This window comes from Sciurus carolinensis, chromosome 16 (genome assembly GCF_902686445.1).
Source record: "Sciurus carolinensis chromosome 16, mSciCar1.2, whole genome shotgun sequence".
Lineage (NCBI taxonomy): Eukaryota > Metazoa > Chordata > Mammalia > Rodentia > Sciuridae > Sciurus > Sciurus carolinensis.
This window is the reverse complement of record NC_062228.1, coordinates 18,012,215-18,286,581: the sequence shown is the minus strand read 5'-3', so window position 1 is coordinate 18,286,581 and position 274,367 is coordinate 18,012,215. Positions and strand designations below refer to the sequence as shown.

At 46.6% G+C, this 274,367-nt stretch overlaps 19 protein-coding genes across 62 annotated transcripts in view; 12 read left to right on the top strand and 7 right to left on the bottom strand.

Moving 5' to 3' along the window:
- LOC124967590 (cocaine esterase-like) overlaps positions 1 to 27,794 on the top strand; it is a 30,265-nt gene extending 2,471 nt beyond the window's left edge. Inside the window, exons 2-13 of one of the 5 annotated variants that reach the window (XM_047530037.1) lie at positions 1 to 74; positions 3,027 to 3,231; positions 4,204 to 4,345; positions 5,048 to 5,181; positions 5,261 to 5,519; positions 5,946 to 6,044; positions 6,329 to 6,469; positions 6,580 to 6,660; positions 6,888 to 7,032; positions 7,414 to 7,551; positions 8,043 to 8,115; positions 8,544 to 10,490. The exon at positions 1 to 74 is cut by the window's left edge and continues 91 nt beyond it. In XM_047530037.1, the coding sequence (XP_047385993.1) occupies positions 3,230 to 3,231; positions 4,204 to 4,345; positions 5,048 to 5,181; positions 5,261 to 5,519; positions 5,946 to 6,044; positions 6,329 to 6,469; positions 6,580 to 6,660; positions 6,888 to 7,032; positions 7,414 to 7,551; positions 8,043 to 8,115; positions 8,544 to 8,730 (1,401 nt within the window). In that variant the 5' untranslated portion in view covers positions 1 to 74; positions 3,027 to 3,229 and the 3' untranslated portion in view covers positions 8,731 to 10,490. Of the gene's footprint in view, positions 75 to 627; positions 782 to 1,774; positions 2,412 to 3,026; positions 3,232 to 4,203; positions 4,346 to 5,047; positions 5,182 to 5,260; positions 5,520 to 5,945; positions 6,045 to 6,328; positions 6,470 to 6,579; positions 6,661 to 6,887; positions 7,033 to 7,413; positions 7,552 to 8,042; positions 8,116 to 8,543; positions 10,492 to 16,265; positions 16,392 to 19,679; positions 19,885 to 20,815; positions 20,958 to 21,569; positions 21,704 to 21,784; positions 22,044 to 22,433; positions 22,533 to 22,788; positions 22,930 to 23,024; positions 23,106 to 23,765; positions 23,911 to 24,315; positions 24,454 to 25,323; positions 25,397 to 25,851 lie in introns of those variants that run through there. The other 4 variants (XM_047530036.1, XM_047530035.1, XM_047530038.1 and 1 more) reach the window with 4 other exon arrangements.
- A 5,781-nt stretch (positions 27,795 to 33,575) lies between these two features.
- On the top strand, positions 33,576 to 46,297 carry Ces3 (carboxylesterase 3). Its single transcript, XM_047530030.1, has 13 exons — positions 33,576 to 33,713; positions 34,835 to 35,039; positions 35,146 to 35,284; positions 35,433 to 35,566; positions 36,043 to 36,196; positions 36,314 to 36,418; positions 37,779 to 37,874; positions 38,242 to 38,382; positions 43,345 to 43,425; positions 44,435 to 44,582; positions 45,234 to 45,383; positions 45,539 to 45,617; positions 45,735 to 46,297. The coding sequence occupies exons 1-13, from the start codon at positions 33,632 to 33,634 to the stop codon at positions 45,928 to 45,930; spliced, it is 1,710 nt and encodes a 569-aa protein (XP_047385986.1). The 5' UTR covers positions 33,576 to 33,631; the 3' UTR covers positions 45,931 to 46,297.
- Positions 46,298 to 53,846: 7,549 nt separating this feature from the next.
- On the top strand, positions 53,847 to 68,538 carry Ces4a (carboxylesterase 4A). 5 transcript variants are annotated; one of them, XM_047529312.1, is made up of 14 exons: positions 53,853 to 53,947; positions 57,477 to 57,678; positions 60,906 to 61,047; positions 61,127 to 61,260; positions 61,552 to 61,705; positions 63,281 to 63,385; positions 63,464 to 63,568; positions 63,666 to 63,704; positions 64,300 to 64,440; positions 64,910 to 64,990; positions 65,367 to 65,520; positions 66,193 to 66,324; positions 66,510 to 66,582; positions 67,735 to 68,538. In XM_047529312.1, the coding sequence occupies exons 1-14, from the start codon at positions 53,890 to 53,892 to the stop codon at positions 67,895 to 67,897; spliced, it is 1,683 nt and encodes a 560-aa protein (XP_047385268.1). In that variant the 5' UTR covers positions 53,853 to 53,889; the 3' UTR covers positions 67,898 to 68,538. The 5 variants fall into 5 exon arrangements, with proteins under 5 accessions (XP_047385273.1, XP_047385268.1, XP_047385270.1 ...); XM_047529317.1 differs by lacking the exon at positions 57,477 to 57,678 and having other exon boundaries at positions 53,847 to 53,947; XM_047529314.1 differs by lacking the exon at positions 63,281 to 63,385.
- Positions 68,539 to 83,201: 14,663 nt separating this feature from the next.
- Positions 83,202 to 133,550, top strand: Cbfb (core-binding factor subunit beta). The gene is given in 7 exon segments (XM_047528944.1): positions 83,202 to 83,543; positions 83,787 to 83,837; positions 83,839 to 83,874; positions 89,217 to 89,333; positions 112,972 to 113,088; positions 120,100 to 120,195; positions 131,320 to 133,550. Coding segments are annotated over 7 exon segments (564 nt in total). The 5' UTR covers positions 83,202 to 83,465; the 3' UTR covers positions 131,389 to 133,550.
- On the bottom strand, positions 111,423 to 112,482 carry LOC124967015 (lymphokine-activated killer T-cell-originated protein kinase-like). The gene is given in 2 exon segments (XM_047528943.1): positions 111,423 to 111,903; positions 111,906 to 112,482. Coding segments are annotated over 2 exon segments (957 nt in total). The 5' UTR covers positions 112,453 to 112,482; the 3' UTR covers positions 111,423 to 111,493.
- A 7,362-nt stretch (positions 133,551 to 140,912) lies between the features above and the next one.
- Positions 140,913 to 164,984, top strand: Phaf1 (phagosome assembly factor 1). 2 transcript variants are annotated; one of them, XM_047527356.1, is made up of 17 exons: positions 140,913 to 141,015; positions 141,131 to 141,251; positions 147,271 to 147,353; positions 150,028 to 150,111; positions 152,846 to 152,889; positions 153,986 to 154,065; positions 154,334 to 154,428; positions 154,925 to 155,022; positions 155,103 to 155,215; positions 158,594 to 158,727; positions 159,114 to 159,197; positions 160,612 to 160,694; positions 161,221 to 161,264; positions 161,794 to 161,837; positions 161,988 to 162,046; positions 162,644 to 162,716; positions 163,492 to 164,983. In XM_047527356.1, exons 2-17 carry the CDS (start codon positions 141,188 to 141,190, stop codon positions 163,576 to 163,578), a joined length of 1,269 nt encoding a protein of 422 aa, XP_047383312.1. In that variant the 5' UTR covers positions 140,913 to 141,015; positions 141,131 to 141,187; the 3' UTR covers positions 163,579 to 164,983. The 2 variants fall into 2 exon arrangements, with proteins under 2 accessions (XP_047383312.1, XP_047383313.1); XM_047527357.1 differs by lacking the exon at positions 161,221 to 161,264 and having other exon boundaries at positions 163,492 to 164,984.
- B3gnt9 (UDP-GlcNAc:betaGal beta-1,3-N-acetylglucosaminyltransferase 9) lies at positions 160,018 to 168,952 on the bottom strand. The gene is made up of 2 exons (XM_047527361.1): positions 167,446 to 168,952; positions 160,018 to 167,255 (listed from the first exon to the last, which is right to left on the bottom strand). Exon 2 carries the CDS (start codon positions 167,054 to 167,056, stop codon positions 165,848 to 165,850), a length of 1,209 nt encoding a protein of 402 aa, XP_047383317.1. The 5' UTR covers positions 167,057 to 167,255; positions 167,446 to 168,952; the 3' UTR covers positions 160,018 to 165,847.
- A 133-nt stretch (positions 168,953 to 169,085) lies between these two features.
- Positions 169,086 to 174,788, bottom strand: Tradd (TNFRSF1A associated via death domain). Of its 4 annotated transcripts, none has more exons than XM_047527362.1 (5): positions 174,706 to 174,788; positions 171,235 to 171,393; positions 170,105 to 170,382; positions 169,826 to 170,024; positions 169,086 to 169,679 (listed from the first exon to the last, which is right to left on the bottom strand). In XM_047527362.1, the coding sequence occupies exons 2-5, from the start codon at positions 171,383 to 171,385 to the stop codon at positions 169,369 to 169,371; spliced, it is 939 nt and encodes a 312-aa protein (XP_047383318.1). In that variant the 5' UTR covers positions 171,386 to 171,393; positions 174,706 to 174,788; the 3' UTR covers positions 169,086 to 169,368. The 4 variants fall into 4 exon arrangements, with proteins under 4 accessions (XP_047383318.1, XP_047383320.1, XP_047383321.1 ...); XM_047527364.1 differs by having other exon boundaries at positions 171,235 to 171,489; positions 174,706 to 174,771; XM_047527365.1 differs by lacking the exon at positions 174,706 to 174,788 and adding an exon at positions 174,286 to 174,683 and having other exon boundaries at positions 171,235 to 171,489.
- An 8-nt stretch (positions 174,789 to 174,796) lies between these two features.
- On the top strand, positions 174,797 to 178,614 carry Fbxl8 (F-box and leucine rich repeat protein 8). Of its 3 annotated transcripts, none has more exons than XM_047527360.1 (3): positions 174,797 to 174,926; positions 176,506 to 176,696; positions 177,307 to 178,614. In XM_047527360.1, the coding sequence occupies exons 2-3, from the start codon at positions 176,545 to 176,547 to the stop codon at positions 178,277 to 178,279; spliced, it is 1,125 nt and encodes a 374-aa protein (XP_047383316.1). In that variant the 5' UTR covers positions 174,797 to 174,926; positions 176,506 to 176,544; the 3' UTR covers positions 178,280 to 178,614. The 3 variants fall into 3 exon arrangements, with proteins under 3 accessions (XP_047383316.1, XP_047383315.1, XP_047383314.1); XM_047527359.1 differs by having other exon boundaries at positions 174,814 to 174,926; positions 176,475 to 176,696; XM_047527358.1 differs by lacking the exon at positions 174,797 to 174,926 and having other exon boundaries at positions 176,262 to 176,696.
- Positions 178,615 to 179,119: 505 nt separating this feature from the next.
- Hsf4 (heat shock transcription factor 4) lies at positions 179,120 to 183,871 on the top strand. 5 transcript variants are annotated; one of them, XM_047528946.1, is made up of 13 exons: positions 179,120 to 179,300; positions 179,888 to 179,996; positions 180,090 to 180,217; positions 180,304 to 180,428; positions 180,693 to 180,768; positions 180,934 to 180,998; positions 181,498 to 181,600; positions 181,832 to 181,956; positions 182,077 to 182,304; positions 182,789 to 182,894; positions 182,990 to 183,055; positions 183,209 to 183,278; positions 183,561 to 183,871. In XM_047528946.1, exons 1-13 carry the CDS (start codon positions 179,178 to 179,180, stop codon positions 183,710 to 183,712), a joined length of 1,476 nt encoding a protein of 491 aa, XP_047384902.1. In that variant the 5' UTR covers positions 179,120 to 179,177; the 3' UTR covers positions 183,713 to 183,871. The 5 variants fall into 5 exon arrangements, with proteins under 5 accessions (XP_047384902.1, XP_047384906.1, XP_047384903.1 ...); XM_047528950.1 differs by having other exon boundaries at positions 181,818 to 181,956; positions 182,181 to 182,304; XM_047528947.1 differs by having other exon boundaries at positions 183,163 to 183,278; positions 183,561 to 183,699.
- A 528-nt stretch (positions 183,872 to 184,399) lies between these two features.
- Nol3 (nucleolar protein 3) lies at positions 184,400 to 188,375 on the top strand. Of its 2 annotated transcripts, none has more exons than XM_047527860.1 (4): positions 184,400 to 184,603; positions 187,361 to 187,663; positions 187,812 to 188,141; positions 188,218 to 188,375. In XM_047527860.1, the coding sequence occupies exons 2-4, from the start codon at positions 187,369 to 187,371 to the stop codon at positions 188,223 to 188,225; spliced, it is 633 nt and encodes a 210-aa protein (XP_047383816.1). In that variant the 5' UTR covers positions 184,400 to 184,603; positions 187,361 to 187,368; the 3' UTR covers positions 188,226 to 188,375. The 2 variants fall into 2 exon arrangements, with proteins under 2 accessions (XP_047383816.1, XP_047383817.1); XM_047527861.1 differs by lacking the exon at positions 184,400 to 184,603 and adding an exon at positions 184,710 to 184,852.
- Positions 188,376 to 188,655: 280 nt separating this feature from the next.
- Matcap1 (microtubule associated tyrosine carboxypeptidase 1) lies at positions 188,656 to 196,731 on the bottom strand. Of its 5 annotated transcripts, none has more exons than XM_047527854.1 (7): positions 196,395 to 196,731; positions 192,955 to 193,580; positions 192,730 to 192,873; positions 192,328 to 192,460; positions 191,093 to 191,398; positions 190,911 to 191,008; positions 188,656 to 189,930 (listed from the first exon to the last, which is right to left on the bottom strand). In XM_047527854.1, exons 2-7 carry the CDS (start codon positions 193,522 to 193,524, stop codon positions 189,766 to 189,768), a joined length of 1,416 nt encoding a protein of 471 aa, XP_047383810.1. In that variant the 5' UTR covers positions 193,525 to 193,580; positions 196,395 to 196,731; the 3' UTR covers positions 188,656 to 189,765. The 5 variants fall into 5 exon arrangements, with proteins under 5 accessions (XP_047383810.1, XP_047383813.1, XP_047383809.1 ...); XM_047527857.1 differs by having other exon boundaries at positions 192,955 to 193,029; positions 196,395 to 196,406; XM_047527853.1 differs by lacking the exon at positions 196,395 to 196,731 and adding an exon at positions 195,898 to 196,352.
- A 78-nt stretch (positions 196,732 to 196,809) lies between these two features.
- Exoc3l1 (exocyst complex component 3 like 1) lies at positions 196,810 to 203,342 on the bottom strand. 7 transcript variants are annotated; one of them, XM_047527839.1, is made up of 14 exons: positions 202,239 to 203,342; positions 201,875 to 201,927; positions 201,508 to 201,683; positions 201,209 to 201,428; positions 199,964 to 200,576; positions 199,764 to 199,881; positions 199,503 to 199,628; positions 199,303 to 199,403; positions 198,999 to 199,079; positions 198,138 to 198,267; positions 197,894 to 198,016; positions 197,658 to 197,813; positions 197,441 to 197,565; positions 196,810 to 197,359 (listed from the first exon to the last, which is right to left on the bottom strand). In XM_047527839.1, the coding sequence occupies exons 2-14, from the start codon at positions 201,918 to 201,920 to the stop codon at positions 197,170 to 197,172; spliced, it is 2,205 nt and encodes a 734-aa protein (XP_047383795.1). In that variant the 5' UTR covers positions 201,921 to 201,927; positions 202,239 to 203,342; the 3' UTR covers positions 196,810 to 197,169. The 7 variants fall into 7 exon arrangements, with proteins under 7 accessions (XP_047383795.1, XP_047383797.1, XP_047383791.1 ...); XM_047527835.1 differs by having other exon boundaries at positions 196,811 to 197,359; positions 198,999 to 199,109; positions 202,239 to 203,341; XM_047527837.1 differs by having other exon boundaries at positions 196,811 to 197,359; positions 198,999 to 199,109; positions 201,508 to 201,668; positions 202,239 to 203,341.
- Positions 203,343 to 204,212: 870 nt separating this feature from the next.
- On the top strand, positions 204,213 to 210,738 carry E2f4 (E2F transcription factor 4). The gene is made up of 10 exons (XM_047527859.1): positions 204,213 to 204,414; positions 204,851 to 204,960; positions 205,090 to 205,251; positions 205,565 to 205,608; positions 206,309 to 206,370; positions 206,586 to 206,883; positions 207,340 to 207,540; positions 209,424 to 209,471; positions 209,686 to 209,730; positions 209,842 to 210,738. Exons 1-10 carry the CDS (start codon positions 204,280 to 204,282, stop codon positions 209,955 to 209,957), a joined length of 1,221 nt encoding a protein of 406 aa, XP_047383815.1. The 5' UTR covers positions 204,213 to 204,279; the 3' UTR covers positions 209,958 to 210,738.
- On the top strand, positions 209,697 to 215,445 carry Elmo3 (engulfment and cell motility 3). 6 transcript variants are annotated; one of them, XM_047527842.1, is made up of 21 exons: positions 209,697 to 209,730; positions 211,075 to 211,231; positions 211,379 to 211,419; positions 211,506 to 211,578; positions 211,770 to 211,820; positions 212,008 to 212,177; positions 212,266 to 212,365; positions 212,468 to 212,619; positions 212,703 to 212,781; positions 212,882 to 212,932; positions 213,012 to 213,134; positions 213,232 to 213,363; positions 213,465 to 213,566; positions 213,669 to 213,777; positions 213,886 to 214,022; positions 214,109 to 214,272; positions 214,366 to 214,478; positions 214,576 to 214,680; positions 214,772 to 214,854; positions 214,941 to 215,027; positions 215,113 to 215,441. In XM_047527842.1, exons 2-21 carry the CDS (start codon positions 211,154 to 211,156, stop codon positions 215,323 to 215,325), a joined length of 2,163 nt encoding a protein of 720 aa, XP_047383798.1. In that variant the 5' UTR covers positions 209,697 to 209,730; positions 211,075 to 211,153; the 3' UTR covers positions 215,326 to 215,441. The 6 variants fall into 6 exon arrangements, with proteins under 6 accessions (XP_047383798.1, XP_047383799.1, XP_047383800.1 ...); XM_047527845.1 differs by lacking the exons at positions 209,697 to 209,730; positions 211,075 to 211,231 and having other exon boundaries at positions 211,394 to 211,419; positions 211,770 to 211,900; positions 215,113 to 215,438; XM_047527843.1 differs by lacking the exons at positions 209,697 to 209,730; positions 213,465 to 213,566; positions 213,669 to 213,777 and having other exon boundaries at positions 210,931 to 211,231; positions 213,930 to 214,022; positions 215,113 to 215,445.
- A 2,144-nt stretch (positions 215,446 to 217,589) lies between these two features.
- LOC124966522 (F-box/LRR-repeat protein 2-like) lies at positions 217,590 to 232,843 on the bottom strand. 4 transcript variants are annotated; one of them, XM_047527850.1, is made up of 8 exons: positions 232,799 to 232,843; positions 229,732 to 229,833; positions 219,905 to 220,897; positions 218,982 to 219,197; positions 218,711 to 218,794; positions 218,287 to 218,504; positions 218,014 to 218,188; positions 217,590 to 217,908 (listed from the first exon to the last, which is right to left on the bottom strand). In XM_047527850.1, the coding sequence occupies exons 1-7, from the start codon at positions 232,820 to 232,822 to the stop codon at positions 218,020 to 218,022; spliced, it is 1,806 nt and encodes a 601-aa protein (XP_047383806.1). In that variant the 5' UTR covers positions 232,823 to 232,843; the 3' UTR covers positions 217,590 to 217,908; positions 218,014 to 218,019. The 4 variants fall into 4 exon arrangements, with proteins under 4 accessions (XP_047383806.1, XP_047383804.1, XP_047383805.1 ...); XM_047527848.1 differs by having other exon boundaries at positions 218,711 to 218,910; positions 219,008 to 219,197; XM_047527849.1 differs by having other exon boundaries at positions 218,711 to 218,910; positions 219,008 to 219,197; positions 232,649 to 232,835.
- Positions 232,844 to 232,898: 55 nt separating this feature from the next.
- Positions 232,899 to 235,111, top strand: Tmem208 (transmembrane protein 208). The gene is made up of 6 exons (XM_047527862.1): positions 232,899 to 233,044; positions 233,603 to 233,698; positions 234,216 to 234,275; positions 234,355 to 234,491; positions 234,652 to 234,736; positions 234,831 to 235,111. Exons 1-6 carry the CDS (start codon positions 233,039 to 233,041, stop codon positions 234,966 to 234,968), a joined length of 522 nt encoding a protein of 173 aa, XP_047383818.1. The 5' UTR covers positions 232,899 to 233,038; the 3' UTR covers positions 234,969 to 235,111.
- Positions 235,112 to 235,256: 145 nt separating this feature from the next.
- Fhod1 (formin homology 2 domain containing 1) lies at positions 235,257 to 250,841 on the bottom strand. 3 transcript variants are annotated; one of them, XM_047527825.1, is made up of 24 exons: positions 250,561 to 250,841; positions 242,958 to 243,064; positions 242,464 to 242,528; positions 242,090 to 242,157; positions 241,912 to 242,017; positions 241,735 to 241,829; positions 241,358 to 241,469; positions 241,170 to 241,264; positions 240,928 to 241,071; positions 240,671 to 240,828; positions 240,416 to 240,592; positions 240,272 to 240,295; positions 239,875 to 239,928; positions 238,975 to 239,090; positions 238,285 to 238,889; positions 237,853 to 238,008; positions 237,461 to 237,643; positions 237,254 to 237,373; positions 237,013 to 237,174; positions 236,426 to 236,616; positions 236,138 to 236,330; positions 235,897 to 236,059; positions 235,620 to 235,820; positions 235,257 to 235,546 (listed from the first exon to the last, which is right to left on the bottom strand). In XM_047527825.1, exons 1-24 carry the CDS (start codon positions 250,759 to 250,761, stop codon positions 235,464 to 235,466), a joined length of 3,579 nt encoding a protein of 1,192 aa, XP_047383781.1. In that variant the 5' UTR covers positions 250,762 to 250,841; the 3' UTR covers positions 235,257 to 235,463. The 3 variants fall into 3 exon arrangements, with proteins under 3 accessions (XP_047383781.1, XP_047383783.1, XP_047383782.1); XM_047527827.1 differs by lacking the exon at positions 250,561 to 250,841 and adding an exon at positions 250,219 to 250,479; XM_047527826.1 differs by lacking the exons at positions 239,875 to 239,928; positions 240,272 to 240,295.
- On the top strand, positions 250,088 to 273,460 carry Slc9a5 (solute carrier family 9 member A5). 5 transcript variants are annotated; one of them, XM_047527833.1, is made up of 17 exons: positions 252,442 to 252,499; positions 255,694 to 255,713; positions 255,865 to 255,996; positions 257,784 to 257,947; positions 258,140 to 258,218; positions 258,477 to 258,654; positions 259,173 to 259,393; positions 259,617 to 259,819; positions 260,043 to 260,132; positions 260,228 to 260,298; positions 261,015 to 261,144; positions 261,605 to 261,693; positions 261,855 to 261,981; positions 267,284 to 267,454; positions 267,951 to 268,020; positions 268,531 to 268,665; positions 272,034 to 273,460. In XM_047527833.1, the coding sequence occupies exons 3-17, from the start codon at positions 255,873 to 255,875 to the stop codon at positions 272,504 to 272,506; spliced, it is 2,325 nt and encodes a 774-aa protein (XP_047383789.1). In that variant the 5' UTR covers positions 252,442 to 252,499; positions 255,694 to 255,713; positions 255,865 to 255,872; the 3' UTR covers positions 272,507 to 273,460. The 5 variants fall into 5 exon arrangements, with proteins under 5 accessions (XP_047383788.1, XP_047383787.1, XP_047383786.1 ...); XM_047527832.1 differs by lacking the exon at positions 252,442 to 252,499 and adding an exon at positions 250,088 to 250,636 and having other exon boundaries at positions 255,694 to 255,996; XM_047527831.1 differs by having other exon boundaries at positions 251,361 to 252,499; positions 255,694 to 255,996; positions 267,954 to 268,020.
- Positions 273,461 to 274,367: the final 907 nt, after the last annotated feature.

Below are 274,367 nucleotides of genomic sequence, written 5' to 3'. Positions count from 1 at the left end.
CATCCACCCATGCAGAGCTCAGGATGTTTCAGAATCTCCTAGAGGCATCTAAGACCTGGGAGTTCCCTGGACCAGTAAGCATTCATTTCACATCTTTCTAGTGGATCAGTGACTGTGAAGTTGACCTTGGCTATGGGGAGATGGGATACCTAGAAGGGCCAGACTGAGGAGGGAGGGCCCTCAGAGGCTCTCAGAACATGGTCTGTAAGAGATCAGAGACTGTTGGAAGGGGACCCAGTCAGCCATGAAGGGCACAGTCACACCTTCCTGTCATGGTTCAAGCAGTTCCGTTCACTCCAGTGAGGTCATCTTTATTTCTCCATCTGTGGGGGTCTTCATTCTGCACCCCCTCTCTGCTCTTTCCTCTCCCAGCACCAGCATTCTCATGGGCCTGTGACTGCAGGGACAGTGAATTAGTGACTTCAGGTATGAGGAGAGGGTTCCTGGGTTCTCAGAGGGGTTGCAGAGGCTGTGCAGCACCTTGGGAGTTGCCAAAGGGGGCAAGCAGAGGGGCAGGGCCCTGCCCTCCACCCACTGGCTCCATGACCTCTGAGAGTTCAAAATGACTCTCCCACAGCACACACCTTGCAGGGTATCACCTATGTCCCCACCCTCGCCCTGCCAGGTTCAAATTCCACCTGGGCACAGGTCCTGCTCTGCAGTGTTCTGTGAAGCCTGGTGAATGCAGATACAGCCCTGGGAACTATGAGGTTTCACCGATTTGGTGTGCGGCTCACCATCGTGGCCTATGGGCTCCTGCTGCTCCTCTTCCAGGGCCAGGGTGAGAATCCCCTGGGGGAAGCAGAGACCAGGTTGGATCTGCTAAATTGTGCCGAGACAGAGCCTGAGACTGGGAGGGAAGGCACCAGGGAGCGGGCAGTTGGTGGAGAAGACAGATGAAGGGGATGAAGGGCAGGAAGTTGAGCTCCCCCAAAAGATCAGGGTGACTCTCCTGAAGCCAGAAAGGGTCAGACCTGCCTAAGGACACCCATCATGGAGGAGTGAGCTGAATGTGAGGGGATTCTGGGGAACACAGTATGGGCAAGTCAGAAGCCTCCTGGCAGAGAAATAGGGATAGGGGACCTTTCCCTTCTGTGTGGGACTGTGGCTGGTTGTAGCTACTACTCACCCTTGGGTAATAACAACAGCAATAAGAACACCTTGCTAATTACATTTACCTCTTAGTGTTTTGATCCCTTGGCCAGAGAAGTGCTGGCTTCTTCCCAAGTGTCCCCAGGCAAGGTTGCTGGCCCTGGGGGATACAGAAACCCCTGGCTCCACTTCTCAAAACTGATCTGAAAGACTGCTGGGCTCCCTTCACTCATGGATCTGAGCCAGAGCACAGTCATGGCTTGACTTCCAGGACAAAGGTGATGTGCTCTGTACCAGCTAGAAGTCTCTAGACCCTTATCAGAAGTCATTGCCAGGAGTCATGCTCAGGGTGTGTCTGCAGTCCTGGATCCCTCTCACCCCAAAGGCTCCTAGTGTGGGTGCTGGTCATGACCTCAGGACTTTTCCAATATAATCTGCCAAGAGGAATCCATGTTCACCTCACCCCCTTGGACCACCATGCCAGGTTTCCTCCCTTATTTGGAGTCTTAGAAACTTCTCAGCAGGGAGATGTTTCCAGCTTCACGGAAGGATTCTATTTTAAACAGTCTTTTTTCTTGTACTCACATTCAAAAAAATATGATGTATAGGAAGGTACAGAGTTGGGTCCCCACTGTCCTCTGTCCCACCCAGTCCTGGCTCCGCCACAGGACCCACCAAGGTCTTAAATAGGGTCCAGGGTCTTATATAGGGTCCTTCTCTCTCACCTAAATTATCACAAACACAACTTTCCTGGTGCTGGGCTTTTCCACATCCTGACGGGGGGACACTTCACACCACTGCATGGTAGAGATTGATGCGGGGCTTCCCCTCAGGGAAGAAGTCTCATCAATGTCACCAGTCTCTAAGCAGGAATACTTAACAGGTTTTGTCCTTTGCTGTAACAAGTATCAGGCATTAGTGGCCAGTGGCCACATGAATTACATGGACAGAGATCCCATCTGGCAAGGCATCAGTGTAGACAGCATGTTAGTAGAGATAGGAGCGTGCCTTTGAACTTAGTCCTGTGAGTGGCTGCTATCTTGGCCTCACCTGTACCAGGCAGCATCAAACATGCAGATCCTAGGGGATCTGATGGGACAGAGGAGAATGTTTTGGAGTTTTTAACTTTTTCTTATGGTAACCAGCTCAGAGCTGCTAAATTCTAGAGTCAGAAGGACTGGGAAGGGAAGGCCCCAGTGATGTGGAAACTGGTGGAGAGGACAACAAGAGCAGGAGACCATGGACCTGACTGGACAACTCCCTGTACCCTGAAGCACAGAGAGGATTGGGACTACCTGGTTGCTGCACAGCACTCAAGAGTGAGCTCATTCAGGGGTAGAGAGAAGAGTTAAACCCAAAGTGCTCATTATCAACCTTTAACAATTATCATGACTTGGACAAACTAAATATATCTAGCTTGACTTTCCATTGCTTCCTTGCCCTGATCCCCAACCCCAGGCAGGGCAAGATTTTTATGGTTTGGTCTCATAACTGTCCTCACAATGTCCATCACTCTTTACATGGATGATGCTTCTTCATGTCATTTTTGTCTCCTCAAGCATGAGTTCCTTGAGAATGGGAAACTTTAGTTTAATTCCCACAGTCCTCCGAGTGCCTGATATGATCTGGCACAGTTAATGCAAAGGAAACTCTTGCCCCATCAACCCAAAACACATTTTTTTGGAAGTTGCTAGGGCTGAAAGATGGTTGCAAGTCACAGGGAACTGCTGAGCCTAGAGGGATAGGCTGTGCCCATGTCCAGTGAAAGTAGTGGTGGAGATAGGGACAATGGATAGGCAAAAGTTTCTGAAGTGAATGTTTGCAGATCAGGGTCCTCCACAAGCCAGAGCTGAGGAGGACCAAACAGGCCTCAGCACTGTAGGCCAGCAGCTGACTGGGCAGAACCAACCTGAAGTGCATCTCTCTGTCCACAGGCCAGGACTCAGTCAGCCCCATCCGGACCATCCACACCGGGCAGGTGCGGGGCAGCCTCGTCCACGTGAAGGGCACTGATGTGGGAGTCCACACCTTCCTGGGAATTCCCTTTGCCAAGCCACCTCTAGGACCACTGCGCTTTGCCGCCCCTGAGCCCCCTGAACCTTGGAGTGGTGTGAGGGATGGGACCTCCCACCCAGCCATGTGAGCTCTGCTGGGGTCCGGGAAACCTCAGGGCCTGGGGTGGGAGTGGGTACTCTGAGCTCTGGGCCAGGCTTCTACTTTCATCCAAACTACACTCTGCAAGGGCTGGGGCTGTAGGTCAGCTGTAGTGTGTTTGCTTAGCACCCCTGATGTCCTGGGTTTGAGCCCCAGCCCCTAAATAAACAAATATATAAAAACATAGCCCTCAGCATTGGGACAATTCCTACATTTATTTTTCCAATGCAGGAGTAACTTTGCCAGGCCCCAGTCTCAGGGCTTAGAACCCAAAAGACATTAACTCCAGGTGCTGAAGAGCAGAGACACAGGTCCCTAGATTTGGGTTATACCAATTGTTCTCTACTATTAGGGGAGGCATGTCTGAGAGGGGGTCAGGTTGACTCTAAGAACCTGTAAAAGACCTGACTTCAGCAGTAGATACTGCAGATCCCTGAAGACGGCAACAGTGGTCACTACTTGGGGACCCCACCCTCCATAGCCACTGTGCCAACCCACAGGGCCAAGGAGCAGGTGCATGTGATTATAGCTGGAGACTCTGTGGGAGGAATAAGGTTTCCTAGGAGTCTTGACTTGGGCTGTGGGATTACCCTAACCTCCATCCATTCAGGCACCACCTATGTGGGGACACCTATGTTGTTCTAGGCCTGAATGGGGACAGGGAAAGTGATGAATGTCAACGCATGCAGCCAGTGTTTCCCAGACAGGCTCTTAGAGTCATGACTTCCCAGGCTCAGGAGGAGTGGGATGCAAGTGTTCAACAAACTTGAGGCCTCCCTGGAGGTGTGGGCTCCATCTCAGCTTCCCTAAGGCTTGTGACCTGAAACTCAGTGAGGAATGTCTTGAAAGAAGGATCATGTGAAGTAAGGCATCAGTTAAAGCAGGGATCAAATCAGGACCTGAAGTCTGAATTGACCATGCACATCCCCTGGAATAACTTAATTCCATTATCACTAGGTGCCTGCAAAATGCAGATATAATGAATACAGAGGCTCTGAACCTAGGGAGTATAAACTTGCCTCCTATCCCCATGTCAGAGGACTGCCTGTACCTCAACATCTACTCGCCTACCCATGCCCGTGAGGGCTCTAACCTGCCTGTGAGTGTTTATCCATGGTCAGTTGGAGGGTGGGAGGACATTTCTTTTGGAAGAAGGTTAGAAGGGGGTTTGGGACATGGTTCAGGAGTAGAGAGATAGCACAGTGCTGTGAGGCCCTGGGATTGACTGCAAGTACTACATAACAATAACAACACTGGAAGAAACAAGTTCAGCTGGGCACCACTGTGGTGTGAACTGTGGTGAAAAGCCTCTTATTATCAGGTCTACGAAGTCCTCTTATGCAGGTAGGTAGCTGACCTAGGCATGAAGTCAAAGGGCCCTGGATGCTCTCAGAGGTTAAAGGCTCTGACCCATTGATCAGCTTACCAGCTTATACCCAGGAGATCCATTCAGGTGCCCAAAAGCTGCAGTTTGAGGTCACTAAATTCCCTGACCATGGATTATCTTTTGGGTCAGTGATTAGATGACACTTTAATGTTCAAGTGGGATAATCAGGGAAGCCTCACTTTTCTTTCACTTCAGAGCAGTTCTGAGAGTAATTGGTCCTGGTTCAGATTCATGGGTACACCCCAAAATATGGGAGGCCTGATCTTCCAAATTGAACTTACGTCCCTCACCAGGACCCCAGGTCTTGAGGTTCTGTGTGGGTAGCTGCACAAGCCAAAGTGTAGCTGACTAGGAGTCAGCCAGGAGGGGTTTGGGTGGGGTGGGAACCACAGCATATATCTCTTGATTTCCCAGGTGATGGTATGGATCCATGGTGGTGCCTTGGTGGTGGGCATGGCTTCCTTGTATGATGGTTCTATTTTGGCGGCCATTGAAAATGTAGTAGTAGTCACTATCCAGTATCGTCTGGGTGTTCTGGGCTTCTTCAGGTAAGTCAGGCTGGGATGGTCCGTGGGAGCAGAGCAGACAGATGATAGTTCAGTGATCACTATCCCTGCCACTTTTCAGCACTGGAGACCAGCATGCCACTGGCAACTGGGGCTATCTGGACCAAGTGGCTGCCCTTCGCTGGGTCCAACAGAATATCGCCTACTTTGGAGGAAACCCTGATCGTGTCACCATTTTTGGCGAGTCTGCAGGTGGCACTAGTGTGTCCTCACATGTAGTGTCTCCAATGTCCCAAGGACTCTTCCATGGTGCCATCATGGAGAGTGGGGTGGCCCTGCTGCCTGACCTCATCACCAGTTCATCTAAAGTTGTCTCCTCAGTGAGTATTCTTAACTACCCAAGGCCAGATCTACTGCCTCACTCCTCAACTTCAGAGCCTCTGCTACTCTGTTCCACAGGAGCAAAGACTATGGAGGTATCTCCGGAACTGACCCCCTTCCCAGGGTTTCTGAGGAGTTTGAGGGTCAGAATCCACACAACTCTACTTCACAGTAGTTGAGTTTGCCTGTGGTCTGCAAAGCTGTACCCTGGGGGCCTCATTCTAGGCAAAACCGTCTAAGCAGGTGTGATGGCTCCTCGGGCTGACACCTGAGTTCAGGAAAGGTGGAACAATTTCATACCTGCAGCAATCCACACACGGTACTCTTTGAGAATTAGAGGTCACCTACACCCAGCTGGGACCTTAGGAAACACCCCCACTCCCTGCCTATAGGGAAGATCCAGCCCCTGCCTGGTCCCTTTACAGATGGTGGCCAACCTGTCTGCCTGTGGGCAGGTAGAGTCAGAGGCCCTGGTGAGCTGCCTGCGGGGCAAGAGCGAAGAGGAAATGCTGGCTATTACCAAGGTCAGGCTGAATGGACATTGGTGAGGAGACAGAGGGGTTATAGTATGAGGGAAATACAATCCTTTCCACTGTGGACAAGTTATCTCATTTCCAAGGCTTGGTATCCTCATATCCTCAAAACCCTGGATGGGAAATTGAGACAAAAACATGCTAAACCAGGTGTAGAATTTCTGAAGGTTGGTGTGAGCATCATGGGATGAGTTAGGATGGGTTGGAGGTAACTCAGGTGTCATTAGAAAAGAGACTATCCTTCCCTTGATCATGGATCTTCCATGCCCCCATAGGCCTTCAAGGTCATTCCTGGTATGGTGGATGGGGCCTTCCTACCCAGGCACCCCCAGGAACTTCTGGCCTCTGCTGATTTTCAACCTGTTCCGAGCATCATTGGTGTCAACAATGATGAGTATGGCTGGGTCATCCCCAAGGTAAGGTCCCTCTCCAAACTCCCAGAAATGTGTCCCGTGGGAGGAGCTCAAGGCTTCATAGCTCCTAGTCCATGCTGCCCTCAACTCTAGACTATCCCTTCACCACACAGCTCTTGGGCACCCCTGAAACCCAGAAAGAAATAGACAGAGAGACCATGCGAGCTGTTCTGCAGAGAATATCAGCACAGATGGTGAGACTCCTGGGGTCCTGCACCAAGCAAGTTTGCAACCCCAGACACTCTTCTTTTTCAGTGTTCCCCAGGAACAAAGATCATGGCATTTGTGGGTGGGTCACCACAAAGCTTGACAGCTTTGCCCTATTCCCTGACCCATCCCAGACCCCACCCACCACCCTCAAGCTGCTGCCTCCCTGCCCCAGAGATTGCTTAACATGACTCTCCCCTGATTCCCTGGATAGATGTTGCCTGCCGAATGTGGTGACCTGTTGATGGAGGAGTACATGGGAGACAACAAGGACCCCCACACCCTCCGACCCCAGTTCCAGGAGTTGATGGGGGACTTCATGTTTGTGATCCCTGCACTCCAAGTAGCACATTATCAGAGTGAGTTTATCCGTACCTGATTCCTGGCTTCTTAGGAGACAGCTCAGAGCTATGGGTCCCAGGTGAGGTCTGGTGTCAGGTCCTGATACGTGTCTTTATCCTGAACGTGGTCCCAGGCACCGAAAGGCCCTCATCTCAGTAAATCCTTATGGCTAGTGTAAGAGATAGACATCACACTCATTTTACAGAGGAGGGAACTAAGTTAGTGGCACTGAAGTACTGGCCCATGACCATACAGCCAGGAAGTTCAAGGTATGATTTATCTAAGAACCTTCTAACTGTTCCTGAGCCATTCTGGGCTTCCAAGCCACTGTTAAGATTCAAGCCAGCTTTGGACCTAGGAATCTTGTCATCAAGGTGATGCATCCTGTCCACCCCCAGGTTCCCATGCCCCTGTCTACTTCTATGAGTTCCAGCATCGGCCCAGCTTCTTCAAGGACATCAAGCCACCCCATGTGAAGGCTGACCATGGTGACGAGATCGTCTTTGTCTTTGGATCCTACTTTGGAAGCATCAGAAGTGAGTCCTCCTTGCTCCACAGGAGCATTCTATTCGGTACAGGAGTGGTGATTGCTCTCGTTGTACAATGAGAAACTGGCTTAGAGAGAAGATGGGATCCAGTGTCTATCATCTCACAACTCAACAGATCATACCAGGGGTAGATCTTTCCCACTCCAATTTTTTTCCCTTCCACCTGTTCCTACCCCAACCATGGTGTCTAGCATAGGAGAAGAAGGGGTTGGTTAAAGGCATAATCATTTCTTAAATGACTTCACAGTGTCCAAAAGAAGAAGGAAACTTCTGGGCCAAGGATGAGCCAAAGGTGGATTCAGTTAAAGACTGGGAGGAGTAAGCAAGCAGAGGGCCTGGCTCCAGGACTGTTGGGGGAGGGCAGGGACTCAGGTCTTGGGCACAGGGACAGGTTACAGTTGGGTGGTGAGTGTGGCAAGGAGTGGGCAGCTGGATGGGTTTCACCAGCACCTGGACCCTTGTCTTCCTCTTCCCCACAGTTGAGCTCACTGAGGAGGAGGAGCTGCTGAGCAGGAGGATGATGAAGTACTGGGCCAACTTTGCTCGAAATGGGTGAGGACACCTGCACCCCTCAGCCTCCCCAGGGGGCCTAGGCCTCCCCTGCTCCCTATGACTGAGGTGACCTCATTAGCACACATGTGTCCTTAATCACATCCGCTCTGAAAGGGAGTGCTCTGTGAGTGCTCATCACAGGTCTCGTCTCACAAGGCCAGGATATTCAGCCATAGTGCTGGGCTACCATGAAAGCCAGCCTCTGACAGGGAAGGGCACAACAGGCCAGGTTGTCCTGCCCTGTGGGAAACTAACCTAGTGAGAGGTCATTGCTTCCCTACATCAGGACACCACTCCCCATTCTCAATACCCTTGCCAGCCTGACAACCTGTCCTGTCCCAAATGGTGTGGGTAGGAAGGGTCAGGCCTGAGTTGTACAGAGCTCAGAGTGACCCTTGCCCCACCCTGCTGGGAGGGCATGTACACAGGAACCCTAATGGAGAGGACCTACCCCACTGGCCGCTGTTTGACCAGGATGAGCAGTACCTGCAACTGGACATCCAGCCTACTGTGGGCCGGGCTCTGAAGGCCCACAGGCTGCAGTTCTGGACCAAGACCCTTCCTCAGAAGATTCAGGAGCTAAAGGAGGCCAAGAACATGCACACAGAGCTGTAGCTCCCTGTGTCAGGGAAGGGAGGGCTGAGTTAAGTGCAGGTGGGGCCTGCCTGTGCTGCCCACACATGCCCACCCAGGAGCCAGGGTTGACCCCCTCTTTCATGTAGCCATTCATCCATCCATCCATTCAGCTATGGATTCTCTCTTATTAGACACACTCAGTAAATCCCAAGGAGGCTGTGGATGGGTAAGCCCAGTGGATGCCCACCTTCCTCCACACCCCACTGTGCCTGAGTCACTTTCTCCCGTCCTCCCCTCTCCTTCCCTGCAGCTCCTTCTTTCCTTCCTCCCAGTTCCCACACCCTGCCATGTTGAGAGAGATATTTTAGGAAGTGGTGCTGACCTAGGTTTCACAAACCCTTGCCCACCTCTCAGCAAATACCGTGTTCTCACATCTGAGGGAGACCAAGAGAAAACCTGTACATCAGAAGCCCCAGTGTCTTAGTCCATCAGGCTGCTGTAACAAAAATGCAATAATCTAGCCAGGCACAGTGGAGCATACCCATAATCCAAGCTACTCAGGAGGCTAAGGGAGTAGGATTACATATTCAGTCCAGACGGGCAACTTGGGGAGACCCCATCTCAACATAAAATAACAAGTTCTGGGAGAGTAGCTCAGTGGTAGAGTACTTGTCAAGCATGTACTAGGTCCTAGGTTCAATCACTGAACCACAACCAAAATATAAACAAATAAACACAATAAATTGGGTAGCTCATAAACAATGGAAATATATTGCTGTCTCTGTTGGAAGCTGACAAGTCCAGAATCAAGGTGTTGTAGATTCGTTGTCTAGGAAGGTCTCGCTTTGGTTTCTAGATGGCACTTTGTCACTGTATCCTCGCTTGGTAGAAGGGGCAAACAAGCTCTCTGGGGCCTATTTTATACAGTTACAAAACCCCCTCCCTTCCCAATATTTATCACTTTCAGATTGGATTTCTTTCTTTCTTTTTAAATCAAAATCCAATGAGTAGACTGATGTTATTAGTTATTGCAATTTGTGTGTGTGTGCGTGTGTGTCTGTGTGTGTGTGTGTGTGTGTGTGTGTGTGTGTGTGTGTGTGGCGTTGGGGATTGAACCCAGGCTTTGTGCATGCTAGGCAAGCACTCTACCAACTGAGCTATAACCCCAGCCCATGGAGACTACCTTTCAATTTATGAATTTGCAGGACACAAACTTTCAGGCCAAACACTTAAGAGTTCCCACATCTTAGCCACCTAGGCTACAAACAGAATCAAAGTTTCTGAGTTCCCTGAGTCCCTGAGCCCTCCTGGAGATTAAATGTTATCTCTCATTAACATTTAATTCTACCCACACACTATCTATTTCTGTCCCAAGGAGGTGACTGTCCCCATACTTGCAAGAAGCAGGATTGGGATTTTCTACTGGCTTCTGGAAGTTGGGCCAGCTGGCATGTCCAGGAGAGCCAGGTGGGGTCCTCTGGGTCCTGTCTCCTGACATTGGCTCTTGTTCTCTGGCTCTGCACGCTCTGAGTCCCACACTGACATGGTCATAACACACTTGGGAAGATGTTATCTGTGGGGTGTGTCCTGGAAGAGGCCCTGGGGCTCAGGAGGTCCAGACACATAGCAGAAGAGATTCTTGTCCCCTGGCTCCCTGAGGAGCCTCTCCATCCAGAATCTTTCAGAATCCCCCTGCAGCCTCCTGACCATCCCCCACTCACTATGGCATCCATGTGACTGACTTGCCCTCTCACCTCATTCTTGTCCCTAACCTTTCTGGCCCCTCCAATAAAAATCCTCTCATCTCCCAATGGCATTCTTCATAGAAATATAAAAAAGCAGTCATGAAATTCGTTTGGAAAAATAAGAGACCCAGAATAACCAAAGCAATCCTTAGCAAGAAGAGTGAAGCAGGAGGCATCACAATACCAGAACTTAAACTATAATACAGAGCAATAGTAACGAAATGGCATGGTATTGCCACCAAAATAGACATGTAGACCAATGGTATAAAATAGAAGACATGGAGACAAGCCCACATGTATATACACTTATCTCATACTAGACAAAGGTGCCAAAAATATACATTGAAGAAATGATAGCCTATTCAACAAATGGTGCTGGGAATACTGGAAATACATATATAACCAAATGAAATTAAACCTCTATCTCTCACCCTACACAAAAATCAACTCAAAGTAGATCAAAGACTTAGGCACTAAAACAGAGACCCTGAGCCTAAAAGAAGAAAAAGTAGACCTAAGTTTTCATCATGTGGGCTTAGGACCTGACTTCCTTAACAAGACTCCTAAGCACAAGAAGTAAAATTAAGCATCAATAAATGGGATGGATTCAAACTAAAAAGCTTCTTCTTAGCAAAGGAAACAATCAATAATTTGAAGAGAGAGACTACAGAATGGGAAAAAATCTTTACCACACGCACCTCAGATAGAATACTAATCTCCAAGACACATAAAGAACTCAAAAACCTAACACCAAAAAAACAAATGACCCAATCAATAAATGGGCTAAGGAACTGAAGAGACACTTCACAGAAAAAATGCAATCAATCAACAAATATGTGAAAAAATGTTCATCATCTCTTGCAATTAGAGAAATGCAAATCAAAACTGCTTTAAGATTTCATGTCACTCCAGTCAGAATGGCAGTCATCAAGAATACAAGCAATAATAATTGTTGGTGAGGATGAGGGGGAAAAAGTACACTCATACATTGTTGGTGGTACTACAGATTAGTGAAACCACTTTGGAAAGCAGTATGGAGATTCCTCAGGAAACTTGGAATGGAACCACCATTTGACCCAGCTATCCAACTCCTTGGTTTATACTCAAGCACTTAAAGTCAGCATACTACAGTGATGCAGCCACATCAATGTTTATAGCAGCTCAATTCACAATAGCAAAACTTTGGAACCAACCTAGATGCCCTTCAACAGATAAATGGATAAAGAAAATTTGGTATATATACACAATGGAATATTAGCCTTAAAGAAGAAATTATGATATTTGCAAGTAAATGAATGGAACTGGAGAATATCACCCTATGTGAAATAAGTCAATCCCAAGAAACTAAAGGCTAAATGTTTTCTCTAATAAGCAGATGCTGACCCATGGGGGCGGGGAGAATGAAGGAAATTTGGATTGTACAGAGGGGAGTGAAGGGACAGGTGGGTTGGGTGGGTGGGGAGGGGAAGAACGGTAGATTGTGAGACAGACATTAGCCTATAAACATGTATTAAAAGAATGTTAAAAAATTTATCACTGTCAAAAAAAGTTAATGAAAATAAATAATTAAAGTTTTAAAAAAGAGAGAAAAAAATTCTCACATCTTTTACCTCAGTAATCAAAGGTGCCAAGTTATGCTCAATATGCACCTTTGTTCCTCCAAAGGAACATGGAAAGGCTGTGTCCCTCACTCCATGGACCTTGAGACTTCCCCGATGCCCTACTTCTCCCCAACTTGCCTCCATGGGGGACCAGTTTTCCCAGCAGAGAAAGTCCCCTCTTCTTTCAGTGCATTTCAACCCAACCACAGAGCACCATGGCTTTCAGGGTGGAACACGAAGCTTGCCATGTTGCCCATCCTGGACACCAGGTGGCAGGCTAGGATCACAGTAAGCCTGGGCTGACTGGCTCTTTAGTCTCTTTTCAGTGCTTGGTGTGTGCGGACTGGTGCATACTACTTCCACTGCATCCTGAAAACATTTGTTGTGCTCCTGCTGTAAACATGTCCCTGTATGATTTTCAGTTCTGATCATGCACAGGTCCCTTCCCAAACTGGGTCCCCAGAGTAGTTTTCAAACTTTCAGTAGGTTCAGTAGTTTTTTGCACGAGCTTTCTTGTGGATAATTTCCATGAATTCAATTCACCCATTTTAGTTGCAAAGTTTGGTAAATTTGAGTAAATGTAGGAGACATGTAACCAGCACCACTTCAGGTTTGGAATGCTTCTTAAGTGCCAAAATGTTCCCTGTGCCCATTTATATTCCATCATCATTGTGACCTCAGCTCCCTGGCAACTGCCTGATTGCTTTCTGGTGCTGTAGATTGCCTTTCTAGAATATCCTAGCAAAGGATCATTTGTGACTGACTGTGTCATTTGTATAATGATTTTGAAATTCAAGTGACAGTTCTTTCCTTTTATTGGGGAGTGGCCTTACATGTACACATCTGCCACACTTTATCCATTTACCAGTTGATGCACATCCGAGAGACTTCCATTTGTCCTTCTCCTCTTCCTCCTTTTTTTCTTGTTAGAAAAAAAGTGCCCATGGGCACTCTAAAATTGAGCTACACCCCATTCCCTTTTTACTTTTTATTTTGAGTTGGATCTCACTAACTTGATCAGTCTGGCCTCCAACTTCCAATCTTCCTCCCTCAAACTCCTGAGTACCTGAGCTGCAAAGAGTGCACCACTACACCTGGCTTTGGCTATTTTTTTTAACCTTGATTTATATTTATGTGGTGCTGAGAATTAAACCCAGGGCCTCATGCATGCTAGGTGAGTACTCTACCACTGAGACACAAGCCCAGCCCCATGGTTTTGGCTACTTTAAATAAAACTTGTGTGGATATTTTCAGAAGTCACCTGTGGACACATGCTTTCACTTATTTTCAGTGAAGTCCTGAGAGTAGAATCATTTGGACCATAGAAGAGAGAGAGTGTGGAACTTGTGGAACTTTTTTTTTTTTTTTTTTTTTTGGTGCACTACTGAGGATTTCACCCAGGGGTGTTTCAACACTGACTATATTCACCATCCTTTTAGTGCTCATTTATTTTTTTATTTTGAGACAGGTTCTCCCTAAATTGCTGAGGGCCTTACTAAGTTTCTAAGACTGGCCTCAAACTTGCAATTCTCCTGTCTCTGCCTCCCATGTCACTGGGATTATAGGCATGCTCCACTGCTCCCAGCTCTATGTTGTACTTTTAAGGAAAATGCCTAACTATCTTTGAAAATAACTATATCATTTTTCATCCCATCAACCAATTATGCAGGTGACAAATTGCTGTGGTTTGTATGTGAAGTGTCCCCCAAAAACTCACATGTGAGATAATGCAGGAAGGTGCAGAGGGGAAATGATTGGCTTATAAATGTCTTAACCCAGTCAGTGAAATTACCCCTGATGGGATTAATTGAAGTGGAAGGGTGTGACTGGAGGAGGTGGGAATGGGGCGTGGCTTTGGGGTTATATGTTTTGCATCAGAAGAGTGGAGACTCCCTCTCTCTCCTTCCTCTTGATGTGAGCTGCTTCCCTTTGCCACACTCTTTCGCCATGATGTTCTGCCTACCTCGAGCCCCAAGGAATGGAGCCAACCTTCTATGGACTAAGACCTCTGAAACCATGAGCCCTCAAATAAATCTTCCTGCTCTTAATTGTACTGGTCAGATCATTTAGTTGCAGCAGCGAAATAACTGACTAAAACACAGATGTTCCATATTCCCACCAAAACCTACTTTTATGGGTCTTAAATAGGATTAGATTGAATGGGTGTATAATGGTGATTTGTCTTTGCAGGTATTTTCCTGGATTTTTGCCTTCTGCTTCCATCTTCCTCTCTGTGTCTATGTGTCTACGTGTCTATGTGTCTATTTCTCTCTCTCTCTCTCTCTCTCTCTCTCTCTCTCTCTCTTTCTCTCTCGGTCTCTCTCTCTCTAGATCATTATGCATAAGTAAGTTTTCCATGCCCATCCCACCCCACACATGCCAAAATGCTCTGAAGACTCTTCTGCATTCCACATTACTTCATTACTTTATTACTGTTACTTTGGGACATTCATCAAATGGTGGACAGCAATCTCAAGGTTAGGAAGGAGCACTGTGTTGTCCAGTTGACATAAAGGAGCTAATAACATGACTATGAAGTGGGAGAAGATGGGACTCTCTCAACCTCCATAGCCCCAGCTATGAATTGGGTCAGAGGAGTAAAGACAGACAGACCATATGCCTGGACGGGAGCTGGGACAGTGGCTTGGATCACAGTGCATTGAATGGAAAACTTTGAATCAACAACACACCTTGCTGTTTAGGTAGAAGTATGGAGAAGCCCTGGACTCAGCCAACTGGGAATATTATCACTCCTAGAAAGACACCAATAAAGGACACTTGCCACCCTGGGCTGTAAGAACCCAAGCCCATTGGGGGCTACAATGAAGAAGCTACATCCTGTTGTCAGTGGGCACTGAAGGCCATCTGAGGTGGAGCCCCACATTCTTTCCTCCAGGAAGTCAGGCAGAGCAGGTGTTCCCATGTCCTGCTGTATTTGCAATATCCTTGCAGGATTGGAGAAGTTTTGAAAACTCCTGGGTATGGGCCTGTCTCCCCAGCGGGACCATAGGTCCAAGAGATCCCTACAAGATCCTCAGTGCAGGAACCAGAAAGTTCTCCAAATGTTTCTCAAGTGCATAAATGACTACAAACTCAATCTCAGAGGGAGCTGTCCTCAGGGAAGCCACAGGTTAGGAGAAGAGCAAGTAGGTGGGGGTGGGTTCTTAAGAAGTGTCCTAGTCGAAGTCTCCACTGTGTTTCAATAGGACAGCAAGGACCGAAAAGGGACAGGTCTACACAGACCCTCAGACCAGGACTATAAGAACATTGAAGGGAACTCAGTACTCTCTGAACCCTGGGAGCAAGAAGGACTTTTCAGTAGCAAGGGCACAATCACACTTCCCAACTCCCTCAAGCAGTCCCGTTCAAGGTCTTCATTTCTCCACCTGTGGGAATCTTCATCCTGCACCCCGTCAGAGGAGCCCTTCTGGCTCCTCTGATTACACCTCTCTGCTCCCTCCTATCCACCCCAACACCCTCACGTGTCAGTGTTATGGTTTAGATAGGAGGAGTCCCCCAAAAGCTCATGTGTCAGACAATACAAGAAAGTTTAGAGGTGAAATGATTGGGTTCTGAGAGCCTTAACTGAATCATTGAATTAATCCCCTGATGGTAACTGTAGCCAGGTAGGGTGAAGCTGGAGAAGGTGAATCATTGGGGTGTGCCTTTGGGGTGTATATTTTGTCTGTGTTGAGGGAAACACTCTCTCTCTCTCTCTCTCTCTCTCTCTCTCTCTCTCTCTCTCTCTCTCTCTCTCTGTTTCCTGGTATGATTGGTATGATGTCTTGAGCTGCTCTCCTCCACTACACACTTCTGCGATGATGTTAATCTTCACCGAGCCCCAAGGAACGGAGCCAGCTTTCTGGCTCTGACATCTCTGAAACCATGAGCCCCCAAATACACTTTGCCTCTCTATGTTGTTCCTGTGCGGTCTTTTGGTCACAGTAGTGAAAAAACATTTTGACTAAAAGAGCAAGTGAATTAGTGACTCCAGGAGTGAGGAGTGGGTTCCTGGGACCTCAGAGCAGCTGCAAGTGACTGTGCAGCAACTTGGGAGCTGACAGAGGAGCTCAACCCAGCCTTGCCCACTGTGCACTGGCCCTGTGACCCCTGCAGGTTCAGAGTAGCTCTCCCACAGTGCCCACCTTGCAAGGCGCCACTCATTGCCCCGCCTCAACCCTGCAGGGTCCAAACTCCACCTGGGCCCAGGCCCTACTCTGCAGTGACCTCTGTAGCAGATCAATTGCAGCAGGGCAGAAACAGCCCTGGGAGCTGACCATGTGGCTGCACAGACCTCATGAGCGGCTGGGCATCACGGCCTGTGGGCTCCTGCTACTCCTCCTCCAAGGCCACGGTGAGGCTCCCATCATGATTTGGGGGGTCAGAATCTGGGATCCCATCAGCCATAGGGTGTGGAGCAGAGACTGAGGCTGCAGGAGGGAAGGGGCCAGGGAGCCGGGGGATGGGGGAAATAACAGAGGACAGTGGAGAAAATGAGACCACCCCGGGCTCCCCCAAAGGCCCCTGGTGGCCTCCCTGAAGGGCAGAGATGGTCAGACTACCAGAGAACACCAACACCAAGGAGAGGGCAGACCTTGAAGGGATTCTGAGGAACCCAGAAGAGCAAGGCCAACTTGGCTGTCTCTGGATGGGGAACTCAGGACCTCGAGTCTGTGCTGTGCTGGAGCTTGAGCTGCCAATGGGGAGAAGACCCAGCAACTTGATCATACCTAAGTGCTGCCATTGGCCCTAGGTCATGCCTTGACCAGAGGGGTGGCCCGGCCCTCTCAAAGGGGCTTCAGGCAAGGTTTTTTGTCTTCGGGGAAATACAGAAGGCCACAAGCACTGTACCCTAAAGGGGATCTGAGTTGTCACTGGGTTCCTCTCACCTTACTCGCCTGACCTGAAGCAAGAGCATGGGTTGACCATTAGGGCAAAGGTAATGGGGTTCTGAGCCTACAGGCAGCATCCAGGCCCTAATCAGAAGTTAGGCAAGGTTGGCAGGAGGCCTGGGCTGTCCTTGGACCTTGATCCTCTCACCTAAGGGTCGAGAGGCTACTGTGGCACCGACCTTATCTGGTGCTACGTTCCCCCAATCTGCCCTGAAGGAGTCCCCACTCCCCTCTCCCCATGGCACACCCCCAGAGTGTGTTCCTCTCTTCCCTGCTGTTGACCGGGCTCCTCTCAAAAGTCACTAGGATTTCCAGACAAGAAGAGCTGCCCAACCTCACCCATGGCTGCCATTTTAAATATTGTTTTGGCATTACCCATTCAGAAATAATCATTAACAACTCATAAGAGAGCATAGATTTGGGTTCCGCCGTCTTCTGCCCCACCCAGTTCTGGCTCCTTCACAGGAACCATCAAGGCCTCAGGGTCTTACACACAGTGCCCACGACTTTATGGTGTGTGTGTTTCTGTGTGTATCTGTCTGTCTCTGTGTGCGTGTATGATACGTACATTTTTTTTTTCCTCATGCTTGGTTTCTACCTAAATAATCACAAACTCACCCACTTTTTGGTACCATGCCTTCTCACTTCCGATCAAAGGAGTCACCTCACAGTCTTATATGATACATCTTCCTCTACCTTTTAGTGGAAAAGGATAATATACCGTTGATCTAACAAGTCTCTAATCAGGGACATTTTTGCAGACTTTGTCCATTGTTGTCACAACACAAATCTAAGCCATCTGTGATTGCTGTCTGCAGTATATTCCAGGAAGAGAGATTTTGCCCAGCAAGGAATTATGTGTAGGTAGCGTGTTCCCGGGAAGAGGAGCAACTGCCCTACTCCCTCATTTTATCATACTAGATTGAACCTAGGGTTGCTTGACCACGGAGCCACCTCCCCAGCCCTTTTTATTGTATGTTGAGACAGGATCTCCCTAAGGTGCTTAGGGTCTTGTGAATTTGCTGAGGCTGGTTTCAAACTTGGAATCCTCCTGCCTCAGCCTCCTGAGCCACTGGGATTACAGACATGCGCCACCACACCTGTCACAAAGAGCGTGCCTTTTGACTTGGAGCACGGCTTAGTTCAATTTTGGGTGCTAAAACAATACAACTGACCTGACCCTGTATGATGCATAAAAGAAAAAGATTTATTTAACTCACAGTAATAAAGTCTGAAAATGTCTGATCAGGTGCCCTTCTCTGCTTGGCCTTCCAGCTATGTCACAACATGGCAATGGCATGACACAGAAGGACCTGGTGGGAGAGAGATCACATGGTGAGAGAGGAAGCAGTAGACAGGGAAGAGGCACACATGCTCTTTTATAAAAACTCACACTCACCTCAAAGGAATTAATCCACCCTGTGAGATCTAATTCACTCTGAAAGACTAGCATTAATCCCTTCACAGGGCAGTCCTAAGCCAACCATTAAACTCTCCTTCTGACAGCTACCACATCCTTGGGGACCAGTCACTCACAAAATAAACCCTTGGCTGGTAAACCATATCCAAACCAGAGCGTGCTACCCCTGCCACACAAGGTTCACATCTTTCTTTCAAATACAAAATGCATTCATTTCATGCCTCCAGTCCTAAAAGACTTGAATCATTTCAGCAGGACTCAAAAGTCCAAAGGCCCAAGTCCCATCTGAAACAAATTACTTCCAACAAGTTCCATGGTTTCAATACACAATGTAGAAAAGGCACAGGGCAAATAGCTGCCAGCACACAGAGCACTGGAGAACAAAACACATCCAACACATCATAGAAAGTCATTGGTAGATTGCCCTCTCTGGTGCCAAGCCTAGCCTCAACCACAGCATTGACACATATTGAAGCATTAGGATCCACTCTGGGTAGGACAACTCCCTGTGCCATGAGACACAGGTAGGACTGGGATGTGACTGACCAAAAGCTGCATGGCGCAGAGGGATGAGCCTTATCTGAGTCAGAAAGGAAAGGTAACCAATGTGCCTGCCCATCAGGCACTTTCAACAAGGATCAGGACCGGCACCGCCTAGACTATGTGAAATGCACCCTGACGTTTGCACCATCATTTGGAAGAAACCCCAGTCATCACATCAGGACTAAATGTTTCATCAGTTCCTATGAAAAAAAGGAAGATTGACATAGGTACTGATATGGTATTGAACATAGGAAGATAGATAAAGGCAGTTCCACACACTGTAAGTTTTCACAATAATTAAATATCTACTCAGTGTTCTAATTTATTACATGATGAGACTAATACAGGGTCTCTTCTGAAAATCAAGTTTCAAATAAGGTTCATAATTTGCAAATAGGTAGATTTTGACACCAACTATGAAAAATAATTACTGCACCATGCATTCCTCCCACTTGATGACACATTTCAGGGGTTTTGTGCTTATACCTCAATGTAAACACAATGTAAGTCCACCTCTTTCCCCTCAATGTAAACCTAACCCCACCTTACACACCCCGCAGTCTGCTCTCTGTGTCTGTGGATAAACTAATTCTGGCTGTGTCATCAGAATAGAATCAGGAGGCAGTGGTGGAGGGTCACAGTGGGACAGGCAAAAGTTTCTGAAGTGAATGTTTGCAGATCAGGGTCCTCCACAAGCCAGAGCTGAGGAGGACCAACCAGGCCTCAGTACTGTAGGCCAGCAGCTGACTGGGCAGAATCAAACTGAAGTGCATCTCTCTGCCCACAGGCCAGGACTCAGTCAGCCCCATCCGGACCACCCACACCGGGCAGGTGCGGGGCAGCCTCGTCCACGTGAAGGGCACCAATGTGGGAGTCCACACCTTCCTGGGAATTCCCTTTGCCAAGCCACCTCTAGGACCACTGCGCTTTGCCACCCCTGAGCCCCCCGAACCTTGGAGTGGTGTGAGAGATGGGACCTCCCACCCAGCCATGTAAGCTCTGCTGGGGTTTGGGAAACCTCAGGACCTGGGGTGGGCATGGGTACTCTGAGCTCTGGCCAGGCTGTGGTGGTTCCATCATCTGAACTGCCCAGGCACTTTTCCCTCTGCATTGAGAAGATTCTCACATGCATTTTTCCAAAGAGCATGCTGAGGCTCAGAGAGTGGAAGTTGCTAACTGGCCCAGGCTCCCATCTCAGGCCTTGGCACCCAGAGGGAATTAGTTGCAGAGGTTACATTTGTCCCAGCTCCTGTTATGCCAAATGTTCTCTGCAACCAGGGGACAAGTGTCAGGGAGAGGTTCAGATTGGCTCTAAGAACCTATCGAACACCCTGACTCCATCAGTACATACTGTAGATCCCTGAGGAGGGAAGCAGTGGTGGCTCCTTGGGGACCCCACCTTCTACAGTCACTGTGCCAACTCCCAGGGCCAGGACCAGGTGCCAGTGACCAAGGAACATGTGCATGTGATTACAGCCAGAGCCTCTGTGGGAGGGATGTGCTTCCCTGAGAGTCTGGACTTGGGCTGGGGGTTATCCCACTATGTTCTATGGGAAACTCACCTCTACCATTAATGCACAGCACCACACCTGTGGGGACACCTATTACAGGGATAGTGGTAAATGTCAACACATGCAGCCAGTGTTTCCCAGACAGACCCCAAGAGTCCTGACTTCACAGGCTCAGGAGGAGTGGGATGCAAGTGCTCAACAACCTTAAAGCCTCCCAGGTGGTCTGGATTGCATCCCAACTTCCCCCAAGCCTGTGCTTGGAATGTGGCGAGAAGTTAGAGAGGAAAAAAGTGTGAGCAGGGCACCAGGCGGAACTGGGACCCAGAGGGATCTTGGAGGAAATCTGAAACCAAGTCTGCTTTTGACCATTGCTCAGACACTTGGTTGATTATCTACCATGGTTGATCACCAGGTGTCTGCAGGATACCAAAGCAATGAATACACAGTCTCTGAAGCTGCTGAATCTGACCCTACCTTCCATCCCCATGTCGGAGGATTGCCTGTTCCTCAGCATCTACACACCTGCCCATGCCCATGAGGGCTCTAACCTGCCTGTGAGTGTCAGGCTGTCACTGCCTGGGAGTGGGAGTACATTTGTTCTGTAAGTTTAGAGAGAACAAGATCTGCTTGGGACCACCACAGTATGGACAATGGTGAGAAGCCTCTTACTATCAGGTCCAAGAAGGCCCCTTATGCCAGTGGGCAAGCTGGTGCTGAAAGGGTCCTGGCTATGCCAGAGGCCAGAGACTGTGACCATGGGATGCACACTGGACTCATTCAACTAAGTTGTTCCCAGGGGACCCACTTTGGTATGCAAGGACTACACTAAGTCACAAAAACTGATAGTGGTAGATTGTCTTTGAGCTCTTCTGAAGAACAAATTTGATTAATGTTACTTGGAAATTCCAAGGAAACACCCCTTTTATTTGTACTTTGCAAAAGATTCAAGAAGTAATAGATCCAGGCTTTGATACATAGGGTGGACCTCAAAGTATGGGAGACCAGGATTAATGACTGAATTTGGGTCACTCAGCCATGACCCAGGTCTGCTGGATTTTTATCTGTGTGGGTAGCTGCACAAGCCAAAGCTCTGTTTAGTCTTTAGGGAAGCCCAGGAGAGGTTTGGGCTGGGTGGGAGCCATGTGGTATGCCTCTTGATTTCCCAGGTTATGGTATGGATCCATGGTGGTGCACTAGTTATAGGCATGGCATCCATGTATGATGGTTCCAGTCTGGCAGCCTTTGAGGATGTGGTGGTGGTCACGATCCAGTATCGTGTGGGTGTTCTGGGTTTCTTCAGGTAAGTCTGGGACTGGAATGGTCAACAGGGGCTGAACAGAAGGAGAACTGTCCAGTGATCACTGTGCTTGCTATTTCTCAGCACTGGAGACCAGCATGCCACTGGCAACTGGGGCTACCTGGACCAAGTGGCTGCCCTTCGCTGGGTCCAGCAGAATATCGCCCACTTTGGAGGCAACCCTGATCGTGTCACCATTTTTGGCGAGTCTGCTGGTGGCACTAGTGTGTCCTCACTTGTGGTGTCTCCAGTGTCCCGAGGACTCTTCCATGGTGCCATCATGGAGAGCGGGGTGGCCCTGCTTCCCAGCCTCATTACCAGCTCATCTGAGGTGGTTTCCACAGTGAGTGCCCTCAACCACCAAACCCAGAAGACTCTCACTTTCAGAGCCTCTGCTACACTTTCTGTTCACTGAGGACAACAGTTGAGAACCCTTGGCAACTGCCATGGGATTGCTGAGGGGTTCAAGGGTCAGAATCCAAACACCTCTACCTCACAGGGTTGAGTTTGTTCTATGCTCTGCAAAGCTGCACCCTGAACCGTGTAAGCAGGTCTGATGGCTCCTATGACTGACAGCTGAGCTTCAGGGAAGGTGGAACAATTTCACACCTGCAGCAATCCACACATAGTAACTTTTGAATATTGCTGGTGCCTGCCCTTGGCTGGGACCTTGGGAAACACCCCCACTCACCACCTGGAGGGATGATCCAGACCCTGCCTGGTCCCTTTGCAGATGGTGGCCAACCTGTCTGCCTGTAGGCAGGTCAAGTCAGAGGCTCTGGTGAGCTGCCTGCGGGGCAAGAGTGAAGAGGAAATGCTGGCTATTACCAAGGTCAGGCTGAATGGTCGTGGGTGTTGACAAAGGATGTGGGGCAGAATGACTTGGGTGCCCTTCCAACTCCCTGGAGCAGTTACTTCACCTTCATCCCCAGGTATCCTGGAAAGGAGTCCTGGATATAGTAAGCCAGGAGTAGGATTTCCTAGGGCAGTTATTAGTATCCTGGACAGACAGGAGTGAAAGGCACTGAGAAAACATCAAAAATTGTCTAGGACCTGACTCTGCTTTGTGACTTTGAATGCTTCCTCAGGCCTTCAAGACCATTGCTGGTGTGGTAGATGGGGTCTTCCTGCCCAGGCACCCCCAGGAACTTCTGACTTCTGCTGATTTTCAACCTGTCCCCAGCATCATTGGTGTAAACAATGATGAGTATGGCTGGGTCATTCCCTCGGTGAGACATAGCTCCAAGTCCCAAGTATCTGGAGAGCACATCCTAAAGTCCCTGGCCTATTTGAACCATAACACACACTCTCCCCTACCCCGCAGAGCATGGGCACGGTTGACATCCAGAAGGAAATAGACAGAAAGACTGTGCAGGGTGTTCTGCAGAGAACAGCAGCACAGATGGTGAGTCTCTTGGGATCCCGCCAAAAAGGCAGAGGTACTGAGCAAGGTGAAGGTGCCTATAATCCCAGTGACTCAGGAGACTGAAACAGGAGGACCTCAAGTTCAATGCCAGCCTTGAGCAACTTAGTGAGACCCTATGTCAAAAAAAAAAAAAATTAAAAGGAGGGCTAGGTGCCAGGGACACACCTTAATCCCAGTAGCTTGGGAGGTTGGTGCAGGAGGATTCAACAACAGACTCAGCAACTTAAGGCACTAAGCAACTCAGTGAGACCTGTCTCTAAGTGAAATCCAATAAAGGGTTGGAGATGTGTCTCGGTGGTAAGGGATTACATTCCCGGTACCAAAAAATAAATAAATGAATGAATGAATGAATGAATAAATAAATAAATAAATGGACTGGCCTTATAGTTCAGTGTAAAGTATTCAATCCTTAGTACAATAAAAAAATAAAATGATAGGATACCCTTGGATATCCTTCCCATAGAGCAACTCCCAGCAACAAAGGTTGAACTCTGTGCATTTGTGGGTGGGATCACCCCACAGCTTGACAGCTCTGCCCTATGCCCTGACCCATCCCAGATCCCTCTCTCCACCCTCAAGCTACTACATCCCTTGCCTAGCACCTGCCTGACAGGACTCTCCCTGATCCCCCTGGGATAGATGTTGCCTGCTGAATTTGGTGACCTGTTGATGGAGGAGTACATGGGGGACAATGAGGACCCCAATACTCTTCAAGGCCAGTTCCAGGAAATGATGGGGGACTTCATGTTTGTGATCCCTGCACTCCAAGTAGCACATTTTCAGCGTGAGTATACCTGTACCTGACTACTGATAGCCTAGGGGACAGCTCAGAGCTCTGGGTCCCAGGAGGATTGTGATGCCCAGGTCCTGAACTATGTCTTTATCAGGCCCCTGGTGCCAGTACTAAGCGCCCTCATCTCAGTAAGACCTCAGGAAGACTGTAAGTGACAGACAACTCCCCTCTTTTATAGTTGAGGAAACTGACTTAGTGACCGGCTCAAAACCACACAGCTAGAAAGTTCAAGGCCATGATCAATTTAAGGGCCTTCCCATGGCCTCAATTCCACCCTGGGGCTGTCCAATCCACTGTCCAGCCGTGGACCTATGTATTTTGTCACCAACGGTGACTCAGAAGAGAACTCCAGTGAAGGGGTCACCCCGTCACTGCCTGATCACCCCCATTCCCCAGGTTCCCATGCCCCTGTCTACTTCTACGAGTTCCAGCATCGGCCCAACTACTTTAAGGACATAAAGCCACCCCACGTGAAGGCTGACCATGGTGACGAGATTCTCTTTCTCTTCAGATCCTTTTTCTGGGGCAACCAAGGTGAGTCTTTGTTCTCCAAGAACTGTGTCCCAGTGGCGTCCACACAAGAACACTGAGTCTCAGAGAGAGGGTATGATCAGGTGTTCACCATCTCACAGTTGAAAGGTGTCCCTGGATTAGAATCTGAGCCCTTCCCACTCCAGTCTGTGCTCCCTCAAGCTGCCCACCCCAACCATGGTGTCCAGAGTGTGTGCAGAGGAAGGTATTTAAATGCCATTTTTGTTTCTTAGATGACTTCAGAGGTTGAGAAGAAAAAGGGGCCTTCTGGTTTGGGATGTCCCAGGGTCAAATCAGCAAGGAGCTGGAATGAGTAAGGGCAAGTTGGACAAGGGGAGGGGCTGTGCCCCAGGGCTACTGGGATAGGGCAGGTGTATTATTCAGCTTTCTTTGACAAAATAACTGAGATATTCTACTTCAAGGAGGAAAGTTTTATTCTGGCTCAAAATTTCAACAGTTTCAATTCATGGTCACTTGATTCCATTGGTTCTGAGTCTGTGGTGACACAGGACATCATGGCAGGGAGTTAGTAGTGGAGCAGAGCTGCTCACATCATGGCAGTCAGGAGGAGAGAGAATGAAATAGACACAGGGACCAGGGACAAAATATACCTTTAAAGGCATGCCCCCAGTGACCCACCTCTTCAACTAGGTCCCATCCACAGTGTTGACACCAGCTCCCAACAGTGCAACCTGCTGGGGGCCAAGCCTTCAACACATGAGCCAAGAGGGACACTTCAGATCCAAACTCTAACAGAAAGGACCCAGTCCTCAGATCCATTCAGACTACTGCTGGGGTGGTGAGTGTGGCAAGGAGTGGACAGCTGGATGGGCTTCACCAGCACCTGGACCCTTGTCTTCCTCCTCCCCACAGTTGAGCTCACTGAGGAGGAGGAGCTGCTGAGCAGGAGGATGATGAAGTACTGGGCCAACTTTGCTCGAAATGGGTGAGGACACCTGCACCCCTCAGCCTCCCCAGGGGGCCTAGGCCTCCCCTGCTCCCTATGTCTGAGGTGACCTCATTAGCACACGTGTGTCCTTAATCACATCCTAGCCCTCTCTCCAACCTGAAGACCTGCTCTGAAAGAGGGTGCTCTGTGGGTGCTCGTCACTGGTCTCTTCTCACAATGGCCAGGATGTTCAGCCATAGTGCTGGGCTACCATGAGAGCCAGCCTCTAACAGGGAAGGGCACAACAGGCCAGATTGTCCTGCCCTGTGGGAAACTAACCTAGTGAGAGGTCATTGCTTCCCTACATCAGGACACCACTCTCCATTCTCAATACCCTTGCCAGCCTGGCAACCTGTCCTGTCCCAAATGGTGTGGGTAGGAAGGGTCAGGCCTGAGTTGTACAGAGCTCAGAGTGACCCTTGCCCCACCCTGCTGGGAGGGCATGTACACAGGAACCCTAATGGAGAGGACCTACCCCACTGGCCGCTGTTTGACCAGGATGAACAGTACCTGCAACTGGACATCCAGCCTACTGTGGGCCGGGCTCTGAAGGCCCACAGGCTGCAGTTCTGGACCAAGACCCTTCCTCAGAAGATCCAGGAGCTAAAGGAGGCCAAGGACATGCACACAGAGCTGTAGCTCCCTGTGTCAGGGAGGGAGGGCTGGGTTAAGTGCATGTGGGGTCTGCCTGTGCTGCCCACACATGCCCACCCAGCAGCCAGGGTTGACCCCCTCATTCACATAGTCATTCATCCACTCTTCATTCATCCATTCAGCCAACACTGATGAAGAACTCATCTCATGACGATCATTGCCCAGCTGCCATGGGTTCTTCTTGTTAGATACAGTCAGCAAATCCCCCAGGAAGCTGTGGATGGGTAAACCCAGTGGATGCCCACTTCCTCCGTACTCCACTGAACTTCACCTCCTTCCCTGCACCCTCTGTCTCCTCTCCTCCCAGTTTCCAGTCTCCCACTTTGAGAGAGATATTTTAGGAAGCAGTGCTGACCTAAGTTTCACAAACCCTTGCCAACCTCTCAGCAAGTACCCCATGTTCTCATATCTGAGGGAGACCAAGAGAAACCTGTACATCAGAAGCCCCAGTGTCTTAGTCCATCAGGCTGCTGTAAAACAAAAAAAGTATAATCTAGCCAGGCACAGTGGCACATACCCATAATCCCAGCTACTTGGGAGGCTGAGGGAGAAGAATTCACATATGCAAGTCCAGACTGGGCAACTTGGGGAGACCCCAGCTCAAAATAAAATAAAAAGGGTCTCGGATGTAGCTCAGTGGTAGAGTGTTTGCCTATCATGTGGAAGGCCCTGGGTGTAATCATTGTACCACCATCAAAATATAAACAAATGAACACAATAAACTGGGTAGCTCATAAACAGTGGAAATTTCCTGCTCTTTGTGTTAGAAACTGACAAATTCATAATCAAGTTGTCAGTAGATTTGTTGTCTGGGGAGGTCTTGCTTTGATTTCTAGATGGTATCTTCTCACTGTATCCTTGCTTGGCAGAAGGAGTGAACAAGCTCTCTTGTCCTCTTTTATACGGTTACTAAACTGGCTCCCCTCCCAGTGATTTATCACATTCCGTCTGGCTCTCTTTTTTCTTTTTAAATCAAGGCCAATGGGTAGTCTGATTTTATTATTTATGGCAATTTGTGTGTGTGTGTGTGTGTGTGTGTGTGTGTGTGTGTGTGTGTGGTGCTGGGCACTGAATCCAGGGCTTTGTGCATGCTAGGCAAGCACTCTACCAACTGAGCTATAACCCCAGCCCATGGAGACTACCTTTCAATGTATGAATTTGCAGGACACAAACTTTCAGGCCAAACACTTAGAGTTCCCACATCTTAGCCACCTAAGCTACAAACAGAACCATATCCCTGAGCCCTCCTGGAGATTAATGTTATTTCTCATTAACATTTAATTCTACCCACACACCATCTATTTCTGTTCCAAGGAGGTGACTGACCCCAGACTTGCAAGAAGCAAGTATGGGATTTTCTACTGGCTTCTGGAAGTTGGGCCAGCTGGCATGTCCAGTAGAGCCAGGTGGGGTCCTCTGGGTCCTGTCTCCTGACATTGGCTCTTGTTCTTTGGATCTGCACGCTCTGAACCCCACATTGACATGGTCATAGCACACTTGGGAAGATGTTATCTGTGGGGTGTGTCCTGGAAGAGGCCCTCCAAGGGGCTCAGGAGTTCCAGACACAGTGGAAAAGATTCCCCTGGCTGCCTGAGGAGCCTCTCCATCCAGAATCTTTCAGAACCCCCTGCAATCTCCTGACCATCCACAACCTACCATGGCATCCACGTGACCGACTTGCCCTCTCACCTCATTCTTGTCCCTAACTTTTCTGGTCCTTCCAATAAAAATCTTCTCATCTTTTATCTCAGCAATCAAAGGTGCCAAATTAAGCTCAATATGCACCTTTGTTTCTCTGAAGCATTTTCTGTCATGGAAAGGCTGTGTCCCTTACTCCATGGACCCTGAGACTCCCCCTATGCCCTACCTCTCCCCAACTTGCCTCCATGGGGGACCAGTTTTCCCAGCAGAGAAAATCCCCTCTGTCATCCAGCATGTTTCAGCCCAACCACAGGGCACCATGGCTTTCAGGGTGGAAGATGAAGCTTGCCATGTTGCCTATCGTGGACACCAGGTGGCAGGCTAGGATCACAGTAAGCCTGGGCTGACTGGCTCTTTAGTCTCTTTTCAGTGCTTGGTGTGTGTGGACTGGTGCATACTACTTCCACTGCGTTCTGAAAACTTTTGTTGTGCTCCTGATGTAAACATGTCCCTGTATGGTTTACAGTTCTGAGCATGCACAGGTCGCTTCCCAAACTGGGTCCTCAGAGTAGTTTTCAGCTTACAGTAGGTTCGGTAATTCTTTGTAAGAGCTTTCTTGTGGATAATCTCCATGAATTCAATTCACCCATTTTAGCTGCAAAGTTTGGTAAATTTGAGCAAAGGTAGGAGACGTGTAACCAGCACCACTTCAGGTTTGGAATGCTTCTTAAGCTCCAAAACGTTCCCAAGTGCCCATTTATATTCCATCATCATCGTGACCTCAGCTCCCTGGCAACTGCCTGATTGCTTTCTGGTGCTGTAGATTGCCTTTCTAGAATATTCTAGCAAAGGAGTCATTTGTGACTGACTGTGTCACTTGCGTAATGATTTTCAGATTCAAGTGACAGTTCTTTCCTTTTATTGGAGAGTGGCCTTGCATGTACACATCTGCCACACTTTATCCATTTACCAGTTGATGTACATCCGAGTGACTTCCGTTTGGGGGCTATATTTAATAGAGTTGATCTCGACATTCTTAGACATGACTATCTGTGTATACATGCTTTCATTTCTTTTGGATAAAGACCTTAGAGTGCAAGGTGAAGTGGCACAGGCCTGTAATCCTAGCCACTCAGGAGTCTGCAGCAAGAGGATGGCAAGTTTGAGGCCTTAGTGAGACCTTGTCTCAAAATAAAAAATAAAAAGGTCTGGGGATGTAACTCAGAGGTATAGCATCTGTGGGTTTACCCCCAGTACTACAAACAAATTTTTTTAAAGACCTGAGAGGTAATTGCTGAGTTATATGACAAATATGTGTTTGACTTTTAAGAAAATGTCAAAATGTCTTCCAAAATAACTGTTATCATTTTGCCTCCCAACCAGCCATATATGAGGGTGCCAGTTGCTTCATATCCTCACCACCAGTTTCTTTATGAGTTTTAAATTTTGATTATATTGAATGGGTGTGTAGCGGTATCCCATTTCCCTAGACTTTTGTTTTGTTTTTTGTTTGTTGTTTGGTTTGGTTTGGTACTAGGGATTGAACCCAGGGGCACTTAACCATTGAACGACATTCCTAGTCCTTTTTATTTTTTATTTTGAGACAGGGCCTTGCTAAGTTGCTGAGGCTGGCTGTGAACGTGCTATTTTCCTGCCCCAGCCTCCTGAGCCACTGGGATTACAGGCGTGCACCACCATGCCTGGTTTCCCTAGACTTTGAGACTCCATCTCCATCTTCTTCTCTGCACTCTTTTTTCTCTCTCTCTCTCTCTCTCTCTCTCTCTCTCTATGCATACTATACATGTGTACACACAAAAGTGCACACACACACATACACACACACACTTATACAGATATACTCCTGAGACACTTCTTCATTGTGCATCATCAATGCCAGGACCTCTGTAAGATGGTGTCATAAGTGGCAGATTACAAGACGACCTTCACCCCAGCAGTGATGGACCGCAGACTCCAGTAGAAGCACTATGTTGTCCGGTTGAAATAAAGGAGTTTGTAACACAACTCAACTGGGAGGAGCCCCACAGTCCAGCTATGAATTAGACCAGGAGAATAAAGGCAGCATCTGCCCAGGCAGGGACTGGTCATGGCTTGAACCAGAGGGCTTTGGAAGGGCAACTGAATCCACAGCAGCCTTGCTGATTGGGTTTAGGTCAAGGAGAAGCAGTGCTCTCAGCATACCGGCTGCTTAGATCCGGGTGAATAACGATTGCTCCCCAAAGGTGCTGAAAATGAACTCCCAACCGTGCTGGGCTGTGGGAACCTATGGGAGGCAGGATTGGAATGCAGAGGCCAATAATGGTTTTCAGGGACCTCCTGAGACTGAGCCCCTGACACTCCTTCCTCCAGGAATTCAGGCTTGGCAGGTGCTCCTGAGCCTAGGTCGGGTTGCCTATATCCTGGCAGGTTTGGGGACCAGCAAATACTTATTTAATGTTTGTCAAGTGAGTAGTTAAGTGTCCTTTAACTCAGTCTCCCCTTTGGAGTCCTCCTTTGTTTCAAGGACATGGTGCACATCTGTAATCACAGCTACTCAGGAGGCTGAGTCTGGAGGATAGCAAGCCTGAGACCAGCAAGATTCTGCCTCAAAATAAAATAAAAATGCCTGGGGGTGTAACTCAGTGGCAGAGCCCTCGCCTAGTCTGCATGAGGCGCTGGGTTCAATTCTCAGTACTAGGTCGCAGTTGGAAGAAATCACTGGGTTGCCATCTATAGACTCACTGGTTGGGGCCACCTCAGCATTCCAATTATCTGATGATGTGCTTTGCAGTCACTGCAGCTGTAGTTCAAGTAGGCCCCGCAGCACTTGTGCCCTTGGCAGATCTCTGTGGTGTGCACGTGTTGCAGGTTCTGCAGGCATTCAAGGTGCAAAAGTTATGGGGTCATGGTGGCTTCCTTCTGCATTTAAAAGAAAAGCCTTTGAAACCAGGCAGAAATTTGCTGCATGGTTAGAGTCTCCTCAGGGAATCCCCAGTGGAACAATGCATAATGGAGCTAAGAAAGTGGAACCAAAGTGGAGACCCAGAAAGGTAGAGAAACAGTGGCATGCCACACCAGCCTCGAAAAGCCACACACATCAGCATGCAACTGTGAGAGCAGCCATTCACCCCTGCTGCAATGTGCACAAGAAGCTGGACTTGGAGGTTTAGAATTTCATGTCAGTCCTACTGAGTTGTTCAGTCTTTCTTGGGGCCATTTACTCTTTTCTGCTTCTCAATTCCTTCCTTTTGCAAAAGGAACATTTATCCTCTCCCCATCCTGCCATTGCATCTTGGAGGTATGTACTTGTTTTCATTTTTTGTTTGTTTGTTTTTGTTTTTGTTTTTGTTTTGGGGGGATTGGTGCTGGGAATTGAACCCAGGGGCATTTAACCACTGAACCACATTCCCAATCCTTTTTTATATATTATTTAGAGATAGGGTCTCACTGAATTGCTAAGGGTTTCGCTAAATTGCAGAGACTGACTTTTAACCTGAGATCCTCCTGCCTCAGCCAACGGAGCTGCTGGGATTACAGGCATGCACCACCATGCCTGACCTGTGTTTTTGTTTGTTTGTTTGTTTGTTTGTTTTTTAATATTTTTTACTTGTAGATGAACACAGTTCCTTAATTTTATTTATTTTATTTTTAGGTGATGTGAGGATCAAACCCAGTGCCTCACATGTGCTAGGTAGGCGCTCTACAACTGAGCTGCAACCCCAGCCCTTGTGTTTGCTTTTTGACTTTTTTTTTTTTTTAACAGGAACTCAGAGCTGAAAGAGTTTGCCTTGATTCTTAGAGGAGATGTTATGCTTGGATTGTTTAGTGACACAGGAAGAAATTAAGACTTTAAGACTCTTGCGGGGGGATGAAAGCATTTGCATTGTGAGGGCATGGACCTTGGGCCAGGGATGGAATGTTATGGTCTGAATTTTGTTCATATATCACAAAGGTTAGCATACTCGAAGTTTGGTTTAGTGTGGCAATGAGTGATGGTAGACTTTAAGAGGTAGAGCCTGGTGTAAGGTCCTTAGGGTCATTAGGGGCATGTACTTAGAAGGAATTGTGAGATCCCAGCCTCTCTGAATTCTTGTTTTTCTAGATGAGGTCTTTGCCTCCTGTATGTCTTATCTACCACAAGGTCCTCATCAGAGCCAAGATGACGCTGGTGTCATGCTTTTGAACCTCTAGAACTTTGAACCAAATAAATCTCTGTTGTTTGGTTTTTGGCAGTACTGGAGATTGAACCCAGGGCCTCATGCTACTAGGCAAGCACTCTACCATTGAGCTATGTACCAGTGCTAAATCTCTTTTCCTTACAGAGTTAGCCTGCCTCAGGGATTTCATTATAATAACAGAAAATGAACTAAAACACAGAAAATGGAATTTTGTTTGGCTATAACAAATATTGACACATGCTAGAACTTGGATAAACCTCAATATAAAACATTATGCTGCCAGGAGTGGTGGGGCACACCTGTAATCCCAGCAGCTTAGGAGGCTGAGGCAGGAGGATCTCAAGTTCGAAGCCAGCCTCAGTAATTTAGCAAGGCCCTAAGCAACTCAGTGAGATCCTATCTCTAAATAAAATACAAAAAAGGACTGGAGATGTGGCCCAGTAGTTGAGTGCCCCTGGATTCACTCCGCAGTAACAAAACAAAACAACAACAACAACAAAAGAAAAACTTTATGCTAAGTGAAAGAAGTCAAACCTAAGAGGTCATACATCATATGATTCTTTTTATATGATATATCCAGACTAAGTAAATCCATTCAAACAGAAGAATAATGATTATCAAATGAAATGGAGAATTATTACTTATTAGCTTACGGGATGTTTTGCTGGGGTGATAAGAGTTAATAATTAGAGAAGTATGGTAGTTATGTAACATTGGGAACACACTATGTGTGACACTGAATTGTATCATTGAACTACACCCTCAGCCCTTTTCATTTTTTATTTTGAGACAGGATCTCGCTTAATTGCCCAAAACTTGTGATTCTCCTGCCTCAGCCACCTGAGTACCTGGGATCACAGGCATGTGTCACTGTGCCCAGCTGAATTGAATTGTCAGTTTTGCAATGGCTGCTTATATGTTGAGTGAATTTTACCTCAATTTTTTCAAAAAATCACATTAGTTTCCCCCACCTGGCATTCGGGCTCAGGCACCCCCCTGGCAGAAAGAATGAACAGCAGTCCCCCTACTCAGGGGCCTACTGATCCACTCAGAGTTACACTCCAAGTCACTGGCCACCTTTCCTTCAGGGCATCTTGAGGAGAATACAGGGTCTTGTGAGAGCTGGGTTGTTGTTGTTGGTTGGATGGTTTTTTTTTTTTTTAAGCAACAAACTTTTACTATCTCATAGCTTCTGTGGATCTTAACTGTTTAGCCTGATGGTTCTGGCTCAGGGTCTCACATGGGATTGTGGTTAGGGTGTCAGCAAGAGTTGTGGTTATCTGAAGTTTTGACTGGAACTGCAGGATCCATTTGCAAGATGGCTTATTCACATGGCTGTTGGTCAGAGGCCTCAGTTCCTGAGCGTATCTTCAGGACATGACAGTTAACATCAGTTTCAGAGGTTCCATCCTTAGCCAGTCTACTCCATTACTCTGGGCCTGAAGTGAGACAGAGAACATCATGGCAGAAGAGCCTACAGAGGAAAGCAGCTCAGCACATGGCCACCAGCAATCAGTGAGCACTGAGAGCTGGGATTTGAACCCAGCTGGGCTATTATATTTGGTCCTCTGCAGGGGACTCTCCCAGTTCTGTTCCTGACTTAGTCACAGAATGAGACATTGAGTCCTGGAGCTGGTCACCAGCCAAGTGGGATGGACCATGGAGGTTTGTATAACACCTCCCTTTAGACATGAGTGATGCCAAAGGTCAGAGTCTTTGACTTATTTTCTGTTGCTTCTGCCCACAGTCTGTTGTGAGGAATATGAAGAGAGTGGTAAATGCTGGGTCCAGTGCCCTGGTATGGGTGGGCTGTCTGTTTCTGGCATTTACTACCACAGCCACTGGTAAGACATACTCACTGGGTCTGAAGAGTGGACATTTCTGGGTTGCAGGAAGATCAAGTTGGGAGGGGAGGGAGGGAAAAGAAGGGAAGGGAGGGAAGGACTGGGAAGAGTGGGCAGCCAACTCAGGGAAGGGGCACAGCTTGGAGGGATGCCAGGGTATGTGCATGCAATCTGGGCAGTGGCTCTGCCCTTGCTGTCTATGTGATCCCCAGAGCAGCCATGTCCAGGGACGCAATTGTCCTTATGTTTTAAGGGGACTCAGGATTTGTTTTAGTTGGGTATGGTAAGACAGGCAGATGTGCAAAGGACTGTCACAAAGGAAGAAGTTTATTCACAGTTGCCTAGAAACAAGACACATGGCACACTGCAGAGCCACCCAAGGAACCTACTAGGTGGCAGAGGGAATGAGAGGAAAATGTGGGTATGAGCTTTTATTGTTTCCCCAAGCAGGAAAAGGCAAGCAGGTTAAGCAGGCTTGGGATAGGCTAGTTTGAATAATTTCAGCAGACTCTGGGGCATAGAGGCTCTGTCCCAAGTTGTCTCATCCCTGGCCCAGGAGTGCTCAGGGCTAGTGGATAGTGGCCAGGATTGTGAAAACTCATTGAGGAGGTGGCTGGGGTATGGCTCTGGATCAGCTCATATTGAATGACTTGCTTCCCAACATGTTGTCTCCTCTTTAGAAACTGACTGACCCTGGTAGGGGTGGTCCCTCCAAGGTCAACAAGGCTCCAGATATCGAACATAATATAGAAAGTAAAGAATAGAATATAGAAAATAAAGACATGATTATATTTTTCTTTTAGCAGATGAATAATCTGAGGTTCAAGTGGACAAGTGACTGGTCCAAGGCCCAAGGCCCCACAGTAGGTGTGGTTTGGCCATGGAGGGGAGCAATAATGATGCCAAAAGGAGGAAGTTGGGGGAAATTAAAGGGGTAATCAAAGGACTCAACTTGCAGACTGCTGGGGGAGTTAACCATGATGCCGCATGGCAGTGCTCAGAACAGAGCCTGGAAGTACAGGGGCTCGGAGAGCAAGTGTATCCTTCCTTCTGAGAGACCATCTTTCATCCTCTCATGGACCCTGCAAACTCACCCCATTACCCCTACATCCTGCCCTCAGAGCCCCAAGTAACTGGTCCTGAAGTGGACACCCCACTAGGCCGTGTGCGAGGTCAACAGGTGGGTGTGAAGGGCACAGATCGCCTCGTGAATGTCTTCCTGGGCATCCCATTCGCTCAGGCACCTCTGGGGCCTCTCCGGTTCTCAGCTCCACTCCCAGCACAACCCTGGGAGGGTGTGCGGGATGCCAGCACTGATCCCCCCATGTGAGTAGCCCAGGCAGGGGTGGACAAGGGGGCCATTTGGCAGGGATCTATCTGCCAGAGCTTGTGAGGCTGATTACCTGGCTCTCCGGTTCATCCTTGGCCACAGGTGCCTGCAGGATGTGAAAAGAATGGACACTAGCAGATTTATACTCAATGGAAAACACCAACTCTTCTCTGTTTCTGAGGACTGCCTGGTCCTCAACATCTACAGTCCAGCTGAGGCCACTGAAGGTTCCAGGAAGCCGGTATACAGCCCAGAGATTCATATCCACCCTGCCCACCTGCCCTCAGGTGTTCCCAAACCACCTTGGAGGTCCTGAGAATGCCCTGAACTAATCCTTGGGCAACTGGATCCCAGAAGCTGGGATCACTGCCCCACGGTTATCTCTGCAGGTCATGGTATGGATCCATGGAGGCTCTCTGATGGTTGGCTCTGCCACCTCCCAGGATGGATCAGCTCTGGCTGCTTATGGGGATGTGTTGGTGGTCACAGTCCAGTACCGCCTTGGGATCTTTGGCTTTTTCAGGTGAGATAGATGCCGGGCAGAAGGCATTGACTGCCCTGGAAAAGTCAACTCATGAAAGAACTAAGGACCTAGGGTAGATGACCAGGAGCTGAATGGAGAGCACTGAAATCCTAATGATTGGGGCAGAGAGTGGTGCTTCCCTGAGGCTCCACTCTGGGAATGGGCCCAGTCAAAGCTGGAATTGTATATTGAACTTGGTCCCTAGGATAAATGGTATTGACTTCCTGGGCTAGGGCCAGATTCCCAGGAGGGACTGGGGTCAAAGAGCAACAAGCTTATGCAACCATTTGAAAGTCAGACTGTTAGACTTGTCCATATCACATAGAGGTGCCAAGCGTAGCTCATAGCCAGGTGACTTTGGGAGCAGAGGAAAGTTCATCATCCTGGTGGCTGATTCAAAGCAAACCTGCAATGGTCAAGGAAAATGTGTCTGGGGAGTCACTTTGAGCTAACCACTACCCCACCCTGCCCCCTAGCACTGGGGACAAGCATGTGCCTGGCAACCAGGGCTTCCTAGATGTGGTGGCTGCTCTACGCTGGGTGCAGGGAAACATCACCCCCTTTGGGGGTGATGTCAACTGTGTTACCATCTTTGGTGAATCTGCTGGTGGCACCATCGTCTCTGCACTGGTGAGTCATCACAGGAAGTTAGCAATTGTGGCTAGGTTGGGAGGGCTACTGCAGCCCCATACCTCTCAGCTCCTCTGGTCTCTTTTGATAGTCACCAATCCTCTCCACTGTACCCAGGTCCTGTCTCCGATGGCTACAGGGCTGTTCCACAGAGCCATAGCACAAAGTGGGGTCATCACCATGCCAGGGCTCATGGAACTCAACCCATGGCCCAAAACTCAGGTCTGTATTTTTTCACCCTCTTACTCCATGCCTCCACACTCAACTTGTGCTGGCCCTAGGGTCTCAGAGTGGGAGGCAGTCACTGACAGGGAGTTTCCTGTTGTCAGAGAGGGACCAACCATGATGAATAACACACAGCCCCTTCAGAGACTCAGAGGAATGACATGTATTCCAGCAGCTGGGCAGTCAGGCATGGCTTCCTGGAGGAGGACACCCCTAAATGGATCACCTCTGGCCTCCTCCCCAGTGTGAGGTCTTGGGGAGCACACATTTCCCCAAGGGTCCTTGGGGAACTCTCTATTCCCAACCACCCTGCTGTTTGAGAGCTCTCCATTCAACCTCTGGATCCCCCCTAGATTCCCACTGACAGTCTTGTGAGGAATTGCTAGGGGAAGTCAGAGGGTTCTCGAAGGGGAACTACACACACCTGCAAAGGCTGCAGGTGTGAGACTGTGACAGGTCCTGGAAGCAGGAAGCCATTAGGTAGGGAATAGAGCAGTTAAGGGAAAGAGCAGGAAGTGAAGGAGCTGGAGAAATGGGAGGCATTGCAGAGAGCTCACAGGCCATGCAATGGTCCTGGACTTGATCCAGAGGGTAGGAAAAAGCAGGGCAAAGATGAGTCTGAGCTACTCAGAGTGGAAACTGGACTGAAGGGAGCAACTCTAGAGGTCAGGAGGCCAGGGAGATAGTCAAGGGAGAACCAGGCCAGAGAGATTGTGATGGGGCAGGGGAAGACCAGCAATGAGGACAGGGACGAGGGGAGGCTGGATCAGTGAGCTCTCCTGGCTCCAGTTCCCAAAGGTGGAGGAGTGGCGGAACACTATAATCCCTGGTGCAAGATGATTCAGGAAGCTCTACAGGGCACATTGCCTCTTAACTGGGCAAAAAGGTGTCCATGGCCCTGCCGTGGAGATTTTCTCACCTCACACTTTAGGTCCTTCCCTTGAAGTTGTCCCTAACAGCCTCACTTCCTACCTGACCCCTGGCCTGCTCTAGCCACAGCATCCCCTGCCACCCTCACACTGGTCTGATGGAGCTCCTCTCTCTTCAAACACTATCTCTGTTTCTCTTTCACTCCACAAACTGTACTGACACAGAAAAAAACACAGTTCTCAGAGGGGCAAAGGGCATTCCCCCAACCCCGTGCAACAGGGAATGGCAGTTTGATGTCACTGGGGGCTACACAGGGCAGAGATGGGCCTCTCAGGGGTGGTGGCAGGTATCTGGCCAGACTTGGACCTGATCTGTGACATAACAGCCCAGTGTTCTACAGATGCACCCGCTGTGTATGAAAAGGAGTGGACTGGAGGGATGGGGGGTAGGGGTGACTGAGAGGGAAGCAAGACATGTCTTTCTCCAGAATGTAGCACGCTCCTTGGCCTGCAGCTCTGACTCCCCGGCTGAGCTGGTACAGTGCCTTCAGCAGAAGAAAGGGCAAGAGCTGATCAACCTGTCGGTATGTATCCTCTTGGGGGATGGGGACACACAATAGCACAGAGAGGGTCCTGTCCAGCTCCTTTGGGAGCAGAGGAGAAGTCACCAGTCTGAGGTGAGACTTGGGGCAGCCATCCATGAGGGGAAGGAGCTGAGGATCCACCCCAGCCCCAAGGATAGACCCTAGCTGCTAGGGAAGACATCTGTTTGGAAGCAGCAACTGCTCCAGGTCTCCTTACTTCCCCTGAGCCCCCAGTTCCAATGACCTCCATCTCCTCAACTTCCCTCAAGGGTCAGTCACTCAGTCATGCAGCTGGGTGACCCCTAGGGTTATACCCTTTGAGGCTTGGTCCTGACTCAGGGGCCTTCTGCCTTGTTTTCTCCTACAGAATAATCTGGTCTCTTCCTACACCATTGATGGCTCCTTCTTTCCCAAAAGTCCCCGGGAACTCCTAAAGGAGGGGCAATTCTACTCTGTGCCCTTCCTCCTGGGTGTCAACAATCATGAGTTTGCCTGGCTCATTCCCAGGGTGAGTGTTCTCCAGCACCTGTATCCTTTGGGACCCTTCCCAGTCAATCTTCTCCCACACCAACATCACCACCACAATCCTGTGCACTGAGCACTCCTGTTCCTCCCATTTGGTAGGTAAAAAAGCTGAGACTCAAGTTTAAGGGACTTGCTCAGGTTGCTCAGTTTCATTTTCACAAAGCAATATATTTCCTTTTGGGGGATCTGGTTTTTGCACAAAGTGGTCTGGGCAGTTCCAATCCACAGCATATTCCTGTTGGTATCTTGTTTATACATTAGGCTCTTGGAGACTGATTTGTTTTACTCTGTACCTGAGAGACTGACTACCTAAGACTCTGAGAGTTCAGACAGCATCGAGTCATGGGACAAGTACCTTCCAGTCCATTCTGTGCCCAGAAATCCCTGCGAAATATCAACATTGTGCTTTCCTCCTGAGCAACTTCTTACGTCATTCTCACTTGTCTACTCATCTCTGCAGCAATCTTTTCTGTCTGTTTGTTGTAGTGCTGGGGATGAAACCACAGGCCTTGAACATGCTAGGCAAAGCACTCAACCACTAAGCTACAACCCTAGCCCAACCATCACTTTTAATGGCTGCAAACCTCCCACAAAGGAGAGTCTCATCATGTTTCTTCACTTTGGCATTTGGGCAGCTTCTGCTTTTTGCCACTGCAGCAAATGGTGCAGTGAACACCTTCATGTGCACAGCTTTTGTCCTCTGACTTATTCTTTTGTAATCAATCCCCAGGAGGGGCATTTGCTTACACAGTATGAAAGGCTCATGTAATCTTGACACTCAAGGACAAAGCTTGTACAAGTTTCCAGGTCAATGTCCCAGGCTCTGGCAGACACCTTGTCCGCACACTATTGATATACAGCTGTGAACATAAAAATGACAGAGTGCTGGCTGGCTCCCAAGACCTGTGCAATCTTGCCTATGCCCAGGACCTACGCTGAGGTTGTTTCTCAGCCTCAGTGAATCCAAGGCCTGCTCCCTGCATCTGGGGCAGGCATTCCCTTGCACTCCTTATCATCCACAGTAGCACAAGTGTAAAATTTTCACCAAACTCAATGTTGACTCAATATCCATGGTAAAACTTTCGCATTAGAAAGTAATCCATACCTCTCACAGAAACCTGTCCACTTCTTACATATTGCCATTGACATAGCACTTTCTGAAATTGCTACACCAGTTTAAACTGCCACCAGCAACTTGAGTCCACAAGTTTCCTTGTAACCTTACCAGCATTTGCAGAACGTCAATTAAAAAATATCAGCTTTATTGAGATATTATTTATACACCATAAAAATTCACCCCTATAAAGACTAGTATTTGATGTTTTTTAGTATATTTGCAAAGATGTGTAACCATCACCGCTATCTTATTCCAGGATATTTGCATTGTTCTTAAAAGAAGCCCAATCCCCTTAGCAGTCACTCCTTGTTCCCTCTCTTTCAACCCCTAGCGACTACTAACCTACTTTCTGTCTCTACTGATCTACTTTCTGTCAAATCTATGGATAAGCCTATTCAGAACATTTCATACAAATGCACACACAAAATATGTGGCTTTTTGTGTCTGACTTCTTTCACTAACATTGTGTGTTTTCAAGATTCATTCATGTTATAGCATGTATCAGTACTCCATTCCTTTTTATGGCTGCAGAGTCAATTATATGGCTGTACCACATTTTGTTTATCCATTTATCTATCAGTTGATAGACATTTGGGTTGTTGCCACCTTTTTGGTTATTATGCATGATCCTGCTATAAACATTCATATACAAATTTTATGCAAATATATTGTATTAGTTAGTTTTGCATCACTATAAGGAAACGCTTGAGGCTGAGTAATTTGTCAAGAGGTTTATTTAGCTCATAGTTTTGGAGGCTGAAATTCCAAACAACATGGTGGGGGATCTGATGATCCCCTCATGGGCTGGATTGCTGATGTGGGATTATATCACAGTGCTGGGAGTGATCATGTACCAGACAGCAGGGGAGGGGCTCTTTTTATAACAACTGGTTCTTACAAGAACTCACCAGGAATCCCATGAGAACTATGTTAATCCTTTCCCAGGTCAGGCTTCCAATAACTAGGCCTCACCTCTTAAATGCGCACGGTCTCCCAATATTGTCATACTGGGGATTGAACTTCCTACACATGAACACTTGGAGGGGACACTCAAACCACATCTATACAGTAGCACAGATGTTTTAATTTCTTTTGATTATTTATGTGGGAATAGAATTGCTGGGTCATATGGCAAATATATTTGATCATTTGAGAACCTGCAAGACTGTTTTCCAAAGTGACCACATGATTTTACGTTTCCTCCAACAGTGTGTGAGAGTTCCAATTTGTCTACATTCTTGTCAACACCTGTTTTGCTTCTCTCATTTTGATTCCAACCACCCTAGTGAATGTGAAGTAGTATCTTATTTTGATTTGCATTTTCCTAAAGATGTTTGAGCATCTTTCAGGTACATATTGGCCTTTGTATTTTGGTGGTGCTAGAGATTGAACTAGGGCCTTATGCATGCTAGACAAGTGCTCTGCCACTGATCTCTATCCCCAGACCTATTGGTTATTTTTATATCTTCTTTGGAGAAATGTCTATTCAAATTCTTTGCCCATTTTAAAATTGGATTATTTGTCTTTTGTTGATAGTGTTGTTGAATTGTAAGTTTTTTACATATTCTGGATACAAGTTCCTTATCAGACATGATTTGCAAATATTTTCTTCCATTCTATGGGTTGTTTTTTTACCTTCTTGGTAGTTTCCTTTTTAACACTCAAGTTTTCAATCCTATGAAGTTCATCTATTTTTTTTTCCCTTTTGTTGCTTGTATTTTTGTTGCATATCTAAAAAGATGGATTGCTTGATCCAAGATTACAAAGATTTAGCCCTTTGTTTTTTTCTGAGAATTTTATAATTTCAGCTCTTACATATAGATTTACAAACTTATTTGAAGTTAATTTTTGAATATGGTTTTAGAGGTTTTTTGGTATGTGGTTATCCAGTTATCCTAATACCCTCTTTTTTAAAAAAACTTCTTTCTCTACTGAATTATCTTGGCATCCCTGTTGAAAATCAACTGACCATAAATATAAAGATTTATTTCTGAACTCTCCATTCTATTCCATTAATATATGTGTCTATCTTCATGGCACTACTACACTATATCAATTACTATTGAAATTGAGAAGAATAGACTCTCTACCCTTGTTCTCCTTCAAGATCATTATATCACTTTGCATAACATAGTGCCACAATATGAATGGCTTAAATGACAGAAAGTTGTTGCCTAACAGTTACAGAGGCCAGAAGTCTAAAATCAAGGTGCCATCAAGATTGGTTCTCTGGTACTTCTGAATGCTGTGGGGAAGAATCGTTCAGGGACTCTCTCTTAGCTTCAGGTAGCCACAGGCATACCTTGGTTTGTTATCTACCCTGTCTTCACATGGTCTTCCCTCTGTGTGTGTCTGTCTCAGTGTCCATATCTCCCCTATAGAGGGATACCAATCATATTGAATGAGATCCCACTCTAATGGTTACCTCTGTAATCATCTTAATTACCTTTGAGGTGAGGAGTGTGTTTGCTTTGCGGCACTGGGGACTGAACCCAGGGTGCTCTACCACTGAGCCCTTTTTATTATTTATTTGCAATAGGGTCCCCCCAAATCAACCAAGCTAGCTTCAAACTTGTGATCCTCCTGCCTCAGCCTCCTGAGTAGCTGGAACTACAGGCATGCACCACCACACCCAGCTTAACTTAATTATTTTTGTTAAGGTCGTTTTCTCCAAATAAGATCACCTTCTGAGATACTGAGGACTAGGAGACACTATTTGCTCATCCATGAATTTTTATTCCTATTCTTACAAGATTAACAAAGAGCCTAGTAGCAATGAAATGAATGTTAATGACTAACATCTCATGGTGCTTACTCTCTGTCAGAACTACTGTGTTGTACATTAACACACTCAGTCTTTGAGACAATCCTGTGGGGCAGGTGTGTTAGTTTTTTGTCACTGTGACCAAAATACTTGACAAGAAACTAGCAATGGAAAAGTTTATTTTGGTTCATGGTTTCAGAGGATTCAGTCTATGGTCAGCTGACTCTATCACTCTGGGCCTGAGGTGAGGCACAGCATTATGGCGGAAGAGTATGGAGGAAGAAATCTGCTCCATTCCTGGCAGCTGGAAATCAGGAGGAGAGGGGCAGGGAAAAGATAAACCCTTCCAGGACCCCCAGTGACCTACTTCCCCCAACTAGATCCCACCTCCCACTAATTCATTCAGATCAATGGACCATAAAAGGGATTGATCCGCTGATGAGGTCAGAGCTCTTATGATCCAATCATTGCCTAAAAGTCCCACCCTGAACCTTCCTGCTTTGGGAACCATGCTTTCTACACAAGCTGCACATGAGTTTTTGGGGGGACATTCCAGATCCAAACCATACTAGTAGGTTATTACCATTCTTTGTTTACAGATTAGGACACTTGAAGCACAATGAATTTAAGTAACTTGTCCAAGTTGTGTACCTAGTAAGTGGCAGAGCTGAGACTTAAACCCAGGGAGTCAGGCTTCAGTGCTGTTAACTGTAAATTATATAAAGCCAACATTGGACATTTTTAACTTTACCTGTAGCTCCTGCTATAGTCCCTGGGGGTCTTAATATTATTCTATAAAAATATTGAAAAAATGATCTCATTTCCTAGGGTATCATCATCAACCACTGCCTGTTGTATGTGGTGCTAATGTTCCCAGTCACCACCCCTCAACCACCAATCTGAGGTTTATCTTTTGAGGTCTTTGGACTTGTGGGTTTGGCCACACAGACTCCATAATGAATTTGTGGATGCAGGGTTGTGAACACGTTCCTGCCCTGCCCAGAGCTGGGAGTGGGGGGGGCTGTGGTCCAGCTGTACTGAGAGGGACTTGTTTTTTGCCACAGGCCTGGGGTCTTATGGATAAGATGGAGCAGATGAGCCGGGAAGACATGCTGACCATCTTGAGACCCTTCATGATGGATTCGGTGAGGCAAGAAGCAGGGGGAGGAGGCTGGTGGGTATCTGATCCATCACAGTATGCTACCTTTTAGCCCTCACAGATATTCAACCTTCACCAAGCCCCTTGATCCAACTGCTGAGTTTTAGTTCCACCCATGGATCCCCTTGGACGAGTCAATGTGGTTCTCAAAGGAAAATCATTATCATCATCATAATCATTGTCACTGATCCTTAATGAGTAGTACATCCTATGTACTGGGGACTATGCTATCCTGAGCACAAGGACAGGCATTGATCTCCTTCAGCCATCCCAGCAAGTCTGTGAAGTAGGGACTTTTTTTTTTTGTACCAGGGATTGAACTCAGGGGCACTCAACCACTGCGCCACATCCCCAGCCCTATTTGGTATCTTATTTAGAGACAGGGTCTCACTGAGTTGCTTAGTGCCCTACTTTTGCTGAGGCTGGCTTTGAACTCTTGATCTTCCTGCCTCAGCCTTTGGAGCTGCTGGGATTTCAGGTGTGAAGTAGGGACTTTCATTATCTCCATTTTACAGCTAAGAAACTGAGGCTTATGGTAGGTAAGGAGCCGAGACAGATCTTGAGTCAGCTCTGTCTCACCCCAGAGCCTGAGCCACTAGATGACAGATGGAATTAGGGTCAGACCCCAGCCCTGGTCACTTTCCCAGTTATCCCAATCACTCCAAATTCATGTCTTCTCTTCCATGCTGAAAACTTCAGGTAGACTGTCAAACAAACCTGCCAGGCAAAGACTGCCTTTCGGAGAGGCTCAGCCACCCTGTCTAAGGTCACACAACAAAGCAGTGGCCACAGAGCTAGGATTTGACTCCAAAACTGAGCTTATCCTACCCAGACACCATCTAGAACTCCCAGGGAAGCAAGAAGGCAGGTGACTGACCACTGGAATATGAACTCTGACATTTGGAGGAACCCATGCTGGAGGGTGTAGGGCTTCTTGGTAAGGTCTGTCAGAGCTATGGGAACTGAGCAGGCCTGAACATGACCTCTCACCCCAGGATGTGCCCCCTGAGATGATGGTCACTATCATAGACGAATACGTAGATAGTAACTCAGATGCACAAGCCAGAAGACACAGCTTCCAGGAAATGATGGGCGATGTCCTTATCTACTTTCCTGCCTTGAATTTCTCAAGAAACCTCCAGGGTAAGCCTATCCCTGACCATCTGCCCCCTCCCCCCCCCACTTGAGCCCAGGAGCTGGGTTATTACAGGTAACATTCCCCTGATACCCTTTGCCTTGTACCCTTCTGCCACTCCCAAAGCCCTCTTTTTCTGGGATGCAGCATCATAGTAGTGAGAGGTGTCTCTGGCAGAAAGAGGAGAAAACAGAAGTTCAGAGAGGTACAGAGATTTGTCAGAGGTCACCCAGCAGGGCTCTTCACCAGTTGTCAGGATTCATTCAATGTATGGATCATTTTGTCTTCTTTCCTTGCTTTTCCTGGGAGAAATCTCGCTTCCATCAAGATCAGCCACCATTCTCTGACACAGTTCTAGAATAGCTCCAAGTTCTTCACTTGGTGACCCTGGGCAAGATAATGAACTACTCTGTGCCTGACTTTCCTCATTTGTCAAATGGGGATAATTAATTCAAAGTTGTTATGAGGATTAAATGACAGTACACATTCAGCTTACAGAGTGGGACCCAACACCTAGCAGTAGTTCAGCAATGCGTCCTGCTAATCATTTTATCTTCATCATTTCTATGACTAAAATTGGTGTTATCACCAGCTTGTACAGCCACAGGCAGGGCCTGATCATGTGGGTACCTAACTCCAATCCTGCCCTCTTTCTGCAGATTCTGGAGGCCCCGTCTTTTTCTATGAGTTCCAGCATCCACCCAGTTCTTTTGCGAAGATCAAACCAGCCTGGGTCAAGGCTGACCATGGGGCTGAGAGTACCTTCATGTTCGGAGGTCCTTTCCTCATGAATGAGCGCTCCCTCCTAGGTATGGACAGACAGACAGACATGCAGTCCCTGGGCTGCCATGCTCCAAGGTTTCAGGGTAGGCTTGTGGAGACAGAGGTCTCCAGCCAGTTGCAGAGACCCTTGGATCCCCTCTAGATCCCATCAACCCTAATCCAGGTCTGTTTCCCCCGCCAGCCTTTCCAGAAGCCACAGAGGAAGAGAAGCAGTTGAGCCTCACCATGATGGCCCAGTGGACCCAATTTGCTCGAACAGGGTGAGTGAGTGAGCATGGCTGGCTTTAAACCTGAGGTTTAGGGCCTGAGACACTCAGACCTGCCCCCAAGAGGGTCAATACAAAAAACCTTGGTTCTCATTCATTCCTCTTGCCCAGGGACCCCAATGGCAAAGGGCTACCTCCTTGGCCCCAGTTCAATAAGTCGGAGCAATACCTGGAGATTGGCCCCATGCCACGAATCAGGCAAAAGCTAAAGAAGGCCCGAATGCAGTTCTGGACAGAGACGCTCCCCAACAAGATCCAACAGTGGCACCAACAGCAGAAGAGGAGGAAAAGCCAAGAGGATCTCTGAGGCAGGCCTGGGCCTTCTAGACTGGGGCCAACCCAAAGGGTGTCAAAGTCCCAAGAAGGCAGCCTCTTTTTCTGCTCCTGCTAAGAGAGACTTTAATCTAACCTAGGCTATTGTGGGCTCACGTCCCTTAAAACATCAATCAGCCTCTGCAGGACTGGCATGGCACTGTTCGAAATGTCACTAGCCTGCTTCCTGCCTCTGGGACTTTGCACAAGTCCCTGAAATGCCCTACCACTGGCTTCATGGCAAGTTCCAGCACATTCTTCAAGCTCTCCAGAGGATCCCTTCCCCCAGGAAGCCTTCCCAGTCTTCCCCAAGCCATGTGGCCCCAAGCAGGTGTTAATTAAATCACAGCCTGCTCTAGGTTCACACTGTGTCTGGGTCTTTGTCCCCACCAGAGGAGGTCTCTGAAAGTGGGGATCAGCCTGACCTTACTCTGTCATCCATACCAGGATAAGGCAGGACCTGAAGTCAGGGGACATTTGGAGGGTGAGTGGCAGGTAGAGAATTTGTGAATGGTGGCTACTGTACTTGAACTCAGGCCCCTCAGGGCCCAAACCATGCTCAGTCCCCCACAGGTATTATCTGCCCTGGCCAGCAGGGTGGTTTTCAAAAGCATTTCAAGAGTGGGGAAGTCCTAGGACACCAGAGGAATTCAATCTAGAAGAGATCTTAACCTGCAGAGGCCTCGTACTAAGGCAGAGTCCCCTTCTCTCTGCCACCTAGTCTTAGCCCCTGCATAAGACAGAACAGAATCCAGCAGTGCCACCCTCACTAGGCACAATCTTTTCCAATTACAGCCTTGATGCTCAGGAACTGGGATACAAACTCCCAGCCCAAGTGCCTGGGTTCCTCCCTCCCTTCCCATTTGGGGAAAATGAGACTAGAAGTGTAACTCAGTGATAGAGTATATGCTTGGTATGTGAAAGACCCTGGATTCAATCCCCAGCACCATAAAAAAATCTGGATTTTTATATTCTCCCAATGTCTTCCCTTGCCCCACTTTCCTATTCTACCAGTTCCAATCCCATATATAGCCTTTCTCAGCCAGAGGAGTTCCTGGCTGCTGATGGTTACATGAAAAACATTTGCAACTAGGACTGTTATGTTCTGGAAAAACCCATTTGAGGCAGGAAGGAGAGACACAAAGTCAGAGGGGTTCTGAATCATATCATTCCCCTGCTCAAAGACTCCCTGTGACTTCCTGTCTCCCTGAGGACAAGTTCAAGGTCTTTGTATGATATTGAAGTTTTCCTGTTCTCAACCCCTTCCCTCCACCAGGGAAGTTTTCCCCATAAACTGGTAGGAAGCCTGATCAGTAAACAGTACCCATGTGTGTTTCTGGGACCCAAATCTGTGAAAACAGAGAGACCAGTTCAGACCTGGAGGACAGGGAAAGAAGGAAGGACACACAAGCAGAAAGCTGAAGAACAGCAGATGTTACTCAGATATGTAGGCCAGAGTAGTAGACTAGAGGGGAGAGGTGTGCCTGGAAGAGGGGACAGCCAGAGCAGGGGACCAGAGTACGAGATGTGCTGAGGAAATGTAGTTCTGAACAAGTGAAAGGATAATCAAAGATCAGATTGCAAGAGGTTCATGGACTGTGATGGGGGTGTGGACTTGATCTCAATATTCTTTTTTTTTTTTTTCTTTCTGTGGTGCTGGGGATTGAACCCAGGGCCTAGTGCATGCTAGGCGAGCACTCTACCAACTGAGCTATATCCCCAGCCCTCGGGGGTGTGGACTTGAGAGCAACAGCCATGGGAAGGTTTTAACCAGGGGCCACGTGAGCAGATTTATCATCTGGAAGAGGGTGTTGGGATGAGGAGGCTGGAGCAAAGAGAAAAGAAAGGGGCCAGTGTGGGCCTGCAGGAAGATGGAGAGGCACTGGTAGGCTCTTGATTTAGAGTCTTCAGACAGACTTGGTGACTGATGGGACACAAAGGTAAGGGGAAGGAAGACTCCTCAGGATCAACCTCCATGAAAGTGAACAGAAGTTGCACTGGGAACCAAGGATCTGATTTTGTGCAAAGTCATCATCCTCCAGGCCTGAAGAGGCAGGCTAAATGGCAGCCACAGAGGTACAGGGACATTATCAGCTTCCACGTCACCATCACCAGCAGTCCTCAAAGTGCACACACAAGCTGGTGAACACTTAGACCCCGACCACACACAGGGAGGGAGGGGAATGACTGGCATCACCCCCAGCATCTGGGAAAAGCACCCCTACAAAGCTGATGCTCTGGCATCAATCCTCTTGTCTCTCTATTCTCTCCTCTCCAGGTCATGTCCCTGAGGCTCACCTAATGCCCCTTTCCTGCCTTTCAGGATATCCTCGACCACCTGGTGTTCCTGACCCAAAGACCCAAAGTCACACATAGCTGAGGGGAGAAAGTCACAGAGTTAGATATGATCCTGCAGGGCATGGACTGGTGGACCCTCCATGTGGCAGGGTCTTGTGGTGATGGAACACCAGGGGGCGTCGCAGCATCAGACATGCTCACGTGAACACAAACACAGGGATGGAGCCAAGCAGGTGTTCCCAGTAGAGGTGCACAAATATGTACAAACCCAGGGACAAGCTTAGTTCCACACATTGGCAGTCTCATATACACATGTTCACTGAGAAAGTTCCAGTCCAGTTCCACCATTTACTGAATGTGAATCTTTAGACAGTTCTTTATCCTCTTTATTGTTCAGTTTTCCTGTCTATAAAGTGCAGACGATAGTGACTGTTCACAGGTCTGTTATGAGCATTTGAAAAAACACTGGACATAAAGTACTAGGTACTTTATGTATGGTGCCTGACAGACAGCAAATGCTCAATAAATGCTCCCTGGTCTAGGTATGGGCACAGACTCCAGTTGTACTGGATAAAAACAATCATACGGCACTGTCAACTACCATGGAAGGTAGGAGGATGCAGGGATGTTAGGGTGTCATGATTTTTACCTGGACCTCTTCCACCTAAAAATAACTTTTGGATTTGTGGCTGCCCAGAAGAGTAAGCAGGTGGAGCCCTGTGGTATCCCGAATAGTAGGCTGAGTGCCCTGTAGGAGCCCTTGACCCTCCCTGGGGATCTCAGGGCAGCCATGGTCCAAGTCCCCACTCTGCCTATAGCCAGCCACCTTGGGTTTTAGACTTGCCACCTCCCACCTGCAGACTGGTTTCCAGTCTAGCCTGCCCGGGCTCTTGGAAGGTGACCGCAATGAGAGAAACTTGACAGAAGATGCCATCTCTGCTTCTTGGGAATAGCACCCAGTCCCACTGCTCCCCTCTCCCTGCCCTGGCCCTCAGACCTCACTCTGATTAGCTCCAGGTTTCTCATGCCTGGGAGCATTAATGCCCACTGGAGCAATTCCTCCCTAACATCCCTGAGCAGGACCCTCCTTGATTCCAAGGGCCATGACCAGGGCCCTAGGGCACAAGGCAATAGTCGGCAGTAGGAGTGGGGCGGGGTCCAATGACTGGAAGACCTGCTAGCTGTCCTCTGAGCCCAAGCTTACACACATCCATTTCCTAGCTCAGGCTTCTGGGCAGTCCTCCTTACAGATGAAAAAACAGAGAATCAGAGAGGGAAGTGCCTTTGCCTGAGACCTCACAAAGAGTCAGACCTTACACCTAAGTTTGTTGACCTCCAGATGGCAAGCCTTTGCCCTTCCAGAATGTGCCCTCCTGTCTAGAGTAGGCTTTCCCAATGTTGAAGTTGAAGTTTTGGGGTTTGGGATTTGAATTAGTAGCAAGGTCAGCAAGGGAGGCCTGCTTGGGTTGGGGGATGGCATTGCAAGGCAATGACCTCAGACTACAGCTGCTCAACCCACAGAGTGATGAGAGGCCAGAACTTCCCTCACCAAGACCCTGGAGTTGGTCAGTGTGCACAGTGCCCACCCCAAGCTGATTTCATGGCCTCAACCCCAGTAACTGGGTGTGAAGGTATGGAAAGTCCTGCAGAGTGAAGGACTAGGTTGAGCCTCCCTCTCCAAGGAGGGCCAGCTTTCAGGTGTCCTTCATCCTGATCTTCAGGCCCCAGCACCATCTGCTGCTTCAAGGACTAGACGACTCTGAGCTGACCATGGCTCCACTTGGATGAGGGGAACATGGAGGAAGGCAGAGGGCCTCCCAGGCCTCATAGGAGATCAGGCAACCCTCAGAGTAGACCTGACTCAGAGATCCAAGAGCAATAGGGCTAACTAGGTGGCCCGAGTTCCACCACCCCTGGCCTATCCCCCGAGGGATAGTGCCTAGCCTTTGCCAAGACCATCTGCCAGGGAAGGAGTTGCTAGAAGTTGCTGCCCCAAGGGTGGGAAGCAGCATGACTGGGGAAAGTCCCTATCAGATTCTGTTCCTTTGTGACCCTCATAAGATGGCTAGGCACCTGGCCCTTCCCAGGCTTCCAGATCCTCATGCACGCCTCAATCCCCAGAATCTCCAGCGTACAAGGCTGTGGCCTGACCCTCATGTGACTAGCTTGAGTCACACCAAGGTCTCTGTCTGAGCCTAGCGAGCCATACTGAAAACTGCCAGGTCAGAGTTTGGGGAAAGAGACAGCATTGGCTGCAGGGCAGGAGGGCTTTGAAGGCACCTGGGACCTCTGAACTGAGGATGGGGACTGTCCCATGTTGACATCACCTGAAAAATACAGGCAGGTGGTAGGAATTCCTCAGTTATCTCCCAGTTGGACCAGACGCTCCACCAGGGCAGGCTCAGATCTGAGCCTCTCACTCTGCACCCCTAACCCCAGGCACCTCCAGGCTGTGGATTAAGTGCCCTGTGGCAGTTGCTGGGAGCCAGGTTCCAGGCTGGGGCTCTCCTCTCACAGAGGACTTAGGTTCCCTATCTATATAATAAGTATGGGTAAGTTGGTCTCATGCAAGAGGCTGCAAGGGTCTGGCTCTGTCCTGAAGGGATATGCACCCAGAAGGGCACCCTGGAAGGGGATGAACTGGGTTTTGAAGGATGGCTAGGAGTTCACCTGTTTGACAATGCAGGGAAGGGCATTCCATATAGAGGAAACAGCATGAACAAAACAGCTTTGCTCCCACCCATCTCTTTGGCGTTGTCAGTGGCAAATATATTTATAGGTCCAATAATGTACTATATGCACATTATTTGGTAAAATTGCTTTTTAAATCAGTTAAGAGTGTAAAGGGAAAAATACATTTATACTGTCTTTTCTAATTTCAATTTTTCTCTGTAAACAGGAAAATAGCTACAAACTTGGGGAACTATGGAAACAACAGTGTCCAGCATAGGTAGAATACCCAGTGTACCCACGATACCCATGATACCCAGAATACCCATGATACTTAGCAGTAACTTATCTAATCCTTCCAGCAACCCTCAGAATTAGCCATCGTTGGCTCCATTTTACAGGTGGGATTACCGAAGCTCAGAAATGTACTCCGCAATAACGCGGACGGCGAGCGACTAGCTGACTTCAAGTCCCCATCTGTCCCACTTGAAGTCATTGCTTACTCCACATCCTTGGCTGTTTTCCCTTTATCAGAGAAAACTCTAGAAAGAGATTCAGGGAAGTAATATTCTGGCTTTCTTCTGAGAGTTGGTTCTAACCCCTAAGATAAAGTTGCATCGGGGCCACATGACTCCCCGGCCTGTTCAACATCCCCTGGGCTCCATGTGCACACCGGATAGGGAATATATGTCCTGGACACCCCATCAAGGTGTCTGGCCTATCAGAAGTTCTTTCCATGTGGGCCAGGTGAAAGGTTGTTACTTCTGTGGGGAGAGGTGGCAGAAGTGGAGGCAGATGTTGACAGTATTGGTCCTTAAGGCCCACACAACTGGCCAAGAAAACACACAGCTGGGTGGGGGAGTCATTGTGTGGCTGACCCCCAGGCCTGGCAGGTGGACTCACAATCTTGCCTGCCTTCTCCACTATTCCCTCCCCCTGTCCACTCCACTATTTTGCCTGTGCTTTGAATCACATTCTCCACGGTGCTTGCCGCATACAGCTAAGCTAACTTTGTCAAGAGCCTGGACAACAAAAGAAAGAAACCCCCTCACCTCCTGCAGCCCGAATTTCATACTCATAGTGATGTGGCCACATCCCACAGGGGACCCAACAGAATGAGGCAGTCAAGAGAGGAAAGTAGTCAATAGAGTAGGATGTGGTCTGGGCCAGATGGAGCTGCTGGTTGACCCTATTTCCCTGGGCCTGGCCTCCCTATTCTCTCATTGCTAACTCTTTACCTCCCACACTGACTCTGAACCCCTGCATGCCCATTTCATTAGTGAAAATTTTTAAAATATAGAAATAAATGTTTTCAAGAATAAAAGAAAATCAAGGTCACTGATGTCTCATCAACCACAGGCCAACCATGGATTCCATTTTGGCATCAATTCTGTTTGTCTGTTGTTTTAGACATCTCGGAAGTATTCCGGTATGTACTTTCCATGGCTAAGCTGGTCCTGTCCAATGCACAATTTCAGATTTTACTTTTTTCAGGTGATTGAACAATGTCAGCTTTTTCTCATGTGCCAGTTGGCCTTCGGTATCCTCCAGTTCCAAGTCCAGAAAATCAATCAATGGTGCATTAAAAATATTCTTTAAAAAATTATGTCTGTACTACACAGATACATACTTTTTTCTTGTCCTTACTCCCTAAACAATACATTCTGACAACTATTTGTATAGCATTTACATTGTATTAGATATTGTAGCTGATCTAGGGATAATTTAAAGTATGTAGGAGGATATGCATAGGCTAGATGCAAATACTACACCATATTATATAAGACTTGAGCATCTTTGGATTTTTTACTATCCTCAGGGATTCCGAACCCATCTCTCATAGACATCAAGGGACAATTGTACAATTGACAACAACTAAGGCAATAGACCTCACAGCAGTTTAAAGTATTTACTTTCATATACCCACTAAATTCTCATGACAAGCCCAGGAGATCAATACTTTTCTCATGCTACTCTTGCAGTTAAGGAAAACAGGTTCAGAGAAGTTAAGTGTTTGGTTCAAGGTCACACAGCTAGTAAGTGACAGCACTGTGATTCAAACTCAGGCAGCCTGGCTCAGAACCACCACACCAAGCTGACTGCTGCTATAGAAACTTGTGGAACATGTTATTAGCAACTCGGTATCATCTTATATCCTGTAGCCGTAACACCCCTTCTTCACCTATACCCTCCAGATGTGTTGGAGTGAGACTGTTGTCAACAAGGCTTTAGGACACTCATCATGTAAACAATTTTTTGTGTGTTTTGGACGGTCCTACAGACCAAATTTCTCGGTCAAAGGATACATGCAGTTGCAGGGCTCTTGCTCCATGCTGTTCAACATCTTCTTGAGAGGTCACATCATTGGCACACTTGCCACCGGAAGAAGACACCTGCTCTGCCAACAGTGAGGGTGTAACCAAGAGAGCACACCAATGTGCCATCCGAGACATCCTGGACAAGACACAGTGGATATGAAGTCTCCCAGTCACATCAGCACATGAGGACTTTCTAGAAAGTGGTCTGAGAACCATCGTCATAATTCTTGGGCCTCTGGGCATTCTAGGCTTGAAAAGAGATTCAGGGCAGGGGAGCCTGTACAAGAAACTGAACAAAGCAGAAGGGAGCAGGGAGGTCCTTAAATTCAGCATGGACACTGAGGGGCCAAGTGACCAGGTATTCTGCTCCAATCTAGTACCTACTGTGTGCTCAAAGCTTGACTCACACTAGCCCAACTTTAAGCCTTTGCACAGATAAGCAAACTGGGCAAGAATTGCAGGTGGATCAGTTTGATTGAAGAGCCAAGACTATTGAGTGTGACCTGTCACCCCAAGGAAGAAACAATTCTGTGGGCTGGTCATAACTCCTCCCTCCCCAGGACCTGCTGATGGGGACCGAGGGAAGATATAAGTGGGACATCCTGGCACTTGCACCCTGCAGTCACAGCTGTTATCCTTCATCACTTCAGCCTGAGGCAGGAGCTGGCATGAGGTGGATTCTGGGTTTGAGTCTCACCCTTTGCCTGGTGGTGCAGACAGTCCCAGGTAAGACCCTTAACCCTTCCTGAGAGTGTCTGCCAGGACAGGTCCCAGCTCAACCTTTCCTGGACAGTGAGGCAGGGGCACTTAGACAAGGTCTGGGCAGATGGAGGGCGGAGTTTCAGGGTAATCCACCCACAAGTTGAAAGTCAAAACAAGTTCTCTGGCTTCCCTGAGCCCTAGGACTACTCTACAAAATGAGCAAGGCATCTCCTGCCTCCCCCGGCCCCTCCCTACCCCTGGACGAGTGAAGGGCCTTTCTTCTTTCCCTCCCTCCAGCCTTCCTGCTTCTTTCTCTTAAGCAGGAGTCCTGCTTCTGCCTCCTTCTTCCCTACCTGCTCCTGCACAGTTCTCCCCAATGTCCTTCTCTTTAAAATTAGTACTGTGCTTTCTACTGTGTAAACAAAATAGTACATTAACAAAACTTTATTTGGGTAAGAGATGTACATAGTAAGGTGCACATATCTTAATTGTACAACATTTTATTATATATAAAGTAACCACCATCCAGATCAAGATCTAGAAAATTCCCAACACCCCATGTACTCATTCCCAATCAATACCTCAAAGTGAACAATATTTTAACCTCGATCATAAATTAGTTTTGCCTAGATAAATATAAAATTTTAATTTGAGGGAAATTTTGCTAAAACTGCTTTCAGTATTTTGTTGCCTTTCCTTTATATACATAGCTGTGATATTAGCATGTATATAATTTTATATGCTGCCCCTTTTTTGTTTTTTCACTTCATATCTTATTGAGTTAGGCATGGTGGCACACGCCTATAATCCCAGCTTCTCAGGGAGCTGAGGCAGGAGGATTGCAAGTTCAAGGCTATCCTGGACAACTTAAGAGAAACCCTGTCTCAAAACAAAAAATAAAAAGGACAGGGGTGTAGCTCAGTGATAGAATACCCCTTGATTCAATTCCCAGTTACACCAAAAAAAAAAAAAAAAAAAAAAAAAAAAGACTTTCTGAAGGTAGTTTATACCTTGAGTTTACAGTTATATTTACTTTGCTTCATCCCCAGATATAAATGATGTTTCCAATGTCCACTAGGGTTCAGAGCAGTCTTTTTTATGCAGGTATGGTGGAGCACGCCTGTAATCCTAGCTACTCATGAAACTGAAGTAGGAGGATCTCAAGTTCAAGGTCAGCCTGGGCAACTTAGTGAGACCCTCTTCTCAAAGTAAAATATAAAAAGGGAGGAAACAAGAGATGTAGATCATAGGTAGAAAGCTCCTGGGTTCAACCCCCAGTATGGTAGGGGACGGAACAGTCTGTTTTAATATTTCTGACTATTTTCGTAGCAGAGGGGTTCAGATATGAAATTACTGGTTTAGAGTATGTGAACTCTATTTATTTTTGCCAAATTATTTTCCCAAAGCATTGTATCAATTTATTCTCCACCAACAGTATTTGTGAACGTCCTTTTCTCTGTATCTTTACCAGAATTGGGTGTCATCTACTTGCCTCTGAGTAGCAGAGCTGGGATCAGGACCACTCCATTAAAGCTCTTACTTAGGGGTCTAGAGCATTCAGCCTCATGGCTAGGGGTCCCCTCAGAGGCTGGGAAGTGGACAAACACCATGAGTTAGAGGAGAGCTCTAATGTGAGATCATCCCACGTGACCTTGGACAAGTTGTACACACTTTTAAGTCTCCGTTTCAGCATCTGCATAGTACAATTTGCCTTATGAAGGTTCTGGGAAATTGAGGTGAGATATATAGTGTTGGGCTATAGGAAGAGATCCATAAATCATAGCTATTGGCTATTCCATCATGAGTGGCCCCTGACTTCAGGGCAAATCCAGGTAATATGACAAACACTGACCTGCTGGCTCTGACCTAAGAGATCACAGACTGGTCACTGCCCTTTTCAGGGCTTTCAAGCCTCCCTGGGATGGAAAGAGCTTTGGAAATTGCAAATGGCGGCACGCACAAAGGAGAGGTGAGACAGGCCCTTGCCCTGCTGACCTGCCGCCATGCCCAAAGTGCCACCATTACAATCACTCCTTTGTGTCCAGATATTGCTTATCTAAGATCAGAAATGGGAAGACGTGGGGACATGGGCAGGGAAGTATTTTTTAGCCACCTGCAGCTGGGAGTGTGAGAGTGTGCTCTATCACACCAATTCCAAATGTTGTTCCGAAAACCAATTGCAACAAGATTTCCTGGAGATATTTGTAAATCTAATTTTCTGATGCAATTCTGAGATTCTCATTCAGAGAGCGTGGGGCGTGGCCTAGGAATCTGCATTTTTGCAATAATCCCCACGTGATTCTGACACACAGCCAGGGTCAATAATTATTTGCATCAGATTTTCCTTCTGTCACTTTGCAGAATAATGTATGTGAGGCCTAACCAACCCTTGGCAGTAGGAGTGGGTCAGGATGAAGTACCCAAAGGCAGAGGGTTGGATTCAACTTGGTCTATGTCCTATCTATTCCAAGAGCTGGCTATGGTGCTAGTATGCTTGAGTGTGTGTGTGTGTGTGTGTGTGTGTGTGTGTGTGTGTGTGATATGAATGTATGTTGTGTCTGGATACATTGTAACCTATATATAACCGTACTCGAATAACTGTGTATGTGTGTGTATGTGCATACAGATATTGAAATGGAAGTTCGAAAGCATGTGTAACTTGTTCAAGGTCACAGAAAGTGTCTCACATCAGGGCTCTCCTCTAAACCTGCTGAATTGAATTTCTGCATGTTTCTTTATGGATAAGCTGTATACCTGTATACCTAGTATGCACAAATTTGGGCATACATGTGAGTATGGATTCAAAGTTGCATAAGAGTAAGAATATACATGTGTATGCATGTGTATACACATATAAATATATATACATATGTATATATATGTAAAATTTTTTCCCAGAAACAAAACAGGCAAATATTAGTAACAAAAAAGTTATTACCATATCAATATCAGATAAGCAGAAATAAAAGTAAATGACACATTCATTGACATTAATTGATTCAAAGAGAAATAGACATATAAAAGACAAGAACATTTATGTACCTACCAACAGGACTTTGAAATTTTAAATCAAAGAAAAAATTCTGAGAGAAATACAAGAAAGTGAACATCGACACAATTGTTATGGAAAGCTTCAAGCTTAGCTAGGTGTAGTCATATATCACTATAATCCCAGCAACTCGGGAGACTGAGCTAGAAGGATTGCAAATTCAAGGCCAGACTCAGCAGCTTAACAAGACACTCTCAAAGAAAGAAAGTGGGGAGGAAGGAAAGAAGCAAAGGAGAGAGACAGAGACAAAGACAGAGATCGAGAGAGGGAGGACATGAAAAGGGAAAGGAAAAGAAAGGAAAAAAGGGGGCTAGGGATTTGGCTCAGTGGTAGAGCACCCCTGGGTTCAATTCCCAGTACCAGGAGGAAAAAAAAAAAAAAAAAGCTTCAAGCTTTTTGATTGTAACAAAAGGCAATAGCTGGTTCCTATGGCAGAGGGGCCAGAGTTCCATCTGTGGTTGAGAGTGGCCAAGCTGGGGTGACCCTTCTCCCTTCTCTTCCCAGGTGCCTTGTACACCAAAGAACCTCTAGTGGTCACCAAATATGGGACCCTCCAAGGAAAGCAGATACATGTGGGGAAGACGTCCCTCCATGTCTTCCTAGGAGTCCCCTTCTCCAGACCTCCTGTGGGTTCCCGCAGGTTTGCTCCTCCAGAGCCCCTGAAGCCCTGGAAAGGAATCAAAGATGCCACTAACTACCCCCCTGCGTAAGAGCCAGAGGACTGTCAGCTGGGAGGTGGGCAGACCCTGAGGAGGGTGGTGGACCAGTGTCTGTCTCTGGGTGGGGCTTTGAACAATTCACTGAGAACACAGGCAAGCCTGGACCCATTCTAGGCCTCAGTTTCCAAATATATAATATGTTGATTGGTTCAAATGGTATTTAAAGCACTGATAATGCTATTCTTGGTTTCTCACAGGAGAGCTCCAAGCAAGGGGAAGGTGGTCTCTGACTGTGTCCCAGGGCCTGCTGGGAAGCTGGGTTTCCTAAATATGTCTGAGAAGTGGTGCTCACACACAACCCATCCCTGAGGGCTCTCCTCTGGACTTGAGATCCAAAGCAAACTATATGGCATTACCAGTCCTTGCCTGCAGAGGGAGCTCCAAGATGAGGAGTCTCAGTTTCAGTCCCTGGTCTTGTGGCTGCCTCCAACAGGGCTCAAGGCCTGAGTCACACAGCAAGAGTAGGACAATGACTGCACTTTGAAGTAATGGGCTTGGTAGTTTGTCCAGAACAAGTGTATTTATTGCTTAGTGTTTATTCATATTATTGAGTAATCTATTGTCCAGAACATTCTATGGCAGTCATTAACAATATTCAGCATCAGTTGGTTAAAGCACAAGGTTTAGAAAAAAATCTATTGTGAGAACCTGAGTGTCAGTTGCTATAAAAATTTACAACTCCTATCCTGGGTGTCTAGTTGTTAAGAAGAGGTTCCACTGCTAGAACAGGACCAACCAATTGTGGGGCAGAGGCTGTAGCTCAGTGGTAGAGCATTTACTTAGAGGTCCTGGGTTCCATCCCCAGCACTGTAAAACAAAGCAAAACAAAAACATGATCACTGTTACTAGAATACCAGGATATTAACTGTGTAAACACTGGCTGTCAAGGTATGAACATTGGCATTCTAACAATGGCATTCTAACAATGGCATTCTAAACATTCTGAGACTATTATTTGGAACCCCTAGCATCAGGTGACAGAACATGGAATGACCATTGCTAGAATCCTGAGGATTGGGGTTTAGAGGTTAGAGTGTCTATTGCATAGATGTCTGAGCATCCATTGTTGGAACACTGGCCATAAGCTATTTGAACAAGGGCTGTTTGAAACATAGAGCATCACGTCTAAGAATTTGTGGATTGCTTAGAACAACCTATGGGGAAGGGGTCAAGGAAGAGCAGGGAGGGAGGAGGCTGTTGCAGACATAGGGGTTTCTACCAGTGGAGTTACAGTGAAGGTGGTAGGAAATGGTTGGAGTCCACAAGTATTTCAAAGGTAAAGTTGATGGGATTTACCAGAAAATTGGTTACGAGTCACAAGGGAAGAAGAGGAGCCACAATAATTATTAGTTTCTGGCCAGAGCAGCCAGGGAATAGGGGTACCATTTCCCCAAAAGGGGAAGATTGGGGCAAGAGCAGAATTGGGAAAACATAAGTTCATCTGGGGCACATTGAGTCTGGCAAGCAGACAGAGGTCCACGTGGAGATATGGAATAGATGTTTGAATAAAGGAGGCCAGAGACAAACTGATCATCAGCATGAAAATGGCAGCAGTGTTTCAATGGAGCAAAGCCCTGGACCTGGATAAGGACAATGTGGGAAAGAACAATCAGAAAGAAAAGAGAACTGAGGGTTGAGGCCTGGGCACCTTATGCTTAGACCTGGGAGAGGAGAAACCCCCAAGAAGGTAGCAGGAGTGAAGTATTACAGAGATGAAACACTGTAGAAGAAGGGAGGGGACCACATTGAAGGCTTCCAGGCCCAGTAAGACAACAACAGGTATTTAACAAGACAGAGGTCATTGGTGATGATGTTGGGAGTGGCTTTGGTGGTAGGATGGGAACAGAAGCCTCTGATGTTCATAACCCCAGTTCTTGGCTAGAAAGCCCTGACTTTCCTGGTGAGAGGCTCTGTGTTGTTTGTTGGACACCAACATGAGCTGCTACCCAAGAAGTCAAAAAAGGAAGAGAAAAGACATTCTATAGAGATAGAGATGATCTCCCCTTAAAGAAAACGTTTTGGAAACCTATAGAGATAGAGAGTTGCTACCTGCTAGGGACTTTAGAGAATCTGGATGGGGCTAGGGTCAGGGGAGAAACTATTAAAAAATTCGACCTGGGGATGGGGAGGGAAGCTAGAATAGTTGCTGGGGAAGGTGGAAGGGAAAAGATAGGTTTAAATAAGGCAGGTAGAAGTACTGTTTGGAAAGACAGATGAAAGGGGACAGGTAATGCTTTAGGGACAGAACAGGAGGAAGATAAGGAATAGGCAGATTCAATCAAATGGGTCCAGCTCCACCCTAACAAGAACAGACACCCTAGGATTGGACCAGCAAGCAGAAAAGGTGAGGTAGCCAGACAGTCCACACTTCACAAATAACCACACAAACAGCAGGAAGTTGGGCTGGGTGCCAGAACTCAGACTCTGTCCCTGCCCTCAGGGAGTACTTGGTCACTTGGGGAGAAAAATGACCAATGAAAATAACTCTAACAAGAACCTCAGAGCTGGTATAAGAGCTGTCCTTAAACATGAATAGAGGTTTGGTGGGCAGGGCAGGAGGCATTTGGCTGAGGGGACAGAGGCACAGGGGCTTGAAGTTGGGAGGCAAGTATGTGGTCAAATGTATCTGGAGCCAAGGGTGGCTGGGAAGGAGGTGACTGAATGGAAAGGAGGGCCATGGTCAGTTATGACCTTCACTGAGGGCAGAGTGGGTAGCCAGGGAAGGTTTGAGAAGGGGAGTGACATGGTCAGACTTGTGTTTTTGGTCAATCCCTCTGCCAGAATGTAGAGGACAAGTTGGAGGAGTGTAAGAGACCAGGGCAGTGTCCAGACCAGAGGTCTGATAGCCTGGAGAGTGCATTCAGGGGATGGAGGGGATGGGATATATTCTGAAACTATTTGGGATGCGGAGCAGAGACTGAGGGGGAGTGAGGGTTTAAAGACAGACACCCGTTTTCTCCCTTGACAGCACCAGCAATCTCCAACAGGAATGGGGAATCACTTCTGTCCCAAGATGCAATGGAGAAGGATGGACCCTGGAGTGGCCCACCTGTCTCCCAGGCCTGTACCCCAAGACTAGTGGAGGCCTCCAGGGACACATGCAGACACACATGGATTTTGTTTTGGTTCTATCCCTTCACTTCAGACACTGGTTGGAACCATTCTCCCACATACCTCCCTTGAGCCTGAGTTCAAACTCACATTGTGCCTGCAGGTGCCTTCAGGAGTCCTGGGGGCAGCTAACCTCCATGTACTTAAACACGGGGAAACAGTACAAGTGGCTGCACTTCAGTGAGGATTGCCTGTACCTGAACGTATACGCGCCAGTGAGAGCGCATGGGGACCCTCTGCTGCCGGTGAGCACTTGGTACTTCACTACCCACAGTCCTACTCTGCCACCACAGCCCGACTCAGGCCTCAGCCTTCTTCTTCTAGGTGATGGTCTGGTTCCCAGGAGGTGCCTTCCTTGTGGGCTCCGCTTCCACCTACGAGGGCTCTGAATTAGCCGCCCGTGAGAAAGTGGTGCTGGTGTTTCTGCAGCACAGGCTCGGCATCCTGGGCTTCCTAAGGTAAGCAGCTCTGGGCAGAGGAGGCAGAGACTAGGGGAAGGGGAAGGAAGTGGTTTGTGGGTGGGACTGCGAAGACGGTGGCCAAGGCAAGGCCTAAGATTTGGTGGAAGGGGAACAACTCCATGCCGTCTCAAAGGGGTGAGGACACTACCTCTAAGAAAGCGGGTGTGGTCACAGAACTGGGTCTCAGTGGGGAAAGAAAGCAGGGAAGGGTTGGGTAGGGCCAAGTGGGAGCCCTCTGCATCCTGACCTTCGAATTTGGGACCCTGATCTTGAACTCCGGGGGCCCAGCACCAGTGACAACCAGGCCCGCGGCAACTGGGCGCTGCTGGATCAGGTTGAGGCTCTACATTGGGTGCAGGAGAACATCGAGGACTTTGGTGGAGACCCAGACAGCGTGACTTTGTTCGGGCAGTCGTCGGGGGCCATGTGCATTTCAGGACTGGTGAGTGCCATGTCCCAATGGACCAACACAGACACAGGCTCGCAGGTTCCACAACTGTATCTTCCACTGTGCAGGCACTTGCACAGATCTGCAATGTTCTCGAGCACGCCTATTTCCAGATCTGCCTTCACTGCTTCCAAGAGTACTCTTGTCAAGGGTACCACCCCTCATAGCCATGAGTGTCTGCTCCATTCAGGGATAGCAGTGATGACAAAACCAAGTCCCAGAGATGGCAATGTTGACACTTGAGATTCATCAGTGAATCTGATGCCCAGCCCTTCCTGCCCACCCGCCTTCTCCCAGCACTGTATTCCCTGAATAGAGCCCACTACCTGCCCTCTGGACAGAGCTGGAACACAAACCAGGCCTGGAACTAAGGGCCTGGGTTGGAGCACCAACTTTGACCCCATCTCTTGGGGGTCTGCTGACCCAGGGTGTGCCTGGAGGCACACAAGTCTGTGAAATGAGGAGGAACCAGATAGGCCTTGCAGGTCACCCCAGTAATAATAATACTCAAACACTTGAGCACTTTCTATGTGCCAGGCACTCTTCTAAGCATCTTACATGTATTCCCTCATTTGAGTCCATTCATAGTCCCCAAAGAAATGTATTGTTGTCCTTATTCTACTCTAAAGAAACTGAGGCCTAGAGAAATGAAGCAACTTTATTCAAAGCACATTGGAGAGCAGGGGCAGATTTTAAGCAGGGAAGTGATACCATTGGATGTGGATTTAGAGGTAGCTCAGTCTGCTGCATGGGACTAAATTAGAAAGAGGTGGGAACACACTTGGAAAATCAAGGAGATAATGGAGCGGGGGGGGGGGGGGGGGGGGGGGGCGGAGAGAGCAAGGTTTACTCCCAGAGAAGATAATGGGGATGGTTCTGAAACAGAGGCAGGAAAGTTGGAGAGTAGAGTGTGGTGGCAGAGTGATGCAGATGGTCACATGGACAGGACTTGGACAGCACTTGGGATAAGTAGAGGAGAAACAGAAGGTCCCTACTGCTGTGTGGATGGTGTGGGGTGTAATGACAGTCAGCTGGAGTTTGGATGCAGCAGGTTTGGAGCATATGAATTTTGAAGTATTCAAGGGACAGGATAGGAGACCCAGGAATGTGGTTGTTCCTCAAACTTGGGCAATGGAGAGACACTAAGAGCTATCAACACAGGTAACTGGGACAGTAGGAACCACAGGGTCTCTCCTTTATCCTCATTTTTTTTTTTTTTTTTGTGGGGTTGGGGACTGAACCCAGGGACTTGTACATGCTAGGCAATCACTCTACCAACTGAGCTATATCCCCAGCCCACCTTTACCCTCATTTCTAACCCTGAAGTACAGACTTTCCCTATACTAGCAGATCCTCTCCCACAATCTCAGATTCCTTCTGCACAGACCAGAGGCAGGAAGGCATTGGCTTTAGATCTGTGACTCCAGCCCAGGACTCCTGGTTCCATCTCAGCTGTGTGCCCTTCCTAAGCCCTTTTGAGCTGCTCAGCAATGGTCAGACAGACACCCAAAACAGCCCAAGTGTTCCTACTTGTGCATCTCATGGGTGCCCTGCTCCTCACCCTTACAGATGTTGTCACCCCTAGCCCAGGGTCTCTTTCATCGGGCCATTTCCCAGAGTGGCACTGTGCTATTCGAAGCCTTCATCACTCGTGACCCATTGAAGGTGGCCAAGGTGGGTATCTCTCCTCCCTCAGGGCTCCACAATAGGGCAGAATGGGGCATCCCTGAGCACCCATGTTTCTCTCTGCAGGAGGTTGCTCACCTGGCTGGCTGCAACCACAACAGCACAAGGATCATGGTAGACTGCCTAAGGTCTCTATCAGGGGCCCAGATAATGCATGTGTCCAGGCAGATGGTAGGTAAACCTTTCTAGCTGCCTGCAGGTTATAGCCACCAGGGAATCTATCTCAGGAGTACATTCTTTAACTTTGATCCCCTCATCTCCCCCACAGAATTTTTTCCACATAAACTTCCAGAAACAACCTCAAGAGGTGAGCAGGCCATGTTTTGCAATTTGGGTATTTACTGAACACCTATTGTGTGCCAGACACTCAGGATACTCAAGAACTGTTCAAGTCAAGATCTCTCCCTTAGTGGAACTGATGTTCCGGTGGGGAGAGACAACAAGTCCTATAAATTAATTAATTAATCGCCTCCTTAGAAGGCGATAAGTGGTTAGCCACAAGTGGAGAGGGTAAAGGGGTCAGGCATGGTGGGAGTGATGGAATTTTAAATGCAACGGATAGTGCAGACCTCATTGCACTTGATCTTAGCCAAAAGGTCCAGAAATGATAATGCAGGCCTATGTCAATGAAGTGACATTTTGCAAAGATTTTCAAGATATGAGGGAGTGAGTAATGTGGATTCCTGGGGAAAGCATCACAAGTTTGAGTGGTCTGGTCCTGTCTGTCCTGTTCCCTTCCCACACCCACCTTCCTAGAGGTCACCATGGCCATTCCCAGTTTTTTTCCCAAAGAGCCTAGGTTAGAGCAACCCCTAGAGGAGGACCTGCTGAGCTGGGCACCCAAGGTCAGCAATCTGGGAGGACATGGGAGATGACTGGCTGGAAATGCCCTGGCTTTGCAGATTATATGGTTCCTGAGCCCTGTGGTGGACGGTGTGGTATTCCCAGAGGACCCGGTGGTGCTCCTGGCCAAGGGGCAGGTTTCACCTGTGCCCTATCTTCTAGGTGTCAACAGTCTGGAGTTCAGTTGGCTCTTGCCTTATGTAAGTGAGTTGGGTAGCAGAGGATGTTTCTTGGGAAGTGCTGAGTACCAGGTTAGATCCCAGTAACTTCTCTGGGGATGTACAAGTGTTTGGGAACCTTCTGTATTCCCTGTGCAGGGAGATCTGACCAGAAATGATGGAGGGGAGGGGGAAGAAGTGTGGCCTCTTAGAGGTTTGAGGGCCCCAAATCCTCAAGTCACAGGTTAGATGGATTATAATATCCATTTCTAAGCCTCCAGACAACTACAAGTCCTGCGTCTCTCCTTTTCTCCTGTATCTGGGTTGATACCCCAAATCAGAATGGGCCCTCCCAGTCCCACTTCAGCTATAGATCAGGTGACAGTGACAGAAAGGAGAGCAGAACAGGATCATGGGCCTTTCTGGGCTGTGTGTTCTGTCTGAGAATTCTCCATTTAAGATAGGCAGGACCTTAGACCTAACCCACACCTGGATCCTGTCCTGTGAACAGATCATGAAGTTCCCTCTAAACTGGTATTCATCAAGGAAAGAAGTCCTCACCAGGTTTCTCTGGATTACCAGCACCCTGTTGGTGAGGAGCCCAGCTGGCAGGGTGCTCAGTTTGAACAGAGCTGACACCCCTTCTTTTATTCTTTCTTAACCTAGTAGGTGCTCTTTGTCAGGGGCCTTTAGCTGGGGTCAGGGTCTTTCTTGGAGGGCCCAAAGGGGTTTGGTATGGGATTGGATGGTTGCTGATGGGTAAGGTCCCGGGGTTACCCTCAGAGTCATGGGAGGCAATTCTCATGCAACAAAAACAGGGGTAAGAATCAGCGAAGATGGAGATCTTCCTGGGAAGCTCCCCGTCCCAAAACTCCTGGGAGGCTGAGGCTGGATCAAGTCACTGGTGTGCCCACCTATGGCGTAGCTGGCACAACAGGCCTTAGGGTGGGTATGGCCTCCCCACCCAGAATGTCACTAAGGAGCAGATACCACTCGTGATGGAGGAGTACCTGAGCGATACCCCTAAGAATGACTGGAAGATGTTCCGAAACCATGTGATGGACCTAGCTGGAGATGCCACTTTTGTGTACACCACACTGCAAGCTGCCCGCTACCACCGGGGTAAGGGGGGTCCCCAAGAGTGACCACACCGGTGCCCTCCATTCTCCAACTATGCTGCTTTCCAACTGAGTTTATCAACTGTTCACCTACCCTCTCTGTACTTCTGGGCTGGTGTAGGACTCCAAGATGCCACAGAGGAGGCAAAGAGCTGTCAACTATATGAGAGGAAGGACTGTTCCTTACAGACAAGAGCAGGAGCTCACCCAGCTCAGAGGAGAAAGATAGGGTGTCTAGGAGTCTTCCTGGCTGAGAGGACAGGCTTGGGAGCAACTTAACAGTCCTGCCTAAGTTGAATGGAGCTTAAATATGTGGGTAAGAGGTCAAAGGTGGGGGCTGGAAGACAGACAGTCATTAAGACACTTATATGCCTGGAAAAGAATAGGAAGTTCAGAAAAGGGAAGAGGAAGGCTTCCATGATCCTTGCCATAACCCTGTGAATTCAATTTTATTGTCCCCACTCTGCAGATGAATAATTGCAGCTCAGAAGGGTTGAGTGGCTTGCCCAGGGTCATACAGCTAACAAGTAGTGCAGACAGGATTCACACATGCTCTCTTGATTCTGAAGCTGAAGCTCTTTCCCCTGCTTGATACAGGTGGGTGGGATACATGGGGTGGATGGGAAAGCCAGGCTGGGGCTTTTCCTACAGCCCTTCCCGGTGTCCCCATTCATAGATGCTGGCTTCCCTGTCTACCTGTACGAGTTTGAGCACCATGCTCCCTCGGGCATAATTGTCAAACCTCGCAATGATGGGGCAGACCACGGGGACGAGATCCGCTTCATCTTTGGGAGCCCATTCTCCAAAGGTGCTAAATCCCTGCCTGGGTGTCATTCTGCCCATGTGTGTATGCAGATCCACCCCTCCAATGGCTGGCCATAGGGAGCTAGCCAGATCCTACTATGGGATGTTTTCCCAAATGAAAATTTTATGCAGAGTAGAAGGTTGGTACCCCAATTCTGTCCCAAATACCACATCCCCTTCTGCCTCCAGGCTTATTCACAGATGAGGAGAAGGCACTCAGCCTCCGGATGATGAAATACTGGGCCAACTTTGCTCGCACTGGGTGAGTTTGATCCTCTGACTCATCTGGGCCATGCTAGACCTGAAGGCTGGCTGCTCTGGGTATTTGTCCCTGCATGTCCTACAAGAACTGCACAATCAGCTGAACCAGGGTGCCCCTTCCCCCTTGCCTTTTCCCCATCAGTCACAAGAACCTAAATGTGTATAGGATACGCTCTTCTCTGTCCCATGACCAACATTCTGCATTCACTCAAGCATTCAACAGTCAGTCATTGATGTTCTCTTTGTGTGCCCTTCCCCCTGTACTGGGGAGCTGGAATTCAAGGACATCACAGATGTGTAGCCCATACTCCTGCAGTTCACTATATGAAGACAAAATTCCAGCCAGGCACAATGAGAGCCATACCAGGTGGAACAGTAGGCACTTTGAGAACATTGAGAAGGTGTCTGATTCAGCCTGGGTGGGCACAGGAGGCTTCAGGTGGAGGTGACAACTCTACTGAGTTTTGGTTGCCTCCTGACTATTTTTATATCTCCACATTCTCCAGCACTTCCCATGACAATAGACAGGTCTGTCTGAAATATCACCTCCTTAAAACCCTTTCTAGTTCCCAATTGCCCCCAGAATAAAGTCCCACCACCCTTGGACTGGCATGAAAGGCCCTCCAGAATCTTTCCTGTAGCTGGGCTTGGTGGCGCACACCTGTAATCTCAGGGACTTGGGAGGCTGAGATGGGAGGATCACAAGTTCAAGGATAGCCTCAGCAATTTAGCAAGACCCTGTCTCAAGAAAAATTAAAAATTAAAAAATAAATAAATAAGAACTAGGGATGTAGTTCAGTGCCCCTGGGTTCAATCCCAGTACCAAAAAAAAAAAAAAAAAAAAAAAAAAGTTCCCCGTGTGATCCCCTTTGCACACTCCATCCCCTTCACATACACCCTTTTCTCACCTAACCCTGTACTTGTGCTTCCTCTAAAGCCCTGGTCTTTCATATGTCTAATCCCTGAACATGCTGTTCCCTCTGACAGGAAGCCACACCCCTTCCAACTCTATCTTAAATATCTGTTTAAATATCATCTGCATAAAGTCCTCCTACTCTCCAACTCCCAAGGGGAAGGTAAATGAGGGAAGGGTAAGAGGAGGTGGGACGAAGGAGAGGAATAAGAATCCTCTCTTCTTTCTCCTCTGGGACAGGAACCCTAATGATGGGAAGCTGCCCTGCTGGCCACGCTACGACAAAGATGAAAAGTATCTGCAGCTGAACCTTACCACAAGAGTGGGTGTAAAGCTCAAGGAGAAGAGGATGGCCTTCTGGAGGAGGCTGCACCAGCCTCAGAGACCTGAGAAGCAGAAGTGATTCTGAAAGTGGCGATACAGAAGAAAGCCAAAGAGCTGGTCCTAGCACCCAGGCCTCTGGGAGAATGGCCATGGGCACATCTAGGGACAGGAGTCCTGCCTACTCAGTCTGGGATCTGCCATAGCTCCCTACGGCCTCCAGGCCAGAGTTGGAGCCTTAGCCTGTTATTTGCGGCTCTGCACCACCCTTTGCAGCCTGACATCCCATGATGCCATGACTGTGCCCCACAGTCTCAGGACAACCCCTTCTCTCCATTCTTTGAGTACTCCTACCCTTCAAGATGTACTTGAAGCCCCTTCTGATAGGAAGTTCATGCAGACTGCCTGTCATTGCATCCCACTTGTGACTTATCATCCATCCTGCTCAACCTCAAGCCTGTTCACACTGGTCTGGAGGTGCTAGGCGGGTTATTTGTGACACACAGCAAAGCTCTGATGGCTTGAAATCTTCTCCCCAACCTGCACTCATCTCTCCCAGGGCCCCTCCAAAGCCTGCACACAAGACTGGTTCTCAATAAAGTTGGGTTGACTTGAACCCACAATTCTTCCATCTGTAAAAAGCTTGGGTAAAGTGCACGATGTCTCCATTTGAGCCCTTGGAGCAACAGAGCATTACCGCCTACTCCTTCCCTGCCTACTAGGGTACACTCAATCAACAGGAACTGCAGCAAAGTTGCTTGGGCCAAAAAATACTTGGCTTGTTTCTTCTTCATCTCAAGTGAATGTCCCCAGGACATCAGGACCAGGCTCACTGTCCATTTGTTCAGGCCTTAGTGCTACAGTCACACTCCTCATTCTCTGGTCTCTCCTGTAATCTGACCTGGACATATCCAAACTTGTCCCACAGTTTTTGTTTGTTTTCTTTCTGTGTGTGTGTGTGTGTGTGTGTGTGTGTGTGTGTGTATGTGTGTGTTTTCCTAATAGAGGTTCCTGCTATGTTACCAAAATTGGCCTTGAATTTCTGGGCTTAAGTAATCCTTCTGATTCAGTCTCCCCAGTAGTTGAGATTACTGGTTTTTTGTGAGTTTGATGGTTTACCCTTTTAATTTGTGTGTGTGTGTGTGTAGCCTGATTTACCCCAATGGCAGCAGGGGACATCCTGACTTTGGAGGTCCTGGGAGACTCACCCTGTGGCCTGCTGGCACAGCTCCTAGTTTGGTCAAGGTCTTCTTCTGAGAGTTCTTCATTTTTCCCTGCTATGGTTTGAATATGGCTTATCTCCCTGAAACTCATGCTAGAGTTTAATTCCCATTGTGAGATATTAAGTGGGTGGAAATTTAATCCTAGGGGTGAGGCCTTTGTGAGGTGATTAGGATTTGATAAGACCATAGGGTGGTACCTCCATGATTGAATCCTGGTGACTTTATAAAAAGGAGAGTTCCTTTCTTCCTCTCTCTCCCCTCTCTCCCTCTCTCCCTCTCTCCCTCTCTCCCTCTCTCCCTTGCTCTCTCTTTCTCTTTCTCACTCTTACACACACACACACACACACACACACACACATGCACACACAGATTCACTTTGCTCCCTGTATCTTACCATGTGAATGCCCTATACTGCTTCCAGACTTTGCCAGCAAGAAGGTCATGACGAGATGTGGCATCTCAATCTTGCACCTCCTGAATCATGAATCAAAATAAACCTTTCTATATAAACTGCCCAATCAGTACTATTGCTATCAGCAACAGAAAACAGATCAATACATCCCATGAAGAAGATTCTGGGATTGACCAAACTCTATTCAGGCTCCCCTGCACTTTTTCAACTAGCCCTCACTTTGGGGATTTTGTGTTCATCTCCATATTGTCCAATTTTAGGAAGAACCCTGCCAAATCAGTTTAACCAGAGCCCCCCTCACTCAATATCTGATCACTTTCTGTATCAAACTGGGTTCCTCAGCCTCTCCTATCTCCCAGTTGATATCTGAGCACCCTGGCCTGTCTTTAGCAAGAATCCTGTTAAATAGGTTTAGCCAGAACTCCCACCTCTTACCCCTGAGATTTCCTCATTAATTTTTCATCTACTGACCCCATCCTGCTCCTGGCTATAATTTCCCACTTACCAGTGTATTTGGAGTTGAGCCCACTCTCTCTCCTCCACTGCAAACCCCCATTGCAATGGTCCTTATGCCACTTTGGTGGTCTTGAATAAAGTCAGTCTTGTCCAGTTTTAACAAGTGCCCTGGCAGGTTTTCCTAGAGGAAGTGCAATTGAGCCAGAGCCAGGGTTCAGTCAGTGTCCAGTCTGACTGTGGCAGACTCGAGAATTATAAAGAACTCTGGGAAACCTTGGGACCTTTCCTAGGAAAGAACGTGGAAGAAATCCAGGAGGCAACCTGGATGGGGAGGGGACTGTCTCCCATGGCCCCAGCTCCGTACCCTCCTCATCCACCCAGGAAGGTGCACTCTTTCAGCCGGATTCTCCCCCGGCTGCAGAGCAGGATGAGGGCCCAGGAAGGGTTACCTGCTGCTCTCCCTCCTCCTTAATTTCCTGCCCCCAGCTCAGCGCCCCCTACTCCTCGCCACCCAGAGTTTTTCCTAAAAGCCCCACCTCGCCCGGAGCGGTTTTGAGAAATGATTGGATCTTGAGAAGATCTCAAGACACTTGTGTAGCTTCCTATTCCCCTTTGGATTACCTCTGCCTGCCAAGGCGGGAGCGAGAACCAATGGACACCGGTGTCAAGCTCACGCAGGCACAGCGCGCACACGCACTCCTGTTGCCCACCTGGGGCTGCCTGGCTCTCAGCTCCGGAAGCGACACTCCCCCACCCTCCACCCACCGAGGCAGCAATTACTGGCCAAGACGGCGGGGGAAGAGCCAATTAGTGCGGGAGAAGCAGCCCCTCCGCCTGGCGGGCTGACCGCAGCCCCCGCAGCGCCGCGTTGGCCGCCGCCTCCTCGGGCCACCAGCTCCCGCCGCAGCCTCCCTGCCTGGCAGACTGCAGGCTGCCAGGGAGCCCCGGGGGACGCGCCGTCCGGCCTCCCGCCAACTGCAGTGATGGATCCGGCCGTCTGGCTTCCGGCCAGAGCCCCGGCGGACGCGAGGGCGCCGGGAGCTGAAACTCGCCGTCGCCGGTGGTGGGGCGAGCGGGCTGGGGCCCCCTGAGAGGACTCCTGAACCCCCAACCCCTGTGCCTCAGGCCCCTTCCATCAGCTACTCAGTGGCAACAAGCGCGACTGAGGCCCTCCCAGGCAGGGAGGGCTCTACCCAAAAGACTTCTTGCCGTCCTATGCACCCCCTCGTTGCTTCTCCAAGTCTGGGCAGCAGGGCCCAGAGCTGTTACTAGTGACCATGGCAGGGTCAGGCTTTAGAAACTCTTGCCTGGTGCTGGTTCGTGCCCCCAGTGCAGGGAGGTAGGCAGGGGCTGAGTGGGCAGCACAGGGCCAGAGGCCCTCATTACAGACAAGTGAATTCATGGACTTCCTCCCCTGGGATCCTTCTCTGCATACCCTGCCTCACGCGTAGACGTTGGGAGACCCAAGAGGGATCAGTCCTGCCTTCCAGGAGCCTACAGGCTGCAAGGTGTAGTGACTTGTCCAGGAACCACCACACACACACACACACACACACACACACACACACACGCCCAGGGGGTCGGGATGCACCAGGTGAAGAAAAGAGGGATTGGAAGAGAGAGCAGTAGGAGCCAGGGTCTGTTACTTTAAGACTTCCTCTTCCCTTAGATAACCCCTTTCCACATGAAGGTAGACATGCAAGAGCCCCAGAGTGGCTAACAGTGTGGTTCTATGCTCAGGACATGCCACTAGGGAATGGTTTAGTAGGTAGGGCCACAATTGGGATTGGCCAAAGAGATCCTGCTGCACAGTGTTTCCCCCATCAGTGCCATGAGGGACTGGATTGGAGGTGCTGAGGCCCCTGACAAGTCCTGGATGCAGGGCCCTTTTCTTTGCATTTTCTCACATCCTCCTCCCCTCTCTGGTCTGGCCTCTCTGTGGGGAAAGGGCTGACTAGGGACCTGCAATGTACTCTGAAACCTCTCTGAGCTATGTTGGGTCAGACTTTCTTGGGGGAGAAAGGATCACTTCTCTGGAACAAGAACTCCCCTTTCCATGTGCCAAGATCATTAATGGTGTAGAGAGGAGAAAGTGCCTATGAGAAAATTGGGAGATAGAGATTGAATGAAGGGACATAGTGACAGTGACACCACCTCAAATACTTCATGGAATGAAGTGCAAATGCATGAAAGAATGGGGACAGGGACAGAGGCAGATGTAAGGAACAAGGGAATGATTGGCCTAGAAAGTCAGGAGGTAGAGGAAAGAAGGAGGAGGTGGTGGACACACAGTCAGGCAGGCAGATGGTCAGAGAACAGGGGCAGTGCTGGGGGCACCCCAGGCTGCAGGGATAGGGAGCAGGGTCTGGGTCCTAAGAAGGTGGGACTGTGCAGAGATTGGTTGTGTGTGTGTGTGTTTTGGGGAGGCGTATCGGAGATTGAACTCCAGGGCACATCCACTGAGCCACATCCCCATCCCTTTTTTGTATTTTATTTAAAGACAGGGTCTCACTGAGTTACTAAGTTCCTCACTTTTTTGCTGAAGCTGGCTTTGAACTCTTAATCCTCCTGCCTCAACCTCCCAAGCCAATAGGATTACAGGTGTGCACCACTGCACCCAGCTAGGGATTGATTTTTCATCCACATTGTCTGACCACTGCAATACTCCAGGGCTGGGGGTGGGGAGAGGTGATAGAAAGTGAAGGATATGGAAAAAAACATCCCCCAAGGAGTAAAAAAGAACAATGGGTCCCAGGGAAAACAATGGGCTCTGGACTTTCACAATTTCCCCTTCTACAACTGTTTCCCTGACTGCCCAACCAACATATTCTGCTATGATTAAGTCTCACTGAACCCTATAAAACTCAGACCCCTATCATAACCAGTTACCATTTTGTCCCTGGAAAATGTGCCCCTCTGATGCTTAATAAAGCATCCCTGAACTGTTGAGGTCTGTCTCCATTTCTTTTTCTTTCTCTTTCATTTTGCTTTTAGGACAGGTCATCTGGAGGGCTGTAGATCACAGAGAAGATGACCTAACTTGGTCTGGGTTTAGGAGTCATGGAAGGCTTCCTGGAGGAGCATTTGTTAGGACCGGTAGGGGAAAGTAGAGAGACTGGATCAGGGAGAGGAAGGGGAATCTGTCAACCAGAGGAACAGCAAGAGCAAAGGCCTGCAGGTAGGAACTGGCTTGTTTGATTTCAGTAGTTAAGTGTCACCATGGCCCACACAGAGAGGTGAAGAGAAGAATCAGGGCCCAGAGCTGGAGCACTAGGCTCATAGCTTGAAAAGGAGCATAGAGATTACCCTAAGGCCCTGGGGGAACTACAGCAGGAGCATATCTTAGTCAAATTTACCTTCCAGATGAATCTTTGAGGTTACATAGAGGAACTAGAGGAGGAGAGAATTGAAGTGGGGAGATAAGGGAAGTGGCATAGAAATGGATAATAAATCTTCATGGAATAAGGCAAGTATAAAACCAACTGCCAGGACTTAGGGACTAAGGGGCGGGGGTGGGGGGTATTGAGGAAGTCTCTCAGATATCCTGTTTTCTCAAGAAGCTTTGGACCAAGGCAGGAAGTCAGTTCTGACCACCTCTCCCCTCCCCCCCACTTACGGAGCACTCTGCCCGAACCTGTGCTGGCCATCCCAGCCTGGGAATTCACATGATCCTCTCCATGCCTAAGGTACCCTAGCCCCTTCCCACTGGATCCAGAAAAATGCCCCAAGTCCAGCACAGGGTGAAGACAAGGCCAGGTGTGCTGGGGAAGCCTTTTTGTCCCCACCCCATGGAAACCTAGATAGCACTCTAACTTCTCACCTCTGTCCCTCTATGATGGCAGTGGGGACTCCAAAGCCATAAGGGTTTAGATTTGGGTTGATTTGCCTGGGGAACCAATATGCAGGGAAGGGAGCCAATTTGAAACCTGAAAGAACTTAGAGGCTGAAGTCAAAAGGAGATTGTCCCACAGAGTAGGCTTTAGTGTGCCTCTTCTACGCAGAATTTGGGAGTACTGTGTTCCTGTCTGGGCCTGTTCCTCTGCACAACCTCAGGTAGGTCACTTGCTCCTCTGGCCTGCTTATTTTCATCTCTATATTGGAAGTAGTCCTTGTGGTGAAACAGGTCTCTGCCTCAGCCCCCATCAGCTATGTTCCAGCAGTTCTGTTTACTCCCAGACCTTCCAGCCATAGGAATCGACGGAGGAACCCATTGGTGACCTCACCAAAGAGCTACTGGATGATCATTATGGATCTGCCACTGTTAAGGAGCAAAATTCATTTTGAAGGGATGCCTGAAGGTGAAAGAAAAGGACTTTCAGGAAATTAGCTGTAGTGGCAAGAAAATCCATCAACAACTGGCAGAGGCGCCTGTGGCTGATTCATGTCTCTTGCTTAAAGAACTGCTTTGTTAGTCTGGGGGAAGGGCTGTTGTGGCTTCCAGGGTGTCCAAGAGACCCCAGGCCCAAGACTCCAAAACTCTGGCCTGTTGCTGGTCCTTTCAGCACCTGGAAGGGGCACCACCATGGATTTGGGGAGATGAAGTGACTAGGAAAGTTTGCTGATAGGCAGAGATCTTGGGTTTTAATATAATTGCTGCCTATCTTGAGCATTCAGTTGGCTTCTCTGATCCTTACTGCAGTGAGAAATACTGTCTCTGCCTGTCCTCTCTAGGTGACTGACACATCCACAATATTGAGCACATCTTGGGAAAGAATACTTTCCTAAAGGATGCAAGGATGCAACTCTAACCAAACACCACTGGTAATGGGGAGGCCTAATGTGAGAAGTCAGGAGGCAGCCTGGATGTGGAACCATATTTTCTAGATTACATTTCCCATCTGCCCAGCATCCAGGTATGGCATACAAAATAGTTGTTACAGCACTTACAGCACACACATCCAGGGGACACCCTTACATGTTTTACAGTCTGGATGGAGAACTGGGTGTGAGCTGAACCCTATGTTCTGCCCTTACTTGATTTGCACCCCAGGGGATTCACTACACAAACTTCAGAGAAAGTTCTGATTGAGTAATGGCTTGGTTAATACCTAACCCAAAGCATGCACATTGGTCAGACTCTATGGTCCTCTTCAGCTCCAAGTATGACTAAGTATGACTGCCTTTACTTCCCAGAGCTGGGTCAGCCCTCTGGTCAGTAAGATCATTTGATGCTGAATAAAGCAGTATCCTCTGAAGGGACTATGGGTGTAGTAGCCTCAGAACCTCAGGAGTGCTCTCCAGGGCCATAACCTGGTTCTGGCACTGCCACTGTCCCTGGCTTATCTACAGATGGAGGAAGGCCACAAGCAGTGACCCTCTGCTGTGGAAGAACATGAATTCCCCAGTCTTACTCTGCCAAGGTTCCTTTTCTAGGTCTCTGGTCAGCCTATTTTATGGGATTTTGGCTAGACCTTGTATGAGTTCAAATTGTTGTCCAGTGCTTCCCTTAACTGCCAACAAATACAGCTGCTTTTATATCAAAGTACAGAGGTGTAAAAATCCTAGAGTTGAAGAGTTAGACGGGAACTTAAAGAATATCATAGCCAACATTCTTTGAGAACTTGTAACTGTGCTAAACACAAACCCAGGTACTTCCCGATGTGTTTTTGCCTGCCCAGTATAGCTATTCCTGTTCCTGTGACATCATCCACTCCATAGCAATTCACAGTACCCACAATTCAGGGATGAGAAAATAACCCAAGCTTGGATTATTAAAGTCAATCCCAAGATTTTTGTGGGAATATATGGAAAGGGCAGTTCTCAACGCGTTGATAGAATGGTTACCACATGAGAGTGAGTCAGTGGGTAGATGAAGCTAAAAGAGAGCCAAGAGACTGAGAGAGAGAAAGAATAAGACAGACTTCTGGTGTAAGTGCTTGAATACCTGGATCTAGCAATACCTGAAGTCAGTAATACACCCAGAATTTTCAGTTAAATGAGCTAATGCATTCCCTTCTTTGTGTAAGCCAGGTTTTTTGTTTGTTTTGTTTTGTGGTACTGGACATTGAAGCCAGGGCCTCACACATGCTAGGTAAGCACTCTACCACTGAGCTACATCCCACCCAATTTAACTGGGTTTCTGTCACTTGTGACCAAAAGAATCCTAACTGATATAAGTACTTGCCTTTGTCCTCAAATTATAGAAAACTGAAGAACCAGTTAGCTCTGAAATCCTAGGCAAGTCAGTAAAGTTCTCTGACATCAAATGGCTCTAACAGTGAAGGCACTGAATTTCTTCAACCTCAAGACTCTAGCTCTCCTGAGTGCTATCTCTCTTTCTCTCTCTCTCTCTCTCTCTCTGGGTCTACCTGACTTTATATCCTTGAATGAGTCAGTTACCTGTTCTAAGTCTCGTTTTCATGAGCTGCAAAAAAGAGCAGTAATTCCATCCCTCTTTACCTTGGAGAAATCTGGAACTTCAGTGACAGAGTGGGAAATTGTTTTGTTCTAAAGCAAATGTTATGTGGTGCTCATATTTTACTAATGAAGAATCTCAGCTCATACCAGGCAACCATTGTTGTCCTCAAATGACTATTCCTTCCAAAACAACTTTTAAAAGAGTTTTAATAATAAAACTTAACAAGATCTTTTCTTTTTTAGTACTGGAAACCAAACCCAGGTTCTTGGGCATGCTAGGCAAGTGTTCTACCACTGAACTACACCCTCAGCCTCTTAATGAGATCTTAAAGCACATTTATAAGGTGGCTTCCAGCATCTCATTGGAAAGAATCTAGTTCAGGCCTGATTCAGTTAAAGTACAGGAAATGGCACTAGATTAAGTTCTCTTGGGAATGATTCCTTGTCACCGTCACAGGTTGAACTCTCTAGGAAGTTTATTGAAGGATGCTTATTAAGGAGTACCCTTGAGATCAACGTTTGTTGATGGGAGAGGAAGCAAGCAGGATTGGGTAGAGAGAGAAGTCAAGTTACACCTCAGGCCCAACAATAGCCTCAGTTAACCCCACAGGGAGCTCTGGGGCCAATACAACTCATCAGCATTGCTCTGTCCAGTCTTTATAATGTGACCTTGATCAGTCATTGAATGTGAACTTCTCTAGGATAACAGCGACCTGCAGGTAGCTCTCTTCAGTTCAAGGAATCCCGAAAGGTACTGAGAGTATTCCCGGCAGCTAGGATGAGAAATCCTTCCCTGAAGGAATCTGGGTGGCATATCTCTCTGTGCATCTAAGTCACCAACTCTTCTTAAGCTGCAAGGTGTGCTAGGAACTCCCCTGGGGCAGGAAGGAGCAAGATGAAGTTATCCTAAGGTAGGGCTAGGGAAGCCACTGAGGCTGTGCGATGTCTCTGTAGAGGTTGAGTCTAGGACAGGCAATGCTGATGAACTGTATTGCTGGGATGCTTGGGGGCTGCCATTCTGCCCAGCATGGTTGAGAAAACCTTCTCCAAAGCCTCTGAGTCACACTTAATAAGAGTATGAATCTGCCCATCCAATAAAGGGAAGAGAATCAAGTGAGACAGAGATTAGCCAGGGCAAGAACAGACTAGAGCTGAACTCCTTGCCCATTTGCTTGAAAGTGTCCTCTTGAGGAAGACAACTGTTGTCTGCTTTATTAATTGACTTATGTTCCTAGAAGGGAGGCAGGCTGGTAAGGTGGCCATGGGCTGGTAATCTTTCTGCTTATTTACAAGGGAATATTACAGCAATGATGGAAAACTGTGTCAGCCTGGATGGTTTAGAGCTTGGGAAACTTGGGAAAAAAATCCAATGGCAGGGCAGAGTGTCAAGGTGTTATCGTCAGGGACACAAAAGGAGAGAAGGTAAAAGAGGATGCATTTGGATACCAGAGTCGATAATGAGCCAGAAGTGAGTGTTAAATTATTCAACCTCTTTTATTGATCAATTGATCTCTATCTGCAGGTCTTGGTTTATTCTCGGTTGGCATTTCCTGTTCTGAGACACTGAGAAGAGAAAATGGAGGAGGGAACAGATTTTTAAGACTCAAGAAGAGAGAAGAACCAGTGCCAAAGTGAAATTTGGCAACGTATCAGGAAACTTACAATGCCCATACCTTTTGACCTAGTGGTTCTACTTCTAGAAATTGATACTAAAAACACTATCCAGAACTTTTAAGAAAAATGTTTGTAGCAGTTGTATTTGTAGCAATGAATAATAGGAAACAACCTAAATGTCCAACAATAGGGGAACTATAAGTTACCATCAGGAATACTAAGTGATAATATGGGAAAACACTATGCCATGGAGTTAGAGTTATAACCCTAATAGAACAAGGTCAAAGGAAATATACTAAAATGTTAGCATGGATGTTTTTGTTGTTATTTTTCTTTGTTGTTGTTGTTGTTGTCCAGCCTAGTCTTGAACTCCTGGGCTTGAGTAATTGATCTTCCTACCTCAACCTCCTGAGTAGCTGGAATTACAGGTGCACATCACTATGCTCAGCTATTAGTTTTAAGGTGGTGAGATTCCTTTATTACTTCCCCCCCAAAAAAAAAAATCTACCAGAAAAATGTGCAAGGTTTAAATATTTAAAAAAAAAAAAATCTCAAGGGTACATACAGGAAGAGACCTTCTGGTGAAGTCTTTGCAGTAGTTGAAAGAACACAAATTAGTGGGGAGACAAATTCTCCCAGGACCTGAAGAGCTGCTGTGTCATGGGTGGGCTGACCATATCCTTGGCTCAAAACGTGGAGCTAAATGATGGAATGAGTGGGTGCTGGGAGGCAGTCATTCTCTGGAAGACAATCAGAGGCCCCCAAATGCATATTTTAAAAGGAAGTATGCATTTTCCCAGCAGAGAAAGGGAAGAAGACATGCCAGATGCATGTGGGAAACTCGAGCAGGCCAGTGTGGCTGGACTGAGGGTGCCACGGGGAGAAATGAGGAGACAGAATTGGAAAAGGAAAGTATGGATCATCTGGGGGTCAGGAATGCTAGGCTGAGGGTCTTTGTCTTTCTGCCTCAGGCAAACGGGGAAACATGAGGGAGGGGTCTTAAGCTGGGGGGAAGTGTGGTTTGAGCTCTCCAGCTGCCATTCCCTAGCCTCCTGTCTAGTCTGCTTGCTAACACTTCCCAGAAGTTAGGAGAGTAGGGAGGGGAGGGGGAGCATCCCAAGTAGCCCTCTAAGACGGTCAGTCAGGCCTCTTGACCCCAGCCTGGCCCTCTTCCCACCACACCAGACTTGATCCCCATCCCCAGGCACCCAGACAAACCCCTCCACTCCCCAAGACAAAGAGGCTCATTTGGAGCCTGGGCAAGATTTGCAAACGTCAAACTTGTAATTATAAGGATGAAATCATCTGGTTCCTTTTAAGCAACGGGTTTATTGATCCCAACATTGAAGAAATGCTATTCTGGGGAAACTTGTTCCTCTCTTCTTTTCTTTCCCTGTGGCATGACTGAGTTAGATGGGGGAGGCTGACAGGGGAGCTAAAAAGGGGAAGAACCCCCTGGGAGGGAGGGGAAATTCTTTAGAGCACAAGGGTGAATTTTATGGTACACGAATTATATCTCAAAAAGAAAAAGTGTTCAGGCTCAGGAAATGGTCACACTCAGGCAGATGATACCCTCCTGGATTTAGACCCATCTCTTTCCAAAAACTAGAAGCTGGGTGGAGCCGGGTCTTTAGGCTTGGTGCCAACCACTAATTCCCCTTCTTTCCCAACCCCCTCAGGTCTCATTTGTGGCTCCAGCTCCTATTTCAGCTCTGAGATAGTACAATATCTCCTTAGTAACTGAAGGAAAAAATGATTCAAAATTCAGAGATCTGAGGGGATTCCACCCCCTTTGCAAGGAAAGACAGAAGTGGATGGCTGTTGACACCAGACCTGGATAAAGTCATTCATTCAGCTGACCTGGGAAGATAGAACATTCAGGTCTTGACCTTACAAATCAAAGAGGGACAGTTGGGCCCTGGGGCAGAAATGAACAACCCTCAAAGGAACAGCCACATCCTACTACAAGGACTACAGTAGGACCCCTTTATTCAACCTGTTGAAGAGTCGTTTGAGACACAGTTGGTGCTTCAGGAGGAAAGACAGGAGCCACAGTTCTCCATGTGTTCCCAATTTAATGAGGCAGACAGGCAGGACTTTGGCATCTTCACCAGCAAAGTAGAATGATTAAGATACAACCCTGGGGTCACTCAATCCCTCTAAGCCTGTTTCCTCATCTGTAGAATAAAGTCAATAATGCCAAACCTGCAGGGTGGTGGTGAGGAGTAGATGAAGATGATGTACCCCAATGCTTTGTCATTTTGTTATTTCTAATGAGTCAGGGTCTTGTCACTGTCCTATTTACCTTACTTACCTTTTCTGAGTCCCTATTTCTTCATCTGTCTAATGGGGACAGAAAGGCCTAACTTATAAGGTGGCTGTTTAAATCAACTGGGATAAGGACATAAAAGCACCCAGCTCAGAGTTTCATGATTGGACTAGACAATTGAGGGTTCCCCATCCTGTGTTCAGCATTATTGTGTATTGTCTACTCATTCATTCAAGATCAGCTTGAGGGTCCTGCAGGAGCAGCCGCCTAGCTAGGAAAGTAAGGAGATGGTCCAAGGGGCCTGTGGGCTGGACATTTGCTTGGAAAGAAAGGTTCCAGGTAGCAAAACTTCAGAGAATTCAGTCAGGTTTTGGGGTGGTGGGTGGCAGGGTGTTTCTAGGCAATGAAGAGACATCCCCAGGCTTCCATTTGTGGGCCTTTGTAGAGCTGGATCTTAGCAAGCTCCTCCACAGGGTGGTGTCTGGATTAATCCATACCCAACTGGATATCAGTCAGTACTGTTAGTAACATGGCCCTAAGTATGCCTGACACAGGTGAAAGGTTTTTTGTTGTATGTTTGTGTGTGTGTGTGTGTGTGTGTGTGTGTTTAATAAGTTTCTTTTAATCCTCTTTTGAAAATAAATTACAAATTTTAAAATTTTATTTGGAGACAAGTTCTCCCTAAGTTGCTCAGGCTGGCTTTGAATTTGCAATCCTCCTGCCTCAGCCTGGGTAGCTGGGCTTTACAGGCCCTGCAGCACTGTGCCTGGCCTGAAAGAAAATTTAAGCAACAATACAGACATACAGAGGTCAGCTGAGGAGTGTTTCACTCCTCCATCCTGTGGCTCATTTCCTAGTCACCCCTGCTGGCTGGATGTCAGACAGTGTTGAATGTGGGTTACCCTGTGGCCTAGGATTGCCAAAGGCTGCTGCTGATCTGAGTTGGCTTGGCAGGCTTTGCCATTCCTTTCCCTTAGATTTCCCACTTCCATTCAACTGACAATTAGAGCATCATGGCCTGCTCTGCACTCCCACCCATCCAGGTCCAGCTCCCTTGACTTTGACCTTTCCTTGTCAAAGCTCAGGATAAGGAAAATACTCCTGGCCCCCACCACCTTTCCTACCATAAGAGTGAGAAGCAAAAACTTAGTGAGCCCCTCTGGTCTTCAGACAGTCATGTTGACTGGGAGCAAAGCATCGTCTTCTCATTTACACAATGGTCATATTGTCCTAATGCCCAAAGATTTTTTTTTCTTTTTCTTTTTTTTTTTTTTTTGGTACTGGGACTTGAACCCAGTGGGCTTAACCACTGAGACACATCTCCAACCCTTTTTATATTTTATTTGAGACAGGGTCTTGCTAAATTGCATAGGGCCTTGCTGAGAGGCTGAGACTGGCTTTGAACTTGCAATCCTCCTACTGCAGCATCCTGAGTCACTAGGATTACAGGTGTGCACCACTGCATCTGGCTATTAAGGAGCTGATTGTGGGTGTTGGGGTCGTGGCTCAGTGGTACGGCCCTTGCCTAACATGTGTGAGGCACTCGGTTTGATTCTCAGCACCACATATAAATAAATAAATAATAAAGGTCCATCGACAACTAAAAAAAAAATTTTTTTTTTAAAAAGGAGCAGATTCTGTTTTGCTATTCAGGAATGTGTCTGTTGAAACGATCAGCCTACAGGTGTCTCCCCACCCCACCCCATTTTTTGCCCCCTTCCTTCTTCCTGGAATCAAGCAATCCTCTTGCCTCAACCTCCCAAGTAGCTGGGACTACAGGTGCATGCCACCACATCTGACTGTCTTACAAGTACAAGTTTTGACTTTGCTAAAAGACTTTTACCTAAGGCAATCACTGTTCTTATAGGCAATCACTCTTCAGACCAAAGGGTGAACAAGTTCTGTTTATTAGGTGCTGAGTGGTTTCGGGGGGAACATAAGCCTCTCATTACCAAAACCAGGACAATCGCAGGCAAACCAGGACAGTTGGTTATCCTAGCTGAGTTACATACCTGTAAAAATGATATTGGACTGTACAGATATGGGAAGTTCTGCCAAATCCTGCCCTCAGGCAGATTTCCAGTTGACCAAGGCACTAATTCCTATGAGTTTGGTGCATCCTCACATTCCTTTGCAATCTGGTCAGCCACTGCCCTTCACAGTTGGCACCTATTTTCTATCTTGTACTGATTTTTTGACAAACTAGAACTTTAAGGATCAGGATTTATTGAGGATCAACTTAAATCAAGTTCTGCCATAAACTTGGTGACAGACTTTCTCCAGCTCGGGCTAAACCACATTCCTAGAGCTTGTGTATCTTGTTTGTTGGATTTGATTGCATGTTTGGTGAATGTATGAATTGGTAATATATATGATGGTTTGTTCTTTAGAAACTTAAACTTATTGAGTACGCATCATGTGATCATATGCTAGGACTACATAAAGGCTCTCATGTTAACACAATGAGCTTATGACTGTATTTTGGAAAACAGGAATCTGAGACCTAGTAGTTCAGTACTTTTCTAAGGCCCCTGCCATCAGGCACGGGAGCCATGAGAGATCCCATCTAAGGCACATAGAGACTCCAAAAGCCATGACCTGTCCACCATGATTCAGTTGGCTTTCTGCTTCCACCTTTCGTCTTAGATGTGCACTCCTCCCAGTCAGTTTGGGGATGCAACGTCTCCAGGGAGTCAGGTTTCCTAACATTCAAGTGGCAATCTGGGGTTACTTCGCGTGGCTGGGGATTCCAGAAGTTCCCAAGTAAGGGCAGAAGGAAAGGCCCGCTGACGCCGCTCTTGCTTGCCAAAGGCCAGCTGAGCAGCTACACACCCAGTGGCCTGCGGACACGCAAGGGGAAGGAAGCCGCCCTGTGCAAGGAGTCGGGTTCCCTGCAGTCTAGCCGCCGCGCAAGCTGGAGGGTGACGCATGCGCGGAGCGAACCACGGAGTTGTGAATGGTGCGTCTTGTTCGCCGGAGTTTGAGGCGGGCGGGCGCGCGAGGAGGAGGGGTGGGCCGGCGGGGGCGGGGGCGGCCGAGCGAGCGAGGTGGGCGGCGAAAGGAAGTGGCGGCGGCGGCGACTGCGGCGTCCGGGGCGGCAGGCAACGGCTGAGGCGACGGCGGCGTGGGCTGGGCTCGAGCGGGCGGTGGCACCTCAGACTCCCCGGAGCGGGAGCCCACGCGGGCGGGCGCCTGAAACAAAGGGGAGAGGGAGTCGGGACGCCGCGAGTGGGCGGTCAGTCGGTCAGCGAGGAGCCGGCCAGCGGGTGCCCGCACTAGCCTGTAGCCTGGCCGGCCGGTACGGCCTCAAGGCGGGAAGATGCCGCGCGTCGTGCCCGACCAGAGAAGCAAGTTCGAGAATGAAGAATTCTTCAGAAAGCTGAGCCGCGAGTGTGAGGTAAGGCGGGCGGGCGGCGCGGAGGCCGCGGCGCGCCCCGAGTGGGCCCGGACGGAGAAAAGTTTGGGCGGCGCGGTCCCGGGGAACCTCGAGCCGGCGCGCCTGCGGAGGGGCAATCTCGCCGGGGCGGCAGTCTGCCCGCAGGCTCTGCTTGCCCTTATCGGCGCGGCACGGGTGGGCGGGCGGGCGCGCGGGCGGCGCCGCGGATTTCGCTCCTGATTTCGGGCCGTCTCTGCCTTGCAGATTAAGTACACCGGCTTCAGGGACCGGCCCCACGAGGAGCGCCAGGCGCGCTTTCCAGAACGCCTGCCGCGACGGCCGCTCGGAGATCGTAAGTCGGCGGGCCCCGGGCGCGCGCGGGTCACTTGTTGCGCGGGGAACGCGCGGCCCAGCCGGGTTCCGGACGGCGCCGCGGACGCCGCGGCTCCCGGAACTGAGCGGGTGCCTTCTCACTTCCTACTCGCGATTCAAAAGGCGAAACCAGACGCCGGAGGCCCGGTCCTCCCGGGGACACGCTTTCCCCGTGGCCCGCCGCGGTGGCTCGTGTTCCCCAGAGCCGGCCTGGCGCACAGTTCACCGCCAGTGGAGCCCCAGCCGGAGCCAAAGTGAATAAGAAAAGGTCCTTTATAGGCTGTGACACCACCGACGGGGGTGGGGGACTTCGGGGTCTGTGTAGGAAGAAAACACCCACTCGGGAAAAGAACTGGCGCCGCATTCGAGGTCTGCCATAGTTTGTGTCCTAGAAGCTGGGTTTGTTGGTTAATTTATAGGCGAAGCTCTTTAGCTTCCAGAATGGCTGAGAAAATCTTTACTCCAGTTATCTATTGTCCTGATGGAAGGGGAGTTATTAAAAAAAAAAAAAAAAACCTAAAGGACGTTTTATTTTATTTTCTTGGAATATAATGCTTCAAGAGAATCAGAATACAGTGTCGTTCTTTTTCTAAACATATCCGGTTTAGTGTTGCAGTTCCTAAAGAACCGCCTACGGCTCTGCGAAACCCACCGTTCATCTCCTCGAGGCCCGTTTTGGTGTAGAAGATTTGATGCCTCGCCTCCATCAAACCTTGTGTTTAAAAAAAAAAAAAAAAAATCCCAAGTGTTCTCTCTTCGCATTTTACTTTGTCCAGGTGGAGGTACTAATGAGGCAATGGTAGGAAGAAACTACAGGAAAGGAGGTTGATTATTTGTTTTTAAAAAATGTCGAAGCACTGTATAATGGACTCCTCTTACCTTGCACTATGACTTGGGTCCATCGCTTTGGTAGAGACTTGAAGCTAAGGTGCTGTTTGAACAGAGGTTAACAGTAGGAAGGCATTGTTGGAAAATTTATTCCTCCCCCCTTAAAATCAGTTATTTTGGTTTTGTTGAGGTGTAGTTCATATACCATAAAATTTTCCCTTTTCATCACCAAAATCAGATTTATTTTTAAATAGTATTTAATATTTAAAGTGAATGTTTTTGGAATTTTACTACTGATAGAATCATTCATTAGTTGGTCCAATAACTGTCATTCTTTACCTGGGTTTTCTTTCCAAAAGGTGGATGATATAGTTTACCTGATCATAGGATTTCCTAGAGGTAATTGATGTTAAGTGTAAATAATGAGATACAAAATGCTGTTACTTTTAAAGCTGAGACTTTTTTTTAAACCAACGAAGCATAGCCAGCAGAGTGTTTTTAATTACATCAGACATTTTTGCTTGTAATTATGAACTGAGGATATAATTCAACCCATAGTATATCTGAATAGTTGTATTTTAATGTTACTAAAATATAGCAGTGTTATAGGTTGTTATGGTTGTCATAAGTTTCTTTCCAGGGTGAATTAGGCCTTCCCCTCTTACAAATTTTAACAAGGTTTGTTTAATTTGTTTTCTGAGAAATACTAAATGTTAAAGGAGGTAGATTAAATTCTGTGAGATTTGCACTTAAGATGGCACATGTCTTTTGTCGAATACTGTAACTATACACATTTGGGGAGGGATTTCACGTTTTTCTCCCCCCCCCCCCTTTGTTGTTTTTCCCTTTTAATTCATTGTTGCCCACATTTAAATTACAGGATCCGGCCTGGGCACAGTGGCAAACATCTATAATCCCAGCTACTCTGGAGGCTGAAGCAGGAGGATTGCAAGTTTGAGGTCAGCCTCAGCTACTTAGTGAGGCCCTCAACAACTTAGCAAGACCCTGTCTCAAAATAAAAAATAGAAAGGGTTGGGTAGTAGCTCAGTGGTAAAACTCCCCAGGTTCCATACCCAGTACTTAATTAATTAATTACAGGCTCTTTAGTTCCTAGAGGTTGGAGTCTGTACTAAGCCTGAATATACTCCTCTGGATACAAAAGGCCCTTTGCATCAGAGGTACTTGATTATTTGAGTTTAGAGGCTACATAATTTAAGGCCTGAAATTTATCTTATGACTTACAAACAGGTTGTGGTTTCTACCTGTTTAGTTGTGGAAAAGGTATTTTTTTCCATTTTGACAGTGGTGATATATGGTAAAGATAAACATAGTTCCCAAAATTTCCCAATTATTCCACTGCCCCAATGCTGGGGTTTTTCTTTGTTTTTCATTTTTAATCTCCTTGAGTACCAGTGAAATTAGTAAAGAATTTATTTTACATTTAGAGGTGAAAGAAATTAAGGACTGTAATGCTTCGCTGTCCTTCACTATAAAACTTGATCAGCCTCTTTAACACATAATGAAATAATAGTGATTGTGGGTGAGAGCTAGATTCTGTTTGGTAAAATTTGATTTATTCCTCTTTTGAATTGTTATTAAGGATGTTGGTGATGTCTTTAACACAAATAATTTTTTTAAAATGCTTATGCGAGGTATGGTGACTCTACTGTGGGGAAGGTAAAAAGTGATACATTTTTAATCCCGAAGATTGAATGGTTAAAAGTATGTTGGAGCCGGGCACGGTGGCTTATGCCTATAATCCCAGTGGTTTAGGAGTCTGAGGCAGGAGAATCAAGAGTTCAAAGCCATGGGCTTAGGATATAGCTCAGTTGGTAGCGTGCTTGCCTCCTAAGACCAAGGCCCTAGGTTCAATCCCCAGCACCGCAAAATAAATAAATAAATTCAAAGCCAACCTCAGCAACTTAGCAAGACACTAAGCAACTTAGTGCAATTCTGCTCTAAATAAAATACACCAGAAGGACTGGGGATGTGGCTCAGTGGTTAAGTGCCCCTGAGTTCAATCCCCAGTACTAAAAAAAAGACAAAGTAAAAAAAAAAAAAACAAACCCATGTTGGATTGGCATAAGGTGTGCCATTTTTTAAATTTATGAAACCTATAAAATATAGGTAGGACAACCTGGAAATCTTATATACCAACATTTTACCACTGTAATATTTTAATGTTTTCAAACAGAATTTCCTGACTCTTCTGTGTAGGTAGTCCATTGAAAATGACATCCCACTGTAGCTCAGTGGCAGAGTATTTGCCTAACTTTAGCAAGGCCCTGAGTTCCATCTTCAGCACCTCAAAAAAAAAAAAAAGCATTCTTGGGTAAATTAAATTCGGAAAATGCTATTCTAGAATGATTAGTTTTAGTTTTTACCACTTCTGTCAGGGATTTTGATGAGATAATGTACAAAAAGTGGTAAAACAGGAAATCTTTTCTGAGTTTTGCATTCACACAGGAGATGAGATAGTAAGATCTGCAGAGTGTCTTAGCATTATGCTAATTTGGGATACACTGGAAGTAAAAGGATTTGCTACTGAGTGAACTGAGAACTGAAGAAATGTGATTCAGAGGTTTTGACACAGGACATTCATTCATGGGTTTAATCTCTTATCTACTACCATTCTGCTGTGGGAATTTCATTATCTGAGGCTGAAAAAGTTGCCTCTTTTATTAATCTCAAAGTTATTTCTCTTAAGTGGGGTACATTGGGGCACACCTGCAATCCTGACTATTTGGGGAGTCTGAGGCAGGAGGATGACTGTGCTCAGAAGTTGGAAGCCAGTTTGAACAATACAAGCAACCCTTTTCCCCCACCTCAGACAAAGGTTATATTTTTCTCATGTTTTCCAGGAAACATATATATAGTATTTGGTACTGTTCTAAGCAGTGTACAAATATTTAATTTGTGAGGAAACTGAAGTACATCTCAGGTCATACTGCCTAGGCAGTTAGAATCTACTTTTCATTTGAACTAACGGTGATGCTCTTGTGGATAAAACTTACATGATAGTGCATGGAAAGATTTTTTTTAAAGATTACTATTGTAATATTGATGTTAGTTTAGTTCAGTTTCTAGTCTTAGAAAATAATTACCACAAGAAAAGGATATCCCAGTTGATAAGAGAAATGCCATCAAAAACATCTAGAGATTCAGCAGTTGAGTTGATAAAGTACCTACAGTGCCAGAAATAGAAATAGGAAGTATAATTTTTACCTCTAAAAACAGAGTAAACTGTTAAACAACAGGGGAATTAGTGGATAGTTCTGTCAGCTAATGGTTTTAAACAAATTGCTCAAAACGTGAATTCCTTGCTTTCAGATGAAGACTGCTTCAAGTGATGCTTCAGAACCTAATCAGTAAAATAAACCAAACAACTCTGGTTTCAGCAAAGAAGAGTTTACATTTAATTGATGAAATTTTTTTTAACTTTGCTTTTTATTTCTTTCAGAAAGAAGTAGGAGGAGTAATGTTATTTCTATTTTTTTTTACATGGGAGAAATAAAGAGTTAAATTGCTCAGGGGCTACATGGAATGACATTTAATGAAATGGTTTTAGATTCTTCCATCTGTTGAGCTGTACCATCCAACTCTTGTATAAATATTAGATGAACACTGAATATTCTTAGTTGTAATCAGAGCTAGTTCTTCTAAAGTAAAATTTTTGAAAAATGTGTATTAATCTTCTAAGGTTTTAGAAAGAAGTTTTGTTACATCACATGCTAATGTATGGTTTATAACAAGAGAAACAATCCCTAGTGCTTTTTTTTTTCCCCACCCCCCAGTACTGGTGATTGAACCCAGGGATGCTTAACCACATCCCCAGTCTGTTTTTATTTTTTATTTTGAAACGGGGTCTCAATAAATTGCTGAGGCTGACTTTGAACTCATGATCCTTCTACCTCAGCCCCCCAAACTGCTGGAATTATAGGCATGTGTCACCACACCCAGCTCCTAGTCATTTTTTAACATGGGTTTTAAAATCCATGCTTAAAAATGCACTTCTGCACTGCATTTTTTATGTCCCACATATCATTCAGTGTTTCCTTGAGCAAAGGAAATCAAGAAAAATTAAAATGTCTCATTTTAACTTTAAATTGTGATATGTTTTAAAATTGAAAATCTTTAGATCATCAGTGGTTTTTTGCATTTAAAAATATTTAAAAGTTTTAAAATGCAAGGACAGTGGTTTCTGGTTAGACATTTGCAATGTAAGATCCTAACGTCAGCAAAAAATGACCTGAAAGAAAGTATTGATTCCATGTCTGATTTTATATTTAAGCAGCCAATGGCAAATGTCCTCAAAATGGAATCAGATGTTTGTAACTAAATACTTAAGAAAAATGATGAGTGCATGTTTTTTACTTTTAAGTATTCTCAGTGCTGCCTGGCTTAAGACATAAACTGATGTAAAAATAAATGACTGCCTGCATAATTTATGTAATGTCCTGCTCCTGATCCTGTTTGTATTGATTTTTCTAAAAGGCTTTTGTGGCCACAGGAACCAATCTGTCTCTCCAGTTTTTTCCGGCCAGTTGGCAGGGAGAACAGCGACAAACACCTAGCCGGGAGTATGTCGACTTAGAAAGAGAAGCAGGCAAGGTAGGAAACATTGCTTTGCAATTGGTGAGTTGTTTCATTAGTGGTTTTCTAATGATTTTACGTTATTAGAAATCTTGGGTTACCCAGGTATTATGATCAGATTTGATTTCATTCCATGTTATAAAGATGTAATACAGTTTTTAAAAATCATATAACATTATGTAGTTTAACATAAATAGTATTATAAATATAAATAGAATCATAAGTATAAATAGTATTGTGTTAAACTACATAATACTGTTACTAATTTCATATATATATAATATTCATTGCAGAATGTTGTAGCCCAGAAGGAAAGCCACGTATTTTCCTACATTTAACACTTAAAACCTAATTCTTTTAAAAGTGTTGACAAGGACTTTTTTGTGTTTACTAAAATATGTGATTACAGTGTCATAAAAAAAATAATTTAAAATTAAGGGACTGGGGTTGTGGCTCAGTGGTGGAGTACTCAACAGCATGTGTGAGGCACTGGGCTCGATCCTCATTACCATATAAAAATAAATAATGGCGTAGGTCTGTCTACAAGCAAAAAATAAATTTAAAAATAAATAAAAGAAAAATGTGAAAACTCTGTAGACTTAAAAATTCGCAGTATTTAGAAGTAGCTTGGGTAATTTTCCAATTCTATTGTAGCAAAATTAATTTTGAGAAAAACGGTGTTAAAACCTCAACTTAGAAAATATTTTTTTGTTTTGAGAAAAAGTTTATTGGAAAACAAATAGATTCCTTACACTTTCTATTTTAGAAGTTTAGGCTAAAGATTAAAAAAAGAGGTGGAAATATTTATGCTGAGAGCCCTGTTAAAATCGTAAGTAAAAAAAGTAAAATGTACAAGATTATTTTGGTGAAATTTTAGTGAATAATATCTTGGATTGGTTGATCATTGACTGAGAAGACCAGTAGTTGACTTTTTTTTTTTTTTTTTTTTTAATATTTCTTAGATGTTGATAGACCTTTATTTATTCATTTACTTATATGTGGTGCTGAGAATTGAACCCAGTGCCTCAAGCATCCTAGGCAAGCGCTCTACCACTGAGGCTTAATCCCAGCCCCGGAGTTGACTTCTTTGAAATAAAAATTTTAAAGAAAAATTTTTTTTGGATCCTATTTTATTTTCAGTATTTCTCTTGTTTCTTTTGCAGAGTATTTCTATTTCTGTGAGCTTAATTTAATTTTCAAAGTGTCATCATGAATGGCATAATCTATAATTTTATTTGTAAAATATAAGAAATATCCAAATATTAATTAAAGGATTTTTGTTTTAGAAAAAGATTTCTAATTTTGTATATATGCAGTTAAGAATTTTTTGTTTTATGAAGTTTGATCTTTTATGTGTAACAAACCAACTAATCTGTGGATTTGAGAGAGGGAAATAGGTTACAGAATTTTTAAAAATGAGTAATAATTAATTTGCTTTCCTGTGTGTTAGCTTGTTTAATTAGAAAAGTAAAATTTAAATGTTGCAAATTTTACTATTTGGTAATTTTTAACATACAAGGGGAAACATACAAGGCATTGTAGGATTATTGTTCTTTTGTCTGTTTGGTGAATGTGTGTGTGACTAGATGAAGAAAATTTTTTTCTTGTTTATAACATTTCCTCAGAACCGGGTATTGTATCACATGCCTTTAGTAGTTCCAGCACTTGTTAGGCTGAGGCAGAAGAATCACTTGAGCCAAGGAGTTTGAGGCTAGCCTGGGTTACATAGTGAGACTTTGTCAAAAAAGGAAAAAAACAAAACACCAGGTAGCTCAGTTACTTAAAAGCATATACCAAAAAAAAGTTGCCTTCCCCTCAGCTTTAACACTAAATTATTTCAACACTTCAAGATTGGTATGTCAGTGCTACTAGAAGGTGGCATTTTATTTGAATTAGTTGTTGATATCTGGTTACTAGTTTGAAGATTATATTATCCTTAGATTTAAGCCATTGATGTGTTTTCAGTTACATGACCAACAGTAGCAAAAATGTTAGGTGGTTTACTCTAGTATTTATAAGATGTTATCAAATCTATCAGTAAATTAATATTGGTTTTAGAAATTTCCTTTCTATAAAGGGAAAAAATGTAAATATTTTCAGTTTTGCAGGCTTGTGGTCTCTGTTGCTGCTACTCACCTCTGCTGTTACAGTGTGAAAGGAGCCAGAGACAGTATGTAAACAAATGAGTGTGTGTTCAAGAATGGTAAGGTTAAATTGGGTGTGGTAGCACATACCTATAATCCCAGCAGCTCAGGAGGCTGAGGCAGGAGGATTGCAAGTTCAAAGCCAGCCTCAGCAATTTAGCGAGGCCCTAAGCAATTCAGTAAGACCCTGTCTCTAAATAAAATACAAAAAAAGGGGGCTGGGGAGATAGTTCAGTTGGTAGAGTGCTTGCCTTGCAAGCACAAAGCCCTGGGTTCGATCCCCAGCACCACAAAAAAAAAAAAATCAATTTTGGGGGCTGGGGAGATAGCTCAGTTGGTAGAGTGTTTGCCTTGTAAGCACAAGGCCCTGGGTTCAATCCCCAGCACTGCAAAAAAAAAAAAAAAAAATACAAAAAAAGGGCTGGGGATGTGGCTCAGTGATTGAGTGTCCCTGAGTTCAATCCCTGGTACTTTAAAAAAAAAAAAAAAAGAACACTGGCAGAAATCAGTATCTTTCCCTCAGATGGAAATTTGTAAGTGCTTATGTATAGACATTGTTTTTCTTAAATATAATTTTGCCAGCATCTGTACTATACCAGCAGGATCTAGGAGAAAAAAAGCATTTTAAGGCAAAAAAAAAAAAGATTATCTTGGATTTTTTCATGCATGGAGCTAAGACTTGGTGGTCCCTTATTTTTTTTTCTTCCCTTTTTATGTTCTCTTTTTCATAACCATTAGATTTTGTTTCTGCACCCATAGGACTAGGACTAGAAGCAAAGAAGATTGAAGGAACTTCCTCAAATGTAATTATTTGCCTGTGCTCCTATATTGGATCCCAATTCAGTGTCATCTTCCACATTTTTTCAGCCTTACTTACTTACTGTGTTAGTCAGCATTTCATCACTGTGACAAAATACCTGAGAAAAAGTACTTAAAGGAGAAAAGATTTATTTTTGGCTCAGTTTCATGGGTTTCATCATATGGAGAGTTGGTTCCTTTGTTTCTGGACCCGTGGTGGGGCAGTAGTACATCATGGCAAAAGGGTGTAGTAGAGCACAGCTATTTACCTCATGGCTGGCAGAGAGAGAGAGAAAGGAACCAGGGGCAGGACAAAATCCTCAGGGACATGCCCTTGAGAACCTACTTCCTTCATCTAGGTCCCACCTTCCACAGTTTCTACCACTTCCTGGTAGTATGTTCAGCTATGAATGCATCAAAGAATTAATTCATTAATGAGGTTAGAGCCCTTATGATCCAATCACTTCCCAAAAGCCCTACCTCTGAGAATTGCTGCATTGGGGACCAAGTCTTCAACACGTGAGCCTTTGTGGGGCTTTCTGAATCTAAATCTTAATACTCCTAAAGCTGCTTTTTTCTCTTCACTAATCAGTGAGCTGGATATTTACTGTTTTAAATAGGATAATCTAGGTAAAGAAGTTCATATCTGAGCAGAAGCCTGAAAGAGGCTAGGGAATGATGAGCCATGTAGGTATCTAGGGGAAAAGATGTTCCAGACAGCGGGAGCAGCCATTGTAAAGACTGCAGGATGGGAGCACGTGATGTATATTTGGTAAATAGCACCCAATTCAATGTGACTGGAGTAGACTGAGAAAGGAGGAGAGAAGATGAGATCAGGGCTTTAACAAGGAGCCAGTTCATGTGGCCATTGTAACAATATGAATTTTTATTCTGAGTGAAATAGGGAGGGTTGCATGTTTTTGAGCAGATGAATGATGTGATCTGGGATAGGTTTTGACCCTATCACTCTAGTTTTGGGGTTGATAATAGACCACAGGAGACAAGAGTAAAATAGGGAGACCTGCTTGTCTGTTTCAGCAATCTCCACTGGAGAATGGGATGATAAAAGAAAACAGTGAGAGATAGATGTGTTTTGAGGAAAAGCCAGTAAGATTTGTTTATGGACTGGATGTGTATGAGAAAGAGAGTAGTTAACGACTTTGTTTTTGTTTGTTTGTTTGTTTTTTCCACCAGTGCAGATGGGAATATGGGATTGCCACCATCTGAGATGCAAAAGGCTGTAGATGGAGCAAGGAGCAGGTTGGGTCAGTTTAGGGCATGTAAGTTTGTAATGGTAGCTTGTTATTGCAGCTTCTGTTTCCTAACCACCACGCTTAACTCTTAAAGCTAAGGTACTGCTTTTTCATAAATGATTCTTCATCTGCTTATTTTGAGTTCAGTGGCCTTTTAAAAATAACAACTTTATTGAAGTATCATTTGCATTCAGTAAAATACATCCAGTATAATTGTATAATTTTTTAACATTTTCATTCCATGATTATTATTATTATTATTACTTATTGATTTATTTATTTTCTGCAATGCTGGAGTTTAAACCCAGGGCCTCATACTTGGGAGGCAAGCACTCTTACCACTGAGCTACATCCCCACCAAAATTGTATAATTTGAGTTTTAACAAATGTATGCACCCATGTAAATGCCATTATAGTTAAAGGCAGTGTTGCTGTCACCCCCAAAGTTTCCTGTTTTCCCTTTACAAGAATCTGGGAATGGTGTGGCTGGGTGGTTGTCCTGGCTCAGGGTCCTGCATAAGGTTGCAGTCCAGATGTTGGCTGGCACTGGGCAGTCTCTGAAAACTTGACTGAAGCTGAAGGATCCTCTTCAGGCTCTCTCATGTGACTTCAATTCCTAGGCATGTGTGCCTCTTTATAGAAGAATTATGAAGTCACCGTGCTTTTTATGACCTGTTCTTCAAGTCACTTGTGTTATTTTGTTCATTGGAAACTAGTCACTAAGTTTAGTCCACACTCAACAGGGAGGGTGATTCCATATGGGTGTGAATACTAGGAGACTAGAACCACTGGGGTCATCCTAGAGGCTGGCTCTAATAATATTGACATAAATTTAGTGAATTCACAAAATCTTAGACTGCTGAGAGAGAAAACAAAAAGCTCCATGTCCTTTTATTCAGAATAATAGTTTTATGATTTATGGCTCATAAAAACTAGTCCCTGGGCTGGGGTTGTGTCTCAGTGGTAGAGTGCTTGCCTGGCATATGTAATGACCTGGGTTTGATCCTTAGCACCGCATATAAATAAATAAATAAAAATAAAAGTCCATTGACAACTAAAAAAATATTTAAAAAACACTAGTTCCTTTTATTCATTTTTTTGCTTATGTGGTTGCAGGAATATTTTCAAATCAAGGATCTTCAATAAGGAAAGTTTATTAATGGATAACTAACACAAATAGGCAGTTTATGTAAGATCCAAGTGAGCACTTAATTTTCTCTTCTTGAAATTTTTTTTCAAGGTGTCTAGTGACCTGTCTGTATTGGTTCTTAATAAGGGTCTTTCTCAGGAAAGATTTAAAATAGTCTAGTGGGCTGGGGAGATAGCTCAGCTGGTAGAGTGCTTGCCTCGCAAGCACAAGGCCCTGAGTTCGATCCCCAGTACCGCAAAAAAAAAAAAAAAAAGATAAAATAGTCTAGTAGAACTCTGGAGTAGAGTCAAAGGTAATCATAACTATTTTCCTCATCTATAAATGATAATCAGAATATCTGTTCTGTTCATATACCTCGTGAGGATTAAATGACATACCAAAATATGTGAAAATGCATTTTAAATTGTAAACCCATATCCAAGTTAGGTTATTTGATGGTTTTATAGGGTGAGATTATAGGTAACTGAATCTTAGAATCTGTGCTATAGCGTGCCTTAGGTAAGCTTCATTTTAGGTAGCCATACAATGTTGGAACACTATGTCTTTCCTAAGTGGTGTGTTTTGTGTTAGCTTTTTGTTGCTGTGACCAAAATACCTGACAAGAACAACTTAGAGGAGGAAAAATTTCTTTTGGTCTTAATATCATAAGTTCCTCTCAAGGTCAGCCAACTATCACTTCTGCCTGAGATAAGGCAGAAGAACATCATGGCAGAAAGATGAGGTAGAGGAAAACTGCTCAGCTTGTAGCAGCCAGGAAGCAAAGAAAGAGAGGAGCCAGGGACAAGATATAGTTTAAAGGCACACCCCCAGTGACCTATTTCTCCAGCCAGGCCCCGTCTGCTTACACTTAACCACGCAGTAGTAGTCCATTCAAATGATTAATCCATCAAGTGTATTAGTCCACTGATGAGGTAATAGCTCTCATAATCCAATCATTTCAACATTGTTGCATTGCCTAACACTTGAGTGTTTCAGGGGACATTAAAGATCCAACCTGTAAATCCTAGTAGCCAAAATGTTCTTAATTCTTTAAATTGCTTCCCTCTGATTTTACTATCAGAATACAAGGAAAAGCAACTTATCAGTATTTAAATCATTCCTAAATTAAAATTTTATGGACCTGGCAACTCCTAATGTGTTTGATCTTTCCTCTTAGGACCTTTTTCCAATTACCTTTTTTTTTGTTGTTGTTGTTACTGGGATTGAACCCAGAGGCCCTCAACCACTGAGCCACATCCCCAGATGTCTTTATATTTTAGAGACAGGGTCTCGCTGAGTTGCTGAGGCTGACTTTGAATCCCAAGCTGCTGGGATTATAGGCACGTGCCACTATGCCTGGCTCCAATTATTTTTTATTTCAAACAAATGCAAATTATTATGGTTGAGTATAAATTGTTAATCTTGAGTGATCATATTAATGTTTTTATCATGCAAAGTATGTTTCATAAAGCTTTGTTGGGATTTTTGACTAAAATACTTACATTTACTTTTGTGATCCCAGTTTGTGAGTATAAAGTTGAAGAGTATGAAAAGTACTTCATAAGCTGAAAAAATGAACTTTTTAGTGCTACTGTTTGACCATTTTTTATAGAAATAGAATATACTATCTAGTTTTACTACATTATATCTTACAATTTTAATAGTCAAATAACATGAATATCGGACATTGAGAAGTAGTTATAAAGTATGTCATTAGAGTGAGTGCTTTTTAGATTTTTGGTAAGTTGTGTTTATTTTTTCTTTTTTCCAAGTTTTAAATACTTAAGACAAAAAGACAAATCTTGTTAGCACTCATTTTCATTAGTTAAAATAGCACAGCAAAAATTCACAGCATTTGATTTCATGAATGAAAATAGAATCTTATTTTAAATGGCCTTCTCCTGTGGTCTGTGACTCTGCTTCTTCTGCAGCCTTTTGCTTACTTGCCTGCAAGCTCTTTGTCCCAAAATAAATATTGTCTGTTTATATACTATCCAAAATTTGGCAGGGTTTACAGGACTCCTTGATGTTAGCTTTGGGAAATTCTTATTCATGCTCAAGAAGTTTCTTCTCTTTTCTACATAGCCCAGTCTTTCCAAATAAAATATTTCTGTGATAAAGCTTTGGAATATAATTTTCCCCCAAGAGAAATTGAAACAGTTTTACAATTAACTTGTCACATCTAGAGTTTAAGAATTTACATTCAACTAAATTTGAAATATATCTTCTAGCACTTAGTTATTGTGTATTAAAATAAATAATTTGGTTATTAAAGGTGTGGCTTTTTTTTTTTTTTTTTGTGATACTGGGAATTGAATGCAAGGTAAGCATTCTACCACTGAGCTACATCTGCAGCCCTTTTGAGTCTAAGTTGCCCAGACTGACCTCAAACTTGAGATCTTCCTGCCTCAGAACCCAGGATTACAGGCATGTGCCATCATGCCCAGCAAAGATATATTTTAAGTATACTAATACTCAAAAGATAAGTTTTTAAGAATACTAATACTTTAAGAACTGAATCATAAAATTTAGGACTGAATGTTACCAGAATAAGCTATGGGCTTTTATTTTTAAAGAAAAGATTTTATTTCAATTAATTTTAAATCTAGGAGAGGGAGTTGATTGATTTTTCTATGAAAAAAAAATAGTTTTATATTTAATATACCTTCCAGTTAGAGTTACAGGGATTTGCATAAGTGATAAATGTACCTCTGAAGTACTTGAGGGTTATATAGTTGCCCACATCCTGTACCTTTTTTCCCTTCAGTACTGGGGATTGTGCCCAGGACACTTTACCACTAAGCTACATCCCCAGTCCTTTTTATTTTGAGGCAGTATCTTGCTCAGTTGCCAAGGCTGACCTTGAGTTTGTGATCTTCCTACCTCAGCCTCCCAAATTGCTAGGATTACAGGCGTATATCACCATACCCAGCTTCCTCTTCTTTTTAATTCTATTATTTACATTTTTAGTATAAAGGTAAAAATTTTAGTCTTGACCTTATCTGAATGGTATATTCTAGGTTAGAGAAGTCAGAAATAATGTCTGAGAGGAACATCTGTAATTCTTCCCCTCCTTCAGCTTCCTACCCTATTTTTTTTTTTTTTTTTTTTTGGTTGGGATCACTGAACACAGGACTTCACATATTATAAGCAAGTGCTCTGCCCTTGAACTACATCCTCATTCCTTTTTAAAAAATTTTATCTTGAAAAGTGTCTCTATAAATTGCCCAATCTGGCCTCAAACTTGTGATCCTCCTGCCTTAGACATCCCTCCACCTGAGTGGGTTTTTTTTTTTAATGATTAATTCAGACATCACAAGGATAAAGACTGTTGAAATGTTACCAATTGAAGAAATTAATTTTGAGTCAAGTTCCTATATGCTAGACTTGCTGCTTCTCATTTTCTCTTACTGAGATATTATTCACATTCAACAGATTTCACCTATCTTGTGTTCACTTCAGCATAAATGTTTAACCAATTGTGTAACTAACACCATAGTCAAAATGTATATTTCCATAACCTCAGAAAGTTCCCTCATACCTCTTTGCTGGTACTATTCTAAATACTAGATAGGTAGGTGGATAGATACGTTTATGACCCTCATATTACAGGTAAGAAAATATTTATAATTTTTTTTAAAAAATTTATAAATTTTGGGGCTGGAGTTGTGGCTCAGTGGTAGAGCACTTGCCTAGCATGTGTGAGGCACTGTGTTCGATTCTCAGCACCACATATAAATAAATAAATAAACGTCCACCAACATCTAAAAAAAATTTTAGAAATATATTTATAAATTTTAATGCTAGTTTGAACAGATTCAGACTTTGTTCTTTGCTATCATTAGTTGATATCACTTCTTTGATATTTAGTTCTCTTCAAAGGGTTAGAGGCCACAAACAAGCTAACATGGTAAACAGTGATGTGGTAGGAAGTTTGTTACCTTTTTTTTAATGAAAGTACAGTGTGTGAACATTTGAAAACTTACCCATCATGAGTTTTTCAGTTTAAACTGGGCTTCTTTAACCAGGGTGTTTAATAATCAAGAACTTTAAATAACATTTAAAATGTGCCTCTTGGCAGTATTGTTATACTTTCAGGACTCTGAGGTAGTGCTGTATTGCATGTCCTGAGAAAGGACTAAATCTGGAAAAGGTTGGCAGGTTATATTTGTGGGTTAAAGCTTTTTTTCCACATATGCAATTAGTACAAAAGCCCTTTTGTGTTTTAAAACTTCATATGTAAAGGCAGGTTAAACTCCAGATTAAAATAAAATGATGATCTAGAAACATGATTCATTGGAAAATTTAGATGTTTTAAACACATATTTTTGCCTGAATTGTAGGACTCAAAGTATGTTCTGTATTTTAAAAAATGATAGTTTTTAATAAGAGTCTGGCTTTGAAATAACAAACCTTTTCGAAGAACTATTTTTTGAAGGTATTACTTATTCATGGCACCTTTTCAGTCCTGGATTGCCATTCCTTTGCTATCTAGAATGTTTTTGGACCCTTTTTCTTTCTCCCTGCTTTGTTTTTTTTGTGGTGCTGGGTATTGAACTTAGGGTCTTATACATGCTAAATATATGCTAAGCTTTCCACTGAGCTATACCTCCAGCCTTTTCTGGACCTTTTTTAAAAAATGAAATAAAATTCACCATCTTTATCTGCTAATTACACAATTGAGTGTTTTTTAATATATTCACAGTGTGCAACCATTGTTGTTTTCTGAATCCAGAACATTTGCAGAACTCTGGGTCATTCTGAATAGTTTTACAACTGTAAGCGAGATTTTTTTTTTTAATTTTTTAGTTGTAGATGGACACAATACCTTTATTTTATTTATTTATATGGTACTAAGGATCAAAACCAGTGCCCCACATATTTGAACGAAGCGTTCTACCACTCGGCTACAACCCCAGCCCTGTAAGCCAGTTTTTACAGTACTAACCAGGCACTGGGTGGATAGTTTACCTCATCACTAATTCTGTTAAACCTGCACTATATAGTAGGTCTTTGATTTGATTTTAAAACACATTTGGTGTTTGCTCAATTTTATAGCTGAAGAAACTGAGGCCAGAGAGACTAAATCTTCAGAAGTCACGAAATCCCTTTCTTGGATAGAGCCAGGATTCAGGCCCAGGTCTTTTTTACCCCAGTTTGTATTCTTTGCAATATATCATACTACTGCTAATTAATATCATTAAAGCGTCACAAATTGTACCTTCTTCAAATCCTTATATGAAGTTATTTTGGTCCAAATTATTCTTCCCACTAGAATGAGTAACCATTTATATTTTAGTGTGATCTTTTAGACACAAAGAAATTTATAATTTAATTTTTATGCTTTTCATTTGAAGTTGTATATACTAGGTCATTGTATTTCAGGACTTCCCTAGACATACATTGTTTGCTTTGCAGCATGAAATAAAGGTAGCCAAACTAGTAAGTAGTCTCTTTTGTTGTGGGGTGGGAAGTGGAGTATTCTATATATTTTTAAATCATGTAAAGAGCTCATTAGATGCTATGAATTTAACCATGAAGTTGACTATCCAGTCTCTCTTCTTTAAGGAAATGTTCTATTTTAACATACCCTGAAAATCTTGGAAATATTAAAAATACTATTCATAACTGTATCTGTAGTTGAGGTGAAATTGTAGAGTTAGGAGTTCTGAATGTAGTTTTTACTGCTTACTAGTTGTGTGATCTGCAAGTGAATTATTTAATTCCTCTCAGTTTTAATTTTTTCATTTTAAATATTTCTTTCTATTGGATGGTTGTAAATGTCAGATGGAACTTTGGAGAGTTTTGAAAGCTGAAGAACTTATATAAACTTAAAAGTAGTAATGCTGTTACACCTGAGAGACAAAGTTTTAGGAAGAGAGTGTTAAAAAGTGAAGAGAGCCACCTTGGAGTTTAAGGCATAGTGAATTCAAAGTAGAAGTATGAGAGGCATGGAGATGGAGACAGACTAAAGATAACATTCACAAGTACAGCAGTGCACAGGCTTGTGATTTATTGTGATGCATAGGCTAACATCACATTACCTTTTTTATATAGTGAGAAAGCCAGTAGGCATTTCAAATATACCTTCAGGAATAAAAATTTTATAAAAGAATACAAATCAAATTGCAAGTCACCAAATTTTAGGCTAGACTAAAAATATTTTCAGCTTAAAGTCACGTATATCTCAGAGTACTGGTATGATTGGTTCAAAAACATCTTCTCAGATGGCTCACAAAAGGAATGGCTCTTCCAGCTAATAAATGAACTAGGAGTGTTTTCTAGGTAGAGCACAAGTTCCATGGCATGTAATTCCATGTGTGTAAATAAAGGATTATAGTATTATTTTCAGATGAAGCTCCTGGGAAATGATAAGCTGAACAGAATCTCAGGGTCAAGTCTAGATCCAACTTCCCTGCAGATTTTAAGTATTTTTTGTGTGTGTTATTACTGTTAGATGGGCAGAATGCCTGTATTTTATTTGTTTATTTTTATTTGGTGCTAAGGATCAAACCCAGTGCCTCCAACTTGCTAGCGAAGCACTCTGCCACTGAGCTGAGCCCCAGTCTCCCTCATATCCCCGCCGCCTGCAGATTTTTAAGAACCACTTTGGGGGATTTCATGAGCAGAATCATGAGTGGTTGTAGAAAAGCTATAACTTGCTGGGCCTGGTGGTGCACACTTTTAATCCCTGCAACTTGGGAGGCTGAGGCAGGAGGATCTCAATTTCAAGGCCAGCTTCAGCAATTTAGCAAGGCCCTAAGCAACTTAGCGAGACCCTATCTCAAAATAAAAAGGACTGAAGATGTGTGGCTCAGTGGTTAAGCACCCTGGGTTCAATTCCTAGTACCAAAAGAAAAAGGAAAAACAAAAACAAACTATGGCTTATACTGTCTGGCACAAGTATAAACCACTGTTCACAGTGTACTGAATATCTGGAAAGGAATTATGATCGGAGGGAGTGAGCTGCTCTGTATTTTCTGCTAGGCCTACCACAACCTACCAGGCTTATGTGGGCATTCTGCCCTCAAGTTAAAAAGGAGGATCTTAGTGATGACCATTCTCAGAATGTCTGTCTTTTGAATTCAGATTTTTTTTTCTACATTAAAAGCTCTGCTATGATTTGGATTCTCCATTAATCCTCTGCTCTGATGGGCATGTTTCATTTTTTGTTTCCTTCTTATATGGGGGGGAGGGCAGGGGAGCTACTAGGGATTGAACCCAGGGCCTCATACACACTAGGTAAGCCCTTCACCACTGACCCACATCCCTAGCCCTGTTTGTTTCCTTTTTGAATTTTGTACCTATTTCTTAGCTTACAGTCTAATTTTGTGAATAACTTGATTTTACTGGATGGTGGGGAATACATGGAAGCAAATTTTTTGAGCCTTTTTGCCTGTTTGAAATGTTTTCATTCTACTTCTATACTTTGCCATAAATATTCAGTGTCTTCTAGACTTTGAGATTGGAGTTTATTTTCATTCAGATGACTTTGTTCCATTGATTTACTTTCATTATTGCTGTTAAGAATGTGAAGTCAGCCAGGTAGTGGTGTATGCCTGTAATCCCAGTGGCTCAGGAGGCTGAGGCAGGAGAATCTGAGTTCAAAGCCAGCTTTAGCAATTTAGCAAGGCCCTAAGCAATTTAGCAAGACCATGTCTCTAAATAAAATATAAAAATGGGCTGTGGCTATGGCTTAGTGGTTAAGCATCTCTGGGTTCAATCCCTGGTACAAAAAAAAGAGAGGGAGAGAATTTGAGGTCATTGTTTCCAGTCAATTTTCCCCTCTTAACAAGTTTGTAAAGTCATCTTTGTCTCCGTGTTTTAATATTCAACTATGATATAACCAAGTGTGGATCGACATTCATTTGTTATGCAGGTACTTGATGGTCTTTTTTGATATAGCAGCATATGTCCTTCATAAGGAAATTTTCTTGTATTTAGTTGATGATTTCCTTTCTTATATTTTCTTTGTTCTATTTCTGGAACACCTACTATTTGGATGTTGGACCTCTAGGAATGATCCTGTTAATTATCTTCTTTTCTATTTCTTTTTGGTGTGTCTTTCAGAAGATTAAGATTTTACTTCAGCTTCAAAACCTTTTATAGAGTCTTAACTTCTACTATTATATACTTAACTTCTTAGAGCTCTTTTTGTTCCACAAATATTCCTTTTTTGGTAGCATCCTGTTGTTTATTGGATGCAGTGTTTTTATCTGCAGATGTAACTGATAAGTTTTGCCCCTTTATATAGAGGAAACAAGGGGGCTGTAGCTGAAGCATAAAAGTCTCAATTTATTTGGTCTCAGCTTTTCATTTAGGAAAAGAAAAATACAGTGGAACCAAATTAAAATAAATATGTGGAGAGCACATTGGAGACATTTATGTTAATAGATATTTATGAATTTGCAGCAGAGATTACAAGTATTCTTTCTTTTGTTTGTTTTATTTTTTAATACCGAGCTACACCCCCAGTCCTTTTTATTTTTTATTTTGAGGGTCTTACTAAGTTGTTTAGGGCCTTACTAAGTCACTGAGGTGAGACTGACCTTGAATGTGGATCCTTACCTCAGCATCCCCACCTGCTGGGATTACAGGTGTGCGCCACCGTGTGGGACATGAGCTCATGTATTCTTGACCAAAGACTGATTTGGTTAACATGTCCATTTATTGAATGTATGTCTATCCATTTATCGAATATATGTTTATATGTACACACACATTAAGTTTCAGACACATTCTCTAGTTTCCCATTAGGGTTTCAAATGTAAATAGTACATTGATAAATTACATTAAATCACTATAAAAGAAGCTGTTTTTACACCTATATGTAATCTAGTTATGATTCAGAGGCAAATGAGATTGAATGACTGTATTCAGTGATTATTTCGCAGCAAAGCAACTGACTGTGCATTTATGAGTAGCATGTGGCTAAAGACAGATGAGTCAAAACCAAGTATCTTCTAAAGGAATCTGTTAAATAGTCTACAGAAATAATTACAACTAAACAGCAGGGTACATAACTTCTTCAGTGGAAGATCTTGTTTTCCTGGGTGCCTATGGTCATCCCTGTATTACTGCTTGTCTGATGATTCATTGGTTTGTGGGTAGAAACAACTATTCATTGTCTGGGGAAAAAAATAACATCTTTCCCTTTGGGAAAAAAATACTATGTAAAGCATTGGTGGCAGTGTATGTGTAAGCAATTAGTGTTTCCCTGGTGTTTTCTTTTTGATAAGTTTTATGTACATTGACTTAATTTTTTGACTCATCATTTGTGGATGAGTTATTATTTAAATGTAAGGAATCTGAGGCTTATAAGCAAAAGTAATTATCTGGGTGTGGTGGTGCATGTCTATAATCCCAGTGACTGGGGAGGCTGAGGCAGGAGGATTGAAAGTTTGAGGCCAGCCTCAGCAACTTAGTGAGGCAGGCCATCAGCATAGTTGAGATCCTGTGTCAAAATAAAAAATAAAAAGGGTCTTTGGTTGAGCACCACTTGTTTCAATCCTTGAGTATGGGACAGGGAGGAAGGTGAGTAGTTTATCTCAGACACACTGGGTAGAGCTGGAATTTAAATCCAGGTTTTTTCTGATTGCAAAGTTTATTTTGTTTTCATTCTTTCCATGCTCTTGGGTTAAACATGATTATGATATTCCTTTTAAAAATAATTACATATTATGGGCATGTTGATGAATCACTGTGAAAGCACTATATTGATTTTGGAGTTGCAAAGAAATTTTAGTGAGTAGATAGGAATTCACAGATATGTAATCTGTAGATAATGAGGATTGTGGTCATTTGTGGACCTTTGGAGAGTGGCAAAAAAAAAGTTGCTTTCTGAGTGCATATTCCCAGTTGAAGTCACACAGACAATGCTCTGCCTTTTTGTGGCAGCTCTCATACTGTAAACAAATGTCCTTTTTGAGGTCTATTTAGTACCATTTTTTACACATTTTGTGCTTTTTGTTGGTAATTTTGCTATTTAAAGTGGTGGCCCCAAGTGTAGTGTTGAAGCAATGTCTAGAGTCAGAAGTGCAAGATGTACCTTATTTATAAAATATGTGTATTAGATAAGCTCCCTCCAGGCATGAGTTATATGTAACAACAAATCCCATCATTTCATAAAACTAAAATGCACCAATAAAAAAGTGGGGAGAAGAGTGAACATCCTTGTAACAAATACTTTGTATACATCTTTGATTAAGTTTTAGGAGGCATTTATAGACATGGTGTTGCTGGATCAGAGAAGTATGCATACTCATTCCCCCAAAATGCCTTCCGAGAATCATTAGCCGGTTTACATTTTCTCTGGTGATATAATATAACCAGTTTTCTCTCCTGATGGAAATTATTAAAAATGTTTTTCATTTTTTAAAATTTATTTAAATATAGTTATCTTGTTCGAATTTAATGTTCGATTATTGTCATGACCACTTCTGAATAACTTTTGGCTGTTTATTTTTGTGTGCTAAGGATTGAACCCAGGGGCACTCTCTCTCTTTGATCTACTTTCCAGTCCCTTTTTTTTTTTTTCTGAGACAGAGTTTCAACTGACTTTAAACTTGTGATCCTCCTGTCAGCCTCCAGAGTTGCTGGGATTACAGGCATGTGCCTGAAAGGTGGTCTTGAAAAGAAGTTGCAAGACTGCTAAATTCAGCTTCTTAAAATTTTCCTGTCAGTACTTCCTTCCATAACCTTAAGAGTTAAGTGAATCCTACTTAAACATAATTGGTGAGTTTAATTTAATTCTTAACAGTTCTTTTTTTAATGTATTCAGTTCTTCCTCATTAAAAACTTTAAGTTTTGGTGGTATGTGGTGCTATGATGGTGCTGGAATCTTTTTGGGTGGGTGATAACCAATGTTTTCTTTTTTTAGTTCATATCCCCACTGCCCTTATGAGCATACCCTCCACTTAGTTGACAGGTAATAGACATTTGTTGAATAGGTGAATTTTTTCAAATAGAAATTATTATAGGGAAGCTACAAGGAAAAAATTCTAAATCCTGTTTTCTGTTCTTCAATATATAAATGTCTTTTGAGAACATAAGGGATAATAATTATTCCTTCTTGGTGTTTTCCTAGTATCTCAATTTATAGACTAGAGTTAAAAGTGTTTTTAACAGTTTATTACAGAGAAGTGAAATATTCTTTCCTTTTGAAAGGGAGTTTTTTGAAAGTGAAGTCTTTTTTTCTTGCTTTTGTCAATAGCTTTGACTGTTGGTTTCTGTGCACATTGATTTTGTGACTTAGTACCAATGTTTATGGGGGTCTTGTTTCCAGATCTACAGTTATTTGTGTATTAATTACCTTAAAATTATCTTCTTTAGGATCACTCAATAGGAACTCTTTCTACCTTCCATTTCTCTCAGTTTAGCTACCTAGAAGCTAGAAATCCTGATCTTTTTTTATAAATATGTATTGTAAATATGTATTGTAGAGGAAAAGGCAGTTGAGGTTGCCACTACTTATTCCGAATTTAGATATTCTTAGAATAAGTAGCCTCAAGACTTCAAAGAAGGAACTGTTGGGTGAATAAATGAGAAGTTGAGTAATTTTTCTCATATCCTTCCTTTGACCCTTATTTTTCAAAACACAGGGTTACTAATTTTTAGCTTTTAAAAAAGTTTGGAGTCTGTGGCACCCACCTGTAATCTCAGCTACTTGGGAGGTTGAGGCAGGAGGATTGTAAGTTTGAGGTTAGCTTGGGCAATATAGTGAGACCCTGCTTCAAAATAAAAAAAAAATTTTTAAAGACTGGTGATGTGACTCAGTGGTCAAGTGTCCTCTGGGTTCAGTCCCTGAGGTGTGGGAGCGAGTTTGGTCCATTTACTAAGTGAAGGTTATTTATCATTTATCAAACTCTGTGCTAGAAAGATACTTGTGTCTGTCTGTGAGAGGAGGGAAAGAATAGAGTTTTTACTGTTATAATTGAATTATTTTGGCTTTACACACCTCTATAAGAATCTAATGAAAGCAATAGTCTTCCTTATAAAAATGTACATGGGCTCAGGCATACATTTTTACACAGAATTTTGTGACAAGTTGAATGATCCAGGATCCTGTAACTTAAGTTTAAGATATTTGATTCAACCAACGAAGGGAAATATTTTACTTAGGGATCTGTAACTTAACCTTTAGCCACTGGGCTCCTGACATGTTTTCTCTTAACCTCCCTGGCTGTTCATCACTCAGTCTACAGGATTCTTTTTGTCTACCTAACATCAAAAAGTTGAACTTTTGGGGCCGAGGTTGTAGTTTAGTAGTCAAGTGCTTGCCTAGCACATGTAAGGCACTGGATTCAATCCTCAGCACCACATAAAATAAATAAATAAAATAAAGGTATTGTGTCCATCTACAACTAAAAAAAAAAAATACTTAAAAAGTTGGGGGCTGGGGAGATAGCTCAGTTGGGTTCGATCCCCAGTACCGCAAAAAAGAAAAAAAGTTGGATTTTTATGCAGGTTCTTTCTGGGTCCTTCTCTTTTTTCCTACTTACTCCTGGGGGAATCTCTTCTTCCTTTCCTTGAGTTTAAAATACCACAGTGGTGTTGGTGGTTGCTAGATTTATAACATCATCTGAGATTTCTTAGAATGCTACAATCCCATATGCAGCTGCCTGCTTGGAATCTCCTTTTGCATATTTCATAGACATCACTTATGTAACAGATAAAAATTATTACATTTATTATACAACTTCTTTGAGATATTCATGTACCATAAGGTTTAGTCTAAAAGTATACAATTCACTGATTTTACTATATTCAGAGATGTGCAGCTATCATACCCAATTCCAGAATATTTTCATCACCCCCAAAAGAATTCTCATACCCATTAGCAGTCATTCCCAACTCCCGTCTCTCCTCAGCCCTGACAACCACTGATTTCCTTTCTGTTTGCCTTTTCTAGACATTTCATAAAATATGTGTCCTTTTCCTCAGTGATAAGCATCAATACTTGATTCCTTTTTTTAAACCAAATGTTCCATTATATCAATACTAGAGTTGATGGTACAAACATGTTTTTGATGAACCTCTGCTGCTTCAGTGCTAGGGAATTTGAAGGTACAGAAAATCAAGTGATATCATATATAATTTGGTTAGTATATGAATCATAAATACTGATAATTTAGATTCTGAGCGGATTAATTTTGTTTAACATTTACCTTATCTTTCTTAAAAAAAAAAAAGAAAACCCACAATGTGAGGCTACGATCACTTTTAGTCTGTGATGTCTCATACACATTTAACTTTTGGAAAAATAAGCTATTTTGTTGTTTTCTGGTGATTAGCTGCATCTGTTTACCCATTTAAAAATAGGTTTATAAAATCAGTTTTGTAGGAAAAAATATTTTATTGTTCTAGAACAATAGGTTTAGCTCCTGGGTCATATTTAATATTTTTCTCCAAAGATTGAATGAAATAAGGCATTATCATTTTAAGTGTAAAATGTCTTTGTGTTTAAATAACATAATTGAATTACATTACAAAATACCATCCTAAGAGAATTATATTTTCTTTATACTTGGAGACTTAGTACTCACGAATGTATAAAAGCACCAAACGTTTACTTTGAAGATTTACATATAAAGCTGTATTTATTTGAATATGAACATCTAAATAAATCACCAGGATTATCTAAATGTTATTTTTAATTAGGATTCCAGACATTCGTCTTTATTAAGAAATGTAGCCATTTTCTAAAGCCATTTAGGAATTTTTCAAAACAAATCAGTGGTTTTCTTTGTCATGAGACAACAGTAATAAATGGGTTTTTTAAAAATTCAGTATTTTTATAAGGGGAATATGTGAAAATATGAATAAGATTATGAATTTTGAGTTCTGAAAGACATAAACTATTTTTGAAGAATATAAAATCTTCATTAAAATGGTATTAAAGGGGCTGGGGACATAGCTCAGTTGGTAGAGTGCTTGCCTTGCAAGCAGAAGGCCCTGGGTTCAATCGCCAGCACTGCAAAAAAATTGGTATTAAAGGTGACTTCGCTGTTAGATGAATTATTTTCATGATTAGTATAAAACGTTAAAATAGGTACTTATAGGTGATATGTTATACTCTCCATTGTGTGCTGTCAGAAGGGGCAGGAGGAAGTCTTCATTTAGATATGATAATTCAAGTTATATTGACATGAAGCATAACAGGATATTGTTTTTAGGTTTTGTGAGGTGTTAGGTCAGTCAGCATAGTCACATATGACTAGAAGCACATTGATGGGGTTTTAAATTCACAATGTGGAAGGGCATGAACACTTATCAGAACAGAAGGAAATATGTGGTTAAACGGTTTCAGCTCTAACTGTAAACTATTTCCCTTGGTCCAAATGGGAGGAGAAATGGAACCTTGGTTTGGGGAGGTTTTTTTCCTATTGCAAGTTAAATTTGGTTCAGCACGGTTTCTTGAAACTCAGCAAAAATGGTTGTGTTTAGCAGTGTAGGGAAGTGACATAAATGTGTATGTCGTAGGAATTCTATAGATTTTACATTACAGGTGTCCGAGGAACAAATTTTCTAGCGTATTTGTAATTATTGGAAGTCAAGTATTATTCAGCATCTCTCAAAACAAGAAGGATGCAAGAGTCTTTGTTAAGAAAACTGCTAAGTAGTCTCAGCAACTTTGTTTACGCCCTAAGCAACTCAGCAAGACCCTGTCTCTAAACAAAACATTAAAAGGACTGGGATGTGCCTCAGTGGTTAAGCATCCCTGGGTTCAATCCCTGGCACAAAAAAACAAAACAAAAGCTGCTGAATTAAGTAAAGAACAAAATCATGCTTCCAACTTTTTTTTTTTTCAAAGTGAAAAACTGTCTTACCAATTTTCTATAATTATAGAGGTAATAAAATGCCAGCTTGTACCTTGCAGAGCACTAAAATTATCCGGAGAAAGTACATGTGGATAACTGAACTTATCCATAGGTAAATGAAAAACTTCATTTCTAAAGATGTATTTGATTATCTGGAGTTTTGAATATTCATTTAGGTACTGCTTCTTCTGTATTTAAATATCAAGACAGTAAATGATTAAAATCTATGCTAATTTTTTATAAGGGAAATATGTTTGTGAAAATTAATAGGAATAAGTTAAGGAGGTAGTAAGGATCTAAAATAATGTGTTTAAAAAATAACTTTTGAAGTGTGTTGTTGAGGTGGAGGAGATTTTAGGAACTGTAATACTTACATTTCTTATCTGTATCATAGTAAAATATTCACTTCAAGATGGCATTAGCACCATCCTAATCACTAATTACTCTTAAATTTTTAAAAAATTTTTTTTATTTTTGAGATAAACTCTTGTTCTGTTGCTCAGGCTGGTCTTCAATTTCTAGAATTAAGTGATCATCCTTGCCTCAATCTCCCAAGTAGCTGAGACTTTAGGTGTGTATCACCATGCCTGGCAGGAACAATTTTACATTTCGGGTCAATATAAAAGTTAATTTGGTGATTGAAAATAATCTGAATTTGGAAGTCTTAAAGTGACTTTTAATCTAGGGTTATTTACTTGAAAAAGTATGGTGAAGAAATTGGTTATTTTTTTTCAGAAAAAAAAAATGAAACTTCAATTAATTCCAAAGCTTAAGGATGTAAGAGTTTTCTGATAAAGTTTAATGTTTATCAGCGTAGTCCCATTTATTAAGAATTCAAGACTCTTGGTTTTAATTTTAAGTTTTTATTGTTTTAATTTATTAATGGATAGTACATAATAATTTTAATAGTTGAAATAACTAGATCTTGGTTAATTTATTGATTTCTGGAAAATTTATTGATTTTACATATAGCCAGAAGCTGTGACCTGATACACTTCCTACTGTATTTTAAAGACTGGTAAATAGTTTGAATTAAATTCTTTCTAAGAGATAATAATGCTTTGCAAGAGAACAGGATTAATTATCAGGAAGCTGTGAAGTAACTATAAAACTAAAGGAAAATATGAAAAGTTGAACCCTGGCTGACTACAGGTATCAAAGTTGAAGGAAGCAGTACATGTTCTCATCAAAGGATAGTGAATTCCAGGTGTTTTCCCTCTTTATATCTTTCTGCCCAAGATCAGAAGAATGTCAAGACAAAGAATCTGGTGTCCTGGCCTTAACTAGAAGAGTAAAGATACATTCTTCAAGCATCACCTTACTACAGTTTTTTGTTTTTTTGTTTTTTTTTTTTTTGGTACAAAAACTGTCCTTTATTTTGTATTGTCCTATTTAAGTTCTATTATTTTTAATACCACTACTTTGAAAAGCAATACAGATTAATAAATAAAAATTTAAAAAGGAATCTTAGTACAGAAAACACATTTAGTAAATTAAAGCAAACAACTAAAATTGGGGAGTTACAAGACAGCAAGACAAGCCAAAGATTCAGATTACCCAAGGAGCTACTCTGTTGAGTCATTTCCTCCTCAAGTTCTAGTGACCGTTTAGTAAGTACATCAGCCAAAAAAATAGAAGCAAATGAAGGCTTTTGTGCTGTATAAAGTGCTAATTTTAATCCACAAAAAGAGAAAATAAGAAAAATCACTAATAAAAGTAATGATCACTCCATTCAAATTAATATTAGTTTACAACATTTATAGTTACTGTTTTAACTCTGTATGAGCAACATCTAAGTGCCTGCCTATCTAGTTTTTTAAACTTCACAGAAAATCCAGTATAATACCGAGTACTTAATCATACAAATATAAAAAAATAGCCTTAAGAAGTTATTCAAATGTTAGCAATACTATGATTCTACAATAGGTTTCTTCCAGAGTCTAGTAACTAGATTATCACAGTAACAATGTATCCAAACAAAGAGAACAGTTACATATACAAATCATACATCATTGTGAGATAGTCATGAATATGATCACTGGCCTTCTAGTTCTAAAGCTTCAACAATTTGTGCAGCAGAAGGACGATCTTTAGGATCTTCATTAGTGTTTACAGAGAAGAGTTCAATTACTTTCTGGTAGGATTCATCCAGTCCTTCCATATTAATAGGTGGCCTGGTTCCCAATGCTGCATAATATGCCTCATCATTGAAGTCACTTTCATCAAAAGTTTTATCTTGATGATGGTCATCATCATAAAAATTAAAGTGTGGAATAGATAAAGTCATCATTTCCCACAGAGTAAGGCCATATGCAAGTATGTCTGCCTTATCAGTAATGATGCCATTTTCCTCCAAAGCTTCCTTGGGCTTCCAAGGCTCAGTATAACAGGCCTCAGGATCAATCACAGTCATTTTCATCCAGTGGTAGACTCCAACATCACAGATTTAATTGTTTCAAAATCATCTTTAATTACAACATTTAAAGACTTTATGTCTCCATGAAGCAGTTTCTTTTCTTGGTGCAGATACTTTAGCCCTCTTGCCATGTTCAAAGCAACTTTTAAAATTATAGGTGCTGGAAAAGCATCTTGGCTGTCTTTATTTTGCTCTTCTATTAAATCATTTAGAGACTTTTCACCTGCATACTCCATAGCAAGGCACAGACTGACATCATTGGCTTCAGTAAAAGCACAATAACCTACAATGTTTGGATGATGAAGGTTCTTCAAAATCTTAGCCTCATCAGTTAGTATCTTTTGATATATACTCCGATAATCATCACTACATATGGGATTAATCTTTTTCATAGCCCAAGGAGAATGAGACAAACCTCTTGGAGATCTTTTCATTAGGTAAACATTTACCCCAGTCCCAAAGCCAAGCTTCTGCATAAATGGAGAGGCAGGAATATTTATACATGGAGTTGAACATAACACAGATTTCCTTTTATCAGATAATTTGCTTGGTGTCTTGAAATCATCAGTTCCTTCCATTGTAACAACCACTCTAGGTCGTGTAGTTCTCAGAAGGCCCCCTGCCGGAACCCCGCACCACACAGGCTGCAGGCAAGGCAAGCACTCTACCGACTGAGCTATCTCCCCAGCCCTTGCTCTTCACTTTCAGAAGGCTGTGCGCTGCCCACGAGGTGACCCGGCTACAAACAGTTTTTACAAATCCTATAATTTCCTTTTTAAAATACCTGGAAAATTGAGAGTAGAAATAAAATCCTAGGTCTGAGGGTGTAACTTAATGGTAGAACACTTGCCTAGCATTGAGTTTGATCCCCAGTGCTATGAAAAGAAGGAAGGAGAAGTTGGGAGGAAAGAAGGGGGAAAAGGAGGAAACTTCTAGTAAGGCAGATTAATTTATAGAATATGATCAGAGGCTGTGGTGTGTGTGTGTGTGTGTTTTAAAGAAAACTATGGGTTGTGATAAATAAGCTTAAACTTTGATGTTAACACATTTCATGGTTTGTTTTTCAGTGGTTTTCATCCTCCTTTTCTGTGTCTTAGGTGTATTTGAAGGCTCCCATGATTCTGAATGGAGTCTGTGTTATCTGGAAAGGATGGATTGATCTTCAGAGACTGGATGGTATGGGATGCTTGGAGTTTGATGAGGAGCGAGCCCAGGTAGGGTGACTTCAGGCCTTTCTGAGCATGGTCCCTTTGTTTAGCACCTAATCTTGCCTTTGTCTGGGGACTTATTTTACCTAGTCTTGAAAAGTAAATATAGAGCCGGGTACAGTGGTGCATACCTATAATCCCAGCAGTTGGGGAGGCTGAGGCAGGATGATTCCAAGTTCAAAGCCAGCCTCAGCAGCTTAGTGAAGCCCTAAGCAACTTAGCAAACCCCTGTCTCAAAATCTCAAAAAATAAAAAGGACTGGGGATGTGGTTCAGTGGTTAAGCCCCCCTGGGTTCAATCCCTGGTACTACAAAAAAAAAGTGAATCTAGAAAATAACACTCCTAGTAATATTAAGGAATCCTAGGGGGAAAATAAGTAAATCTAGAAATTAATACATTCTAGGAATATTGAGGAATCCTGAAAATGTTGAAGCCCACATCATTCTGGTCTCAATTTGGCAAAAGTTTTTTCTTCAGTGGTTCCAAATTTCATTGGATTAGCCCTCTCAACTTGGTGGGGACTTAAAAGTCCAGTAAATGGTTCTTTAGTATTTGTTATTGAGCTTTAGAACATTATAAAGGGGATAAAACAGTTCAAAATAAAATGTAGAAACAGATCGGGTATGTTGTTTCACTTTTGTATCCCCCGAAACTTTGTGATTGAGGAGGATCACAAATTTGAGGCTAGTATCAGAAACTTCAGGACACCCTGTCTCAAAATAAAATTTAAAAAGGACTGGGACTGTAGCTCAGGGTAGAATGTACACAAGAACTTGGTCAATCCCCAGTACTAGAAGCGGGGGAAAATGGGATCAGCACTTTTGAAAAGCCTGAGTGAGGAACTTGGCTAATCCTCTCCCAAAAAATAGACAAAAATTGTTTAAAAACCAGCCAGACATGGTAGTATGTACCTGTAATCCCAGTGACTCTGGAGGCTGAGGGAAAAGGATTGCAAGTGTGGTGCTAGGATTCCAGGTGTGCACTACCACACCTAGCCAGTACTCACTTGTAAGTTTTGCCCGTTTTTGAACATTTATATAAATGGGTTCATAAACTATTCACTGTTTTCTACCCTCAAGATATTTGTGAAATTCATCCATATTAGTATGTTAGTTGTAGTTTTTCATTCTCCTTATATTTCTTTGTATGGTCATGTACTTTACAGATTCTACTGTTAATGATCATTTTGGGCAGTTTCCACTTTGGGCTATTACTGATAATGTTACTTCAAATATCCTAGTACATGTCTTGGAGAGGTCTGTATATTTATTGCTATTGTACATATGCCTGGCATAGAACTACTGGATCATAGGTACAACCTTAATTTTTCTTTTTTTGTTCCCCCACATTTTTTTACTGGTACACCATAGTTGTGTACCAATGATGGGATTTATTGTTACGCATTTGTACATGCACACAATGTAACAATAAATTTGGCCAGTATCACTCCCTAGCACTTCCCCTTTCCTCCCTGCCTCCCCTGGTCCCTTTCCTCTACTGATCTCCTGATTGTCATGAGATCTGTCCTCCCTCCTAATACCTTTCGTTACCTCTTTCCTCTCTGGCTTCCACTTATGAGAGAAAACATACAATCTCTGAATCTGGCTTATTTCACTTTCCATAATGGTCTCTAGTTTCACCCATTTTCCTGCAAATGGCATAATTTCATTTTTCTTTATGACTGAATAAAACTCCATTGTATATAAACCACATTTTCTTTACCCATTCATTCATTGATGGATACCTCGTCTGGTTCCATAGTTTGGCTATTGTGAATTATGCAGCTATAACAATGAGTATGAGTGTATCACTGTAGTATGATGACTTACTTCTTTAGGATAAATACTGAGGAGTGGTATATCTGGATCATATGGTGGTTCCATACCTAGTCTTTTGGGGCACCTCCATACTGATTTCCATAGTGGTAACCTTAATAGTAACTGCTATTTTTCCAAACTTTGTGCTGGTTTTACATAACCAGCACACCTTTTGCTGCTCCACATCCTTACCAACATTTGGTATTATCAGTCTTTTTCATTTTAATCATTCTGATTATGATTTAATAATCATTTCTCTGATGACTTAATAAAGTGGAGTATCTTTCATTTGGATAGCTTCATTTATAAAGTGCTGGCCAAAAGTCTTTTGTCTATTTTGGTTTGTTGTTATTGTTGTAGTATTGCAGATTAAACCTAGGGGCACTCTACCACTGAACTACAAACCCATCCCTTCTTTTTTTAAATTTTGAGACAAGTTCTGGCTAAGTTACCCAGACTGGCCTTGAACTTGTGGTTCCTGTTTCAGCCTCACAAGTTGCTAGAATTACAGGCATGTACCATTGTACCAGCTGTTTGTCTTTTTTCTATTGGGTTGTTTTCTACAATGAAAGTATTTTCTCCCTGAAATGTAGTTCCTTATATATTTTGTGTATGTCCTTTGTTAGAAAGTTCTCTCACAAAAGAAAATGCTTCTCAATATAAACATAGAAGCTCAAACTCTGTTTAATGATTGTATTTTGGTATTTGAATTTTAGTTTATTTTGTAGATATAAATTTCAGTATGTTTTTTACATGCTTGATTTCCAATAATGCAATTCTCTAAAAACTTGAAAAATTGAAAATTTTTGACGTCACCAGTAAATGCCCCCCACCCCCCAAAAAAAAATCATTGCTGTTATATGAACTAGGTTGGTTTCAGAGTGGTTCTTTAAAGACTCAAACTTTCTAAAAAATTCAATGAGAATGTATAGTGTCATGATGAGTGTTTTGTTTTTTTGATGCTGAGGATCAAATCCAGGGCCTTGCACATGCCAGGTGCTCTATAACTGAGCTACATCCTCAGTGCTGTGATGAGGTTTTTGTTTTTGTTTTTGTTTAACATCAGCTTTGTCACAAAACTTCTGTAGTTCAGTTACTTTTATTATGGGTATGTATAGATACTTATAAGTTACATAACTATATATTACAAATGTTAGCAGAATGTCTTTTTTTTGATCCAGAATTACATGTGTATTTGAACCAGTTCCTAGTAAATGTTTTTGCATTTTTGTAATTCAACAAAAATATTATTTTTCTATACAATATGTGGTCCACCAACCCTGACATTTATATTATCAACATAGGAGCCAATAATCTTACCTTCATTATTGTACTTTTTAAATGACTTTACTTTGGCAATCACAAACTTTGAAAAGTCTCTCCTCCCACCCGCCCCTGATTGGTTTAGAAAAATAAAACCTTTATTGGAATTAACAGATTTTCTGTTTGAAACACCAGATGACACTAATGCAAAACCAGTATCTTTAGCTGCAAGATTTTCCTATTAAGCCAACATATGAACAGCTTTGCTTTTTTTTTTTGTATGTGCACAAGAATGTGGATAAAATTAACTTGGAAGAGTCATTCGATTTAAATGAAAAGTTATGTTCTGCAGAGTGATCAGTTAAATGTACCATTTGCAGCTGCACGTGTTAGATTGTTGCCTTTAAAGTAGATACTGATGCTTCTTCAGCAGATCTATTTCTTCTGGTTTTCACATGAGAAGTGATATTCTGACTCCCACAGCATAGTAAATTTATAGGTTTATCAACTTTCTTGGAAACAAATGTAATTGATTTTTCATTAAATGCGAACTTACATTTTTTAAGTTCTTTGCTACAGAAAGGTAAGTGTTACCAAATTGTAAGTAAATACGGTTGTAGATTTAGGCAATACATTAAAAGTAAAAATCACTGCAGCAAAAGTGGTCAGAATATTCTGTATGTGCTCTGTGACAGAAACACTGAATCTTTATTACCCATATGGATTTTACAGACACCCAACTTTGTTTTGTGCAAGTCGTGGCTACTTTGTGCAAGTTGTGATATAGATCATGGAATAACAGGCTCTAAAATAAGAGACTGGTGGGGACTAGCATATTGGAAACCCCTCCCATTATCACCTGAAGCTAGATAAAGTTAGGTGTCCCTAGCCATTAGTTTACTTCATAAATGAGCAGGTAGTTTTGACAGTAAGGGTTGTCCTTGAAAGGGAGATGTTTCTTGTACAGGATCAGGATGAAACTGATAATTGCCCATTACCTTTCTGATTTTACCATTTATTAAAGTGTGGATTCTGTTCACTACACATACATCTAACTTGTTACTAAGAAAGATCAAGACAGGTTAGAACTTGAAAGTAGAAGGCTACCAAATCTTTTCTGGCTTTTGTTGTTGTTGTTCTAATTAGTCATACGTGACTAGAATGCATCTTGACACATCATACATAAATGAAGTATAACTTCTCATTCTTCTGGTTGTAAATCTTGTATAATCATATATACACTTAGGTTAATCATGTTCAATTCATTCTACTATCCTTCCTCTCCTGGCTTTTTTACATCAAAAATTAGTAATACTTTTTATTCTTTTAACAACAGCAACAACAAAAATCCATGACTATTGCTAGAATACATATTAATGGCTAATAACTTTTTTAGGGACTCAGATCACATCTCATGTTACATTCTCTCATTTTATCCTCTAATTTTCCTCTATTGCACTTAATTGTAATTGATAGTTTTATATTGAGTTGCTAATTTGATTTTAAAACCTACCCCAGTGAACCAGAAGCTCCATGAGGAAAAGCACCATTTGTTCTCTCACATTATATCCAAGGCACCAAGCATAGTGAGTTGGGTATAATAAGGGCTCAAAAAATATTTGTGGAATAAATTTTAAAAATGAACAAGTAGATGTGCAGAACAGAAGGATCATCAGCAAATATGTTCCAATTGATACCTAACTAAGTAATAAAAAGCCTTCAGGAACTTGGGCAGCATTCTTTTGCAGGTACCTCTGGTTCGTATAGTACATTCTGAGAATACAGTAGGTATGTGTAATGTTTAGAAAAATGTGTGAACTTTACATACATTAATGTTTGTAAATAATATTAGCATGTACTGAACACCATCAGGTAATGTGCTTAGGTACTTCTTATGTGATTTGTAATTTTTACAAAAACATTGTGGTAAAGTGTTACTATGCTCACTTTACATTTGCATTTACCACAGGAAATACCTTGTCCTGGGTCCTAAAGATAGCTAAGTGCATCATAAGTTTTTTTATTCAGTCCTGGGTCCTAAAGACAGCTAAGTGCATCATAAGTTTTGGGTTTTTTTTTTGTTTTTTTTTTTGTTTTTTTTTTTTTTGCGGTGCTGAGGATCGAACCCAGGGCCTTGTGCTTGCAAGGCAAGCACTCTACCAACTGAGCTATCTCCCCAGCCCTCATAAGTTTTTTTATTCAGTCCTGACGATATAACCCAGGACTTCTTGCATGCTAGGCAGGTGCTCTACCACTGAGCTGCATCCTCAGTTGCAAGAATGGGAATTTGATCACATTTTTCAATTGTTTAAATTAATAGATATCATGTCACTGAAAATTATTAAGTATTTTAAAAAATACCTACTAACAGTGGTAAAGGATTTATCACATAGAACAAGGTATCCAGCAGGACTCAGTCCAGGTCTGGTATAGCACTTATCCTATCAGAAGCCCCTGAGTCTTTTCAGCTTTCTTCTGTACTATGCCCAGCATGTGACTACATCCTCTTTGTTATATGTTTGCAAGGTGGCTGCTGCATCTGTGAGCATTGCATCAATTCCTAAGAAGGGATGGTGAAATGTTTCTTGTAAATAACTTTCTTGAAAACCCCATTAGGTGACTTGTGCTTATGATCTCATTGGCTAGAAACAAGTTACATGGTCACTCCTTGTTACAAAGATTCTAGGATTGTCAATACTGATGGCTTTTGATATTGTTTTGGGTCTTATAGTTTCTTCAAGTATACCATTGAAAATCCTAGTACATCTTCAAAAGTATATGACTACAAGGTTGCTCTTGTGCTGTAGACAGTAAGGGATTTTTTTTTTTTAATTTGGGAGGCACTGTGGTCAGATTGTGCTTTAGGAGACTTGCACTGGTGGCTCTGGTGAGTGGTTGGGGTAACATAGTAGAAGCAAAAATAGATCATTTAGAATACTTTTGCAGTAATCCAGCTAAGAGCTTTTAGTGTCCCAAACTTGGGAAATGTTTATAAGGATAGAAAGGAGATTAGCAACTCAGTGAGGCCCTGAACAACTCAGCAAGACCCTGTCTCTAACAAAATATTTTAAAAAGGGCTAGGGATGTGGCTCAGTGGTTAAGTGCCCTGGGTTCAATCCCTGGCACACACTCCCCCCAACCACATCCCACCCCCGCCAAAAAAAAAAAAAAAAAAAAGAAGAAGAAGAAGAAAGGAGATAAAAGATTCTAAAAATATAGGAGATCAGTGGATAGAACTCAATGGTTAATTGACTGTGTAGACTAGGAGAGGGTGAAGGGAAGAGTCAAAAATGGCTCCGATTCCTACTTGAATGAATGGTGCTACCAGCTGAGACTAAAGAAGAGTAAAGGAGAAAGTTTATAAAGTGTTTGTCTTTTTAGACAAAATGAGTTTGAGATATCTGGGTTTTCTTCATGTATAGATATTTAGTCACTAACTGGGAAAGAATCAGGATGCTGTATTATATGTTACTTTTTTTTCCTTGATAATTCCCTTTAGAAATTTGCTTTTTGTTTTCTAGAAGTTTCTGGCATATTATAGTCAGATTTTTTAATCTTCTTTTTATGTTTCTGGCTTTTGTGTCATAGTACCTTTCTTATCTCAAATGAGAAGTATTTATCTTTTTTTTTTCTTCTATGGTTTAAATATTGATCAGGATTTCATTTTTATGAGTAAGTAGAATGAAGGAAAAAAGGGAAAGACGTTTTCCAATTGTTTGAATATAATTAAACATGACTATTTCCAACAAGTATTATGAAACATGAAAATATACTATACTGAACTTTTTTCTTAAAGGTACCCCCCAAATTTTTTTTGTGTTTGGTGTTGGTATTTTGAGAAATACTTTTACTTTTTGTTTCCTTCAAAAAATAAAACATGCTCAAATTTTAAATTTTATTATAAATTAAAATAGTTATTTCACCTATATTCTGACAGCAGGAGGATGCATTAGCACAACAGGCCTTTGAAGAGGCCCGGAGAAGGACACGTGAATTTGAAGATAGAGACAGGTCACATCGGGAGGAAATGGAGGTGAGAGTTTCACAGCTGCTGGCAGTAACTGGTTAGTACTTTCCCCAAAACTCTCAGGCTGTTTGTGATGTCTGTGCATAATATTTTTTAATGCTTTAATTTTGTCTTTCATTTTTAAAAATTATACTGGCTTATGTTGTATTTATTAAATGAAATTGCTGTAAAGAAACATATTCTAATTTTAAGGTTGTATGTGAATTTCTCATTTATTGGTTTTCATAAAAATAATCTATTATAATAAGGTATATTTTCCTCTTAATTCATCAATCTAAATATTTTTGAGATTATTTGTAAAAATTACCTATGTTGGGGCTGGGGCTGGGGCTCAGTGGTAGAGCACTTACTTGCCTGGTATGTGTGAGGCACTGGGTTCAATTCTCAGCACCACATTTAAAAAAAAAAAAAAAAAAAAAAAAAAAAGAATAAAAAAATAAAGGTATACAACTATAAAGTATTTTTTAAAAAATTATGTATGTTAACATAGAATATTATTATAGTATTGTTTAGAACATTATTAAAACCCTGTGGGAGTAGTTTTGCTTTAATTTTACTGTGAATGTCTTGATTTTAAAAATATGTATTATATCATTTGCATAATCTCTTTATTAGAAGAAAATTTAATATTTTCTTTTTTTGTTGTTGTGGGGAGTACTAGGAATTGAACAGAGGGTGCTTTATCTCTGAGCTACATTTTTATTTTTTAGGTACTGGGGATTTGACCCCAGTGCACTTTACCATTGAGCTATATCCCCCAGCCCTTTCATTTTTTATTTTGAGACAGGGTCTTGCTAAGTTGTCTAGGGCCTCAGTAAGTTGCTGAGGCCGGCCTTGAACTTGAAATCCTCCTTTCTCAACCTTCCAAGTTATTGGGATTACAGGCATGTGCCATCACACGCAGTAAATTTAATAATTTTCAAACTATTCAAAGAATAGAATTAAGAGAGTACTTCTCTTTTAACTTTATTATTATAAAATAAAATACAGGAAAGCTGTCTGTTGCCCAGTTTTAAAGTTTGGTTTCTATAATTGGCATGGACATTTATTTTTTTCCTATATAAAATTGTAGCCTGCTTTAAACAGAACTCAATTATAAAAATTATTTAAAAGAATATATAAATGGTTGAGAACTAAGAATTCTTTAAAACGTATATTTGAACCTGGTGTGGTGGTGTACGCCTGTATTCCCAGCAGCTTGAGAGGCTGAGGCCAGAGGATCATAAGTTCAAAGTCAGCCTCAGCTATGGCGAGGTGCTAAGCAACTCTGTAAGACCCTGTCTCTAAATAAAGAAGAAAGGGCTGAGGATGTGTGACTCAGTGTTTGGGTGCCCCTGAGTTAAATCACTGGTAGCCTCCCCCCCTCAAAAAAAAAAGTGTATTTGAACAAAGTAAAAATAAGAACTAGGGCTGGGGTTGTGGCTCAGTGGTAAATAAATGAATAAAATAAAGGTCTTTCAACATCTAAAAAAAATTAAAAATTTAATTAAAAAAAAAGAACTAGTGTGTTTTAAAAATGCTCTCAGGTTCATATCTATCATGCTTCAAGTTTATAAACAGTATCAACATGACCATTTTATACAAGAAGAAGTAGAGTTAGCATGTGTGCATTTTTATTAGATCTGTTAATGCATTCATTTTATCAGATCTGTTAATCTCTTTATTAAAATTTAATTATAGTATGTCAACTAAATAGAATAATTTCCAGCCATGAAAAACAAATGTTTTGTACCTAAGGTAATCAAGATTTATAGATAGAGAAAGTAGAATGGTGGTTGCCAAGGGAAATGAGGGGTTAAAGGGGTATAGAGTTTCAGTTTTGTAAGATTAATCTATTCTAGATATGAATCATACAACAGTGTCGATGTACTTAACACTAATGAACTAAGTGCTTAAAAATGGTTAAGATGTTAAGTTTTATGTTATGCATTTTTACCAGTTTTAAAATCAGTGTTACACAATACAGAATTTATAGGGTTTTTTTCCAAGCACAAAATTATATATACAATATCATTTAATGTAAAAGTGTGTGTGCGCGACTGTGCATGTTTACAAAGATAAGAGCCTAGACTAGAGCCAGACTAAAAGTTCTGAATCTGATTGTACCCCTTACTACTTTGTCACATTGGACTAATTACTTCACCTTTCTGTGACTTACCTTCCTCCTGTATAAAATAGGGTTATAATGTGCCTATTTCACAAGGTCATTGTGAAGATTAAATGAGTAAATACAAGTGAAAGCACCTGTAGAGCATGTAGCACTGACTTGGTGTCAGCTGCTATTATTGTTACTATTTCCTTTTGTGTGTGGTGTTAGGGTACATCTACTTAGAATAAATTTCCTGCTTAGTGGTTAGTATATGAAATAGAATTCAGCATATTTTAATGATTGATAGATCCCTTTGTAAATGAATTAATTTGTCTAATGAACTGATAACAATTGAGGATGTCCCCAGGAATACCTTTTTTTTAGCTAGGAAAAGAAAATAGGAAGGATATATGTGACATACTTGTTTCCTCTGAAGCCTTTACAAACTTCCATGCCATTTTTTTTATTTTTTTATTTGTAAAATTAAGTTTTTAATGTATAATATATATTTGTTGTCTTATACTGCTTACCCTCTTTGCTTATGCTGTTTGTGCCTAGGTGTAGAAGGTACTTGTCCACCATTCATCAAGGCACAGCCTAAATGTTATATGTGACTGTTCATATTCAGCTTCCATTTAGTAGTTAGTGGAAACCATAGCACTGTTTATTTCTGTTAGTATTCTCTGTGTGTGTGTGTTGCTGGGGATTGAACCCAGGTCCTTATGCATGCAAGGCAAGCACTCTACAACTGAGCTATATCCCCAGCTCTGTATTAGTATTCTTATGGATAGTATGTTGAAACAATTATAAATATTCCTGTCCTCCACTTTATTGAGATCCCATAGATAGGGCCCCTAATTTCTGTGTTCCTAACATTTATCCACCACAGTGTTTTTACACTGTTTAGTTGTTAAATGGACATCTTCAGAAAAGAGATCCTATCCTGCCTGAGAATAGAATTACAGAATAGTTTATGGAATAAAGTATATAACACATATTAATGGTGTCTGCACATATTTTAAATGCCAATTGTAGTGTGCTGGATTCTGCATTAGGAACTAGAAGTATATAGACAAAAAGGCAGGGCTTATGTCCTTGAGCATCAGTCTTGAGGAAAAATGAATGTATAAACAGGTAATCGTTTCCTTTAGCAGCCTCCATACGTAATGGTGGGTTCAAAGGGGACAGCAGCAGCGTAAAGGAACTTAAGTTGGCTTTGGCTTGGAAGATTCAAAGGCGAATACACTTGCAGGGATATAAAGGAAGAGTTTGGGTTTGCCAGCTGGGACAGGCTGGTGAAAACTTTCCAGACAGGAGGAACACTGTATGCACAGGCACAAAGGAGCAAGGGAGTTTGGTAAGTCAGGCATGGTCAGTCTTTCTGGAACCAGCTAACATGACCTTAAATTAATGTATTTGAAGAATAATATTTGATAATTAATAAAACAATTATTTAGGAAATTTTTATATGTATTTTTCTTCTTTAAAAATTAGAGATTAGGGGCTGGGGATATAGCTCAATTGGTAGAGTGCTTGCCTTGTATGCACAAGGCCCTGAGTTCAATCCCCAGCACCACCCAAAAAAAAAAAAAAAAAAAAAATTCATTTTTAAAAAATTTAGAGATTAAGATTGTTTATTTTGTTTGATTTTTTTTTCTAATTTATAATATTATTACTTGAAAAAATGTTTGATTCTTGGAGTTTGTGTGTCTATGAACAAAAAACAGTCTGTTGTCAGAGGTGCCAAGTAATTTGTTGCTCAGATTGTTTTCATTAATTTTTTATGTTTGGTTTTCTTTTCGGTGTGTGATGACGATCATAGGTTTTGTAGTCAGACTTCATTTACATTTCTGCTCCATCGCTCGCCAGTCTCTCTAAAGCCCCAGTTTTCTCATAGAAATTATTAAGAGAATTAAATGGGAAAATGCTTGTAAAGCACTTAGAGTGATTCTTGGTATGTATATGCCTACAGTAAATAATAGCTCTAAAGTACTTCTTCAGTGCTAAAAGCTCTACCACAGTGCTGGTTCCAGTTAATTGAATTATCTGACTAACAAGAACATCCTTTTAGTTCTCTAAAGTGTTTCAGGGCACTTTCTCTGCATTATGACTTAGAGCATAGAGAAAACAGTTAAATTTTCATCAATGATTTAAGATCCTGTAGTTCCTTATAGCAGTAATGGGAAACATCAACTCATGTAGAGAGCTGTCATCTAGAAGACTGGGCTGGAATCTGTCTCCAGAGCATACACTGGCAGTGATGTAGGGAGGCTTGAGGTTTGCATGCCTTTTGGTACTTTGTAGGCATATGTTATTCTTCATTTTCCTTCTTTCTTTCTTTCTTCTTACCCATAAACTTTTTTTTTTTTTTTTTTTTTTTTTGACAGTGCTGGTGATTGTACCAAGGGCCTTATGCATGCTTGGCAAGTACTGTACCACTGAGCCCCATCCCTAACCCCTCATAAATACTTCTTAATGTCAGCTTATATTCTTGCAGTTTATCTTCTTTTTCCTAAAAGAACAGTGGAGAAAAATGTTTTCCCTCTGCAATTCAAACATCTTTAGGGATTGAAGTATCACTCTATCTATCATTCTTACTGTAACTGATGAAAGCAAGACTCCCAGAAAAATTAATTGACTTGCTGTTTTTGAAATAGTTGGGTAGTAGAAAAAAATGTGAGGACTTAAACCATAGTTTTCTAACTAGGAGGTCTCCACAAATACAGCCTAGTAGTGGGGAATTAATTTCCACACCACTCATAAAGATGATTAGGCTGAAAAAGCAAAATCTACCAGGAGAGGTTAAAAACCATTTTGCGTGGAATAGAAAAGGCTGAGGCAGAAAAGAATAATATTGGTTCTAGTGGGTGGTCCTGATGGCTTACTGGAGACAAGGACCAGAGAACACTGGTAACTCCTGGGTGGCAGTAACCCAGTAAATGGGCTTCTGGCGGCACAGAGGTTTAGGGATGTCTGCCACTGTTTGAATAACTTCTGAGGCCTACAGTCCTGTCATGCTAAACTTGTAATGGTGCAGCTCATGAGCATATAATGTGTGTGTAAAGTTAAGGTTCTAATAGTGCGAAGCAGAACTCCAAGTGGTTGGTGGTTCAGGGTTTTTCTAATCATCATTCCTAGCAGAATTTAGCATTTTCTTTGTCTAGTTATTAAGGAAAAAATTATATCAGTAGTACGGTATCTTCTTTACCTTTCAGAGGTAATGGCAGATTATCATTAATTTGGCTAATTAAATTGAAAGAGTATTGTGAAATGAAGAAACATGTTGTAGTAAACTTGCCCAAATACTGTTAAGTCACTGATGTGCAATAAAATGATACACAAACGGTACAGTGTACTGCATATAATATCTTACTCTGGATATTTTTAAAAGGAATATATTTGCTTGAGTGTGCATAGTTGCACTCTACTAGGATACATAAGAAAGTGATAACTGTAACCGGGTGTGGCACCGGTTTATAATCCCGCTGCTGGGGAGGCTGATGCAGAAGGATCGCCAAGTTCAAAGCCATTTATCGAGACCCTAAGCAACTTAGCAAGACCCTGTCTCAAAATAAAGGACTGAGGATGTGGCTCAGTGGTTAAGCCCCCCTGGGTTTAATCTTCTGTACAGAAAGAAAGAAATGACAGACTGTAAACTGTGGAGGGTGGAACGGGGGAGGGGGGCCAAATGGAGAGAGTTACCACTTTTCAATCTGTACTCTTTATACTTTATAAATTTTATATCATGTGCATCTGTTGCCTGTTACAGAAAAAAGGAAAATTTGTTCCTTTGTTTAAAAATATTTTGTTTTAGTTGTAGGTGGACACAATACATTTATTTTATTTTTTATTTTTATGTGGTGCTGAGGATCGAATGCAGGGCCTCATTCATGCTAGGTGCTCTACCTCTGAGCCACAACCCCAGCCCCAAAGAAAATTTCTTAGTGTTAACACACAATAATGAAAACAGAAGATGCTTAAACATTCTGTCTGCACTCTGGTATATAGGCTGTTTTTTAAAATGTGAAACCATTCATTTGTTTTTTTTGTTGTTGTTATTGTTTGTTTTGTTTTGTTTGGTACCAAGGATTGAACCCAGGTACATTCAACCAGTGAGCCACATCCCCAGCCCTTTTTTGTGTTTTATTTAGAGACAGAGTCTCACTGAGTTGCTTAGCACCTTGCTTTTGCTGAGCCTGGCTTTGAACTCCATCCTCCTGCCTCAACCTCTTGAGCTGCTGGGATTACAGGTGTGTGGCCCCGTGCCCAGCCTGGAACCATTTATTTGAAATTTTATGCAGAGTCTCATTTTATTAAATAGATAAAAAGGGGCACTGCTCTGGGTGAAGCAGAGGTAGATGTTTTTCTGATCTTCCTTTGGGGTTGCTTGAGTTTCCCTGTAGGTGTCAAAATGTAACTTGAGGGCATTGATGTGGCAGAATAAACATAAGTTTTGTAATAGACTGACTTTCTGTGCTAGCTCCACTACTTGTTGCCATATGACTGACATTGGGAAAGTTGCTTCTCCTTCAGCCTCATCTATAAGACCTATCTCACCGATTGTTGCTAGCCCAGTACCTGGTGCTTAGGATGGTCACTTAGTAAAAGCGACCTTTACCCTTTCACCCACCTTTCTATGCATTTGACTCCGAACACATCTGCAGTAGCAGTAAAAGCAAGCATATCCTAACTTCAGACTATAAAACTCAAAAGATCATTTTGCCAAGCTCTTTTAGATATTCATGTTTTTTTTTGTTTTGTTTTGGTTTGGTTAGTTGGTGAGTTTTGTCTTTTGAAACAACCAAAAAGAATTTTAAACTTTTTTTTAAATTTTTTATTTGTTTTAGTTAGTTATACATGACAGTAGAATGCACTTTGACACATACATAATTTCTCATTCTTCTGGTAGAATGTAGAATTACACCAGTTGTATAGTCATATATGCATAGGGTAATAATGTTCAGTTCATTCTACTATCCTTTCTATCTCCATTACCCCTCCCCTCCCTTTACTCCCCGCTGTCTAATTCAAAGTAACTCTATTCTTCCCTAGTCCCCTCACCCCCAACATATAATTTCTTGATCTGGGTGTTAGTTATGTGGATTCACTTAGTGAAAATTCATCATTATATACTTAATTTGGCATTTTCTGTACTCTAATAAATAAAGAAAAATACCCTCAGATGTTACTCCTCTTAAGTGTTTCCCATTGGTGTCTATGTGTAGAAGTAGCCTAGTGCGTTTTTTGTTGTTGTTGTTGTTGTTTTGTTTTTTTGTTTTTTTTTTTGTGAAGGAAGATGAAGGTTAATAGTACTGTGACAGACCTAGTGCTTTAATCATAGATGAATTAGAAAGATACCTCTGCCATCTGTTTGATGGTAGCTTGTGCACTGTTTCTAGAGACTACCTTCAGCTTGATTGAACTCATGACCTAAAATGTTGTGTTGCACTGCTGCAGTTAATTAGCTCCAAGGTGACAGGGTGCTGAAGGAGATTTTCTTTATCATTATCTAGAAAATGGTTTCATTGGGGTAAAGTATAAAGTGTTAGTAAACAAAAGGTTGTTAATGTCAGAATGGGTAAATAATTACATATTCTTTAAGGAGTTTAATACAACTCAGCAAATCATAGGAGAATTTTATGTGCAAACTATTTGGAAATAGAAACAGGCAAAACACTTTATGTGGGTTTTGTATTTGTGTTTTGCGTGTTTTTGAAGCCTTCGATTCTGTGTGGTCCAAGAAAAATTTTCAATCTTTATTTATTTTAAATTCCCAAAGACTTTGCTTTTCAAATCATTTAACTCTGCACATACTAATGTAGAAAAAAGTGAACACCAGAATTTGTCTGTACTGCTTTCTTGGGACTTGTTTTGGGAAAATGCACATGAGCGTGAACTGGGAATATGAATTCAGACTGAGAGTGAGAGGTGGAAGATTAATGAGGGAGGAAGAAGGAAGAAGTGTGCTGTTCTAGTCTTGGTTTGCTTTTACTCTTGTCTTTGTTTTATAAAAATACTCTTTATCTGCAGGATGTGATGTTGTTTTAAGCATTTAGAATGTTATTTCAAAAGTTTACATAGGTAAATTGGGAAGTGATGAGCAATTTTGTTATAACAGTGACAGCACAGGTGCTTACTATGTGCTAGGTGCTGTACATTTTCATTTTTGCTTTACACCTGATTCTTTTTATTTTCACCCTTCTGTACTAGGGTTTGAACCTACTAGCACTTTACCACTGAGCTACATCCCCAGCACTATTTGTTTTTTATTTTGAGACAGGGTCTCACTAAGTTGTTTAGAACCTCTCCAAGTTGCTGAGGCTGTCCTTGAACTTTTGAACCTCCTGTCTTGACCTCCTGAGGTGCTGGGATTACAGGTGTGTGCCACTGTGCCTGACTGAATCTCCATTTTTGAAGAACTGAGGCTAAGAAATGTGAGAATAGAAATAAAGAAAGGATAAGAAATGTGCCTAAGGTCACATGTTTTTATAAAAAATTATGATACTGGAAAAAAAAATATCTATGGCTGTTTCTGCATAACCATGACCAGTAGAGAAACCTCCAGCTGCTAGGAACCATCCTTTGTCACTCATTTGTAGTCATCCCATTATTATTAATATAATTTGAAAATTACTCTTATCCAGGACAAAAGCTGAACTATTCTTTTCCCAAAGTATTATTGGTAGGTTAGTGGTGATTTATAAATACACAATTAGGATTGATTTTTCTCGGTGTTTCTTCATTGCTCAGCCCCTTTCTAACCTTTATTGACTGAAACCAGATGCTTATATCACCATCTCTGATTCTGCAGAATTGATCTGTCCTTACACATAGTATTGATTGTGTATGGAACATAAATTGTTTTTCTGATGCATATGCATCCACAGCTCTTTTAGTCTGGGATTGTGCTGTATAACTTTAACCTGAGTATTTAATCAAAAAGAACATGTTATAATGTAGTCAGTGTGTCTGCTAACAAAAATAGTTAAAATCTGCTAGAGGAATACATCAAAATTTTAAGGAAGATTAAAGAAGTTAGGATTTTGTTTGAAAGTAAATAAGGAGACTGTCATTTTTGTCTAAATAACATAACCCTCTTAAATGATGACACAAACTGAAAACCCATCTAAACTTGATCTGGGGTATAGCTCAGTGGTAGAATTCATGCTCAGCATACACAAGTCCCTGGGTTCAGTCCCCATTGCCTAAAAATAAAAGCAACAAACTTGATCTTACAGTACAAATGTGATTTCTTGAGACCTTGTTTTGAGGTCAGAGATGTTCCTTCTGTAATAACTGTTTTAAATCTTAAGAATCAAATAAGAATTTTATTTTTGGTTGTTTTCAAAAATGACACAGACAGTGGAGACTCAGTTGGTGTTAATAGTACACAGTTCCGTTTAGGTAAAGTTATTGTACATGTAATTGTAGTTAGTCTCAACTGCTGGATTAGTTATAACAGTTGGCTAGAAACAAGAACATCCAGGTGAAACATAATGGTGGCTTGGACTAAAATGAGAATGGTAAAGAGAGTCAGAAGTGGTCAGAGTATGGACATTTTTAAAGATATATATTTAAGGATATATTTAAAGAGCCATCAGAATACTTTTGGGGCCTAGCACAGTGACACATGCTGAGTCTGAGGCAGAAAGATCACAAGTTAAAGGCCAACTTCACTAAGTTAGTGAGACTTAGTCTCAAGTAATTTTATAAAAAGAATGAGGATATAGCTCAGTGGTAGAATGCCCCTGGGTTTAATCCCCAGTATTTAAAAAACAAACAGACAAAAAAGAATTCATTCTTGGGTATGGAAGAAAGACATGTTACGAGTTAACAACCAGTAAAATGGTGTTGCCATTATCTACCATAGGAAAACTTGTGTTGGAGAAACCAACAGAACAGATGTTTGTACTTGGCCAACATTTGGAAGCACTCAAGAAAGCTTATAGAGCCGGGCACAGTGGCACATGCCTGTAATCCCAGTGGCTCAGGAGGCTGAAGCAGGAAGATCAAAAGTTCAAAGCCAAAAGTGAGGTGCTAAGTAACTCAGTGATACCCTGTTTCTAAATAAAATAGGGCTGCGGATGTGGCTCAGTGGTGGAGTGCACCTGAGTTTAATCCCCAGTAAACTGCCCCCCCCCCCAAAAAAGAAGAAAAACTCAAATTAGAATTTGTGAAAAAGACTGAAATAAAAGATTGCATGTAGATCAGAGGGGCACTGTGTTATACAAAAACTTCATATTGCAGAGAATGTCATGCATATAGTTATAAATGTTCTCTATTAGGCAGTGTGCTATAGATGGTTTAAATAGGGTGTTCGTTCATTCTGCAGTGAACCTTTAAATCCACAGTGTTTATAATTGTCAAGCCTCTTGATTGTTAAATATTTTATAAAGATACTTCTGGGTATTATAAGCATACCAGATTTCCATTTTTGCTTATGAGATAATATGTTAGTCATAGTAATTCTGAATTTTATTTCTCGAGGTAGAGATCTCTAGCTAAAATTTACTTGGTAGAGATGAAATTATTACATTTTACAGTTGTGTAATCTATATAAGATTTACTTTTCTATGACTCTTATTTCTTTATCTGTAAAATGGAAATTATAGCACCTGTGTCTTACATTGTTGGGAGGGATTAAATTAGTTCATTCATGGAGAGTACTCAGAACAGGGCCAAGCATATAGAATAAGTGTTCAGTAAATGTCAACTATTAGGCTAAAAAGAAGTTTGCTTCTAAGGTGATCATGCTGATGTGTTAATAAACCTTCTAATTCTGAAACTGTAAACAGATTCTTGTACATATTTATGATAGTACTCTTTTGAAAATAAAATGGCCTTTATTCTTTTAAAGAAATTTAGCAAAAATAATGTCATACATAATTTTAATTATTCTTTTGCTAGATACTGGTTGAAAATTTTTTGATTGGTAAATTTTGTTATATGCAACTGGCTTACATTTTATGTCATATTTTATATATTTAACATTTTTATTTTAAACCACTTTCTAACCCCAAATCACAATTTTGTCATTTCAGGCAAGAAGACAACAAGACCCTAGTCCTGGTTCCAATTTAGGTGGTGGTGATGATCTCAAACTTCGTTAATAGTTGCACAGCAAATGTGCTGCCCATCTTTACATACACATTGCTTCTAGTTGGCAGAAATAATTCATTGTAAGACCAGAAACTGTGATAACTGGAGGTACTACGGTCTTTTTCTCAACCTAAGGCAGTAAAAGACATCACAAACTGCCATGGTTTTGCACTATGATTATAATACCTACATTTCTAATTTTTAAAGCATGTAGCCAGTAATAATTCAAAATTTTTTTCTATGCAAGCTTACCTTGATGGCATTATTTTAATACAGTTGAAACTATCAATTTGTAAAGCTCTTTTCCCCTCCATCTTAATTTAAAGTTCATGTCATTTTAAAACAAGTTAAATTTTTATCAGAGGGCTTTCTTTAATCAGTTGCTTTTTTTTCTTTTTTTTTTTTTTGTACTTTTAGATGTGTCGGTTACAGAGCTTCTTTTTAGATAGGCAATCTTGTTTTGGTTTAGTTTTTATTTTCTGCATTTCCTTTTGTGTTTTTATTGTCTATAGCATTTAAAAACTGTTGATATGTTTGCATTATTTACAAGCTAGAAACCTAGTAGCATAGAACTGTCTGCCACAGCCTTCTAACACAAAGTTTACAGTTGTTAAAGTTGCAGTATCCTTTTAAATGCTAATAATCAGCACCCTTTCTTTCCTTTTGAAACATAAAAAATTTAAATTTTTAACTCTGTAATTTGCCCCAGATATGTTTTAGATTCTGTTTTGTAATCATGAGTTTGGGTGGAGATATTCTCCATAGATGATAATATTCTACTGAAATGCCTAAAGAAGTCACAGGCTGGCTTCTGTTTTATTCAGGGATTTTTTTAAAAATAATCAGAAAAGGGATACTGGAGCTTCTTCATGTATGTAACAACATATTAAACTGGAGACAGTGATGAATCAGCTACAAAGGTTAATATTGTATTAAAATCATGTTTAAGATAGCTGCTTTTATGTGTGTTTTATAGTGCATGCTTTTGTAAAAACAATACTGGGTAATGAAAGATTAGTTTTAGAAAATGTTCATCTGTGCAGAGGATACATTTTCTTTATTTGGGGGGAAACATTCACAGTTATATATGGTATTTTGCAAAAGGACTATTAATAGCACCTTTTGAGATGAATTAATGTAAGAATATTTTTTAAATAGGCTTACTGTCAAATTGAGTGCAACTTTTTTTTTTAATACAATACTGGAAGAAAGTGCAAGGTCATTTGGCACATCCTTACAAATACTTTTCATGGTCATATTCATTAAATGTTAATACATTTCTGAATTTTTGCAAAAATGTATTTTATCATAAAATGGCATTATTTTGAAGAGTAGAAAAACTGACACATAATTCAGAAAATGAAAACCGAGTAAGGTCATTGCATTTAAAAAGCATATAAATATACTTGATTGATGAAGAAGGTGTGATTTTTCAATGTATATAGATCTTTTAATTCATAAACAGATATCCTGTATTAGAATAAAAAATATTTGTTATATATTTGAAGTCATGCATGGTAAGGAGTGTGTTTAAATTGTTATAAACAATAATGCATCATAAAAAAAACCATGCTGATCTTTTGTAACTAACTACTATGAATGAATTTGGTTGGTATTTGGTGTTGTGCAGCTCACATGTTTACACACTCAGTGCCCTAATTTCCACTGAGGGAATCGCCTTTTAAGTGATCCTTACAGTGGTGTTTTAAGGTTACTTTATCACAGAGCTCCTTGGTTTTTGACTTCTGCACTTAATTTTTTTTAATAACATGATGATGGTACATTTTTCTCTATTGCTTCCAACTAAGGGCTTTTAGTTCACCAGTAAATTAGATCAAATGTTAATAAATGTTCCTGTTGCCATCCTTCTGTAAATACTGGATTTTCCCATGTCGTTTAGTACTGTGTTGCGTCTATCTGTCTTAATGCTGGCATTAAGATTATAAGACCTTTTTCTCCAGTAGTGCAGGCTTTGAAAACTACTTTTTTTAAGTTATTGATGCAATTTGTTGTTTTTTCATAATCCATATTTAAGCAAAATTACATCATTGTATCAGCTCCTTTTCTAAATTCATCTCCATCAAAACTTGCCTTAAGCTACCAGATTGCTTATGCCATCATTAGCCATTCTGTTTGTTATGTTTTACTTTCACAATAAACTTACGTGTAGTGAAAAACAGGTCTTGACTCTTCATTGACATAATCTGACCATTTCTGTCCCAGAGTTATGACATAAAAATTGATTCTATTGTTTCTGAATGATTTTGATCCTGCTTTTTGCCTTATAAAAAAGCAGCAACAGTGACATCTAGTGCTCATTTCTGCTAATTCCAAAGAAGATCTCCCCATCAACCCCTTCCCCCCGCCCCCAGTGCCAGAAATCAACAGATTTTAAATGTAGAGGTAATGCTGGGTGCGGTGGCACACACCTGTAATCCCAGCTCCTTGGGAGACTGAGGCAGGAGAATCTCAAGTATGAGACCAGCCTGGGCAACTCAGCAAGACTGTGTCTCAAAATAAATAAAAAATGCTGGGGATGTAGCTCAGTGCTAGAGCACCCCTGGGTTCATTCCACAGTACTGCAAAAAAATAAGAAATAAAAATAAATGTTGCTATCTCAAATGTAAATGTATCATCTTAAGAGGTGTAACTATAGAGCAGTGACCCTTGGGGGGAATATTAAAAATTAAACACCTAGATTAGTACCATCACTAGTCATTTTAGGAATATACACTAATTTTTGTTGTGTTGACATATCATACATTCTTAGGACTTGTTCCAGCATTTTCTTACACCATAAAATTAAGCCTTTTGCTTTAGAAATATGATTTTTGCTTGATTGATAATGAACAAGTTATTCATCAGATTTACTGCAAATGACCAAAATACCCTTAAATGCTGAATCAACACATTAAGGAAATTCCAACAAGTAGGATTCATACTCCAAGGCTTAATTTCAAAAATTGAGCAGTAACAGCATGATTTTAATAAGTATATCACTTCTAGAAACAGATATTAGGATATGCTTATTCTGGGCTGCTTTGTAAAAAATACCTTACTTTTTATGCCTCATTTAGCAATGGGGAGCTTTTCAAACTATATGCCTTAATTCATTGCTGCATAACACATTACCCAAAAATTTGGCAACTTAAAGCAATATTGATTATCTCAGAATTTCTGCAGGTCATGAATCTAGAAGTAGCTAAGTTCAGTAATTCTGGTTCTGGGTCTCATGAGTTAACCCAGGCCACAGTCATCTGAATACTGAACTGGTTAAAGAATCCTCTTCCAGTTGGTAAAGTGCTTGCCTTACAAGTACAGGGCCCTGGGTTCGATCCCCAGCACCGCAAAAAAAAAAAAAAAAAAAAAAGAAACCTCTTCCAGCCTCACTGATCAGTCATTGACTGACCTCAGTTCCTGGTGTCTATTAGACAAATAACCTTGGTTCCTTACTAAGAGTTAACACAGTTGCCATGTGAGTCTCTCCATAAAGCAGCTCATTGTATGGCAGTAGGCTTCTCCTAGGACAAATGATCCGAGGGAGCATTTGTCCAATATGAAACCACAGTCCTCTAAATAACTGAATCTTGGGCTTCCATAGGTTCCCTATTAAAATCGAATCACTAGATCTGGCCCGCACTCAAAGAGGAGGAGCATTAAGCATCTCCTGAAGGAAGGGATGTCAAAGATTGTGGGCATTTTTTTTAAACTACCACAGACATATTACCATATATATAAAAGTATATTTACAAGACAACTACTAAACTTTGTAGTTTAAACTTACAAACGTTTTTTAAAGGTAATGTTACAGTCTTTCACAGATTTCAAGGAATGAGTTCCCCTAGATAGCATCAGCTCCTTTTCTTGCATCACCACCACCATTTGTGGCATTTCAAAAATGTACCAAAGTTCAAATGTTGGATGGGATCAAGGATGGAAATTGCAGCTGTCTGTTTAAATGTAGGATACTTTAAAACAGGTGACTGTTTTAGTCAACGCTCAGCTTTTGATTAGAACAGTGTAAGCAACTTATAGTTATTGGCCTTAGCTGGGCGTGGTGGCACTTGCCAGCAATCCTAGTGGCTCAGGAGGCTGAGGCAGGAAGATCATGAGTTCAAAGCCAGCCAAGCAACTTGGGTCATGTTTCAGAACATAAAAAGGGCTAGGGATGGACTGGGGTTGTGGCTCAGTGGCAGAGTGCTTACCTAGCATGTGTGACACACTGGGTTCAATTCTCAGTACTGCATGTAAGTAAAGGTCTATTGACAACTAAAATAGTTTTTTTAAAAAAAAGGACTAGGGATGTGACTTAGTGATTAGTGCCCCAGGGTTCAATTCTCAGTCCAAAAAAAAAAAAAGGATTATAGACCTTATTCAGAAACTTTAGGGAAATATTAGTAAATAAAAATATAGAGAGGAAAATTTTTGAGTATAGAAGATAATCTATATCTACACTGCCCAGTATGGTAATATGACTATTACGCACATGAAATACATCTAATACAACTAAAGAACTGAATTTATTGTTTATTAAACTTTAAAAATTGAGGTGGTATTAAACATTTTTCTGTTAAAACATTGTTTTGGGGAGGACAACATTGCACTTCAGCCTTTTCAAATTTAGTGCCCAAGTTGTGATGTTACTGTTAGTGTAAAATACCAGATATCAAAGATCTAGTATATAAAAGAATCTCACTAGTTTTTAGTTTTGACTACATATTAAAATTGTTATTTTTAACACACGGGGTTATATTGGTATTTGATACATTGAGTTAAATACATTATTTAGTTTTTTTCATTTTAATGTGACTAGAAAATCCTAAAGAAAATCTTAATATTGGTTCATCAATATTAAGATTATAAGTGGGTAAGTACATAGATCATAAAAATGGAAGAAAATAATAGAAAATGTTGAGGCTCAATTGCTGTTATTTTTTTAAGACTAAACAATATGATTGGGCTGGGGAGATAGCTCAGCTGGTAGAGTGTTTGCCTCACAAGCACAAGACCCTGAGTTCGATCCCCAGTACCGCAAAAAAAAAAAAAAAAAAAAAAAAGATTATTTGCCCCTAGGATCATTTAAGGGAATTAATACATATCCATTGCCCAAAATAGACATGGTTGGTGTTCCTCAGAGAAGCAACAGTCCAGCCCCAAAACTGACCCAAAGCAGTAGGACCTTTTAAGTTACTTTGGACGTATCGCCTGTAACAGTACATCTATTCTGGTCTAGATGGTTTAAAAAAAAAAAAAAAAATGGCTTTCCTGAGGAGATATCTGAACTGAGATCTGAAGTGTGGCAGACATGTCACAGCTAGAAAAGATGACACAAGAATTGTAGGTAACCAGTCAGTTTGAGAAACGGCATCAGAGTATGATCACAACATAGAAGGGGCTGCATCCGTGAGACAAATCCAAAAGGGTCAGCAGAGACCAGGATAGAAGTCACAAGTAGTGCTGGACTGACTCTGCCAGCCATGTGAAAACATTGGGACCATTGCTAAGGGTGAAACCACAGAGGGCTTGTGAGCTTGATAGAATGGGTACTTGAGAAAATTCATTTTAGTTGATTAAAGACTAGAAGCAGAAACTTTGTTGCACTTGACCATAAGGTGACCTGGTAGAGAGATTTAAGGTTAGCCTAGTGGGCTTGGAGACATTTCAGAGCTAAGAGGGAAAGTACAGGTAACATAATTTTTAAATTTCCTGGTATCTCTTATAGTCAGAACAGGCTGGTTGTGTTGCCTTAAACACACACACAATATATATATTATATATATATATATATATATATATATATATATATATATATATATATAAAATATATATATATATATGTACACACATACACACACACACACACACACACACATATTTTAATTGGTTTAAAAGATCCTTTATGTGCTGGGCACATTGGCACACACCTGTAATCCCAGCAGCTTAGAACCTGAGGCAGGAGGTTTGCAAATTCAAAGCCAATCTTGGTAACTTGGCCAGTCCCTGTGAACTGTATCTCAAAATAAAAATAAAAAGCATTAGGGATGTGGCTCAGAGGTTAAGTGCCTCTGGGTTCAATGCCTAGTATCAAAAAAAAAAAAATTTAGCCTTTATATGATAAATACCTATCAGTCTAGTTGACCTAGGCTGACAGCAAAACTGGAACAGGGACAGCCATTGTGAAAGAACCAAGAAAATAGTGTCATGAAAGGAGTAGTGACTTTGGAAACACCTGAAATTGACACATGTCCTCTGTTTTCAATGGACCAAGCTAGTTACAACCACCCACAACTTCAGTTGGGTGGCGAACTGCAGGTCTACTTTTTGCCCAGAAAGGAGTCAATATTTGTGAATAACTCTAATAATTACCATGGATCCCTATTTCAATGATTAAATATTTTGGGTTGGGGACGTAGCTCAGTGGTAGAATACCTGCCCAGCATGCTCAAGGCCCTGGATTAGTAGGGGCAGTGTGTCTGGGGGTGCGGGACACAGGACCTTACTCTTCTCAAGAAAAATATATTTATCGTGGGAGACAGTCCCCACTAGTCACACATTTTGTTAGAATTCTAGACTCTCCTTATATGCCTTCTACCATACAGGGGTTAATATATGGCAGGGGGTGGGGGGCGAGGAATAAGGACAGGAAAAATGTAGGATACACTTCAGAAAGAGAAACATCATGGGGAGACCATTCAAGGGTCCTATACTCTGACAGGGTGTGTTCTTTGTAAAGCTTTTAAGCTTGTTACATTTCTTGCTTTCCAAGTTATCACATTTGACAGTTGTACCAAAAGGAGTGGCATCCTTGCAGCCTCTGCCCCAGTCACTTTCCTGAGTGACACCACTATCCATCTAGCTATTCAAACTGGATGTCTTTGCTCTTGACTCCCATTCTCCCTCGTCTTCTACATCCATTCTGCCAATGGATTCCATCAAGTCTATTCTGTTTATATATATTTCAGTTACACACAAAGCATTTGCCTATAAGTACTTTTTTTTTTTGGTGCTGAGGATCGAACCCAGGGCCTTGTGCTTGCAAGGCAAGCACTCTACCAACTGAGCTATCTCCCCAGCCCCTGCCTGTAAGTACTTTTATAAGAGCAGATCTAACAAATCTCTGAGGTAGGTATGATCATTTCACATATAAGGAAACTTAAGGCATGGTGAAGTTAAGTAATTTGGCCAAGATACAGAGGATTAAGTGATAGAACTAGGATTCAGTTTCTCAGTCCATGAGCTTAAATATTGTGCTCTGTCCTGAGCTGTCCCTGTATGTCTGGTTTGAACTGCTGCCATGACTACCTGTCTTTCTGAATACACTTCAATATTTCTGAACATACCCACCCTTAGTTTGGAGCAATGGCCGTTAGAGACATTCTGAGTTGGCCGATTTATCTGAAGCATTTGCTTCTATTTGATGTATTAGGCTCTGGGTTATGGCTTCCTGGTACTATCATTCCCAAAGCTCAGTCTACAAAAACCTGGTGCATCACACTTAAATAAGCAAAGATAAACTTTTGTTGTTGGCTAATGTTCACAGACATCTACTTCCTTATTATCCCAATAGGGAATTTCTTGGGGGCTTCCTCTACCTTATTCTTCCGGTTATTTGGTTTATCCAAAATAAAAAAATCATTTTCATTTTGTTATACAGAGGCTTGTGACTTTCTCTTTGTCTTTCCTCTCCTACCTGGCCTACCCCATCTCAATTCAGATCCTACTCCCCTTTCTTCACTAGAAATCAGACCTGTTAAGTGTTTTTATTTTATTTTTAAACTTTTTCAGTACCAGGGATTTAACCAAATGGTGCTCTACCACTGAGCTACATCCCCAGCCCTTTTTATCTTTTACTTTTGAGACGGTATTGCTAAATTGCCCAAGCTGACCTCAAACTTGAAATCATCCTGCCTCGGCCTCCTAAGTAGTTAGGATTACAGGCTTGTGCCACTATACCTGGCCCTCCTAGAGTTTTAAATAGAACTATTATTCCAAGTCTGGTTGGATTTAAGTTCAATTCAGATACTTTTTTAGTTGACTAAGACGACTTTTGCCAACTTTTTCCCAGGTCGTCTTCTCAAGCTATTAAAGCCCATTGCTCAACTAACCTTTCCTAGACACATGTTATTAATAATTGCCATGATAAGGGTAAATAAAGATCCCCTGATCCCTGTTTCCTTCCCATGTTGGCATTGAAAAGTTTTTGAAATGTTTGTTTGAAAACAAATTCTTCAAATGATCTTCCATATTGGTATAGCTAATGCTTATTTTTTGGTTTTGGTTTTGGTTTTTGTCTTGTTTTGTTTTAAACAGAGAAAAAAAAGTTTTTTCTTCTCTTGGAATTTCTTCCACATCAACTTATAGGAGCACTTTGTTTTCTAAAAGTATCTTATTGTACTCATCTGAGTTTATTTCGCCACTTCCCTACTGGACGTCCCAGTGACCCAGTTCTGTTGTTATGGCATATGATGCTGCATTGGACTTGCTACTCTGTTTTAATGCCAGTAGCAGTGACTTCAAATATTTATGGGACCTCCCATTTTACACTTTGCTGCCAATGCTTTATGGTCTTGAGCAAATCCTTGGCATTCTCTGTGCCTCCGTTTCCCCATCTATGAGTGAGGGAGGAACTCCTCTAGCAGGTTCAGTCTGAACTTTTGGCCTGCCTACACTCAAGCATCCTGAAATGAAAAGGTAGCCAAGGCTGCTTCTGAGGTCAATCGTTTGCTGCCACTCTGTATTTTAACAACTACCCTGGGATGAGAGATTATATCCTATTTTACAGCTGAATGAATGAGTGCAAAGAGCCTTATTCAAGGTTCTTTGTAGCCAACAGAGCCTATGTTCTTTCCATTATATCGCCCCTCAAGGAAGTTGTTTTTTTTTTTTTTTTTAGCAGGAGCCCCAGGGTGACTTCGTACCTCTGGATGTGGTTCTAAAGGAGGCCTGGCCCTGGGCCCCTCCCTGTTCTACCCAGTCTTCTTCCCCAGTCGACCTGCCCCCACTTCCCATGCACTCTGGCATACTGTGCACTTTTTCAGTTTGATCCTAGCTCAGGGGTGACCTGGTGGGGACTCCATCCTCTAACCAGCAGCAGCAGCCCGCGTCAGTCCTGGCCTCGATGAGAGGACCAGGGGACTCCGGGACTTGGCGTTCTTTCTCCGTTTGGGCCTAAGACAATGTGCCCTTATGCGCCCAGTGAATGATAGCGAGAGGTGTGTAGACGGCAGACGAATGTTGTGTAGCCTGTGTGACCTGTGTATTGCGTGGTGTGGTGTACGCTTCCTATTACAGACGTGTGAAACGTGTGTGAGGTGGTGTGCAGATGTGGAGGCACACGACCTCTGGGGCTCTTTGCTTTTAGAGTTGCAGCCCTTCCCAATGGTAAAGTCCTGCCTTAACCTTCCCGGGGACTGTCAGGGCCACCTGATCCGGAGTTTGCGCATGCGCGACCCCGCCTCAGGCTTTTCCTCCGTGGCTGGAACTCCGCCTTCTCCCCGCCCTCGCCACACTTTACGGCTGGGCACGTCACTTTTGCTGCAGTTGCTCCCGCCGCTGCCACCGCCACCGACGCCGCCGCCGCTGCCGCTGCCGCCGCTGCGCTTGTGCTGCTGCGGCTGCTGCCGGTGAGGTGAAGTGAGGTGAGATATGGTGTTGTTGGGCCGGTGCCGCTGCTGCAGCCCCGGAACGGGGTGGAAAGCTGGGCCATCACGGGCTGGCGAGGGCGGCAAGTCAGCCGCGGCGTTGTCTCCTTAGGTCCGGTCCTGTCTGCGTTACCGCAGGGAGGCCGCCCGGGCCCGGGGAGCCGAACCAATGCTGGATCTGGAGGTGGTGCCTGAACGCTCTCTGGGGAACGAGCAATGGGAATTCACGCTGGGTAAGTGTGGGATCCTCTGTCAGGACCATTTACTGGTCCATACATCTCTCTGGGCCCTTGCGCTTCTAGTCTCTGTCCCCTGAGCCGGTGGCTACTTGCCTTTTTGTTCCCTCCGCTCTTTGGGCTCCAGGCATTAGATTCTCACTCCGACCTGACAGATGAGCCTTGTCAGTCGCCTTATAGGGCAGGGACGCCCTCGCCTCGGGCCTTGGCAGGATCCCTCCTGAGGCAGTGGGACTGTAGCCCTCATAATGATAATAATAATAATAGCTGGCACGCCCCAAATATGTGCTTAATAGCTGGCCCGGCTCTTTTTGAACCTAATTATCTCTAGCGACCTTCTACAGAGTCTGTGAATCGATACTATAGTCATTTCCATTCCCATTTTATCGACTAAATAATAACTTATAAAGCTGACACCCCTAATCACCACCATGATCTCTCTCTGGCTTTGCTTTGGGAGTTATGGGTTTCCTTTTTCAGAAGGGAAAATCTAAGCTCAAGTGTTTGCATTCCTTCACCCTAGTGTGTTTACTTTGATGCCCCAGTACTGCGAAAAGGGGGTGGTGGAAGTAGGTGTTGCTTCTACTTGTTTGTGCAGGCCTGAACTTTTGTCATTCTAATATGGGCTGTTGAACTGAATCAGCTGCTCCATTGGGTTATGGCTTATCCTTGAATGTGAAAGACTCTTATCTATGTAGGGGGCATATTGGAGAAACCAATAGATTTTTGGTAGGTCCCTGTAGATGCTCAAATGCTCTATACCTCCTGTCAGTTGTAGGAGCCAGTTTTGTTGAAGGTTCCTAGCCAGCTTCTCTCTTAACTTCAACCACTCCTGCAGAGTTCCTCAAAATTCAGCTGGTATGAAATGCTACAGTGTCTTGTGAGGCACCAAGAACTTGGTTGAGAAGCTAGTGTTATCATGCTAATGCTCTTTGACTTGTAGTTTATATCTTTCCTCCCCTTGACAGTATCTGCCCACACCAAGACTGCCCAGGGCTGGGTAAAGAACTACAGCCATAGGTTCAAACTGACTAGTTTGTGGGTCTCTTTGTGGTACAACCTTCAGGGTCCCTTGGTGAACTGTAGTGACAGACTAGGCATGGTGGCCCATGCCTCTAATCCCAACAACTCAGGAAGCTTAGACTGAAGAATTGTAAGTTCCAGGCCAGCCTTCCAGCAACTTAGAGAAACCCTGTGTCAAAATAAAAAGTAAAAGTGACTAAGGGTGTAGCTCAGTGGTAGAGTGCCCCTGGGATCAGTCACCAGTATAGCAAAAAAAAAAAAAAAAAAAAAAAAAAAAAAAACTGACTTTGATCATTGGAATTTTTAGAAAACTGAGAGAGAGTGTTTTCTCTGGCAACTGGTGTTTTGACAACTTAACCCCAAGTCCTAACTCTGCCATTTTCAAAGAATCAAGTGTTTCAGTAGTTTTTTCAAACTGTCTTAAGCTATCAAAAGTAGAACATTTCCATATATTGGGTCCAGAATTAAACTTTGGGGCAAGTTTGGAGAGACCTGAGCCTTGATGATTCCTTGTGGGTCTTAAAGTCTGCATTTTTAAATGGTTTAAGTTATTTTTGCCCTTTCAATCTCCTCCCTCAGCCCCAACACTTCCAAGATGTAGTTAGGGCTGTTAGGTGGTGATAGGTAGGGAAATGAATCTGTAGTCTAGAATTATATTCCTAGAATAGAGAATCAGGGCAGTGTTTACCTTTTGACACCCCAACACTAAATTAGATATTGTTCTGTCCATTTGCCAGATAAGAAATAGGTCAGAGAAGTAGGTAGAGATGATAAACAAGTAACTAACAGGTATTTCCTGCTTCCCACTGCTCTGCTCTTCTGAGAATGAACTCTGTCACCAAGTTTCTTATTGGAATTTGTGCAAATGCAGGTGCGTCTGGCCCTTTCAGTCATCCGCCTGACATCACAATGTGGAGCTGCATCCAGCATCTTGGCTGCCTTTCTAGCCTTTGTATAATGTTCAGAGATTAGGGAAATTTAACAGCACAGAGACAGGAAAGCCTAAGGCAAGAGGAATTTCTAAATGCTGTTGATGGTTTAACCATAGTGGGGTAAAGGTAGTGCAAATTGAAAATGTTTTCAATCAGACTTGCATAATGTTTTGATGTACAGGCATTTCTCTGAATTTGTTTTTGAAATTAGTCTTTAAAGTGCCAAAGAAGCGGTGCATGGTGATACATGCTTGTAATCCCAGTGGCTCACTTGTAATCCCAGCAGTTAAGGTGGCGGAGGCAGGAGGATCCCAAGTTCAAAGCCAGCCTCAGCAACTTAGTGAGACCATGTCTCAAAATAAAAAATAAAAAGGTCTGGGATGTGACTTAGTGGTTAAGCATCTCTGGGTTCAGTTCCTGGTACCAGAATAAATAAATAAAATTAAATGCCTAAAGAAGACACTTAAAAGGTCACTTGATAAACCAGCCTTTTGAGATGACCTTGTTACACAGAGATTGAAGACTTACTTCATTCATGATAGCATGTACCTCTGTGGGCTCTACTCAAACATTGGAAATTGAGTAAGAAGAGGGAAGGATAATTGAAATAGTTTGTTTTATTATAATGTGGTAGAAGATGTATAAGTTGCTGTGGAAAGGGAGAAGGGAATTGACCTGACCTGGAGGTTCAGGGAAAGCTTCTTATTGACCCAGTCAGTTGGGAGGGAAAAAAAAATAGATGGTGTGTGCAGGGAAATATATAAGCAATTTGGTATTATAATTAGAGTGTGATGAGTAGGTGAAATGGCACATAACCATAATCCCAACTACTCAGGAATCTGAGGCAGAAAGACCGTAAGTTCAAGGCCAGCCTGAACTTAGTGAGACTCTGTCTCAAAAAAAAAGAGAGCACTTGCCTAGCATGTGTGAGGCCTTGGGTTCACTCTTTAGTACTGCAGTAATAATAATAGCATGATATGCTGGTAAATGAAAAAAATAATTTCCCAAAGTCCTAGTTCTGTTGGATTATAGCTGCTCAGGACACTATGAAGGAGACTGGGTTCAGAAGGAAAAAATTAAAAAAAAGACAGGATTAGTATTGTCTGTAATAGGTGTTGGTTTAGAAAGAACATTTTGGAAATTGGATTCACAAAAGGTAAGAAAGAGAGGAATTTAGAGGTTTCTGATGTGAGACACTGGGTAGATGTTGGAGATATTAAGTGAGACCCAGAATACAGAGATTTTTTTAAAAGTCACGTTTAATCTGTTTCCTTTTCTTTGCCTTTAGTGTATATAAAAAAAAAAAAAAAAAAGTTTGAGATGTGGTTCAGAAACTGGGTGGTTGGTTAAATGAGAAAATGAAAGAATTTATAACCTATCCACAGAGACCTGGAAAAGTTAGAAGAACAGCAGGGAAAAATGGTATTGGTAGAGAAGTGATGGGAATTCTCAGAGGAGAATGGTCATTACCAGAATCCATGGTTTGAGACCTGTGTGTTCTACATCATTGTTTTGTTTCACAGATGTATTTGACCACTTATAATTATGCCGGTCATTGGGTGCTAGAGATATAGTGGTAAACAAGAAAAACAAGGTACCTACCCTTTAGGAGGATATAGGGGAGAATAACAGATAAATAGTTGGGTGGAGACTTTGCCAAATAAGGTAGTTGTGGAAGTGAGGTGTGAGCCTAAACCTGAAGTGTGAGAAATGGAAAGAACATTTCAGCAGCAGCAAAAGCCTTGTGCAAAGGCTTCAGGCAGAAAAGCTTAACATGTGTTAGTAACAAGGGGCGGGGGTCATGGTAAATAGTGGAAAGAAAAATGGAGATGGACAATGTCCAGAATATTCAAGACCTTTAGGTGATAACATGAAAAGGGGTTTTCTCCCTGTAATGAGAAGCCATTGAAAAGTTATAAGCAGGTAAGTGATGAGATCTGCAAGACGGATTTATGCAGTTTTGAAAGCTGACCATTCCATTAGAGCTAAGACATGCCCCACCCATTTTTTGCCATTTAATTAGTTAGTTTCCACTAAAAGTCTTTTGTAGCCCTCCTTACCAAGTAACTGTGTGAAGACTGGTCATCATGTCTGCTCTATCTCTGTGATAGGTTTCTTCCTAGGTGACTCAGGATCCTAAAATGTTGAGACCAGGACTTTGATATGGTTAAGTAGAAAAGAACCCTCCCTGGAGAAACTGGCATTTGCACATGGATTGGAGAAGACATGTGACTTTCTCTTTTTTGGCAACTGAGCTTACCTGTCTCCTCTACATGGTTGTTTGTCCATTCCCTCTGGAAATAGCATAGGTGCTCCTCCATTTGAGGAATGGTAAGGCCAGGTGCTGAATCCAACCTATTCATATTCCCAGCCAACATTTATTAAGCCTATTCTGTGTACCAGGCTCTATACTATAGAAGGTTAAAAAATACTTGAATTAACTCAGCTTTCTGATTCCATTCAGTTTTCTTCAAACTTAATGCTCTCAAATGAGAATGGGATTAAATTGTTATTTAGATGTAGATAGACCACAAGTTTTGACATTTTAATTCTTCATTTGGATGCTCTTTTCTGCACATCTCATCCCCTTGATCAGGAAGTCAACCCATCTTGAATGTGACCCACCATGTTGCCCTGGGATTATGTGATGGTTCCTGCCCTTTCTCTTGTCATCCATAATCCTACACTGAATAAATATTCTGCAACCTCCATAATCCTACACTGAATAAAAATTCTACAACCACTACATAGGTGATCAGCTTTGAGCAAGGAGCTGGAGATCCAGTGAGTGGTGAATAGCACGCACTGTCCTTGTACTCATGAAATTATATATGTCTTTGTTTTTAGATTGTTCCAGGCCTATTTCTTCTGTTTCAGAGTCCTACAAATTGTAGTGATTTCTGTGAGTCCCTGGAACGTTTGAGACATTATTGGGCTATGGATTACTTTAAACTGGATACATATATAAATTTGCCCATAAAAATAAAAATGGAGGTTTTTTGTTTGTTTTTTTAAGTGTTAAGAGATGTTTGTGAGTTTTTTTGTTTTTTGTTGTGTTCTGTTTTGTTTTAGTACTGGGGATTGAACTTGGGGGAGCTTTACCACTGAGCTACATCCCCAGCTTATTTTTTATTTTGAGACAGGGTCTCTCTATGTTGTTGAGGCTGACCTTGAACTTGTGATTCTCCTGTCTCAGCCCCCCAAGTCACTTGGGTTACAGGGTTTGTGGGGTTTTAAATAAAAATTCAGTGAAATCCTTAATAAGTTGATTCTGATACATGTGTGATTTTAAAATTTTTTAAATGGGCCCTCATCAACCAATGTTTTTGTTTTTGTTTTTGTTTTGTGGTGGTATTTTTTTTTTAATTTTTTTTAGTTGTCAGTGGACCTTTATTTATTTTATATGCAGTTTTGAGACTTGAACCCAGTGCCTCACATGTGCTAGGCAAACGCTCTACCACTGAGCCACAACCCCAGCCCCATAACTACCCATTTTCGTGGTTGTACATGATTTGGAGTTACACTGGAAAGTTATGTTCAATTCATTCTACTGTCTTTCCCATTCCTATCCCTTCTGCCTTCCCCACAAAATGCCCTGTCAAATCGGGTGAAATCCATCCCATCACTCACACACACACACACACACACACACACACACATACACACGTACTCACACACATTTATTGTGAGTTAGCATCCACATATCAGAGATAACATTTGGCCTTTGGTTTTTTTGGAATTAGCTTATTTTATTTAGCATGATAGCTGAGATTGGCATTGAACTGGCCTCCCAAGCCACTGGGATTACAGGTATGCCTGGCTCAGAAAGTTACTTTTATATTCACTGCCTCTCCTTGGATTATCTGAGTATTCCCTCAGTGCTTGCTGCTTATGCTTATTCCAGCTCTTACTGTTTACTGAATTTTATTTGCTCACATATCTATAGATTTTAGTAACCCCACCCTGTCTGCAGGCTTTAGGGATCAATGCCTAGCACATTGGTTGGTGTCAGTAAGTGGATAACCCAAGTAACCAAAACAGGTGTCCTTGATTTATTTCAGGAATGCCTCTAGCTCAGGCAGTAGCCATTCTTCAGAAGCACTGTCGCATCATCAAAAATGTCCAGGTTCTCTACAGTGAGCAGGTAAGTGGTAGCTTATTTGTTTACTGAAGTAGCACTCCTATTCAGTGAGTCAGCCCCAGAGGTGACGCTCTGGGAGAGGCTGACTGGTAGAAATTGCTATGTTCCAGTGGGAGGATCTCTAGCACTAGTCAATTATTAAGTATATTGCCTTAAATCTGAAATTTTGGGTCTTGATTGTCCATGCTGCCCACTCTAGAAGAACAGTAATAATTAAACCTGTTTTCTTTCTGTATTTGATTTACCTACTGGCCTTTAAAGACAGGAAGGCCTTTTACTTCAGGCTTTCTCTGGCTTTCTAGGGTGTTTGCCTTCCACTTTTGTGTTTAAAATTGTCTTTTCTGCCAGGCATGGCACATGCCTGTAATCCCAGCAGCTTTGGGAGGCTGAGGCAGGAGGGTCTTAAGTTCAAGGCTAGCCTCAGCAATTTAGTGAAACTGTCAGCAACTTAGTGAGACCCTGTCTCAAAATTAAAAAAGAAAAAGGGGGATATGACTCAGTGGTAAAGCACCCCTGGGTTCAGTGTCCAGTATCAAATAAATAAATAGATAGATAAAGAAAGAAACAAGTTGTCTTCTCTGCTTTATTGGTTGGCTTATATTCAGATGTTGCAGTGCACATCTCTAGCTAGCAGAGCATACCTTACTTGATTCGGAAGCAGATACAGCTTACACCTTCATCCCTCAAAGGGCACTCTCCTGTGCACTGAGCTTTGAAACCTGAAGTTCTTCTATGACACACACCTTGTGCTACTGTATGGAATAGCCCTTGTGTAAAATGGTATATTATTAATAGAAAAATCTTGATAAGGATCAAAAGATAATGATTTTTCAACTCTGTTTTGGATCTTGTTTTGGGGAATGGTTACCAGTAATTGAACTCAAGAACACTCAACCACTGAGCCACATCCCCATCCCCAGCACTATTTTGTATTTTATTTAGAGGCAGAGTCTCACTGAGTTTCTTAGTGCCTCTCCAATGCTGAGACTGACTTTGAAATCACAGTCCTCCTGCCTCAGCTTCCTAAGCCACTGGGATTACAGGTGTGTGATTCCAGTTGTTGTGGTGCTTTTTAAACATGGATCATATCCTTTCCTTGCTTTTCTTCCCTTACTTTTCCATGTCTCTTCTTCCCACCAAGTACAAAACAAAACAAAACAAAACATTTTTCTCCTATTAAAAGTTTCAGAAATTCTTGTCTCTATGCAAATTATACCTTGGAAGCTAAATATGCATAGCAAGTAGATTCCATCTTTCTTAAAGGGGAAAAGATATTAACAACTAGTAGCAGGTAGTTTCACTGAACTCTTTCACATGGTGAACAGCTGGGATACTGTAAGGGTTGCTTAAATACCACATAGTACATGTGTATTTTGTTTCCAGAGATATGAATATTAATAAAACATTGATTGTGGAAGTGATTTGCTACTTTTGAAAACTGCATAATCTGAATTGTAACAATGTAGGATCAGGCATAATCAGGTTTTAAGAGTATTGGAAATTACAGAAAGATTCCTGAAAGAACTACAATGTTTCTTCATTCTGCTTATTTCCATGGAGTGGCCCTCTCCAAAATGGAACTTTGTGTTCTGGATTATAGGTAACCCAAGGTCAGGGTTCACTGCTCCATTATCTTGTTTAAGACCTAATGGTTTGGACATTTATGTAGACCTACTAGAAAATTATAATATTCTTTCTTCTAGTTTTTGCCAAGTATGATGGTGCCACCTGGGTCTGCTACTTTGAAGATCAAAGAGGTGGAGGGAAGCAGATAGTCTGAATCCCAGAAGACTCTTGGGAGAAAATTTCCCCAGTGAGGTTCATTAGCATCTAACCCACATTACTGTCTTTGACAGCCACACCTCTGTCTTTGTGTACTTTAAGAAGCTCTATAAAGGCAGGTGTGGTGGTGCATGCCTGTAATCCCAGCAGCTCTGGAGGCTGAGGCAGGAGGATCACAAGTTCAAAGTCAGCCTCAGCAATTTAGTGAGATCCTGTCTCAAAATAAATATGAAAAAAGGACTGGGGAATGCAGCTCAATAATAGAGTGCCCCTGAATTCAATCCCCAGTGCTACCAAAACAAAACAGAAAGAAGCCCAGGTGATATGGGATGGAGGGGAAAAGGAAGAATGCCATCCATGTATATTCAGATCACAAGGTATTTCTTGCTCCTAGGATTTGGCTTAAGATATTCAAAGAATAAATGCACCCCCTGCAGATGGCACAGAAAGCCTGGATGTGGACCTGGGTTCAACTGATATGTATAAGCAATCCACTGAATTTGGATCCTAGGCCATTTTACATGTCTTTTATTCCTGACTGACTATTCTTTTGGTTTGAGGGCAGTAAACCTACAATGACAGATGTGGATGCTGGAACCTGAAAAGAAAATGACCTATATGTTCACATGATTTTGTCCCTTTCTCCCAGGTTGTATCAAACCTGGGAGAGGCTATTTTCAGCCAATATTATTAAGCAGGAGCTGCAGGCTGGAAGTAGACAATATGAATTCAAGCAACAGTTTTTTTCGGGCTTCCAAACCTCATTACTTGGGGAAGAAAGGGACTACCTGCTCTTGGATATCCCCCTGTGCATTCCTTTTATATTGTAAGTCTTTCATTGGGTGCTGGTGAATAAATCGTTTGGTCAGAGTGTGTTATATTTTTTGTTTTGTAGTGTCCTCTAAGCCATGACCTCATCCTTAACCTGACTCAGGACGGGATCAAACTGCTGTTTGATGCTTTCAATCAAAGACTTAAGGTAATCATAAATGACAACTATAGTTTCATGTGCTGCTGAGCCAGTGTTTCCAGAGCTGATTTATATGTACTGTTGTGAGATGATTCAGAAATTCAGAAGTGAATGTGAACTTTTTTGATTATGTGACCACCACAAAGTAGGGGACTAAAGCTATGCCTGTTCTCCTAAAAAGAAGGAAGTTGGGAGTGAGTTGGAGTAAAGGTTAAAAAAAGACTGGAAATGGCTGTTTTCCCTGGCTCCAGAGGGGACAATGTTGAAGATTTGGGGAACAAGCTCTGGGGGAGGGGAAAGTTTTAAAGACTTTAGAAACATGCTGTGGGGAGTGGGTTTCACATTGACTAGGAAAACAAAGGAAGAGCTAAATGACTGGGTGCAGTGGGAATTCCAGCCATTTACGAGGCTAAAGCAGGAGGATCACAAGTTTGAGAATAACCTTGGTAAGGTAGAGAGACCCTATCCCATAATAAAAGAGGATTGGGCATATAGCTCAGTAGCAGAGTGTCCCTGGTTTCAATTCCCAGTACAGCCGAGAGAGAGAGAGAGAGAGAGAGAGAGAGAGAGAGAGAGAGAGAACACTAAGTGTTTGGCATAGTTTACTCTGAGTCAGTGTTTTTAAAGGTATTAAGAATGGGACCAACTATAGAATAGGACCAAATGACTTTTGTCATGTTTGTGTATTTTGTTTTACTTCATTCTTGTATCAAACTGTGACTTAGAAGGTAGAAAATGGATACTGTTCTAATGTCATGCTGCAGCTTGGGGATTAATCCCACCAGCAGTGAGTTAATTCTTAAACCTCATGGTGGAAATGTAAACAGTTTGCTGGTATGTAGAATGTCTTAATTAGCATTATAGTGCAATTTGTTAAGGCCTATTTCAGTCCAGGATGTTTTTAATACACTCTTTTCAAATGCTGGGCCTCACAGGTTAGCCATGTGACACCAGAGTCATGTCTTACAGTCATGAGATGGAATGTTGGTTCCAGGGAGTGTCATACCAGAGCTGTTTTCCTAGTAAGGTTATGGAGTAGCCTGTCCAAAAGACTTGAGTATTTCCTAGTCCTCCTCTTCCCATCACACATGAGCTGCTGAGGAGAGAAATCAACTTGGAAAGGCTCTCTTTGGAAGAAACCATCCTTTTGGGGAATCACTAGCCAGTTGTAGGGATACCCCTTAAGGAGGTATAATATCTGTGCCTCCTATAAGCAGGGCTTCTGACTGAAAGAGGAAGCTCTCATCTGTGCCCCTGCCCTTCTTTACAGCTCCCCCCAGGTTCATTTGTAATGCTTTCAATCTTCATATTACCCTTAACTAGTTCATACAAGAAAGACTTGCTTGACATGTATTAAGCACTTCACTGTACAAACTAATGAGTCAGACCTCAAGGGGCTTAACTTTGTGAAATCAGTGAACAACTTATACAAATATGGAGATTGTGGAAGAAAGGGTTCATTCAAATGCTGTGAGGGGTCCAGCAGGTCTTTGTAGTAGGTAAGATCAAAATAGCCGCATGATGGTTGAGAGGTTTTTAACTTGGTTTAGTGATGAGCTCTCTAAACAAAGTTAGGGGCAGAGTCTGTGGCCAAAAGTGAACTACTTTTGAATGTGAGTGTCTCAGTTTCTATGGAAGTGCCAGATGCTCCTACACAACATCCCACAGCCTCTTCCACAGTTGGGCCCAGATTGGTGGAGTAGACAGACATTTAGCTAACTTGCAATGGCCTCCTGGATAAAGGCCAGCCCTTTTAGTTGGAGAACGGTAGATGATCCTTCAGGTGGCAGCTGGCCATGCTGCTGACAACCAAGCCTTGACACCATAGCATGGAGAACTCTGTAGTACTTATTACTTGGCAACATTAATAACTGTGTTCAGTTTCTTTTCTTTTTCTCTGCTCTTAGTTCTTATCATTTAATCTGAGGCTGAACAAAGAGTGAACTTAACAAGAATCTAGAGGTTCTTCAGGTTCAACCAGATCCTCTTTACTCTGACACTTGTCCCAAGCTAATGTGTTGTAGCATGTTTTCTAGCAGGATCGACTTCTTCTATCTGTTTTATAAATAAAGTAAGTAAAAAGGCTTTTTTTTTTTTTTTTTTTGGTGGTACTGGGGATTGAACCCAGGAATGCTCTACCACTGGCCCTTTTTATCTTTTATTTTTGAAACAGGGTCTCACTAAGTTGGCCTGGAACTTGTAATACTCCTGCTTCGGCCTTCCTAGTAGCTGGGATTACAGGTGTGTGCCACCATGCCCAGCAAAATAAACTATTTTCGGAAGGGACTTTTTAAAAGTTTTTATAAGTCAGCAAAGTATGAAATGTAAGGAAGGGTGCTCAGTACCCAACACATAGCCATAACAAATCTACATGAATTATTTTATTTATTTTAGGCAGGATCTTGCTATGTTGCCCAGGCTGATTGAATTCGTGGGCTTTAAGTGATCCTCCTGCCTCAGCCTCCCAAAGTAGCTGGGACTACAGGTGTGTGCCACCACTCCTGGCCTTTTCTTCCCACAAATTTTAAAATGAGAACAAAAGATAATGTGCAGTACTTCAGAAAAAAAATTTTGGTGCTGAGGACCAAATGCATGCTAAGGACCTTGAGCACGCTAAGCACACACTTTACCACCAAGCTACATGCCCATCTCCTATAAATGTATTTAAATCTTCTTCAATGTGTCATTTTATCAACTTGAGAGGATTAACTATTCCTAAACATTTGAATTTTTTTTTCTGTAGGTAATTGAAGTATATGACTTGACTAAAGTAAAGTTAAAATATTGGTAAGTTTTCTTCCCCACTGGTCTATGTCATACTACTTGATATAGACAGGCTTTATCTATTACCTTCATTAAATTAGTAAAAGATTCCATCAGCAGAAGTTCAGGGCTTACAGCCTGGTGCTGTGATTCCCTGAGGGAACTACCTTCTGGTCTGCTCAGTTTCCTGATGAAGCAAACTTCATTAAGAACATGCTGTATGTTAAACACTTCACATATATGTCATCTAATTTAACACCCAGCAAAATAGAACCGCAGCTCAGAGGTGATATGACAGTCTACTGAGTCATAACTGCCCTCTCCAGGATAGCCTCTCTTTGGCACCCCTTTTCATATTTCATAAGCAATAGAGTCAGAACCAACCGGATAATTCTGACTCCAAGGCCAGTCTTAAAGAGACCGCCATTTTAGAGCCTAATCTTTTTAGAATGAAAACACGGAAGACCTATACAATCCATAGATACTTGAGTCCCCAGTATGGCAAGGTACTATACTTGCATATAGAATACTCCTTTCAGTAAGCCTCCTTAACAGGCTTTCCTTTACAAGGGTATGGAATGGTCCTGATTCCTTGGACAAGCTCAAGTCCTTTTTGCTGATAGAGAAGTGGACAAACAAATGTGTAATGTCTGGCTCCTGCAGGTTATAGTTATCTTTAGTCTTCCTAGAGCCTTCATACTTCAAGTTTTGACTTCTCTTCTCTGCCTTCCTTCAGAGTCATTGATGTCTTAGGATGCCCCAAAGAATCAACTCTGTATATCTCCTTCACAAGAATTGACCTTCAAATGCTAGGGATGTAGCTCAGTAGTAGAGTCCCCCAGGGTTCAGTTCCCAGTACCACAAAAATAATTAATTAAATTAAAATCTTATTTTTATTTAATTGTAGACTTACCTCTTTGTATCTTTACACTAACTCTTCCAGGACCTGGGGAAACAACTCAGTGGTAGAGTGCCTGCCTATCAGGTGCATGGCCCTGGGTTTGATCAATCCTCTAAACCACATCTAAAAAATATAATAATACCTTCCAACCACCATTTCTCATAATCTGTGAACCCATCTTGGAAAGCCTAGTATTAAAAAAGGATTTTTGTTTTTCAGTGGAGTACATTTTAACTCTCAGGCCATAGCTCCTACCATTGAGCAGATTGACCAGTCTTTTGGCGCAACCCATCCGGGAGGTAAGCCAAGTTCATCTGATTCTTCTGGTCATTAGTGGCAGCCCCTAGTAATAAATCTGGCAGGTGTCACCATCCCACCCTACTTCAGGATTTAGGGTTGGTACTTGGGTATGAAAGAAAACTCCTGCCTCTTGCTTTCAACCTAGTAGATCAGTTCAGAAACAAGACAAGGAAAGTGTTGCCAACCATTGCTCTACCAGACAGTTTAAGTTAGTGACTTCAGATGCCACTCAACCGTATCGTTTTTTTCCCCCTCCCACCCCCACAGTGTACAACTCTGCTGAACAGCTCTTCCACCTCAACTTCAGAGGCCTGTCTTTCTCTTTTCAGTTAGACTCATGGACTGAGGCTCCCAAGTATGAGGTTAGCTCTTCCTATACCCTGATATTTGTTGCTCAGTGCCTGTGTGATGTGGGTCAACAGTCTGTCATGGTGAAGGGAGGATGGGATAGGCAACTTTTCTTTGGTTTCCTTATTGAGTTCTTTAAGGGCCAAGGGGGGTAGAATGGGTGGAATTGACAGGAAGAACAAGGCCCAGGCCAGCATTCCCAGCCATCTGCAGAGTGCATTCAGACTTATTTTTCAGAGATAAATTCAGTTATGCCTTAACTTTCTTCTAATCACTGAAATTTTCTAAGTGACCAAGGGTTAGGAGATTTTATCCTCTGATATTCGATTACCTATTGCTTTAAAGAAGGACTTACATGATTAGGGTAAATTCATGTTAACCCAGGGCCAGGTTTGACCATGTGCTTTGACCTAACCAATTCTTAAAGACCCTGAGTGCCAAGGAGGATCAGAACCTGAGTCACATGGCCAGTGGTGTGCCCTTAGTAAAATTCTTATCCTATGTTTGCAGCCCAATTTTGCACATGGTCTAGCTTCTCTTCAGATACCCCACGGAGCAACAGTAAAACGAATGTACATCTACAGCGGAAATAGTCTACAGGATACCAAGTAAGTGTAAAGGGGCATGAACTTCACACTAAAACCATTGGCTCCCGGGGAGCCTTTACTCATTCTCTTTCTGCCCATAGGGCTCCTGTGATGCCCTTGAGCTGTTTCCTGGGCAATGTGTATGCTGAGAGTGTAGATGTTCTTCGAGATGGAACTGGACCCTCAGGTTTACGACTTCGCCTACTTGCTGCAGGTCAGTTTCTGGTTTTGTGGTATCATAGATCCTGGATCTATATAGAGACATTCTAAAAGCCCAGATTCTTAGAGATATGTCTTATTCCTTTTGGGCTACAATAATAAAATACCATAAACTGGGTGGTATAGAAGTAACAAAATTATTTCTGACAGCTCTGAAGGTTGGGAACTCCAAGATCAAGGCACTGGCAGATTGGTATCTGGTGAAAGCCTAAGTCTGGTTCACAGACATTTCACTGTGTTTTCATATACTAGAAGGAACTCACTACTCTCTGGAACCTTTTTTGTAAGGACACTAATCCCAGACATATCTTTGTCCTTAGCACCTCCCAAAGGTCCCATCTCACCTCATACCATCACTTTGGATTTCACTTTACAATTTAGGGGAACACAATGTTTAATGCATTGTCAAATGGTTGATAGATGGAAAATGATGAGGTCTTCATGGTTAAAGCTTTTGTTTAATTTTATCAAGGGATAAGACATGGCAAATCTTGATAAATGACAATGATAATGCTTTTCCCAGCATGTACATAAGCCTGCTGTGTGATTGTGTATCTTTGCAGGGATTCCCAGATTGTTCTTAGAGGTAGAGCCTATAGGCTACAATGTTGCCTGCTTTCCTCTTTCCTACCTTTAATGGCAAATTTTTGAAGTAGACAGGCAGGAGGGACTTGGTGGATTGTGGTTCTGCTGACCATGAACAACAAAAAAAGGAGCTTCTACCTTCATTAGTTAGTCTCTCCAGTTTCTATACCTCAGTTTTGTCTCTTACTCATACCTGACCAATGTCAGCTGCTCTGGGCCTTAGAACTTAATAGGACTGGATCTTCCATGTAGAGTTTGTCCCCATAAGGACAGCTAAGATCCAAGAGAGGGGCTGTGCCTTCATGGAACTCATATGCTAACCAGCATTTGTTCATGTATTAGGGTCTTGCATCAGTCCCTGCATTGGTTCCTTAACTGTTAAAAATCTGGTATATAAACTGTGATCTCACTTCCCTGAGCATTCAGTCCATAACCTCCAGGTTGAGTTGTTTGTCATTTTGGAAAATTGACAAGTAACAGCAAGATCAAGTGATTAGTGTTTGTCTTCTCAGGATTGTTGCCTGAAACAGCAGGCTAGTCAAGGATCCCATTCATCATGGGTGATAGTAGGAAGAGCCTGTTGAGTATGGAGGTCTGGACCAATCCTGGCTTCTCCCCGTATAGCACACTCTTGCTGCATAGACTGTTAATGGGGAGTGGCAGGGAAACACTATTAAGTCAGGGCCTCACAAAGTTATTGTTCAATCCCATCATCGAAAATTTCCTTTGTTAAGCACAAGGGTCTCAACCAATCCATTTCTCACATCTATTTCCTTAGGGAGTATGACTTTGATGATGGATTTTTGTTTTTGTTTTTTTGTTTTGTGTTGTTTTGTTTGTACCAGTAATTGAACCCTTAGGGGCAAAGTGGTAAAGTTACTACTGAGCCACATCCCCAGCCCTTTTTTATATTTTATTTAGAGACAGGGTCTCACCAAGTTATTTAGGGCCTCAATAAGTTGCTGAGGCTGGCTTTGAACTCACAATCTTCCTGCCTTAGCTTCCTAAGCTGCTGGGATTACAGGCATGCGCTACCATGCCCGACACCAGTGTTTTAACACAGAAAGTCAATTCAGCTGTCTTAAGCCCCACAATAATGTTTAGGAAGACATACTCCAAGGAATCATGAACTTTAGGGTAATTTTACCTGAATGGGCTTCATGCGGAGTGAGACAATAGAGAAAACTCAGCTGTGAAGAGTCCCTTTCCTGCAGCCTTATCTAGACATTCACAAATATCTGGTATATGGAGGAATATACCCATATACTTGAGCCCACATTGCAGGACTTTTTTGCACGGTGCTGGGGATTAAACCCAGTGGCACTCTACCACTGAGCTATGTCCCCAACCCTTTTTATTTTTTAGTTTGAGACAGGGTCTCTGTAAATTGCCTGAACTTGGCAATCCACCTGCCTCAGCCTCCCAAGTAGCTGGAATTATGGATGTCTACCTGACTTTGACAGTACTTCTAAGAGGTTCTGTAGGTTACCCAGGCTTGCTTAAGTTACAGAATTTATGGCAAAGTTTAAAGAGAATCATGCTTTTCCCAGGACCTGGTTAATTTTAACACTACTTTTATTCGTCACTTGGTATATATGTGCTGAGAATAGACTTGTGGGTTAATCAGAAAACTCAGTACCTAGTTATTTTATACTTTATTTCTCCAAAGTCATCCCATATATCAAATTGATTGTTATACATGAAAGAAATTCGACTACTATAACACTTTGTGCAAAGTAAAATGGTATCATTTTATCATGGCACAAGAAATTGCAGTTCTCTGATTCTTGGCTTCCATTTTACCATAATCATCCATGTCTCCCCATACCCAGAATAGGGAGATCTTATTGTTAGTATGTCTTTCTTTCTTATTTTGCAGTATCCAAAGGTGCTGAGGCTAAGGCTGGTGATGTAGCTCAGTGTAAAGCACCCCTGGGTTTAATCCTTAATACTGTAAATTAATTAATTGGTTAGTTTTTTTTTTTTTTTTTTTTTTTTTTTTTTGCAGTGCTGGGGATCGAACCCAGGGCCCTGTGCTTGTAAGGCAGGCACTTTACTAACTGAGCTATCTCCCCAGCCCCTAGTTAATTTTTTTAAAGAAAAAGAAACAGCTCTTGTTGGGAAGAGTGGTGCATGTCCTGTAACCCAAACTATGGGAGACTGAATGAAACAGGAAGCTAAAGCAAGCTTGAGGACAGGTTGGGCAACTTAGCAAGACCCTGTCTCAAAATAAATGGGCTGGGGATATAACTCAGTGGTACTGGGTTCAGTCCCCAGTATTGGGTGTGTGTCTGGGGAGAAGTACCTTTTAACACAAATCCTTGTGTCTTAACACAAATCCTTGTGTCTTGTCAACACCTACTGCTGATTTACCACAGGTGTGTGATGATCAGGTTGCATCTTCTCCACTGTCATAAGCTCCAGTGGTAAAACTTATGGGCAGGGGCTGCATAATTTTGTTCTCCAGTATTTCCTCAGCATCTAGCAGCATCTTAGCCCATGGTAGGCAGTAAAGAAATACTTAGTACATGATTAAAATCTCCAGACCTTCCATTTGAATTTGGGTGTCTTGAATGAGTTCCTGGCAATAATTTTGAGTAGTGATTTTTCATAGAGTTTTACTTAAGCCCTGGTGACCTGATATTTCTATATGCATATAGTCTTGCCCCTTGGCTAGACCTGATAATGCAGCATGCAACTGGTAGCCCCTCTTTGGGGCCCCTAAGGCTTTGAGCTACAGTGTCTCCAGCCCTGAGCAGAACCTGACATCTTCTCCTTTGTTCTCTAGGTTGTGGGCCTGGCCTACTAGCAGATGCCAAGATGCGGGTATTTGAACGCTCAGTGTATTTTGGTGATTCCTGCCAAGATGTTCTTAGCATGCTTGGTTCTCCACACAAGGTCTTCTATAAGTCAGAAGACAAGGTAGGGAAGATGTGTTTATATAATGAATAGTCTTTCTATCTCTCATTTTAATCATTTAGTTTGATATTGAACAAATATAAATTTTGCTATGTTCCCACAGAACCTGTTCTACTTAAAGTTGTTGGTGAAGTGAATTAAAAGCTTTTTTCTGACCCTTGTTGGTCAAATGACACTGCCTGTGTCACTGTCCATAATGCCTACCTTTCCTTAAAGACCTAGGCCTAGTTGATATTCTCTGACCTCTTTCCTCCTGGACTCACCAGCAGCTGAGATTTCCCGTGCTCTCATTTAGCCAACAGTTTAATGTTACACAGGGAACTTTCTTTAACCAAGAACTGTATTAAGGGGTTAGATTTTAATTTATTGTAATTTTTTTTCCCCTATAGATGAAAATTCATTCTCCTTCCCCTCATAAGCAAGTTCCATCCAAGTGCAATGACTACTTTTTTAACTACTTCACTCTTGGGGTGGTAAGTTGTGATGCCTTAGGAAAGCATTTCATTTCTTTTGGGATTGGCAGTGTACCTTTGCACACCTGAGTGTGTACATGTAGCTTTAACTCTACCTGGGCATCAGGAAACCTAGCCCCAGCTAACTTTGCATATTGTTGTTTTGCTCTGGTACTCCAAAGCAGACCTTTCCTGCCACCAGAATGCCAAAATACATCTGGTTTTCTGGTATGTCTTGACTTCTTTTCTGAGGAAATATGCTGCACAGATAGAGGCTGTGACAGTTATTCAGTTTAAACTGTTTTTGGAGCTACTTTTTTGTAGAGCATAGAACCCTTTTCTAGAGTCACAAAACAGGAGTATGCTTTTTATTTTTAGGGGACCACCCCAGAGGCATTACTGCAACCCTGTACTCTGGACCTAAGGCACTGAATGGAGTCGGTTGCTGCTCCATTCAGTGCTGATAGTCCAGCTGGTGGGTAGAATGCATATATGAGAAATGGTTGTATAAATAGTGTGCCTGCAGAAAATATCTCAGGGCAGGACTGGCCTGGACCATGGGTCTTCTAAGTTAGTTTTGAGCCTTCCATGATCTGAGATCCTGAGACAGCAAAGGATAGATTCCTAAGAGGGAGAAAGAAAGAAATGGGTCTGCTTACATGGTAAAGACCAAACACAGGATCAGTTGGGGTGGTGGGGGTGGGGAGCCACTATAGATCATAAACTTCTGAAGGTAGTAGGATAGAGGAGGAAATGGTTTTATTTCTGCTTGACCCCTGATTTCAAGGGCCAGTGAAAATAACTGACAAGGAAAATTCCAAGAAGGGACAGATTTAGTAGAATTTTATTGGCTACTGGTACAGAGTAGAGTCGGAGGTGACCCTGGGGTCCCAGACCTGAGCAGCTGGCAGAAGCTGAGAAGGGTAGAGAGGATAAGAGGAAATGTTCAATCAGTTGCTTCAAATCAAATTCAGGTCCAACTCCTGGTGACTTGAACTTTAGTTCTAGGGATTGCCATAGAGAGCATAATAGAAGCCTGGAAGTTCTGGCAGGTCATAGCATTCATTATAGCCAGGTGCCCTGAGGCCCTCCACTGTTAGTTGGCCCCTGAATCATCTTGGTAGACTTTGAGTCAAAATCAGCACTCAGATTTTTCATTAGGCGCTTTTGTAGAAAAGGTCTCCCTTATGTGTTTTACTCCTTAGGCAGTGTAGCTGTAACCCCTGTGCCTACCAGTCCTGCAGCTATTTGCCCTCCCTCTTCCACTGAAAAAATCCCCAGTTAAGTCTACTTGGCCTTAGCTGTCCCCTTTACTTTTTGGGAGAAAGCCACTGCCCATGATTATCCCATTGGTGGAATGGAAGTCTCCAAGATGTCATGTCTTTGGAAATGCTCTTGCACTACCTCAATAATAGAAAACCCTCTTCTATCCCAGGATATCCTCTTTGATGCAAATACACACAAAGTGAAGAAATTTGTCCTACACACCAATTACCCTGGGCATTATAATTTTAACATGTGAGTACACTTATATGTATCTACCCCTCTGATAAGTGAGCTTTGGGCTGGGGAAAAAACAAAATAAAACAAAAACCAGGACAAAGAACTTGTGACTTTGAGCATTCACTAATTTATTTTTTCATTTTTACTTATTTATTTTGGCAGTGCTGGGAATTGAACCTAGGGTCTTGTGCATGCTAGGCAAGTGCTCTACTATTGTACTACATCCCCAACCCTCTGCTTGAATTCTTGCTGTTTTACATTCTCTCCATATGTACCTATTTTACAAATAGAGAAAAAGGATCAGAAGTCTCAGTACCTTATCCAGGGTGATAGGCTCTTCAGATCTCAAGGCCATGCCCTATTCTGTTTGATTTCAGTACTTAATCTGGCCTCTCTCCATGAATGCTGTGTCAGGGATGCAGAGCCAGGGCATTGGGGAGGTGTGTTTGATTCTGGTTTTGGGGGGATGCCGTATTGGGATGCAGGAGTGGTTGGGCCTCCCAGGATGCCTAGCCTTTACCCTTATCTACATTTTCTGTAGTTATCACCGCTGTGAGTTCAAGATCCCACTAGCCATAAAGAAAGGTGAGTAGATAGTGCCCCCAGAGTAAGGAAGGGACTTGGGGGTCACTTTTTCACTCTGAGAAGGGGGAATATCCAAATAGAGAGGGTGGTAATGGTTAGATTAGTGAAGCCTTTGCCTGCCTGCTTCTGCTGGTATCTCAGCTCCTCTAGGATGGGCCTTTGTTCTGGAAGCTGCATTGTTCTTGATCTGGAATCTTCTGGAGGCCCTCAAGGCTTTTTCCTCTTACTGTGGGATTGCTGGCCTCTGGAGGGGAAATTTTCCTATCTGCAGGTGATTATCCAGTGCCCCTAACCCATCCTTGGTGCCTGTCACATGCTACCTACCAGTTGGTGTAGCTCATACCTGGCTAACCTCCCTTCACCTCTCCATCCTTTTCTATCCTGGAGCTCCAAAATTCTCCAGCCTGCCTGTGCTCCCTGTGTACTCCAGCCCTGGGGCAAAAGGTAGCTAGGTCTGAATTCTGCCTATTGCTGGGGCCACAGGTGGACTGGGCCAGTTACCAGCCTGCCTGTTGTGTTCTCTCTTCAGAAAATGCAGATGGTCAAACAGAAACATGTACGACCTACAGCAAAGTGAGTTCCTATTTTCCTACCTGATACAACTTGAGAAAGCCTTGGACATGATCCTGTGAGCAGTTTGGGATCATGTCCTCCAGGCCAGTCATTAGTCACATATGTGTTTAGGTCCCTGCTAACCCTTGCTGCCCCCCATACCTCTTGCAGTGGGACAATATCCAGGAGCTCCTGGGCCACCCTGTAGAGAAGCCTGTTGTCCTGCACAGGTGAGTCAGCATTTGCTCCTTGAAGCCCAGGAGGCTCAAGGAAGTCTGCCAGTGGGTGTTGTTTTAGAAATTACAGAGGTTTCTGATGTTGCCAAACATACTCACTACCCAACCCTGCACATAAGGACTTGGCCAACTGATCTCCATGTTTGCCTCTGGTATAGCGCCCCTCCCCCTACCATACTTCTAAGGCCCTCTAGTCACCAGTTATTCAAAACGGAAGGTGGTCTTGACTGATTGTCCCAGGCTCTTCTGTCCTATCAAAGCTGCTACCTACTGTAGCCCAAAGCCCCATTCCTTGCTGCTCTGCTGCCTACAGCTCCTTCTTAGGCTCAAGGCTCCACTTGAAGGAGCCCTCCTGACTTTTCACCACCCCTGTCCAGTTCCAGTTATTTTTTGTGCCCTCTTTGGCTGTCTAGAATTCTGAGTTGAGTCAGGCCATCCCTACCCCCAGTATCTTGAGGGCCTATATGGGACAGATGTGCACTGAAAGCCACAAGAGATCACTGGCCAGTAGTTCACATCCCAAAAGGAACTGAATGCCTTGCTGGCCTTGTTCTCTGTCTGCCCTTCTAATTCTGCTTTCTCTGGCCTTAGGTCCTCCTCCCCAAACAACACTAACCCATTTGGCTCCACATTCTGCTTTGGTCTTCAGCGAATGATCTTTGAGGTAAGTCCTAGAGTCTATAGAAATAAACCGCTGAGGCACTGGTGGTCATGGCAAGGACAGGCAAGTGATTGAGGAAAACTGGAGAGGGCCTAGTGCCATGGAGGGTAGAATAATCTTCCTCAGCAACCCGTCTGTATACTTGACCTACCCACACTTAACAGTGAGGGTTCCAAAATGATTTTGGGTAAGCTGGGGTGTTGTTCAGTGGTAGAGTAATTGCCTAGTATGTACAAGGACCTGGGTTCCATCCCCAGGATCACAAAGCAGGGTAGAGGTTGAAGAAATTTGGAATAATGGAGGCTGAAGCAGTCTGTTTCCATCAAAATGAGAAGGATTACAGGGGTCTCTATTTGCACTGAAGCCAGGTATGACAGGGAAGGGGGCAATGGGGACAAACCCTGGGCATGTTGGGAACCCTTGAGGGCCATGTGAATGAATGTACTGTGGGCAAATGGCTCTGGGGGCCCCACTGGCTTGGAAGAATAGACAACCTTTTTTTTTTTTTTTTTTTTTTTTTCTTGGAAGTGCTACCTTTAGCAGGCCCCTTAGCAGTTCCAGGACTAAACAAGTGGGTGTGGTAAAGGTTGAGTACTCCAAGAGGAACAGGCAGATCCTCAGGCAGAGTGCCTGTCCCCTAGTGTGAACTGTGAGAAGTTGAGGGATCAAGAAGCCCAGGCTTTGTGTGTATAACCTCCAGTCAACCCCTCTGCCACACAGGATCTGCCTTTATCCCTTCTCCCCAGTCCCTTGATCCACTGTCCTCTTCTTACACCAGGTCATGCAGAACAACCACATTGCCTCAGTGACCCTGTATGGCCCCCCCCGGCCTGGTGCCCACCTGAGAACAGCAGAGCTCCCCTAGAGACATCACCACCCTTGCCCCTCTGCCCATGGAACTGTGTGTTGTATCCTGCTCGGTGGGTCTCTGTGCCACCTGTGGGTATTCTTGGACACCTTGCCAGTGTTGAAAGGTTCTTGGGATGTTCTGAGGTGGGACTCAGGCTGGGTGCTTTGCCATGAGATAAAGGGCCCAGATGTTCTTCTGTCCGTCCTAAGCCTGCTGCTGCCAGCAGGGAACACAGACTGCAAAGAGAAGCACAAACTTTGATCCTTGATATCTGGACACAGAAGCTCTCTAACATGTAAGGAAGCCAGACACATCAGCCCCTGTCCCACACACATTGGGAAAACTTAGGGCTCTTTCTGTGGCTGGAGACATAGGCACCCAGGATGAGGACAAAGTCCTGCTTTTGGCCCCACATTTCCATGTGACCCTTACGGCAAGCAGGTAGCATGTCCATTAGTTGCAACATTTGCACTGCATCCACTTTAGTTATCGATGAGCTGGCTGTGGCCATGGTGGCCTACCTACCCTTCCTGGTTCCTTTCTTGCACCCATTCCCCACCAGACCTAGGAAACACACCCAAGTGGTTGAAACACAGCTTTCTACCATCCAGGTATGTGTTCGGGCCTGGTTCCCATCACTCTTGGAGCCAGCTTTCAAGGTTCTGCCCAGCCTGGCTGGCAGGGCTGCATGTTTCCATCCTGTTTGCCTCTTTTATTTAATGCCAAAGTTTTAGCCAAAGACATCTTCCTTCTTTTGTTGTGTTTTAGCATTCTGTTCCATACTATGGACCAACTCCCTGCCCCAAACCTGGGCATTGTCTTCTGGCCAGGCTATTCATGGCTTGAAGCTAGGGGCCTCAAGGGAGGTTGGGCTGCTTGGTCTCTTCATGGGTCTGGCTAATGGAAAGTAGCATATATATGCTTTAAAAATTATTAATCTTTTTGGAAAGAATTAAGAAGAGAAATGTATAATTTTATCCCATTTTTAATATTTTGGTCTAGCAACTTGTGATACATAGATGAAAATTTTGTGAGTTTTTCAAATGTGTGTACAGATTTTTGTAAATATGACTTTTTTGTAATTAACTCATGTATAGCCTCATCCTGTATAGTTCATGATGAATGTGCAGGGGATCCACCCCAGGTGCCTCTATGGTTCCTAGGCCTACAGTTAGGCTTATGTGGCACTCCCTTGACTTTGACTTTGTAACTGACTAATGTCTTCCCATTTGGATGGTAGTCTGGCCAGAGACCCTGCACATCTTACTGTCAGGGGTAGCCAGAATTGTTCCCATCCTCTTGGAATGGGGGAACCTTCCTCATCCCCCGTCCACATCCCTTCTCCAATAAAGCACCTGTGCCCTCAGCAGCAGCCTGCCATGTGCTGTTGCTGGGATGTTTGTACTGAAACAAGTGTGGAAGTATTTATTTTTTAAGAAGGGGGTAGTTGGCTGGGGATGTAGCTCAGTTGGTAGAGTGCTTGCCTTGCATATACGAGGCCCTGGGTTCAATCCCCAGCACCAAGAAGAAGAAGAAGAAGATGGTGGTGGTTGAAGAATACAGGAAAATTTATAGTAGAGAAGTCTTAGGAGAGGCTCCTTGGCCCCTCTGAAGGGGATGGGACAGCCTTCAACATTGACATAGTTTTATGGGTATAAGAGATGGGGAAAGACTTTTAAGTAGGAACACATGACACAATTGTCCCTGATGTGGCTCCATCCCTGGTGTACCAGGTAGACCTGGGCCCTGATGGAGTTGGCCCAGGAAAGCAGACCTGAGATGGGAAAGAGCTAAAGGTATAGATAGGGTTGGGAATCCAATTGGAGGAGCAGGTAAAAAGCAAAATATCTACTTTCAGATTGTGTTATGTCAGAATCTGTCAGGTCCATGAAGGCTATGGGGCCTGGCCTTGAGGAACTGCTTATATGTCTTCATCATCCTGGGAGTTCAAAACCAAGCCCTCACCTGAACACACACCTATGTGCCACTAGGATGATTAAATATGTCCGTTGCTCTGGGGCTGCCTGGGCAAGACATGGTCTTCCATCACCCCAGCCATAGCTCTCTCATGGGTCACCATTACACTGTTTTTCAGACCTTCTCCACTGTAGTGTGAGCCAGCAGGAAATGCTAGACAATTACAGGACCCTGGAACCCTGAGGAGGCAGGCACAGGTAATCTAGGGAAGAGCAACCTACACCTTAATAATCCACACGGGAAACCCCTTCAAGCTCTCTCTTGTTCCATCCTGGGGCTAAAGGAAGTTTGGCACTGTGATGGGTGACTAAGAGTTCCATTGGAAGGGGCCTGCAGCAATGGGCTGCCTATGTGCACAGACTGGCCCATGCGGCCCATGCAGCAGGCTCCACATAAGCCAGATGTCAGCAGCTGAGAGCCCATGTACTACAACCAGTTCACGATAGAAGCAGGGGTCGAAGGTGCTCAGGTGCGGTGCTGCCGAAGGCTGGGAGATGCCAAAGGTACGGAAAGCTGGGTGAGGCTCAGGTGTGAGCCGCAGGCGCTGCAGACACATGCCCAGAAAGACGTCATCAATGGGAAAGAGCTCAACCTGTGCACAGGCACTTGCCAGGCGGCGCAGAGTGACTCCAGAAAGAACAAAACCACCACCTCCTGCGTAGGCTGGGTAGGCAGGCAGACCATACACAGCCTCTGGGATGTAGTACTTGCTGGCCCTAGCACGGATTGGCCTCGCCTGCACAATTACGTCACCTGCAAGCAAGTCCTGCGCAGGATCCCGGGGTGCTAAGAAATCCAGCAGGTTCCCCACATGCACAAACACATCAGCATCACCCTTAAAAACAAAACGCACACTGGGGCAAAAGGCTGAGGCCCAGGTCAGAAAGTGGATCTCCTTGAGCGTTAAATTGAAAAAAGTGTCATCGAAGGCCCAGAGCAGGATGTCCGAGTATGCATGGCTCTCAGCATGCAGCAGTGCACGCCAGTGTGTCTGTGTGCCCACCCCCTCCGTGTCAGTCCTGGCAGTGCTTGCGCTCCTGGGCACCCCCAGCAGGAACACACGGCGCACAAGTGCCCCTTGCACGCGACCCTCAGCACCCCATGTCTGGCGCACGGCTTGGCGCCTCTCGAAGTCAGCCGCCACAGACTTGACAGCTATGAGCAGGTCAGGTCGACCACCAGGTGCACCGTCACCACGGCACTTGTGTGGCTGGTTAATGAGGAGCGGAAAGCGCCTTTGGTCCTTGGCCCGCAGGTAGCGGCGGAAATCAAAGGGGCCCGTGGGAGTGGGCGAGGGTGGTGTGTCCCCTTCGTAGGCCGGTGGGGCTGCGCCAGTATCCAGTACCTGGAATGCTCGGAGACCCGGGGTGGGCCTCAGTGCCGACTGCTCTCGCACTTGTGGTGTACTCGTGGTCGGGGCCGCGCCGTCGCGCTGCGCATACAGTAGGATGCCAAGGGCGGCGCTGAGGAGCAGCGTGAGTGACGCGTCCCGGCGTAGGCGCAGCCTCCTCCTCATGACCGGGTGGCTGACGCCTGCCCTCTCTTCAAAGGGTTGAAGGGTCGTCTGCACCCCAGATGGAAGTGGTGGCGGTCAGGGGTTCCCAGCCCCGCCTCCCCGAGAGGAGGGTGCAGGCCACGCCCTGGGGGGGCCTTCAGCTACAGGCCGTTCATCCCCCTTGGTAGCACCTCCGCCTCGCACAGCTGGGACTAGCAGTCTGAAGAGACAAGATAAGATATTCCTCCTTGCAGGGAACCCCTTCGGCTCCAGCTCAGGACGGCACCCGAGGAACTCGAAAGCCGGGCAGAAAGGCCCTACCTCCTTCCACCCCTCCCGCTCAGACTTTAATCCCTTCTACCTTTCAACTCCCTGGCCCCAACCTCTGTCCCTGGGATCCCGATACTCACCTTGGGAGCGGCGTGGTCCCCCAGACGCTGGAGCCTCGGGCTCAGCGCAGGGTCCCAAGGGCGGCCATGGACAGGGCCTGGGCCAAATGCAGCGTTGGCAGGAAGGGGGCTGAGGCCGTGCCACGTGACCCTCCAGCTGTGCGCGCCGGGACATCTGGAGCTCAGCTCCGCCCCGGCGCCGCGCCGGGAATTCCAAGTAAGAGTTCCCTGAGAGGATCCTCATGGGTGATTCTTGCTGGGAAGACTTGGGCTTCGTGCTAGCTCAGATTCCCCAATACCGCCTTTCTGAAGGCTGGGAAGTATCAATGTCTCTGGTAACCCTCACCCTCACGGAATGCCCGCGCCTGCCACCCAGTAAATTGAGGAGGGAGGACGGTTGAACAGACAAAACCGCTCCTCCACTTCTTACAACAGCTCTGATTACTTATGCCCAGATGGGATTTTTAGGCCCAGGAGGAAAGTACTTCCCCAAATCTTTTGGAATTTAGTCCAGGAATCCTCTGTGCCCCCACCTCTCCCCATTGGGATACAGGATGCAGGTCAACCCTAACTGTCTGTACTAACTTCCCAGGCAAGCACTGCAGCCCTGTCTCCCCAGGAGCTTATTGGCCTGAGTTCAGTCGCAGATCCAGTTTTGAGACTCCTGCACATAGAAATGACTGTGCCTGTGTCACTGCTGACCAGATTGGGCTAGCAGGGATTGGTAAAGCTTGGGGAAGCTTCTGGAAGAGGTCGTCCAGCAAAGCCTTTGACCTAAGACCAAGGTGGGCAGAGAGGCACCCTGGAACCTTAGAGCCCAGTCCCTGCCTAACTCTGCTGCCAGCTCTCAGCTCTCTCTTCCTGGAACTCAGGGTCTCCAGGCCTCAGCCTCTGTGATAGAGCCTGCAGTGACAGAGCCTGCAGTAGATACCCCCAACCGGGGTGTGCACCACTGCTTCACTGCCCACTCCCTCCTGTGGTATAGCTCTGGGCTGCCCCCACCTGGAAGCTCCCTGTTACTGACTTAGCAACCCTCAGTCTTGACTGATCATCAGTCAGCAGCCTTTCTTACCCCAGTGAGTATCTCCTGGCCTCCAAACTCCCTGGTTTTCCTCTTTCTTCTTGGAGTTGCCCCTTTTCTGGTAGGTGTCCTTCAGTCCCACTATCTGTCCATTCATGAATCGTTAACCATGACCCTTCTCCTGAACCCAGAACTATATACTCAGCAGCCTTCACACTGCCTCCCTGGATGTCTACAGGAATATCATTTCCCATAAACAGAGCAAACAGGACCTTCCCCTCCCTCACCCCTTCCTCAAGACCCCAGGGAGCCTGCTATGCCCAGAGCACTGCCTTTCTCTCAAATCCCCACCTCACCCTGCTCACCAGCTCATCTCTTCAGGAGCCTAAGACCAGGCTGGGGTAGGCCTCCGTGCTCCCGCAATTCCCTGAGCAAAAGAGTTACATTTTATTACCATTGCTCAGTACTTGGGTCCCACACTGAGTGAGCTAGGGCAAGCAGAATTTGCTTATCTTGCTCACTACAGTATTTCTAGCACCTGGAGTGGTGCCTGGGACAAGGAAGTTCCAGGTGCTTAAAGAGTATTGTTCAAGGAGTGAAGGTGTGAGGACTGGTCAGAAATTCTCTTTTGCGGGTGGGAGAGGATGAGAATGACATTTATACTGTCTCCATTAAAGAATCTGGGGCAGAATCTCTCAGTGGTATGTCCCAGGAGCTCATGGAATGTATGGATCCTGGAGAAGGCATTCAAATCTGCTCCAGCAGCTCAGAGAAGTGAGGGATTTAGGTGTGGTCTGAGAGTTCCAATACACTTGGAAGGGGGTCAGCAATAGCAGCAGTAGTAGCAGAAGGGATCCTAGAGACATCCAGATGCTCAAAACGCTGCTGGGCTCCTGGCCTACGCTGCTTCCTTGGAACCTGGCCTAGGCCAGGCCTCCATCAGGATCTGCCAGGCCCAGCAGGTCCTCTGCCAGACTGGTGAGCTCATTCTCCTCCAGCGCCTCCACCAGGCGCTGCAGTGTGGCTCGGCGACCCTCAGCCTGCACGAAGCGACGCAGCAGCTGGAAGGCTTGCTCGTACAGCCCATCGCGCTCATACTCATAGGCCAGCGAGTCCAGTGCCGGGTCCCGCAATGCCCGACAGCCACGCTGCAGTGAGCGTCCCACCCTGCGCCACTTGAGGCCCACTGAACGCGCGAACGTCTGTTGGTCCTGCAGGCTTAGTGGCCGATTCACTGCGGAGGGAGTTGGGAAGGTGGATTGGTGGGAGGGACCCGAGAGCCAGCCCCCTCCAGTACCCATCCAGTGACTTCCAGCCCAGTCCTCAACCCTGCCCAAAATCCAACCTTCTGGGGACCCCACCTTTGCGCTTGCACCTCACCTACTGGCCGACCCTGGAATAGAAACGTCTGTCCAGACAAGGGCAGTGGCTTCTCCTCTGGCGGAGAGGGGATCAGGGACTGCGAGGGGGCCGGGACAACATCAACATCCACGCTATCACCCTGGCGTGCCAAACCGAACGTCAGATTGCAGAGCGCATCTTCCAGCTCAGTTAGTTCCTCGTCTGGGAGCCGGTCAGGCTAGGGAGGGGAGTACAAGGTCAGTGGGGCTTTTATCCGTGAATCCCCACCCTACCCCTGCTGACCCCTGCCGGCCGCACCTTCTGGGCTAAGATGCAATTCAAACAATGCTCCTCATCTGTCAGCCAAGCATCCAGCCGCTGGGCACCGGCGCGTAGCTCCAGCTGCAGCGGTATGGAGTGTTGGGCCAGTGCTGCTGCCAAGCATCTTTGCAGCTGGGCGCGCAGCGTCCCTTCACGGTAGACCAGGAGGAAGCGGCTACAGGGCTGTCGCCCACAGAAACGCAACTGCACAATCAGCTGCGGGTCACTGCGGTGGATCTTGAGTATCTGCAGCATGTTCTGGCCCTCGGTGCTCTCTGCGGAGGTGAGCAGTCAGGCGCAGGTGGTCCCCAAGCAGGGCATTCTCCAAGCCGGAGGAGGGGCAAAGCCTATGGTCAAACCCCTGTTCCCATCCTCTGACCTAAGATGCTGGGTTATCCAGAGTACCCAGCTGGGAAACAAAATTGGGATGCAAAGAGCAACAACCCAGAAAGAAGGTCAGGACCTATCACAGAGTACATTCCAACAGAGTGGGTGCCACCTAGCCCCATCTCTTTAAGTCCCAATTGTGGGATGGGGGGCTTTGCAACACAGAAAAGGGGCATATGCTCTGGGCCACTAGGTCATCTGGGTGGGCAGGCAGGGGAGGGGCGGGAGGTCTTCCGCCTCCACCTAGTGGGGCTCCCTTTCCCCTGGAAGGAGAGGGGTTCTTGCTTTTCTGAGGTTGGGGTTGAATGCCCCAACCAGCTTCAGCCTCCTCTGGCTTCTACCCTGAGATGGGAAAGAGGAAGCCGGAGTGGTAGGTAGTGGGAGGGGTCTTGGGAAAGGAGTGCTGCAGTGAGAGAGGAAAAGAGAAGAGAGAAATGTGTGATTAGTAGAAAGGAGTGAGCTGGCTGGTTGGGAGTGAGGGGCAGAGAGTAGGGGGACATTAGTGCAGAAATAGGTAGATGTAAACATGACCATACTCAAGGACACACATGCAGGAAGCAGAGAAGACAAATCCTACCCAGCCACTTTTCTCTACCCTACCCTCACCTTCACCAAATTCTTTCCCTGAAGTTGGCTATAAGTCCAGGCCCACCAAATTCAGGAGGTGGGTTATTACCCCTGCCCCACCCACAGAGGCCCCAGCCCACCTCTTTCTCTCCCATTCCTACCCAGCTACCCACCTGTCAATGATGTCTGCAGAGCCCTGTATATTGCCACCTTCTTCTGGGGGTGTGCATAGGCATCAGACAAAACCACCTTGTCCAGTAAGGATTCCAAAAACAGGTATGCGCTGCCCACCCACTCTTCATGCCCATTTGGCCCAGCAGCCATCTTGCCTCCTAGAGACACAGACAGGCATCCAGGTCATCATAGCCTTGGAGATAACTGTCCAGTCCCCTGTGGCCCTCCATAGCAATCCCAACCAGCTGGTACACCTGTAGGAAAGAGTTCATCTTACATGCAGCACCTTGTGTCTCTGGCTCTAAACAGAGTCCCTCCTACCCCACTTACAATGAATATTGTCCTTCCACTGTCTTCCAGAAAAAAATCCAGGGTCACAGTGGCAGAAAAGTGGAGGTGGACCCCACAGTGGAAGTAGAGAATCTCTGCCTCCTCCTCAGGTCAATGGCTTTCTTTTCTTTTTTTTTTTTTTTAAGTATATATATATATATTTAATTTATTTTTATTGTAAACAAATGGGATACATGTTGTTTCTGTTTGTACATGGAGTAACAGCATATCATTTGCATATTCATACATTTACATAGAGTAATGATGTTTGATTCATTCCATTATTTTTTTCCTTCTCCCCCACCCCTCCCACCTCTCTTTTCACTCGATAGAGTCCCTCCTTCCTCCATTCTTGCCCCCCTCCCACCCCCCATTACAGGTCATCATCCACTTATCAGTGAGATCATTCATCTTTTGGATTTTTGAGATTGGCTTATCTCACTTAGCATGATATTCTCCAATTTCATCCATTTGCCTGCAAATGCCATAATTTTATTATTCTTTATAAGGTCAATGTCTTTCTTACCAAAACTGACAGAAGACCAATCTGGATAGTGTCAAGGCCCCAAAGCCAACCAGACCCATGTCCTGACCTTGTCATCAACTTAAACTTGGGTCCCTAGGGTCCCTGTGGGTCCACAGCCCCATTCTTAGGCTATTTCATCTGCTTCCCCACTACTGCATCTGGCTTCACTTCAAAAGAAACATGTAGTTTGGTCCTACCCAGATTTCCTCTCCCAATCCTAAGTGATCTCTGAGAATGTTCCTCCTGTTTTCTCAGTCCCTGTTCAGGTATGGGCATGTGAAGCAAGTCTGGCCAGTCTGCATATTCCACTCACTGTTCTTTAAGGTCTAGTTCAAATTTTGGGAATAGGGCTTAAATTGGACCAGTGAGAATCAACCCTACAACTCTGCCTGGACCAATAGGAAAGATGCCTAATTTCCCTTCCCTTGGGGCTAAACTGAAGAAAGGGGTAGGTCTGTTTGCTACTGCTTGGGAAGTGCCTGGTTGAGAATAAAACCAACACAGAAGGAAACAAAGTCACAAGATACAGAAGGGAACTTCTAACCACACTATGTCCCTGGATCCAGCTGTCCCTGAAGTCCTTATAGCCTGGACTGTTCACTTATGTAAGCAAAACCATTCCATTTTGTTATAAAGTTCTTGGAATTGCGCTCTTATCTTCTCCAACTCAAATTTTTCTATTATAGGTTCATTCCTATCCAGATAGTCAGAACCTATTGGTGGTAACATCTTCTCCATCCATCTTCTGTCAAAGTCTGGTCAAAAATTGGCAGGGAGCAAAATTTCTAGTCAGGCAATCAACACATTGACCCTCAGTTCAGTGGCCTCCCAGTTACTGGCCCAGTAAGAGGCAAGTCCCCCCAGCTCACCTGAAGGGATACCCCCTCTTCCTAGAAATGAACTTAAGACCCCAGCTCCTTACCCCACAAGTTACATTCCTTTACTTTCTCTCTGTCAGTATTTATACATAGTGGGTTCAGAAGGGTGCTGAACCCCAGCTCTGCGCAGAACAGAAGGAGTAGTCCCAGCTGTCTTCTATTTACAAACAGGGAGACTCAGGGGAGGGGGTACAGGAGGAGTCAGCTCTGTAACACTGAACATCCTCGAGGAAGAAGTAAGAATCTAGAGGTCAGGGCAAAGAGCAGAGAGGCTGCATTTCAGATCTTCCCCAGGCTCTAACCTGAGGGTCAAAGCTGGAACAGTATTTGGGCCCTCCAGCATCACCCACCCACCCTGGCAAGAGAAATGAAAACTGGTAATGGCCCTACCTGGGTCTGAGCATAGGGGGCACACTTTTTGGAGTTCCCAATATGCAAGTCATTTCACTAAAAAAATTAATACTTGTATATTTACCCAAAACAACAGTCTGAAAATTAACAGATCAGGATGGGGGCAAGGAGGGGCTGGGGTAATTTTTTTGTTTTATTTTATTCAGTAATATCTTCCACTTTATGTAAAATAGATAAATTTGGGGCTGGTGCTATAACTCAGTGGTACAGTGTTTGCTTGGCATGTTCAAGCCCTGGTTTCAATCCCCACCACTAAAAATAAAATAAAAGACACATTTCCTTTGTGTTAAAAAAAAAAAAAGCAAAGTAAATGTCTTTAAAAGACTGGGAATGTACCTTAGTGGTATATGCCCCTGGGTTAAATCCCCAGTAGCAAAAAAAAAAAAAAAAAAAAACAGGGTGAAACTCTAAATCTGCTGATGGGAAATTGTTTCCACTTTCATATCTTCCTAGCCCCCTGACTTGGAAGTGCTGAACTAATGAATGTAGACTCACCCCAAAGGGTGTAGGTAGGGACAGAATGAAACAGATCGAGCCTGCCAGGTGAGCCCTGGAAACCTGGAGCTGGGGCGATGCTCAACGCTAGCACTGGGCACGTAAGTCTGCTTGGCTGGAGTTGAGAGGTCAGTTAACGGAGGGTGGGGCTTGTCTTCAATTTTCCCCTTGAGAATCATCCTTTCTGCGTGTCCTTCTACAGAAAAGCCCTCTTCCGGAAGCCCAAAGCATCACCCACCAGGAGTCCGCCCCTGCTCTGGCAGGGCTGAGGCTTCCAGGCTGGCCCTGGTAACATTTAGCTGGATGACATTATATGGACATTTGAGTTCAAACCTAAGAACAAGTGCTCCTACTACAGTGGTCAACCAGGCATCGCACCCTAACACAAAACGGTCCCCGTGCAGCCCTACCTCTGGCTGGTGGGCGGGGACGACCCGCAGGAGTGGCCCAAGGACTGAAAGCCTGCAATTCCAGGCGACCAGCCAGCGCACCCCCTACTCATCTGCCCCGCTTCGGAGCTCTTGAGGGAAGCTTCACCGCTTCCCTCTAGTCCACCTCCATTCTGAGGTTTCGCACGTGCCCGGGGTCTCGGCTCACAGAACTGTTCAGACCAGCCCTCACCTTCAGGGCCCTGCCGCTCCTCAAAAGCCCGCAGCTGGGGCAAGGAGCCCGCAAGGGTCGAGTTCCGTACCTCCCCCACGCCTCCCACTGAAAGAGCCCAATAGGCCGCCGCCTCTAGCTGGTGACAACCGCGGGATGCTCACGCTTGGGAGCCAGGATCCGCCTCTGCTCCTGCCGCACCCGCAAGCCCACCCATTATCTGCACTAACCTGCCCGCCTCGGCCGGGTCTGGGTTCCCACGCCCGCCAGGCCCTGCTGCACCGCGCCGCTTCCGGGTGTGCGCCGAGGCGCTGGGGCGGTGCCCCTGTTCGAGCCGCCCCGTCCGCCCGCGCGTCCCGCCTTCCCAGCTCCCGGCAGCTCCTTCCCACCCTGCTGTCCTCTACTGCCAGTCCCCTGACTCTGGGCAAAGTCCATCTGGTCCGCTGAGCAGGTAAGATATCAACGCCCGAGGTTGGACGGCAGGAAGAACTGCCCGCAGGTCGTGACTTCAGGGTCTTGCAGTTTTTACGAGGCGGGAGGGCCCCAGTGTGAAAACTGACAGACTTTCGTCTTGTTCCTGGTGGATCAATAAGAGGGCGCCCTCTGGTGATCAGAATTTTCTAGTGCCCCCTGGGAATCTAGTTTGATAATCTGATCTCTACCACTCCCACTGAAAACCCTGTGCCATGGGTTCCAGATACAAACCTGGCCGGCATAGGATATCCGAAACCCCAGCGTACACGTGACACATATTCCAGAAGAGACCTCTAGCCTGGAAGATACGGCGAAATACACTAGCAAGTGATGTAAAGCGTGTACAAAACACCGCAGGCATCTTGAAACAAAATTGGCGACTTCATAGGTCAGGCGCGGTGGCGCACGACTATAATTCCAGACACTCGGGTAACGGAGGCAGGAGGATCCCAAGTTAAAGGCCAGCCTGAGCAATTTAGCGAGACAGTGTCTCAAAAAATAAAAAGAACTGGGGCTAGTGGTAGGTTCAATCTCCAGAGTGTGTCTGCGCCTCTCTCTTTCTCTCTCTCTCTCTCTCTCTCTCTCTCTCTCTCTCTCTCTTTCTCTCTTTCTCTCTCTCTCACACACACACACATGCACACAGAGGCAACTTCAAAAAGGACGCACAATTTGTAACAACCCCATCTTCCCTCTCAAAGCTGTGCTCTGGGGTGGTTCTAGGGAGTTCCAAAGTACCCAGCGGGAACCAGGGCTGTTCAAGGATCAGGATCCAAATTTGAACTGCAGCTCCTCAGGCTCCAGAACCGACTGGCTCCAGACCCCACGCTTTTCTCCGCATGTCTTGAGGATTTTAGAAAGCATCTGGGACACTCCCTGGCTACACCGTGGCTGCAAAGGAGTTTCCCCTCTCTGGGCGGATCTAGCTGGGCTCGCCCATGCCACTGCTGATTGGCTCGTTATCCCTGACAATTAAAACTCTTCAATAATGCTTCCATTTTATTAACCCTAGTCACTTTCTAGTGACTGGCAGGGTTGGGACAAGGTTTCTCTACTTGGAACCTGTGTAGTCACCTGGAGGTTGTTCAACAATTGAGAAAATCGTTTAAACAACCAGAAATGCTTTGGCATCCAGAGCCCAACTACATGGATCTGTGCAGTGGGACAGGGCCCCCACATTTTGCATGATTTTATTTATTTATGGTGCTGGGGATCGAACCTAGGGCATGCTAGGAAAGTGCTCTACCTCTGAGCTATATTCCTAACCCTTCTTTTATTTTGAGACAGGGTCTCCCTAAATTGCTAAGCCTGCCTTAAACTTGAGATCCCCCTGCCTCAACCTCCAGAATAGCTGGGATCACAGGTGTGCACCACCACTCCCAGCTCTGAAATTCTTATCCTTGTGAAGAGGGATCCGTATTTTTATTTTGTACTGGGCTCTGTAATTATGTAGTGGCTTCCAGTCCACCAGCATTTCTACACCCAGGCTCCCAATGTTCCCTCAACACTTTGGTTTTCCTGAGCCCAGGGATGACCCTGTCTCTCTCTCCTGTCGGGAGCCATTGGAAGCGGTGAAGTCCCCAAACCAGAGCCACACCATGGTGGAGCCGGGAGAACAACTGCCCGAGGAAGTGCTGGCTCTCATCTTCTGCCACCTGTCCCTCAGGGATCGTGCTGCTGCTGCTGGGGTCTGCAGGGCCTGGGCAGCCGCTGCCACCAGCAGTGCTGTGTGGCATGACACAAGCATCAGGTGAGATGGCTTTTCTGTCACCATCCTCCCTGCTATTCCTCATTTGCATACTTTCCCTGCAAAGTCAGGAATTGGGGAGATTCATTGACTTCCTTCAAAAACAAAACAAAACAAAGGAAAACACCTAACATTTATTGACTGCCTACTGCATACCAACTCTTGTTAATATATGTAAGATTCATATATTAACCCATTTAATCCTCAAGAAAACCTCATGTGACAGCATTATTGTTGCACTGATAACAAACGGGGCAGAGGGAATCACTTACCGCTGATCACTCTTCTAGAGAGTGACAGAAGTGAAATTTGAACCTGGCACTCACCACACCTCTTTAGGACAGCTGAGAAAGCCTAGTTCCTAAAATATTGGCTCTCTATGCCGGGATTTCAATATGTGCCAGACACCACTGAAGTCTTATAAAGGGATAGGAGTTCCCTCCTACTATCAGCTGCTGCTATGGGGCAAGGGCATGGTCTGGAGGGAGAGGTGTGTACATCGGGAACAGGAAGTGGGGAGGGCAGCTAGCACCCAAATTGAGAGTTGATGGAGGCTTCTCCCTCGGTCATGATGAGACTGCCAATGCCTTTTCTACACCACTCTAACCCAAAGATGCGACAGTGAACGGGAAGGCATACTGCCACCATATCTGTCTGTCTGCCTGGACCACATTCACAACCTTCAGCTGGAATTTGAGCCGTCGAGGAAATCGAGCCGCCGAGCTGCCACCGAGCTGCTGACTACGCTGGCGGGCCGTGCCCCAGGGCTTCGAGGCTTGCGCCTGAAGTGCTGCGGAGAGAAACCGCTCTTCGACGCAGGCCGAGACGTCCTCGATGCTGTGCATGCCCTCTGTGGGTCCGCCGGCCAGCTGCACCACCTTGACCTGCGGTGCTTGCCATTCACACTGGACGACGCGCTGGTGCTGCAGGTAGCCTGTGGCTGTCCGGAGCTCCGCAGCATTTTCCTAGATAACCATACGCTGGTTGACAGCGTGGGGCCGGGCTCAGTACTCAAGCTACTGGCGGCCTGCCCGCGCCTGCGCACCCTTGGCCTGCACTTGGCCAGTTTGTCCCGCGCTGTCCTCGATGCGCTGGCAGAGCCAAATCGCGCACCTTTTGCGCTCCTGGCTCTGCGGTGCGCGAGCCCTGAAGATGCACGCGCATCCCCACTGCCCGACGGAGCCTGGGTAGCGTTGCACTGCCGCCACCCTGGGCTGACTGTGGAGCTGGAGCTGGAGCCTGCGCTGCCAGCTGAGAGTGTGATGCGCGTTCTGCAACCAGCAGTACCCGTAGCTACGCTGCGTCTCAACCTCTCGGGTGACACTGTAGGTCCATTGCGTTTTGCCGCGTGCCACTACGCCACAACCCTGCGCGCGCTAGAGGTGCGTGCCTCCGCCTCACCCGAGTTGGACACTGCGCTGGAGGAACTGGCAAGGCGGTGCGCGGGCCTGCGTGAAATACACTGCTTCTGCGTAGTGAGAACATCGGTGCTGGACGCCTTCCGCGCGCACTGCCCGCGCCTGCGCAGCTACACACTCAAACTGAAGCGCGAGCCACATCCCTGGCGGCCCACGCTTGTGCGATAATTGGACAAACTCCTTCTCCCCCCGCCCCCCACAAACCTGAGGCTTCTGAGACGCGGGAAGAATTTCCCAAGCACACCCCAATTGCCAGCTCTTTCCTTGGGGATTCCGGTGCCTCTGTGCCTTTTGGGGATGGGACCGGTGGGATGGCGTCCGCCCTGTACTGCACCGGACACCCTGAGTCCACTCGGTGCTCTCAACCTCTGCAGACGCCAACTCTGTCCGGACCGCAGTGGACCCCCACCCCTGCTCTTCTGCATGCTCTGTGCCAGTTCTGTGGTCCGGCATCGGGGGAGGGCAGGCACAGACGCGGGCTGGGCCTTAGGGGTGAGTGTGAAATAAACAAATCCTACAGTATCTCTGCGTCCTGTGAAAATCAGGCTAGGCTCTGAAAGGGGGGACGAGGAACGCAGAGCCCAAGAGCCGAGCCGTCTGGGCAGAGGCGGAAGATGCAGCTGCAGGGGTCAGGGGCGGGTCACTTCTTCCCTTTGGATTGACAGTGCTCCTGCGTTCAGCAGGAAACGGTCAGTTTTCTCACTATCTTATCTGTGCGCCCTATCTGGGGCTTCACTAGGACTCTCCGCGTTCACCGTAGGCTGCACACGGACGATTTCTCCCAAAGAAACTAAAAGGAAATGGAGGGATTGAGAAAGATGAGATTCGAACCCAGGTCTCCCTCCGCACCCTATCCCTCCACACACAGCCGATTCAGCCAGCCCTTCTGTCTGCTGGTGCCTCGGCCGCTGTCCGAGCCCCGCCCCGCGGGTTCGCACGTGGCCCCCGCCTGACCCGGCGCCCGGAGGCGGAGTAGGGCGGGGCGGGAGGCAAACGCAGCACTTTCACGGCTTTGACAAGCCCGCAGCGGCCGGGCCGGAGCGCTGAGCCGGGCCGACACTGCGCCATGCAGGAAGCGCCAGCCGCGCTGCCCACGGAGCCAGGCCCCAGCCCCGTGCCTGCCTTTCTCGGCAAGCTATGGGCGCTGGTGGGGGACCCAGGCACCGACCACCTGATCCGCTGGAGCCCGGTGAGGGCTGGGGCCCCTCGACTCCCCCCGTGGTCCCTGGGGTCCCTCCACGTCGGTGAACACCCACGCCCACCCAGCCCCCGCCTGGGACTGGACTGTGGGTCACTCCGATTCAGTAGTCCAGGGTACTTCACCTTAGAGGGGATGTGTGAGATGAGGATGAGGGCGACTTCCTCTGGGGTGGAGGAAGGGTTAGGAACCTCCTGGAGACCTGGAGCCAGGGGGGGATCTCCTCGTTGATTTAATTCTCACCCCACCCCATCGACAGATTGGAAGACAGACCGAGAGAAGGGAGGGCTCTGGCTCTGGCTCAGGTCTGGGACGGGTCCGAGGTGGAACCGGGGTTGACCTCTGCTACTGTTCTTTGAGAACCGAGTCTGGGTTACGCTAGGGGTAGGGATTCACTGTGATCGTCCCAGGCTAGGCCTCAGGTGGTTCTGGCCGGGCCTTTACCATATTCCCATGAGTGGCACTGACCCCAGAGTGAGTGTGTGTGCGCGCGCTACAGCGCCCGCCTGATGGTGGGCGGGCGCCACTCACCAAGTCTGGTCTCTACCCGCACCTCGGGTGGGCGGCATTCTCGGTAGAGTGGGACCAGCTTCCTTGTAAGCGATCAGAGCCGCTTCGCCAAAGAAGTGCTGCCCCAGTATTTCAAGCACAGCAACATGGCGAGCTTTGTGCGTCAACTCAACATGTGTGAGTCCCTCAGGCTGGGTGGGGACCGGGTGTGGGTGATTTGGTGCCAAAGATGGAGCGACTCACCCCTGCCCCCCACGCCCCACTCTCCAGATGGTTTTCGAAAGGTAGTAAGCATTGAGCAGGGTGGCCTGCTCAGGCCGGAGCGTGACCACGTCGAGTTCCAGCACCCGAGCTTCGTGCGCGGCAGGGAGCAGCTACTGGAACGCGTGCGGCGCAAGGTAGCGGTAGCCAGCAAAAATGTGTAAGCCTGCTTGGGATGTTGGGACTGCTGGCCCTGTTCTATGAGATCCTGTACCCACTGCAGGTGCCTGCGCTGCGCAGCGACGATGGTCGCTGGCGCCCCGAAGACCTGGGCCGGCTGCTGGGCGAGGTGCAGGCTTTGCGAGGAGTGCAGGAGAACACTGAGGCGCGGCTGCGGGAGCTCAGGCAGTGCGGAGGAGGGGCGGCCCGGGTGGGAGGTTCTGGGTGAGAGGATGCTGGCCTCCAGGGAGTTCTGGGCAGTCCCTTCCGTTTTGGGGCCTTGGTATGTCCTTCCAGGCAAATGGGCCCAGCTGTGGAACTCTAGACTCTCTATAGGGTAGATAATTATTGGGGTAGTGACCTGGATCCTGGCCATTCTGTGTGTGTGTGTGTTTGGAGGGGGGTGTCTGGGAGAACTCAGATGCCTTAGCACCATCCCACGCCTTCCCCCAGGCAGAACGAGATCTTGTGGCGGGAAGTGGTGACACTTCGGCAGAGCCATGGTCAGCAGCACCGGGTCATTGGCAAGGTGTTTCTCTCCTTCTACCTCCCTTGTCCCTCTCACTCCTGGGCACCCCCCTACACACCCAGTCCTCCAGCATCCAAATAAGCCCTTTCTCAAACCCACCCGAAACTGCCTGGCTATGGTGGGGGTGTGTCCAAAGTATGAATAAGCCCTTCCCTTCCTCTCCAGCTGATCCAGTGCCTCTTTGGACCACTTCAGGCTGGGCCCAGTAGTGCAGGAACCAAGAGAAAGCTGTGAGTGAGAGCCAAGGATGCTCACGCCCACTTCTCCACTTCCAGGACCTTCTCTCTGCCTGGGACCCCTGGCAGGGACCCCTTCTCTTCCAGAAACTCCTTCAGGCAGAACCCTCATTCCTCTTCCTGGCTGCACACCAGCTTCCCCAACCCTCTGGGACTTTTCCCCCTCCCCCAACACAAGCATCTGATATTCCCACTCCCAGGACCTTACCTCCAAATTCCCATCCCAGCAGTCCCTTCCCCTCCCACCAAAATATCCCAACTGCAGAGAGCTTGGGGCTCAATCATGCTCCCTCCCTCTCCTCTACCCCCAAAGGGCCCCCATCTCTGGGGGGGAGCCCCTTCCACTCCAGCATGTGACTGATGCCCTGGCAACAGGCCTCAGCTCTGCTGACTTGGCTGCTGGGGCCTGAGGGAGGGAGGGAGGGAAGTGTAGGCTGAGGGGCATAGGGACTGAACCGTCCCTACCCTGTGGGACTCTGGTCATACTATATAGGTCCCTGATGCTGGATGAAGGGAGCTCATGCCCAACACCTGCCAAATTCAATGCCTGCCCCCTGCCTGGTGCCCTCCTGCAGGACTCCTACTTTATCCAGTCGGTAAGTTTGTCTTTTTCCCCTTTCCTTAGAACACAGCTGTTTCTTCTCCCCATTCCCCCAAAAGAAAATGGAAGCCAACCTTCCAATTAACCAGACCCAGGTTCCCCATCATGGACTGAGCCTTCCCCCTCAAACCCTGCCCTTAGACCCTATAGTCCCCGTGGGTGCAGGTTGAGTTCTGGCTTTCCTGGTGATAGAGGTCAAGGGCTGGGTCTAGCTTTCTATTTACAGCCCCTTCCAGAGACTACCTTGGGCCTCAGCCCTCACAGAGCCAGGGGCCCCATCATCTCTGACATCCCAGAAGACTCTCCATCCCCTGAAGGGCCCAGGATTTCTCCCTCCAGTGATGGCAGGAGGTAAGGAGGACAGGGGCTACCTCTGGGGAGCCTGTCAGGGAGGGCCTGGCAGCCCAGATGGCTGTGGGGGTGGGGGAGAGGTCAGTGCCAGGGTCTGGTTGAAGCTTTTCTCTGGTGCAGGGAGAAGGGCCTGGCACTTCTCAAAGAAGAGCCGGCCAGTCCAGGGGGGGATGGCGAGGCCGGGCTGGCCCTGGCCCCAAACGAGTGTGACTTCTGCGTGACAGCCCCCCCACCACTGCCTGTGGCTGTGGTACAGGCCATCCTGGAAGGGAAAGGGAGCTTCAGCCCTGAGGGGCCCAGGAGTGTCCAACAGCCTGAACCAAGGGGCCCCAGGGAGGTACCTGACAGGTAAGCAGAGCCCATTCTTGATGGTGAACCCTGCAGGCTACTTTTGCAGCTAGACAAACACTCTGGCCCATGAAACTGCCCTGCTTTGTCTGCCCCTTAGTGGCTGAGGAGAACATTGGCCCCTTGACTCTATGACACTGATTTCTCAGAATGTGCTCCAAGGAGCACCTGCATGCAAATCCTCAACAAGTGGAAATTCCCACTCAGGTTACTCAGCTCCGCTGTGGTAGGACTGAGGACCCTGCATTTTAAATGAGTTCACTGGGATGATTATAATGTACACAGTAGTTTAGGAGCCACTGGTATTTACACTTGCATAGAGTGAGGACCTGTCCTAAAGACCTCAAGCCCTAGAGGAAGAAGGGATACTCTGTGCCCCTTTATGGGGAGGGGGAGTGGCTTTTTCTAAATGTTGGGGGATTTAAATCCTGTTGCATCCAAGTTCTTTGGGCACTACAGGCCAACAGCAGTTCTTTGTGCCCAGGGGACCTCTGGGTCTGGAGCAGGGTAATAGGAGCCCAGAGAATCTGCTGCCTTCGATGCTGCTTCGGCCTCCCCCTGAAAGTGTGGAGCCTGCAGCACCCCTAGATGTGAGTACTTCCTTGTCTGGCACAGGGGCACATGTACTGGTGTTTTACTGTCTCTGCGGCCTGAGAGGGCACCAGTGACCCAGAACTCTTCTCAGGTGTTGGGCCCCAGCCTCCCAGGGCGAGAATGGACCCTGATGGACTTGGACATGGAGCTGTCCCTGGTAAGATGGGCGTAGGGAGGGCCACAACCTTTGGTCCATAGCTGCTCTTAGTGAGCCAAAGCCATGTCTGAAGATTGCCCAAGTGAGTCCCCAGCTTTCTTCCTCAGCTACTGAGCTCCCTCCCCAGCTCCTTCATGGGGTTCTCCCATGCAGATGCAGCCCTTGGTTCCAGAGAGGGGTGAGGCTGAGCTGGCAGTCAAGGGATTGAATTCTCCAGGTCCAGGTAATGGTTGTAGGGACTCAGGAGCTGGGAGGGAGGCCATGACTGGGCTGAGCTATCATGATTGGTGGAGTAGGCAGCTTGGGTTTTACAGGGAAATCCCCTGAGTTCAGGCTGCCCCTTAGAGCCTTCTGGAGCTACCTTCCTTTTGCCATTGGGTGAGAGTGGGGAGGTTAAGAATGATATTTCTTCCTAACTTGAGTGGAAGTCAGGGGCAGGGCTCACCTCCCATAGGGAAGAAGGGGCAACACTCCTTCTTGCTGAGCATAGCCTCACTCCTCCTAGGAAAGGACTCCACGCTTGGGGCCCCACTCCTGCTGGACGTCCAGGCAGATCTGGGAGGCCCAGCCCTGGCTGTTCCCGGGGCTTTAACCATTTACAGCACCCCCGAGAACCGGGCCTCCTACCTGGGCCCAAGGGCCAGTCCCTCCCCCTGAAACCCGTGAACCTCTCAAGGGATCTGGATAAGGAACCAGTCTACAGCAGCACACCTCTGATTTTCTGGCGTCCCCTGGGGGCAGGGGTGAGCCGAGCCCCCATTACTCAGCGGCCTCTCTACATTTACCCCATTGAGCCCTGCACATAAACTGCATCATTTTCTGTGTTTCCGGTGTCTTTTCTCTATCGACGAGGGAACCCAGGACTCAGGGGGTGGGGTGAACGGTTTTGCACTAGAAGAATGGGAGATCCCAAAGGGCTCGAATGGAGAAGCCTGGAGAGTGGTGGTGCTTGGGTGCCAGCCTCTAACTCTCCTCAGGGTTTGAGCGCCGCTACTGCAACCTCCTAGTAGCGGGGGCTTTGGGGTCGCATCCACAGTGCATGTTCTCCGTGACCCTGGACAAGTCAGTCCCCTTCTCTGAACCTCCTCTGTGACAGGCAGGGAGCAGAGGTTGATGAGAAGACAGATGGAAAGCGCCTGGGAACTGGCAACCCCAGCGTGGGTACAGGACACGTGGGGTCGCAGCTGAACTGTCTCCTCCCTTACTCGTGTCGGGTGCGCCCGGGGTTGGGAGGGAAAGCGGACTATGAGAACGACCCAGAGAGGGCGCGACCTCGCAGTCGGGCTCTCACCAGCTGGGAAGAACGCCCCCTCCCCCCCATTCCCGGCAGCCCTGTCCGCCCCGCCCCCGTCGCAGCTGCTGTATCGGTCCCCACCCCTCCCGGCCCTTTCTGCACTGTCATCTCCTGCCCCGCAGAGCCTCGACCCGACCCGAGAGTGGGGCCGCCCGAAACGGGCCGAACCGCAAGCCCCACTCCACCCAGCAGAGGAGGCAAGGAAAACAGATTGGGCAGACTTGGAGCCTCACCACCCGCAGCGTCCCTCGCAGGTCTGTGGGCCCCGCCCTTCCGCAGGACTCCGGCTCTGGGACTGGGTGGAGGGGAGGTCAGGGTACCCTTACGGTCGCGCATGCGCAACGGCTCTTGCAGTGCCCAAGACCCTCAGAGCTCCGCTGCGACTGAGCCCTCATCGCGAGCTGGGGACGGGGGTCTGACCCAGCTCCATGCTTCGCTACCTGGCGCTCAGGGAAGTATCTGGGCATGTCCCTTAAAGAAGTGGCGGCGACATAACTTCTAAGGTGTTCACCTTAGAACTGTGAGAGTTTCAAAGGGAGGGTCCAGAACAGCCGGGGTCTCTGATTCCAAGGCAGGACAAAAGGCAGGCCTTGGTTCATCAGGAGGAGGGACAAGAAGGGGCCAGTCCATTCTACAGCCTTCCTCTCTGTGTCTGGCCAGAGTAAATACTGGCCCCCTCTGCATTCTGTTCCCTGCAAAGGGGGACAGTCTTCGGAAGCCTCAGTTCAGAGGGTTCTGTGTACACAGTGCAGTAATGTCAGTTAATGTAGTGAGGTATATGCTGGTCATTGGGGTGCACAGAAGAAACAATCTATCTGCCTTTGAACACTCTGGAGGAGAGAACATTTGAGTGTTGGAAGTTGGATCCACGGAGTGGAGGGAGGGGAAGGGTATTTCAGGCCTAGGGAAGAGCATCAGCAAAGACTCAAAGATACCAGGAACATAAGTGATTTTCCCAGGACTAAGTGATGGAGAGAAGTGGAGAAGAGCCTAGCTGTCCTGGTTGGTGAGTGGGAGCTAGAATAAGCAGACCAGATAGCTAGGATGGGCAGTAAGGGCAGGAGTAGGTGGTTAAGCCTAACATTCTGCTAGACAGGAGACCTTGGTATAGTTCAGGTTGAAGCAAGTCAGATTCCAGTTCTACTTTGCCTCTCAGAGCCTGTCTCCTTACCTGTAACACTGGAACAATAAATCCTACCCCAGAGAGTCGTCAAAGTCACTATGCTGAGGGGTGGTAGAATTAGAATGAGAAGTACTCAGAGGGACTGTTACAGGAGATGAAGTGACAATGGTGGGGTTGACAGGCAGGAGCTGATGGAAACACTGAGATACATTTGTCACAGATGGGACATGAAGGGAGATGGTGGGTCAAGAGTAGTTCTGGTCTGTGCTTAGGGTCTGGGGGATACACTGACACTTTGATAAAAGGGGATGGAGAGGTAGCTGCAATGTGAAGTGACCAAAGGAGCCACATCTTGACACTAGGGGTGTTGAAAGAAACCTGGGAGGCAAAATGGGGACTAAGACCTGATGGGGGGCTGGGGTCATAGCTCAGAGGTAGAGCACTTGCCTAGCATGTGTGAGGCACTGAGTTAGATTCTCAGCACCACATATAAATAAGTAAATAAATAAATGTCCATTGACATTATTATAATGTCATTATAATTATATTACAATTATAATTTTTATATAAATAAAAATTTTAAAACGATCCTATAGGACAGGAAAGGCAGTAGAAGAAGAACACTAGATGGGAAGAGGAGAGTAGAAAGGATGTTGTGTGAACAAAACCAAGGCAGAGAGAAGGGTGGAGGCTGGTGGGAGTGGTCCAGGGCCTGACCCCTTTAGTCAATGCCAAGAGCCTTGCTAGAGCTGGCAAAGAAATAGGCTGTTGTTCTTAGTTGGTAATAAATAGACAAAGCAGATTGATTTCGACCTAGTCCCTACTATTTGGAAGAGACAGTCTCAAAATAGGAGAAAAAATAGTAAAACTGTAGCAACCTTTCATGAGCTGGGCCCTCAGTATTTCAAGATCAAAGGAGAGATGACTGTGTGTCCTTCCCAGGCCAGCAGGAAGTCAATTGGGTAGGGTGATGATAGGCGATCTTGGTCCGAGGTAGGATTCAAGGGGATTCAGGTATCCCTGCTAAATACTGGGGAACCAAGGACCATGAGATCATGTTGGGGTTGGAACAGGGTGGTGATGGTGAGGGTATGGGAGCAGGGCCTGTCCTGGCAAGTTGAAAGAGGAGCAGGGGGGGCCTCTCAACATTTTGTGCAGAGGGTACTGGAGGAGAAATTGTGTAGGCAGGGAGCCCTGAGCCAGGGTTCTCTGGGGTCCAGGTAGGAGGTAAAAGGCAGGAATGTCAGAAGAAATATTTTTCAGACTGGAAAGGACTTGACTGCAAGCTGCAACCTTGGGAATCCTTGGTTTTTCTGCCTATTGAGGTGGGGAAGCAGGTTGGAAAAAGACCAAGTGCAGAGCAGTGGTAGCAAATGCCTGTAATCCCAGCGACTCAGAAGGTTGAGGCAGAAGTATTCCAAATTCGAGGCCAGATTCAGCAATTTTAGCGGGGGCCTTAGCGAGACACTTTCAAAATAAAAAGGGCTGGGGATGTAGCTCAGTGGTAAAGCACCTCTGGATACAATCCCCAGTATGGGGCAGGGGGTCCGGGGGCGGGGACGAACACTAGCTTGGATAAACTGGGTCTGAACTGTCAGGAGGCTGTGGCTGGGAAGGGGGCCCCTGATTGAGGAGAGCCTACAACTGACATTTAGAGTTTAGAGAGGGGAGGAGCCTTAGAGGACTGGACAGAAGCTGCAGGCAGGAGAGGAGGGAGAAGAGTTGGGTGTGGTGGTGCCCAGGTAGCCCAGGTCCCGTGCTGCGGAGCCATCTGGCCATTGAGATCGAGGTGAACTTGAACCACAGACGGGGTGTTCACTGGGGCCCTGGAAGAGGGGTCAGGGATGGCGGACCCCGGTGTCTGCTACTTCTCTTACCCTCTGTATAGCCTGGACCATGGGCAACGCGCAGGAACGGCCTTCGGAGACCATTGACCGTGAGCGGAAACGCCTGGTAGAGACGTTGCAGGCAGACTCGGGACTACTACTGGATGCGCTGGTGGCGCGGGGCGTGCTCACCGGACCAGAGTATGAGGCACTGGATGCACTGCCTGATGCAGAGCGCAGGGTGCGCCGCCTGCTGCTGCTGGTGCAGAGCAAGGGCGAGGCTGCCTGCCAGGAGCTGCTGCGTTGTGCCCAGCATACTGTGCGTGCGCCAGACCCGACCTGGGACTGGCAACACGTGGGCCCTGGTGAGAACTTGTACACCAGGGGCGTGGCTTGGGAGCCAAGCAAAGGCTAACGGAGGGTGGAGCCGTGGTATCCCCCAAAAGTTGGTGTGTACTGAGGAAAGCAGAAGGGTAAATTGAGCCTGAAAGACCCTCCCAACTTCCGCCCCAGGCTACCGGGATCGCAGCTATGACCCTCCATGCCCAGGCCACTGGACACCTGAGGCACCCAGTTCAGGGACCCTGTGTCCTGGGCTGCCCAGAGCTTCAGATCACCATGAGGCCGAGGGTCCTGAGGGCTCGGAAGCAGTGCAATCCAGGACTCCAGAGGAGCCGAACCCAGAGGAGGAAGCTGAGGTCTCTGAAGGGGCTGAGCCAGAGCCAGAGCCAGAGCCAGAACCAGAACCCCAAATGGATCCAGAACCAGCACCGGAGGCAGATCCAGAACCAGAACTGGAACCAGAGCCTGAGCCTGAATTTGAGGAGGGGGATGAGTGCGAAGGTGTGAAGTCTGGAAAGCTCGGTAGTGGTTTGGCAGATGACATGACTCAGGAAGCTGACCTCTGTTTCTTTTCTAGATTCCTGAAGGCCAGAATGCTGACTTGCTGTTTTCTGCCCAAGCCCAAGTGGGATAGGATCTGAGATCATGCCAGAGCTGGATCCAGTGCCATCAAAGCTCCATCATCTGTCTAACTGGAAGTGAATAAACTCCAGCCAACCTAGGCTTTCTCCACAATTATAGCTGTTTGCCCAGGAACTGAGGGTGGGTTATGTCTCTGTGAACCTGAGCAGTCTGGTGCCTCCAGCACACCCCAACATCTAGTTCACTGTCCCATTCCATACACAACAGCCCAAGCTGCATCCTAGAGACCACAGACATAGGCCCCTACGAGGATGGCCTGGCACCTGTTCTTTTCCCCTCACAAACCATTTGAGGGCCTTTTTAGATACTAGCCCCATTCCATGGAAGCACCTGGGCTTGGACCTTAAATAGACAGAGGCCACACACATCATTTTTAATTGCTGTTTTAATTGTCTAGCTTCCCTCTGAACTGAGAGTTCAGTGAGAATTCTAACCAGTAACTGGCACAAGGCGCTCTATACATATGTGTTGACTAAATGAATAAGAAATCTCCAGCTGTGTTTCCAAGTTTTACAGATGGGAAAACTAAGGCCCAGAGTAGGAATGGGACTAGGTCAACCTCACCGTCACTGAGTCTAAGCAACAACCAGCTCTGTACCTCTTCTGTCCCAGGATGGGACAAAAAAACCTAAGGGGCCTGCCCTGTAGGCAAAAGGATGGCTGCTCCCAGGTTATGCCAACTTCTGCCAAAGACCAGCCATCGGGGTGTGGGCAAAGACAGGAAGAGCAGAGGCCAGTGCAGGGGGTGGAAGCAGGGTCAGATGAGCTCTTGGCCTCGATGCACAAGGCCTAAAGCCCAGCATGTATGTGTCTGTATGTATGTAATGAAGATGGGATAGGAACAATTGACACCTTCCAGGTGTGTCCTGCCCTCCACCATGACCTCCCAGCCCCAGGAATCAGAGCACAAAAGTACTGAATAAACACATGACCAGTGAAAGAGGCAAAATGCTGGAAAGCAAACCCCAGCCCAGCTGGGTCTGTACTACCAAGACCCCTGCCCTTTGAGCCTGTGTGAAAGCCAGGAACTCATGCTCAAGCAATCACCCCAGGAGAAGGGATCCCAACCCCCACCAGGACCCAGTAAGAGGTAGACAGCAGGAATGCTGAAGGAGCACCAAGGGGCAAGGTGGGGGAAGGGACAGACTGGAGTATCGGACACTCAAAGCATTTCATGCAAAAACAAGTTTCTACTCCCAAACCACCCTACATCCCCATTAACACTCAGCTCCCCTCCTGTCCCCAGGCCTCCCCTCTGCTCAACAATTTGCCTGACATGCTGCTGCTGGTCCACAGGAACCAGGAAAACTAGCAAGGGATAAAAACCTCTGATGCTACCGTCTGTCCTTCCAGAATGCTCCTGGCCTCCCAATACCCCCAAAAAACACCCAGGCTGTGGAAGCACAGAGCAATCAGCTTCATGTTCTGGGGGTTGATCTGGAGGCTTCTGTCTAGGACTTCTGCTAATAGCCCTCAATCAACATCAGTCAGGCAACAGGCGGCCCAGCTCTGCTTCATCCAGGCGGTTGGTTGCCATGATGTGCTCCAGCTGCTGTCGGTAGCGTTCCAAGTCCTGCATGAAGTGGGGCACTCGGGTATTATCCAGCACCCCATAGGGCCGCAGGTGGTCCACATCCTCATAGGAGACCTGCAGGGAGGAAGCTGAGCCTCAGGGCTAGGCAGTTGGTCCCAGCTTTTAGGCAATTGGTCCCAGCTCTGCTGATGGCTCATGACCATGTACTCCCAGGACTCCTTCCTCCCCTCATCCCACCACACCCACAGTTCCATACCCATGTTATGTACCTCTAGGCTCAGTCCTGGGTCTCTGTTCTTTCTCTCAACACTTTCTTTTATCTATGCCCCCTGAGACCACTGCTGGCTCCAGCCTAGCCTATCCCCTATCTCCAGACATAGGTATCCAACTGCCTCCTGAGCACCTTCCTCTGAATATCTCTAAGGCACCTCCTCATAGTCAACATGAAACTTTTAGGTGCCAGTGCAACTCTTGAGTCACCCAGGTCAGGTTCCAGGGAGGGTGCCTGGACTCTCACCGTCCCACTCAGGGTAGCCACTGAGATAAAGGGATTCCACTTTCCAAAGAGCTCTCCAATTTGGCCTTCCTCTCTAAATACATGACCACTGCCTCCTAAGGCCCTCACCATCAATCTGTAGAGTGACAGAAAAGCCTCTTCCTCTTGCCAGTGTACTCCCTTCCCTAGGCTCTTTTCAGTCCGCCTCCCATATTTGCCTTCTAAAGCAAATATCTGCATCACACTTCTGCTTAAAGCCCCTTCAGTTCCCCACTGCTTCAAATGAGATCCACTTTTCTCTGCCTGGTATAAAGGCCCAGCACCAGGGACGTGGTCCTTGGTCATTTCTCCAGTCTCCTTCCTCAGGCTTCCCTAACCACTCCCTTAGCCTGGAATGCTCAGCCTCTTTGAAATGCTGCACCTACACACACCCTGATAGCTTACTTTTGATCGCCAGAAAGTCATTTCATTTCTGTTCAACCCCACCCACGCTTTTTGCACCAAAGAGGTCTGGCACTCAGACCTCAGTCGTGCAAGAATCAGAAGAGCACAGAATATTGCAGAAAGGGGAGGGCAGACCAGGGCCCCAGTCCCTCACCTTGCCCAGCGAGGTCAGCAGTGGGAAATCGATGGTTTGGCGGTGCCGCAGAATACGCACGATGCCGTCCAGATACACCTGGTCCTTACTGAAGCAGCCTGTGAGCGCAGGAGCCAGTGAGTCCTTGACCTGGAGCCCCAACCCTCGCCTCCGCCCAGGTCACTCCCCGGTGTCCTGCCCACCAGGCTTGGAGGTGTCTGTCTGGCCACGCTTGGCGCGCACACAGTACTCCCAGCGAACGTCGGCGTCCTGCACATAGCGCGCCAGGTCCTGGAAGAGCTGGCGGAAGGACATGCGCGCGGCGCGATGGATGGTGTAGTAGAGCAGCGCCGCTCGCCACAAGAATGGCTGCTTGCGAAACAGCACACTGTGCAGGCTGGCCAGGCCCTCCTCCGTGGGGTTGGCTGGCCGAAGCCCATACTGCAGCCGGCCCTCAGCGCTGTGCCATGGTTGCTGTGCATTGTTCACGCCCCGCAGGTAGTGAGTGCCTACGAAGAGGGCGAGGGGGAGGCGGCGCTGGGCGGGGTGTCTGGAGAAGCCACCCTGCGGACCCCTAGCGGTGACTCTAGTAATTAATCTTCATGCCCCCAAACTCAGGCTTCCCCAACCCCAGACAAACACATACTCACCAAACCTCAAGCTGCGTGAAGACCCTCCAAAGAAGAACCTGCACCCAAGGACTCATACAGACTCAGACTCAGACTCATGCATGAATACCCCCCAACCCATCAACAGAATATTCTCTTATTCTCTCTCCCCCTCCTTACCCCAACTCATATTGTCCCTTCACACCTGCGGGCCCCGCTTTCTCCAGCTCTCCTAGAGAGAAGGAACACCCACCACCCAGCCCCAACATCTCCGGTGCCCATATTAATCACTGGATAGTTACACTGATGCCCCCAGCAAAACACCTCTTGCCCAGGACAATAGGATTCTTGATGAGGAAGTACAGACAGAAAAGTGTCCCGTGCCCTCCTTTCCAGCCTGGCCTGCCCGCTCCAATATTGTACTCCTCAAGCAATTCTGTTTCTAGGAGCTGGCCTGCTACCCACTCCAGAGGGGACTGCCTGTTGGCCGGGCTGGTAGGACGCTTAGGGTTCTACCTCTGGCCTGTTAGGGCCTCAGCAGCCTTACCCCCACTGTCAAAGAAAATCAGAAATGAATCGGAGAAAAAGATACCCCAAAGGAACAAGAGATGAGGGTGAGCTCGGAGAGTGGGCAGGTGTGTTCTGGCCTACCTCTGTGAGCAAGAGGGAAGAGACAGCTGCTCAGGAAGGGCAAGGGCCTGTCCTCCTCCGGAGGGAAGGGGGAGAAACAAAGGAGGGGGTTACTGGGGTCCCTCACTACCCACTCCCCAGCTCTCAGCCCTCTCTCATCCCTGCCCCCTTACCTCCCTACCCACGACCCCCAGCCTGACCTATCTCATGGCGCAGCATGCCCTCCAACCAGTATTGGCGAGCTCCAGTCAGGTTGATGGCCAGTGTGGGTCGGCTGTTCTCCACCATCATCACTGCCTGAGACAGCAGGTCCTCACTCAGCTGCACCACAACCTGCAGGTGGCAGTGTACTGAGCTGTGACTACTAGCCTGGGGGTCACGCTGTGGGTGGGCCCATCCATGCCAAGGGCGGCCAAGCTGAACACTGTTCAGGGCACTCACCCTTTACACCTCTACTCAGAGCCACCTCCCACCTCCCTGGGGCAAGGGCAGGGATTTGTCTGAGATCATCTGCTGGCCAGGTGTGGAACTGGGCCAGGAACCACTTGCCAGACAGCCTGATTTGGGGCATGTTAGGGGATATATAGGCAGGGCAAGCTCACCTCTCCCACGCAGCCCTCTTTCTGCATGTATTTGCGTACAATGGACCAAATCTGGCACTTAGTCAGAAGCTGGCCCCCGGTGGCGGCCTCAAAGTGTTCATAGGTGCCAAACTTCTCCAGGACAGCCTCGATGATGCCAACTGCCTGTACACAGGGCCATAGGGCTGGTCAGGCCAGGCCCCTTGAGTGGTCAGGGCCAGGATGAAGTAGGCAGGGTGGACTGACCTGATGGATGAACTGTCCAGAGGCCTCACAGTACTTCTCCAGCACAGTTGTGGGCATGGGCTCCTGGTACTCGAACTGTGGGTTGTAAGTGTAATGGGACTGGAAGAACTTATCCCTCTCTCGGTCCATGTTGGTGGGCCGCAGTGCCACCAACATACAGGGGCTCTTGTTGGTACCACTACCTGCATCCCTTCGAGTTTTAGCAATGTGAGGCAGGGAGGCTGCAGACCGCAGGGTGCCCCTACCTGCACCCCGTCCCTGTCCAGGTGGGGCCTGTCCCCGGGTGCCACGCCCTCGCCAGCCAGCACTGTTTACAGCGTAGGTGCTCTCACTCCGACGCATGTGGCCGCGGTGGCCCAAATGCAGTTTTGAGAAGGGCTGTCTCTCAGACTGGGACTGTAGCCCTGAGGGGACTGCCAGAGCCAGGGGCACGGCCAGAGACTGAGGCCAGGGGTACAGGGGTGGCCCATCTCGGTCTGGGCTCTTTATACTATGGTGCAGGGACTGGGGACTGGCAGGCAGGCTGGGGGGTGCCTGCTCATACACCTGAGCCCCCGAGTCCAGCACCATTCTGTCCTGGAGTTCACATCCAGCCGGGTCTCTCCAACTTCCCACACTGTTGACCTCTGGGGACACAGAAGGATGTGGAAACCAGCATGAGTGGGTGTAGTCAGAGAAGCTATAGGCCCTACAGGTTCACACAGGCCTTGCTGGGCCCTCGTTGGGCCCAGGGTCTGCTGCCAATGGTCTAAGTAGCTGTCCCCGCACCCTCACCCCAGTGTCCATTCCCTCCAGCAAGCTTATGCAAGTAACATGAGCTGGGGTGAAGCAAGAGAGAGAATTTTATATACCCATTTAGATGGTGCTTACTTAACCCCCTCAGCCTGTAAGCAGAGGGCAAGGACTGAGTTCCTACTCATGATTCTAATATTCACCCAGTTCCAGAGCAGACAGAGGGGGTCTCAGGGGATGCCTTCTACTTATTGCATTTTCTCGGTACCACCCTCACACATGGCTTCACCTACACACTCCTTCCCATCTGGCCTCTGTCGATTTGAATGCCTAAGTGCCTCTTATGCTAGTCTCTACCTGTAATGTCCTCTCTCTTCTCAGCCATCTATTCATATCCAAATTAGAATCTACTTTTGGGAAGCAGAGGGAGATTTCAAATCCAAGCCAATCTCTGGCCTATCCCCTATCTGACGCATCCCTATCTGGTCACCCAAGTCCAATAGAAGGACACTAACCCCTGACTCTGTGCCAGGTCTCAGTCCAGTTCAGTCTCTCCCAAAGACTGACTAGAGGCTGTAGAGACTGTGAGCTCCCTTGCCTGCTCAGGGACTCATTCCAGCATTTCTCTCCTATATCATCAATCTCTTCCTCTCCACTGAACTCTTTCCATCAGCATAGGCACATGTTATTTATCCAACTCAAAAAACAAAGCAAAACCTTCATTGAAACCCACACTTCTCCGACCACAACACCACTGACTCTCCCTTCAGCTGCTCCTTGTTACAGCACAGCACACAGAGTTATCTATACCAAGTCTCCAATTCCTTTTTTTCTGTTCTTTGAAGTTTACTCCACTTAGGCACATGTCCCCCACTCTCCATCAAAATTGACCTGATCAAGGTCATCAACAATCCTCATATTGATCATCAGCACTTCACACAGTTAACCCCTTTACCTTGGAAATTTGCTGCCCATTTCACTTTCCAAAAACACTGGAACTCGGTTCTTTTCCCATCTCACTGGTAGTTCCTTCTTGGTCTTCTTTGCCGGTCATCCCTACCTCCCCAAAATCTTAACACTATAATGACCCAGGACTTGTCTATGGGAACTTCTCCCTTCTGCATTTATGCTCATTCTCTAGGTAATCTCATCCACGCTCATTTTTTTGTTTTGTTTTGTTTTGCTTTAGTGCTGGATATCAAACTCAGGGTTAAACATGCTCTGTACCACCAAACTATACCCCCAGCCCTCACTCTCAGCCCTCAGTCTGAGTCATCAGCTCAAATTTCTTGCATAAACTTTAGACAAGTGTTGCCAGTCTTCATACAACATCTTTTACTGTTTAACAGGCATCTCAGACTGAACATATCCTTTGTCTAGAAAGCCCATCCAATATAATGACACTAATAGAAAGTGACTTTCCCATTTTCCTAAAATCTCTGAACAAATATCAAGATCTTAGAAAAGGCACCCTAGCCAGGTGCCTGTGATCCCAGTCATACATGAGTTCAAGGCCAGCCTCAGTAACTTAATAAGATCCTGTCTCAAAATAAAAAATAAAAAGGGTTAGGGATGTGTATCAATGGTAAAGTACCCCTGTATTCAATCTCCAGTACTGAAAAAAAAATCACCTTAACTAAACTCTATAAATAGTAAACTTCCTCCCCCATTTTCACCACAATCTACCCCCAGCCAGGAATTGTTTTCTGTAGCACCATCACCATCTAAAGTGTACTGCAGTAAGCTTTATATTTTTATGATACATCTGACAGTTACCTGTTTTCGCCTTTCCAGCATTCACAGCTGTGTCCCCAGAACCTAATGCCTGACCCAGAGCGGTTGTTCAATGAATGAACTCAAAAGCCTTTCCCAGAACTAGAATAATTCCTAACCAGTACTTTGCTTCCCCATCTAGACCTGATCTCCTCACCCTCCTCCACCCTGTGCAAAACCCAGTTGCTTGAAGATTTCAGGTTCCAGGCTCCATTCCCCTAAACTAACTGAATACTTTGCTAGACTCCACACTGGTCTTCAGGCTGCTGCCTGGGCACTTTCCTTCCATCTTTCCCTTCTTTCATTAGACCTACCTCCTCGTAATTACCAGAGTACACCTGTTTCTTTCACGTTTCAGGTCCTTCTTCCAAGAATGCTCCCGCAATGTTTCCCTGGGACAAACTCTTAACCATTTTCAGTAATCGGTTTGGGCCTCACCTCCTCCGGGAAGCCTTCCCGGCGTCTACAGGGTCCCAGTGCTCGATGGCTTCTTTACCGCCCTAGGCCGTCACTGTTGGGGCCTACGCCCCTGCCCCCACTACCATCCCTTGAACTCCCGGGGGGTAGGGATCGGTCCGATTCACCCTCATGTTTCAAGCACCCAACACCAGAAGCAGAATGAATGGCTGGATTGGGGAGGAGCCCTTGACTACTGAAGGCGTGGTCTGGTTCCAGATGAGGGGTGTGGCCCGCGCCTCCCAAGAGAGATTAACATTGAAAAGCCAATGGGAACCGAGAGATCCAGGAGGGGCGTGACTTGCAGCCAATAAGCAGTGAGGGGATGGCGCGAAGGGCGTGCCCAATGGAGGGCGGGGCCAGAAGACAATGGAGCGGAGGAGGGTTCTCTAGTAGATCAAAAGGGTCGCATTGTGCGCCTAGTCTGGATCTTTGGGGTTTGGGTGGGGGGGGGTTCGGTCCGCGTGCTGCGCCCCCACCTGTTTGTTCCTCTGCTTGCCGTCCGCGGTTCTAGCTCCGCAAGGCGGGTCCCCCGCCGCCCTGCCCACGGGAGCTGACGCTGATGACGCACGCTCTCGGGCGCGCGCACGCTCTCACGAAATTGGGCGGAACATGTCAATCTCTGTGGAGACGCGCTCCAAGCAGGACTGAGACCGCTGAGTTCAGCATCACACCATGCCCCTGGGCGGGGTGTAGTTGTCGACCCGTCCCCTTCAAGTCCCCTTCAAGAGTTTCCAGGCTTCGGCTGCTACTTGGGGACGGGAGTCAGGAAGGTGGAGGAGGTACTAGTCATTGCCTGGGGGTGAATACGTGGGTGGAATCTGTGTATTGGACCTGAGCCCGAGTACTCTGGAAAGCAGTCCACATAGAGGAAAATGTCTAGATAGGTTAGCCACTGCCCATCGGATCAGAGCATCACTGAAGCTGCAATGGACAGAGGTGGCTAGACTTTCTGCTACTCTGGTACCCCCTCAAACCCAGCCCTGGTACTCCTGCCCCACTTCCAAATCCTTGTTTGGAGGATCCCTTTCCCACTGGTGTGTCCTATTCACTCAGATCCCCTTTGGGCTGTCCTGGGAGGGGGATGGGGATTGGGAATGGGTCCATGCCAGAACTGCAGCCAGGATACTTTAGGTGTGTCACTGTGCATGAATCCCCTAAATGTCACGGATATTTTTATTTCATCCTTCTCCTTCCCCAACACATAGATTCAGGCGTACGGGGCCCGTATTTTATTCTGCAGGCACAGGAGCGTCAAGAGCAGGGCCCCGAGGGGAGGCAGGAGGAGAGCGAGGGCGTAGGCGCCGGCACCAGGCTGAAGAGAGCGCGGTGGCCCATGAGGGGCGAAGGCGGCGGGCCATCCTGCAAGGAGATGAGTGCGGCCTGACGCTGCTCTCGGGACACGTCCCCGCGCAGATCCAAAAGGGCAGAGACGTGGTCCTCGCTGTAGGGATACCAAGATGAATCGGCCCAGCACTTCCCTTCCCTGGTTCCTCCCCCTTCCCCGCGCCCACTGTCCCCGCACCTCACGTCCGGAAATTGTTGCCTCAGGCCTGCCACTTCCAGGCCAAGCAGCGTGGGGTCGCGCAGATTCAGCAACTCCCTCAAGGCGAGCAGCACCGGCGCACAATGCGAGCTCTCCTCCAGACCCTGGGTATGTTGGGATTGAGTTTCTAGCCAGCCCTTGGCTCCCACCCAATAACTGAGACTTTTGCCCGTCGGCCTTCCCAACGAGCTCTCACCAAACCGAGGAAAAGCTCCTTAAGCTGGGCGGCATCGTGCTGCAGTCGCTCGGCAGCCTGGGTTCGTTCGTCTGCATCGCGGCACACTAGGCGACCTGACATCAGCGCTTGTAAGTACTGCAATACCACCGTGCGCTCTGCCTCTGCCAACAGCAACTGCAAGGTAGGTGATCAGAGGGTCTACATTGTCTCTCCCACGCGCAACTGCCCCTCCCCGACCTTTCCACTCGACGCACTTCAACCGCGGGGCTCCGCACACGCCAGAAATCCCGGCAGAATCGTGACGTCTGATCGCGCACACAGTCCAGCAACTCGGAGCTCGACAGCCACTGGCGCGAGGGCACAGATTCAAACAGGGGCTGGGGAAGAGTGAGTGGAGCTGGAGTTGGCGATATGATCCCGATCTGGCAGTCCCTTCAGAGACTTCCATATGTACACCTTCTATCTCCCATCCTTATTACGACGGGAAGGAAGTCTCACCTGAAGCTCCACCTGCAGTGCCTCCAATACCAGACGGCAGATCCTCCTCTGCAACTCGTCCAGCGCGGCTTCTATCGGAGCCAAGACCCCTGAAGCTGCTCCGTCGGGTTGCAGGATGGACACTGAGGAGCTGGACCAAAAGAAAACATGACTTCAGGACCAAGGCCAAGGCCTGATTTGGCCTCCGTGGTTCAGCCACTCCGACGCCACCTTGTGGCCGTAAGTGTGTGGTGGGGGGTTCCTTGCCCCTCTGGAGGTCTCAGGTACCGATTTAGGCTAGGAGGGGTGCTCTCAGCAGCTACAAGGGGCACACAGCCCAGCGGGACCTGCCTCTAATTCACGATGACCTTGAGCAAGTCAGTTTTTTGGTTCTGCTTCATCGTTTGTAAGGGAAGGGAGCTAATCCCAGTCAGGAAGGAGTACAACTCATCATTAATTTGTTTATTCTCCCTACCCCCATCACAGAGAACACAACACCCAAGAGTAAGGAAATTTTTTCTTATTTCTGTCTACACCTGTAACCTCAGACATTACTAGGCACAGACTAGGCCCTTGATGAATATTTGCTAAAGGAATGAATAATGGCCCTATGTGCCAGGCACTGTGGTAGATATTACACATCTAATATCTGACGTGATTCTCAGGCCATTCCATTATTACCCACAGAATACAAAAGAAAATCCATACTCAGAAATATTAGGTAACTTGGTAGTATAGTTAGTAATTAGCAAAACCAGGATTGGAACCCCTGAGCTATGTGGGCCCAAAGTTCTGAGTGGCCTAGTGTGGGCCTGGTCAGTACATAATAGAAATTCAGTAGCGGGTGGGTGAAGGTGGCTTTTCTTGGGAGTCTTCTAGTACCTCAGTGCTGATTGGTGGTTGAAGGCTGCCAGGAGGTAGGGCACATAGTGAGGGGCCATGGCTTCCCCTCTGAGGTGATCTCTGGAGAATCGGATCAGAGCATCACTGAAGCTGCAATGGACAGAGGTGGCTAGACTTTCTGCTACTCTGGTACCCCCCAAACCCAGCCCTGGTACTCCTGCCCCACTTCCAAATCCTTGTTTGAAGGATCCCTTTCCCACTGGTGTGTCCTATTCACTCAGATCCCCTTTGGGCTGTCCTGGGAGGGGGATGGGGATTGGGAATGGGTCCATGCTTGGCAGACCTCCTCAGGAATGTGCCCAGTTCTGACAGTGCCATGCCATGCACCCGCTGCTGTAGTGACTCGCTGACCAGGCTGCTCACACGAATGTTCTCAGTCAATATCTGTAGGTAAAGATGGGCAGCCATCAGCAAAGCCCTGACTTTGCCCTCCTGTTCTTTTCCTATGGGAGCTGCCCTCCTCCCTGGCCTCTTCTCTCCCACCTGCAGTACAATAGCTGGCATTGGTGAGTGGTAGAAGCCAGATGGGTCTGTGTTGGGCTCCTGCTCCCGGCCCCATTCAGCTATTTCCCCATCCAGTGCCTTCTGCAGCCACTGGGCCACACTTGCCTAGGAGAAAGAATGAGTGGCAGCAGGGTGGCAGGATGTAGCAGGGCACTGACCCTGCCAAAGACAGGAAGACACTGAACTCTACAGATAAAGACCACAGCTGATTGGCAGAGTGTCTCTGCCCTAACTACTTACCTGGACTTTGGCCACAAATGTTGCCTGCAGCTGCTCAATGTTCTCCAACGTCAGAAGGGGCTCCAGCTGGGAAACATCAACTTCAGGCCCCAATTCCAGGCTCCCCATCATTTCCTGCCTGGAGATGGGAGGCCCTGCGTCACGCTGAGCTCTCCCCCACCTCTAATCCTCCCACTTCTTGTCACCCCAAGGACACTGACCCCAAGTACACATGCAGTGCCCAGTGCAACAAGGCGAAGGCATCAGCAGCTCCCAGCTCAGGCCCTGCAAGGAGATGCTGCAGGCTGCGGCGCAGGCCATTGTGCAGGGTGTGGGCCCAGAGCTGCACCACTTTGTAGTGTGGTGGGCAACAGGGTGCCACTAGTGCCTCAGCTGTGGCCAACTCAGCAGGCAGGGCTACTTGCAGAGCCTTCAGCCACCCTGCTAGGGCCCCTGGTTCAGGAAGCGTGGTTGTTGAAAAGTGAACTTGCTCCAGGCCTGTCTGTAGTGCATGCAGACAGCGTTGCCGCCAATCTCGGGGAGTCTGCCCCACAGGAGTTGTGCGCCCAGCCTCCACCTCTGCCACACGAAGAGCAGCCACCAGCAGGGCTGGATCTTCTCGTGCCAGCTGCCTGGCAGCCATTGCAGCTGTCTCTATAGCCTGGCTCAGTGACTCAGCCAGAAGGCCCAGGCCCTGAAAGACTGGCAACTCAAGGCCCCCAAGAGATGCCCATGTCTCCTCTTGCAGCTGCTCCAATTCCCGCAGGCTCACATATGCCTCCAAGAGTCGCTGGGCATCAATCAGGGTCTGTGTGTTGGCCATTGCAGCTGGCACTGATGAGGGAGAGGAGACAAATTTGGGTCTCAGCCTTCTCCCCTATGCAATGGGTACAGCAAGTAATATTGAGGCCCTGAGACTGGAGTGATATCTAAAATGTTTAATAATCAGTACAGTAGAGTATTGAACAATCTGAAAGGATCAAGGCAAAATCCTAGCAGCCTGTTGGGTCAGATGTAAACACTTAAACTAACAAGAGGAAAGCTATTCACCTCCAAACATATACACCCCATTAGAGAATTATTTTAATGTGTTAGCAATATATTAGCTCAGGCTAGCCACAGCACTTGACTGGATTATCCTCACTCAAACATCCCATTCTTGGGAAATCCAGGATGAGCTGATTTCACATGCTGCTTCATATGCCATTTGTTTTTGTTTTTGGAATTTTATTTAGTTTTGTGGTGTTGGGGATTGAACCCAGGGCTGAGCACATGCTAGGCAAGTGCTTTACACCAAGCTACACTTCCAGCCTCTCATCTGCCATTTGAAGCCTGGCTTATTTTCTGGCAGGTCCCTAGTGCATCTCTCCATGCAATCCCACAACTTGTGCTCCAGTCCTTGATCAATGGTGGGTGTTTGTGGACTGACTGTTGAAAACTGACTCCCAGAGTCCTTGCACACTCACCTGCCTGCAGCCGGGGCAGCAACTGAGACAGGGCCTGCAGTTGCTTATGTTGGATAACCCGCTCCCGAAGGGGCTCTAGGCTCTGTGAGGCCTGGGCCATACTCTTGAGTAACCCACGGGCCTGGCTCAGGGCTTCACGGGTTCCCTGCACTGCCTCAAGGGCACGGGACAGATGCCACACACCAGTCTGCACACCTTCCAGGTATGACTGCACCACTGACTGTGAAGAGAGGACCCAGTGAGTCCTGGCTAGCCCTGAAGCCCACTCCTTGTTCTGCTGTCCCCTGCCCCATGCCTACCTTGATGCGTGCTTCTAGGGAGCAGGTACGCTGCACCTCTCGACTACGGTACTGGCTCAGCCTGGTCAGCTGCTCCGGCCGGTAGAAGATGCCTGAGGCCCACTTGAGTGCTGCACCCCTAGCCAGTTGCTCTGCCCGCTCCTGCTCTGGCCACTCAGGCCCTGGGGAAGAAGAGCCTGGACAACTACGTCAGGGAGGGGCCTGTGGCTGCCAAACCTGCTGTCCTTCCTGTTCCCCAGCTCATTCCCAGGACAATCCACTCCTCTTTGTCCTATAGATATCCAGGCAGACCTGAGGGAGGACCAAACCCACATTCCCATATTTCTTGCCATCAACCCTCCCCCAACCCACCCACCAGGGTTCATACCACAGGGAAGTGCAGGCTTCATTTTGTCCTTGGCTGCTGACTCCATGGCAGGTCTGGAGGAGTAGGAAATGAAGTGGGAGTAGGGGCAAGGATCTGGGTTAGAGGAGGCAGAGTAGATGTTCCTGTGTCTCCTTTGGGCAGTTGCCTCTGTCTAGGCTCCTCTGAGGAGGAGGGAGGTTCTTGCCCAGCCCCCTCAGGAAATGAGAGGGAGGTGGTGTGATGGGGGAGGCACCTGGGAGGCCTTCGCTTGTTGGGTTGCTGGGTTGCGCCCCTGCCAATGCCAAGTGAGGCCTGTTTCCACCCTGCCTCTGAAAGACCCTGTTCCTGCTCTGCGATGGTCAGAAGAGTTTGGTACAAAACTTACCAGTCTTGACCAGATGTCCAGTTCTCCCTCCTCTGCAAACAGCCTTGACCTTGAGAATAACCCTCTAGCCAAAGCAGAACTGGTCACATTCTTCACTGCTCACAGGCCTTGGTGATTCCAGTCACTTTGGCACAAAACAGCAGAATTCCTCTCCCCAAGGAAGCCTCTCTCCCACTTCCCAGCCCAGAAGCCCCTCCCTCCCCAAGGCAGAAAGGAAGGAAGCTGAGTCTCTGGCACTTTACTCCCAACAGGAAAGAGCATCTGGACTGAGGTGGGGAGCACTGGGCGCCACTTCCCAAGGGGCGGGGTTGGAGGGTAGGGGTGTACTCCCTGTGATCATCAAGTCTTGACCAACCCTTTTACTGCTCAGAGCAAAGACATGAAGTAGACTCAGCCTCAACCTGCGCCCTGGGAGGAGGCTGTGTACCTTGGTAGAGCAGAGGCTTAGGCTGTAGTGAAGAGGGAGCATAGTGAGTGATGGCAAGACAGAGGTCTGCTGGCTGTGTTAATTCTGAGAGCAATAGGGAGCCATGGAAGGAACTACAGGATAGTAAGAATTCAGTGGACATTTTGTGCACCACCCAAATCCATACTTCAGGGCAGAGGCTCTCATTCCCCAGTTGCCCGTAGTGTAATCTGCTGATGTCTCACAGCTGCCAGAAGCGTAAAGCTCTTAATCAGAACTAGGGACGTAACTCAGTGGTCGAGTGCTAGCCTAGTACAAATGAGGCCTTGTGTTCAATCTCTAGAACTGCAACAACAAAAGACTGGAACACCGTAGAAGGGCCACCCTAATTTAGAGCTAGTGGGCTGTGCATCTTTAAACTTTAAGTGCTTACTGAATATAAAGGATTTTACTTTTTTATTTAAGCAAAATAATAATAATTATTATTGCATTGCCCAATTCTGCTTGTCTTACTTCCTTACAAATGTGGATCCCCAATAGACTTGCTGCCAGCAAATCCTTGTTTCAAAGTCTGTTTCCCAGAAAACTTGACCTAAAATAACAATAAGCAATAACCATGTTAAAAATAACAAAAAATCAGGTTCCATGGAGCTCTCCTGTAATCCCAGTTAATCCAGCTGAGGCAGGAGGATCACAAGTTCTGTCTGAAAACTAAAAAAAATATATGGGGCTGGGGTTGTGACTCAGTGGTAGAGTAATGCCTAGCATGTGCGAGGCACTGGGTTCTATCCTCAGCACCACATAAAAATAAATAAATAAAGGTACTGTGTCAATCTACAACTAAAAATTTTTTTAAAAATAAGATAATATATAAAAAATTAAAAAATAAAAAGGGTCAGGGGGTAAAATGCCTCTGGGCTCAACCTCCAGTACCACAAACAAACAAAACATACCAGCAAAAACATAATTCTTGCATCACGCCAGGAAGTGCTCTAAGGGCTTACTTATACTCACACATAGGTAAACCTCTTTATATTAGCTGGGAAGTGGTTATAAAAGAGTTCCACAGCCTCTGAGCATTGTAGTGTGGAGAGCAAAGAAGACGCTGGGAGTAAGGAAGGAGGGCAGGGATGAAGAGAAGTGGGCAAGCTGGATGTAGTTAGTGCTTGCTGCTTGGCAAGAAGTGTAGGGCAGAAAGCGGGTGGGTGACCCCGAGTCAGTGGGGCAGCCTTTTCCATCAGGCTTAGGGGAGCAGGTTGGGCTTATCAGGCAGTGTAGTCTCTCCTGAGAGGGTTGGACAGATGATTTGGGGGCAGGTTGGCAAGGAAGAGTCCGATGGCTCCCTATTCTCTCCAGTTGGGGCTGCTCACTGACTTCCTCCATACCCCTCCCCCAACTGTCGGTATTCCCACTTGTCAGCGCTTGTTTTCGTCTAATTCGGCAGTTGAATATTTAGGGATGTTCCCCGCAGTTTTACGTCCCTGCCTGCAGACAGGAATTGCGCCAGTTCCCTTGGAGGGCACGGGGCGGAAGCGGAAGCAGCGACGGTGGCTCCGGCGGCAAGGAACGGAAGCGGAAGTGGCGGCGGCGCCGGCCTGGCCTGGCCTGGCTGAGGGGAGGCGGCGGGCGGGCGCGATGGCGGAGGCCGGGCCACAGGCGCCGCCGCCCCCGGGCACTCCAAGCCGGCATGAGAAGAGCCTGGGACTTCTCACCACCAAGTTCGTGTCACTTCTGCAGGAGGCCAAGGACGGCGTGCTTGACCTCAAGCTGGTGCGGCCCGGGCTTAGGGGCAACTGGGGGAGCTTGATGGTGGGCCAGGCCTGGGCCGGTAGCGGAAAGCCTCGGGCGTACCCGCTGAGTCCTCTGAGAGTCGGCCGCCATCCGTGTGCCTTCTCACAGGAGAAAGATCGGGGGCTGTTTCATTCATTCGGCCGAGGCCATTGAGCGTCACCTGTGTTCCAGGCTGCAGGTGCTAGTCCTCGTGGCCCTCCCTGGCAGATGAGGGGTAAAGAGCATGAAAACATCAGTTCAGAGCTGTGCCAGGTCTCCCCACCCCAGGGTCCCAAGCTGCTGTAATGCCTGGAGGCACTACAGCTGGTTGGAACCAGGCTACACCCTTCCCAGACCACCCCAAACCAAATCTCAAGGTAGCTGGGGTGCACCCGAGAGTAGGGCTGAGCGCTCTCCACTCTTTTCTGTCTGCCAGGCAGCTGACACCTTAGCTGTGCGCCAGAAGCGGCGAATTTACGACATTACCAACGTGTTAGAAGGTATTGGGCTGATCGAGAAAAAATCCAAGAACAGCATCCAGTGGAAGTGAGTGGGGCTATCTGGGAAAGCAGTGTGATCTCCTACCCAGAAGTGTCATGGACATGGGGTGGAGAGAGCAGGGGCTGTGGAACTTGGAGTTTCTGGCAGTTCCTCTCAGTCTCATTCCCCCCCCAGGGGTGTGGGGCCTGGCTGCAATACTCGGGAGATTGCTGACAAGCTGATTGAACTGAAGGCAGAAATCGAGGAGCTGCAGCAGCGGGAGCAAGAACTTGACCAGCACAAGGTGTGGGTGCAGCAGAGCATCCGGAACGTCACAGAGGACGTGCAGAACAGCTGATATCCTCCTGGCGGTCCCTGCTCTGGGGGAGTGGGCATAGGGCCCCTGGTTCATCTGGGTTTGTTCCTTGGTGCCCTGGACCCTGTCCCTCCTGGGAGGATGAAGCCCCTAAGCTTCAGGCGCCTTTCTCAGAGCCCCTCCCTTCCCCTTCCATTCCTAGCCTATGATCCCTCCCCACATGAACCCAGGCCCCAGAACTTCCTCTGAGGATGTGTGTGTGTGTCAGACCTTTGCTAAAGCATTGGGTCTCCTCTGTGGTCTGCCATCTAACGTTGTAGACAGGGCATCAGCCGTTCTCCTTAACCCTCACACCTTGGCCTACGTGACTCATGAGGACATCTGCAGATGCTTTGCTGGTGAGCAGAGCCTGGGTAGGAGGAACTGGGGGTGGGGCTAGACCGAACTACAGCCCTGAGTATCAGACTCAGTGCCCAAGGTTAGTTCCATTTCTTAAGATGGACCCTGGGGCCTACCCAGCCAGGCAGTGTAAGTCCTCAGTTTGAGGGTCATTGGGACTCTGTTAGGCCTGCTATATGGAACGAATGCAAGAATTCTGGGGTGGGTCTTCTGGGTTTGACTTCTTGGGCATGATAGTGGTGCAAGGGAGAGTGTGTATGTGTTTATGGGCTTACTTCCATATGCACAGGACAGTGGTGCCCACTTCCAACTTGTAGTTAATTCAGTTGCACTGTGGATACAGGAGCTATTACCCTGTATCCATTTGTATTCCCTCAGATTGGTTCTGGGAAGGGGACATTTGCCTTGGCCAAAATACATATTTCTTGGGAACAGCATCGTCAGTTGAGGAGTGAGATGCCCACGGCCACTGATCTTTCACTCCATAAATGTGTTTGAATCCATATTTCCTGGTTACTGAGCCTAGACTATTGGAGAGAGAAGCACTTTAGCTCTGCCCAGTCACTGTGGGAATGGTGGAGGTCTGTTGTCTAGTTCTTTAGAGACTGTGATCTCCTACCTTGCTCCAAGGAGCAGGCACATCCATTCTCAGCTCAGATTGAACCCATTAGCCCTGACCCATTCTCCTTGTTGTTCTAGGAGACACCCTCCTGGCCATTCGTGCCCCATCAGGCACCAGCCTAGAGGTGCCCATCCCAGAGGTGGGTACTCAGCTCAGGCAGGCAGTGTCAACTGAGGGCGGGTGCTGGCTGTGGAGTCTGATAAGTCAAGGGTGGGGTACGTAGGGGGAGGCCTGGGGTTGGGGTTATCTAGGAGGATGGGCAGCCTGAATGTGAGGACACTATGGCCCTGACCCAGGGTCATGCAGGAGCCATGCCTGCTTGTAATTCTACCTGTCCCTACCACCCACTTGTAGGGTCTCAATGGGCAGAAGAAGTACCAGATTCACCTGAAGAGTATGAGTGGCCCCATTGAGGTACTGCTTGTGAATAAGGAGGCATTGAGTTCGCCACCTGTGGCTGTGCCTGTGCCACCACCTGAGGATCTGCTTCAGAGCCCACCTGCTATTCCTACCCCTCCACCTCTGCCCAAGCCTACCTTAGCTCAGCCCCAGGAGGCTTCACGTCCAAGTAGTCCCCAGCTTACCACCCCCATCCATGTTCCTGGCAGCACAGAAGTCCCAGGGGTAACAGGTCCAGCAGCTGAAATCACAGGTGAGGCTTAATGGGCAGCTGGTGATGGGGTTATCTTCTGGGACCTGAGAAGCAATACCTCTGTTGTAGAGTGCCATACTTAGAATTGGATTAGACTGTCAGGGTTGGTCTTTCCCTGGTCCCCACCTAGCCTCCTAGTGCTGTGACAGTGTGAATGAACTTTTTTAAACAGGGAAGCTCTGACAGTGTAAAGGGCCAGTAGTGGTTTCCCCTACATCTGCCAGTGTCTCACCTACTTTGGCAACTCTCTTGGAGTTGTCCAGGAGTCTTCCTCCTTATAACCTTGTGCCTCTGTCTCTTTTAATGACTTGTTTCCAGGTTAACTCTTCTGGAATGCCTAATTCTTGGGTCTGGGAACCAGAACTGTGGTCTTCCTGGCCATGGGTTCTACCCCAGCCAGTTTCAATGAGCCGCTTTCTGCACCTGTGTGACTGGGTTTGGGAAATGTTGTTTCAGTGAACAACAGTGGCTCTGGGACTGAGAGCAAGGACAACGGTGAGCTCAGCTCACTCCCACTAGGCCCAACAGCACTGGACACCCGGCCACTGCAGTCTTCTGCCCTGCTGGACAGCAGTAGCAGCAGCAGCAGCACTAGCAGTTCATCTGGACCCAATCCTTCTACCTCCTTTGAACCCATCAAGGTGGAACCGACAGGTGGTGAGTACCTGTCCCTTCCACACCCACCCCATCCCAGGGACAGCAGGGAGTCTAACCTCAGCCCAGTACAGGTTGGATGCAGAATTGGGACATATAGCAGAGCTCTCTGCCAAGAGCAGGGTATCTGGCCTCTAGGTCAGTGCTGGTGCCCTTTTGCCTCCCTCCTGGGCTAACATGGAACTCCCTGGCCTTCTCTTAAGCCCTGCCTGTCACCTCTAAGAGTACCACTGAGTCTCTCATCCCACTGATTGACACTTGGTCCTTTATGTCACCATCTCACCTTCCCTGTCTCATCTCTATTTGGACCTCTTTAAAAAGTAATCCCCAATCCCCTCCTTTTCTTGATCTCTTGATTATCCTCAGTTGGTAGCCAGCAGGGTCCCTTGTCCCAGCTGTAGCAGTGCTACCCTTGATGTGGTCCTGAACCCAGCAGGTTCCTATAAGGCTTGACTCTGGTGTTCCCTCTTAGTCCCTTCTGATGTTTTCCCTCTGGCTTCTCTTTGTATCCCAGGTGCTTCCTTAAACATCATTGCTTCCTGGGACTGTTCCACTTCACACTGTGGAAGGTCCCAGCTGTGGGTAGATGACTGTCTTGCCTCCTCCTGGTGTACAACTTTTGCCTGACCTCCACTCCTCTGTGTATACTTGCCATCTTCTTTGTCTCCTGTGAATGCCTCATTTCCATGTGCCCTCACTTTAACTCATTTTCCTTCTGAAATTTGCTTTTCTACCTCCATGGGCACTGTACCACTGACCCTAGTCACCCAGGCTGACTTGTCCCCTGAGTGTCACTCCAGTTTTTTCTCCCTCTGCTGCCTACCCCACATTGGCTAAGTGAGGTCTGTCTGAGACATCTGTTCCCATCCCTTTTGCATTCTTAGCACTCAGGATGACTCCTAGGCCCCTTAATTCCAAATTTGTCAGCATCCTTCTCTTTACCTTTACTAACAAAATGATCTTCCTAAAATCTAAACCTGACTTTGGCATGTCTCTTTTTATAAACGTACCTTCATGGCTAGGAATATACCTGAGTGGTAGCATACAGGAGGCCCTGTTCAATCCCCAGAAAAAAAGTTATCTTCAATGATTCCCTAAGGCCTGATGGAAAAAAATCCAAATTTTTAAGCCTGGCTTATGGCATCCTTTGTGGTCCTCTCCAGTTTTATTTTCTTCTTGTATGTGTCTTTCCCATATGTAGTGGAGGTCATCACCCTGTGGCACTGTCTTCTGTCAAAACATCTACTTCTCCCTCCTCCAGGTGACCCCACCCAGGGTGTGGCCTCTGAGGCCAGCATAGAGCAGGTGCTCAGAGGGATGGGAGTGAATGGATGGGGCATCTTCCACCAGACAGGGTGTGCACACTGAACCCAGAAAGGGACAAGTCTGTTACCCTCTTCAGAGCCTCTGAATTAGAAAGGCTATACCAGTCATCTGCAGTGGGTCTGGTACCCTGGGCTCAGTGCTGAGAATCGGGTTTAGCAGAAGAGACTAGCAAATAATGCCAGTTTGGCCTGGGGTGGAACATATATATTCTTAGCTCTGTGGAGCCCTGGGTGGGTGGTGATGAGTCTAAGTAACATGGGGCCTCTAGTGTGACCTGTCTGGATCTCTGCCTTGAGCACAACTTTTTTTATTTTTATTTTTCGGCACCAAGGATTGAACCCAGGATGCTTAACCACCGAGCCACATCCCTTTTTTTTTTTTTTTTTTTGGTTATATATTTTATTTAGAGATAGGGTCTCACTGATTGATTGCTTAGGGTCTTGCTAAGTTGCTGAGGTTGGCTTTGAACTTTCCATCCTCCTGCCTCAGCCTCCCGAGCCACTGGGATTACAGGTATGCATCACCACTCCCAGCTCAAGCATGACTTTCTTGTCTTTCAGTTTTGGAACTCCCCAAAGAGCTGTCAGAAATCTTCGACCCCACACGAGGTAGGCTACATTCCTTCTGGGGATGGGGATAAGGAATGTGACTCATTGCATTCTACAACTGTTGTTTTGCCCTTCTGAGGACCTTTTGGTTGTGGTTGGTACTTGCAGGGGGAAAGGGTAAATCTCCTGATGGAGGTTTGGGGGTCTGTTTCACGGGCTTTGATGGGTGGAGAAGTGGGAGCCAGAATGTAACTGGGGTCTTCTCCATTTTCAGAGTGTATGAGCTCAGAGCTGCTGGAGGAGCTGATGTCCTCAGAAGGTGGGTGGCATGGAAAGGTGGGGCTTCAGAAAGTGGATGGCTGTGGGCAGGAGTTTGGGTGGCTGTTGGGTGGGGCTTTGGCACAGGGCCTCAGCCTAGTGCTCTCTGCAGTGTTTGCCCCCCTACTCCGTCTCTCTCCACCCCCTGGAGACCACGATTACATCTACAACCTGGACGAGAGTGAAGGTGTCTGTGATCTCTTTGACGTGCCTGTTCTCAACCTCTGACTGACAGGGACATACGCCGAATGGCTGGGACCCAGAGTTGGGGGCTGCCTGGGGACCTTCCCCCCACCTGCCCCTACAAGGCTTGAGAGCCACAGACTCCTGGCTTCCCCAGCCTTCCCCTACTGCAGTTCTGGCCACATTTCCCTCTCCTGCACTGGCACTTGTACTGTGCTAGCAGAGCAAGGGAAAGGGGCTCAGCCCGCTTCACCACCGAGCCAAAGTGTTTGCCTCGTCTTTTCTGGAGCCTCCCCATCCCAGACTCAGCTGCCACCCAGTGGCACTGACCCACCATTGTCCCCATAGGGCAACTTGTCCAGCCCACTGCCCTGCTCCTGCCAGCCCTTCCCCCCAAAAGGAGGGAAAGGTGGAGTGGAGCTGGGTACTTGCCAGCCAACATCCTAGTTTTCCTTAACCACCCACTTACCTTCAGCTTCTCCTGGACCTCTCATGTGCGCCCCGCCACGCCACCCCCCACTTCTGCTGGGCCATGAGCCCTGGGAACCTGCAGGTGGCAGTGGTGGGTGGGGGGGTGCTAACAAGAAGGAACTGAGGTCTCTAGCTAGGAATCCTTGCAGGTCATTCCCTGAGGCCTGATGCCCCATAGCTCCCCTTCATTTCCATTTATTCATTTACCCTCATTTAGAGCCATTTGCAGAGATTTAGAAAGATTTACAGTAACGAATGGATTCCTATATAAAGATTATTTTTATACTTTTTGCAGCAAAAGGAAATTGTAATATTTGTACAGTGTCCAAATGAATAAAGACCATGCCTAAGGCTATCTCTGATCTGATTCTTTGGGGCCCCTCTCAATGTTGGATTTGTGGCAGAACTGGGTGGGTCACCTAGCTGGAATGGGAGGTGGAGCGGCAGCAGGCAGCCTGCCCTCCCCGCCCCCGCCTGCCACACCTTGGCGTGGGGCGGGGCTGCCTTGATGGGGCGGGCCGGGGCGGGCGCTGGTCTACCCTCCTGCCCCCGGACTCCAACCCGGAACTAGCCTTGGCTCCCTTGGGAAGGCCGCGGCGTGTGGCCAGGAGTGGGGCCCTGGGCTGTGAGCGCGTGCTACTGGGCCACCGGAGCCAGGCCGCGGACAGAGGGACGCCCTACTCGTCCTTAGGGACTCCAGGGCAGGTGCGCCCTCAGCAGGAGGTGGCACATTCCGTGGAAAGTGCAGGCGCCCACAGCTGGGTTGGACCATGGCGCCTCCACGGAACGTGGTGAAGATTGCTGTCCAGATGCGTGACGCCATCCCACAGCTCATCCAACTGGACCAGGTCATCCGGCCTGTCCGGCCTCCACCTGCCCTACCGCCAACCTGTGGGGTCCCCCCTTTCCCTCTGGGCAGCTCAGCCCTCCTTCCGCAGCCCCCTTCCCCTAACCCCTCCCCACTCCCGCCACATGAATGACAGCTCCACTTGCAGGCAAAGCCCCTGGCCGCTGTTTTGAAGGAGGTGTGCGACGCGTGAGTCTGGTGGACCGGCAAGGGGTGGGGGAGGGGCAAATGGGAGGCGGCCCCCTACTTGCCTCCCTGAGCTCTGTGCCCCACAGGTGGAGCCTAACTCACTGGGAGCGCTATGCCCTGCAGTTTGCTGATGGGCACAGGAGATACATCACTGAGAATGTTAGTCCCCCCTCCCCCAGCCCCCATGCTCAACCCTATGACCTCTCTAACCCACCTGGCCCTGATTCCACAGACTCATCCTTCCCCTCTGAATGAAAGCTTTCACTGATCCCCTAATCCTCCCTGACAACCCAGTTGATTACCTTAGAACCCTCCTTGACTATGCTTCCCCTTTCTGCTGTTTTCTGCAGAACCGCGGAGAGATCAAGAATGGCAGCATCCTGTGCCTCAGCACTGCCCCAGTAATACCCCTCTTGCCCCACCTTCTCTTGCCTGACTCTCTACTGCATCCCTTTAAAGTGCCTGGTGGCCTCTGGCCTAGGTCTGGCCCCAGCTCAGCAGTGCCCCACTTAGTGGAAACCTGGGTTCCCTCTCTTCCAGTCCTTAATCATCCAAATTCCACCTCTCCTCTGTTCCCACTTCTGCCAGGACCTTGAGGCTGAGCAGCTGTTGGGTGGGCTGCAGAGTCCAAGTCATGAAGGGCGCCTCGAAGCCCTGAGGCACCTGGTTCTACTGGCCTCAGACATGACCTTTGCCCGGGAGGTCATCAGCCGCGATGGGCTTCAGAGACTAGGCACCATCATTGAGGATGGGGACGAGTGAGCACAGGGCAGTGGTGGGCTGGGGACATGGTAGGGCTTGGGGAGCCTGGTCTGGTTCTGCTCAGCCCAGATGTCCTCCCCCCAGCCTAGGAGAGGTGCTGGCCCTCGGGCTGAAGGCCTTCTTGGAGCTTATGGAGCATGGTGTAGTGTCCTGGGAGACGCTTAGCATCCCTTTTGTCAGGAAGGTGGGTGGGCTTTTCTAGGGGTGGTGGGTGGGGCAGTGGGGCGGTGCCAGGATCTGGCCACTGTAGTGGTGAGTTGGTGACAACACCCTACCCCTCTTACAGGTGGTGTGCTATGTGAACATGAATCTGATGGATGCCTCTGTGCAGCCGCTGGCCCTTCGGCTGCTGGAGAGTGTGACCTTGAGCAGCCCTGCTCTGGGCCAGCTGGTCAAGAGTGAGGTGCCACTGGATAGGCTGTTGGTGCACCTGCAGGTGTAAGCTCTGGGGTGTGGTATAGATGGGGGAGCAGGGTGAGACCCTGGGTGTTAAGCTGAGCCTGCCCCTCTTCCTGCCATAGGATGAACCAGCAGCTGCAAACCAAGGCCATGGCCCTGCTGACAGCTTTGCTGCAGGGGGCCAACCCTGCAGAACGGAAGGTATCTATCTATATGGTAGCTGCATGGAGGGCATCAGCTGGTGGGCATTGTGATCCACCCTGGTGCTAAAGCATCTAATCCCCTTTCCCACCCACCTCAGCACATGCTTGACTACCTGTGGCAGAGAAACCTTCGCCAGTTCATCTACAAGGTAGAAAACCAAGGAAACCCCTCCCCACTCCTCTTCTCTCAGTAGCCCACCTCACACCCTTTGTCTGACTGTCCTCCAGAACATCATCCATAGTTCAACACCACTGGGGGATGAGATGGCTCATCACTTGTATGTGCTGCAGGCCCTTACACTGGGGCTGCTGGAGCCACGCATGCGGACACCACTTGACCCCTATAGCCAGGTGTGTCTTGGAGGTGGGTGGGACACAGGCTGGTAGCTTGGAACTTGGCCTTGAATCTATGGTATTGACTCCCCTGGCCCTCCAATAATGACCCCAGGAGCAGCGGGAACAGCTGCAGACCCTGCGCCAGGCTGCCTTTGAACTGGAGGGGGAGTCCTTGGGCACTGGGCTGAGTGCTGACCGTCGCCGTTCCCTCTGTGCCCGAGAATTCCGCAAATTGGGCTTCTCTGTGAGTGACCCCTACCCCAAGTCCCCACCCTGGCCTCCACTCAGGCTGTGGCTATTCCAGGGGCTGTGGTCCTTTCTGAGTGCATGTGCTCCTACCCCTAGAACAGCAACCCAGCGCAGGACCTGGAACGTGTGCCCCCAGGCCTGCTGGCCCTGGACAACATGCTCTACTTCTCCAGACATGCACCCAGTGCATACAGCAGGGTCAGTGACAGGGCAGGGGAGTGGAGATGGCAGCAGCCTCACCTTGGCAGGACCCCTGGGCTTAGCTAAGACTGTCCCCATTCTCTGCTCCCACTACCCCAGTTCGTGTTGGAAAACAGTAGCCGGGAGGATAAGCATGAGTGTCCCTTTGCCCGGAGCAGCATCCAGCTGACTGTGCTGCTGTGTGAACTGCTCCGTGTTGGGGAACCTTGTGAGTGGAGCTGGGCATAGTGTGTCTGGGGACAGGGGACGGAAGGGCAGAGAGGGCCAGGGGCTGCACACACCTTCTCCCTGAGCCCCTCCTGCCCCCCTGCTCCAGGCTCCGAGACAGCCCAGGACTTCTCACCCATGTTCTTCGGACAGGACCAGAGCTTCCATGAGCTTTTCTGTGTAGCCATCCAGCTGCTAAATAAGACCTGGAAAGAGATGAGGGCAACACAGGAAGATTTTGACAAGGTTAGAGGGGTGGTGTGGGAGGTATGGGAGGTCGAGGAAGGAGGCTGTTCTGGCAAGGGGCCAAGCTGAGCTTGGGGTGGCCCCAGGTTATGCAGGTGGTACGGGAACAGCTGGCTCGCACACTGGCCCTGAAGCCTACATCCCTGGAGCTCTTCCGAACCAAGGTGAATGCACTCACCTATGGGGAGGTGCTGCGGCTGCGGCAGACAGAGCGACTGCACCAGGAGGGCACTCTGGCCCCTCCCATACTGTAAGTTGGTGGGGATGGCTTTCCATTATGAGCTCCCACCTTCCAAGGGGCCTCAGGTCAGTCCTGATCTATGACTCCCCACTCCCCACCCAGAGAGCTGAGGGAGAAGCTGAAACCAGAGCTCATGAGCTTGATCCGCCAGCAGCGCTTGCTCCGCCTCTGTGAGGGGACACTCTTCCGCAAGATCAGCAGCAGGAGGCGCCAGGGTCTCTGAGTGTGCTGAGGATGGGCAGAGGGTAGCTGGGTTGGACCCAGGGTCCCTCTCATCATTCCTTCCTTCCCTCTTCCTCCTTCTCTGCACAGACAAGCTGTGGTTCTGCTGCTTGTCCCCAAACCACAAGGTGCTGCAGTATGGGGATGTAGAGGAAGGCACCAACCCACCCACCCCAGAGAGCCTGCCCGAGCAGCGTAAGGAGCCAGGGGTCTAATATCTGCTTTCTCCAGATGCCCCATGCTGTACGGCTGTCTGTGTTGAGCCCAGTGTTTCTTCTTCTTGCAGTCCCTGTTGTTGACATCAGGGCACTCCTGACAGGCAAGGACTGCCCCCATGTCCGGGAGAAGGGCTCCGGGAAGCAGAATAAGGTACATACAGTGGGACTAGGGGCTTCTTCGTGCCTTCCCCGCCTGCCCCAGTCCATGCTCAGTGTCCCTGCTTACTGCTTCCCTAGGACCTCTATGAGTTAGCTTTCTCCATCAGCTATGACTGCGGGGAGGAGGAGGCATACCTCAACTTCATTGCCCCCTCTAAACATGATGTGAGTGTCTGGGTGAGCCTGAGTGGGGTGGATGGGTAGGGGAGAAGAGAACAGGCTCTCATGAAGCTGGCCCCATCGTCCCCAGTTCTATCTGTGGACAGATGGGCTGAGTGCCCTGCTAGGCAGCCCCATGGGCAGTGAGCAGACCCGGCTGGACCTGGAGCAGTTGCTGACCATGGAGACCAAGCTGCGACTGTTGGAGCTAGAGAATGTGCCTATCCCTGAGCGGCCACCACCTGTGCCCCCACCCCCCACCAACTTCAATTTCTGCTATGACTGCAACATTGCTGAACCTTGACAAGTTGGCCAAGGGCCTCAGCTGCCACCACTGTGCTAGCCACAAGGGGCGGCAGGTAGAGGAGCATGGGCAAAAATAAAGTCCGCTTGGCTCTTAGGTATGTGTCAAGCTAGCTCTGAACCTTGTGGGCCAAGCCTGTGACAAAGAGAAAGTCATCCCCTGACTTCAAACTTAGTAAATAAGACAGAAGGTAGCACTGCAAACTTGAGCAGCTACATTTGAGGGGCTTGCATTCTAAGTTGGGTTGAAATAGGCTGGGCCTCTTGCCCTTCTTCAAGATGAGTCTTCATCCTCCCTTAGTGCTGGGCCTGCAAAGAGGGTGGTCTGTGGTCTGGGGGCACCAACCAGCTGAGAGAGAAGTAGCAGGGCAGGAGAAAATGCCCTAAATCAATGTTTCCTGGGCAGCATTAATAGGACCCTAGTCTGGAAGCCATGCTTCCAGAAAGCTCCTGCCACTCTTACTTCAGTCTTCATCCCTGCTTGGCTCTGACCCATGTCCTTTGTGGGACTTGGAGGCCTCTGGTGAGAGGTGTAAAGGGATAGATGTGAAACTGGGCCTGCTTTCTGCTGAAGGACAAGCTCAGATTCCAAAGGGCATCCCAGGCTGGTGGGAGTATACAGGCTGATCTGGGCAAGGGAATTCTGTTCAGAAAGCACTGTGTTCAGATTAAAACCTAATTCAGGAGCATGGATGACATGGGGGCCATAAATAGGTGAGATGTTGGGCAGATGAGGCAAAGGGTGTTGGGTTCGACTGGAGTCTGTGGCCACAGCCTCCAAGCCACTGAGGGGGAGTAGAGCATAGAAGCCCATGAGACCCACAGGGCAGGATGAAAGCTACCACCCTCCTGAGTTCCTTCTCCATGCCACTCACTGCTTCTCCTTCCCAATGCCTCCTCAGAGATTGTGTTTAACAGTGATAACCATCAGTGTTTCACCTTGAAAGCGGATGAAATGGCATCTCCCATGGAGAACATGCTGGGGGAGCACTTGCCCCCTAAGCTACACTCTTGATCCTTGGGCATCTAGGGTGCCTATGCCTGGGTTCAGAGATTTCCCACCATGCTTAGAACAATTTGCTATTGAGTTCAAGTTGGAAATGGGGGGAAGGTGGGATCCCAGATGCAGTTTAGTCTTCCAATATGGCCAATTCTTCCTTCTCAATGTCTCTAGTCCCTTGTCCATGCTACCATCATGTTGGCAACAACCTACTGACTTCCAGTCTCTAGTCTTGCTCCTTCAGTCATCTTAATACCTGCTACTCCAGCTGCTTTCTCAAATCAGATTTGAGCATACACACTCTTTATATTCTTGTTTCTCTGCTGTCCGTGGGCTAATGGTCAGATTTACCATGAGTGAGCACTGAGATAAGCCAGAAGGGTAGCAGACATGTAGTTTTTAGCCCTTCTGAGTGCCTGTGGCCTGCAGGATTCTCAGTGCTCACTCCAAGCTTTCTCCCTGAACACCATCAGGATCTACGAGTGCCCTCTTAAGTGCCAGCCGCCTGTCCTTATGGAACCTCAAAGTCCCTTCTGCCTGAATTGCCCCCCTTCCTTCCCTTCTGTCCATTTCTCACTGTCTTGATTCTTTCCTTGACCCTTCAGGTCAAATTAATTGCTTCCCTGGCTTGTGGTCCCAGGTGCCTGTTTCTCTATTCATGCATACCCTGTGTACTACTGGATGTTGGGTTTTTTGCCTCCCTAGCTGGCCTGCTCTGGGAGAACTTTAGCATCTCTGAAAACCCACATGAAGCACAATGCTTGAAGGCATTTGAAGAGCACTTGCTAGCTGCTCCTAGAACTGATAAGCAGATAGTATGGGGCCACGTGGAGGATCAGCTGGACAGACTTTTTCAAAGCTGCTATTGAGAAGTCCATTTAGGTGGCTAAACCAGATGACCTTTAATGACCCCGTACTCAGAAATGCTGTCCTATTTTTTTCCCTTTTTTCCACCACTTCTCAAGATGGCAGCATTGAATTAGGCATCATCATCAGTTGCTCCAAGGGCTTCGCTTGGGACAAGTGCCTCTGCTTCAAGGCACACCCAGAAGGTTTTGCTGGGAAAAGCCTTTGGGTCTCTGGAGTTTCCTACCAGGTGGGGAAGAAGTTAGGCCCATACTGCTGAGCTCAGCCAGTATGGATCAGCCCTGAGGCCACTATGGGCGTGCCTATAAGGCTTTGGCTCAACTGAGTAGGGAGGGAAAGGGCCCATTGGTCTGAGAACTTCAGACAAGAAGGCAAAATCTGAAATTTTTAATCTTGTTTAGGTTGACAGCAAAGTTGGTGGCTGTCTGCTGCAGCTCAGTGCTTATAGGGACTGGAAGAATGCCTCTAGGCAGCAGGTGGAGCACATGCTTTAGGTCTAAGTTGGGGAGGGAACAGGAGGCACAGCTCCTGCTCAGCCTGCCTGTGGGTTGGCCTCTTGGCAGGGACATCAGGACCCTGTGGCAGCAACACGTAGCTGGCATTCTCATGGGCCCAAGGCAGCGACATGTGGTTGGAAAGCTGCTGCTGCTTGGCCATGGGCAGGAAGTCCCCTGGGATGCCCTGGATCGGTCCCATCGCCATGCTTAGACAAGGGGTCTACAACAAAAAGAAGTAAGAGGCACTGGGACATACTCAAGGTCTAGGAGCCCAGGTTGGGACTATGGGAATGAAGAAGGCTGTGTTGCAGGGACGGTTACTGACCTGGCCTCAGAGTGTTAGGGTCAGGTCCGCCCCTCCCACGAAGCGGGACTGGACACAAGTCACCTGAGGCAGCTGGGCCTGGAAACGTCTGACAGCTACCACGTTAATACCCGGGCACATGGCCACGTCCAACACCCGGATCTGCTTGCACGCCTGCCTAATGGTATCCAGAGTTCTGTGGGGAGACTACAGATGAGTGCCTGATGCAGCATGGGGTCCCAGCCCAGCCACTGCACAAGGCTCCATCTGCGCAACATCATCATACACACTCACTGCTCTGTGAGTTGGCTACAGTTGGACAGGTTGAGGTGCTGTAGCCTTGGCCAGGACCCTGCTGCCTGGGCCCATCCCTCGTCGGTGAGGTGGCTGCAGTGACTCAGCACCAAGTGCTCCAAGCTGGGGCAGCCTCTGGCCACTGCCACCAAGCCCACGTCTGTGAGTGCTGGCAACAGGCTCAGTGACAATTGCCTCAGCTGGGGGAACTGGAGGACCTGCAAGAATAGGGTGGAGTAGGATGGATGGAGCATGACCCTGGAGCCCAGAACCTGGGGCCCTTCCAGGTTCTCCACCCTTGTTAAGGGAGTGACCAGAAGCCATAAGAAAAGAACTCCAAGGAACTTTTTTTTTTTTTTTTTTCCAAAATATGAGTTGGCCTAGTTCCCTGGCTCCAGCCCCAGCATCCCCAGCCTATCCACACCTTGGCCAAACTGGCGTCAGTCAGCTTGCTGCAGGCTGTCAGGTCCAACTCCTGCAGGGCCTGCAGTGTGAGCAGGGATGGACCCTGTGGCATGGGAGAAGCATCCTCAGAACCTGAGGCATGATGCTCTAGCTCTGGGTGTAGCTGTGGGGAGAAACCTCTGCTTTTCAGGTTCTTCCTGAGTTTGCCCTTAAAAACTCCTAGAGGGAGAGGCAGAAAGCAGCTGAGTTCATGGGTCATCCTACCCATTCTGACCTTGAAGGCCCCATACCTGGGGATACAATGCAGTCTTCTCACTTGATTCTTCTAGCCCCAGAAGCCCCCAGTCGCAGAGCTCCTTGCACCAAGCCAGGCGCAGAACAGAGAGGTGGGTGTGGTAGGTGCAGATGGCCTGCAGGGTCTGATTGGAGAGGGCCACACAGGAGGACAAGTCTAGCACTCTAAGGCTTGGGCCCAGCGCTGGGATCAGAGAGAGCACTGAGGCATCCTAGGAGGAAGGTGGGGAGGAGAGGACAGAGCAGTAGCTTGTGCCTGTGCCACCAGACTTGGTGGGGTTATGAGAAAGGCGCAAGTTTCTTATCCCTTAGCAGCAGGGAGCTGACAGAAGGTCCAAGGAAGGAAGTAACATAGTCCCTACGTTGGCTGTGAAAGTTGGGAGTAGACAGGGTGGGTTGTGGGGGTGGGAGACTTAGAGGGGATTGCTAAAGGACAAAAGCCTATGATTGGGGCAGGAAGGACACAAATGGAAATTTCTAAGGCAGCCGCCCAGCTGTGCTCCCAGCCTCTGCTGAAGGGGTAAGTTGAGACAGCTCATTGGGTTGGGGTAGAGAGCTGACACTCACTGAGCCAATCACATATGTTCCCACTAGAATGTGAACCAGAACTGTGAGGTTGAAGTGGGGGATAGAGTGCCACCTGCCAGGAGAAGTCAAGTGGCATATGAGATGTTGGACCACATCGTGGACCAGATCACCTTCAGTGTCTTGGACCTCCTCTGCCTGGCCCAAAATGAGCTCTGGGGAGGCATGCCAGCAGCATTCTCCCTCTAGGCTCCTGTCCTCTTCCAGACTGTGACCCAAGTTCAATTCTAACTACTAGTCTTTGGACACAAACACTGGGTAGTTCCTACCTGGGGCCATAGACCCAGCTCCCCCAGCCCCACCCTGAGAGGAAGGGAGGTCATAGTGTGCTCACCTTCAGCGAAGAGCAGTAAGCCAGCCTGAGGGAGGTCAGTGGGGGTGGAGCTCCATGCACTGAGCCCAAGGCCTGGGCCAGTTCCCGCCCGCTTACCAGGCAGCACTCAGCCATATCCAGGCTCTGCAACTCTCGCAGGCCCCCAAGGGCTGTACACCCTGCATCTGTCAGCCGTTGCAACTTTCCCAGGCTCAGGTGCTGCAGGTGCTGCAGGCCACGGCTCACGGCCAAGAGTGCCCCATCAGTCAGTTCTGAGCAGCCACTGAGGTCCAGGGAAGTAAGGCCTGGTTGCTGGCGGCACAGGGTGACCACAGCCTCTGTGGAGAGGTCCCGGCAGCTGTGCAGGCTCAGCTCCTGCAGCTGTAGCCCAGCTACTTGGCCCAGGGACTGTAGGGCCTCAGGTGGTAAGCCGGTGCCACTCAGATCTAGGGCACGAAGTTTGCCAGCTCGCTCCTTCACAAATCGCAGCAGGTTACGGAAGGAGAGTTGGGAGGGAGAGTAATCCTGGGGGCTGATGGAACCCTGGGCTGGGCCTAGCTCAAAGGTGAGATGGCAATAGGCCAGGGAGAGGCGCTCCAGGCTGGGGGCACAGCTGCTGAGCTGGTTGAAGCTGAGATCAGCCAGGTTCCGCAGGCAAGCCAGGTTGAGCTCACGCAGGCCACTCAACGCCTGCCGGACACGCTGTGCCATCTCTGGCTGAGCTAGCAGTGTGCCTGATGTGAAGAGGCTGTTGCAGCCACTGAGGTCAAGGGTGCGCAGGGCTGGGCATCCCAGGATCAGGGCCACAAAGGAAGCCTCTGTGGGATTGCCCCCACCCAGGCACAAGCTCTGTAGGTGTGGGCCTAGATGATAGGCGACAGACTGCAGCACCAGCTGTGAAGTTGGTGAGCTGTCCAGGTTCGTCAGGCTGATGCAGGAGATGCCCCTGAGGCCCAAGCTCTTGATGGCCAAAAGGGAGGCAGAAGACACTGGGATGTTGTACCGCACGTTTGTCTAAAGGGCAGAAGCAGGCCTGGGGTTAGCCCTCTGACCAAAGGTTGATGATAGGCCAGGAAGGGCCTTTCCGCAGTGAGGACCTATGGTGGTACAGGGTCATATGTGGCTGAGGTGAGTGTGGGTAGGAAGTGGGAGCTGGGAAGACAAGTCCTGCTGGGGTTTGAAGATGACTACCAGGAGCAGGCCGGAAGGCTGGTGAAGCACAGGGCTAGATGCAGAGGGAGGGGCAGGGACGTGGGGAGTTGGCATGCTGAGCACAGGAGGGCTGTGATATGATCTGGAAGGAAGCCCAGTGAAACTCCATAGGGTAGAAGAACCAAATATGCTGGTCCCTAACCTCTGGTACTCTCAGAAGGAGGCCCTGAGATTCATGGACTCATCTTCCTACTCCAAGAATTGTACTAGCTAAGCAACCAGCCTCCCCACAAACCCTTTAGAAAGCCTCAAGAACAGGTAAAGGCAGGAAGAACTGAAGTGGGTGCCACTTACCACAACCCTCTATAGCCCAGGTGCTAGAGGCCTAGGGCAGGCAGTGAGTATCTCAGGCACATGAATGTCTGCATTATTTTTTTTCCAGTACTGGGGATTGAACTCAGGGCCTCACACATGCTAGGCAAGCACTCTACACTGAACTACACCTCTATATCCTCTCCTTACTTTTATTTCAGTAGTAAGGATTAAACCACTGAGCTACATTCCCAGTTCTTTTCATTTTTTTATTTTGAGACCAGGTTGCCAAGGCTAACCTCAAACTTGCAATCCTCCTGTCTCAGCCTCCCAAATTGTTGGAATTACTGGAGTGTGCCACTGCACCTGGCTTTAAAAAAATTGGGGGAAATACTAGGAATTGAACCTGGGAGTGCTGAGTCACATCCCTAGCCCTTTTTATTTTTTATTTTATGAGGATCTTCCTAAATTGCTTAGGGCATTGCTAAATTGCTGAGTCTGGCCTTGAACTTGTGATTCTCCTGTCTCAGGTTCCTGGATTACAGTTTATGCCACCATGCCCAGTCCCAGCTAATATTTTGAAATGGGATTTAAGTTGTCCAAGCTGGTCTAAAACTTTCAATCCTCCTGCCTCAGTCTCCCAAGTAGCTGATAATACAAGTGTGCACTTCTACCACCCAACAACAAAAAGGGTTTTGTGTGTAAGTGAAAATGTGTGTGTGCACGCACATGTGCATGTGCACAAACTAACAGATGTAAGGTTGCCTGGAATGGGGCCCTGAAGAATCCCTGTGGCACATCTCTGGAACATATGTCTATCTGTCCAGGTGAAAAAGGAGAAGCTTCCCATTTTGTGTGGGCTGGATTTAATAATTGAACAAGTCTCAGAGGTACCAAGGAAGTTGAGTTGGCTCTCCCACAGAAGAGCAGGGAAGAGAGAATGGGGAGTGCATGGTTGGAGTAGGGTGGGACCCAGGATATGAGCTCAGGCTAAGTGGTGAGAATAAGTTGGCCTGAACAGGAATTTGGGAACCCCAGGTTAAGGGAGAGTCTCTCATGAACCTTCCCTGATCTTGTGTCAGAGGGAGCCCAGGGAAAGTCAGTACAATATGTGTGGAACGGGTCTGTGGGGGAGAAGAGGGCTTAGCTTTTAAAATTATAGCCCTGTTGCCCTACCTCTAGAACTCAAAGGTGGCTCTTGTTTTAGCATCAATAAGGTCCTAATGCAGGAAAGCTAGCTCCTCAAAATACATACCTGCAAAATACCTGCAAAAACAAGCCTTTGTTCCCTGCTGGTACCCCACAGAACAGCACCAGAGAGGAATGAGAAAGGCAGAAGTGACACACTGGATGGGCTCCTGCAAAACATATTGACGGGACTCTCCCAGGAAGCATGGAACCCATTCTTAAGGGTGGGTTCTACCACATGTGGAAGCAGCTGCCCATGGCTATAGTGGTAGGAAGGAACATGTATAAGAGATGGGGACCAGTTCCTGATTTCTCTCACAGTAGATTGGCCTATTCTCCTTCCAGATCTCACTTCCAAATCATGGTCCTACTTGCTGAAAGAAGCACTTACCTCAGATGCCCTTGTGGTGGGGGATAGTGGGGACACCCAAGGGCCTGGGTCCCTTTTTCCAATTTAAGAAGAACTGGAGAAGAACCCAGTGTGTGAGATTAGGGAAGGAGATGAAAAGATCATAGATGGAAAGTAGTAGGAAGGAAAAGAAAATTATGCTTCTAGCCACTGCCAATCCCTACATGAGATGAGTTTGTCTGAGGCTGAATAAACTAGGGTTTGGGGAGCTGAGAGCAGCTAGGTGGCCCAGCCATCACCTACCCCCACCACTTACATGTGACTGAGGAGCCCAGAGCCTTGCAGGCTCCAGCTCTGATAGCAGGCACAGGTACTCTCTTTCCCTTCCTCAGAGTCTGAGCAGAGAGTGATGTTTCCTTTCCCACTAGCTCCCTATGAACAAGATGAACCAATGGCTGCAGAAGGGTACTGGCAGTCAATCATCCCAGGGCTAGGCCAGGCCTGTTGCTGGCAGCAAAAACCCACAGAAAAAAATAGGCAGGGCATGGCCTTAAGGACTTCCAGCTATTAGGAAGAGAGGAAGCTTGTGACCATCTCTGGTTCCATACTGTTTTCATTGGTAGGGTGGGGGTAGCCTCTAAGCTATCACCCAGAGGCCTACCCTGCTCCTGAGGTCAACTGGACTTAAAGTGTGGAAGCCCAGGAACAGCCTTTTAGGGAAATTTATCTCTGTGGGGAGTATAGCAGCAGGTAGAAGCAAGGCTCCTGGGCTCTGGACTTTAGCCCTTCCTGTGCCCAAGGAAGATGCTTCTGGAGCTCAAAGGGGAGACTGCAAGAGTACCTGCTCCAGCTTCAGCCACCCCACCCAGAGAGGCCAACCTGGGCAGGAGAAGACAGTGAAGGGCAGAAGTTGAGCTGTTTCTGCTCTTGCTCCACTGTGACCAACCCAGTGGCAGCAATCAGGGTTCCCCAGGACATGAGCAGAGCAGAGCCCAGGACAGGGCTGCTACCCTTGCCTGCATCCTTGAGACAAAATGGAAGTAAGGGAACAGTGGGTCAGGTCAGGGGGAATGAGAAGTCACCAAATTCGGAATCCTGAATTTGCCTGGCCTGGCCCTGATAGGCCAGTGTCTTCCACAGCACAGTGGCTGAGGCACTGCCTCCTCATCAGACTGCCCACACTTGGGCTCTGGGAGATGATTCCTGTCCACAGGATTCTGTAGATTGTTTTCTGGGATATGGTGGTCCTGAGGTGTGGGCAGGGCCCTGGATGCCCAGATGCCTGTGCTCTGGCCTCCCAGTGTTCCCAGCTCAGTGGGGCTGAGCTTTGCAGAGGTCCAAATAGATCTTGATCAACATTCTGGAGCTTGTGGTTAGCTGGAGCAGCCCCACTCTACACTGGTGGACTCCAGGATTCCAGCTACTAACCCTAAGTCTCCTACTCTCTTCCTGCCTGCTCCTCCCCAACCTCACCTACACCCAGGGGCCTGACTACTCCCTCTGCCTTTTCTGCCCTCTTCTTCTTTGCTGGCCTCTATGAGCCTTATCCCTCCACTACTTCTCTTCAGTCCTCACACTTCTGGCCCACTCTCCTTGCCTGGCTACAGATGATGAAGTCAGATGCCTCTTTGGAGTCTATGCTGGGGATACAGAATGCTGTGGAGGAAGCCAGGGTCCTTCCTCTTTCCTACACCTCCAGTGTAGGCCTCCTCCATCCCACGTCCCTTCCCATCCCCACAAGAGTTCTCCCCAGGTCACCATCTTCATCTCTGAGCCTCCTGCAGCAGCCTTCCCTCACTGAGTCTTCTCAGAGATGACCTGTTCTGCTTTGAAAAGAAACCAAAGTCATCAGGTGCAAAGTCCCTCCCCTTTGCCTGTCAGGTCCACCAACTGCCTCCTGGCAGGACCCAACTTCCTTCCCTCTCCTGCCTTTGGGTTGTAGTCAACCCCCTTCTTTTGGCCTGCTGAGCTATACCCACCTTCACCTCTGGGAAGCCTGCATATCTGCCTTTCTACTGCTCTTTCCTCAAAGGCCACAAAGAACAACAGAGTCTTAAGTAACAACAAGCTCCCTTTATCCTCTTCTCACGTCTCCTACTTCTCCCTTTGTAGTCAAGCCCTTGAAGACCACATCTCTATCTGGTCTAGTTCTCCCTTGCCTCATCCATCAAGTCCTGTACCACAGCCCCCACACAGTCACCCATTCCTGGCAACAGCTCTCCTCTAGCAAGATCACCAACATTGGGGCTGGGGCTGTAGCTCAGCGCTAGAATGCTTGCCTAGTATGTGTGAGGCACTGGGTTTGATCCTCAGCACCACATAAAAATAAAATAAAATAAAATAAAATAAAATGTCCACTGACAACTAGAAAACATTTAAAAAAAGAGATCACCAACATTGCTGGGGCTTCTCTTCAACTTTTCACAGTGTCCTCTCTGCCATGCCATCTGTTATGGGTGGTCAGGAGCCATTCCCCTTGATGCTACTTCCCAGTGGGGGTTCTGAGACTGCTCTCCTGGCTCTCCTATAAGTTTCTAGCCTGCTTCTCCATCGGGGGTCTCTTCTCACTAAAGAAGAGAGACCCAGTTCAGTCTCTATCTACACCACCCTGAATACACCTGATCTTGCATGTTTCTGTTAGTACTTGGATGGCAGACCCAGTCCACAGATTAGTGAGTTCCTCCTGGTTTGTCTCACCTGCTATCATGCATGTGTCATGGTCATCCATGGGTGTCAGAGGCACATGCAGGTCAGAGGACATACAATCTTTGAACTCTTCTGTATCCCCCTGGGCATACTGTACTTCATTCCATGGGCCAATCTTTCCAACTACTTTCTTTATGATTCACATCATTTTCCTGAACCCCAGACCCTAGGAGCCAACTGCTTCATGGACCTTGTTCTAGATAACCCCAAAATTATCTCTAGATAACATGCCCAAATCTGAATTTATCATTTCATCCACAACTATCCTCTTCCTCTTCCTCCTTTTTTTTTTCTTTTCCTAACCCAAGGGTATTTCACCACGAGTTACATCCCTGGTTCTTTTTTATTTTGAAACAGGGTGTGGCTCAATTGCTGGGGCTGACCTCTAGAGTCACTAGGATTATAAGTGTGCCACTGTGCTAGGCTATTTTTTTTTTTCAAATTCTTATTACTTTGTTGTTGTTGATATTATTATTATTGGTACTGGGTATTGAACCCAGGTGTGCTTTACCACTGAGCTATATTCCTGGTCCTTTTTTTTTTTTTTTTTTTGAGACAGGATCTCACTAAATTTCTGTGACTGGCCTCAAACATGTGATCCTCCAGCCTCCCAGTTGCTGGGATTACAGGTATGAGCCACTGCTGTTCCTCCTCTTAAATTGTTATCACCCTCTACTGAGTTACCCTCACTTCTCACATCCTTAATGATTAAAGTCCTTTCCATTCCATTTATTTGATATACTGAGGTATGTTCCTCTGCTCCAACCTCATTGCCTCTGCCTTAGTTCAGGCTCCCTTATTATCTGTTAGGAATATGTCACAGAAGCTTTCTCCTCACTGCAGTCCTGGCCTCCAGTTGATCTTGTCACCAGGGTCACCTCTACCAAAAGGCAAATCTGACTGTAGTCTTCAAACCCTCTGCCAGGTCTCCCCATCCACAGGAGAGGCTAAGCTTCCTAGCTGGCCTTCCAACTCTTCTATGTCAGCCTAACTTTCAGCCCACCTCTCCCTATGTCCACTCCCCTTTCTTCCCCAGCCCAGCTCTGGGAATTTCCACTTCTGACCACTGTTTTACCTCGCCATGCTTCCAGTCAGCTACTTTTTCTCTTGATGGGTCTCACCCCTCACCTACTCATATTTGTCTATTTGGCAAATATTTATTCCTCTTTCTCTCTCTTTTTGTGGTACTGGGAATTTAATTCAGGTTGTCCCACATGCCAGGCAAGCACTCTATCATTGAACTATACACCCAGCCCTATCCCCACTTTGAGTGCCAAGCTGGATGTCTTCTTCTCCATGAAGTCTTTTCTGGATCTTTTCTCTGCATCCTCCTTGTGCTTTATAAAGACTCCAGGTGGAATGCCCTCATCCTTTTTGACTTGTGCTTGTCCCCGCCTCCCAAACTCCAGAGTGCTGCATCTTCCTCACTTCTGCTTCAATTGACCAGTATAGTGCCTGACACTGACAGAAACATGAGTGAGTCTGGTAATTTTCTGTCTTTCTTCTGCCTGTTACTATTCTAAAACCCTCTGCTGAGGCCCTGGCCTCTATCTCTCTACTCACTCTCTAAGACAATTTGCTCTCCAAACTCATCAAGCCAAGTAGCCAAGAAAGAACTAAATGCCCCTGAGGAACTTTCCACCAAGAGCTCCATGTTTCCAGCCCCACTACTCCGCTTCCTCAGGAAGAGGTGGCATCTTCTCCATCTTAAGCAAGACCAAGTCTAGTGCTCTCTCAAGCATTTAACACTTTTGAGATTTCTCCTAATCAAAATTACTTTGTCAAGTCCACCTGAACCTCTCATTTCTGCTCAATTTATTTCCTTTCTTCCAGGGGGAAATTTCTTGCAAATGAGGTCACTCTCTATACTTCCTTTCTTCTCTCATTCATTCTTTTCTCCCCACTAGATACCAAATATTGCTGAAGCCACTGGTGGCCTCCCTGGATAGCAAACGTTATAGACACTATTTCTTTTTCATTTTCCTGAACTCTTTATGGCATCTGACACCATTAATAATCCACCTGATCCTTTAAAACTCTCCTGTCTTGGACTTTATGCCCTCCTCTTTGGGATCTCCTTAGTTTTATATATATATATATATATATATATATATATATATATATATATATATATATATATCTTCCTTTCTGTGCTTTGGACTGGTATGCTCTCCCTGGAGCATTTGCTATGGCCTGCTGTTCTCTGGCTCTTCATGTGTTCCCTGGGGGAGGTAACTCAGATCCATGGCTTCACTTCTATCCATTCTTTTTGTAGTCCCAGAAATAGAACCCAGGACCTCACAAATACTACACAAGTGTGCGCTACCACTGAGCTATACCCCTGCCCCTATCCTTTCTTCCTTCTTTCTTCTTTCCTTCCTTCTTCCCTTCTTTCCTTCCTTCCTTTATTTTTTGGTATAGGGGATTGAACCCAGAGGTGCTTTACCACTGTGCCACATCACCAACTATGCCCCCACCTTTTTTTTTTTAAATTTTGAGACAGGGTCTCATTAGGTTGCTTAGGACCTTGCTAAGTTGCTGAGGCTGACCTTAAACTAGTGGTCCTCCTACCTCAGCCTCCCAAGTCGCTAGAATTATAGGCATGAGCTACCATGCCTGGCCGCCATCCAATTCTTTAATGACACCCAATTCTATACTCATTACCCAGACTTTCTCTTAAATTCCTCACTGAGAACTACCAACTGGGTCGCACCATCTAAATATCTCACACTTCACCTTTTCAGTAAGTCAAAAGTCAAATACCTTCAGACACTAAAATCAATGACACTGGATAGAAAATTTGACAAGAGACCCTACTTAATATGTATGTTTGCTATGTGACAGATGAGGGTTCCAACCCAACAGAGAAGGGGAAGATTAGACATAAATGGTGTTGGGGCTATTTGAAAATTAATTAGTTTGGCTTCTTACCTTATAACATAAATGAAAATAAGTTTTACCAATAAGAATTCAATTCAAATCATACAACAGAAGAAATAATCTGCTGTCAAAGTAAAACTGCTCTAAAATAATGTTTGTTTTGAAATAAAAATGAGGAAAAATGAGGGTATATTTATCAGATCTCAGAAAGGGCAAGGGATCTTTAAGTTTAAACAACAATGGAAGAAATAAAAAAGAAAAGGGATGTTGAGAAACAACAGTATAGAAACTTGATTTCTGCATCTCTTAAATAAGACACATATATACCAATCAAAATAAAAGGCAAACATATTAGGAATATATTTCAATAAATATATAAAGAATTAATCTCTTTAATGTATAAGAAGTTCATACAAATGGGTAAGAAAAATACTAAGACCCTAGTAGTTAAATGGATGAATATGAATAAACAAATAAAAGAGAGGGAAATATAAATGGTCAGCTAATGAGAAAAACTATTCAACCTCACCGATCACCAAAGAAACAAAAGTTCCAAGAGCTATTATTGCTTGCCTTTCAAACTAGTATAAAGGACTGCATTCACCTCCTGGCTAGGCTGCCACCCTATTTTCAAGCTCGCCCTCTCCAGTCCAACTGCCCTGCAGAGTTCTATGACACAGTCACAAACTTTCACTCTCCTGCCTTAATACTACCTAAAGGGCCCACAATGGTAATCAGGAGAAAGTCCAAACTCTGCTGTCTGGCACATCTGTCAGCTTACAATCTGACCCTGTTTTAGTCTCATCTCCCACATGTATCTCAGTTCTAGTTATATGGAATTTGTGTGGTCATTTCCAGTACTATTCCACATCTTGGTGCCTCCACCTGTGCTGTTACTGGTCTGGGAAGACCAACCTTCATTTTCATCCTGTTCCTCAAGCAGGCCTTCCCTGATACTTCTGGTCAACCTCATTTGGCTGTCCTTCTTCAGGTCCCTGTTGCACCCTTCCATGCCAGGATCACAGCACTGAGTATCTGGTATCATGATCATTCCTACTACTTGTCTTTCTCTGCATGGGACTAGGAGCTCTGTAGGAGACTAACTTATTCATCTGTATAACCCCAGCCCAGAACCCAGTATGCATGGATGTGTGAGTACATCAGAATGGATGGATGGATGGACAGATGACACATGAGCAGGACTGTGAGCAAGCTGAAGTGAGAGACAACCGAGAATGGGTCAGGTGGGTGGGTACCTTACCTCCCGAAGGGCATTCTGGGCTGCACAGTACCAAGCCCGACTCACGAGAGAGGCCTCTTTCTGATCTGACAGAGGAAGGAAGCTCAGAATATACGTGAGCATCTGAGGGAAAAAGACAGGGCATTGGGGGCTGTTAGAGCTGGGGGTCCTTTGGAACCTACTCCAGCCAATAGCATAGTGGGTCTGAGGGCATCAGAGCACTGATTTCTAGGTCATTTTGGATCTGAAGTTTCACAGAGTATTATATTTCCCTCTCCAACCTCCAAGCATCTTCACTGTTAGTAAACCTTTCCTGAGCCCTCTCTGGGTACAGACTTATACCAATTGGTAAAAGTCAAACTTCCTACCCAGTTTGGTAGAAAAAGCCTGGGGCATTGGGGTCATATAAACCTAGCTTCAAATCCCTAATCTGTCAATGGTCTCTCTGATCCTTGTTTTCTTTATCTGGAAAATGGCAATGTAATGAGACTTAAATGGATTTCTGTGAGAATTAAGTAACAGCACAGTGTCTTGCATAGATCTGGAATATAGCAAGTCAAGTCTGCCTCTGATTCTCTGAAACCCCACCTCCTCCTCCTACCCTCACAGGTTCAGCTCTGAGACTCCCACTCTTTCCATATTCTCCAATGCCAACTCGCCTTCTCATCTGGCTATTAAAAAATGATGCCAGCAAGACCCACCCTAGGAGGCTCTAGCTCTCCTTCCATCTATGCTCTATGAGACTCAGGTGGTGAGGTTGGACTCTCTAAAGGGGACTGGGAAAGGGGTCACTTGTGAGGCCAGGAACAATTTAGTAACTATTATTTTCTTCTCAAATCTTCCTTTCTTGAGTCCTGTGACACTGTTTCCTAGGCCTTAACTCAGCATTCCAATTGCTCTGTTTCTGGATTCTTCTGTGGCTCCCAGGACTCAGACATGGGCCTTTTGATCTTTGGTTTACCAATACATAAGCAACAAACAACAGCCTCATATTGTCCTATGTGCGAAGTGCAAGTCCAACATTGCCAATTGTCTACTAGGTCCTTCAGTCAAATGACTCACCATCACCTTAATCTCAACCAAAATTGATATTCTGCCTTCAGTCCAACTTTCCCCTTTAATGCTGAAGGTCCTGGTAATACTTTGGACTCATGTCCTTCTATCCCTTATTTCAAAATACAAGTTAAAACAGAGGTTTTAGGTCACACTAACCTAGACTCGTTCAAATTCCAGCTCCACTATTTCCTAGTTGTATGTCTTCAGGCAATGTACTTGACCTCTTTGAACTTCAGTTTCTGCATGTGTGAAACAGAGCTATTTTAAAAACCTAGATCATAGTCTTATAGGGACTAGATGATCCATAAATGGTTGCTGGATTGCTGTTACTAATATTTCTACCTTTGCAACTTCACCATTGTAGCAGCTCAAATCTTCACCACCCCAGACCTGGATTCCTTCTACAATCTTGACCTTCAAGTTTTACCTTGCTAGTCCCTTCTGCACTGTCACAGGTTAATTGTCCTTAAAAAAAAATGCTGTTTTTAGTTTCAGCATACCCTTGAAGAAAACCTTCAGGGTTATTCAGTACTCTCAGGAAAAAATCTCAACTCCTGAGTCAGGACTGCCAGGTCTCCATGCTTAATCTGGTCCACTGGTCCCAGAGTTTCCCCAATCCATCCTTTCTACTACCCTACAAATATAACATGTCTTGTGGGCCTCTTTCTTGGGTTGTCAGTCCTTAAGCTTGATTTCACCAGCCCACTCTAATTTCTTCTTCCTTCTCAGACGCTGAACATATATGAGATGCTCAGCCAATAGTTACTGAATTAAAGTAAGGATGGACAGTCCTTATCTCAATTTTCACCAAACATTTTTTTCAGGGAAGGGATGGGGAGATAAAGCAGAGCATTACTGAGGAGAATGACTGGAGTACAGCCTGGGTTAGGGAGGGGAAGCATGGGGAAGAGAGTACTGATAGGGACTGGGAATGACCAAGCCCCCATCCTGAGGGGGAAGCAGGGAAGCTGCTGAGCTAAGATAGTGGCCATCCTGTCTCCTGAGCTAAGGAGTTAGCAGCTAACCCAAGGAACAAAGGGAGACAGGAATAAACCTATCATGGGGGTAGGGGACATGATTTATTAAGCTAAGAAGGGTGGTATTTCTAGAGAGACTAGAGGAGACCTGGTAAGAATGGAGTGAATTCCATCCCAAGGGGCTACTAGAGATACCAAGCAGCTTCTAGAGATACAATTGAACAATCATGGGATGTACGGGGAAAGAAGGATATCCTCTGGGGCCAAGGAGGAAAGGGATGCCATTGCAGGATACTCATTGAAGAGGGAGCAGGCCTATTTTTGCTGAGAGGAGGCATTCCAGCACTGATGGGAAAGTGTGGCCTGTTTCCCATGGATGGTGGGAGGGGGCTACCAATCCTCAGGGCAAAAGGGATGGAGAGACCATTCCAAGATACCACTGGGGACAACACCTGTTATCTCCTGGCCCAGGAAGGCAGAAGGCAAGAATGGTCTTGCCCCTAGCTAAGGAGAAGCAAACAGCCCATGGCGTGAAGGAGGTAGGGGCGCCATCGCTAGGGGACTAGGGGCCGGGGTAGCAGGCCTGTCTTTGCTAAAGGACCTCAGCGACCATTCCCAGAATTGATGGGGAGAGAGCATCTGTTTCCCACTGCCTGGGAGAGCAGACGGAGGAAGTGGAGTGATCAACCCAGGGGGCCAATGGGGAGAAGATCAGTTACCCTTCAGGGAGGTGGGATGGAGCGGACATCTTCCAGAACTGAGGGGGAGGGGACGGCAATCTTAAACTAGGGGATGGGCAGAAATTTGTCCTAAGGTGACAGCAGGTATCTCCTGGGGCCGATTGGGAAGGAGAGGACGGCTCCCCAAGCTAAGGGGATGAAGTGGCCCAAAAGTGGGGCCGTTACCCAGAGCTTGCAGATCCTGGGATCCACCGGGCGGGTCGTTTCCGCCAGGCGGGAGGTGCCAGTCGAGCTTACTGACAGCCCCTCCCCAAAGCTCGGGACCCCAAGGGCGGGGCCTGTCCGGAGCTAGGCCTGAGGGCGGCTTCTTCTCACCTCCAGGGGCAGCGACTCCGCCATCGCATCCCTGCCGCCTCCGCCCCCGCGCAAAGCTTTCTGGGAAATGTAGTTCCGTTGGTTCTGGGGGCGGGACTTGGTAAGGAAGTGAGTCTCACTTCCGTCCAAGATCTGACGACTTCGGTCTGCACCGGAAGTGCATTCGTTGCCGATGTGGTACCCACTGTCTGGTTTCGGTCGCTTGCCCTTGTTTTCCTGCCTGGATATTTGCGTCTCACCATGGCGGTAAGGAGGGCGGGTAGAGCGGGGTCCGCATGGGCAAAACTCTCTCGCGGCCAGGAGAATGCGGGACCGGCCAGAGGAGGGCGCTATCCTGAAGAATGCGGGACGGGCCAGAGGGAGACACTATCCAATGACTGGACAGTACTAGAGTGAAAAAGGGGTTGAAGGGAGAGAGATGGCGGCGCAGGACCACACCAGAACTAGTGCCGGAGTGGGGGTGTGTGTTCGACTTTATTTTCACATTTGCACTCCAGTAGAGGCCCAAGAGAGGTGCCATTTAACTGCACTCAAGGGTGCCCTCGAGGTGTCCTCAGCCCAAAGCCGGACCATACCAGGGGAGCTAGAGAAGGTATAAGCCTAGCGTTGGATTGTTCCAGGACAAGCAGGAAGCTATAGAAACAGGGTGCTATAAAGACAATATGGTCTGGAGGAGGTGGGAGGACATCCCAGGGACCGTGGGGACCTGGCTGAGATGCAGATGGAAAACTGTAGCTAACCAGGCTGGTGTGGGAAGTGAGGGACTGAGAAGAGTTCTGATGGCATCTCATATTTTCTCTGCAGCCCAAGGGCAAAGTGGGCACAAGAGGGAAGAAACAGATATTTGAAGAGAACAGAGAGACCCTAAAGTTCTACCTGCGGATCATACTGGGGGCCAATGTAAGTACCTGCCTTTCTTTTCTGCCCACTGGTGGCTCCACAGTCCTCAGCTCTGAGTAGTGGTGACGGCTAAGGCTCCAGAAGAGAAGTACATTCAAAAAGAAATGAGAGCAGGGCTGGGGAGTGTAGCTAAGTAGTAGAATCCTTATCTAGCATGCACATGGCCCTCCAGCACCAGGGATGTGGGAACCCGGCAACAGAAATCAATGAGAAAGGATTCAGGCCCAAGTTGCTGTGCTGACTAGTAAAAGCAAAACACAAACAAGAAATAATGGAGTCAATCTCAGCTAGACTACTGTGTTCCCTTCTGTACATACATAAGGGCTTCTTTCTTGGGCTGATTTGGGTTTCAGAAGACAATCTGGGTACTTAGCCTCAGGAAGCAGGGCCCCTCTTCCAACGCTATAAGAACAACCTGGCTCCTCTCATAGCCTAGCCTAGTTCCTGGATAGAGTTGGGGGATGCCCATGGTTTGAAGTAACTTTTGACCCCAGTCTGATCCTGTGTTTGCTTGTAGGCGATTTACTGCCTTGTGACTTTGGTTGTCTTCTACTCATCTGCCTCATTTTGGGCCTGGGTAAGTGTCTCCATCATGGAAAGTGGATGAGTGCATAGGGTCAGTGGTTGGTTTTGATATCCCTATTCTTCCTCTGCAGATGGCCCTTGGCTTTAGTTTGGCAGTATATGGGGCCAGCTACCACTCTATGAGCTCGATGGCTCGGGCAGCCTTCTCTGAGGATGGGGCCTTGATGGATGGTGGCATGGACCTCAACATGGAACAGGGCATGGCAGAGTGAGTGTCCCCCACCGCCAGCCCAGGTGAGCGGCCCCAGGGCTGGGGCACTGGGGCCCAGAGAACTTAAGGCCCACAGCTACCTACAACTTGAAGAAAGTGGAAGGGAACCAAACTGGGGCCCATCTACTGTCTTTGGCAACCTCCCTTCTATTCACAGGCACCTTAAGGATGTGATTCTGCTGACAGCCATTGTGCAGGTGCTGAGCTGCTTCTCCCTGTACATCTGGTCCTTTTGGCTTCTGGTGCGTGGTCTTGAGGGTTTCCTAAAAAAGGGCATCTAACCCTCTCTATCCTTCATTCTTTGCACCTAACTTCAAGTTATCTTTTCTCTCCTAGGCTCCAGGCCGGGCCCTTTATCTCTTATGGGTGAATGTGCTAGGCCCCTGGTTCACAGCAGACAGTGGCACCCCAGCACCGGAGCACAACGAGAAACGGCAGCGCCGACAGGAGCGGCGGCAGATGAAGCGGCTATAACCATTGACATTGTGGCCATAGGCTCCTGGGCACTAGGTGGCTCTATTGTGTTGCATCGCCTCAGTGCCTGGAGCAGTGAGAGCCTAGTTCAGGCCAAAAGCAGCCTGAGGTATAGGATTGTTGAATAAATATCTTAGAATGTGGCTGATGGATGTGTGTATGTGTGTATGTGCACGTGTGAGAGTTAATGAGGGAGAAAGCAGGAAGAACTAGTCCTGTGGTATTTCCCTCTTGCTACAGGCTCAGCTTGGGGGACCTTGAAAGGAAAAAGGCTCTGGAATTAGCTAAGAAAACTTTATTTTGCACCAAGTAGGGAACTCACACATGAGCACATATACACACACACACACATACACACACACACACTTAATACTGCTCAAGGTACTGGTCCCTGGACCTGGGTTCTGGGACCAGAATTCTGCTTTGGGTCCTCCTTGCTCTATAGTCTCTTACGCTGCAAGCTCAGATCCAAATAGGTTTCTTGAGGCAGCACCTTCATACCTCCAGGCCAGGAGTCTTGCTCAGACCCAGCGCCTGCACCAGGTCATCTCCGAGCCCACTCTTCAGTGTTCTTCTCACTGTAGGGACAGAGTAGGGTTGGAGGAGGGTGATGGGTTTAGGGCAAGCAGTGGGCTTATGGTGGGTACTCACAAGATTTACGATTGCCACGGGAACGCTTCCTTTCCCGAGCTGTAGCTGCTCGGGGACTGCTCTTGGTCACTGATTGTACTAGCAAGTCCATGATCTCATCTGATGTGTCACTGGGTAAACTGGAGCCTGGGGATTCTTCAGGGGGTGCAGTGGAGGGGCCCCCTGCTGAAGGCATGATTGGAGAGCTACTCTGGACCATACCTGTGGGAGACCAGATAGGGAGGTCAAGCCAAGGTAGCCCTAGACACCCATTACCCACAGCAGCTATAGGTCCCACCTCTGCTGCGGCGGCCATGTGTAGTATCCTCTGGCCTGCTGGTCAATAGACTCTTCATACTGGCATGACTGTCAGCATCACCTCGGCCTGGTCCACTCCCCACAGCCACTGGGACAGATGGATTGCTGGGGGTTTCCCCTGCCACACCTGAGAACTTCTCTGTCTGGAGAGGGGAGAAGAGTGAGCTGGGAGTAGGGGAAAGGAAGCAGGGGCGGCAGTCAAGACCTAGAAGGGTAACCACCTCAGTGATCATGCGTCCCCGGGTCTTGTTGCGCTCACGGTATGTGGCTCGCTTCTGCTGCTGCTGCAGTACCCGTTCACGGCAAGTCCGATACTCTAGTGCAAACTCACGCAGTGTGTGGCAGAACTGCATGATGCGCACTTCGCGGGCTGTTTGTGCAGTGTAGCCCAGGTAGAGCAGGAAGGCATGAAACCTAGGCAGGTTGGAGTAGGGGAGGGATGGGCAGTCCTGCTTGCCCTTTGAGGGATGGTGGTGGTAGTCCTGCTTCTTTTGGACCCACATCCCTACCTGTTGTAAACACGGCGGTGCACTACCCTCAACATGGCAACGCGACGGGTGCAGTGGGCCAGGAAGTGAGTGAGGCGAGCACGCAGAGCTGGGGCCAGTTCATGCTTGGCCAAGCTCCGCAGGTTCTCCTCAGCTGCCTGGCTCCGGCGCTCCAGCTGCCCCAGGTTCTCTGTCAGCTGATCAAAGTCCACCTGGAAAAGCCAATGGGTACCTTTGGGTATCCCCTCAAGGTAAGACAGTGCCTGAGGCTGCCTCTGCCAGACTGGCTTTTGTGGGCCTAGGGACACAACTGGCCTCTGTTCTCCAAAAGTTTAAAGTCGAATGTAAGAGACAAGTCTATTTGATGCAATAGGGAACAGAAGGCTTCTTGGAGGAAGTGGCAGCTAAACTGAGACTCAAAGACTGAGTAGGTGTAGCCAGGCCAAGAAAGGGAAATGCTTCTGGCAGTGCACATGGTTCACACACCTGTAGCTGGAGCACACCCTCGCATGGCAGCCCAAATAGGGAAAAGAGAGTGGAGCCAGTCCTAGGAAGCAATGCTCCCTTGTGCCCAGCCAATTTTAATTGAATCTTTTGCTGGTGCTAACCTTGGCGCAGCGGGTCAGGGCAGGGATTTCTGAGTAGAGGTCGGAGGAATCAGGTCGGGTCTGGAGCACCAGGGAGCAGAGATGGTACAGCAGTGACTGCCGGCGCACTGTGTCCTTCACCTCAGACACCTTCTCCAGGTAGCTCAGCTCAAAGCCACTGCTCTGAAAGACTCCATTTGAGCCTGGGCCTGGCTGGCTCCAGAGCCCTACTAACCTCTAGTCTTCATGTGCTCTCACTTACCTGGGAGCCATTGAGGAAGTTGCCCACAGCCAGCAGGGTAGCCAGGATGCAACGGAAGGTGGCATTCTGCACCAGCTGTTCCATTCCCACTTTCAGGTCAAACAGTGGCTCTGCAATTTCCTGGTGTAGGGCAACCAGGGGCCTTAGACTACATGGCCATCATGCTTACCTGTCCTCACTGCCTGTCCCACTTTATGACCCAGGTACCCGTTCCATGCTGTCATAGTCCAGCTTGAAGGCCCAGAGTTGTAGCCGGGCAGCCAGGCCCCCAATAGAGGCAAGAGTCATCAAGAAATTCTCAGCTGGGCCCAGGGGTACATCAGGGTTGGCCAGCTGGGCTTCCTCAATCTTCTGCCTCTCCTCCTCTGTGGGCATCATGGTCAGTAGCTTCTGAGGATGCAAACACCCCGCCACAGTGTTAGCCTGAGGCCTCATGCATTGTGGCTCTGACTCCTCAGGTCATCTGAGAGAGACCCAGGGTCTGGCAAATGCCCTGCAGAAATGTTAAGCCCATCCCCACCACCAGAGGGACTGGAAATGTCCACCTAAGAAGAGGGCCAGACCTCCCACCTCCCTTTCAAATCATTGGGTATCCCCACCTCAATGCCATCCTTGCTGACAGCAAACTCATCAAAATTGAGCAGGGAAGCCTTAATGACATGCACAGGTGGCAACGTGGTTAGGCCAATGTTGATGGCGTTGCTGCGCTTGGGGTCCAGCACTGTGGTCATTGTCCGGCGGCCCTCACCAGCTTTCTACAAGATTGAGGGAAGAGCAGTGAAAGACTAGGGCAGCAATCTTGAGAGAGCACTCCAAGATCCTCCCCTAAATGACTTAATGATTCTACAACTGGGAATCTGGGACACAAAACACTGGGATAAGCTGAAATTCTATGAGGGCTGTGCCAATGCTTTATTAAAAGAGTCTAAGACAAGTCCTTCTCCTCTCTTTATCCTGGTTTCCCCATTTGGGAGAAGAGGAACTAGCTCAGCCCCTTGATCTCTGATTTCTACCATCTCTGGTTGATTTACCTTGGAGGGTAGTACATCCTTGGCTCGGGATTCAAACAAGTGTTCCAGCCGGGCTGTATCCACTGTGACAGGCTCCAAGGAGGCCCACAGCGTGGGGCAGGGACCAAAGCGGTTTCCAGAGCTCCCATGGTCCCCAGCTAGCTTTAACTCCCGCCAGAAGAGTTTTACAGTCTTCCTCTTGGTGGGGAGGGCTGGGCCATCAGGTGCTGAGCGGGGAAGAGGGGCAGCCAGGGGTGGAGGGGGTGGGCAGGAGCCTTTGATGGGTGGGGGTGGTGGGGGAGGAGGATGTGGGGGGCCTCCAGAGTGTAGGGGAAGTGGGGGTGGTGGGGGTGGAACCCCTTTCCCGGCCTCCACAGATTCTACATTTAACATGTCCTGATCTTCATCCTCCCCTAGATCTGAGAAGTCCAAGTCCCCAATGCAGAGCTTTGGTATACGAGTTGGGAGCTCCTTGCTGGGTTCAGCCTTGGGGCTTGGTGGCACCAATGGTTCCTTAGGCTCTAGCTCAAGGCTCTGCTGGGCCCGGAGCAGGATTCGAGGGACCGGGCTCTGGGGTGTTCTGGGTGCAGGGGGTGGCTCTGGGGAGTCCCACAGTTCCCGGATGCCTGGAAAAGGGAAGCAGCTATTGGCATCATGCCCTCTATGCACTACAAGGGTGGGATTTTGGATTCTGTCCAGCTGCCTACTCACCTGGGGGTCCATCCGCCTCATCTGGTGTGGCCCCAGCCAGTGTCTCTGCCCGGCCATGGGCCAGTGCAACCTGCTTCTCTGTTTCTGCTGCAGCCACACTCTCCAGGAACCGGGCTCTGAGGGGAGATACTTGTCAGTGATGGTGTCTGACACAAGTCCAGCCCAGGGTGGTGCACATGCCTTGCTGAGCTCCTGGACAATGCCCCCAACTGCAGGCACACACAGGCACAGTCCATGCACTGAGCAGACCCCTGTGCCCCCAAGGCGAGCCCCTGTTCAATTCTCCACATCTGGGTAGTTAGTGCCAATCCAACATTCCAAGGTCAAGGTAAGGGAAAAGCTCTACTTAACATCTAACTTGCAACTTTCATGTTCACTGTCCTGCCTTTAGATAAGGACCTTTACAGCAGGGAAAGGGGTTGGTTGTCTGGCAGCTATTGAGACCTACAGCCTGCCTGTAGAAAAGGACCTAGTAAATGATGGGCACTCAGTTTATGTCGAAATAATGAATGTGATCCAAAGTTTTCTTTCTGGTCCCTCCAGTTTCTGTTGGTCGCAGTCATGATCCTTCCCTCAGTTTTAGGTTGCTCCACCACTCACATACCACACTGCACCCTAGATCCCCTCCCTGCTGTGTTCCCAAGCTGAGTATCCCTATTCCCATTTCTGTTTAAGCTGTTAAAGTTTCACAATTGAAGCACAGGGACCACTCTGACCACAGTGAACTGCTTTCCCAATGCTTGATGTTTGGGTTACTATGGAGGCATAAATCTGGTGGCAGGAGGAGGGTCTAAGAATCCCCCAGTTCTGGCTGCCTGGGGCATGTGGAACCCCTGCTGGGGAAGCGATGCTGAAGCCCTGAGCACATGGCAGGCCTGGCAGGTTGGCCTCTGTACTTACTCCAGCCTGGCCTGCCCAGTAGGGGACAGGGGGACGGGTGGGCTCTCAGGGGCCCTGGGTGGGGGGACGAGAGGAAGAGATGGTAACTGTGGTGCCGGTTCCACCTCAAGGCCCATTTTCTGGCACACAGAGTTTGGGCAGTAAAATCAGGAGGAAGAGAAAGAAGTAGAGGAGGTAGGAGGACATGAGGACACTGAAAAGGGAGGGGAAAGACAGACATGAAGCAGGACAGCGTGCAGAAGAGTCAAAGAGCAGAACAAGACTGACAGAAACAGAAGGAAAGGGAGCAGGGAGACACGACAAGAGGCAAAGACAGGTGGAATGTTGGAAGGAGATAAAGAGAAGCCACAGGAGGAGGTCCAGGCAGAGCTGAACCCCACGCCCAGCAGTCACTTACCAAACGGGAGCAGTTTGGTGAAGTCTGGAAAGAAAGAGAAAAGCACGCGTTTGGGCAGAGGAGGCTGAGGGCCCGTGGAGGGGCACAAAGTGGAGGGACAGTTGGAGACAGGACTCTGGGAGCCGCCTCTATCTTCCTACTTACTTGTAGATGCTCCTCTCACAGGAGCTGCCGGCTGAGGGCGCCACGGATATGGCAGGAAAAAGGTTCACCAAGGTACCAAGCCCCGAGGCAGGGCCCACAGGGCTGGAGGCAGGGCTTATCAGCTGGGCAGGGCTCGTGGAAGAGGCGGGGCCTATCGGCGAGGCGGAGCCTGTGGGGCTGCAGGTAGGGCCTGTCAGCAGATAGGGTCACGCCTGGCCGACTCACCCCTCCCCCGCTCCCCAGGCGCGTACTTACCCAGGTTCTGGGGCACGCATAGGACAGCCTCCCCCTTCCAGAGATCGGCGGCTCCTCTTGCCCTCTTCTGAAGAGGGCTTTCGTCGCTCCCGCCGACCACCTGCAGCTGCAGCGGCTGCTGCTTCTTCCAAGTCTCCATCTTCCAATCGTAGGGCGCTCTAGCCGAGGTAGGCCAGGGAGTGAGCCTGTGGTTGAGGCCCTGTAGGCCGTGCTGGGGAACTGCACCTCTCCCTCCCATTCTCCTACTTCGGGCCCACCTCATAGAGCATAAGCTGTGTGCGCAGGTCGACATCAGTGCCCGCAGTGCCCAAGTGACGCTGTACCAGGGCCTCCATGCCCTGCTGCTCCAGTGCATCTGTCACGTCGTAGAAGGAGTCCTGATCTGGGAGTGCAGCCAGCGTCTGGAGAGAAGGGATAGAAAGCCAAGGCAGAGGGTGATGGGGACCATAGGTCAGCAACCCCAGGGCCCCATAGTTAGCACCTGGTCCCCCCACCACACCTTGTTGATAAGGGTGACAGTATACACCAACAGCTCAGGATCAGCACCATTCTTCTCTTCCAGGATAGTTACCAGATTAGCCCAGGGAAGAGCACCTGCCACACAGAAAGGCCAGTCGTCATGGGTGGGTGGGGGGCAAGCAGGACAGAGGGCTCTGAAGGGAAGCAGAGGAAGGGACAGGCTCTGACCGGTGGCGCAGGCCACAGAGTTGACTGCCTGGATGAAAAGCGGTGCGTTGTTTTCAGAGTATTCCACAAACACCAGCAGCAGCTTCAAGGCTGTCTTCACCACCAAGCGGGACTATGGGAAGATGTCACTACATGTGAGTGGGGTTTGGGACAGAACTCTGCTAGCTCCTGTAGGAAGGGGGAAGGGCTTCTGGGGTTAGACCGAGAAAGAATAGTCTAGGCTGAAAGACCTTGGTTCCAGGCCTAGGCCCAGAAATGCCTTCTAGGCTTAGAGGAGCCTCAGATTTGCTCCATTCCAGCCCACTTTGTAGGAGAGGAAACTGAGGCCCAGACAAGCAATGTGAGAGGGGTGCCTGGCTGGGTAAAGGGACACTTACCAGACTGGCACACAGTGTGTACAGCCATTGCACTGTCTCACTGTGGGCTACCACCCCCAGCATCCCGTCCACAAAAAGCATCAGCTGGCCCAGTGCTGTGGACACAGGAATGGGAAGAGGTCAGTGGGGGTGGGGTCGGGGTCGGGGCGGAAGTCATAGGGGAGGAATGGGACTGACCTCGAAGGATGTAGCTTTGGTAGTTGTGGTCAGCAGCAGCACCCACACGAATCAGGCAACTCAGTCCTTCTGAGTGCACAAATTCAGGCACCAGGTCCTTGTCTTCCTAGAGGCACCACAGGGGATTTTAGGGAGGTTTGGGCTGGCTACCCATCCCCAGCCTGCCTCTGGGCCTCACCTGGAAGATTTGCTTCAGTGAGAAGAGGGAACGGCGGAGCTCAGGGCCACTGGACCCATACAGTTTTTCTGCAAGGGGTAGGTAGGCATGAAACCCTCAAGGTGACAGTCCTCCTCCACTAAGATACAACCACAACCTCCCACCAAAGAAGATTCTAGTATTCTCCTCTATTCCCTAACTCTGGGTACTTCCTGCTACTGCCACCACTGTAATCTAGCTGAGGCATTAGCCCTGGCCCTGGGAAAAGAGGTCAGGGGAGGGCAAGAGGGGGCACATTCAGTCTCCAATCTACTCTGTCCACAGTGTCACACAGGCCTGAAAGAAACTGGACCAACTGGGCTATGGAGGTGGGGATACTGGGAGGACACACTCACCCAAGATAGCGTTGACTCTCACTGACAGCTGGGTTCGCAGAATCAAAGTGGGCTTCCGCCCTTTGCTGGAATCAAGCAGCCCAGTCAGCAGCTCCCAACCCATTCCTCAAGGTCCCACCCCCTGAACCAATGCAGCAAAAGTCCTCCACATGCCAACCCTGGCCCAGTTCCTTCCTTCCTAAGCACTACTCCAAGGGCCCAAGGCTTGGCCAGACAGGAGAGTTTGTGTAAACACAGGTATTTCAGGTATGTGGGAGAGCTCCTACATCCATCTTAGGCAGCAGGTAACACTGCTAGGCTTTGATTCCCCTGGCACAGTTCCCTGGGGTGGCAGGAGGTGACCCCTGGCCCAGGCTGTAGATCAAGTGTCTCAGCTGCTGACACCTGAGCCAGCCCCTGGTGGAGACAAGGGTGGGGGCTTGAACCAGACCCATGCTGGCTCCTGTGGAAGATGGGGAAGGGCTCCTTGCCTCTCTGGCTCTATCAGTTCTAACCTGATCTCTTCATAGAAGCCCTCCAACATCTCCCGCTGCTCTTCCAGGGACAGCTCAGGGTCCAGGTAGTATCCAGAGGGAGACACTTGCAGGGCACAATCCTCCAGCTGGGGGTAAAGGAATAGCTGTTAGGGCTGGTGCTATAGTTTAGATGTTGAATGTCCCCTGCAGTCCATGTGTTAAGGGCTTGTTCCCCAGGCTGGGGTTATTGAGAAGTGGTGGAACCTGTGTAAGGTGGAGCCTTATGGAAGGCTCTTAAGATGCCCTCAGAGAGATTATGAGACCCCAGCCAGTCCAGTCTTTCTCTTTGCTTTCTGGTTCATGAGGTGTAAGCAATTTGCTTTGTTAAGTACTCCTGTCATGATATGCCACCCTCACCAGAGGCCCAAAGAAATAGGGCCATTCTCTTTGGATTTAAACCTTCAGAACAATAGACCAAAATTAACTTTTTATCTTTTTATAAGTTAATTGCCATGGTATTTCATTATAGTAACACAAAGCTGACTAATACAGCTGGGGAAGAGGTGCCAGGCGTAGTGGCACATGCCTGTAGCTTGAGAAGCTAAGGCAGGATGATCACAAATTGGAGGTCAACCTTAGCAACCTAGCAAGATCCTGTCTCAAAATAAAAAATAAAAAGGACTGGGGATGTAGTTTAGTGATAAAGTGTCCCTGGATTCAATCCCCAGTACCAAACAAGAAAACAAAATCTCCTATAACCTCTTACTTTCCACTTGGGGTGTGTCAGAGAGGCACACAAGCATCTACACTGTAGCTGTGCATTCCTTCAGCAATTGTTTCTCAAACACTTTTTATGTACTGAACGCATCCATCTGAGGTGTCAGGCTTTCTTGCCCTTTGTATGTGCCATCTCCTCTCCTGGTTAACACATATTTATTCTCTAGGTTTTAGATTAGATAACAATTTTGGAAAGCTTTCCTGAATCGTCCAGCCAATGATATGGAGTCCACCCCACTCAGTATATATGCTCCTTGCTGAGACATCCCATACAACCTTATAATATCCTTGACACAACACTAGTCTCCTTCCTCATTGACTGGCTTCAGGCACTCTGCCTGTGATGTTCCCTGCTGTACCTGCAGAGCTTAGCATACCACCGAGCACATAGCAAGTGTTCACTGAACACTTGTTGAAGTAATGAACACAAATGAAGAAGGGGCATGGAGAGAAGATGGGAGGAAGTTCCTGCCTTCAAGGAAGCTCATAAGCATGTGGAGTGAAAAGCTGTAGCTACAAAGTATTGAAGCTCAGAGAGAAAATGTTAAGCATGTAGTAAGGTGCAAACCCAGCTGGCAAAGCTGGGAACATCTCTGCAAGTAAGATATTGAGGAACAGGGGATGATCTATAGACTCCCAAGACACTTTAGGCCTCAGTTGCTTTGTCTTTCTCCCAAGTTATAATGGTACTAGTTGGATCTCAGATTTTAGGGTTTGACTCAGTCAATCTACAGTGGGTCCTGAAACAGGCATTTGTAACATGAAGATATGTGCTCCATCCATGTATTCACTTTCCATGTTTTTGTCCCCTAAACTTGGCTCCCGTCCACCACCACCAGGCATGGCATTTAGCCCCTTGAAAAATACCTTATAGAAAGGCCAGAATGATGTGACTCCAGAGAGTCTGATGGCAACACTATGCCTTGTTATGGACATCTCCCCCACCATACAGTACTGGTATGCAGGGCTAAGCAAAGTCCCCTTTATTTGAGCCACTCTGGCCCTTGAGGTGCTATGGCCCAGGAAGAGCCCACTTCTGGAAAGCCAGAAGGTCTTATGGTCTCCATTTCACTGAACAAGTCAAACCCAACATTTGTCCTGCTGTTTGGTCAGCCCTGCCCTGCTCTGGACCCCACCCAAGGGTTTCCAGCTTCCCTTGGTTCCCTGGGGGGAAAGGGAGTCCAGCTTCAGCCTCTGCCACTGCTTGGCACCCCTACTCCTGCCTCAGAATCTGATCCGGCTCCCTCCTGGCAGTTTAACCCCTGTAGGGCCCTTGGGTGACCCCTCCAACCCCCCTCGCTTGGGACACAGGACACAGGACAAACACTCCAGCCTGTTCTCTGTCCCACTTCCTGCCTGGCTGCCTGCCCTTCCTTGGGCGCCTTGGGCGGGCCTGGCCTCTGTCCCCTCCCTGGGAGCAGAGTCATCCTCTCCAGGGCCTACTGAGAATATAGGCCTGAAAGGGGGCATCAAGATCCTAGGGCTAGGGTATCTTGCCCAGGGCCAGCTCATTTGAGGCCACCTTCACATTCCTCATGATCCCTCTTCATGATGGGGGGGGACGACAGCCTACCCCCACACTCCAGCCCAGCCCAGTCCCCTCTCCCTGCATCTTGGACTGGAGTATTCTGGGTTCCTAGAGAAAACATACATACCCCAGAGCCACAACCCCGCTTCTAGTCACCCCAAATCACACATTCATCAACCAGACTGTTTAAGGTGCAGAGGACACAGCAGGAACCAGATACTACCTCTGCCTTCCCATCCTTCCAGTCCAGCAAGGAAGACAGACAGGCTTGACTCAGAAAAAGCTCATCATAAATGTCGAATCACAACTTCCATGAGTGCTAAGAAAGGGGAGGGGCAGACTGGTAAACACTGGAGGTTGATCATATTAGCCATGGTAACCACTCACACACCTAGGTATATGATTAGGTATGTCTGTGCACAGGTTAAAGTAGCATATCCACAGAGGTTAGGCCCACAATGCTGTCTTCCCCTTCTGTATGCAGTCTTGTGTGCTCCCATCCCAAGTGAGCAGAGAATGGCCCTTTTCTCCAGAATACCTGTTAGGGCTAAGTGGTCCATCTCCTCTAGCTTCCTCAGGCAAGTCTAACCCTTTCCTCTATGATCAGAGACAAGACCTCCTCAGCCGCTTCACTTGTCCAGTCCTGCCAGTGTTCCAATCCTAGGGAGGAGATCCAGGGATAACACCTAGTCTAATGCCTTCAAAACTGTCCCCCAAACCCCAGCCACCTGTCCTGGCGGAGGTGGGGGATGGTGGGCGAGAGTCATCAGCAGCAAAAAGGGGAGATTTCTGCCACCAGGGTGGTGCTTATCCTTCACACTCCTGGTTCCTTCCTGGGGTCACCATTCTGAAAGCCAAACCTCTGGCCCTTGTTTCTCACACCCTGGGACTAGGCCAGGTTTGAGCAAGTCCGAACCCAGTCCCTGCTGACAAGGCTGTATACAGGCCCATATTCTCAGCTCCATCCTGGATCTTGTCTTCCTCACTTCTCGGGTGTCTATCTTTGGATGGAATTCCTCCCCCATTCCAGGCTCAGCCCCTCACTTCAGCCTTCAGCCCACTTTTCTCTTTACTCTCCAGACTCAGGCTTTTCTGGCAGCCCAAACTCATTGGTTACATATGGTTTTATTTTATTTATTTATTTATTATTTTTTAATTTTGCAGGGCTGGGTATCAAACCCAGGGCCTTGCATGCACTAGGCAAGTGCCCTACCACTTAGTTATACTCCAAGTCCCCTTACATATGGTTTTTTTTTTTTTTTTTTTTTTTTTTTTTTTTTTTTTTTTTGCGGTGCTGGGGATCGAACACAGGGCCTCGTGCTTGACAGGCAAGCACTCTGCCAACTGAACTATCTCCCCAGCCCACATATGGTTTTATAAACAGGATAAAGCAGTTTAAGGGATCATGGTATCTATCCTTTCCCCATTTTTGATACTGGGGATTGAATCCAGGGCTTTACCACTGAGTTACATTTTGAGGTTTTAGTAGGGTTTTCTGTTTTTTAAATTTTGGGATGGGGGAGTCTCACTAAGTTGCTGAGACTGGCCTTGTGATTCTTCTGTCTCAGTCTCATGAGATGCTGGGATTACAGACATGTACCAAACAGGCCTGGCTCTAGCCGCGCCCCACCCCCAATACTTTTTATAACAGTGTAATCAGGTAAGCATGAATATGCAGCAATAGAGTGCAAGGAAGATGGAGGAGAGGACAGAATTACATGCTGAAGGGCTCTTGTTTTAGGAAGTAATTGGTCCACTATCTCTTTTGACTCCTTTTCTATAAACATAGGACCCTGTACTCTTAAGACCCTCCTTTCCTTTTATCTTATGTCTCTAGTTAGACTGAGACTTCCTGGATGACATGGATGGGCTCTGGGGAAGGAAATCCACATTTGCTATGCCTCCAATGTGTGGATGCCTAGTTCATTTGATTCTCCTGATTATCTTTTTACAAGTGAGGAAACCAAGCCTCAGAAAGAAAATGAATTGCTCTAGGTAGCACAGTCTTGAATGGAACCAGAACTAATTGACTCAGATCTTGGGTGGATGGGCCTTGAAAGAGCTCCAGGGAACCCTGAAAAGAAAGTGGAGTGTAGGCTGGGGCCTGCAGGATTGCCAAGGGCTGGATACTGCCCCCTCAGTTTTCTGGATTTTGTAAATATCCCAAACTGGTCCTCCCAGTTCCAATAAGGGAACACAAATACACACACACACACACACACACACACAGAGTACATGCTAGTCACTAGGGTCACAAAATCTACCTCTGCCAGGACCTAGGTCCTGGGGTCCAGCTTCTCTAGCCCAGAAAGACCAGCAGCTGGAACATGCCACACGAAAAGCTGGCAGGCCACCATTCATGCTCACATTCCAATTTTCTCCAGTCTTCAAAGTGACTCCATAGCAGGGGATGAAAGATCTCTGTTCATCACCAGAGCACCCTACAGTCCCCTTAAGAATCTACAAGGACTCCTTCAGTTAGTCCCTAACCTAGAAGGTCAGTTTCATACTTAAGCCCCCTTGCCATAAGGGCTCCTGAGGGGTAAACAGGGCTGAAGTGGATTGGAGTAGGGTCAGGACATATTCTGGCACCATGCCACCCCTGTCCTACTCTAATCTTCAGTCACAGTTGGCTGGGGGAACAAAATTATTGGTAATGACCAGATTTCTAGGGTTATCCTTGCTGCTAGGAAGAGTGGACTCCTCTACCCCTTGCAACAAGATCAGAGAAACACCTCAGGTCCTCTACCCAATGCTCAGGAAGAAGTGAGTAGTATCCCAGATGTGGCGAGCCCTTTTGAGTCTCAGAGGGGGCTCCTAAGGTCCTTTCTAGAAGAGAAGGTAGAAATGATTAGCTCTGGATTAAGAAATAAGATGGTAAAGAACCAATTCTCCCTGGGGTGGGGGCAAGTCCTTGGGCTGGGAGAGCCTTTACATATATGAGAGAAAGACACTCCTGAGTGCCCCTGGTCTGGGAACTTTCAGCCTGGCCCAAGGCACTGTCAGGCTTCCCCCACCAACCAGGGCCAGGAGATGAGTCAGAGACTATGAACAGGAGCTTCCTCCTAGACTTGGAGGAAATGAGCAAGGCCTTCTCAGACCTGCAAGCTCTGAAATGGTTTAAAAACAGAGTCCTCAGGGGAACTCCAGGCCCAGTGGAGTGTGGGGGCAGAATCCCAGAGAGAGTGGGCCCTCTTCTATACACACCCAGGGAGGGTGCAGAGTGTACAGGAATGATGGAGACCAGTGCTCCAGAGTGGGAGGCCAGAGGTCACTTGGTTGTGTTCTGTCCTCTGCTTGACAACTGTACACAGGAAACAGCAGTGGGTAGGCAACCCCTCTCTATTCTGCCCTATAGCCTGGGACAGTGATGCCTGGGTTTTAGGCCACCTCTTCCTTTGGGAAGGCTAGCAAAGTATGCCTGAGTCATGTCTGGGCTTCTGGGGCACCAGCTTAAAGGACAGGGGAGGAACCAGTTGTTGACATTTCCTGTGAGGAGGAGCCTTGCTCCCCCTTCCTCAGCTCTCTGATGTTCCTGCCCCATCCCTATTCACAGTCCCTCTTCCTCCAGCCTTCTATTCTGAGTCTGTGGTCACAGTTTATATTTGGGACAAGCACATCACAGTGCATCTGACCATTCCTGGAAAAGCTGCCAGCTCCAGGGAGTTCTGGTTACAGACACTGTGGTAACTTAGCTTGAAGGTCCCCAAAGTCTCTCAGTGGGGGAGGGGGCAGTCTTCAGTACTCCAGGTGGGAGATCCTGAAAGGGCACAGACCAGAAGCAGAGTCGGATGTGAGGGACTTAACATTCTCCCATGCAGCTCAAGGCACCTGGTGGGATGGGGACTTGATCTTATTTTTTCCTTTATTTGTGGTGATAGAAAGCAAACCCAGATTCCTGTTGTATGCTAAAGTCATACAACATGTTTGCAATGTTGAATGCAGGAGACCAGGTATCTAAATAAGGAGAAGGGATGGTTCTGAACCTCTTCCCTGCAGCTGACCTCCCAGGTCTAACCCTGGTTGTAAAGAGGAGTGTCAGGGCTAGGTCCTGCTCTAGAGTGGGAGAATGGGAGGAATACTATATTATGGTAGTGCTCCAGCCTGTTTCTGAAGCAGTTCCAGGAAGCAGAACCGCCTCAGTTCAGTACCCCTTTCTCCCTAGCCCACCTACTGAGTGGCAGGTAAACTCTGGCTGGACACACTTCTAGGCTCACTTAAGTCTGCTCCAGTGAATAGGGCAGGACTCTGGAGATGGGTAATACGCTGCAACTTTTCAGTTGTGGCCTTGAAGCCCAGTCTCTGCAGGGACATGCGCCACTCCCCAGGCGGGTAGTCTCCCCACCCCTCCCGCGGGCGCTCGGAGGCGGAGCTGGCAGCAGCGCGAGGAATGCAGGCCTGGGGGCCCGGCGCCCAGGGCACATTCCAGGGGAGACCCCGGTCCCAGGGGGCCTGTTTGTGCAACTCGACGTCCAGCTGAGGACACCCCCACCAACTCCTTTGCCGTTTCCCCACTACTCGGAATGACCCGCTGGCAGGGAACCCCAGGGGATGAAAGTGCGCCTCCCGGAGCCTTGGCCCGGAAACAGCGAGCCGGAAGGGCTGCCTGAGGGGGTCTGTGGGCTGCGAGTCCGTGTGGAGGGGAGGTCTGGCCGGCCATCTGGAAAAGGGCCTCTTTCGTACTGTGCAAAGTCGGCCTTGGGGCGCCGGTAAACTAGGGCAGACCGGAGGTTTAAAATTAGCCGGGCCCGCCTCCTCCCTTCCAGGCGCTGGCCACCAGCGGCGGGTGTACGCGGGGGTGGGGGGGCGGTGACTCAAAGGGCTTTTCCACCCGGTGCAGCCTCCCGCGCTCTGAGTAGCCCGGGCCTGGTCGCTTCCCGGGGACTCCCCTCACCCGGCAGTCTTTTCTCGGCGGGTACTTCCAGCCTCTAGATACCACTCCACCTCTAGGGCCCGCCCTGGATCCGTCCTTCCTCCTGCTACCGCACCTCTCACCTGAAGCAGGTGGAAGCTGGCCCCGCCCCAGCTCCGCCTCCTGGGTCCGTTACAGCCCAAACAATTAGTGACACTCAGTCCAGGGCAGCCACCTTTGCAGACCCGCAGCAAGAGGTCACCGGACACCTCTTTAGGTGGACCTCACTTCGAGGAGAAGCCAGGACAGCATAGACCACAAACTGAGAGTCTCCGTCGCCCGCAGTCGGAGCAGCATGGACCCTGGGATCCCACTCCAAGTTTTTCCTGAGTACACGCTCCAGTCCCTTCTAGAGGCACCTCCCATCGGCTTTCAAGGCGCGGACCCTGAACTCCCGATCGCCCCAACTTTTCTCCTTCTCTCACCTTGAGTGGCGCCCCCAGCAGGCGGTGCAGCGCAGGTATCTGCGCACTCAGGGGCAGGGCCCCGTCCAGGCTGCAGGTAGGGGCCCGTCGTGGCTCGGGGAAGTTGGCACATGCAAAGGGGTCGGTGTCTTCCAGATACTGCACCCTCACGGTCACCACTGATACTGGTTCCCCGTCCCCGCGGTCTTCCCCTCCCGCCATGGTTCTGCCACCGGCTCGCACCGCGCGCCTCGGTGTTCCTGACCCGCAGCAGCTTCCACTCGTCTAGCCCTGCTGCTTGGGCTGGGCCGGACCGGACGCTGTGTGGGGGCGGAGCCAGACGGAGGCGGGGCCGAGGAGGGGGTGGGACCAAGACTAGGCCCCAAATGCGCGCGGGGGGGGTAACTACTGCTAGGGGCGGGGTTTGCACCAACCACTCAGAAAACCCGATAGTGATCCCGTTAGTTCCCTGATTTGGAGGGCGGGAAAACCCGAGCTGGCGCCCCGCCTTGGAGAGCGCAGAGACTGGGAAGGCTTTCTTTGGGCTTAGGGTAGGTGAAGCTGCTCTTCTTTGCGGGATGTTAGGGCAGGTGGGACGGAAGTTCCTTCAAATAGTGGCCGACCAGGTCTCCCTCAGTTTAGGAATGAGATGGTCCTGATTCCTCCAGTTTGAATGGAAGCATTTCCCTCACCTGGCGAAAAAGCAGTTGAGAGGGGTCTCTTTCATTTTGCAGTAAGAAGTGAAAATAGATTTCGTTGTCTGAAGGAAGAGGTGGAATCGGTTCTCTTTAGTTGTGTGAAGAGGGACGGGTGCCCTTTCTCGAAAAAGAATGGGATGAGTCAGTTTGAGGAGGCAGGTAGCACATGTTCCACTCAGTTTTGGAGAAGAACTGGGATGGGTGTCCCTCATCTTGAAAAGTAGAGTCAACCTTCCTATTTGGAGCGAGATGAGGCGAATGACCCAGTTGGGTAGATCGCTTCGTATTTAAAGGGATTCTATAGGTTCCTTTTGGTTTCATGGAAAAGATGAGTGGCGCTCCCTGCAGTTTGGGGAAGAGGGCCGGTACCTCTCCAAGAGATAAGAGAAACCCTCAGCCTGGAGTGCATTGGGCCCAGTTCGGGGTTTGGGGTTACTAGGGACTAAGCAGTCCTGCTTAGTCCATCACTGCTTGGGGCGCGCCCAGTGCGCGTGCGCAGTTCCGGTCGGGGCGGGGGCCTGAAGGGGTCTCAGGTTTGGGAAAGCAGCGCGGAAGGCTGCAGCGCACTGCCCCCTGCGGTCTGCACAGGGCGACGGTGTGGTGCGCGGCCTGGGCACCTGGGGCTGGCTGCTCGCGGCCAGGCAGCAGTCGCCACAGAACCTCGCCCCTTCTTCCTGTCCCTGGCCCCTGGGACCCCCGCCCCTCCCGCGGCAGGCTGCCCCTGGAGGACAGTGGTCGCTTACCATTCCGAATCCGGGCGATGGGAGGTTTGGGCGGGAGGGGGCGGACTTAAAGAGTAGATTTTGGGACTCGGGGAAGGGCTGCTTTGGGAAATTTCCGGAGGTGGGATTAGTCTAGAGAGGATGGAGGGGGGGACCCCGACTATGGTCGTCCGGGGCAGGGTCTCGGAGTCCAGATCTGGCCCGAGGGTATCGGAACCAGGATTGGGGGGAGCGGGCCCCACGTGCCTGTGACGCGGGGGCGCCCGGTAGGCGGCGGCGGCGGCGGCGGCTGCGACGCGGGGCCGGCAGCCGTTTGGTGCCGGGAGGGCGGCGAGGCAGGCTGCAGGATGCTGCGCGCTGCACTGCCCCTGCTCGGGCTGCCCCTGGCTGGGGCGGGGGCGGCCGAAGAGCCCACCCAGGAGCCGGGGTCGTGGGGCGAGCCTCCCCCGGGCTTGACGCTCTTCCGCTGGCAGTGGCACGAGGTGGAGGCGCCCTACCTGGTGGCCCTGTGGATTCTGGTGGCCAGCTTGGCCAAAATCGGTGAGTGCGTGTGTGCGTGCGCCAGGCCAGCGGCCGGCAACAGACCCGCCCCCAATCCCTAGTCCCCAGATTCCGACAGGCTTCTTCCACATTGCCCGGGCTTAGGTTCGGATTCCAAAAATCCCGGTTCGCACCCAGTTCCTGCGCCTTCTCTTGTGAGTCTCCCTCCTCCCGTTCTCCGTAGAAGCTCCAAGCATTTTCCTTCCTGAAGGACTGCCCCTGCTCTCTCCAGCTCCATCTTTGGGTTCCTTTGCCCCCTTTGCTCTCCTCTTCCCCTTGCAGTGAGCCCTCCTCTGTCCAGCTTCTCCCCAACCAATGCCCAGCCTCCCAGAAACCTCCGTCGGCGGTTATGTGAGGATGTGCGAGGACATTAAGGGGATGGTATTCTCCGAGGAACTCAGACATCCTGGTCCTAAGGAAGCCGGCTTCCCTGAAGACGTCCAAGTATCCATTCCCTTGGGATACTAAACTGCCACTTTTCCTCTAGCTCACCTGTGCACCCCACCGTAAAGATAACACATTCTTGCGCCTAGGTGTCCTCCGTCCCACGCACTCCCATTCAAATTCACATTCTTCCCACTTCGGGGTATAAGAAACTTCCATTTATTGGGGCTTTACTGTGTGCCTACCCTAGTTGCTTTTATACCTTCAACCTCCTTCAGTTCTCAAAACAGTGAAGGGTGTTTCAGACTCTTTTCCTTGAATAGAGCTGCTTTCCCTTGCCTCTGCCCCTTCCTTCCTCCTCTTTTTTTGAGCAGCCAGTGGTCCCTCCTCCCACCAGAGACCCTCCTCCTTCTCCCTGTTGTGCAGGCTCTGCTGTGGGGGTGACTAATTATAGCTGAGCGTTGCTACTCACTCCCCATTTATGCTGGCACAGCCTGTACTCCAGGCTTACCAATACGGCCTTCATGTAGGAATCTCACAGCCTAGAATTTGCCCCCCTTCTCCCCAAGGAACTTTGCTTGGTGGCAGTCGTGGTGGTGCAGTCCTGGACAGAAACAGAACTCTGTACTCTGCTTTGGCAGCCGGGGGGGTTAATAATGGAAAGTGGGACTCAAAATGCCTTCAGGGAGCCTGATTCTGTCAGGGAACTGGCTCTGTGATGGGTCTTGGATTGCAGGGCTGGGGCTGGTGCATGCTGAGATGAGAATGAAGTAAGGTTCCTGAAGGAGAGGAAAGAGGCACCCAAGGCAGGGATGAATGTGGGGAATTCTATTGACTGAGCTTACACTAGAGATCCAGCAGCAGTGAGAGCAAGCTGAGTGTCGCTCAGATTCAGATTTGGAGGGAAGAATTGGGTTTACTGAGAAGTCTGTGAGTTATGGGAGAGCTCCTGTCTTAGAGTTTATAGCAACAACTGCAGTTTCCACCATACAGGGGAAGAGAGAGAGAGAGAGAGAGAGAGAGAGAGAGAGAGAGAGAGAGAGAGAGAGAGAGAGAGAGAGAGAGAATCCTTATGGAAGAGGGGAAAGATTGAATGTTCAGGAATACCTCCCAGTTTTCATTGCTAGGATCCCCCCACACCTTTTATTCAACATATATTTATATAAAGCCCACTGTGATCCAGGTGTTGTCTTAGGCCCTTTGTGTTCAGCTTCCAAAGGGTACTGTCTTGATATAGGGATTCACACCTATGTTATGAAGAGCACAGGGAAGCCTCCTCCACCAGCACCCTTAGGATTGTGTGGGGAAAGATGTGTTCATTTATAGTCTGAGGGCCAAGGGAGATCCATATTCTAGGAGACAAAAGTAGAAGTCTCAATAATGCTAGAAATCTTTTTCTTACCCTCTCCTCTTTTTCCAGAAACAGATCTCTTTATTATTTCCCCCCTGAATCATTTTAACATTTGTTGAGAACCTACTATGTTCTAGGCCTCACAGTAGGCACATTTGCACACTTTATATAATTTTATCTTCACACTTTGTGATGGATATTTTCCCCATGTTACAAGAGAAGAAATTAAAGTTCAGGTAGATTAAATAATAATCACAGTGATAAGTCCAGAAAAAGACATGGAGATCTTTTTGTGTGTTTGTGTGGTGTGTGTGTGTGTGTGTGTGTGTGTGTATGTGTATGTATGTGGTGTGGGGGGGTACCAGGGATTGAACCCAGGGGCGCCTAACCATTGAGCCACATCCACAGCTCTTTTTAAAGACAGGGTCTCACTAGGCTGCTTAGGGCCTCAGTAAGTTGCTGAGGCTGACTTTGAACCTGCAATCCTCCTGCCTCAGCCCTCCTGAGCCGCTGAGATTACAGTCATGTGCCACCATGCCTGGTCAGAACCCCAAACTTTTTAAACTACTGAGTCCTTGCTGAGCCCATATAATGGAAAATACGTTGGCCTAGAAGGCCTACAATGCTCCTAGGAGGTGTAGTATGTGTTTTAGTTAGGGAACCCTAACTATAATATGGTAACATAATAACATTTATCATAAAGGTAACATTTATTGAGCTCTTACTATACAGCAGTGTGCTAAGTGCTTTTTAAATAGATTATTTTATTTAATCCTCACAATAATCCTATGAGACCATTATTGGTTTTTTGTGTGTGATACTGGGGAATGTTCTCAGGGACACTCTACCAACAAGCTACATCCCCAGTCTTTTTTATTTATTTATTTTATTTTGAGACAGGGTTTTACTAAGTTGCCAAGACTGTCCTCAAATTTATAATCCTCCTGCCTCAGTCTCCTGACTATCTGGGATTATAGATATGTTACTGTATCTAGTTGATTGTTATTGTTTTTACTCCCTTTTTGCTGATGAGCTAACTGAGGGTCAGAGAGGTGAAGTAATTTTCCTAGATCAGAGAACTAGTAAATGGGGGACTTAGTCTTTGAACCCAAGCAGCCTGACTCTGGAGGTCCTGATTTTCACAGCTATGTTATACATAAAAAGAGACCAGGCAGGATTTGCTTAGGTTCAAATAATGACTATGGAAAGGAGGTCAGAGAAAGATGAGGTTCCCTGAAGATAAGAGAGGAGGGAGCATTTCCAGGAATGGAAAAAGCAAACAAAATCCTTGCTACAGTGGAGGGTTTGTAGTCCTGGAGGTTGGAGATTCTAGAAGTTTTACATTTCTTTTTTCTTTCCTTGGTCAGAGGGTCAAGGCTTCTAAGACTGGGAGGTTATAGGCTGGTGTGTGGAAGGTGTTCCATAAGCTCATACCTGCTGCCCTCTTCTTGCATTGTAGTGTTTCACCTGTCTCGGAAGGTAACATCTCTGGTACCTGAGAGCTGCCTGCTGATTTTGCTGGGCCTGGTACTAGGGGGCATTGTCTTGGCGGTGGCCAAGAAAGCTGAGTACCAGTTGGAGCCGGGTACCTTCTTCCTCTTCCTGCTGCCTCCTATTGTGCTGGACTCAGGCTATTTCATGCCTAGTCGGCTGTTCTTTGACAACTTGGGTGCCATCCTCACCTATGCTGTAGTGGGCACACTCTGGAATGCCTTCACAACAGGCGCTGCTCTCTGGGGCCTGCAGCAGGCTGGACTTGTGGGTGAGTGACCCCTTACTTACTGTGTATTAGGCACTGGCTAAATAAAGGACTTTTGTTTTAAACTTTAAAAAGATTTTAAAAATTTGGGTATGTTATAATTATGTGTAAGAGTAGAATCCATCATTACATATTTATACACACACAATAAATAAAGAACTTTTTGAGGTGCATATTGTTATTTCCAGTTTGTCCTGGGCTGGCAGAGGGAGGTTTTGTCAGACCCATTACCTCTCTTCTCTGTCCTCCATTTCTGAAAGTCCCATGCTGGCAAGAACCATGCTATAGGAGAGCCATCTTAGGCCCCTCCCACCTAAAGTATAAGGCAACTCTCCAGATGGGCTTCAACCCTCATTTAATTCCCTTCAAGTCTGCACTTCTGCAGCATGATAACTGAGCAGGGACCTGGCTTCTAGCTATGTGTGGACTACTGAGCTGGGGGAGCCTGCATTGCCACTCAGTTGTCTCCTGTCCTGTTACCACACTGCCACTTGCCAGGCTTACTTCCCTGAGACACAGCTCACCATTCCTGCAAGGGCTTACTGTCCTGACTCTACTCAGGCCATGTCAGTGTGGTTTCCTGTTTTTATTATTATTTTTAATAAATATGTGTACATCCATAAAATGCCAAACACTATGCTGGGCATGCTTTTCTTACTTACCCTATTGACTCTTTGTAGCAAACTTATTGGGGTATAATTTGTCCCATTTAATGGAATAGAAAGTAGAGTCCCGTAAATTCATTTGATATCAGGTTCAAGGTTAGCGGAAGTCCAAGGTTAGCCTCCATTTTACTGAGGCTTTTTGCCTTTAGGCCCTCCCATGTTCCCTTCTTCATTTCCTGAGCAAAGAAATCCATTCGATCCTGATGTTGATAATTCAGACTTCTTCCAAAGTAAAAGGAGATGTTTGCAGTTCGCAGCTGGGGACTCCAACCTGATTTTTCTAATAAGATAGTGAGCTATTTGGGAGAGGAAGGGAAGAGAGCACATCAGATCCTAGTTATAGTAGTAATTTTAATAATAGTAATAGTTACTGGATGCTTACTGTGTATTAGGCACTGGCTAAATAAAGGACTTTTGTTTTAAACTTTAAAAAGATTTTAAAAATTTGGGTATGTTATAATTATGTGTAAGAGTAGAATCCATCATTACATATTTATACACACCCAATAAATAAAGAACTTTTTGAGGTGCATATTGTTATTTCCAGTTTGTCCATGGGAAAACCGAGGCTCACAGAGATTGACATGTTCATGCACCACCTGTGGGACTTTTCTGTCCTCCTCTTGCTAAGAACTTAAGTGTCACCTCCCTTTGGCTGAGAACTGCAGAAGTGTAAGAAAGCTCTTTTCTGTTATCCTCCCTAGCAAAGCCAGTCAGCAGCTAATTCCCATTTGCTGGGAGCTATTATTACTATTGCTGCAGTTTTTATTATCAGTGCCACCTTAGTTTTTCAGGTTACACAGAGCCTTTTTAACAATCTCCTGGGTTGGTTTTTACAGCCATTTTGTGAGATGGGTAGATGAGGAGACATGGCTAATAGAAGTCATGTGACAGTGACATAGCCCATACCACACAGCTGATGAGTGGCAAAGCCAGGCCTTGGGAATAGGCAGTTTGGCTCAAGTCCCCTGACCTGCAGGCCAATGCTCTCCTCACCTTCCCAAGTCCTCTTTGGGCTTCCTGTTTTATCAGTGAGGTTAGCATCTGGTCTGCTCCAGTGATTGCCACATGAGTTGGGGGCATCTTCATCAATTACTGGTCTGTCTCCTGTCTCTCCCTTGATAGCCCCTAGGGTGCAGGCTGGCCTGCTGGATTTCCTGCTGTTTGGGAGCCTCATCTCAGCAGTGGACCCTGTGGCTGTACTGGCTGTCTTTGAGGAGGTGCACGTCAATGAGACTCTCTTTATCATCGTCTTTGGGGAGTCCCTACTCAATGATGCAGTCACCGTGGTGAGAGTTCTCAGCAGGCTGATATCCCCTGACCTCAGGCTGCCAACTTCTGACTAGCAGGGCATCTAAGCAGGCTCAGACCCTTCCTTCTGGTACCCTTGGGAAGAAAGAGGTCTCAGCTTTCCCCCTCTCCCAGGGGCCCAAGTTGCTGCCTCCCTCTCACTTGCTCCTGAATTTCCTCTTTTCACTTAGGTGCTGTACAAGGTCTGCAACTCCTTCGTGGAGATGGGCTCTGCCAATGTGCAGGTCACTGACTACCTGAAAGGAGTCGGTCAGTATTTCCCCCTCTCTGCCTCCCCCAGGTTGCTGAGTCCCACCCTCCTGGCAACAGGACAGCAGAGGCCTTTTGGGTTGCCTCATTTCTTACTCTCCTCTATGGAGAAATGGGGTCTGGGCAAGGCTAGCCCTGGGATCCTGAGCCCTGGGGAGTGTGGTGGGTATCCTCTTCCACTTCCTGCCAGGCAGCACTCTTGTCAGCCTTGGGAGGGTCTGGGCCAGGGGTCATGCTGATAACCCACTCCTCCCCCAGCCTCCCTGTTTGTGGTCAGTCTGGGCGGGGCAGCCGTGGGCTTAGTCTTTGCCTTCCTCCTGGCCCTGACCACACGCTTCACCAAGCGGGTCCGCATCATCGAGCCGCTGCTGGTCTTCCTCCTCGCCTATGCAGCCTACCTCACTGCTGAAATGGCCTCACTCTCTGCCATTCTTGCGTGAGTCCTGGGAGCCTTGCAGGCAGGCAGCTGGGAGGGGGCACTGGTGATGGTTGCCTCTCAGATGGACAGAAATGGGACCCTGAGCAGTTTGTAGGCTTTCTTGAGCCCTCATGTATTGGTTCCTCAGTCTCCCTTGGAGAGATAGTAAACCTCAGATAATCCTCCAAATCTGTCTGGGTACCCAAAACTGGGTACTCCAGGGTCCACTCTTCCTCTGACTTCAAGGCCTGGGACCACTGGCTATGGTGACCACAGTGCTCCAAAAGATGCTTCAGAGTCTGCTAGTAGGAGCATGTTTCTCCTCATTTCCTCTCCTGGAGGTACCATGTGGAAGCCTGGAGATCTATACTCCCAGGACCACCACTGACTTGCAGTGTCCATGCCTTCCTAGGTTTTGCCTCTGAGTCTGACACCCTGTATTGGACAATGCCCACTCTTGCAGCATGCTCAAACCCTGGAGGCTGAGTCTCCTGGAACTCCTTCTCACTTATTCTGTCTCTCCATTTCTCTCCCAGGGTGACCATGTGTGGCCTGGGCTGTAAGAAGTATGTGGAGGCCAACATCTCCCATAAGTCACGCACAGCTGTTAAATACACAATGAAGACCCTTGCCAGTTGTGCTGAGACTGTCATCTTCATGCTGCTTGGCATCTCCGCTGTGGACTCTTCTAAGTGGGCCTGGGACTCTGGGCTGGTGCTGGGCACTCTCTTCTTCATCCTGTTCTTCCGAGCCCTCGGTATTGCTGGCGCCCTCTGTTTCCCCACTTTCCTCCTTGTCTCCCCTCCCCTGGCAGGCTCATTCCCTAATCTGAGTCCACATCCTTGTCAATTCCTCAGCCTCCCCCTATTGCTCACATCTCCTAGTCCTTGCCAGACCTTAGCCCAGATACTTGGTGCCATCTACTCCCAGTGTCTTCCACTCCCAACACCTTGCTCCTGCTGGCCTCCCTCCTGCTGTAGGCGTAGTCCTGCAGACGTGGATGCTGAATCAGTTCCGGCTGGTCCCTCTGGACAAGATTGACCAGGTGGTGATGTCCTATGGGGGCCTGCGGGGGGCTGTGGCCTTTGCTCTCGTCATCCTGCTGGATAGGACCAAGGTCCCAGCCAAGGACTACTTTGTGGCCACCACTATTGTTGTGGTCTTCTTCACAGTCATTGTGCAGGTGGGAGTGCCCATGAGGCTGGTGGGGAAAGGGTCCAGTAGGCCCTGGGGAACTCTTGGAGCCTATGGGACAGGGACTCCTCCTCCTGTTGGCGGAAGTGGAAACCTAACTTAAAAGACCTTGAGTGCAGTGGAGTGGGGGGACAGAGCTAAGGCCTATCATGGGAAAGAGAAAGGCAGCAGGGAACTGATTAGGGCAGGGCTCACCTCCTGCCTGTCCATAGGGCTTGACCATCAAACCACTGGTCAAGTGGCTGAAGGTGAAGAGGAGTGAACATCACAAACCCACCCTGAACCAGGAGCTGCATGAGCACGTGGGTATCAGAACCCCAACCCTCCACCTGTCCCTTTCTCCCTTCTCCTATTTTGGCACAGTCCTGATCCAGTCCCCCTACCCACCCCCTTCTAGACTTTTGACCACATTCTGGCTGCAGTGGAGGACGTTGTGGGGCACCATGGCTACCACTACTGGAGGGACAGGTGAGGGAGCTGCCCCGAGGCTCCTTCAACAGCAGCAGCCCCACCAGTCAGGGAAGCATGGGGGGTGTGCCACCCTTCTAAGAAGGGACACAACCAGGTTCAGGCTAGGTGACTTCTGTCTGGAGCATTAGAGTAGTATTCCAGTGCTCAGGATAAGACAAGGCTCCCTAGTATGGCCCACCTGGCCCTGCATGATCTGGCACTTACCAGATTCCAGCCCCATCATGCTCTGCTATGTCTTCGATGGTCTTCCTGCTAATTACTTGGACCCTGTTAGAGCCTCAGGACCCAACAAGATCCCTGGGTCTGTCCAATGGGACCTTTGCACATGTTCTCTCTACTAGAACACTCCCTTGCTTCACTCTTAACCTAACTTCTGTTCATCCTTCAGATTTCACCATAAGCATCAATTCCTTAGGGAGGGTTTCCCTGGCCTCCCTGAGCAGGACAAATCCCTATCATATTCTATAATTATCCTTGTTAGTTCTTTCATGGTTGCAATTTTATAGTTATTAATAATAACTTTAATTAATGTCAGGCTTTCCCCAGCACTGTAAATTTTACAGAACAGGGACTAGCCTTGAGATTCTCCCTGGCTGAGACCCATTCCAAGAAAGCCAGGCCAGTGCTGGTGGTGTCCCTGCCCCGTCTGAGGAAGGGCCAGCCAGCCAGGCCTTGGGGATGGTACTCAGGGCTGGGCCTGGCATCTTCTATAGGTGGGAGCAGTTTGACAAGAAGTACCTGAGTCAGCTGCTGATGCGGCGGTCAGCCTACCGCATCCGGGACCAGATCTGGGATGTGTACTACAGACTCAATATCCGGGATGCCATCAGCTTCGTGGACCAGGTGGGCCAGTGAGTAGGTGAGCATATTGCCAACAGAGCAGGACAGAAAGGGGCAACAGGCAGGCTTGTTAGCTGGGAGTTTGGAGTTCCCAGCTAGATCCATAGTCTTATGAAGTGGCAGAATTAAGCCTGAACTGGTACTGACATTCAGAGTCTGGCAAGCAGTATAGAAAGATGGGAAACATCTGGACAATGGAGTCAGCAGATGTAGTTCAACTATTATCACAGGTGTGTAACCTTTGGTAAACCACTTATGTCTGAGCCTATTTCCTCAGTCATAAGAAAGCAGAAATAAGCTATGTCAGATTTTATGGATTCAACATATAAAGTGTTACTACAGTATCTAGCACATCAAAAGAGCAAAAGAAATAATTAACTATTTTTGTTCTCTTTATTATCCTCTGACGCTCTGGGCCACCTGCCATCTGATTGCTGTCTGACTTTGGTCTTGACCTCTGCAGGGAGGCCATGTGTTGTCCTCCACAGGCCTCACTCTGCCCTCTATGCCCAGTCGCAATTCTGTGGCAGAGACCTCTGTCACCAACCTGCTGTGAGTCCATTGAAGCCTCTTCCCCTTCCCCAAGCACTTCTCCACTGGGCCCTCTCTACAAATTCCTTCTGGGGAAGATTTTTCAGCACCTTTGCTTCTGTTCTTCCCCAAGCCTGTGCCTCCTGCCCCCTCCCTAGCACACATGTCCCTGCCTCCTGCAGGAGGGAGAGTGGCAGTGGAGCGTGTCTGGATCTGCAGGTGATTGATACGGTACGCAGCGGCCGGGACCGTGAGGATGCTGTGATGCATCATCTGCTCTGTGGAGGCCTCTACAAGCCACGCCGCAGGGTGAGAGCAGGCAGGACATAAGAGGTCCAGGGGCTGGGTGGGGGTGATCTTGGGAGGTATGACTGAAGTTCAAGAGGCAGTTGGTGCCAGATTGTGGTAAGCTATAAATGCTCAGTTGAAGAGTGTTGCCAATGGGGTTTCATCCTGTTGGCAATAGGAAACCTTGGCTTGTTGATTTGGAGGAAGGATTGGCCTTCTCTGGTAGCACAGTGCAGATCAGAGGGTGCAAGTTGAAAGCTGGAGACCCAGTAGGGAAGCTGGAGAGAAATACTTCAGATTCAAGCTAGGTGGTGGGAGGAAGAGGAGCACAAAGGACCTGAGGATTGGCCATGAGGGGAGAGGAGGAACTGGTTAGGGGGCCATCTGAGGGTTCTTGGAGAATAGTGGTCACAGAAGCAAAGGTGTTGAGGAAGCTTTTGGGATCAGCATGGGGGAGGCAGACATGTTTTAGGAAACATGAGTTCATTCAACACAGATCATGAAACTTTAGGGCTGGAAAGGCCCAGCCCACACAGGAGGGAATCTGTTGCAACCCCACAAGGGGGCAGCAAGCCATTATTTCAAACCTTTTAAAATAGGAAGTTAGCTGCCACCATCCTGGTCAGGTTTTTTTTTTTTTAATCATATTTTTTAGTTGTTGATGGACCTTTATTTTATTCATTTATTTATATGTGGTGCTGAGAATTGAACCCAGTGCCTCACATATGTGAGGTAAGCACTCTACCACTGAGCCACAACCCCAGCCCATCTCTGGCAGTTTTAACAGGCAAGGTTCTTTAGACCAGTGAGACAGAATTGACTTTCTTTTAACTTGCACCCACATCCTGATTTGACTAAGTATCTATGCTGAATAAGCTTCAAAGATTTCAAGACAGCTCTCTCCATATAGGCCCTCATGCCTCAAGCCATCATCTCCTACCTCTGGTGTGTCTTCTCTAGAGAAAGGGGACCCAGAATGGAAGGTGCTACTCTAACTCTGACTGACTATGGCAAGGCTGAGGGCGTTCTCACCTTTCTAGTTTTAAAACTTGCCATGGTCTTCCTGCAGTCCATGATCACTCAGGCTTTGGTTCACTATCTGGGGACCCCATATTGTTCTCAAAATCTGCCAGACCCCAGACCCCTGTGCCTTCCTTAATTAATGGCTGGCAAACACTGTCTTGTCTAATCTGTGGGCTTTATATTCTTCTTCTTTTTTTTTTTTTTTTTTTTTTTTTTTTTTTTTTTTTTTTGGTGGTGGGTACTCAGGATTGAACTGAGGGACATTTTAGCACTAAGTTACATCCTTAGTCCTTTTTATGTTTTATTTTGGGACAGGGTCTTGCTAAATTCTGAGAGTTTCACTAAGTTGTTGTGACTGGCTTTGAACTCGCAATCCTCTTACCTCAGTCTCCCAAATAGCTGGAATTACAGCTGTGCGTCACCGTACCCATAGGTTTATATTCTTTTAACATTTTTTCTTGTGCATAATTTCAGTAGAGATAAGAATTCTCATTTATCCATTACCCACCTCTAATAATTATGGATGCATAATAAATTTTGTTACATTCTGTAGCTTCATCACACCCTGCCCATTTTTTTTAATCAGTGCATTATAAATTATATATAATAGTTGAGATAATTTTGACAAGATCATACGTGCATGGAATTTGATTTACTCCATTTCAAGCCCCTGTGTTTCCGCCTTTCTCTTTCCTCCTCCCTCCCCCTAATCACCTTCCTCCTTTCCTCTATTCTACCATTCTACTGGTCTTCCTTCCGCTTTATTTTTATTTTTTGAAGGAAAGACCCTTAATTTTTTTTAAGATATTGATGGATCTTTATTTTGTTCATTTATTTATATGTGGTGCTGAGAATCAAACCCAGTGCCTCACATGTGCTAGGCAAGCGCTCTACCACCGAGCCACAACCCCAGCCCCTCATTTTATTTAATTAATTAATTAATTAATTAAAGCCCAGTGGCGCTTCACTACTGAGCCACATCCCCAGTCCTTTTAAAATTTTTTTGAACTCAGGGCCTTGTGCATGCTAGGCAAGCACTCTACCAACTGAGCTAAATCCCCAGCCCTCATTTTATTTTTGATTGGTGCTTTATAGATATACATAAAGGTAGAATTGACTGGTATATTTATACATGCATATAGTGTGATTTTGTTAAAATCACTCTGCATATTTCCTCCTCTTTCCCATCCCTTCTCCCTCCCTCTAAATCTCCTTTTTCTGTTCCACTGATCTTCCCCCTTATTTTGCTTTAGATTCAGCATATAAGAGAAAACATTCCACCATTGATTTTCTGAATCTGGCTTATTTCATGTAGCATGAGGTTCTCCATTTTATCCGCTCACTGTCACATGCCATAATTTCATTCTTTTTTATAGCTAAGTAAACTCCACTGTGTATATATACCACATTTCCTTAATACATTCATCTATTGATGGGCATCTGGGCTGGTTCCATAACTTGGCTACTGTGGATTGTGTTGATGTAAACACTGACGTGACTCTTATCACTATAATGCTGATTTCCTTTGGACAAATACTGAGGAGTAGGATACGGGGATCATATGGTGGTTCCATCCTAGTTTTGGTGGGGAATTGCCATACTGCTTTCCTTCCACACTTTTATCTTTTTTGGGGGGAGGCGGTAGTTACTGGACATTAAACCCAGTGGCGCTTCACCACTGAGCCACATCCCTAGTCCTTTTAAAATTTTTTTCTTATTTTGAGACAGGGTCTCACTAAGTTGCTGAGACTGGCCTTGAACTTGTGCTTCTCCTACCTCAGTCTCTCGAGTCACTGGGATTACAGGCATATGCCACTGCACCCAGTGAACACTTTCATCTTAAAACTTCAGACATCATATCACATAATCTCTAAATATTTCAGTTTGTATCTTTAGTTGGCAAGCAATATTTTAAAAAATAAATCATAGTACTATTATCACAAAAATGACAATTCCTTCTTATATCAAACAGTGTTCAATAAATATCTTTTTCTAGCTGGTTTCTTCAAATCAGGATCCAAATGAAGTCCAAAATTTGTACTTGGGAAATATATCTCTTCATTAAAAAAAAAAAAACACTAAAATAGTTTCTTCTTCCTCTTCTTTCTCCCTTGGTATTTATGTATTGAAGAAACTAGATACTTTATCTTAGAGAATTTTCTAGATTTTGATGATTATATTCTAATGGTGATAGTTAACATGCTCCTCTATCCCTTTGGTCATTACATCTTGAGGCCTGATAAGATTCAGAGACATTCAGTTGGTATGCCATGTACTTCTTATTGTATTACATTAGTATATAATGATATACATAATGTGTATGTGTGTGTGTGTCTAGATTGTTTAAAGGGTTCAGTCTAATTAGTTCTCATGCAGTCAATTTAAAAAGAAGGAATAAATGTGTGCTTATCTTGTTAAATGTCATCTTATTTAATTTAGCCCATCATTCCATCGTTTGGATCCTATGTCTCCTCAGATTCATATCATCTGAAAATTTGCTAAGCTTGTTAATTTTTTACTCATCCAAATCAACATAAAAATGGTGAACAGAATAGAGCTGAGGACAAAGCCCTGTGGCATGCTACTAAAGACTTTCCTCCAGACTGACATGGATCAAGCATTTTTGGGGTATGGTTACTCAACCAGTCCTGAATCCACTTAGTTATACAACACAATCCATAATTCCTCATGTTCTTCCTAGAAATATCATTAGAGAGAGAGACAGAAGCATCCAAGAGGCAGCTAGAAAGATAAAGTTATCATTGAAGAGGGAGATGAGGACTGGAGAGAAAGATTTCGTAGCAGTCTATATCAGAAGTTTCTTTGTCTAGCTATATGAGAATCCCCCAGGAAGCTTGCTCAATTATTCCTGGCTTTACTTTCTGGAGATTCTGATTCTGTAGTATAGAGTGGGATTAAAAGTCTGTGTTCTTAACAAGTGATTCAGATGTAACTAGTCTTAAAGCTGGTGTTTGGAAACTACAGACTATCATTGGGATAGTCAAAGTCGAGAGAATGAGTAAGTTCTCCGGGAAGAGAGTTTGGAGGCAAGAGAAGATAATACTGAGGAATGCACTTGGAAGAAAGGGATAGAGAACCAGCAAAGGAGAAAAAAGGAACTCTTGGAGTAGCAGTAGCAGATGTTTCAGGCCTGGGGCAAGGAGAGCAGGACGTTGCACCAAGGCCTGGCTGGTGCCTAGGCAGAATGAGGGAAAGTGTCAGAATCAAATTATAGGTCTGGCAATAAAAGGGAGGCAGTGACGCTAATGGAAAGGCTTTCTTCAAGGAGGCACGGGCAGGAGCTTTACCAAAAGAAGAGAAGAAGTGAGCAGTGGCAAGGGAAGGAGTGAAAATGCAGGAGAGTGGAGAAACTATAGTGAGTACTGATGGAGGCAGGAAGGAGTGAATTGAGCAAAGCCAAGGCCAGGGATGGGGAGTGATAAGACCCCTTCACCCCCAGGAGAGAGAGAGAAAGAGGGGGGCATCTCTGTGCACATAGGTCAAAGAGGGCAGAGATGGGAGACTTAAAGGAAGCTCTCAGAACTGATTTGGGGAAGCAGAAAATAAGAGTGATAGGAAAGGGAGCAGATGGGGTATGAGGCAAGATGGGTGATTTGGGACACTTGGCAGTACTTTGGGGGATTACCTACCATGAGATATTGGAAATGTGACTAAGATGCTGAAGACAGAGACAGAGGTAGGCTGCCTGAGAGCACAGTAGGCTTGGATCTTTTTAAGAGTTTTAAACAGAGATGAAGGGGATGACTCTGAAGTAGATAGCTGTTGGAATTGAAAGGGTCCAGGGTGTCAGAGGAGATAGTTATGAATGCCTCAAATGCATTCTGGGTCTCATGATGGTTGTTGTGGAAATAGCTAGCTGGAAAGTTCAGCTGGAGAAGGGATCCTGTGTAGTTAGAAGGGGCCAGGTTAGCCATAGATATATGAGCCACATTCAGATAAATGTATATACAAAGAAGGAAATGGCCCCTGTAGTCTTGTAGTAGGCCCAGGGAATAAGACAGTGCCTTCAGTCACTTCAATTCAGGGAAAAGGGCAGCAGGGGATGGGGAAAAACAGATTTGGTAGAATCGATTCTAGGATAAAGGGAAGTTTTCCTACAGTGAACTAGAATACAGTCTCTGGATGAGTTCCCATGATACTGTTTTGTTTTAATCCATAGCTAGTTCTGGAAAAGTTGGGCTGGCAGAACCTGTGGTGAACATGTTGGGACTATGGCCTGGGGTTCCTGTGGGAGGCCAAGGCATCCAGCCTCATGGCAGGGTGGGGCTGTCATTGCCAGTACAAAGCCAGCTGCAGCCGCCACTTCATCTCTGAGGATGCGCAGGAGCGGCAGGACAAGGAGATCTTCCAGCAGAACATGAAGCGGCGTCTGGAGTCCTTTAAGTCCACCAAGCACAACATCTGCTTCACTAAGAACAAGCCACGAACCCGCAAAGCCAGCCGCAAGAAGGCACGTCCTTTCTCTGGGAGTCCTCTTTGGACCTGGGCACACAATTTTGAGTCCCTGTGTGCTGGAATCTAGCATAAGGGAACCCCTAGTTGAATCATCCTCAGGGATTTGATGTCTAGCAGCTTGAGTTCCCTTTTAGATCCTCCTGGGGCCCTAGAGTAAGCGGAGGTCTTCAAAGGGGAAGCAGCCTCTTGGTTGTGTAGTCACTTGCTACCAGAGATGTAACAGCAGTGGAAAGGTAGATTCCTTGAGCAACTCCAGGAGCCCCTCAGTCAGCCCAGCAGATGCATCCAGACCCCTTGCTGGGGTATGGGTTACTCAAATTTCACACTCCTCTGGCTGGGCAATTAACAGGGATGGCAGAACCATGGACATTGACACAAATTCCCTCCCCTGCTGGGTTAGGAAGACTTGTCCTCCTGTTGACCCTACCAGAAGGCAGGGATGGGGTGCAGAGCCAGGGAAAGAAGCTCAGGGTTTCTCTCTTGGTCCTCAGAAGGATGGTGTGGCTAATGCTGAGGCTACAAATGGGAAACCTCCTCGAGACCTGGGCTTTCAGGACACAGGCAAGCAGGGAGTGGGGGTGGCTGGGTTCAAGGATGGAAGGGAGTTGGGAAGGGCAGGAATCATCTGCCAGAATCCTGAAGTGCACCTCTGGGTGCATTCAGCACCATGGACTGGGTTTCACCCATCAGGGACTAGAAGGGCACTCTTGCTTTCAATGTTTGAAAAGCTTAGTGTCCCATACGAAAAACTAGTTCCTTGTGGACAGAGTGTTAATGGACCTCCCAGCCCTTCTGGCACTCATGTTGTCAGTTGATGGTGAGATCTGGGGCCAAGAGGAAAGAGGAATTAGAAGGTGTGACCCTCACAGTCTCCTCCAAGGGCTTAGCTCCTTCTGGTTGCCTTCTCAGGCTCTGCAGTCTCCCTTCCCTTCCTCTCACTAGACCAGTGCCCAAAAGAGCCAGAGGAAAAAACAGGCACCACTGTAAATATAGACTCTGCCTGGGAGAACAGGAGCTGGTTTGGGGTTGCTGGGTTGCTCCCATCCCAACTCAGCTCTTGTGCCTATCCAGCTGCTGTGATACTAACTGTGGAGTCTGAGGAGGAAGAGGAGAGCGACAGTTCAGAGACAGAAAAGGAGGACGACGAGGGGATCATCTTTGTGGCTCGGGCCACCAGTGAGGTTCTCCAAGAGGGCAAATTCTCAGGTAATGGCTTCCTCACTGTCTCCCCTTCCCTTTGGAGCAAACTGATTTTCTTCTCTGCTTTCGTGGTGTCTGCTCCAGACAACTTCCTTTTCCTATTCACTATTTTAATCACCTACCAGCGTTTACTGAGCATCTCCTTTCTAAGAGAAAGTTGATATATATAATCTGGTTCAACCCTCACAACAACCAAGATGGAGAAACTGAGCTCATAGATCCTAAGGGACTTGTCATTTGTCCAGCATCACATGGCAGAACCAGAATTAGAACCTGACCTATATGACTACAAAACCTATAGCCTCTCAGTGCTATTCCTCCTTGAGAAGCATGAGGTGATAGCTAACCTAATAGCAGGCTCTGCTGTGAACCAGGCTCATCACACCTGCCCTCAGGTGGAGCCTAGAGTAAGGGTAGTGCCTAACCTGGGGGAGGAATCTGAATTCAACAAAATGGAATTAGTATAGATAAAAATGATATATGCATGTTTCTGCATGTGAAGATCAAATTCAATCATAATGCTAGGTATCACTGTTGGTTGGCTTAAGCATTGTCAGGTGACTTTTTAGATAGGTTTATTGCAGAAAATTTCAAAATATATAATGATAGAACAGGAGATTAAACTCCCATCTCTCTTTTTTTTTTGTGTGTGTGTGTGTGTGGTGCCAGGGATTGAACTCAAGGCCTTGTGCATGTGAGGCTAGCACTCTACCAAGTGAGTTATATCTCTGGCCCCTCCCATCTGTTCTTTACCCAGCTTTAGTACTGACTTATTCATAGCCACTCTTATTTCACTATTATCCTTACCTATGACCCTTGCTCCACTGGGTTCTTTTTTTGGTGGGGAGGTACAGGCATTGTACTCAGGGGCACTCAACCACTAAGCCATATCCCCAGCCCTATTTTGCATTTTATTTAGAGACAGGGTCTCACAGAGTTGCTTAGTGCCTCATTGGCACTAAGTTCTGAGGCTGGCTTTGAACTCTCGATCCTTCTGTCTTAGCCTCCCAAGCTGCAGGGATTATAGGTGTGCACCACCGTGCCTGGCTCCACTGGGTTCTTCTGGAGAAAATCTCAAGTATCATATCACTTTATCAATAAATATTTCAGCATAAAAATAGGGATTTTTTTTTAAAAATATAACCACAATGCCATTACCACATGTAAAATCTTTATCATCAAAGATTCTAGTCTGTGTTCAGATTTTCCTAATGGTCTTAATATTTTTTATAACAGTTTTGTGCAAATAGAAATCCAGGTAAGACCCACACATTTCATTTGGTGGATAAGTCCCTTTTATCCTTTAGTAGTGGTTCTCAAGGGTTGGGGTGTGAATAGATTTTGCATCCCTGAGGAGCTGTGGCCATGTCTGGAGACATGTTTGATTGTCACATCTTGAGTCATATGCCACTGTACCTGGCTTTGTTGTCTTTCTTTTCATTAGGCTAACATAAATCACTGGACTCAGATATTGTTTCCTGCTGTATCCATTAGCAAGTTACTCATTTGCCTTTTTTTTTCTGTCTTTTTTTTTTTTTCTTTTGGTATCAGGGATTGCATCCAGGGGCACTTTACCACTGAACTCCATCCTCAGCTCTTTTTATTTTTAATCTTGAGACAGGGTCTCACTAAGTTGCTGAGGGTCTCAGTAAGTTGTTGAGGCTGGCCTCAAACTTGCCATCCTCCTGCCTTACCTGGGATTACAGGAGTGTGCTACCATGCCCAGTTTATTCATTTGCCTTTCACTAAATGTTCTTGGCAGCTGTTGATCACTGCCAGATCCAACAATTCATAAGGGGGTCATATAATGGTGATATTCTGTATCTTTCTAAGTATGGGGGATTGAACCTGGGGGCACTCTATTTTGAGCTATGTCCTCAACCCTTTTTATTTTTGAGACAGGATCTCACTAAGTTGCTGAAGCTGATCTTGAACTTGTAATCCTTCTGCCCCAGTCTCCTAAGTAGTGGGGATTAAAGACATGTACCACCACAACCAGTTTCTATATTTTCATCTGCATTTAAAAAATATTTTTAGCTGTAGATGAACACATACCTTTATTTTAAATATTTATTTTTATATGGTGCTGAGGATTGAACCTAGAGCCTCACTCATGCTAGGTATGCGCTCCACCACTGAACCACAGCCCCAGCCCCTTTTTGTCTGCATTTGTTAGCAGGAATTCTTCTGTAAAACTTCCCCTAATCAATTATTTGGTTACTTTGAGGTACAGTCAAATGGGAAAGAATGGTTATATAAGTGCTTGATCCTTTCCTTTATCTCTCAGTCTTCAGACCAAGAGGTTGGTTCCCTAGCATCTTCTAAAGGTAAATACTGATGGTTTTTGTTGTTTGAGTATTTGGTTACCAAATTTTAATATTCCAGGTCTTTCAAGAGATAATTTAACTTTTATTTATATCAATATATTTTATAACATAATCAAGTTTTTTGGGGGTCTGCGGCTGTGACTCAGCAGTAGAGAGTTTGCCTCACATGTGTGAAGCACTGGGTTCAATCCTCAGCACTACGTATAAATAAATAAAATAAAGGTATTGTGTCCATCTATAACTAAAAATATTTTTTAAAAATTATAAATAGAACATTTTTTAAAAAAGTTTTTTGAGGGGGCGACTAGAAGTGCAGCTCCATGTAAAGCACTTACCTAGTATGTATGAGACCCTAGATTTGATCCCCATGGGGAACTTTATCAATGAACAGATACACACTGCACATCTCTTATGTGCAAGGGATCATACTTGACTTTGGAGAGCTCAGTTTTTCCTCAGTTTAGAATCTCAGACTTCCTGTAATTCAGCTGCCTGCACTTCTGGGATTCTCAGTTCCCATTCCTTATCTTGCCATCCCATTTGCAGCAGAGCTTCAGCCCACTTGTTAGGTTAGTATGAGATCACGATCCTTGGCTCTGGTCTTACGAAGGGCTGTGGTGAGTGCTCAAGCAGCATGCCCAGCAACAAAGCCTTTGGCCTAGAGACTCAGGGCCTTTCTCTCCCTGGCTGCCTGTCTCTCTCATGCTGGCTGGTTGGCCTGGGGCATGGCAGGGTGCAGTTCCTGAGGACTGGTGCTGCAGGTTTGGTTAGTGTGATGGGAGATGAGACTTTTCCTATCTGGTTCCTGCTTCCTCTACAGCAGCTACTTCCATTTGTTCAGTAATAGGTAACTCCTGAGCAACTGCTTTGTGCCCAGCCCTGTGGTAGCTGCTGGAAAGACAAGGGAGAGCAAGACATTCATTGAATAATTGCACAAATGGGTGTAATATGACAACCATGGAATGAATTTACTTATAAGAATATGCTTCTACTTGAGAAGGATTCCACTACACTGGTAATGAACTCACGTGTACTCTCTGTTCCCAGGAAGCCTTGAGATATGTCCTAGCCCACGCATCATCCCCCCCTCTCCAACCTGTGCAGAGAAGGAGCTACCCTGGAAGAGTGGGCAGGGGGACCTGGCAGTGTATGTGTCTTCAGAAACCACCAAGATTGTTCCTGTGGATATGCAGACGGGCTGGAACCAGAGCATTTCATCCCTGGAGAGCCTGGCTTCCCCTCCTTGTACCCAGGCCCCCACTCTAACCCGCCTGCCCCCCCATCCACTGGGTACTGAAGAGCCCCAGGCCCCTCTTGATCTGTCCTCTGATCCCCGCCCTAGCTTTGCCTTTCCCCCAAGCCTGGCCAAGGCTGGCCGATCTCGAAGTGAGAGCAGTGCTGATATCTCCCAGCAGCAGGAGCTACAGCCCCTCATGGGCCATAAGAACCACACCCATCTTAGCCCAGGCACTGCTAATTCCCACTGGTGCATTCAATTCAACAGAGGGGGGCGGCTGTAGCAGCCTCTCTGGGGAAGAGTAGGTGATAGAACCCCTGTGGGAAGTGTTCCCTAGGCAATGGGCAGAGGAGCTCACTCAGCCTGACATGGGGTCAAAAGGGTCTGGACTGAAGCAGCAACTGGGCTTCCTTGGGGATGGTCAGAAGGGTCTTCTGGGCTGGTCCTCACAGGGACCCTTCTCATCCCTGCTCCTAGCCATTTCAGTAATGGCTCAGTACTCTGTCCAAAGTTCTAGGGGCTGGGCCCAGTGACTTGTGTAGCTGATGTCCCTTCCCCAGGGGCCTTCCTGGGCTCACTGTAGGCAGCTAGCTGTTCCTGCCCCTAAAATAAGGGCATCATTCCTTTCCTGGCCTTTCCTGCCCTTTACCCTGTCCCCAGTACCAGGTCAGGGACAGTGCCCTGGCAGTAGGTTCAGTAAGGCTGGTCCTCAGAGGGACTGGGGTAGGAGAGGGAGCAGGCCTCAACCTTGGGCTTGGGTGCCCTATTGGGTGGCTACCCATAGTCAGTTGGGTTTTTTTTTAGGGTAGTGGGCATCTTTGCCTCTAATTCTTGCTTGAGGTCTTTCCCTTTGCTTCCAGGTGTTGGGATAATGGTTCTTCCTTTTCTAGGACCAGGGTGCTGGGCCGGGCTTCAGTTTAGGACTGCTTCTTAGCCTGGGTTCCTTTGGGGATCTACTACTATGGGCCCAAGTCTGGGACTTTCTGATCCTTGGATCTGGGTTTTCTGAGGAGGGGACACAGTGGCCTCTGGGCTCCCATGTCACCATCTCAACATTCCTCAAACAGGGAAGGAACCAGGTACTCCAGGGCTACTGCTCCATTGCTCCTGGGACTGAGATGCCTGGCTGCAGTGGTAGCCCGGGCTGACTGAGTAGCAAGTGACTTTCCTGGGGTTAGCCCCTGCCTTGTGTTTTGTACCTTGGACCTAAGATATATTAAAAAATCTCTCAGATGGACGGTGTCTTCTATCCATGTGTATGGGGATTCTAGGGGTGGGTACAACAGAGGATCTGCCTGCCCCAGGGCTTCTGGAGTAGAGAATGGAGGGGGGGATCCTAGGTAGGACTGTTATTCCCTCTGGTCTTCCCCATACCTCTCTCCTATTTTTCTAACATTGTCTGCTTCTAGCAGGGGGCTGGAGTGGCACTCTAGGGGCACATTGTATAGGCTTGGGATCACAGAACTGGGAATCTACAAAATGGGAAAGACTAACCCCAGAGGTTAGAGGCCAAGTGTCCAAAGATGCAGCTGCCACACCTGGGGCAACAGAAGCATTTCTGGAAAATGTAGAGGCAGGTGTGAGACAAAGGAACAGAAGTAGCCTCCTGCACACGGCAGGTGAGAAGGCAATCTTAAGAGAGTTGGTTACCCTGAGTGTTTATGATACAAATCAGGTTGGTGTGGGCCCAGAAAACCCTAGATAACAACACTTTGCATATCTAATTACCACTGTGTCCGAAGGATTTTTTTTTAAAGTGTATTTACTGGGGTTGGGGATAAAGCTCAGTTGGCAAAGTGCTTGCCTCACATGCGCAAGGCCCTGGGTTCAATCCCCAGCACCACCAGAAAAAAAAAGTGTCTTTACTAAGATAAAATGCACATACCATAAAAATTTGCCCATTTAAAATGTACAGTTCAGAGTTTTTAATATATTCATAGAATTGTGCAACCCTCACCACAATGTAAGTATAGAACACTTTCTTCATCCCCAAAAGGAGGCCTGTACCCGTATACATGTACTCCTCATATCCCACCCTCTACAGCCCTATGTAATCACTATCCCAGGACTAGCTACAGGACTCAGTATACCAGTAACCTTTAACAAAGGTTAAAGAACTGGTAAACTAGCTGGGTGGAGTATGC

Coding starts and splice junctions, on each gene's coding strand:
- E2f4 (XM_047527859.1), top strand. CDS start 204,280: ATGGCGGAGGCCGGGCCACAGGCGCCGCCGCCCCCGGGCACTCCAAGC. Junction 207,541..209,423: donor CAAGGTGGAACCGACAGGTG/GTGAGTACCTGT, acceptor CTTGTCTTTCAG/TTTTGGAACTCCCCAAAGAG. Junction 209,472..209,685: donor AATCTTCGACCCCACACGAG/GTAGGCTACATT, acceptor CTCCATTTTCAG/AGTGTATGAGCTCAGAGCTG.
- Exoc3l1 (XM_047527835.1), bottom strand. CDS start 201,920: ATGGAGTCAGCAGCCAAGGACAAAATGAAGCCTGCACTTCCCTGTG. Junction 201,684..201,874: donor GAAGCCTGCACTTCCCTGTG/GTATGAACCCTG, acceptor GTAGTTGTCCAG/GCTCTTCTTCCCCAGGGCCT. Junction 198,268..198,998: donor AACCACCAATCAGCACTGAG/GTACTAGAAGAC, acceptor CTTTTGGTCCAG/CTCCTCAGTGTCCATCCTGC.
- Slc9a5 (XM_047527830.1), top strand. CDS start 252,307: ATGCTGCGCGCTGCACTGCCCCTGCTCGGGCTGCCCCTGGCTGGGGCG. Junction 257,948..258,139: donor TCAATGATGCAGTCACCGTG/GTGAGAGTTCTC, acceptor CTTTTCACTTAG/GTGCTGTACAAGGTCTGCAA. Junction 258,655..259,172: donor TCACTCTCTGCCATTCTTGC/GTGAGTCCTGGG, acceptor TTTCTCTCCCAG/GGTGACCATGTGTGGCCTGG.
- B3gnt9 (XM_047527361.1), bottom strand. CDS start 167,056: ATGAGGAGGAGGCTGCGCCTACGCCGGGACGCGTCACTCACGCTGCTC.
- Hsf4 (XM_047528946.1), top strand. CDS start 179,178: ATGCAGGAAGCGCCAGCCGCGCTGCCCACGGAGCCAGGCCCCAGCCCC. Junction 180,218..180,303: donor TGGAACGCGTGCGGCGCAAG/GTAGCGGTAGCC, acceptor TACCCACTGCAG/GTGCCTGCGCTGCGCAGCGA. Junction 180,429..180,692: donor CGGCTGCGGGAGCTCAGGCA/GTGCGGAGGAGG, acceptor GCCTTCCCCCAG/GCAGAACGAGATCTTGTGGC.
- Phaf1 (XM_047527356.1), top strand. CDS start 141,188: ATGCTGGATCTGGAGGTGGTGCCTGAACGCTCTCTGGGGAACGAGCAA. Junction 154,429..154,924: donor CTGAGGCTCCCAAGTATGAG/GTTAGCTCTTCC, acceptor CTATGTTTGCAG/CCCAATTTTGCACATGGTCT. Junction 159,198..160,611: donor ACTACTTCACTCTTGGGGTG/GTAAGTTGTGAT, acceptor CTTCTATCCCAG/GATATCCTCTTTGATGCAAA.
- Elmo3 (XM_047527842.1), top strand. CDS start 211,154: ATGGCGCCTCCACGGAACGTGGTGAAGATTGCTGTCCAGATGCGTGAC. Junction 211,232..211,378: donor AGCTCATCCAACTGGACCAG/GTCATCCGGCCT, acceptor CTCCACTTGCAG/GCAAAGCCCCTGGCCGCTGT. Junction 212,933..213,011: donor TTCGCCAGTTCATCTACAAG/GTAGAAAACCAA, acceptor ACTGTCCTCCAG/AACATCATCCATAGTTCAAC.
- Ces4a (XM_047529312.1), top strand. CDS start 53,890: ATGAGGTGGATTCTGGGTTTGAGTCTCACCCTTTGCCTGGTGGTGCAG. Junction 61,261..61,551: donor GGCATCCTGGGCTTCCTAAG/GTAAGCAGCTCT, acceptor CCGGGGGCCCAG/CACCAGTGACAACCAGGCCC. Junction 66,583..67,734: donor GCCAACTTTGCTCGCACTGG/GTGAGTTTGATC, acceptor CCTCTGGGACAG/GAACCCTAATGATGGGAAGC.
- Nol3 (XM_047527860.1), top strand. CDS start 187,369: ATGGGCAACGCGCAGGAACGGCCTTCGGAGACCATTGACCGTGAGCGG. Junction 187,664..187,811: donor CTGGCAACACGTGGGCCCTG/GTGAGAACTTGT, acceptor CTTCCGCCCCAG/GCTACCGGGATCGCAGCTAT.
- Tradd (XM_047527362.1), bottom strand. CDS start 171,385: ATGGCTGCTGGGCCAAATGGGCATGAAGAGTGGGTGGGCAGCGCATAC. Junction 170,383..171,234: donor TCTGCAGACATCATTGACAG/GTGGGTAGCTGG, acceptor TCACCTCCGCAG/AGAGCACCGAGGGCCAGAAC. Junction 169,680..169,825: donor ATTCCAGGGTCGGCCAGTAG/GTGAGGTGCAAG, acceptor CTCCCTCCGCAG/TGAATCGGCCACTAAGCCTG.
- Tmem208 (XM_047527862.1), top strand. Junction 234,492..234,651: donor ATGGAACAGGGCATGGCAGA/GTGAGTGTCCCC, acceptor TTCTATTCACAG/GCACCTTAAGGATGTGATTC. Junction 234,737..234,830: donor TCTGGTCCTTTTGGCTTCTG/GTGCGTGGTCTT, acceptor TTTCTCTCCTAG/GCTCCAGGCCGGGCCCTTTA.
- Ces3 (XM_047530030.1), top strand. CDS start 33,632: ATGAAGAGAGTGGTAAATGCTGGGTCCAGTGCCCTGGTATGGGTGGGC. Junction 36,197..36,313: donor GCACCATCGTCTCTGCACTG/GTGAGTCATCAC, acceptor CACTGTACCCAG/GTCCTGTCTCCGATGGCTAC. Junction 45,384..45,538: donor GAATGAGCGCTCCCTCCTAG/GTATGGACAGAC, acceptor TTCCCCCGCCAG/CCTTTCCAGAAGCCACAGAG.
- Fbxl8 (XM_047527358.1), top strand. CDS start 176,440: ATGTTCCCTCAACACTTTGGTTTTCCTGAGCCCAGGGATGACCCTGTC. Junction 176,697..177,306: donor TGGCATGACACAAGCATCAG/GTGAGATGGCTT, acceptor TCTAACCCAAAG/ATGCGACAGTGAACGGGAAG.
- Fhod1 (XM_047527825.1), bottom strand. CDS start 250,761: ATGGCGGGAGGGGAAGACCGCGGGGACGGGGAACCAGTATCAGTGGTG. Junction 242,158..242,463: donor GAGAGTCAACGCTATCTTGG/GTGAGTGTGTCC, acceptor TACCCCTTGCAG/AAAAACTGTATGGGTCCAGT. Junction 241,470..241,734: donor ACACACTGTGTGCCAGTCTG/GTAAGTGTCCCT, acceptor ATCTTCCCATAG/TCCCGCTTGGTGGTGAAGAC.
- Matcap1 (XM_047527854.1), bottom strand. CDS start 193,524: ATGGTGCTGGACTCGGGGGCTCAGGTGTATGAGCAGGCACCCCCCAGC. Junction 192,461..192,729: donor AAGAGGGCTGCGTGGGAGAG/GTGAGCTTGCCC, acceptor TGCCACCTGCAG/GTTGTGGTGCAGCTGAGTGA. Junction 191,009..191,092: donor GACAGACACCTCCAAGCCTG/GTGGGCAGGACA, acceptor CTGCGCTCACAG/GCTGCTTCAGTAAGGACCAG.
- LOC124966522 (XM_047527848.1), bottom strand. CDS start 232,822: ATGGCGGAGTCGCTGCCCCTGGAG. Junction 220,898..229,731: donor CCCAGAATGCCCTTCGGGAG/GTAAGGTACCCA, acceptor TCTGCCCTTTAG/ACAAACGTGCGGTACAACAT. Junction 218,505..218,710: donor CTGACGCCAGTTTGGCCAAG/GTGTGGATAGGC, acceptor CTATTCTTGCAG/GTCCTCCAGTTCCCCCAGCT.